At 42.3% G+C, this 233,802-nt stretch overlaps 3 protein-coding genes and 1 long non-coding RNA gene across 11 annotated transcripts; 2 read left to right on the top strand and 2 right to left on the bottom strand.

Annotated features, from left to right (window-relative positions):
• Positions 1 to 12,463: 12,463 nt before the first annotated feature.
• Positions 12,464 to 99,407, bottom strand: SLC26A8 (solute carrier family 26 member 8). Of its 2 annotated transcripts, none has more exons than XM_047860866.1 (20): positions 99,322 to 99,407; positions 86,722 to 86,908; positions 79,951 to 80,090; positions 68,165 to 68,281; positions 66,296 to 66,477; positions 58,582 to 58,746; positions 57,730 to 57,879; positions 51,876 to 51,958; positions 40,676 to 40,823; positions 39,269 to 39,382; positions 33,480 to 33,557; positions 30,568 to 30,663; positions 29,310 to 29,416; positions 29,159 to 29,228; positions 28,389 to 28,481; positions 28,142 to 28,273; positions 23,812 to 24,183; positions 19,934 to 19,988; positions 19,653 to 19,837; positions 12,464 to 13,955 (listed from the first exon to the last, which is right to left on the bottom strand). In XM_047860866.1, exons 2-20 carry the CDS (start codon positions 86,904 to 86,906, stop codon positions 13,506 to 13,508), a joined length of 2,922 nt encoding a protein of 973 aa, XP_047716822.1. In that variant the 5' UTR covers positions 86,907 to 86,908; positions 99,322 to 99,407; the 3' UTR covers positions 12,464 to 13,505. The 2 variants fall into 2 exon arrangements, with proteins under 2 accessions (XP_047716822.1, XP_047716821.1); XM_047860865.1 differs by lacking the exon at positions 99,322 to 99,407 and adding an exon at positions 97,231 to 97,321.
• A 290-nt stretch (positions 99,408 to 99,697) lies between these two features.
• On the top strand, positions 99,698 to 173,880 carry MAPK14 (mitogen-activated protein kinase 14). Of its 4 annotated transcripts, none has more exons than XM_047858307.1 (12): positions 99,698 to 100,221; positions 124,707 to 124,836; positions 131,396 to 131,454; positions 144,878 to 144,989; positions 145,710 to 145,739; positions 146,069 to 146,116; positions 147,251 to 147,365; positions 147,938 to 148,009; positions 165,179 to 165,258; positions 167,599 to 167,677; positions 170,475 to 170,648; positions 171,469 to 173,880. In XM_047858307.1, the coding sequence occupies exons 1-12, from the start codon at positions 100,106 to 100,108 to the stop codon at positions 171,534 to 171,536; spliced, it is 1,083 nt and encodes a 360-aa protein (XP_047714263.1). In that variant the 5' UTR covers positions 99,698 to 100,105; the 3' UTR covers positions 171,537 to 173,880. The 4 variants fall into 4 exon arrangements, with proteins under 4 accessions (XP_047714263.1, XP_047714265.1, XP_047714262.1 ...); XM_047858306.1 differs by lacking the exon at positions 165,179 to 165,258 and adding an exon at positions 161,106 to 161,185 and having other exon boundaries at positions 99,699 to 100,221; XM_047858305.1 differs by lacking the exon at positions 99,698 to 100,221 and adding an exon at positions 100,290 to 100,408.
• Positions 173,881 to 178,824: 4,944 nt separating this feature from the next.
• On the bottom strand, positions 178,825 to 181,572 carry LOC125165419 (uncharacterized). 2 transcript variants are annotated; one of them, XR_007152096.1, is made up of 3 exons: positions 181,368 to 181,572; positions 180,611 to 180,825; positions 178,825 to 179,550 (listed from the first exon to the last, which is right to left on the bottom strand). It is a non-coding gene; the product is annotated as an uncharacterized LOC125165419 (long non-coding RNA). The 2 variants fall into 2 exon arrangements; XR_007152095.1 differs by having other exon boundaries at positions 178,825 to 179,613.
• A 10,583-nt stretch (positions 181,573 to 192,155) lies between these two features.
• On the top strand, positions 192,156 to 200,864 carry MAPK13 (mitogen-activated protein kinase 13). 3 transcript variants are annotated; one of them, XM_047860158.1, is made up of 12 exons: positions 192,156 to 192,481; positions 193,357 to 193,486; positions 194,477 to 194,535; positions 197,391 to 197,577; positions 197,773 to 197,802; positions 198,197 to 198,244; positions 198,361 to 198,475; positions 198,619 to 198,690; positions 199,535 to 199,614; positions 199,882 to 199,960; positions 200,071 to 200,247; positions 200,523 to 200,864. In XM_047860158.1, the coding sequence occupies exons 1-12, from the start codon at positions 192,363 to 192,365 to the stop codon at positions 200,603 to 200,605; spliced, it is 1,179 nt and encodes a 392-aa protein (XP_047716114.1). In that variant the 5' UTR covers positions 192,156 to 192,362; the 3' UTR covers positions 200,606 to 200,864. The 3 variants fall into 3 exon arrangements, with proteins under 3 accessions (XP_047716114.1, XP_047716115.1, XP_047716116.1); XM_047860159.1 differs by having other exon boundaries at positions 192,165 to 192,481; positions 197,469 to 197,577; XM_047860160.1 differs by having other exon boundaries at positions 192,315 to 192,452.
• The last annotated feature ends 32,938 nt before the right edge of the window (positions 200,865 to 233,802 follow it).

A 233,802-nucleotide genomic window follows, 5' to 3' on the forward strand; every position in this document is an offset into this window, starting at 1 on the left:
TTTTTTTTTAATGTGTGTTTATTTTTGAGAGAGGGCGAGTGGAGGAGGGGCAGAGAGAGAAAGAATCTGAAGCAGACTCCACGCTGCCAGTGCAAAGCCCGACATGGGGCTTGAACCCATGAACCGTGAGATCATGACCTGAGCAGCAGTCGGATGCTCAACCGACTGAGCCACCCAGGTGCCCCCTGTGTGTGACTTTTAAGTTGACATGTATAAGTCTAATCATTGATTCCCATGCTGAGTTCCCAGTCCCATGATAGTTTTGTGAACCAAGAAGAAAGTGAGACTAGACGCTGCCCAGACAAATCAGATCATAGTAACTCCAGTGGCTGCTGATGTTGAAGTAATTGTCAAGCTGTAATTAATAATTCGGAGGGTGGTATTTCTCTCTTTGTTGTAAACCCTAATAGCCAAGTTGCTTAAGTACAATTTATCGAGTTTCAGTGCAGTTACTTTTTAATGGAGAATCTGAAACCTAAATTGCAGATTTATTTTTTTGTTAATTTTTTTTAACGTTTTTTTTATTTTTGAGACAGAGAGAGACAGAGCATGAATGGGGGAGGGTCAGAGAGAGAGGGAGACACAGAATGTGAAACAGGCTCCAGGCTCTGAGCTGTCAGCACAGAGCCCGACGTGGGGCTCGAACTCACGGACCGCGAGATCGTGACCTGAGCCGAAGTCGGATGCTCAACCGACTGAGCCACCCAGGCGCCCCCTAAATTGCAGATTTAAAAGGGACTGTTCAACCACTGTATCTGTAAATAAGTTTACTTTGCACCTTTTTGTCACTCAGAATAGTACGAGATACTACTTGAGTGAGCTATCGGGAAGTAACACCAAGTTTTAGCGTTTGCTTCGTAGTATTGAACTGAATTTGCAGTTCTAGCCTAGACATTTTTCACTAAGGTGGTCAAATCCATTCTTGTGTCTTTTTGTTAATGTGCTCAGAACCACTGGCGAGTGTCCCTGAGTTTCCTGACCGGTGCTGCAGAATGTTAGTTTACGTCCCTCTGGCTATGGGCAAGGCTACAAAAGAAAAACAGCTATAATTGTATATAACCCTAAGCCTTTGACTGTTAAGGTATGTTTCTACTTCATGTGCCTTGTGATGGCTGCTTTTTTGAGAGCTAATAAAGTATTTTTGGTGTTCTTGTAAAAACCAGAAACAAACCAACCAGCCCAAACTAAAATACCCTCCTGATGCTCCCAGCAGAGGGTGACATAGAGTCCTGCCCCCTCTTTGCCCTTAAAGCCCTGCAGCATTTTCAAACTAAGGATCAGTGTATTTAGCATTACAGTCCTTGGGTTATAGCTGTCTCCTCCTCCAGCCTATGATTTCCTCCAGATTCATTCTGTAAAAACCCAGACTAGCATAAGGCTCAGCACTTGGCAAGCACTCAAATGTTCCCTAAGTGAAAAAATCTGGAGATGAACTGCTGACATCACGGGTTGGCCCAGGACAACTTGCTCTGAGACTGGAGAGGCAGCCATGACCAAGGCTTCCTAAAAAAGAGGGTGAGAAGGGCATCTGGGTGGCTCAGTTGGTTACGTGTCCGACTTCGGCTCAGGTCACGGTCTCACGGTTTGTGACATGAGCCCTGCATCGGGCTCTGTGCTGACAGCACAGAATGGAGCCCACTTGGGATTCTCTCTCTCCCTCTCTCTCTGCCCCTCCCCCTGTCTCAAAATAAACAAATAAACTTAAAAAAAATCACCTTGAGAACAAGAAATGCATGTTAGTATGGGTGATTTTTCTCCTAGATTTAATCAAAGAAGCACCCTAATTTGCTGAAGTTTTAAAAAGTTCTATAACTTTGGGAGGGGAGAATCCTTCCATTGCTCTGAGAAAGCCCGTGCTCTCTAGTAATGCAAAGGAAGTACCTCAGAATGTTAACAGAATTTATCTCTAGGGAATGGACGTACAAGGGATTCTTTTTTCCTGCTTTTCTGTATTTTGTAGATTTTCATTTAACAGCAAGTATTACTCTTAGAACGGAAAACTTTATTTTCACAAATGTATATTATGCGCCCCCAAAAGTCTCCATATGCAGATTGATACAATAACGCAAAATTAATTAGAGCCTGAGGCTCCTGTGACTATGTCAAATCCAATATTCAGCGCATTGGCTATATTTAGAAAGATTTTTTCTCTCAGTTTAGGGGGAACATTAGCCCTAGACTAAACGCTGCTCTGGTCTCACCTAACGAAACATAAATAATACTTGAAGCGGTCAAAATGTTTCCAACCAATTGAACCATATCCCGGAACAAAGCTCAAGAATATTTCTAGGAATGCAATTATATCCCATCCCCCCAAAGAGAAAATTTACAATATCTAATATGATTGGTCCAGTATCCAGTAAAAGTTCATGTGTATGCAAAGAAGTAGAAAAAGGTGACCCTTAATGACAAGGAAATGCTACCAACTGACATTAACCCAGAATGTACATGGATAGAATTAGTAGAAAAGTACATGAAGAACAACTATACCTGTATTCTGTATGTTTAGGAAACTATAGGAAATATTGACTACGTTAAATACAAATGTAAAAGATGTTAAAAAAAAAAAAAAGGCCAATACTGAACTTCTAGAAAAGAGAACAGTACGTCTGAGATGAAAAAATCTACTGTATGGGATTAACAGCTGAACAGACATTTCAGAAGGAAAAAAATCAGTGAACCCGAAGGTCTCACTACAGAGGCTATCCAAAACGAAACACAGAAAGAAAGAATAAAGAAAATAAATAGAGAGGTGCCTGGGTGGCTCAGTCGGTTGAGCGTCCGACTTCGGCTCAGGTCATGATCTCACGGTTCATGGGTTCAAGCCCTGCGTCGGGCTCTGTGCTGACAGCTCAGAGCCTGGAGCCTGCTTCGGTTTCTCTGTCTCCCTCTCTGTCTCTGCTCCTCCCTTGCTTGTGCTCTCTCTCAAAAATAAATAAATGTTAAAAAATAATAATAAAATAAAATCTTAAAAGAAAAAAGAAAACTATACCAAAGCACATCATAATCAAATTGCTTAAAACCAGTAATAAAGAGCAAATTCTTAATAAAACTAAGCAAAAATTAAAGTCCCGGTAATTCTTTTTTTTAATTTTTTTAATGTTTTTTTTTTTTTTTTTTTTTTTTTTGAGAGAGAGAGAGTGTGAGCAGAGGAGAAGCAGAGAGACAGGGAGACACAGAATCCGAAGCAGGCTCCAGGCTTTGTCAGCACAGAACCTGACTTGGGGCTCAAACTTGCAAACTGCAAGATCATGACCTGAGCTGAAGTCAGACGCTCAACTGACTTGACTGACACTCAACTAGGATAAAATTGAATCACTAATAATATTCAATTAATGCAGATGAAGGCAGAAAAAGGAAAAATGGAACAAAGAACAAATGATACAGATAAAAAATAGCCAATGATAGACTCAAACCTAACCCCATCAGGGATCACATTGTATGCAGTTGTCTAAATATCCCAAAGTTGAGCCACCCAGGGGCCCCAAAAGGGAACAAATCCTAAAGGCAGTAGGAGATAAAAGACACATTACATGCAGGAGAACCAAAAAGAGTTGACAGCAGATTTTTCTGGAGAAACCACGCAAGCCAGGGATGCCTGGGTGGCTCAGCCAGTGGAGTGACTGACTCTTGATTTCAGATTATGATCCCGGTTATGATCTCAGGTTATGATCCCGGGGTCGAGCCCTGCATTGGGCTCCTCACTGGGTGTGGAGTCCGCTTGGGATTCTCTTTCTCTCTCTCTCCCCCACTGTTCCTCTCCCCTGCCCTTGTGCTCTCTCTCTTTCAAGAAAGAAAGAAAGAAAGAAAGAAAGAAAGAAAGAAAGAAAAGAAGCCATGCAAACCAAAAGAGAGTGGAGCAACCTCTTTGAAATATTTAAAACTGCCAAACCTAGATTCTACTTAGTGAAAGTGTCTTTCAAAACCCAAGATGAAACACAGACTTTTTTTGGACACAAAAAATCTGGAAGACCTACACTACAAGAAATGTTCAAGGAAGTCATGTGAGCAGAAGGAAAGTGATTCCAGATAGAAACATAGATCTACACCTAGGAGTGAAAAGCAATAGAAACACAATGTGGCTAAATAGTAAAATTTTGTTCTTTTTATTTAAATCTTCTTAAAGATAATTGACTTGTTCAAAGTAAAAAACATAATAGCAATACATTTGAGGGCTTCTAACATACATAGAAGTAAAACGTATGACCACAATAGCACGAAGGTTTTAAGGGAAGATATACAAGTATACAGGTGTAAGGTTCTTATATTATACATGAAGCCACACAATATTACTTGAAGGTAGACTGTGATAAGTTAAATACGCATATTATAAACTCAACAGCAACCACTAAAACAACCCAATGAAGAGTTGTAGCTAACAATCCAACAAAAAGGATAAAGTTGCATCACTAATAATACTTAATGCAGAAGAAGGCAGAAAAAGGAAAAATGGAACAAAGAACAAACGATACAGATAAGAAATAGCAAATGATAGACTCAAACCTAACCCTAACAGTGATCACATTATATGCAGTGGTCTAAATATCCCAAATAAAGGTGAGAGATTTTTAGAGAGAAAAAAACAAAACAAAACCAAGATCAAATTATATGCCACCTACAAGAAAACCACTTTATTTATTTATTTTTAATTAATTACTTAATTAAAGATGATTTATTGTCAAGTTGGCTAACGTGCAGGGTACACAGTGAGCTCTCGGTTTGGGGTGTAGATTTCCGTGAGTCATCGCTTACATATAACACCCAGTGCTCATCCCAACAAGTGCCATCCTCAATGCCCATCACCCATTTTCCCCTCTCCACCCCCTCCATCAACCCTCAGTTTGTTCTCCGTATTAAGAGTCTCTTATGGTTTGCCTCCTAAGTGAAGAAAGTCAATCAGAGAAAGACAGATATCGTATGTTTTCATTCATATGTGCAACTGGAGAAACTTAACAGAAGACCATGGGGGAAGGGAAGGGGAAAAAGAGTTACAAAAAGAAACCCACTTTAAATATAAAGATACAAATATGTTAAAAATAAAAGGATAGAAAAAAAAAAGACTTACCATGTAACACTATTCTAAAGAAAGCCCTAATGGCAATAGTAATATTAGACAAATGGCAACAATAATATTAGACAAAGCAAATTTCAGAGCAAAAGTATCACCAGGCACAAAGGGTGCCATTTCATAAAGAATGAATGTGTCCATTCATCAGGAAGACATAACAAAGCTAAGTATTAAGAATCTAAGAACAGGGGCGCCTGGGTGGCGCAGTCGGTTAAGCGTCCGACTTCAGCCAGGTCACGATCTCGCAGTCCGTGAGTTCGAGCCCCGCGTCGGGCTCTGGGCTGATGGCTCAGAGCCTGGAGCCTGTTTCCGATTCTGTGTCTCCCTCTCTCTCTGCCCCTCCCCCGTTCATGCTCTGTCTCTCTCTGTCCCAAAAATAAATAAACGTTGAAAAAAAAAATTTAAAAAAAAAAAAAAAAAAAAAAAGAATCTAAGAACAGAGCATCAATATACATAAGCAAAATTAACAGAATGCAAAGAGAAATCGACAAACCTATAATTGTAGTTGGAGTTTTTCTTTTCTTTCCTTTTTTTTAAAGATTTTGTTTTATTTTACTTCAAGTAATCTCCGTACACTCAACGTGGGGCTTGAACTTACAACTCTGAGATCAAGGGTCGCATGCTCTTCCGATTGACACAGGTACCACAATAGTTGGAGGTGTTAATACCCCTGTCTCCATAATTGATAGAACAAGTGGACAAAAAATCAGTAATGATTTAGAAGATTCGAACAACACTATGAACCAACTTGACCTTATTGACATTTATAAAATAATCTTTCCAACCACAGCAGAACGCATTGTTTTTAAGTGCACATGGACCATTTGCCAAGGCAGACCTTTTTTGGGATCATAAAACAAGTCTCAAAAATTTTTAAAGGAATCAAATCATGCGAGGTGTGTTCTCTCACCACAAAGCAATTAAGTTAGAAATAAATGAAAGGTATCTAGAAAATCCCCCAAATATCTGGAAACTAAATAACACACCTCTACATATTCCAGGGGTCAAAGGAGAAATCAAGAGTTAAATCATTAAGTCTTTTGAACTGGATAAAAACATAACATATTAACATTTGTGGAATGTTGCTAAGGCAGCAGGTGGATGGAAATTTATAGCATTATAACACCAGTATTAAAACAGAAGTTCTCAAATCAATGACCTCAACTTCCACCTTAAGAATCTAATGAAATAAGGGCAAATGAAGCCCAAAGCAAGCAAAGAAAAGAAATAAAGATCAGAGTAGAAATCAATGAAATAAGATCAGAAAAACCGTATTGCAAATCAATAAAACTAAAAGATACGTGAATATAAAACAAGCATATGAGAGCATTTTCAACATTATTGGCCGTTAAAGAAAGGCAACTTAAAACCACAGTGAAATATAACTATATAGCTATCAAAACATCTTAAAAAGACTGAACAAAACTAGTGTGGATGAGGAGAGGGAGCAACTGAATTCTCAGACGCTGCTGGTGGAGACATAAAATAGTACAAACATTTTCAGAAATTCGTTAATCACACATTTACCATTTGACTCAGCCATTCTATCGTGAGAAAAGTGGAAGTCTATGTTCATACAAAGACTTTTGCATTACTGTTTATAGCAACGTTATTTTTAATACCCCCAAATTAGAAACAACCTTTATCCATAAGGAGATGAATGGACAAACAGACTATGAGATGCCTACACAGTGGAAAACTACATAGCAACAAAAAGGGATGAATTCTTGGTATGTGCAGCAACATGCATGAATCTTAAAGTAATTATGCTGAGTTAAAGAAGCCAGCTCACGCTCCCCAGAAACAACACCTACTGTGTCTCTCGATTTTTGCAAAAGTCTAGAAAATGAGAACCAATCTCTGATGACAGCGGGCGGGTTAGCGGTTGTCTGGGAATGGAGACTTGGTTGGAGAGAGCCAGGAGCATGGTCTTACAAGAAGGCACAAGAAAATTTTGGGGGGTGACCGATATGTTCATCTTGATTGTGGGGATGGTTTCACAGGTGTATACATAGGTCAGAACACCAAATTGGGCACTTAAAAAATGTGTCATTTATTATATGCCAGTTATGGCTCCATAAAGCTGTTGAAAATCAACAATGACCTGAAGTCTGAGACCAAAACAAAACAAAACAAAACAAATCAATCAGTCAAACAAACCAAAAAACCCTCCTTCAGATCAGTATCAATACCAGAAATCTCCAAGATTGTTTTTTTTTAAAAAAAGGAAGTTGCCAAACATATTTAATAACCATTTGGGCAAGGAAAAGGGAACATAAGACTGTATGTTCATACTTACCCCTATTTGCATAAAGAAATAGCCGCACTGTTTTTGCATAAAGACATACTAGAAGGTCCTAGAAACGCACAAAGGGAAGTCGTAGTAGTGGTTATCTGGGTGGGGCAGGGAAAAAGGAATATGGGAATGGGAGTGTGGACAGGGCTAGGAGCAAAGATTCCTCACTGTCTTAACTGAGTAGTTTTTATCTTTTGAACTATGCAACTATTTTTACTATTTTATTTTTTCATTATTATTTTTATGTTTATTTTTGAGGGAGAGAGTGAGAGAGCGCGTGAGCAGGGGAGGGGAGAGAGAGAGGGAGACAGGATCTGAGGTGAGCTCTGCACGGACAGTAGAGACTGTGAGATCAAGAGTCAGACACTCACCTGACGGAGCCGCCCAGGCACCCCCACTACACATATTTAATCTGAAATACGGCATTAATCACGATCTCTGTCTTCCTCCTGAAAAATACAAGGCCTTTAGAATCCTTTGTTTCTGTACTGAGAGAATTGTGTTAAAAATCTCCAACTGTGCTCTGAGATTTGTCTCTTTCTCCTCTTATTTTTGTCATTTTGCGTTATGTATTTTGTTGGTTTATTTTATTTTTAGGTAAGTTCTACTCCCAGAGTGGGGCTTGAACTCACAGCTCTGAGATCAAGAGTCACATGCTCTACTGAGTCAGCTTTATGTATTTTGAAACTATGTTATTACCCGCCCGCAAAGTTAGGATTGTTATGTTGTCCTGTTTCATTGACCCTTTCATCACTGTGAAACCTTTAACCTTTAGGAATATTTTCTGCCTTGTGCTCTACTTTGTCTGATATTAACATTGCCACTGCAGCTTTCTTTTGGTTGCTATTTGCTTGTTGTATTTTTCCGTCCTTCTACTCTGTATCTATTTGCATATTCATATTTACATTGTGTCTCTCATAAATAGATAGTTGGGTCTTTTTAAAACATCCATCCAAAAAAGTCTGTATCTGTAAACTTTTTTTTTTCTTTTCTACTTGTCCTGTATGTTGTTTTCTTATTCCAGTATTCCTTTGGATTCATGAAGTGTTTTCATGATTCCATTTATCTCCTTTATTAATAAAAAAATTTTTTTAATGTTTATTTTTGAGAGCGACAGAGACAGACCATGAGTGAGGGAGGTGTAGAGAGAGAGGGAGACATAGAATCTGAAGCAGGCTCCAGGCTCCATGCTGTCAGCACAGAGCCCGACGCCCCTCAAGTGCCCCTCTCCTCTATTAATTTTTAGTTATACCTTCTTTGCATTATTATTTTATATTTTTAAATTTTTAAAAATGTTTCTGTTTATTTTTGAGACAGAGAGAGACAGAGCACGAGCAGGGGAGGGGCAGAGAGAGAGGGAGACACAGAATCCGAAGCAGGCTCCAGGTTGAGGTGTCAGCACAGAGCCCGATGTGGGACTCGAACTCACAGACCGTGAGATCATGACCTGAGCCGAAGTCGGACGCTCAACCCACTGAGGCACCCAGGTGCTCCTGCATTATTATTTTAAAAGTTTCTTCTACCTTAAATTAGTTCTTTACCACTTTGTGAACAGTTTATCTCCATTTACCATTTTGTTTTTTGCATTTTTGTAGCCCTATACTTTTAACATGTTATAAACTGCACACGATATAGTTATTATTGCTTTAAATGATTACAATCCATATTCTTTTATATGTATCCAAATATTTAACCCTTCCAACGCTCTTCATTCCTTTTTACAGTTCTGAACGTCCCCCTAGAGTAATTTTCTTTCAGCCTGAAGAATTTTCTTCTTCTTATTATTTTTTAAAGATTTTATTTCTAAGCAATCTCCACACCCAACATGGGGCTGGAACTCACAACCCGAGATCAAGAGTTGCACACTTTACCAATTGAGCCCGCCAGGCACCCCAGCCTAAAGAACTTTCTTTAATATTTCTTGTAGAGTGAAGTGTAGGTAATGAATTCTCTTGTTAAAAATCTTTATTTCATCTTTATTTTTAGAGGATATTTTCACTGGTTACAGAATTTCAGGTCAGCAGATTTTTCACTTCTTTCAGAACTTAAAAGATATCACCCTTTGGTCTTCGGATCTCCATAAATTCTGTTAAAAAGTCAGCAATAAGTGTTATTGTTGTTTTGCAAGTATGTGTGTTTTTTCTCTGGTTGCTTTTAAGCTTGGTTTTCTTCCTATTTTGCTTAGGTTTTTTTTTTTTAATAATTTATTTTTGAGAGAGAGACAGAGAGACACAGAGAGAGGAGTGTGAGCATGGGAGGGGCAGAGAGAGAGAGGGAGACACAGAATCTGAAACAGGCTCCAGGCTCTGAGCTGTCAGCACAGAGCCCGACGCGGGGCTCGAACTCACGGACCACAAGATCATGACCTGAGCCAAAGTCGGCCGCTTAACGGACTGAGCCACCCAGGCGCCCCTGTCCTGTTGAGTTTTTTAGATTCCACTGATTGCCTCTACTTAGTGTCATTTAACATGTTCTTCTGACCCCTGTATTTCCTATAATCTGGTAGTGAGACCCACAGGGTTGACAATATTCAGGTTCAATTTTTTTTTTTTTGGCAAGATTATTTCATAGGTTATGAAGCCTCTTTTATTGTATAATTCCTATGTATTCTTTTTTCAAATACACCTTTTTTTTTTTTTTTTTTGAGAGAGAGAGAGTGCATGCACAAGGAGGGGAGGGGCACAAATAGAGAATCTTAAGCAGGCTCCACGCTCAGTGTGGAGCCCAATGCAGGGCTCGATCTTACAACTGTGAGGTCATGACCCGAGCGGAAATCAAGAGTCGGACGCTCAACCAACTGAGCTAGCCAGGCGTCCCTCAAACAAACGTTTTAATTGAAGAATAGTTGGCAACTTCTACATATTCTAATGCCCAGCTCCAATATCATTTCTTCTCGGTAACTGTTTCCCTGGATCTACATTCTTTCTAACCCCTCCTCTCACCTACATTTCCATAGTACTGTACCTCTCACTGTCACCTTTTCATTTAGGAGTCTGTGACACTCCCTCCTGCAATGCCTGTTTGTAGTTTGGGAGCTGTATGAGGGCAGAGATCATACTTTATTCATTATTTTATCCTCAGACCATGATGTCTCAGTTCAATTGGGTGCCTATAACAAGATACTGCAGGTTACTGGCTTATAAACAACAGAAATTTATTTCTCCCGGCTCTGGAGGCTGGGAAGTCCAAGACCAGAGTGCTGGCAGATTTGGCATCTAGTGAGAACCCACTTCCTGATTCACAGATGGTCATCTTCTTGCTTTGGAAGGCAGGAGGGGGTGGAAAGTAGGAGGGCTGTCTCTGAGGCCTTTTATAAGGACACTAATCCCATTAGTAATTAGTGATAAGGGTGACCTAATCACCTCCCAATAGCCCCACCTTCTAATACCTCCACCTTGGGGATTAGGATTTAAACATACAATATTGGGGGGGATATATTCAGACCATAGCATTCCACTTCTGCCCCCCCAAGTTCTTGTCTTTCTTACATGTCATGAACCCGAAGGTCTAAGTCCAATGTCTCATCTACATATCGTCTAAATCAGATATGTATGAGACTCATGTTACAATTTGTTAGGCTTTGCGATATTTAACATATTTAGACACAGATACCTAATGTTACCTATTTTGACCAGTTTCTTTTCCAGACCTACTGTTCTGCAGGTCTAGTGATTCTACTTAGTTCTTCATATTTAAAAATCACACCGCAAGCCCCATTTACTATCGAACGTGAGCTGCTTTGAGGTTTGTTTTCCTTTTTTCAGTAATGGAGAAAAATTTGTGCTAAGACACTTTCAGATCCAATCTGTACTGGTTTTTCAGTTTTTAGCATTTTTCTCCAGTCTCTCATTGATGATAAAGGCTGCAATGATGACCATGCTATGAAAAGTGGGCTAAGCAACCAAAACCGTAGTATTTTATAGAATTTGAAATATCTTAGAATTTCAGGTGATTCGCATTTTGGAAGAAGACTCAGCCCTTGAATTGTTACTTTATGTTTTCTTTAATGCTGTAGTAATTACAATCAATTAACCATTTGTATTTATGTTATCACTTTGGGGAAGGCTGGATGTTATGGGCTTATAGTAGCATATTCTTTAAAGATAGCCTGTAGTCCAAGCATCTAGTTGGGTCTTTCTGATGTCATGCACCAATGCCAAGATTTAGCTATGTTGTAGTTGCAGCAGAAAGCACCAGAGTCTAAACTCTACCACTTGCCAGTCAAGTGTCAGAAGCCAACTCATTCTGTATTTAAAGGCCTTCCTCTGATGGGAATGCAGGAATAGAAGGCGGCTGGTGTGAGAGGGAGGCAGTCCACAGAAACTGGGCTCTCCAAATATTTCTAGTCTCCTGTTTTAAGTGTGAAATACTTTCTTGGTCTTGACAAATTACTGTGCCTGCCCTTGCCACCTTGACAATTCATTCTGGGTCTGACCCAGTTTCTGATTGAGCCCTTGGTGCCATAGCAATTACCATAAGGTTACACCTAGCTGTGTTCCTGGGTACTCAGATTTTGTACCTACCCATGGTCACCACTCTTGGTTTCCCATTTGTCTCTGCCCTCCTAGCAGTCATTGGAACTTGCTTTAGGTCTAACTTCTACTCATCCTTCAGGTGCCAGGTCATAGGTCATTGCTGTAGGGAGAACTTCTTTGACACCTGAGGTAGGTTCAGGCCCTCCTAATGTATGCCTGTAGACTTTCTTATATTTTACCTTCAAGGTACTTATCACAATTTATAATCATTTTTTGTCGTCTCTTCTGTTCATCTTGTATCTTCAGCACCTGGGACAGTTCCTGGCACACAGTAGGAGTTCAATAAATGTATAATGTAAGCATGAACAAAGGAAGCCTGTGACTTGGGCTCCCACCTCTTTTAGGGTACAGTTGTATATGACCTCGGGCTAGTTACAAAACTTATCCAAGCCTCAGTTTATACGTGTAAAGTAGGGCTAATATCGTTCTATCTACTGCACTGTTTGGGGTGTGCGTGGAGCAGATGCTTAGTGAATGTTTGTAGACTGAGCGATTGCACATGTCATCTCTGTGATAAGAGACATATTTTAATAAGAATTTCTTTAACCCAATGGATGAGAGAAATTAAGTATCCAAGCAAGAGGAGTCTTGTTTATTGAGTGGAAAATAAAATTCAGGATTCCATAAACCTTTGCCCAGGGGTCTATATTTATCTTTTGCTTGTAGCTTAATACTAGGTATTTTTTAACGGGGGAGGGGGAAATTTTTAAAATGGATTTGGACCAAACTAGTAATGACTGACTTTTCCAATTCCTAAGAGGTTGTGTCTGTCATAGACTCCAAGTTTGGTCCACTAAGAATACAGATTCTAGATTGCTTGCATCTTAAAAACTTGTAAGGACGAAACAGTGGTGAATATGAATCTGGATACCAAATAGAGCTCTATAGAGCTAACCTTCTCATCAGTTGGTACAGCTGACTAGTCTTCTGAAACAGTGGTAGGATTAGGAAAACATCCTGCTCTTGGAGTGATGACAAAAGTGTTTTCAGCGTAACAGTTCCTTAGATTATAAGCCTTGCAGGCCGGCTTAACTTAACCTATCTACTTCCCCATTTCCACCACCAGTGTAATGAAGATACCTTGCATATAAAATACAAATGCCACCCAGTTTTTCTTTTTCTTGCTTATATCTTCTTCACCATGTCCACCCACTTCTGGAATTTCTCCCACCCAACCTTTCTTTAGGCATATAGACTATAGAGAAGGGAAAGATGCAGGAAGTGTCCAAATGTAACTAGAGTTGTATATTTTATTTGAGTCTCATCTCTTTGGAGAAAGGGGAACGGAGATGAGAGGAGTAAGTTAGAGATGCTTGGACAAAACCCCCAGAGTACGGGGGGTGCAAAGAAGAAAATCCTTTACTAGAATATCTGTTGATGGTGAGATGAGGTAAGCCTAGATAGGGAATTCAGAGATAACTCTTGGTGTTTAGCATTGTGATCTGGGAGTGAGATCCGTGTTGAGCAAGGGAGAGGCCAGCAGATGAAGGAGTCCCAAATCAAGTATTGCTAGCTTGTAACTAGTCTAGGTCTTCTGACCAAGTGACCCCATTTGGGTGGGGAGAGTTTGCCAAGGGAATCTGACTCCTTATTCCCAGTTCATTTCCTAACAGTCTTCACTATTATTGTCCTTGGGTGAATATAAATTCATATGTTGACGCCTCCTCTCAACTGACGGTGTCCCACGCCGAGCCTGAACTGGAGATCTGGGAAGTGTAGACGGATACAGAGACCAGTACTGCTGCCAAGGATAAGTGTGAGCCCTTGGCCTGGGTTTGAGCTCAGCCTCGAGCTCAGCCTCGGGCTCGGGCTCAGGCTCCAGCTCAGGCTCTAGCTCAGATTCAGGCTCTAGCTCTGACTCGGGCTCCATCCCATGAGTCAGGTCCAGCTCGAGATCTAGTCCAGTCTCTTGTTCTGATTCCACTGTGGGCTCCAGCTCCAGGTCTAGCTCCAACTCCTCCTTTGTTATCGGTTCCTGCATCATGATGTAGTCTGGATTTGCGTTTTTAGAGACTTCTAGAAGATTGCCGCTCATTTCATGTCTTGGCTCTCCATTCTAAAATACACACAATTAGATGGGTTAAAATTTACAACTTAATTTAGCTTTTGAACAGTCAAGGAATTTCAGAATACAAAAGGACTTAAGACACCAAGAAATCATGAGTTCCTGGCAAAATAGGAAATCTTCCTGGCCACATCTGCTTTTCATCTCTGCAACCTCTGGTTCCTCAGTTACTCACTATTCTTCAGGCTCTGTCAATCCATAACTTCTGATTTCTTTGGCTTTTCTAGCTAGCCTGGGTTTCATGGTCAACCATTAAAACAGCAGTGGTCCTGATAGCATTCTGAAACATCTTGTCTTCTTCATCTTACTTGTCTTTCCTACCCCATGTGTGATTCTTGGCAGGGCATGTAAGGCCCTTCGTGACCTGGCTTCTTGTCATCTTCTTTAGCTTTACCTATGTCTGTGGTCCCCACCACTACTCTGGCCATAAAGTTAACTAAAGATGCCTGACTTCTGCTTACCTTTGCTCATGCTGTTCCCTGTGCCTGCCTTGTCCTTCTCCATCTTATCCACATACACTTATTCATCATTCCAGATTCAGATCAAAGACGATCAACCAGGATCTCAGCTTCCTTTGTGTTTCATCTATACTTCACTCACACTTCTGTCATAGTGTCAGTAATGTATTGCTTTTTGTAATTTATAAATCTATTTCCCCTATTAGACTCTAACCTCTTTGAGGTGGGGCAGTGCCTGGTTTTTGATATCCCCAGTACCAGTGACTGAGCCTATCACCTAGCAGATGCCCCATAGGCTTGGTCAGTCAGTTTTACAGCAGCATTCCATAGAGTTATCAACTTTCACCTCTCCTGAAATAGTTTTCTCTCTTCTGTCACACAATACTCTTTGGCTTTTCCTCTTTCCTCCCTGGTTGCTTCTTTCTGGTCTCCTTGTTGTCTCCTCTATTTCTTTTGGATTTCTAAATGTTGGCAAGCCTCAGGGCTTCTTTTCTGCATCTACACTCCTTCCATAGGCAATTTTATTTAGTCCCATAATTTTCATTATCATCTATGTGCCAGTGGCTTTTTGATCATAACCCTTCCCCTGATCTGTTTGTTCAGGTACCCACTGCCATTCTGACATTTCCACTTGGATGTTTAACAGGCATCTTGAATGCAATACATCTGTAGTAGAACTTGCTCCTCTCCTAGGCTTCCCTAGTTTAAATGCTAGAAAAAAATTTGACATATTCAATACGAAGTCTTAATGTAAGTCCTGATAAGAATGTTAGTAAACTTGGGGCGCCTGGGTGGCACAGTCGGTTAAGCGTCCGACTTCAGCCAGGTCACGATCTCGCGGTCCGTGGGTTCGAGCCCCGCGTCAGGCTCTGGGCTGATGGCTCAGAGCCTGGAGCCTGTTTCCGATTCTGTGTCTCCCTCTCTCTCTGCCCCTCCCCCGTTCATGCTCTGTCTCTCGCTGTCCCAAAAATAAATAATAAACGTTGAAAAAAAAATTAAAAAAAAAAAGAATGTTAGTAAACTAGAAAAATACTTTAAAAAAAAAAACACAGTAAATATAATGTCTATCTTAAGCCAACTGTTACCACCTTAATAGAAATGCATAAGAAGTTTGTCTCATAAAATTCAGGAGTAAGACAAGACCACCCACTAGTACTTACATTGTTCTGGGAGATGTAGCTAATGCTATAATATATGATACTGAGATAAGAATTTTGACAACTGGAAAATAAGGTATTTATATTATTTGTAGAAAATATTTTTTTTCAATCTGGAAAGCTCACGAGAATTACCAATGAAACCTTTTAGGTCTGGTAAAAGGATTCACAAATGTAGCCAAATAATTTTATACAAATCAGTAGGTTTATCACAGGCTGGCAATTGCCAGGTAGAAAATATAATGAAAAAAGAATGTTAATTTCAAAAAGCAATACATATGTAAAACAAAGTATAAAGTATCTAGGATTTGTCTATACAAAGAAAGTCACAGGGACACCTGGGTGGCTCTGGATGGTTGAGTGTCTGACTCAGGTCATAATCTCACAGGTTCATAGGTTTGAGCCCCGCATCAGGCTCTTTGCACTGACAGAGCCTGCTTGGGATCCTCTCTCTCCCTCTCACTCTGCCTCTCCTGCGCATGCTCTCTCTCTCTTTCTCTAAATAAATAAATAAATAAATAAATAAATAAATAAACTTAAAAAAAAAAAGAAATAAAAAAAAAGGAAAGAAAGTCACAAAACCTTACTATGAATGCAACATTTAAAAGACTGAATGGGGTGCCTGAGTGGCTCAGTCCGTTAAGCCTCCGACTCCTGATTTCAGCTCAGGTCGCCATTTCACAGCTTGTGAATTCCAAGCCCCGCATCAGGCTCTGTGCTGACAGTGTGGAGCCTGCTTGGGATGCTCTTTCTTTCCCTCTCTCTCTGCCTCTCTGGAATTCACTATCTCTCAAAATAAATAAATAAACTTAAAAAAAAAAAGACTGAATAAATACAAAGACAGCTCATGTTCTTCAATAAGATGAACAAATACTGGAAAAATATCAATTCTCAATTTATTTTATATTTCTAATGCAATTGTAATGAGAATTCCAATGGGATTCTTTTGTGGGGGGGTGCTAAGAAAAGATTCAAAAATTTGCTTGGAAGAATAAATTGGTGAGAATGATTTAGCAAATTTTGAAGTAGACTTCAAACCAAACAGTAAATGTGTTATAAATCTATATTAAAGCTATTAACAACAATGAAACAAAAACTATGCTATAAATAGACTTCAGTTTTCATAATAATGTAATATTTTATGAAAATAGCATTTCAAATCAGCAGAGGAAAGAAAGCTTATTCAATAGATGAGTTTTCTCAGAATTGTTAGCTGTACAGATAAAAAATAAAAGATTATTCTTTAACCCCATACACTGAAATACATTTTACCTAGATTAAAAAGCATAATATATAAACACTTAAAAATTAAAATCTAGAAGAAAACATAAATGATTAGTTTACTTCCTAAGTGAGAATGACATTCTAAACAAAAGGCAAACAGAAAATAAGAAAGGTTAATATGGGAAAGGCAATGTAATATATAACGTAAATCTGTCAAGTGTATCATAATTTATAAATAAAACAGAGAAACTTTCACTTATAGAAAAGGCAGACTACATAATTCAGACCCACCCTCCTACTGAGGATGGCCAGGAGAGCTGGGTAAAATATTTTATTTTTATTTATTTTTTAAAGTTTATTTATTTATTTTGAGAGAGAGAGAGAGAGAGAGAGAGAGAGAGAGAGAGAGAGAGAGCGCACACGCACAGGAGGGGCAGAGAGAGAGGGAGAGTGAGAGAATCCCAAGTAGGTTCCACACTGTCACTGCAGAGCCTGATGTGAGACTCAAACTCATAAACCATGAGTTCATGACCTGAGCCAAAACCAAGAGTTGGACACTTAATTGACTAAGCCACCCAGGTACCCTTGAATAAAATATTTTAAAACTTCTGCTTGAAGATACCATAAAGCTAACAAGATTATAATGAAGATTTGGAAAAGGTGAAAATCTATAGAGGTGAGTCTGGCATTTGGGACCACTTTTGTAGAAGGTATTTGATAATCTCAAAGTGGCACATATATGCAGAGAACAGTGCTTTTGACAGCTTTAAGGGCTTAAGGTTACCAAAATTGCATTCTAGGGTCTGCCAAGGGAGGGTCTGTGGCGTACCTTCCCAGAGACTGCAGCTGGGCTGTGGGTCATCTGGATGGCCTAGAACACCTTGAGTCCTAAAATCAGATCAGTTACCCTGGATTGCTAGTGCCTCCAGGGACTTGGCAAAACAATGAAGTTCTTTCCAGAAGAAAAACATCATCCTGGATCTCAGAGTATTTTTATAAACATTTTCTAAATACAATGTCTGGCACACACCCAAAGATTGCCGGGCACACTAGACTTTGATAGTAAAAAATGCACATTGATCTCTAAGGCGGTGGTTCTCAAAGTGTAGTTTCTGTATTGTTAGCATCAGTATTACCCAGTACTTGTTAGCAATGCAAATTCTCAGACCCTACCCCAGACCCATTGAATCAGAAATTTAGGGGAGATGGGGCTACAGAGAGGGCCCAGCAGTCAGTGTTTTAACAGCAGATTTTGGTGACTCAGACGCATACTAACGTTTGAGAACCACAGGAAATCTCCAAACATAAGCAGAGGGACCGCTGGCCAGACATGTTGTTAAAAGAATGGTTACTCCAGGTGGGAATGGGCCTAAGAAGCTCTGAGATTTCTTCCAACTGAAAGGTTTTGTGACTCTATGATTTTATAGACGGGAGTGGACTATAGAGCAGAATAGAAAAAATATGTCCATTGAGGAAAAAGTTGCTCTGGATAAGCAGAGGCACATAACCTGTGAGAATTCTCAATAAGCAAGGGAAAGACATGACGTCAAAAAGAAGAAGAAAGGAAAAGGCCATGTTTTATAAGCTTGGATATCTTTTACTTTACTTAAAGTTTTCAAAAAAAATCCACACTTTATTGCTCTGGTAATACTTCTCTTGTCATAAAAAATTCAAAGATGATTAAAATGTAATAAGTCAAAGAATCAGGGATTTAATTAAAAAATAATTTCTAGGGGTGCCTGGGTGGCTCAGTTGGTTGAGCGTCCAACCTCAGCTCTGGTCATGATCTTACAGTTTGGTTCATGAGTTCAACCCCGCGTTGGGATCTGTGCTGACAGCTCAGAGCCCTGAACCTTCTTCAGATTCTATGTCTTCCTCTCTCTCTGCCTCCCCGCCCCCCGCTTGCACTCTGTCTCTCTCTCTCTCTCCAAAATATAGGTTAAAAAAAAAAATACTTTCTAGTTGTTAGATAATGTTTGGTGCCCATCTGTGTTTTAATTTCCTTTTCTTTGTGGGAGGGGGGGGCACATTTAACCTTCACAGACTCTGATTTAAAAACACTGAAGTAGGGGGGCACCTGGGTGGCTCAGTCAGTTAAGCTGCCGACTTCAGCTCAGGTCGTGATCTCATGGTTTGTGAGTTCAAGTCCCACATCAGGCTCTGTGCTGACAGCTTGGAGCCCACTTCATATCCTGTGTCCTCCTTGTTCTCTGCCCTTCCCCCACTCATTCCCTCGCTCTCTCTCTCTCTCTCTCTCTCTCAAAAATAAATAAACTTAAAAAAATAAAAATCAAATAAAAACACTGCAGTTGGCCCAGGCCTTTACATAGTATTAATAGACAGCTAAAAGTTCTGGCTTATGTATCATTCTCCTTTGCATTTTTCAGGTTGAGTAAATCTTATATATTACTCACAATGTAAGTAATAGCCAAAATGTTAGACTGGCAGATCTTTACCTCTGTGAGTTCATTAGTTCTATTTTTCATCCCAAGGGTGGTGTAGGCATGGATTCTAAAGGTATAGCTGGTGGAGATATTTAAAATATTCAGGAATTTGGGATGGCACTGGCACTAATCAAGCTTGCTATAAAAGAATCCTTGAGACCTCTGCTGGGTTGGGTAACCCTCTCTCCAGTTGGGAAAGGGTCCTGAATACACCCAGATGCCACGGCAGTGGGGGAACTTGGGATTCAGGTCCACTGTTATTTACCAACTGATAAGGGAGCACTTCAACATCTCAAAGTCTGGCCCAGCCATACTCAAAAGCCTTTCCTGGACATTGCTCATCTCTACTTAATCAGGTGTCTCCCCACTGCTCGCCCCACACCGTGATGCTTCACATCATCCAACCTTGTCTCTTTCTGAGTAGGCTTCCCGTATCACTGTCTCGGATTCATCCACGCTTAACTCGGAGGACTCTGGAAACTTCCTTGACAAGGCAAATAGCACAGCATCGTGGAGGGTGAGGAACAGGTGGGACTTGGTGATGCCAGCGTCAAAGAAATCATTCTTCTCAAATGCCTTGACCACAGAAGCTGCAAACCAAACCCAGAACATACACAGGGTCAGACGCCTGAGGAGGAGAGCACCCAGGGTACAAACAGTCCTCTTATAGGGTGAAGGATACTCACTGTGACACCCTGAAAAGAGCACCAAAATGTTGGCATTTTGGAAAGCGTTGCACATCTGTGGGGAGAGAGCAAATCAGCGTTAGTGATCTTCACACGCACTACGAAAGAGCCTTCTAATTAGAGGAGTTTTAATACCCCTTTGGCCATTCACTTGTCTGGGTATATGTACCTCTGCATTCCAGTTCAGCTCTATAAACATTTGATGCGTGGACTTCCATATGCCAGGAAATGTCTAAAGTGCTAGGAATACAAAAGAGAATCAGATGGTCTCATGTGAGGTGGGGAGTGAGAGGGAGTGTTGCCCATGGTCTCTGGGGGGCGGCAGGGGGGGGGAACAGTTCCCATAAAGAGGTAATGCTTCTGGGGAGCCTGGGTGGCTCAGTTGTTTAAGTATCTGACTCTTGATTTAGGCTCGGGTCATGATCTCATGATTCACGAGATCAAGCCCAGTGTCAGGCTCTGTGCTAATAGTGTGGAGCCTACTTGGTATTCTCTCTCCCTCCCTCTCTCTCTGCCCCTCCCCTTCCAAATAAATACATAAACTTAAAAGAGAGAGAGAGAGAGAATGCTACTGAGGACAGTGCTAGAAGAGAGACAGGCATGGGTATCATGGGAACACAATGGACAGCCTTCGTGAACAGCCGTTCTTAGTATTACTGTTTAGTGTATGCATGTGACCCCCTTCTTCCTGGAGTTCGCTGAGCAGAGGAGGAAAACGAGGCTCAGAGCTGGTCAAGTGATATTGTAGAGAATGGAATTCAGGAGTCCTGAAAGTCATATCTGGAACTTCTCTGCAAAGTTGCATTTAACTTTAGTAAAACAGCAGATATTTAGGAGTAGCAGATCAGTAAACATCGGATACTGACCTCAAGTTTACTTCAGCCAGTATATCTGCTCTGGTGCGATAACTTTTAAAGTCCACGTTAACCTTAATACTCTCAGATTGAATACACTCCAACCCTGAGCATGGAGTTAAAATATCAAAAGACACAAATAAAACAGACTCTATTTGGGGCACTTAGGTGGCTCAGTTGATTGAGCATCCGACTCTTGACTTCAGTCCAGGTCATGATCTCGTGGTCTTGAGATCAAGCCCCACATTGGGCTCCATGTGGGCGTGGTGCCTGCTTGTGACTCTCTCTCTCTCTCTCTCTCTGCCCCTCTCCTGTGACCATGCTCTCTCTCTTTCTCAACAAAACCAAACCAAAACAAAACAAAACCAAAACACAAAAACCTGATACTTCTTTTACTACCAAGAGGAAACAAGAAAATCATTCTTGATCATGGTCATTTGATAAAGAGCCACTATGGACATACTTTACTTGTTTGTTTGTTTGTTTATTGGCAGAGGGAGAGAGAGAGAGAGAGAGAGAGAGAGAGAGAGAGAGAGAATCTTAAGCAAGCTCCACACCCAGCATGAAGCTCCATGCGAGTCTCCATCTCACAACCATGAGATCCTGACCTGAGCTGAAATCAAGAGACAGACACTTAACCGACTGAGCCACCCAAGTGCCTCTGGACATACTCTAAAGGACAAGCAATGGGAGAGTGACATTTCATGAATTAGGAAGAAGCTTAAATTGCATGATTGTCTCTAATAAGAATGACTGCTGGGATTTTTTTTCAGTAAATTTAAGTTTTCAAAGTTAAAGTAAACAAAAAATAATGATTTCCTCCAATTGGGCTGCATAAAACAATTAGAGAACGGTGGGGCGCCTGGGGGCTCAGTCCGTTAAGTGTCCGACTTCGGCTCAGGTCATGATCTCACAGTTTGTGAGTTCAAGCCCCACATCCAAGCCCCCGCTTTGGATCCTCTGTCCCCTTCTCTCTCTCTTCCCCTCCCCTGCTTATGCTCTTTCTCAAAAACAAATAAATATTTAAATCTTTTTAAAAATAGAAGAACAATTACAGAAGGAATGAAGAAATGTGTAACTTTAAGGTGAGAAAGTGCACCTCGAATCTCTGAAGGCTGTAAAGTAAAGGTGTCTACATTGCCTCTACATCGGGCTGGAGTAGAAAGTCATTAACACAGGCCAGGTGTGGATGGGTTATGCCAAGGACCAGAACATATGGTGCCTCCACAAAAAAAGGAAAGCAAGAGGGGAGAGACAGAATAGCACCACCCTTACTACAGAACAGGAGGAAGAATGGTATAAAGTCAGATGCTTTGAGTCCCCAGGCTGGGAAGGCCGCTTACTAGCTGTGAGCCTAGAACTCCTAAGGGGGAATATGACTTGCCTCTCAGGGCTAGTGGGAGAATTAAATGAAATAGTGTATATGAATGTGCCCAACTCAGTCTGCCGTGTAGCAGGCATTTGATAATGTAGGTTTAATGACATCTAAAGCAGTCACTATCAAGTGAGAATGGGAGAAGAGAACGCACCCCAGCAGTACACCCTAAGATGGAGAAGTCCAAAAGTTGGGACATCACCAAGTGGAACTGACTCTGCAAATGGGGTGGAGAAGAGGATGTCTTGGATGGGAAAGCCCTTAACGTTCATCTCTTCCAAGTCTCGTTTTATTTATTTATCTTTTACACATTTATTTGTTTTGGGGAGAACACAAGCAAGAGGGGCAGAGAGAGGGGGACAGAGGATCTGAAGCGGGCTCTGCACTGACAGGCTGACAGCAGCGAGCCTGATGTGGGGCTCGAATTCATGAACCGCGAGATCGTGACCTGAATCCAATCAAAGTTGGGTGCTCAACCGACTGAGCCACCCAGGTGCCCCCCCTCCAGGTCTCTCGTTTTATAGATGAGCAAACGAAGGCCCGGTGCAATTTAGTAAATTACCTCGGGTCTGATGGACAGTGAACAGCAGCAAACCCAGGACAGAGTACACACCCACAGAGTGCCAACCAGAGTTCTTTCTGCTACGAGAAGCTTCCTGTTGCCTCAAACCAAAGAGGAACTGGACTCACTTAAGACAGAATCATATTTCCTTAGGAATAAAGTTTGATAAAATGGGATAAAAGAATAGGATAAAATAGGAATAAAGTTTGATAAAAGAGGATAAAAGAAGGAAAGTCAACCAAAGGAGCAGGTCTCAAAAAACAAAACAAAACAAAACAAGTGGGCGCAGTCAGCGTCCAGGAAGTGGGTGTTCAGGATGTTTAAACCTGAGCCACCCCCAAAAGGAGCAAGAGTGAGGCAGAGGGCTGTAAACTGAGATAAGCTGGCTGAAAGGCAGATACAGTACTTAGAAGACATCAACAATAAAAACCGATACAGTTAGCTGTGCATCTAAACTGTCCAGGCTGTATAAGACGGAGAGGAATGAAAATTGTCAAGAGAAATCAGAGAGTAGGAGAGAAGCCGGGACTCAGGGATACGGCTTCTGAAGGAAAAGTCTTCCCTGCCCTTTGCACCCAATGATGCAGGCAATGAGGAGGGAACTGGGGGAGATCCTGTAGGCTCCGGACTGGGCAGCCCCAGGCTTGCCAGGGCCATTTTATCATGTCTTCACATCTGAGAGTGTTTTACAATGTCTACCTCAGAGCAGATGAAGAGTGAGAATTCTTGGTGTGCTTTTTTTCTCCTGTAGCATTCAGACCTATTGAAAAGACGTGCAGTGAACTCCCGGGAGATCCTGGGAGTTGCTGGGTGTGGCACGGATAGCTGTTTTCCATGCTGGATTTTTTGAGAAGTGACATGCCTTGCTTACAGAGCCAACCCCAGTTCAAAAAACAGGGTTGGTTTCTTTCCTTTTCATTCCGGTTGACCTTAAGCTGTCTTTAGTGTCCAAGTTTCTAGTGGCCCTGGGGTCACATAGCAGCTGATCAGTGACTCAGAGGATTCGATCAGGGTCGGGGCTGGTGGGGGGGGGGGGGGCGTGGTAGGAGGGGATCGGAGCTCTTGTGAAAGCCTGCTCAGTACTTACTTGTCTTAAGGACACTGAAGCCCGTGAATCCACGAAATGTACCATGGAGAAATCCAGGATAATGGTGTGGATGCTGGGTAGATGAGAGGCATCCGAGAAAGGAAGGAGTGACCTGTTCCTCTCTTGGGTTTCCACAGCGTCAGGCAGTGGCATCAAGCTGTTTCTACGGGGGTCATTAGAAACCCAAACTTTGTCCACGTCCTCGTAGCTTTGCCCTTGATTTCTGTAAGTCGTGGAAGATACGATGTACGGTACTTCCTCATGGGACACGGATTGGCACATGTTCATGCTGTCGAAACGTGAGCAGCGGATCAGGTTAATGGAGGATGAGTCGCGGTCCTGTCTACTTTCAAACCGTTCTGTGTAGACAACCTGGGACAACAGAGTTAGGGGAGGACTGTGAGGAGGCTCGAGCAGGGGCTACAAGTACCTGCAATGATGCCATTTCTGTCTCCTGACTCACCTCCCTCTCCCTCAGGAAACCTCCCCACAGACCAGGTGCTTGGATTTCGCTTGGACACCTCACTGTCACTTCACGCTCGTGACCGAAAAAGCCGCATTCATCTTGCCATATCCTTGCCGCTCACGGCATTGCCCTCCCAACTTCCCTCTGCGTACCGATGATGCTTTCATTGCCCTGTGAGCCAGACTTAAGATAATCTTTGGTTTATTCCTTCCCCTCATCCCTGGGCTCTAGTTTGTCTGGGTGCCTACTAAGAGTTTGTTTGAAGGGTTTCTTCCATCAGTCCCTTTTCTCAACACTTCCATCTTTCATCAGGCTTCCTTAAGAAGACAGAAATTACTCGCGCAGGCCTATTTTTCCCTTTCACTCCTTTCATCCTAATAGGCCTGGAGAGCCTGCTGTGGCTTAAGGACAGCACCAAGCACCGGGAATACAATGGCAGGGAAGAGGTGAATGCCCACTTTGCAGTCACAGGTAATAACTACGCGTCCCACCTTCTACCTGGGGAGAGGGCACGTGTCCGTTCAAAGCATCAACAACAACAGAGATGGACAAAAACCATGAGGCACTTGCTAGAGTGGTACAGCCTGGGCGATATTGTGCTTATTATATTGCTTATAAAATAAAAATTTTTAAATACAAAAATGGGGGGGGGCATCTGGGTGGCTCAGTCGGTTAAGCATCTCACTCTTGCTTTTTTATTTTTTAAACAATTTTTTAAAGTTTTTAAATTTATTTTAAGAGAGAGAGAAAGAGAGAGAGCAAGTGGGGTAGGGGCAGAGAGAGAGGGGAGAGTGAATCCCAAGCACACTCTGCACGGTCAGTACAGAGCCCGACGCAGGGCTCGAATTCACCAATGGTGAGATCATGACCTGAGACGAAATCAAGAGTTGGGCGCTTAACTGACTGAGCCACCCAGGCACCCCTAACTGACTCTTGCTTTCGGCTCATGAGCTCGCGATTCGTGGGTTCAAACCCTGCATCAGGCTCTGTGCTGACAGCACGGAGCTTGTCTGGGATTCTCTCCCTCTGCCTGTACCTCCCCCCACTCAAAATAAATAAATACACATTTAAACAAGTACAAAAACATTAAGGTAAAAACCGTACGAGGTAGTATATTTTGCATAACAGAAAAACAAGTGGTATGCACAGATAATAAGTTACGGTTCAAAGGACAGGGGTGTTCCTTAAGGCTTCAGAGTCACCGAGGCCAGGCCTCTAGAGGACAGGCACAGTGACAGGGAGATGCGAGATCCTTCGGGCAGAAGGAGACCTCTGAGAGCCTCCCTTTTCTCTCCTTCATCCACTCTACACTCTTGTCCTTCAAAGACTTTCATGATCCACTCCGCGCCGTGTCTGCCTGAACTTACTTTCCAGGCCAAGCCTCTTGCTGTTGAGGACCTCATAGTTGTTTCTACCTCAGCGTCTTTGTTCAAGTCTGTCCACAGACGGGGAGTCCTCTTTTTTCCTATCTGACCTAAATCCAAATTTCTCTCTCCTGCCTAGCTCAAGCCCATTGGCTATCAAGAAGTTGTTTCCTGACTTCTCGAACTCATGCTGATCTCTCTTTCGAATTGTTAAAATCTTTGCTTAGAGTTGTTAAAATCTAAAGACACAGTTTTGAACGTGACAATATACTGTGTGGAATGGTTTACTCTCCTACTTCATCAATTTTAAGACGTCCCACTGCTTTCTATATTATCAAGAAAGAAAAGAAATCACTGCAAATTAAACTGTGGCATGCCATCAGCTGTGCACTGAATCCAAATTTCAGAGATGTGAAAAAACATGGAGCATAGGATCGACAAAATACAATAATAGCCGTGTAGGTCACATTAACAGAGAGTCATCTCCCCAGTTTGATTTACAATTCCATGAACTGGGGCGCCTGGCTGGCTCAGTGAGTGGAGTGTGCAACTCTCGATCTCGGGGTTGTGAGCTCGAGCCCCATGTTGGGTGCACAGATCACTCAAAAATAAAATCTTTTTAAAAAATTTCATGAATTGCTACAAAATAACTCTCTGAGTGGGTGTAGAGATGAAACAAAGTTGTCCATGAACTGATCGATCTTAAAGTGGATGGTGGGTACACAGAGGCTCATTATACTTGTGTCTACTTTTGTCAATGTTTTGAAGGACAAATGTCCTTTTTAAAAAAGGACAACCTGGGGGCCCCTGGGTGGCTCCATCGGTTGAGCGTCCAACTCTTGATTTCGGCTCAGGTCATGATCTCACAGTTCGTGAGTTCCAGCCCCGCGTCGGGCTCTGCACTGACCGTGCGGAGCTCGCTTTGAATTCTCTGTCTCCCTTTCTCTCTGCCCCTTCCCTGCTTACGCTCACTCTCTCTTTCTCTCTCTCAAAATAAACAAACATTAAAACAATTAAAAATGAATGAATGAATGAATGAATAAATAAATAAAATTAAAAAGGGCAGCCTGGATGCACCTTGAGGACATTATACTAAGTGAAGTAAGCCAGTCACAAAAAGACAAATACCGTATGATTCCACTTAATGAGGTATCTGGAATAGTCAAATTCATAGAGACAGAAGGTAGAGCGGTGATAGCCAGGGGCTGGGCAGGGGTTGGGGGTGGGGGAGGAGGAAACGGGGAGCTCTTGTTTAATGGGTACAGAGCTCCAGTTTTGCAAGATGAAAAAATTCTGGAGGTAGGTGGTAGTGATGCTTACACAACAATGGGAATATATTTAACGCTACTGACTGTACACTTAAAAATAGTTACCATGGTAAGTTTTATGTTATATGTCTTTTTGCCACAAGAAAAAAGAAAAAGAAAACAGAGCTACTTAAGGGCAGGGACCCTTAAAATTCATTTTCTTTTTTCATTGCATCACAGTTCTGGGCACAGGGTAGAAACTCAAATGCTTTGTGATCCTATTCTACTCTGAAGTGTGTTTGCTGATGTCCTGTAAACATCCTCTACAATGCTCAGTGCAGCGTGGATACTGAACAAAAATTTGATACAGTGTTAATTCCATCCTCTTGGCAGGAAAGTTGGTGTTTTCAGGGAGTTCAGTAGAGCCTACACTCCACTAGGGTGTATGGGAAGGAGAGTGGGTGCTTGGCGTTTGCAAGGGCCAACATGAGGAGGGGGACAGGAGATGTTTGTGGTGGGGGAGTAAATGTGTGTGCGTGTGTGTGTGTGTGTGTGGACAGAGCTGCCCCTCCAGGGTATAAGTATAGGCTGGGCGAAAGGCCCCCAAAGCTAGAAATGAGCAGCCCTGCTGAGGGGAAAGGAAATAAATATTAGATGAAGGGAATTAATTTAATTTAGATCAAGTCTGAATTGGAAATAATGAGCACTTTATAATTCATCAGCCAAAATAGCCTTCAGATGGTGTGAAGTTTCCATCTTCGCTTACCCGCCCTCCACCCCCCACCACCATTTCCTCGGTCACAGGCAGACATCAGGGGACCCTGGCATGTCCTTGAGAACGGCAGCCACCTTAACTCTGCTGCTTTTGTTGGAACTGGAAAACAATCTTTCAGCCACTTGCTTTCAGAAATCGAAAGCCAGGCAGGTGAAAGTCAGGGAAATAGGTATAACTAGGGTATTACCGTCCATCTCAGTAGGCAAACTGTGCTCTCTGTGCTCAGGTCAGTCACTGGCCATTGAGTAGCGACCCAAACATCTCCTCCTACCTACTAAGGTCAAGATCTACATCTCAAAAGGGGACCTGCGCCTTCATTGCTGGGTAGAAATCTCTGATTTCCAGTTACCCATGGTCCATCTAAGAGTCAAAGCCCCTGAGGGGGTTTTGATTTTCTTTCCTTACTTCTTCTTCAACTACCAGTGCACTTCTTTACAAAACGTGGAGAACAATGCAGAAAGGAAAAGAGGTTTCCAACCCTGGGTGGTGGCTCCTGTTCGTCACAGTTGCAGAAACACTGACAAATCTTTTCTTCCTGTGAGCTGTCTTCATTTTGATGAAACAGGTGGAACACTTCTTCTTCTTTAAGAGGCACCCCTACCATTTCAACCTGAGAGATGTAAGAGAGAGGCCAGATGGTGAGTGGGGGAAGGAAGAGGGGGTGTCCCTGGGGAGGGAGCGGGGGAGGGGAGCAGGTGGAGAAAGGCAGGGGAGGAAGCCACCACCTCTTTTAATAGCTTGTGCTTTAGCTGATCAACATTGACGAATGTAATGGAGTTGCGGCACTGGAAGATTTTCACCCCAGGAATGTTTTTCACCTGCAAGACAAATGCGAAGTGGAGGGAAACTTCTCAGCTCTTTTGTAGAATAAGAAAGCACCTCTAGGGGGCGCCTGGGTGGCGCAGTCGGTTAAGCGTCCGACTTCAGCCAGGTCACGATCTCGCGGTCCGTGAGTTCGAGCCCCGCGTCGGGCCCTGGGCTGATGGCTCAGAGCCTGGAGCCTGTTTCCGATTCTGTGCCTCCCTCTCTCTCTGACCCTCCCCCGTTCATGCTCTGTCTCTCTCTGTCCCAAAAATAAATAAACGTTGAAAAAAAAAATTAAAAAAAAAAAAAAAGAAAGCATCTCTAGAACTCCCTAGAGAATCTGGATTCTTCTTCCTAAGAAGCCAGGATTAGCAAATTCTTCCCTGTCATTTTCACCCCCTGCTTTTCCTGCTTTCTTCTCCGCCTTCCATTTGTTCTTTTCTTTTTCTTGGCCTTCCCCACCGCCCCTCCCCACCAAGGACATGATCCTTAACTGGCTGCAGCACTCTGAGGATTTACCTACTCAAGTTCCCCACCTCCACTGTCCCGCATCACTTTCCCCGCCTCTGCCAACATGTGTCCGTAGGTTAGCAAACAACAACAGCAAAGGGATTGTTGTAGAAAAACCAAGCAGCGGGCCTGGTCCAGACCATCCTTTGGGCAAAGGAGCGGGACTGATCTGGAATCTTACCTCCCGATAGTCATTGAAGCTTCTATAGATGTTGGTGTTAGGGATCTGACCCAGGAGGAAAATCTTAGTTCTGAAAGGAAACATATGTGCTTTCAGGTCATAGTTGCCTTACCTCGCCACAGCCAGCCTCCTATCACCTGAGACAAAGTACCTGTGTGACCGAACAGCGATGATGAAGAAGGCAAAGGCTAGTGAGACGAGTAGTCCCACATCCAGTCCCAGGGAAATTGCAGAGACGAAAGTAACCATCCAGATAATCTTATGGAAAAGTGGGGGGAAGGAGGAAGCGGAAGGGAAGACCATGACCATAAGCACAAGTGGGAAGATCGGTTGTATCTCTCAACCCATCTTCTCCTTCCCGCTCCCTCCCGAAACCCAGGGAGCAGAGACCAAACTGCACAGCCCTCTGGGCCGTCGCGTTCACAAACGATTGGGTCCCAACGCTGCCTAGCCATTCTTGCAGGTGTCCTTGATCACTCCTCTCTTCAATTCTCTCTTGAAACCTCACAGGCAAAATAGGGATAACAAAATCTACTTTATAGGCTTTTTGTGTGTGTGTGATTAAAAATATCATCCCCAAAGCAACACAGAGCACTCACCAAATAGTAGTTGGTATTTTAAGACCTTTTGTGGCTATTGGGAATCTTTAACATCCTTTTTGGCCCCTTACCTCACCACCTTCTCCATCGCTCTCAGCAAGCCACTTGACTTTCATCTTCATAGTGTGGATAGGCTAAAACTCCCTTGAATATTTGCTCCCCTCTACCCCCCCCCCCGCCACCTGCTACTTGTTAGTTACTGTCCCCATGTCATTCTCCCTCCCTGTCTCCAGTCCTGCTGAAAGAGCTACCCTTCTTCCTAGAAGTGGTACCTGTGCACTGGACCACATACCCTCTTAGCTCCTCAGGGACCTGGATCCGAAAACTACCCCCTTTCATTTCTCTTTGCCTCTATGGGGTTCCTCTCCTTTCATCGTATTATATCCCCCATCTTTTATTTTTTGCTGTTTCCCCTTTGTGTCCCCAGTTTTGTGCTCTAGATGGGAGCAGGGTTCTCCAGCAGCTCTGCCTCTCAAGACACCGCCTTCGCATAGCAGGATTTGTCTCTCCTATCCTGGCATGCAATCACACTGACTGGATTAAAAGTCATTCGACTACTTAATGTGTGGCAAACCCTTTTTACTAGCTTCATACCTAACTGTGGCCACTTCTGTCCTTTTCATTTAATTTTGCATAGTTGGAATGACATTTCAGCGTTCCATGCACCCATTTTTTCTTTTTTTAGGCTTGAGTATCAGATGTCGAAGAATTGCTAGGGTACTTCACCCTGATCTCTTTGTTTGTTCTCGCGCCCCTTTTCCGACCTTCCCCCCTGTCCTTCCCTACCTCAGCCAGCGCATCTGTACTCACACAGTCATACTGGTTCTGCCTCCACAGATTGGGTACGTTGTAAATGGTTTCAAGGTAGGGGAAGATGTTGCTCAGAATAATACCAGCCAGCACAGCCTGCGGGGGGCGGGGGGGGGGGGGGAGGTAAGCCCTGTTTCATTTTCCCTTTGGAGAAAATTGGGGGTGGGGAGGGGTGGGGGTGGGGAGGTAAAACTCCCAAATCTTCACAAAGGTACCACAAAAAGTCACCCTTGCCACTCAGAAATGTAAAAAATCACCAGGACCTCAAAGCAGAATCTGGGGGCACCTGGGTGGCAAGTCGATTAAGCATCTGACTTCGGCTCCACAGTTTATGGGTTTGAGCCCTGTGTGGGGGGCTCTGGGCTGACAGCTCGGAGCCTGGAGCCTGCTTCAGATTCTGTGTCTCCCTCTTTCTCTCTCCCCCTCCCCCGTTTGTGCTCTCTCTTTCCCTCACTCAAAAATAAACAAACATTAAAAAATGATAAGTAAAAATAAAAGATAAAGCAGACTCTCACCTACTCTAAGAAACATTTTCTGGTTTTCATGAAGTCCCTGCATGAGGGTCACATTTCTCAGCCTTTTTCTAGCCATCTCTTCTGTATATGCTCTGCCTGGGCATTAGACTGATCCTGCCACCAGGAATGGCAGGTTACTCTGGTTTTCTGAGGTGACTTGGTGACCAGTGGGCTCGGAAGGTCAGCAGAGGAGGGAAGGGCAAGGATGAAGTCAGCAGGAATCACTTCTCTCCTAGCTTCATCCTCAGTCAAGAATCTCCACATGGTCTGCGCATTGCAGGAAGATGCGGTGGGAAGGGAAAGAAACTCAACCTCGCGAGGTTCTTGCAAGAAGAGTAGGGAGTGTGAAGAAGAAACAAATCCTTTCACAAAGTCATACACAATAAAAATCTTACCTTTCTGAATGTGAACCTTCACACTGTGTTGGTCCCCTTGCCGACCAGTTGAGACCCTGGCCAGGATGCCCCAGCAATTACTCCAATAAGGATTTTGTAACAAGGGGTCCATAATCTCTCAAGGATGAAGGGCTCATTCATAGTTTAATACTCACAGAGCCCCATTATTAAAGCTATTCAGATATCCCACTGATCAGATGGTGTTCACATTTTCCCACCCGGAAAATGGTATAAAAATAATGTTATTTTTAATAAATGTTAACATTTATTATTAATAAATAATAACATTTTTTAATAATAACATTTTTTAATAATGTTAGCATGGTTAGCCAAAAGCAAGGGCTGCTCTGTCTCTAATGTATTGATAATAAAGGAGTGCTCTTAGTGGATTCTGACAGATTTTTAGTCTTTTTTAAAAAATGTTTATTTATGGGGCGCCTGGGTGGCGCAGTCGGTTAAGCGTCCGACTTCAGCCAGGTCACGATCTCGCGGTCCGTGAGTTCGAGCCCCGCGTCAGGCTCTGGGCTGATGGCTCAGAGCCTGGAGCCTGTTTCCGATTGTGTGTCTCCCTCTCTCTGCCCCTCCCCCGTTCACGCTCTGTTTCTCTCTGTCCCAAAAATAAATAAACGTTGAAAAAAAAATTTAAAAAAAATATTTATTTTTGAGAGAGAGAGAGAAAGAGAGACAGAGAGAGAGGCAGAGAGGGAGACAGAGGATCCAAAGCGGGCTCTTCGCCAACAGCAGAGAGCCCCGTGCGGGGCTCGAACGCATAAACTGTGAGATCGTGACCTGAGCCAGAGTCGGACACTTAACTGACTGAGCCACCCAGGGGGGACCCCCTGACAGATTTTTATATGTTTGCAATTTTTAAACATTCTGATTCTTCCAGCTGTAGAGAAAAAAAAAAATTAGTGAGTGGCCCTCCGAAGACAGACTTTCAGAGCGATGGCACCAAAGGTGCTATGTAAACTAAATTCTGGAAATGACTTCTGCTGGGCATCAGAAGACAGCTTGTGTGATGAATACAAGCTTGATCCCACCTTCTGTGCATAGATTCTGGGGCTGGGCTCCAAGGTCTCCGAATCACAAGAGCAGAAGGCAGCAACAGCCTTGAGGCAGTCCTGCTCTTCAGAAACCTGACTATTCACCGGGCGGGATGGAGATATTCAAAAGGATGGGGCTAACATTTACCACCACTCCGGCTTCAGGGACGGCCACCTCACTGTGTCACCAAGCTGCTACCCCAGTAATGAAACCTCCTTCCTTCCACCTCCCTCAGCACTATCTAAAAATGGCTAACGGGAACATTAAGGAAATTTAAAAGGAAGTCATGGTGACTGAGCAGTGATCTATATGGTGACACAGAACAAATTGATTATAGCCAATAATTAATGCACCTCTAAATGCAAGGTCATCAGTCTCTCACAAAGGGAAGAAATGGCACAGAAGTATAGAAGTACACAGAGGTGGCTTTGCTGAACAGAGTTAAAACTCAACTTTCAGACCCCTGCTTTCTAGTGTTGTGAACCAACCACAAGGCAGAGAGACTGTCACAGGGCAACTGAGTTCATATGAATGCAGAACAAGGCCTTCTGGAAACGGCTTGGGAAACAGATGGCATGCATACACAATGAGTTTCCAAGCCTGAGTCGGTGAGGGGCGTTCTGGCATCTGAAGTCTATTTTGGTCATCTTTAACTGAATCTTTACTTATACAGCTTACTTTCTAGCGTAAGCCATAAAATGAAGGTCAACGAAAATGAGAATAATTATATTATCTAATATTTCTTGAGCATGTATGACTAGCTCAACACCATTCTGTTTATATTAGAAATATTATCTTATTTACTCACCACTCCTGTGAAGTGGTTGCTATTAATTTAAAGGCAAGGGATGAGAGATAGGGTGGGGCGACTGCTGGGAACAAGGTGAATGCCCCACCAAGACGCAGTGGGGAGATCTGGTCTTTTCGCTACTCCACGTTCTTTATCAGTTCTACTTACGTTTGGCAGTTCGTAGAAAAAGGGTCCCACTTTGACCATCAGGAGCAACATCACACCAGCGCCTACCAGAGATGCAAACTGAGGAGACAGAGCCAGTTGGAGAGAGACCATCGGGAACGTATTGGTCCCTGTCTGCAACTGATGCCTTATGCATGGTGAGAAGCGTGCCATTTTTTGCTTAAAAGGAGTTGAGTGTCACCATCCAGCACAAGTGCATTTTCACTGAACTGATATTTCCAGGTCTTGTCAAAGTGCTAAACACATACTAGGTACTCAATCAATATTTGTCGAATGAATGCATGAATGCTTTCTGCAAAGTGCCAAACTGTCTCAGGTATTTGGATCTTTATTGCCATAGCATTGTGCTGTGCATCTGGAGTCTCCTAAAGTCTGGCTTGCCTTCCCTCCCAACTTTAACTCCTCCTGGAACAGTCTAGAAAAGCCTTAGTAGACTCGTCACTGTCAGCCCTAAAATCCCAACCAGTCCACTTTTCATGTCAGTAAATATCTCCCTCCTCGCTCTCCTGTTTGGAGCTTGGATAGCTTCCCATTTAACAGTTTCAGTGGTGTTTCATTTTTTAAAAATGTTGATTTATTTATATTGAGACGGGGGGAGGGGCAGAGAGAGGGAGAGAGGGAGAGAGAGAATCCCAAGCAGGCTCCGTGCTATCGGTTCAGGGCCCAATATGGGGCCTGATCCCACGAAGGGTGAGATCATGACCTGAGCCGAAATCAAGAGTGAGACACTTAAGCCACTGAGCCATCCAGGCGCCCCTCAGTAGCGTTTTATCTTAAAAATGCAATGATAATAATTTCTGATTTCCCTACTTCAGTTTTTCTCTGCTTCATTGCCATAAAAAAGGGTACAAATGTGAGCCAGGGCTGCAAATAGCAGCTCTGGGTCCTACGCTGGCTGGGTTGATGACTCTGGGCTCAGTGTTGCTTGGCAAGCAGTGGTTGATTGGCAGATACAGAGAGCAAGCTAAGTTATGGTCTCAAGGCTCTCTGGACATAGTCTTGAACTCAATACATCCTCTATGGATACATTTCCATTGGTTACGCCCCTAAAAATAAAAACTGATGGAAAGCAGTATAATCTCCCACTGCACTGGGGGATGTGTGTGTGGGAGAATAAAACTAACCACAAATCAGAACAATGGCATATACAACCAGGAGCTGAGGGAGTCCCTCAAAGCTAAACTATTAAGTGACTGTTCAGCAGTGATCCTCCCATTTTTCTCTTTATTTCTTAGGTGTGGAAGAAAAAGGAAAAAAGAAAAACCCTTCCTACTGGATTCCCTCTCACTGCGCACTGCTATTTGCATATAAATGCACCACTGAAACTAACAGCGATGAAATCAATTTCCTACTTCCTTCTTTCCCCGTCCCAGCTGCTTCATAGTTGACACCAGGTGATGGTAGTACAGAAAGGGGGATTTAGGAAAATGGACCACTACAACAGAAAGTCAGGAAGTTCTAAGGGCAAGCATTTTATACCCCGTGGAACTGAAACAAGTAACTGAGGCCAATGTACACATCAACCTGTTGTTGGATCTAATCTAAGGGTCTTGCTTTAGGTGGTCTTTGTTGGCTCTATAGAAAAACTACTTCGATCAGCACAGGAAAATACATCAGGACTTCCTATCACTTCTTCCTTCACCTATCTTCCTATCACTTCTTCTTTGTTGGTGTTTGGTTTTGTGTTTTGCGTCCCTGTCCCTGGGTAGGCTCGACCTACCACTTCTTTTCTCCAAATTCTTCTGATTTAAAGAAACAAAGACATGCAGATGCTAAAATAAGCTGCATTAAACCTAGATTTAAATGAGTACAGGGGTGCCTGGCTGGCTCAGTCAGAAGAGCATGTGACTCTTAATCTTGGGGTTGTGAGTTCAGCTCCATGCGGGGTAAAGAGTTACTTAACTAAATAAAACTTAAAAAAAATAATAAATAAATGAGTACAAACTGAACAGTGAATCCCATAAAATTTGCGGCTGAGACAGGGTTGGGAGGTCTGCCAATAACTGTGTGTCTCCCCTGGCTGTGCACACAAAAAGAGTGGGCTTTGGGACCACAGGGCAATCCTCGGTGGCATTGTGCCTTAGGAGGATGCTTGATGGCTCTCCGAATCTCAGCCTCTGTGTCTGAACAGGGTCTACAGACAGCAAACATGGAGAAGTTTACAACTCGTGCATATTTTGCTATTCCGTTCTCATTTCCATCACTTTCCCAGGCTTTCTTGAAGAAAAACGGGGACTCTGCCCTCTCTTTGGGAATTCAAGGCAATGTGAGTTCCCGTAAGCCACAGCCACTGTGGACATGCAGACCCTCAGACACCAATTACTTCATACGCAGTGGGTTCCATGTAGCAGAAGTGTTGTAGATTGCCAAGCACTGGCCGGGGCCCTAGGGAACTAGGGTAGAAGCTGTGATTTTTGAACCTCTTAAGTGACAGGCACTACGATAGGCACTATTGTCACCTAATTTAATTCTCATAACCGAAAAGTTATCTTTATTCCCATTTTCCAGATGAGGACTAGAGCCTCAAAAAGCAAAAGTCCAAATTCACACACACATCTAGGAACTACTGAGTCAGGATTCAATCTACCTGACCGGCTGACTCTGAAACCTAGGCTCTCTCCACTGTCCCGTTTGCTCCCTCTAAAAAGAATACAACACGTATCTTTCTTTTATAATCTCTTTCTTTTCTTTTTTAATTAAAAAAAATGTTTTATTTATTTGGCGGGGGGCGAGGGGGGAGGGCAGAGAGAGGGGGAGACACAGAATCTAAAGCAGGCTCCAGGCTCTGAGCTGTCAGCACAGAGCCTGACGCGGGGCTCGAACTCACGAACCATGAGATCCTGACCTGAGCCTAAGCCAGACACTTAACTGACTGAGCCACCCAGGCACCCCTCTTTCTTTCATAATAATTAATCTTTTAAGCAGTTCTGAGAGTCTGGGGACATGGCAAGACGGCCAGTCCTTGGAAAGCAGGGAATAAGGAAAGGAACCCAGTTGTGGAGAACAGAGAAACCCAGTGGTTAGAACTAGATGAGCCAGAAGACAGAGTGGGGGACAGTCCAACTGGCCATGGGTCTGGGGCTCTTCACATCCTCTCTGTCGTGGCCTGCCAACACAGCAGGCCCAGGCTGTGGCAGCAAGAGTCAATAGGTTTTGCTTCAACCAGTGAAGGCAAGTAGGTTCTAGACAAGGAGAATTATGAAATCCAGGTACACATACACAGTTTGTATTTGTGCCAGGTTAAAAAAAAATAATAAAGTGGCTCTCGGTGGCAGGTCAGGTCTGAGAGGTACACAGGCAGCCCCTTGCTTCTCTTTCCTATAGTCCTGAGGAACTTTGAAGAAGCGAGGGTGTTCTCAGGCAAAGTGACTCAAAAATCCCCCGAGAGAAGAGATAGAGAGAGCATCGGCCGCTGTGAGATGAAGAAGACAAAATGAATCTCAGGGGCCTCTGCTTGTCCAGATCGGAAGGGTGGAGGCTGGGTAGCTCCAATGCCTCCAGGGCTGGGGGCCAGCAGCGTTCTCTGCTCAAACTGGCGATTTACCCGATTGACCAGGCTCTCAGGGAAGAACTTACCCAGCATTCCTAGAAGAATGCCCCAACGTGAAGTGTCACAGCCCCGCAGGGACATATCATTGGTAGGGGAATGTGCTGCACAGGAGAACAGTGTAGCAGCAGAAAACAGAATGAGAGCCACAGGCTGCCTTTGAAGCAGACACTTTGTCTGACAGGCTAAAGGCAACTCTGAGGCTGAACTGAAGCCCTTCTTCCTTCCGGCTATCTCTACATCTCCTAACCCTCTTTCAATAATCCATGAAAATCCACTTCCTCCCTCATTCTCCTTCTTGTAATATTTATGGCACTTTTTATTTATGAGGCTTATTCTGCACTTAATGTTACTTGCCGTGTGATTTAATTTTTTCCACCTATGTGCCTTTTTTTCTCCCCAAATGTATGTCATGCTTATATACCAAATAAACGAAGCATGTTGTCAAAGTTAGTGGGGACTGGGGCGCCTGGGTGGCTCAGTCGGTTGAGCGTCCGACTTCGGCTCAGGTCATGATCTCGCGGTCTATGAGTTCGAGCCCCGCGTCGGGCTCTGTGCTGACAGCTCAGAACCTGGAGCCTGCTTCAGATTCTGTGTCTCCCTCTCTCTCTCTGCCCCTCCCCCGCTCATGCTTTCTCTCTCTCTCTCTCTCTCTCTCTCTCTGTCAAAAATAAATAAACCTTAAAAAGTTAGTGGGGACTAATGTCTGGGAACGCCATTTCTACTTCTTATCATGAAATCCTCTCGTATGGATGTCAACGTTTTTGCACACTTGCACAGAACATTCTTCTTTTCTCCATAGCCCAAGTTCCTTCTTTCCATCAAACGGGAGTGGAAAAGAGGTATACCTTCAAGGCCAGCATGTCTGGCAGAAGCTTTATGACAAAACTCAGTCCACGTGAAGTGATAGGACACGATCTTACTCTAGACCCAAGATCCTGCCCCTTCTGACTTTTATTGGCTTTCACCTTATATTTCACCTCTATTTACCTATGGACTGGGACACGTTGTCTCCCCCCCCCCCCCAATGTAAATTTAGTGTCCATTTGTCTGACACTTCCGTTTCTGACCATTGCTGTACCTTTCTACCACACGTCTGTGGCCTAAGCTTCTTGTTGACCTCTGTCGTTATTTCTCTGCCTTCTGAGTCCTAACCCATTCCCTGGGCTTACTCCAGTTTTGATTCTGAGAGTTCTTTGACATTTCATCATGCTCCATAGCTGAGCTGGGACATATCCCATGTTGTAGAGCTGGAACTTTAATCTAGTTAGTTCAGAACCCATGAACATTGGACTTATAAAATATCATGCCTGCAATTAGACAGAGTTCACCTTTAGAGCCTTCTCTGCTGGCATTCTCCCTCTCCCTCTTCTTCTCCCTCCCCCTCTCCCCTCTGCCCCACACATTTAGTTTACTAATTCGGAGCACCTGAAGATAATTTTCTCATATTCAAAGGCAGAACGGTCATAAAATCTCTAGGCCCATCTAGACAAAGGCCTTACTCTCTCTCATGAAAGGCTCTTGTCATGCCCCTTGAGGAAGCTAGGGAAGTTTCTAGTTCTGGAGCTAGGATGGGGAGAGTTGTATTATTACTTCCCCAGACTAGGACCGGGAATATACCCTTCCATAGAAAGCAATGTTAATAGGTGATGGTTAGGGGCACCTGGGTGGCTCAGTCGGTTAAGCGTCCGACTTCAGCTCAGGTCACGATCTCACGGTCCGTGAGTTCGAGCCCCACGTCGGGCTCTGGGCTGATGATGGCCCAGAGCCTGGAGCCTGCTTCCGATTCTGTGTCTCCCTCTCTCTCTGACCCTCCCCCGTTCATGCTCTGTCTCTGTCTCAAAAATAAATAAACGTTAAAAAAAAAAATAAAAAAAAAAATAGGTGATGGTTAGTTTACCTGAAATACTATTCTTTGGGGTATGCTACATGGAAAATAGGTTTCTACAGACTAATCCATAGAAACCACTAAAATAGAATAATATTTCTATAGAAAATGACTTTCAAGTTCAACGTTGACAAATAGCTTTTAAGACAAAAAAAAAAAATCTAAGCAAAAAATTAGGCAAGTGTGAAATCCAGGTTCCTCCAAGAGATCTTGCCTAACAAACATAACATTAAAGCAGCAACATGATTAAACTAAGAAAATCCCCTTCTGGGAATATACATGTGAATAGATATAAATATGCTTTTATATTAGGAATAAGATTCTATTTCAACATACCTGTTGTCTTCCTCCAGACTTATCTTGGATAATAGTCCTGACAACAGCACTAGTAAACACGCAAGATCTGAAAAATGAGCTGACGACATTGCAAAGGCCGATGGCTATTAAATCCTGGAAAGACATGGCAAACGTGTTAGGCCCGCTGTTTGTTGAAGAAGGCAGACTTGGGTTTGAGCTAAAGACACACCGTCCATTTCTTATGTACGAAGACAGGATTGTTTACTTCACTTCAAACAACACAGAAATATTCCGTTTTTAAAAAAATGTTTATTTTTGAGAGAGACAGTGTGAGAGAGCATGAGCAGGAGAGGGGTAGAGAGAGGGAAGGACACAGAATGTGAAGCAGGCTCCAGGCTCTGAGCTGTCAGAGTGGCACCAAACATGGGGTTCCACCTTGCCAACTGCGGGATCATGACCTGAGCTGAAGTCAGATGCTTAACCGGCTGTGCCACGCAGGCACCCCGGAAATACTCTTACAAAGAACAAAAGGATGGCAAATCTGATTTCCGGATTAACTTGAACCTTCATTTTAGCTACCCATCCTAAGAAAAGCACTTTTTCAAAGTGAGAAATGACATTTTTGTCTTATTATTCCCTTTCACTGGGACTTCGGATGACAGGAGGAAACATAATACTAATTTTTCTCCCTTCCTTCCATACTATCTTAAAATCAAAGTGGGACAACTCTTTCTTCCACATTTCTCTTTTGAGTTCTAGGAAAAGGGCCAAACTCAGAATAGTTGGGAGATAAAAAAACAACAACAACAAAAAAACACACCAAGGACTGTTTCTGGGAGACCAATTTAATTATGCTAGTAGCCTGGCTTTGATATTCCCTAGCATTTCTTATCGCACCTCGGTATGTGGTTGACTCCTAAGAACTTGGAAAGGAGGATGAAATTAAGAGGAGAGGAATTCTGCTAGCTTAACAACATGATGCCATATGTTATCTTCTTGCCTCCCCACACCATAGCTGTTCTGGGCGAATAACACTCATGTTAATTTAAGTGGCTTCAAAGTTAAGTATGCCATGCTTCTCAAAAATCCTTTGGTAATTATAATTCAAATTTTGGTCTCACTGACTCTCTAGTTACAAAAGAATGCAGTCTTGGGGCACCTGGGTGGCTCAGTCTGTTAAGTGGTTAAGCTAAGCGTCAGACTTTGGCTTAGGTCATGATCTCACGGTTCATGGATTAGAGCCCCACATGGGGGCAGGGGGCTCAGAGCCTGGAGCCTGTGTCGGATTCTGTGTCTCCCTCTCTCTCTGCCCCTCCCCCACTCATGCTCTGTCTCTCTCAAAGATAAACATTAAAAAAAATGCAATCTTCAGGTTGACAGGAGGCTCAGATTGGAGAACAAAGACTTAAGGGTCAGAGGAAATAACAGAAATGCTTCTCATCTCACCTGGTTGGAATTAACACGGTAGTTATGGCGACTGGCAACCTTCTTGCCCACAAATACCAGCAGAGAGGAGCTCACTAAAGCTAAGGAGAAGGCTTCTAAAATTAATTCAGGAAGAATGTTCAAATCTGGCATCACAGGAAACAGGAAGCTGGAATAAAATGGTGGAATTATTCCTAGAAAGCAGGAACCATTTATTGGCTCCTTCCCCACTCCAGCCTTATCATGTGGGGCAGGCAGGCCTGACCCTTTTTTGAAACTAACAATAAGAGGGGCGCCGGGCTGGCTCAGTGAGTTGAGCGTCTTTAGCCTCTGAATTTCGGCTCAGATCATGATCTCAGGGTTGTGAGATGGAGCCCTGTGTTGGGCTCCGTGCTGAGCCTGCAGCCCGCTTAAGATTCTCCCTCTCTCTCTGCCCCTCCCCTGCTGGCATGCACGCACTGTCTCTCTCAAAAAAAAAGAAAGTAATAACAACAAAAGATAGAAGAGTACTGAGGCAGCAGCCTGCCCAAACTGCCGGGAAACCCAGCCAGGTTACAAAAGCCACTGAGAGAACACTTGCTATCTTCCAGTTCGACATTCTTGCCATGTAGCAATAGCAACAAATAGGATAGGCAAACCACAAAGACTGACAGAAAATGGCCCCACCTACACTGTTAGAGACCATACCAGTGGATAAACAATAGGCAGATACCACATCTAAGATGGTTTGGAGCCAAAATCCCAATGAATCCCCTTCTATTCACACTCAAATCTTTTAGGGTATAATTTTATGTACATTTTTTACATCTTTACCTCTTTTATATAAATTACTTCCAATTCTACCTACACCTTCCCCCCTATAGTTTTCTCCCCCTCATTTCTTTTCAGTGTGGTACATATGCATTGCAAGAAATCCACCATCATATCCATTTTTTTTTTTTTTTAATTTTTTTTTTTCAATGTTTATTTTTATTTTTGGGACAGAGAGAGACAGAACATGAACGGGGGAGGGGCAGAGAGAGAGGGAGACACAGAATCGGAAACAGGCTCCAGGCTCTGAGCCATCAGCCCAGAGCCTGACGCGGGGCTTGAACTCACAGACCGCGAGACCGTGACCTGGCTGAAGTCGGACGCTTAACCGACTGCGCCACCCAGGCGCCCCCATATCCATTTTTAAGTGTGCCATCCAGTGGTGTTAAATACACTCGGAACGCGCAACCGTCTCCACCATCCACGCTGTCACTCTTTTCACCTTGTAAAACTGAAACCCTATTAATCCAGTTAACCAATAGCTCTCCATTTGTTCCTCCTCCAGCCCTGGCAACTACCATTCTCCCTTCTGTCTTGATGATTTGGACTACCCTAAGCACCTCATGTAAGTGGAATCATACAGGGTTTGTCTTCTTGTGACTGGTTTAGTCCACTCAGCATAAAGTCCTCAAGGTCAACCATGTTGTAGCATATGTCAGAATTTCCTTCCTTTTCAAGGCTGAATGATATGTATATATATTTTGCTTATCCATTCATCGTTGATGACACTTATGAATTCTTCCACATTTTAGCTATTACGAATAATGCTGCTATGAGCACGGGTGCATGAATATCTATTCAAGACCCTGCTTTCAATTTTGTGGGGTATATATCCAGAAGTAGAATTGCTGGATCATCTGGTAATTCTATGTTTAATTTTTTGAGGAACCACCATATTGCTTTCCACAGTGGCTGTACCATTTTATATTTCTACTAACAGTGCACAAAGAAATCTACATCCTCACCAACTTTTGTTATTTTCTGTCTTAGATGCACACACACACTGGTATAGGTATATGTATATATGCGCATATATATGTATGTGTATGTGTATGTGTATGTGTATGTGTGTGCGTATGCACATACACAGTAGCCATCCTAATGGGTATGAGGTCGTATCTCACTATAGTTTCAGTTTGCATTTCCCAAATAATTAGTAATATTGTGTCTTATCATGTGCTTATATTTGTGAAGATTTTTGTATCACTGATCATCAATGTTCCTAAGTTTTCTTTTCTTGTAGTGTCTTTGTCTGGCTTCAGTATCAGGGTAATGCTGGCCTCATAGAATGTGTTGGAAAGAGTTTCCTCCTCTTCAATATTTTGGAAAAGTTTGAACAGTTCTTTAATGCTTGGTAGAATTCGCCAATGAAGCCATCAGGGTCAGGATTTTTCTTTGTCAGGATATTTATTTATTTATTTATTTATTTTTTTCTCAACGTTTTTTTATTTTTGGGACAGAGAGAGACAGAGCATGAACGGGGGAGGGGCAGAGAGAGAGGGAGACACAGAATCGGAAACAGGCTCCAGGCTCTGAACCAGCAGCCCAGAGCCTGACGCGGGGCTCGAACTCACGGACCACAAGATCGTGACCTGGCTGAAGTCGGACGCTTAACCGACTGCGCCACCCAGGTGCCCCAGGATATTTTTGATAACTGTTTCAATCTCCTTACTAGTTATAGGTCTATTCAGACTTTTTTTCTTCATGATTTAGTCTTGGTAGATTTTGTGTTTCTAGGAATTTTTCATTTCATCTAGGTTATCAAATTTGTTGGCACATAGTAACAGTACTCTGTTATAGTCATCTTTATTCTGTAGTCATCTTTATTTCTGTAGAATTGGTAGTAATATCCTCATTTTAATTTCTGATTTGATCTTTTCCCTTTTTGTCTTAGAGCATCTAGCTAAAGGTTTGTCAGTTGTGTTGATTTTTTTAATGAACCGACTTTTGGTTTCATTGATTTCCTCTATTGTCTTTCTATTCTCTATTTCATCTATTTCCGCTCTTATCTTTGTTTCCTTCCTTCTGCTAGCTTTAGGTTTAGTTCATTCTTATTTTTCTACTTCCTTGAGTTGTAAAGTTGGGTTGTTGATTTGAGATCTTGTTTGTTGGTTTATTTTTAAAATGCAAGCATTTATGGCTATAAATTTACCCTTGGCACTGTTTTTTGTGTATTGTATGTTGTGTTTTTGTTTCCATGTGTCTCTGTATTTTCTAACTTCTCCTGTGATTTCTGATCTATTGATTGTTTAAGAGTGTGTTAATTTCCACAAATTTGTGAATTTTTATGTTTTACTTTTGTTATTGATTTCTAACTTCATCTCATTGTGGTCAGAGAAAATACTTTGTACAATATCTATCTTTTATAATCTATTGAGACTTAGGGCCCCTGGCTGGCTCAGTCAATGGAGCATGTGATTCTTGATCCCCAGGTTGTGAGTTCAAGCCCCACATTGGGTATAGAGATTGCTTAATAATAAAATCTTTAAAAAAAATTTTTTTTAGGGGCACCTGGGTGGCTCAGTCAGTTAATTGTCCAACTTCGGTTCAGGTCATGATCTTGCGGTTCATGGGTTCAAGCCCCGTGTCAGGCTCTATGCTGACAGCCTGGAGCCTGCTTTGGATTCTATGTCTCCCTTTCTCTCTGCCCCTCCCCCATCACGCTCTCTTTCTCTCTCTCAAAAATAAAACATTAAAAAAATTTTTTTTAAATTTTTAAATCTATTGAGACAATCTGTGACCTAATGTGTGGTCTATCCTGGAAAGTAGCCCATGTGCACTTGAGAAGAATGTGTATGCTGTTGTTCAGTACAGTGTTCTGTGTATGTCTGCTAGATCTGATTGGTCTATTATGTGTTGGTTAGGACCTGTCTCCTTACTTATCTTCTGCCTGGGTGTTCTATCTATTACTGAGAGTGGGGTATTGAAGTCACCAACTGTTATTGTAGAACTGTCTATTTCTTCCTTTAATTCTGTCCTTTTTTGCTTCATGTATTTTGGCGGTTTGTCATTAGGTGTGTAAATGTTCATAACTGCTTAATAATTATTGGATTATTTATAGCATACAAATAATTGGTTTGTTTATAACATATAATGTCCTTCTTTGTCTCTTGTAAACTTTTTAAACTTAAAGCCTGTTTTGTCTTATATTTGTATACCCACTTCTGTTCTCTTTTGGTTAGCATATCTTTTCTCATTCTTTCACTTTTAATCTATTTGTGTCTGTGGATCGAAAGCACTTCTCTCTCTTTTTTTTTTTAATGTTTATTTATTTATTTTGAGAGAGAGAGAGCAAGCAAGAGAGAGAGCAAGGGAGGAGCAGAGAGAGAGGGGAGAGAGAGAATCCCAAGCGGGCTCTGTGCTGTCAGTGGAGAGCCTGACACAGGGCTTGAACCCACCAACTGTAAGATCATGACCTGAGCTGAAATCAAGAGTCAGACGCTTAACTGACTGAGCCACCCAGGTGCCCCTAAAATGAGTCTCTTATAGATAGCATATAGTTGGATGATGTGTTTTATCCAATCTTCCAATCTCTCTTTTGACTGGAGAGTTTAATCCATTTACATTTAAAGTAATTACTGATATGAAGGGACTTCTGTTATTTTGCCATTTGTTTTCTACATGTCTTATAGTTTTATATGTCCTTCATTTCCTGCATTACTATCTTCTTTTGTGTTTAGTTGATTTGTTTTGTAGAGAAATGTTTAAATTCCTTTCTAATTTCCTTTTGTATATATTCTATAACTATTTTCTTTGTGGTCACCATGGGGGTTACATTTAACATCCTAAAGTTATAACACTCTAGTTTGAATTTACAGCAGCTTAGCTTCAATAACGTACAAAAACTCTGCTCCTTTACAGCTCTATTCATACCCTTTTCTGTTACTGATGTCACAAAATTATACCTTTATACATTGTATACCTCAAAACATAAACTAGTGATTTTTTTAAATGCAGTGGTCTCTTAAATTATGTAAAAAATAAAATGTTGAATTACAAACCATTGTTAATAATACTAGCTTTTATAATTTTCCAATATTTACCTTTACTGAGACCTTTATTTCTCCATACGGCTTTAAGTTACTGTAAATTATCCTTTCATTTTACCCTGAAGAACTCCCTTGAGTATATCTTCCAAGGCAGGTCCGGTGGTAATAAACTCGCTTAGCCTTTATTTATCTGAGAATGATTTAACTTCTTTACTTTTGAAGGAAAATTTTGCTGGATATAGGATTCTTGGTTGACTTTTTTTTTTCTTTTAGCACTTTGTTGGCCCACTGCATTCTGGCCTCCAGAGTTTCTGACGAGAAGTCTCTCATTACTTTATTGATAAGCCCTTACGTATGAGTCACTTCTCTTTTCCTTTTCAAGATTCTCTTTGTCTTTTGAAGTTTGATTATATATCTAGGTATGGGTCTCTTTGAGTTCCTCTTACTAGGAATTTGTTAGAGTTACACGTTTACACTCATGTTTTTAAATCAAGTTTGGGAAGTTTTCAGCCATTATTTCTTCAAATGTTGTTCTCATCCCTTTCTTTCTCTCTTCTCCTTCTGAGTCTCCCACTGAGTGTGTGTTGCTCTGCTTGATGGTGTCCCATAAGTCCTTAAAATTCTGTTCATTTTTCTCTAATCTTTTTTCCTTCTGTTCCTCAGACTCAATAATTTCCATTATCTTATCCTCAAGTTCACTGATTTTTCCTTCTGACTGTTCAAATCTGCTTTTGAATCTCTCTAGTGAATTTTTCCTTTCAGTTATTGTGCTTCTTAGCCCCATAACTTCTTTTTGGTTTCTTTTAAGTTTGCTATTTCTTTTTTTGATATTTCCATTTTGTTCATACATTGTTTTCTTTACTTTCTCTACATTTTCCTTTAGTTCTTTAAGTATCTTTAAGACAATTGTTTTCAAGTCTTTGTCTAGTAGATCTGCCATGAAGTCTTTTTCAGGACAATTTCTGTTGTTGTTGTTTTCATTTTAATGAGCCATACTTCCTGTTCCTTTATCTGCCTTGACATTTTTGTTGAACATTGGATATTTGAATCTAATAATGTAGTACCGCTGGAAATCAGATTCTCCCCGTTCCTAGGGTTTGTTGTTTTTTGTTATTGTTGTTGTTGGCTGTTTTTGTGTCAAGGATAAGACTTCAGTTGAAGAAAACGTTAAACTTAAGGTTTTCTCAGGTCTTTTCTGAGCCTGTTCCTTTCTCCAGGCATGTGTGGTTATTTTCTAATTTTCCCTGTAAGTGCAGGTATTTTTTAATGTCCTAATCTTTAATGTATGACTTCCAAAAGGGGAGAAAAAGAAAAAAATGAAGAAGAAAAAATGGGGTGCCAGTCCTTTAAATCCCTTGGAAGTCACTTTTGCCAGAGGGGGAGGGACTTGAAACAATGGGAGTGAGGGGCAACAACAATGACTGCTCACCTTGTTGTCTGCACCTTTGTGACCAGAAGGAGCAAATTGGAACCTTTGTGCATTATTGGCAGGGAAGTAAATGGTGCAGTGTGGAGAGTAGTTTGGCAACTCCTCAACAAGTTCAACATAGAGTTACCATATGACTCAGCAAATCTACTCCTAGGTATATCCTCAAAAGGAAAGAAAACAGGTACTCAAAGAAAAACTTGGCACCTGAATGTTCATAGGAGCACTACTCATAATAACCAAAAGCTGGAAATAACTGAAATGTCCATCAACTGATGAACTGATTAACAAAATGTGGTATATCCATATATACCATAAGTATACTGTTCAGCCATAAGTAGGAATGATCCATGGTACAATATGGATGGATCTTGAGAACATTATGCTCAGTGAAGGAGGCCAGAGTCAAAAGGCCACATATTTTATGATTCCAGAATAGGCAAATCCTTAGAGGTAGAAAATAGATTGAGTGGCACCTGGCTGGCTCAGTAGGTAGAACATGTGACTCTTGAATTTGGGGGTTGTGAGTTCAAGTCCCACGTGTGGTGTGGAGTTTCTTTAAAATAAAAGAAAAAAAAAAGTAGATAAAGTAGTAGCCAAGGGCTAAGGAGAGGGACAAATGGGACAGGGTTTCTTTTTGGGGGTGATAAAATATTTTGAAATTAGATGGTGATGATGGTTGTACCACTTTGAGCATATACTAAAATCCACAAAAGTGTACACTTTAAAATGGTGAGTTTTATGGTATATAAGTTATATATTAATAATGCTGTTTACTAAAACAAGATAGTAAGAGAACATAAATAACTTTTTACCAATATATTTGACAACTTAGATTAAATGGGCAAATTTGTTCAATCACCAGGGAGCCTGGGTGGCTCAGTCTGTTAAGCATCTGACTCTTGATTTCAGCTCAGGTCATGATCTCATGGTTTGTGAGATCAAACCCCTCACTGGGCTCTGTGCTGACAGCAGGCAGGCTGCTTAGGATTCTCTCTCTCTCCCTCTCTCTCTGACCCTCCCTTGCTCATACAGGCTCATGCTCACTCTCTGTCTCAAAATACATAAATAAATAAACATTTAAAAAAATTCTGTGGGTCACAAAAACTAACAGTACTCTCATGAAGAAATAGATAACCTGAATTATAGACAATGCTTATGTAATTTAATAATAATTGTACTTAATAGACTATTAAAAAATTAAATTTGTAGGAAAAAAATTAAATTTTTGGTTAAGAACCTGCCCACAATGAAAACTCCAGGCAGGCCTAAATATTTTCACTGATGAATTCTACCAAATATTTTAGAAATAAATAATGCCAATTCTATAGAAACTCTTCCAGAAATTAAAGACAAGAGAATACATCCCAATTCCTTTTATGATGTCTACAATACTCTGATACTAAAGCCAGATGCAGATATTACAAGAAAAGAAACTCTCAGGACAATATTCTTCATATACATGAATGCAAAAATTCTTAACAACATCTTTGTGAATCAATATATAAAATGATAACACACGATTACCAAGTGAGGTTTATCTAAGGATGAAATGTTGGTTTAACATTCAAAAATCAATCATGACATTAACAGACTAAAAAAAGGAAAAGAAATTTTCACGATTTGGGGGCCAGTGTTATTTTCCCATAGATTCATAGAATAATCCTTTAAACTGAGTTTGGAAGCACAAATATGCTTTGGTTTCTATACCTCTAGGTTTATTTTCTAAGTAAAAAAAAAAAATCTAAGTGTTTTAGATGAGATTTACTATTTGAAATGTTTATTCTTTTGATTATTTTTATCATTTCACCAAGACACAGTTTTATGACTCAAAATTGACTTCTAAAGTTTTGTGTAAAATCTAAATTCAGTAAAATGAGCAATGTATTACATACCACTTGGAAAAATTATTTTAAAATAAATTTTGTGATGTATTTTTAATCCTTTATCTAATTAAAATTTATTAGTTTATGCATTTTTAATTTCATTTTCCTTAAAGTAGGAAGCATCACTTAAAGTACTCAAAGCACTATCTCCTCCTGTTTTCCTATTTCACACCATTATTATGTACAGGAATCTAAATTCCTATTTTTGAATATCTTTTCCTTCGCCATTTAACTATGTCTATGTTAGTTCCCTATTTATTGTATACTTATAACTTACAAGCACCTGGGTGTTTTCCAGGTAATGAGCTAGTTAGAAATATAACTAAATACTCAACGGCAGTTAGATATTTAACCTTTTGTTAAATTTCCCCTTTTTGTTCTTTTAAGAAGTTAGTTAAGAATGTGGCTGTTTCCCCCCACCCCCCCCCCCCCAAAAAAAAGAGAATGTAGCTGTCCCAGGAGCACCTGGGTGGCTCAGTCGGTTAAGCATCTGACTCTTGATTTCAGCTCAGGTCATGATCTCACGGTTTGTGAGTTCTAGCCCCTCTGCACTGACAGTGCAGAGCCTGCTTGGGATTCTCTCTCTCCTTCTCTCTGCCCCTCCCCCCCCTTCAAAATAAATAAATAAACTTAAAAAAATATATACTGTGGCTGTCCCAAAGAAGTATACAGTAAATGAAATCTATTGCCTAAATCTATGTTAGTAAACCTTAAATATTTATGTTTTTTCCTTTTTGATGTTCTCTCACATTTAATTCTTTCTTAGCTTAGGTTAAAAGGGGACACGGACACAGAAAGAACTAACTTAAATTGTTCAATTTTTCTAATCTTTAGCAACTTTGGATAAATATATAATAAAAAGGAAAGTTTATGGGAATGCAAGCTGGTGTAGCTATTCTGGAAAACAGTATGGAGGTTCCTCAGAAAACTAAAAATAGAACTACCCTACGACCCAGCAATTGCACCAGTAGGCATTTATCCACGGGATACAGGTGTGCTGTTTCGAAGGGACACATGCACCCCCATGTTTATAGCAGCACTATCAACAGTAGCCAAAGTATGGAAAGAGCCCAAATGTCCATCAATGGATGAATGGATAAAGAAGATGTGGTATATATATACAATGGAGTATTACTCGGCAATCAAAAAGGATGAAATCTTGCCATTTGCAACTATGTGGATGGAACTGGAGGGTATTATGTTAAGTGACATTAGTCAGAGAAAGACACAAACCATATTAATTCACTCATATGAAGACTTTAAGAGACAAAACAGATAACATAGGGGAAGGGAAACAAAAATAATATAACACTGGGAGGGGGACAAAACAGAAGAGACTCACAAATAGGGAGAACAAACTGAGGGTTGCTGGAGGGGTTGTAGGAGGGGGGGATGGGCTAAATGGGTAAGGGGCACTAAGGAATCTATTCCTGAAATCATTGTTGCACTATATACTAACTAATTTGGATGTAAATTTGAAAAAATAAAAAATAAAATTAAAAAAAATAAAGTGTATAAATGGTTATACATTATAATAAAAAAAAAAGGGAAGTTCATGGGGCGCCTGGGTGGCGCAGTCGGTTAAGCGTCCGACTTCAGCCAGGTCACGATCTCGCGGTCCGGGAGTTCGAGCCCCACGTCGGGCTCTGGGCTGATGGCTCAGAGCCTGGAGCCTGTTTCCGATTCTGTGTCTCCCTCTCTCTCTGGCCCTCCCCTGTTCATGCTCTGTCTCTCTCTGTCCCAAAAATAAATAAATGTTGAAAAAAAAATTTTTTTTTAAATTAAAAAAAAAAAAGGGAAGTTCAAAGCAATACCTAAAATTACATTTTGAAATGCTCACTTGTGTATCTATACTCTGAATCTTAGGATAAAACATAAGCAAAAGTTGACTGTGTGGTTTTTAAGTCATCAATAACAGAAGCATACTGAGTGTGTATGATAGTGATTATAATCATAAATTTTGGAATTAAAGAGAAATGGGTTCAAAAGTAGCTCTGCCCTTGACCGACTGTGTGATCACGGACAAGTAATTTAAATTTGGTAAGCCTTAGTTTCCTCAGCCATAAAAAGGAGTAGTACTGTGAGGTGCAAATGAAATAAAACAATTATGCAAAACATCGGTCTTATTGTTGTTATTGTTATTTTTTTCAGTCTTATTTACCATTGCACTTCCTGGTGCCTCGGTGGTCTGCTCACATTTTTTTTTTAATTGAACAGAATTTCAAGTGACTTAGTCATCATCAGATTTCACGGAGAACTAACTGGTAGGACATGAGACTAATCCAATCTGCTTTCATCAAAGTAGCCTACGTTGTGTTATCCTGGAGTCTGCCAGAATCGCAGACTCTGCAGTATTCCTTACTGAACAGCCTTAGGAAATGAACAATGCTCTTCCAGAGCCTGCCTGTGGGTGGAGAAACTGCAGTGCATCGCCTTCCTTAGCCAAAGTGATTCATCCGATCAAGGTTACGAGGTGTTCCCTGTTGGTCAAGTGGTTAGGATCCAGCGCTCGCATCTGATCAGGGTTACGGAAATTAAACTTTCTTAACAGAAGCAAGAGTGACCCATAGTCACCGGTAAGAATTATAATGTAAATTAACCGCAAGTCCTTAAGAACTGCATATGCCAGACTACTCGAAGATAGCTTCCTACGCCGAGTGAGAAAATGTTTAAGGACCCCGATTCAGTCTAAGTGGGTGAAGACAGAAAGGAACACTCATCTCCTGAGCACTGAGCTCCAGGAGAGAGGCCAGGAAAAGAGGCATCTCTTGTTCCATCCTTGAGGGTTAGTTAGATGGGTACAAAGGTTGAGAAGGCTCATGATGTACTGCGGAAAAAACTTCGTGAATCTCTCTGGTTTCCAGCACATCCAACAGTTTCCTTGTGTAAGGAGACTGGCTCAACTATGAGAGTTAAGAGGCTGAGCAAAGACAAAACACAGGGTTGTCTTAGCCCATCCTCCTTCATGAGCTTCTGTATTCTAAAATGAATTTGAGCCCATTACCCAAATTTGACTGCTAGTGGAGACCATCAATCAGGCTGCTCTGGTCAGAGGCTAAGCGAAGGTTAATACAGAGGGAAAAGTAATCCTGAAAAGTGGAGTTACTGACCTATAAGGAATCATATCGATGAGCATTCTGCTGGTTTCTGTGGCTATGCTTATCTTGTTTGCAAATGCAGTGAAGCCAAGAATCTGTAGGGGTTAAAAAAAAATGCATATGATCATCTAAATACTATGTTTTGCTTCTAGGAGTAGAGCTTATAGCCTCTGGCAAGACAGGGAATGAGATATGTGGCACTTCCTACACATGAAGGTTGGAGAGGGAGTGGGGGCCAGGTCCGTGGAGCGGGCATGGCAGAAATCCTCTCTGGCTCTTGGTTCCCGAACCTCTTGTTAGCACTGTAGCCAGAATGAAAAGCAAATTCAGCCTTGGTCTCTGACATAACAATGGGAACAAATGGATGTCCTCACCAACCTTAAACATCTGGACCCAATATAAACATGTTTTCAGGTAATAGCTATACAAAGGCTTCAGGTGTAAAAGTTTTCAGATCTAGGTACTCTGTGTCAATATAAAGAATCCGTTGGGGGATTGTTGAGGTATACTGAGAATCATTACTGACTAACCCACTAACCCTTAATAATAAATAATGGAGCAGCGTTTGACAGCACAAAGAAAAAGTCTTCAGCAAAGCAATTACTTGCCTTTTTTTTTTTAATCCCCCTTTCATTTCCTCCTAAAATGGCAAGTCTCCCTTCCATTTCAACAAGCAGGAAAATAGACAACCCAGCAGCTGTGACACCTTATAGAGACCTCACACCAAAGCAAATCAAGCCAGTGACGGCAGAACTCAACGCCCAGGTCTTAGAATAATAAATATGGAGCTGCTGTACCCCATTTTCCCTACCAACACATAAATCTGCTCTGCGAGTTCAACCAGACAGCAAGCAGGATCGCAATTGGTTTGCCTGTGATGCTGTGATCTGATGAAAACACCGGGGAACCCTACAGATCGGAATGGAAAGAAGAATCTGGATCATAGCCTGAGTCAGAGAAGAGTTTTGTTCTTTACCTAGTTAAGGGACAGGAAGTGTACACACTGGCCAAGGAACTCTTTTATTTCCGATGTAAGGTAGTATTGGCTTATAAAGGAACACAGAGAAAATACGAAAAATTAAAAAGCAGAAACAAATCACCCAAAGACAGCTATTTTGATGCTTTCTTGGTGTTTGCCGTACAACTTACATAAACACATCCACAAATACACACACATATACATATGAACCTAAAATATGCATCAGCTCTTATAGCTATAGGATTCTTGAATTATTTATCAGTGTATTCTACCTGGGTCCCAGATATTGCCTTGAAACTTTCCCTTACTGTTTGACGCTACTGTGTTAAGGACAGACTGGTGGGTGTTTTTCCTCCAGCACATCCAGACAGTAGTGTCTTGGTGGGTGCTGTAAGAAGCTTTTTATACCCTCAGGCAGAACAGCTCTTACCCTCCCTCTCCCATTTTCTTCACTGCCAGGGGAAACATGGAGGTCTTTCCCCAGTTCGAAATGATATCTCTAACCCTTGCTCCTTGGCAGAAAGTGTTCCCAATCACTTGACTTGACATAAGTATACGGAATGCATTGCAGGCTTTGGTAACCTTTGAGTATAAAGTAGGTCACGAAAAAGTTTAATGTCTCAACTGCAACAATGCTTTTTTTTTTTAATGGTTTTTAAAAAAATTTTTTTAAACGTTTATTTATTTTTGAGACAGAGAGAGACAGAGCATGAATGGGGGAGGGTCAGAGAAAGAGGGAGACACAGAACCCGAAACAGGCTCCAGGCTCCGAGCTGTCAGCACAGAGCCCGACACGGGGCTCGAACCCATGGACCACGAGATCATGACCTGAGCCGAAGTCAGCCGCTTAACCGACTGAGCCACCCAGGCGTCCCTCAACTGCAACAATTCTAAGTCTCCACTGACTTTTACTGCTGGACCTCAGTTTCCTCCCCCACCTGACTCCACGGTGCATCCTAATTATTTACAGCATTTCCCAAAGGAATGTCTTAACTGTGGCTCACAAACTAATCTGTCAGCCATAGTCAACCACAGCACTCTCTATACTCATTGCCTTTCCTTGTAACTTAACATTCATTGCCTTTGAGGTTGCTTGAAGGAATGTCACTATGATTCCTGCTGTTGCTATCTCTCAAGAGAGGGTTGATTTGGGGCACCTGGGTGGCTCAGTCAGTTGAGCATCCGATTCTTGATTTTAGCTCAGGTCATGATCCCAGGGTGGTGGGATCAAGCCCTGCGTTGGGCTCCACGCTCAGCGTGGAGCCTGTTTAAAATTCTCAATCTCTCTCTCTCTCTCCCTCTGACCCCCTCTGCAATCACACTCTAAGGTAAAAAAAAAAAAAAAAAAAAAAGAGAGAGAGGGGTTTGATTTGTGACAACATGGATGAACCTGGAGGGTATTATGCTAAATGAAATAAGCCAGACAGAGAAAGACAAATACTGTATGGTATCCCTTATATGTGCAATCTAAAAACAAAAACAGGGCGCTTGGGTGGCTCAGTTGGTTAAGCGTCTGACTTTGGCTCAGGTCATGATCTCACAGTTCGTGAGTTCGAGCCCTGTATCGAGCTTGCTGCCTGTCAGTGCAGAGCCAGCTTTGGATCCTCTGTCCCCCTCGCTCTCTGTCCCTCCCCCACTTGGGCTTTCTCAAGAATAAATACACATTTAAAAAATAAATAAGTAAAAACAAAAACAAAACAGCCACACTCATAGAAACAGAAAGTAGAAAAGTGGTTGGTTGCCAGGAGCTGTGGGTGGGGGAAATGGGGAAAGTTTGATAAAAGCGTAGAAACATTCAGGTTCAAGATGAATAAGGTCTGAGGATCTAGTGGAAAGTATGGTGACTATAGTTGCTAACATTGCACTGTACAATTGAAATTTGCTAAGAGTAGGGGGGCACCTGAGTGGCTCAGTCATTTAGTTAAACGTTCAGGTCACGATCTCGAGAGGTTCGGGGGTGCGAGCCCCACATCAAAGTGTGGAGCCTGCTTGGGATTCTCTCTCTCTCTCTCTCTCTCTCTCTCTCAAAATAAATAAACTTTAAAAAAACAAATTGGCTAAGAGTCGAATGTAAATGTTCTCTCAGCACAGATGCACACACACGCAAGATAAATACGTGAGGTGATGGGAGTGTCCATTAACTAGATGGGTGAATCCTTTCACAATATATATGCACGTGCGATCACCACGATGTACACTTTAAATCTCTTACCACTTTAGATGTCAATTATACCTCAATAAAGCTGAAATTAAATAGAGAGAGAGAGAGAGAGAGAGAGAGAGAGAGAGAGGACTGATATCTGCGTCACAGATGCCATCTGCTGGTGACTCCAAAGCCTCAGCTGAGGTACTGGGAATATTTGCTCAAGGGTGCCAGAGCTGAGCTGGGTTCCGTGAAAAGGAGAGGTTGCCTGTGACCCTGCTCCTCATATTCCATGTGCACATTGTCCCCTGGGCTCTAGGGCACCATTATTTATGCACAGTGATTGGGAAAGTCTCCTACAAAAGTAGTCTTTCCGTTTCTGGACTTTGTGAATTAATAGCTTTTCAACTATTGCAAGGAAGGAAGAATATGCACGTCTCCAAGCAGTAGACGACAGTTATGAGATACAGCTTGGTCTCAATTTCCAAAGCAATTCCCATCCTCTTTCAATCATGCAGAGTATAGACCTGGATTGTTTAGTATAGAATAGGTTATGCTGTGGTAACATACAAACCATGAGATCTTAGTGTTATTTTTTTGCCCTCACAGAGTGTTGTGGGTCAGTGTCTCTCCAGGGCAACCTCTTTGCAAATAGTGCCTCAGGGATCCAGGCTAATTCCACCTGGGGGACTATATTATTTTAACATACAGTCCTATGATTATCACACCAGGGAAAGAAAGAACATGGGGACTCACACCCTTTCTCCTATGCTTTGGCCCCAAAGTCACATGGTTCTGCCTAACTACGGGGCACCTGGGAAATAGACGGGCATACATGGACGTTTGGTGAACTCTTGGGATCTCTGCAACAGGACACTTCTTAAGGAGGAATTAATTCTCATGGACACCCAAGCACTCAGTGATCCTAATATGAGAAATGCTGACTTTAAAAACCTGAGCTTTATTTATGAAAATGTCTTTATCATTGTAAAAATGTTAATTATAACTGCAAAAGATTAATTTTATCAATGGACTTTTTTAAAAGAAAGAAGAGGGGAGCCTGGGTGGCTCAGTCGATTAAGTGTCCAGCTTCAGCTCAGGTCTTGATGTCGCAGTTCATGAGTTCAAGCCCCGCGTCAGGCTCTGTGCTGACAGCTCAGAGCCTGGAGCCTGCTTCGGGTTCTGTGTCTCCCTGTCTCTCTGCCCCTCCCCTGCTCATGCTCTGTCTCTTTCTCTCTCTCAAAAATAAACATTAAAAAAACAATTTAAAAGAAAGAAGAAATATTGCTATTAGATAGTGGTGAGCCCCAGCTCTGCCACTTACTAGTGACACGGACTAGGCAATCCATTTGACATCTCATCTCCCTCAATTTCTCTACTGTAGCATAGTGAGGATTAAAGGAGGCTGAATAACAGAATGATCACAACACTATTAAAATAGAAACAGGGGTGCCTGGGTGGCTTAGTTGGTTGAGCATCTGACTTCAGTTCAGGTCATAATGTTTCCTTACGTGGGTTCAAGCCCTCTGCTGTCAGCATAGGGCTCACTTCGGATCCTCTGTGCCCCTCTCTGTGCCCCTCTCCCCTCTCTCCCTCACTCTGCCTCTCCCCAGCCCATGCATTCTCTCTCAAAAATAAGTATTTACTTTTTTAAGTGTATTTATTTATTTAGAGAGAGAGAGAGCACAAGTAGGGGAGGCACAGAGACAGAGGGAGAGAGGGAGAATCCCAAGCAGGCTCTGCACTGCCAGCACAGAGCCTGATATGGGGCTCGAACTCATGAACCGTGAGATCATGACCTGAGCCGAAATCAAGAGTCAGATGCTTAACTTGACTGAGCCACCCAGGTGTCCCAATAAACATACATACATACATACATACATACATACATACATACGAAACAAGGGCATGGGCTTGCTCAATCAGCAGAATATGTGACTTGATCTCAAGGTTGTGAGTTTGAGCCCCACACTGGGGATAGAGATTACTTAAAAAATAAAAAAAAAGTAAAATAGAAACAAAATTCCACATAGAAGAAGATGGAAATTCACCAACACTGAGCATAAGCCTGTCATATATTTGAAAGAAGGAAACAGTGAATAAGTGAAAACCCCAAATTATTAATTGTAGTTGATTTCGGGAGGTGCAGCCACAGGACTTTCTTTTCTTCTATTTTTTTCTTATGTTTTTCAAAATTGCTAAAATGAGCCTGGATTGCTTTCATAAGGAAAAAAAAAAACTACTTATGAAATAGTATGAAAGAGAAGCAATGGAGAAAAATACTTTAAAAATAAGCATGTTTGGGGCACCTGGGTGGCTCAGTCATTAAGCATCCAACTCTTGATTTTGGCTCAGATCATGATCTTGTGGTTTGTGGGTTCAAGACCCACACGGGGCATTGCTGTCAGTGTAGAGCCCACTTGGGATTCTCTGTCTCCCTCTCTCTCTGTCCCTCCCCTGCTTTTGCACACACACACACACTCTCTCAAAATAAATAAATCAACTTAAAAAATAAGAAATTTATTGAAAAATAAAAATAAGCATGTTTTACAAATAAAAGCTAGTACTTAAAATTAAATATATTCTGCTTTGTCACAATTTAACATCTGTTTTTTAAACATTATTTTTATAGTATCCTCTGATCTCTCCCTTCCTAGGTTGCTTGCTTTTAATTTAAAATTTTTTTTAGAAAGTAGGCATTTTAAATGATCTAAACCATGAATTGGGGGCATCAAAACACCTACCAGAAAAACTTCCATGGGAAACTCGATGGGATATTGATTGAAGGACATTCTGATACATTTGTTGCTTCTCAGGGCTACAACAGCAGTTAGAAATAGTAGGATGCTGGTAGAATTAGCTTTTGGGAGAGTTACACAGTAGTTAACTATGTTCTGAAAGAAAACAAAATTACAGAGGCTTAGAAAGGGGTATGAGAATTGCCTAAATCTAGAAGGTGACACTCCCTCAAGATTAGTTCAAAAAGAAATCCTTAGGCACAAAGGTCGTTATGAGCATTACTAGCACAGTGAAGGGAAATGGGAGGATATACATTTTTATAAGTTGAAAAAGAGATATTAAAATATAATAATGCCCAATAAGGAGAGAATACACTTTATGTGTTTCAGTATAATGGAAAAGGACCCAGGAGTTCTGTTTACAGCCTATTCTTTACTATTTTTTCTAGACCATATATGCTCTTTAGAGTGACTCCTACACCATTCTTTTAAGGGACTACTTAGCCATTTTGTGTTCTTTAGATGTTTTAGAATACATGTCTGTTATGAGGCATGTAATGGGAAGAATTATGATAGATTACAGTATTCTAAAAACCAAAGTTTAATGCAAATCGTGTTTGTTTAAAAGGGCTGGGCAAAATGGTAATGAACTGAGAACATGTTAAATTATAACTGTATATAACATGGTCCAACCGGCATCTGCAATTAATTCAGACTGTAAATCTAGAAGAGCCGAGATTATGTCTAGGACGCTGTTGACTCTGCTCCCTATGCAGCAGTCTCTCCACTGGGGTCCACTTCCTTTTGGAGGCAAGGGGAGGGCACTGGTATCTCTGGGTGAAGGTAGAAATTACTCACATAGAAGAAGGAGATGGGACCAGAGTGGAAGCTAATCACAATCCCGAAGATGCAAGTCAGCTGGGACAGAATAATGTGTAGTGCCGTGGCCGCCAGGTAAGCGCTGATTGCCGCTTCCGGAAGGTAAGTGGCAATGAAGCCGAAACCTAACAAGCCCATTGACAGCTGTAGAAGGTTCAGATGAAAGAAAACCACAGTGAGAGGCAACCCACAATGGCGTCAATTAGGCACTCTGCAGGGGGCTTCCAACAAAAAAGTTCAGTTAGGCCCCTTGGATAAACTCTTCTCTCTTTTTCTCATCAACTGATATTGAAGATACAAGGAAGTCCTTCAGCTCTGTACAGGCACTAAACCACACTTCTTTCGTCAGGAGCACTTAAGCTAAAGTTCTTGCCCCAGAATCTAGTGACCTTATCAATGTGACGTTAACAGTGACCAAGTGATCAGAACAAGCTTTTGCCTTTTTAAAGGCCCTTTTGTTGCAAGCTTTGATAGCCCCTTTAAGGAGATGTTAATATCCCAGTGAGGAATGTGGCTTTTCACAAAGGAAAAGACAATTGAAAAAACTCCAGCTCAAACTTCTTGGCCTTCGACTTTTGTCTTTACTAAGAATGATTAAACTGCATTTGTCTTCAGGATTACATATAATATAATCTATTATAATATAGGTATATATGTATAATATATATATTATGTTTACATATAGTATGTATGTATATGTATATATGTATATGTATATGTATGTATATGTATATATGTATATGCATATGTAAATATGTATATATGTAATCCTGAAATATATTATATATACATGTATTATAATAGATTATATTATATGTAATCCTGAAGACAAATTTAGTTTCTATAAGTTCAGTGTATATAATAAATGATTTATATGTTATACATGCATATGTACATGTAAAATACTATATTATAGTATATATATAGTATATATTATATATAATAAGTTATAAACATACTGTATCATATATTATATATTAAACATAATGTTATAACAAAGTATTTTATATGTACTTATACATATATAATATATAAATTATATATGTGTCTTATATATTTGTATTTCTAAATATATAAAGAATCTAAAAGGTTACACCCCGAACTATTATCAGAAGTTATCTTTAGGGGCGCCTGGGTAGCTCAGTCAGTTAGGCTGGAAACCAACTCTTGGTTTCCGCTCAGAACATGATCTCACTATTTGGTGAGTTCAAGCCCCATGTTGGACTCTGCGTTGGCACACAACCTGCTTTGGATTCTCTCTCCCTCCCTCTCTCTCTGCCCCTCCCCCACTCACTCTGCCTCTGTCCTCTCAAAATAAATAAATAAACTTAAAAAAAAAAAAGAAGTTACCTTTGGGGAATGGAATTAAAGGTTGGGGCAATACTTTAAAATGTATGCATTTTTTTTATTACTTGAGACTTTTGCAATCTACCTTTTTTTTTTCTTCAAGTAGGCTCCATGCCCAACATGGGGATTGAACTCAAGACCCAAGGATCAAGAGTTGCATGCTCTACTGACTTAGCCAACAAGGCACCCCCATTTTTTATAATAAAAAACAATGAGAAAACTGATGGACAGGGCTGCCTGGGTGGCTCAGTTGGTTAAGCATCCGGCTCTTGATTTTGGCTCAGGTCATGAACTCGTGGTTCGTGAGATCGAGCCTCAAGTCAGGCTCTGCTCTGACCACGTGGAGCCTGCTTGAGATTCTCTCTCTCTCCCTCTCTCTCTGTCCTGCTTGTATTCGTGCTCTCTCTCTCTCTCAAAATAAATAAATAAACTTTAAAAAAAAAAGGAAAATTGATGGACAGACAGAGGGTGAGCTCCAATTCCCTTAAGAAGGCAGGTTAAGAAAATTTACAGAGCCTAGTGAAGAAAATGGGGAAAGATAAACAAGTGTTGAACCTACTACTGTTCGCATTTTGTCTGCCACTGCACTGGGACCTCAGAAAACAAACTTGGAAGAACCAATCTTCTAACTTTAAAAGCTTTTTGTTTCCAAGCTTTCAGTCAGTTGGACACTGGGTCTCTAGAATGTCTGGTCATTACTGCCCAGTAGGCACCACTACTCTGGTCGGGCCAGTTAGCTTCTTGTCTTTTGTGTGATTTCTGTTTCTGTGCTTGTGCACAGAAATTTTTTTTTTCCATTTCTGCCAATCCATGTCCATCATCTCTTTCAAGAGCTCAGGAAAATTCCTCTTCTTCAGGAGATGTGGTGAAAAGAGCATGATTCCTAGGGATGAAGACCTTGGCTTTCAATCCTGGCTCCGCCACTCACTAGCTGTGTGAGCTTGGACAAGTTAACTAAACTCTCTGAGCCTGTTTCCCCATCTATAAAAAGCGAGTAATACTCAACATGCAGTGTTTTGAATGAATTACATTGCATAAGACATGTAAAACACTTAGCTCAAGTCTGAGAATAGTGACAAATACAAATACATTATCGCTCATTTTTAATACCATTTCTTCCTTCCACCATGTAAGTGGCAAATATCTATAACTATAAAACTCTTTCTTGCTCAGCTGTGATGTAGCATCAGAATCTGTGTTAATATAATTTTCTAGGCAGCCAATGTCAGTCAGTCAGAGTTGGCCTAGGACATGAAACCTATCTGCTATTCTTATAGAAAGCAGGTACTAGGGGCACCTGCGTGGCTCAGTTGGTTGAGTGTCCAACTCTTGATTTCTACTCAGGTCATGATCTCATGGTTCATGGGATCCAGCCGTGAGTCAGGCTCCCTCCTGACAGCATGGAGCCTGCTTGGGGTTCTCTCTCTCTTCTCTCTCTGCCCCTCCCCTAGCTCATATGCATGTACTTTCCCTCTTTCAAAATAAATAAATAAGCATTAAATAAAAAAAAGAATGTACTAAAGGTTCAGTGAATGAAGAAAAGTCTCAATATGTGGTTGTTTCCTTCACAGACAACTCCAACCAACTAAAGGTTATTCCTGTACTTTATATTCTTTGGACACAAAACACTTCACTTTTAGTAATATTAGCTTGAACTTTAAAATGATCTGAAATGTGGATTCTGGAGGTAGACAACCATCAGTCTAATTCCCAGTTGGGATCTTACTGGCTGTGTGACCTTGGGCAATTCTCTTAACCTCTCTGTACCTTTGTTCCCTTAAAATAGGGTCATAGTAATACCTACCTTCATACAAGGAGTCATAAGGATCAGATGAGATGATTAATGTAAAGTGTTTTGAACAGTGACTGGCACGTAGCCTTAAATGTTAAACATTATTATCTGGTGCAGATTTCTTTTTTAAATTTAAACTTTTAATTTTAGATAAGTGTAGTTTGATATGCAGTTGTAAGAAACAGTACAGAGAGATCTGGTGTACTCTTTACTCAGTTTGCCCTAATAGTAGCATCTTGCCGAACTACAGTTGATCCTGAATACCACAGAGGTTAGGGGCACCAACCCTCCCCTCAAAACACACAGTTGAAAATCCATGTATAACTTTGATTCCCCAAAAGCTTAACTCCTTTTTAAATTTTTTTATTAAATTGTTTAAAAATATTTATTTATTTTTGAAGAAGAGACAGAGCATGAGCAGGGGAGAAGCCGAGAGAGAGGGAGACACAAAATCAGAAGCAGGCTCCAGGCTCTGAGCTGTCAGCACAGAGCCTGATGTGGGGCTTGAACTCATGAGCCATGAGATCATGACCTGAGCTGAAGTTGGACACTCAACCGACTGAGCCACCCAGGTGTCCCTTAACTCCTTTTTAAAAAAGATTTAACTGTAAGTAATCTCTACACCCAACATGGAGCTTGAACTCACAATCCCAAGATCAAAACTCCTATGTCCCACCTACTGAGCCAGCCGGGCGCCCCCCAAAAACATAACTCCTATTAGCCTACTGTTGACTGGAAGCCTTACCAATAACATAAATAACTGATAAACACATACTTGGTATGTTATGTGCATTACATACTATATTATTACAATAAAGTAGGCTAGAGAAAAGGAAATGTTAAGAAAATCATAAGGAAGAGAAAATACATTTATAGTACTGCACTATATTTATCTTTTAAAAACTGCATATAAGCAGACCTGTGTGGTTCAAACTCATGGTGTTCAAAGGTCAATGGTAATTGTTTTAAATATTCCTGTCATATACATTTTGAATCACATCAGTGTTGTAATTTCGCCTCAACCATCAAACATAATTTAGAAAGCACAGGAGGACAAGGAAAATCTATCATATTCATCCATATTTTTACTCTTTCCATTGCTCTTTCTTCCTTCCAGTGGTTCCAAGATTCTTTCTTTTATCATTTCCTTTCTGTTTAGAGAACTTTCTTTAGCCTTTCTCTTAGGGTAGGTCTGCTGGTAGCAAATTCTCTTAGTTTTTCTTCATCTGAGAATGTCTTGATTTCCCTTTTATTCTTGAAGGATATTTTCACTGGGTATAGGATTTTGGATTGACAGTTCTTTTCTTCAGCAAATGGAAAATATTGTGCAACTTCCTTCTGGACTCTATGGATAAGAAATCTGCTGTCATATGAGTTGTCCACCCCCCTACCCATAGGTAAAGTGTTTCTCTCACTGCTTTCAAGATTGTTTTCATTGTCTTTAGTTTTCCGAATATTGACTATGATTCGTCTTAGTGTGTATTTCTATGGATTTAGTTTTTGAAAATTTCTCAGCTTTTTGAATCTGTAGGATTATGTCTTTTGCCGAATTTCAGGAGTTTTCAGCTGTTATTTCTTCAAGTAATTCAGCCCCATCTTTTTTCTCCTCTCTTTCTGGGACTCTTGTGATACCAATATTAGGTATATTAGGTATATCCTTATCACCCTACCTGCCTCTGAGGTTTTGTTCATTTCTTTTTCCTGTCTACTTTCTCTCGGTTGTACAGGTTGGATGATTTCTATTGCTCTTTCTTTGAATTCATTCATTCTTTCCTCTGTCTCCTCTATCCTCCTATTGAGTCCATTCTTTCCATTTTGAATTTTGGTTATTGTATTTCTCAGCTCTAAAATTTCCATTTGCTTCTTCACACTTTGTTTATTTGCTGAGAGTTTCTATTTTCTCACTTGTTTCAGGAATGTTCATTATTGCTCACTGAAGCATGTTTAGGATGGCTGCTTTAAAATCTTTGCCAAAGGATTCTAACATCTCTGTCATCATAGTATTGGCATCTTTTCACTGTCTTTTTTCGTTCAAGTTGAGATTTTCCTGGTTCTTGATATGACAAGTAATTTTCAGTTCAATTGTAGACATTTTGGGCACTGTGCTAGAAGATGCTAGATCTTATTTAAATATTCTGTTTTAGCTAGATTATTTTGACAAAGTGCTGGCAGGGGAAGGGGCAGGTGCCATCTTGTTACTGCCTATAGATGTAGAAGCCCAGGTTCTCCCCTCAGTTTCCACTGACTGCTGAGGCAGTGGGGACTCCTCATTATTGTCGGGCAGGGGTGGGAGTTCTGGCTCCCCACTAGCCCTCTGCTCATATTATCCTGGCTGGAAGAGACAGGAATGTCTTTACTTCTTCCCACTTGGCCTCCATGGACACTGCAGCAGAGAGGGTTGTCCCCTCTATGAGGCCATCTCTGACACCACCCCAGCAAAGGGTGGAAAGAGTGTCTCATTACTGCCCAATGGGAGTGCAAGTGTTGACTCCCTATTTGGCCTTCTCTGACAACCCCCAGTTGGGAGTGGGTGGGCACCTTATTACAGGTGGGTAAGAGTGATATGGTCTGGGCTCTTCAGTTGGCCTTTGCTGGTATAAGGGGGCTGATACCACAGTTTTGTTTTGTTTTTTCTTGGTGTTTGTCTGGAGTATCGTAGTTATTATGTAAAATAACTTTTCAGTCTTGCTAGCCTCTTCTTGATGCTGTGGCTATAAAGAACAGACATCTGTTAGGGCTTTTTTTTTTTTTTTTCTCTTCCTATTTTTCTTTGTCTTCACCTATTAGCATTTTGGGTTTCTGGCTTCTTCAGCACCAAGTCTGAAATATACAAGGCAAAAAGAAAGCCCAGGGAATTCATCACTGTGTTGTTCCTTGGGTCCGGTGGTTCTGAGTCAGTTTGCCCTCTTCTCTCCACTTTTCAGAGTGTTCTTATGTTTGCTTTATTAGTATAATGTTCCAAGGTTCTTAGTTGTACTTAGCAGGAGGAATAGGGAAAAGTATATCGATTTCATCTTCCTGGAAATGGAATGTCTCCTCCTTTATTAAAAATTTTTTTAATGTTTATTTATTTTTGAGACAGAGAGAGAGAGACAGACAGACGCGAGCAGGGGAGGGGTGGAGAAAGAGGGAGATACAGAATCTGAAGCAGGCTCCAGGCTCTGAGCTGTCAGCACAGAGCCCGACGCGGGGCTTGAACTCACGGACTGCGAGATCATGACCTGAGCCGAAGTCAGACGCTCAACCAATTGAGCCACCCAGGTGCCCCAATTAAAAGAAATTTTTTTTAAATGTTTATTTATTTTTGAGGTACTGACTCAAAAACAAATGAGTTTTAATGTTTATTTTTGAGGGTGCTGACTGCCCATTATTTTGTCTTCTCTTACAAGACCGAATTTTTTAACCACAGGAATTATATTTACTTTTTTATTTTTGATCTCTGTCAAAGTACCAAATTCGTATTTCTGTGCCCAGTAATTATAACATATTGATGCTTACTATGTGACAGGCTCTGAGCTGAGTGCTTTACATGTATTTTCTCATTTAATCCTAAGAGTCCTGCAAATGTTATTATTTCCATTTTATACACGAGGAAACCAAGGCTCATAAAGGTAAGGTGATTTAGGTAAGTTATATAGCTGGTATCAGGGTCGGAGTCAGGTCACTCTGGTAGCCTGATGTAGGTTCCCAATAAATCCTTACCTAATAAAAGATGGTGTCAGGAGAGATCAGCAAAAATTAGCTACAGAGAGGATTGATTGGTTGAGAAGAAAGAGAAATAAAGCTAGCATATGTGACTTTAGGTCAATGGATGAAGCTTTAGATGGTCAATTCTCACAGAGAATCAAAGACATGCCAAAAATAAGTTTTGATATTTTAATAAGTCATTGATATTATTGTCCTTTAACTGTGCTTCTGTCATTGAAGAAAAGAACTCCAGGTCTGACTCTAATGCTTACTTAACCCAAGATATAGTATGTAAGCCTACAAGTGCTATTCTTGTTGAAAAAATACAAAGAATTAAAAAAAAAATTTTTTTTAATGTTTATTTATTTTTGAGAGAGAGACAAACAGACAGACAGAACATGAACAGGGGAGGAGCAGAGAGACAGGGAGACACAGAATCTGAAGCAGGCTCCAGGCTCCAAGCTGTCAGCACAGAGCCTGATGCAGGGCTCAAACCCACAAGCCGCAAGATCATGACCTGAGCTGAAGTCAGACGCTCAACCGACTGAGCCACCTAAGCACCCCAAAAGAATTTTTTTTTAAACGTGAAATCATGAATAGAACTCTAGACCATAGTCCCTGGAGCCCTTCTTTAGCTTTATGGAAGGGACTGATGAGACTGTTCAGTATCTCATCCTGAATCAGTGGTGGGTGGAGGAGAAAGAATTTTCGTCACTGAGGAGAGTGTATCTACACATCCCATAGGCTTCCCCCAAGTAAATCACTAAAGTTCCACATATATCACAATGGATAACAGGACCAACAAAAGGAAGAGGTCTGTTTGTAGCTCCTTTGTTTATTTCAGGGGTTCAGAGACTCAGATCCTACCTGAATAATCCCAGTCAGAAAAGTTGTGGATGCCACCACACTCAAGGATCTGTTATAGTCCTCAAAGAAGGAGGGCTTAGAAAAGTCATCCTTGATGAAAGCCCCCAGAATCAGGTGGCCACTGTTGAACGGGTACAATCTCAGGACATTGATCATCAGAGCACTCACAAGGAAGTAGGAACCTATGAAAGAAGGTGTTTAGGCAGAAAAGAGAAGTTTAAAACAAAAATTTTTAGTGTTTATTTTTTAAGAGAGAGAGAGAGAGACTGTGAGCAGGGAAGGGGCAGAGAGAGAGGGAGACACAGAATCCGAAGCAGGCTCCAGGTTCTGAGCTGTCAGCACAGAGCCCAACATGGGGCTTGAACTCATGGATTGCGAGATCATGACTTGAACCTGAGTTGGACCCTCTACCGACTAAGCCACCCAGGCGCCCCACTGAAGTTTTAAATGCAGGTAAACTGACATAGTGGACAGAAGGAAGGTATGGTCTGATGTTGTTTTGCCTCTGATCTCAAGAACTTTTCTCTTTTGAAAGTGGCCACTGAGAAGTAAGAAAGAGCAGAGGAAAGAACTCTGGTTCCACATGCTGTGACCAACTCCTAGCATTTAGATCTTGGTGTCTACATATTACCCTCTCTGCAATGTGGGCATATGGAGTGGGATCAAGGGGAAATTGCATATCAGGCTCAGCCACTTTACCTGGTCTTAGAGACAGTAAAAAGTGAGATGGTGGTGAGAGGATCAGAAAACAAAGCTAATCAATAATAATAAGAAGAAAAAAATAACACCTAACACTTATGAAGGATTTACTAGGTGCAAAGTGACACTGAGCTTAACCTGTTTCAAACATAATTTCATTTAGTCCTCACATCGACATATGGGAACAAAGGCAAATCTTACCTTTAAACTACCTAACAGAAATAAAACTCTAAGTGCCTTATTATCTGTATTTGGAAATGATTGCAGTGTGCCCCAGGAGCCTGGGAATATGGCAATAAAAGTGTCCTCTCAGTGTCCAAATGTAAAATTAACACATAATGGATTTTAGTAAAGACGTGGGATATTGTCCTTAAAAAAGGCAGGGTAGCACTCTGCATGTAGGATAATGGGATGGTAATCAGCCTGAATATATAAACACATCCGGAGAAAAAGTGTGTCAGTCAAAATGGTCAAGGTTGCCTGGGTGGTCAGTTGTTCAGTGGGGAAGGTCAGGAAAAGGCACTTCACTAAGCAGCTGTTGGCAATGCCCTTCCAACATTATTGGGCGTTTTGTATTTGATTTCTATGCCAGTTTACCTAGGCGAAGAAAATGTGCTGCTTCTATGACCTTCAACCAGTGTGGTGCCTGTAACAATTATTTCTAAATATAAATTAGGAGACGGACTTTTGACTCAGGGAAGGGACCTGCTTATCCTTGAATTTGAATGCTTTGATTACTGTGGCAGCATTTTCTTACTGTAAATTATAAGCTAACACAACTATTAAAAAGTAGGCCACGGACTTTGGTTATTACAGGTCCAGATGAAAGACAGATGCACTCTAGGAATGTTGGCAAAATTGCCTCTGAATCTTCCAGGTTGAGGGCAGGCAGATTTCAATCGTGTGGTAATTTCACCAAGGGAAGTACCTCCTGCCACTTAATTCCTTTGGGAAACAGCTCGCCGGCCGATTTGTCTGGAGGTGGCATTAATAATGACACACTGGAAGTGTTCAGTCTCTAAAATCTGAACACTGAAATGGATAGAATGCCCATCTTCTGCCTCCATTTTTTTGTACCTGAAATATAGTTTTAATTTGGGTTCTTGGCAATAAGGAAATGATTAAGACAGAGACTCTATCCACCTCCTGTGGTTCCAGTGCTGAACTCACCAATGGACATTTGATGACACGATCCAAAAATGACATAAATTACTGAAGAACAGAAAGTTGCGTAACAGACATTGAGAGGAGGAATCAGCTGCCTTGCCAGCAAACTAAACGTCAGGGCTGAAAAACAAGATAATTTAAGTAAGAAAAGGTAGGCTGGCTTTTAAAAGCCACCCTGAATAAAAACTGTAAAGAATATTTAAAATAAAAACAATCCAGTATGTAGCTGACAGAGTGTGGGAACAATATCTCTGGATATACGGCTCTTAATTAGCACCTTTATTATCTCCTTTGATTCCTAGCTTCTACTTCTACTATATGCTTTTTACCCCTCAATTCTAAATCAGAGGCTTAAACACCCTTCACTTCAAGGTCTTCATGCTAATCATGGAAAACAGACATCATAACAATAAGACCTCTAATTCCAACAGCTCAGAAGCAGCCCCATTCCACCCCTAGTCTAGTTAGCAGAAGACCCTGGGAATCCTCTAGGACTGGAAATAAAGCTGGAGAGCGAGGCAAGGATCCCACTTAACTGACATGATTCCAATTTGGTATGTGTTGTCTCTCTTCCATATGCCAATCACTCCCGTCTCTTCTTTCAGCTCCTTCTTCTATACTTACTTTCTTTTCTTTTCTTTTTTTAAAGTTTATTTATTTTTCAGAGTGGGGGACGGGTAGAGAGAGAGGGGGACAGAGGAATCGAAGTGGGCTTTGCACTGACAGCAGAGAGCCTGACATGGAGCTTGAACCCACGAACCACAAGATCATGACCTGAGCTGACGTTGGACACTTAACCGACTGAGCCACCCAGGTGCCCCTACTTTTTTAAGAAGCACGATGAGAATTCGGAAGTTTTGAAGCAAATGGATTAACATGCATGGTGGCATCCTTTGGTGTCTCAAGCCCACAGCTCCTGCCCTAAGGGCCTGTCTTCAACTTACATCATACGGTGTGCTCATCTGAATTCAGTTATGAGTTTAGTGAGCTGATTCAGTGTCTTAGACAAAACAAGGCTCTGTGTGTGTGTGTGTGTGTGTGTGTGTGTGTAGAAGGTCAAACACATACAAAAATAGAGTATAATAAACTCCCATGTACCCATCACCGGCTTCAACAGTGGTCATCTCATGGCCAGTCTTGTTTCCTCTATTCCCTCACTCCTCTCCCACTCCTTATTAGTTTGAAGCAAATCCAAGACATCAAATTATGTCATCTGCAGATATTTCAGTATATATCTTTAAAAGAAAACCCTCTTTTTTTTTTTAAAGTAATCTTTATGCCCAACAAGGAACTCAAACTCATGACCCTGAGATCAAGAGTCTCATGCTCTTACTGACTGAGCCAGCCAGGTGCCCCAAAAGCAAACCCTCTTTTAATTTAATTACAATACCATCATTATACCTAAGCAATTAATAATAGTCAGTGTTCAAATTTCCCTGCTTATCTCATAAATAGTTGTTGCAGTAGACAGCCCTTAAGATGATTTGCTCATTGGTATCCATGCTTTTTGTGTGACCCCCACCCCCTCAGTGTGAGATGGACCTAGTAACTTACATCTAATAAACAGACTACAACAAAAATGGTAGGTGTCACTTCTGAGAGTAGGTTGCAAGAAGACTGTGGCCTCTGTCTTGGTTGCTCTCTGACTCTCTGTCTCTTTCATCCAGGTCACCAGTTGCCAGACTTGGCTTCAAAGGGGTGTGACGAATGCAATTACACGGGCTCAGAAGGCTCCACACTTGGCTTAATACTCTATGACTATTTTGAAATTCTGAATAATTTTTGAACTAGGGGTTCTGCATGTCGTCGGCCCTGCCAGCTGTCATGATGTGAGGATACTCAAGCACTGATGGAGAGGCCCTCAAGGTGAGAAGCACATGAGGGAGCCTGAAGGCTGATCCTCCAGCCTCAGTAGAGCCTTGAGATGACTGACAGCTTGACTACAACCACGTGAGAAACCATAAGCCAAAGATATGGTGGGTTTCGGGGTGATCTTTAAAAAAAAGCATTTGCTGGGGCACCTGGGTGGCTCAGCCAGTTAAGCGTCCAACTCCTGATCTCTACTCAGGTCATGATCTCATGGTTCTTGAGATCGAGCCCCATGTCAGGCTCTGTGCTGACAGCATGGAGCCTGCTTGGAATTCTCTCTCTCTCCCTCTCACTCTCTCTGCTCCTGTCCCACGCCTCTCTCTCTCTCTCTCTCTGACTCTCTCAAAATAAATAAACATTTTAAAAAAGCCAAGCTGTTTTCCAAATGGCTTTATAATTTACACTCCCACCAGCATTGTGTGACAGTTCCCATCAACTGCATCTGTGTTAGCATATGATACTGTCAGATTTTAAATTTCAGTGTGTATGAGTTAGCATGTAACTCATTTAAATTTCACTTTTCACTACATGGGTTGTCAATAATATTGATCAATCTCATTGCGTTGTTTCCTTACAGATATGTGGGAGTATATCTATTACAGATTTGAATCCTTTGTTGGGTGTATGTGTAACAAATATCTCTCTGATTCTGTGGTTCGCTTTTCAATCTTTATGTATCTTTGAATGAACAACACTTTTACTTATTAATTTATTACTTATTAATTTATTATTTATTTATTTATTTATTATTTATTAATTTATTAATCTTTTCCTTTCAGGTGAGTGCTTCTTATATCTTGTTTAAGAAATTATTTTCTGCTTCAAGATCGTGAAGACATCCTCCTAAATAATTCTAAAAAATTCTTTATTATTTTACCTTTCACATTTAGGTCTTTAATGTACCAGGAGGAGGTTTTTGTATATGGCATGGAGTAGAGATCTAAAAATTGTTTTTTCATATAAGTATCAGGTTGTTTCGTATCATTCATCAAAAAGTTTATTTCTAGGGGCACCTGGGTGGCTCGGTCAGTTAGGTGCCTGACTCTTGGTTTCAGATCAGGTCATGATCTCATGGTTCATGAGTTCTAGCCCCTCCATCGGCCTCTGCATTGATGTTATTGAGCCTGCTTGAGGTTCTCTAAATAAATAAATAAATAAATAAATAAATAAATAAATAATTTTAAAAGTATTTTTCTATAGCGACACATCTGATATAAGCTAATATATATGTGTGTGTCTTTTCTGTTCCATTGGTCTAATAGTCTATTTCTGCAATACCACAGCCTTACTATCTTGTAGTAATTAGTTTAGTAATAATTTTGGTGTTAGTAATGGCCTATTTTTATTGTGAAATATAATGCACATACATAAAGTGCATTAAAACAGATGTTGAGCTGAATAAATACTTATAAACCAAACACCTTTGTTATCACCACCCCAGTATTTGATTACAATTCCATCTATCCCCACAAAAGTATTCATTATTTTGATTTTTGTGACAATACTTTCTTTGCTTTTCTTTATAGTTTTACCACTAGTGTACAGATGGAGTTACACTGAATACAATTTTTATTTCTGCTCTTTTGCTCCGTATTATGTATTTGAGAGACTTCCATGTTGGGGTGAGTTGCTTGAGACTGTCCATGTTTCTTCTGTGTATTCCAGTATATGCATATATGAGTGTTTGTTTATTCTGTCCACTTTTAATGAACATTATCTTAAATATTATAACTTTATATTAAGTCTTGATAATTGGAGGAGCAAGTCCTCCCATGTTGCTTTTCTCCAAAGAATTTGACCATTCTTGGCTTTTGCATTTACATATACATCTTAGAATCTTCTTAAAATGTTCCATTAAAAAATGGATTTACATTAAAATTATAATGAATCTATAAAACTTATTTTGAGAGAGCTGAGATCTTTAAATATTGAGTCTTCTTTTTTTTATGTTTTATTTTATATTTGAGAAACAGAGACAGACAGACAGAGCGTGAGCAGGGGAGGGGCAGAGAGATTGAGACAGAATCTGAAGCCGGCTCCAGGCTCTAAGCTGTCAGCACAGAGCCCGATGCAGGGCTCAAACTCATGAGCAGTGAGATCATGACCTGAGCCAAAGTCAGACACTTAACCAACTGACCCACCCAGGCACACCTAAATATTCAATCTTTTAACCCATGAACATGCTATATTTCAATTAATTTCCATTAACTTAATTAATTGATATTACTCGGTAAAGTTGTATAATTTCTCTAAATGGGTATTACACTTCTTTTCTTAGTTTCATTATAATTTACTTCATATTTATTATGCTTTGGTAAATGGCATCTTTTTAAAAATTTCACTTCTTGTTTCCTGCGGGTATATAGGAATAGAATTGATTTTTATATGCTGATCTTGTATCCAGCAACCTTGACAAAATCTCATTAATTCTATTAATTTATTTGTAGATTGTTTTCTTCATTAAAAATTACCATCTATGAATAATGAAGTTTTATTTCTTCCTTTACAATCCTTACACCTTATATTTCTTTTTCCTACTTTAATACACCATGAATTCCAGTATAATGTTGAATAGCTCCTATTTACTCTTGATAAGCAACATATAGCATAAAGAGAAAGCCTTTTGAAATGTAGGGTTTCAAATAATTTACCAATACAAGGAAGTTAGAGAATTACTTGGTAAGTGCCTGAGAACTAAGTGATCTAGTCTCAGGTAAGCTTAGGCTGTGGAGAAATACAGGGAAACCAAGTTTCCAAACTTTCCAACACTTTAACATTTTTTTAAATTTTGAGCTAGTTTTAGACTTACAGAAAAGTTACAAAAATAATAGGGAGTTTCCATATATCCCTTACCTAGCATCTCTTGTTGTTAATATTTTTTATTTTTTATTTATTTATTAAAAAAAATTTTTTTTTTCAACGTTTATTTATTTTTGGGACAGAGAGAGACACAGCATGAACGGGGGAGGGGCAGAGAGAGAAGGAGACACAGAATCGGAAACAGGCTCCAGGCTCCCAGCCATCAGCCCAGAGCCCGACGCGGGGCTCGAACTCACGGACTGCGAGATCGTGACCTGGCTGAAGTCAGACGCTTAACCGACTGCGCCACCCAGGCGCCCCAATGTTAATATTTTTTATAGTCTTGGTATAATTATCAGAATCAGGGAATTAACATTACAAATTAACTAAAGACTTAATTTGAATCTCATCACCGTTTTCTCACTAATTTCCTTTTTCTGTTCCACGACTCTATCCAGAGCCCCACATTCTATTTAGTTGTTATTTCTCCTTACCCTGCAATCTGTAATAGTTCCTCAGGCTTTGTCTTTCTGGACTTTGACGATTTGAAAGAGTATTAATAGATCAGTTATTTTGTCAAATGCCTCTCATTTTGGGGTAGTCTTAGGTTTCCTCATGAGTGTACTAAGGTTACACATTTTGGGCGAGAATGCTACAGACTTCATCTGTTGTGTCCTTCTTAGGATTCATGATCTCTAAATGCCTTACTGTTGGTGATATAGCATTGGTTGTTTCAAGTTGTTTCTCCCAGATTCTCTAATGTAGAGTAGTGGAGTAGTTAACAAATATCTTTAGGAAGATACTTTGAAACTATGCAAATCTCTACATAGTTTGCAAACTTTCACCCACTAATTTTAACATCAGTTAGTGGATTTTATCATGACAATTATTACTGTGGTGTTTCCCTAATGGTGATTTTGTATTTTCTTTTACATTTATAAATTGGAATTCTACTATGAGGAAGATCTAGCAGTTTTTATCTATCTATCTATTTAATTTTTTTAAAGATTTTATTTTTTTTAAGTGTATTTATTTATTTTGAGAGACAGTACAAGCAAGGGAGGAGCAGAGAGAGGGGGAGAGAATCCCAAGCAAGATCTGCACTGTCAGCACAGAGCCCGACATGGGGCTCGAACCCACAAACTGTGAGATCATAACCTGAGCTGAACTCAAGAGTCGGACACTTAACCAAGTGGGCCACCTAGGTGCCCCCTAAAAGATTTTATTTTTAAGTAATCTCTACACCTAACACGGGGCTCAAACAACCCCAAGATCAAGAGTCACATGCTCTACCAACTGAGCCAGCCAGGCACCCCTAGCACTTTTTAAATAAGTTCTTCACCGTGTAGTACTTTTGTTTCATTTGAGAAAATTATTAAATGTCAGGTACTACCTATTCAAATGTAAGTAAAACTTTTGAATTATTTACACTACAGATTATTCCATTATTCACACTACTTAAAATAATACACAATCTCTCAGCCAGTTAGCAAGAGTTGCTCAGATTCATGCATTTATATAGTCATGTGATCATTATTATTCCACAAAGATCTTGAGTACCCACTATGTGCTAAATGCTGTGCTGGATACTAGGTATACTTATATGTCCTAATGCCTTTTGGTATGAAATTACACTGATGATTTGGTAATTTAGCAATGAGATGTCCATAACTTTGACCATAAATAAAGGACCTTTCATAAGTGACAGTGGGTAGAAGGCTCACAGTTAAAGAATTAGTACCAAGAGTTCAGGTCTCTCATTGCAGCCCCACAGGAATGCTCTAGAGACTTTCTGATATTTTCCTGGAAGTGAAGGTACTCATATGAATGGATCATTTTGGTTTACAGCCACCACATAGAAATTTGAAAAGGTACTCCTTTATTCCAGGAATGCAAGGCTAATTCAATATTTAAATATCAATGTAATCTACCATGAGAAAAATCACATGGTCATATCAATAATGCAGAAAAAGCATTTGACAAAATACAACATCCACTCATGATAAAAATTCTCAGTGAACTAGAATAGAATGGAAAGTTCCTCCACCTAATAAAGGGCATCTACAAAAATCCTACAGCTAACATCATACTTAATGGTGAGAGATTGAATGTTTTCCGTCCGAAGATCAGCAACATGTCAAAAATATCTATTCTCACCACTCTTATTCAACACAGAGTACATATAAGTCTTAGTCAGTACAATAAGCAAGAGAAAGTCATAAAAGCCATTCAAATTAGAAAGAAACACAACTGTCCCTATTTACAGAGGACATGATTATCAATGTAGTAAATCCCAAGGAATCTACAAAAGATTCTTGGAACTAATAAATGAGTTACAGGATACAAGGTGAATAGACAAATCAATTGTATTTCTATATGCAAACAATGAACAATTGGAAACCAAACATGTTTTAATTGCCACACAGAGTATCTCCAAAATGAAACACTCAGGTCTAATTCTAACAGCAAATGGGCAGGATCTGTATGCTGAAAACTCCAAATGCTAATGAAAGAAATCAAGGAAAACGAAAGTAAATGGAGAGACATACTGTGATCATGAACTGGAAACTCAATATAATAAAGACATCAATTATCCCCAAAGTGATCTATGGACTTAATGCAGCAGCTATCAAAATCTCCGTAGGGTTTTTTGGTAGGTTAAACAAGCTGATTCTAAAAGTTATATAGAATAGCTAAAACAGCTTTGAAAAAGAACAAAATTGGAAGGATCACACTATCCAATTTTAAGACTCATTATAAAGATAGAATAATCAAGACATGATATTGGTAAAGGGATAGACAAGTAGATCAATGGGACAGAATAGAAAGTCCAGAAATAGACATACAAAAATATGGCTCTTTGATCTTTGACAAAAGTGCAAAAACAATTCAATTAAGGATAGTCTTTAAAAATCATGTTGAAAACACAACAAAAAATAAAGCTTGACCTAAACTTCACACTTTATGTAAAGATTAACTCAAAATGGATCATGGATCTAAATGTAAAACATAAAGCTATAAGTCTTTTAGAAAAAAACATAGGGGCGCCTGGGTGGCTCAGTCGGTTAAGCATCCAACTTCAGCTCAGGTCATGATCTCGTGGTCTGCAAGTTCGAGCCCCGCGTCGTGCTCTGGGGTGATGGCTCAGAGCCTGGAGCCTGCTTCCGATTCTTTGTCTCCCTCTCTCTCTGCCCCTCCCCCGTTCATGCTGTGTCTCTTTCTGTCTCAAAAATAAATAAACGTTAAAAAAAAAAATTAAAAAAAAAAAAAAAAGAAAAAACATAAAAGAAAATCTTTGTGACCCGGGGATTAGGTGTAAAGCTCTTACATACAGTAGGAAATTCACAATCCATAAAAGGAAAAAAAATGGATAAACTGGATTTATTAAAATTAAAACCTTTTGTCCTGTCAAAGACACTCTCAAGAGAAAAAAAAGATAAGCTACACACTGAGGAAAACTATTTGCAAACTGTATGTATGACAAAAGATTGGTATCTAGAATACATAAAGAAGTCTCATAAATTAACAATAAGAAAAGAGAATTTTTTTTTTTAATTAAAAAATGGGCAAAGGACTTGAACAGGCACTTCACCGAAGAGATTATGAGGATGGTGAATACGAACATGAAAAGATGTTCAACCCCATCGGCCGTTAGGGAAATACAAATTAAAACCACAATGAGATCTCACTACATACCTCTTTTAAAGGCTACAAGAAAAAATACTAAAAACTAGCCCTCATCAAAATCGAGAATTTTGCTCTGTAAATACTCTGAAATGACAGGCTACAGATTGGAGATTTTATCTCCAAAACACAAAAGACAAAGGACTAGTATCTAGACTATAAATAACTCTTGAAACTCAACAGTGAAAATGCAAACAATCCAATTAGAACATGAGCAAAAGACAAGAGTCATTTCATTAAAATATTTAGGTGAGTAAATTAGCATATGAAAAGATGTTAAACATCATTGGCCATTAGGGAAATGGAAACTGAAACCACAAGAGAACTCACCGCATCCATATAAAATGGCTAAAATAAAAAGTAGTGACAGATGCTAGTGGGCATGCAGAGCAACTGTATCAGAGATTGCTGGTAGGAACACAAAATGATACAACCATTCTAGAAAATAGCTTGGCAATTACTTAAAACTCTAAACCTGTAACTACCGTACAATCCCATAATTGTGCTCCTGGATATTATCCCAGAGAAAAGAAGACTGTGTTCATTAACCTACACACAAATGTTTCACAGCAGCTACATTTGTAATAGCCAAAACTTGAAAATGATCCAGATGTACTTTAAGGGTAAATGTTTAAATAAGATGTGGTGTGGGGTGCCTGGGTGGCTCATCAGTTAAGTGTCCAACTTTGGCTCAGGCCATGATCCACAGTTTGTGGGTTCCAGCCCTGCATCAAGCTCTGTGTCTGACAGCTCAGAGCCTGGAGCCTGCTACGGATTCTGTGTCTCCCTTTCTCTCTGTCCCTCCCACCCTCACACTCTGTCTCTCTCTATCAAAAATAAGTAAACATTAAAAATTTTTAAATAAACTGTGATGCATCCATACCATGGAATACTACTCAGCAATTTAAAAAAAGGAATAAACTATTGATACATACAACAACCTAGATGAATCTCCAGAAAATTAAGATGGGGGGAGGGGGAAGGCAATCTCAAAGAGTTACATACTATATGACCCTATTTATGTAACTTTCTCAAAATGACAACACTCTAGAAAAGAACAGTTTAGTGGTTTCCAGGGTTAAGGAGGGGATGGGGGCAAGGGGTAAGTGGGGGTAACTACAGAAGGGAAACATGAGGGGCGCCTGGATGGCTCAGTTGGTTGAGCATCTGACAATTGATTTTGGCCCGGGGTCATGATCCCAAGGTTGTAGGATCGGGCCTTGCATTGGGCTCTGCACTGAGCTCAGAGCCTGCTTAAGAGTCTTTCTCTCTCTCTCTCTCTCCCTCTCCCTTTGCCCCTCTCCCCTGCTCGCAGTCTCTCTCTCTCAAAAAATAAAACAAAAACCAAAACAAAAAAAACCAACCTTAAAAATAAAGGGCAACATGAGGGATCCTTGTGGTGGTGGAAATAATAAAAAATACAGACAATATAAAATGAAGGGTGTGGAGGAACTAGAATTCTCATACCTTGCTGGTCGGAATGTAAAAGGGCAGGTACAGCCACTCAGGTACATAGACTGGCAGTTTCTTATAAAGTTAAACACACACCTACCACATGGCCAACCATATCACCTTAGAGAGATGAGAGCTATGTTTACATAAAAACCTGTACCGGGGGTGCCTGGATGGCTCAGTCAGTTAAGCATCAGTTTCTTGATGTCGGCTCAGGTCATGATCTCAGTTCGTGAGACTGAGCTCCTAGTCAGCCTCTTTGCTGACAGCATGGAGCATGCTTGGGATTCTCTGATTCTCTCTCTCTGCTCCTTCCCCCGCCCCCCACAAAATAAATAAGTAAACATTTTTAAAAAACCACCTGTACCTGAATGTCCATGGCAACTTTATTTTTGACAACCAAAAACTGGAAACAAAATATCTATCAATAAGTGAATAAATAAACAAACCATCCTATGGACTGTTACTCAGTCCAGCCATTCCTATGGATTATTACTCAGCAATGAAAAGAAACAAGCTATTGATGCATATTACGGTTTGCATCAATTTCAAAGACATCATGGTGAATTCAAGAAGCCAGCCTTTGAGAGTTATATACTGCATGAATCCATTTACATGATATTCTCAAAAAGGCAAAACTATGGTGATAGAGAACAGATTAGTGGTTGCCAGGGGAGGATGTGACTAAAAGAGGTGGCATAAGAGCATTTGGGGGCTGATGGAACTGTTCTGGATCTTCACTGTGGTGGTAGTTACAGAAATCCATACATGTGTTTAAATTTATAGAACTGAACACCAAAAGGAAAAAAGTCAATTTTACTGCAGGGTAATTAATTATTTAAAAAGGGATCCCTTTGGGGGGCACCTGGGTGGCTCAGTCAGTTAAGCGTCAGACTTCAGCTCAGGTCAGGTCATGATCTCACGGTTCGTGGGTTCGAACCCTGTGTCAAGCTCTGTGCTGATAGCTCAGAGCCTGGAGCCTGCTTCGGATTCTGTGTCTCCCTCTCTCTCTGCCCCTCCCCTGCTCATGCTCTGTCTCTCAAAAACAAGTAAATGTTAAACAAAATTTTTTTTAATTAAAAGGGATCCCTTTTCTTCAATGATCAGCCTCGTGCCACATTTGGATGTCCGGTACCTACCACTTGCTCCTTTGCTTGGCCTCTTTGTGCTTTGCACAACCTGTATGATCACAGGATTCAATCCCACCTGGCTGGCTCCAGAAAAATAGAGAAATAGTATTTGAACAATACTACGTAGGGAATTGCGTGGTACTCTGAGTAAAGAATGAATACAATCTTTTCACTTTCTCTGTGGATAAATTTGATGTTGGGTTCACTTTCCAGTTGTTTCTTTGGAAACCTGGTAATGGTGGAATGTCAGCTGTGTTCCCAGCTAATGCTGGTTACGGTAAAGATGAGCCCAATTAGTCTACTATGCCTGGACCAAGAAGACTGGTCCGGAACAATAAATACCCAGTGGGAATCCCTAGCTTTGGGCTTCTTGGAGCACAATAACTCTTGTAATGGGGCATGCCATTTGTGGGACTCTGGAAGCAACAGATAAGAGAATGACAAGAGATGTTGGTTCTATTTGGGAGATGAGGCTCCTAAAACCCAGATAGCTCCCATACTTACCCTCCACCTTCTTAAGAAAAACTAATGCCCACTGAGGTCTATTGTAGCTGTGTGAACATGAAATAACTAGTCAAGCAAAAAAACCAAAAAAACCAAACCAAACCAAACCAAAAAATGACCATTGGATGGGCATTGCAAATACTCTGGAAGGTATTTATAGCTCTAAACTGAGTCTTTTGAAACCATGCTGGAAGAGTTAGAAATCTGGCTGGTAAGGGAAGAAATGATAATAATGTGAGTGGAACTCACCTATTTTTTTTTTTTTTTCTATTCACCTAGCAAATTGTTTAATCTGGGTAAGCAGACAAGGCCTGATAGGTTGTGGGTGAAAAGGCTTTGTATCTTCCTTACCTTGGGGAACTTGCACAAGGCCAACACTTATACCGGCAAGTAGGTCTCCGAGAAGCCAATCCTTGAATCGGTACAAACACATCCACTCCAGGAAGGGAAAGATCGTTAGCATGCATCTTAGGAACTTGTGCCATGAGCAGCTGCGAGAAAGAACAGAGACTTGATTTCGGTTTTCCGAAGAAAAAGCCCGCATAGCCAAGAAAAGGCACAGTGCGTCGTTCTTCCCATACAGCAGAGTTTCTTGTCAGCACTGATGATGTTCTGACAAGCCAGACTAGATGACTCTGTTGTGGGACCGTCCTGTGCACTACAGGATGTTTAGCAGCATCCTTGGGCCTCTACCCACCAGATGCCAATAGCATGCCCTCCCCAACTCGTGACAAGCAAAAAAATGTCTCTAAACATTGCCAAATGTTCCCTCGGGGACAAAATTGCCTCTGGTTGGGAACCAAATGCCATACATATGATAAGAACTCAGCCTTATAGTCTAGCATACAAAACAGGATGTTTGGAAAGAATTAAACCTAGAAACTTTCTAGTAGAAAAATGGACTGTTATTGCTTTCTCTTGATAAGCACAGTGGTTTGAGATGTGATATTGATGGAAACCAGGGGCAATTAACACATCCGTGTCATTCCATATGCTTTTTTTTTTTTTTTTTACTGAAAATTAACTCTATTTGGCTTTGATCTGTAGTATGTCGAAATTTATAGAAAATATAGGCAATGGAGGGGCGCCTGGGTGGCTCAGTTGGTTAAGTGTCAGATTTTGAAGGAGGTCATGATCTCGTGGTTTGTGAGTTCAAGCCCCGCATCCTGTGTGCTGTCAGTACAGAGCCTGCTTCAGATCCTCTGTCTGCCTTTCTCTCTGCCTATTCCCCCACCTCTCTCTCTCTATCTCTCTCAAAAATAAGTAAATATTAAAGAAGAAGAAGAAGAAGAAGAAGAAGAAGAAGAAGAAGAAGAAGAAGAAAATGTAGTGGATGGAATCCTGTGCTTTAGGAGTTAGCTATGTAAAGAAAAGGCATTAAAATAAAGCTTTATTATCCTTTAACCTAGTGGACATCGATCAGAAACAATTTTGTTATTCAGGGGTCATTTGGCAATGTCTGGAGACATTTTTTATTGTCAACAACTCAGGGAGGGGGTGCTATTGGTAGGTAGTGAGTAGAGGTCAGGGATGATGCTAAACATCCTTCAGTGCATAGGACAACCCCCCATAGGAAACAATGTTCTGGTCCAAAATGTTAATGATGCTGAGACTGAGAAAACCCACTTTAACTTTTATTTTACTTATTTATTTTTAAATGTTTATTTATTTATTTTGAGAGACAGGGAGAGAGTGTGGGGGAGGGGCAGAGAGAAGAAAAAGAGAATCCCAAGTAGGCTCCGCACCATCAGTGTCGAGCCTGATGCAGGGCTCGATCTCAGGAACAATGAAATCATGATCTGAGCTAAAATCAAGAGCCAGATGCTTAACAGACTGAGCCACCAGGATCCCTTTATTTATTTTTAAAATAAATTTATTAATCTATCTCCCTGGAAATACTTTTTTTAAAGTAGGCTTCACGCTCAGCCCAGAACCCAACACAGGGCTTGAACTCATGACCCTAAGACCCGAGCTGAGCTCAAGAGTCAGATGGTTACCCAACTGAGCCGCTCAGGCACCCCTAATACTTAGATCATCTAAAACAGCAGAATCATTGTAAATCAATCAGTCACTCAGCTAATCAATCAGCCAGTTTATTTATTTTTGAGAGACAGAGACAGACAGAGGGTGAGCAGGGAAGGGACACAGAAAGAGGGGGACACAGAATCTGAAGCAGGCTCCAGGCTCTGAGCTGTCAGCACAGAGCCCAACACAGGGCTCTAACTCATGAACCAGGAGATCATGACCTGAGCTGAAGTCAGATGCTTAACCACCTGAGCCACCCAGGCGCCCCAAAACTAATTTAGTTTTAAATTGCTTTTTGCTGCTTATATTTTAGTGTGGGCTGAAAGCAAAATGTATGAAGGTTTTCCATGTGTGCGCTATAGTTGGATAGCTGAGATTTGACTATACTAACAAATATAACTTCAGTGTATGCAAGGCTAAAATGTGTGCTTAGAAAGAATTTCACATGTTTGATTCCCACAACTATGAGCCTTACTTTCCCTAAGGTAATTAAGACCAAGTAAGTGTAAGTGACTTTTCCAAGGTCGCAGTAGTGTGGGCAGAGCTGGGGCTATAAACCACCAGGTCTTCTGATTTCTACTTCCGTGTTCTGTACACTCTATTACCATCACAATTCCTACTGACAGCTATTGAATTCTGTTTGGGAGCCAGGAACAAGACCATTGGTTTGGAAAGAACATCACATTGCTATTTTTATGAGAGTCCCTGGATGTTAGGCAGGTGCACACAGTGTGCTCTCTCCAATTATAGCCCCCAAAGGGGAGAGCAGAGCTTGTCACTGGGACAATTTGTTTCTTCATCCGGTCCAGTCTCTCCTTCTCTCCATATGCCACTTGGCAGAAGACAAGCCACTGTAGGCAGAGTCATCAAAGCTCATTAGCATGGAAAAAAAAAAAATACAGTGGACCTCAAATGACAAGGCTCTAAAACTGAAAGAAAATCAAGGAAGGAGCTAGAGGAATAGGAATTAAAGCCAGTGGGGGAAACAGTATAAGCATTTCAACATGAACCTGGATTTGACTTAAGGCATCATTAAAGTGAGGAATGTAAGAGTCATTGTGAAAGCACAGGGGACATTTTGACAACAAAGGGAGTATTTGTGGTTGCTAATAAAAAGGGAGAAAATGAGGAAAGAGATGAGGTTTTCTGTAAAAGAGGTAGAGTTCAAAGATTTTTTTAAAACTAAAAACCCCACCCATATAGTGTTTTCTATTTGGTAGGTGCCTTACAAATACTCTTTAAATCCTCACAATCCCCTTATCAAGTAGCCGCTAGTATCATCCTCATTTTTATAGATGAGGAAACTGAGGCAAAGTAGGGTTGGATAGCTTACCTAATGTCACACAGTTGGGAAGCAGCAGAATTGGGATTCAAAACCAGGCAATCTGGCCTCTGAGTCTTGCTCTTAACCACGGAGCTGTGCTACCTTTCACGTTAAAATCCAGAAGTGGATATAACTGTACATTTTAGAAGTAGGGAGTAAGAACTGTGACAAAAGCTCATGGGAGGCAGAATTGATCAGATTTAAGTGTCTAAGGATAGGGCAGGTGGAGGGGAGTTAGGCTGAAATTTCTTTGATTGAAACTTTAAAAAAAAATTTTATTTAAAAAAATTTTAAAAATATTTATTTATTGTGTGTGTGTGTGTGAGAGAGAGAGAGAGAGAGAGAGCAAGAGAGAGAGAGCAAGAGAGCAAGCCAGCTGCACTGTCAGCACAGAGCTCAATGGGGAGCTTGAACTCAAACTCTGAGATCATGACCTGAGCCAAAAGCAAGAGCTCAACTGACTGAGCCACCCATGCCTCTTTGGTCATACATTTTTGTGATGAAGTATAAGTCAGGAAAAGACTCTTATTTTGTAGAGACAAAGCCAATGTGCCCCCAAACTCCTTCTTTGACATATGACCTCTGACCCATCAGGAACAAAGAACATGAGAGTCGTGATGTAGGACTAGGGAGGGTCTCCGAGACTACAACTTGCAAAAGGCAGGATACGGACAAAGGAGAAGGCCTCAATAAGGAAGGTCTACAATTGGGCTGCATGGAGGCCGTTCTTTTTTGTCACCCAACACATGCCAATAGTAGTGATAAATCAAGGGATGAGAGGGACTGAAAATCCCAAGTGTGAGTGAGAACAACTTGAATAATTAGGGCTAATATTATGATATAGGTCACAAAGGGTCCTTAACCTGAGGTCTATGGACCCGCAAGGGGTCTATGGATAGAATTTGTAGAGGTTTACGAACTTAGGAAAAATTATATCTTTGTTTTCATTACCTCCTAACTGAAATTTAGCATTTCCTTCAATTATGAACATTGACAGCAAACCACTATAGTATCAGCAGAACCTGACTTTGTCACTAATAGAAATCACAATATTTTCATATTACATTAAAATTGCTGCAGATCATAAAACATCATTTATTTCATCACTACTTTGAAATTATGGCAGTTATTAGATCCACATTATTAAATAACATAATAGTGGTATTTTTTCTATTATGAGAACTGTATTTCAACTGGTTTCCTTTATAATCCTATGTATTTTATGCATTAAAAAATATTCCGGGGGTGCCTGGGTGGCTCAGTCTGTTGAGCGTTCAACTTTGGCTCAGGTCATGATCTCGCTGTTTGTGAGTTCGAGCCCCGAATCGGGCTCTGTGCTGACAACTCAGAGCCTGGAGCTTGCTTCAGATTCTGTGTCCCTCCATCTCTCGGCCCCTCCCCTGCTCATGTTCTGTGTCTCTCTGTCTCTCAATAATGAATAAACGTTAAAAAAAAAAAAATTCTGGCCAAGATCATTCAATGGGGGAAAGAACTGTCTCTTCAACAAAGGTGTTGGGAAAACAGAATATCCACATGGAAAGAATGAAGTCGGGCCCTTACTTTATACCATATACAAAATTAACTCAAAATGGAAAACAATCTAAGAGCTAAAACTATAAAACTCTTAGAAGAAAAGATAGAGGAAGATCTTCATAATCTTGGATTTCACAATAGTTTCTTAACCATGACACAAAAATCACAGGCAACAAAACCAAACAAATAGATAAACCAGATTTCATTAAAATTAAAAACTGTTGTGCACAAAAGACACTATCAATCCACAGAAAGACAGTCCACAAAATGGGAGAAAACATTTGCAAAATATATATCTGATAAGGGTTTAATATCCAAGATATATAGAGAACTACTACAACCCAACAACAAAAAGGCAATCTAATTTTAAAAAGAGCAAAAGAAGTAAATAGACATTTCCTCAGAGAAGATATACAAATGACCAATAAGCACATGAAGAGATGCTCAACACTTAGTTATCAGGGAAATTCAAAAAACAAAACAAAACCTCACAATGAGATACCGCTTCATGTCTAGTAGGATGACTGTATTTTTTAAAAATGGAAAATAACACAAGTTGAAGAGGACACAGAGCGATTGGAACACTTGTACATTGCCAGTGTGAATGTACAATGGTGTACTACTGTGAAAAAGTTTGGTAGTTTCTCAAAAAATTAAACATAGGGTCACCATATGATCCAACAATTCTACTCTCAGGTATACACCTTAAAGAGTTGGCAACAAGTTCTCAAACAGATACTCCTGTGGCAAAATTCACAGCAGCATTATTCACAATAGCCCCAAAGTGGAAACAACCCAAGTGTCCATCAACAGATGAACAGATAAACAAAATGTGATATATACACACAATGGGATATCATCAGCCATAAAATGAAATGAAGTACTGATCAGGTTACAGCATAGATAAACTTTGAAAACATTATGCTAAGTGAAACAAACCAGACATGAAAGACAAAAATCGTGTGATTACACTTAAATGAAATATCAAGGGGGCCTGTGTGGCTCAGTCTGTTAAGCATCTGACTCTTGATTTCAGCTCAGGTCATGATCTCACAGTTTGTGAGTTTGAGCCCACGTTGGGCTCTGTGCTGACAGCGCAGAGCCTGCTTGGGAGTCTCTCTCTCTCTCTCTCTCTCTCTCTCTCTCTCTCTCTCTCTCTGTCTCTTTCCCTCTCTCTGCCCCTCCCCTGCCGGTGTTCTCTCTCTCGCTGTCTCAAAATAAACTTAAATAAGAAAAGGAAATATCTAGAAGAGGCACAGCGATGGAACATAGACGAGAGGTTACCAAGGGGTAGGGTGAGGGAGAAATGGGGAATTATTGCTTAATGGGTGCAAAGTTTCTGTTTGGGATGATGAAAAAGTTTTGAAAACAGTGGTGATGGTTGCACAACATCATGAAATGTCATTAATGCTGCTGATTTGTACATTTCAAATGGGTTAAAACGGCCAATTTTACGTGATACATGTTTTACCACAATTTTTAAAAGTAAAAAAAAAATTATTCTGAAAAGATGTTCATGGGGCGCCTGGGCGGCGCAGTCAGTTAAGCGTCCGACTTCAGCCAGGTCACGATCTCGCGGTCCGGGAGTTCGAGCCCCGCGTCAGGCTCTGGGCTGATGGCTCGGAGCCTGGAGCCTGTTTCCGATTCTGTGTCTCCCTCTCTCTCTGCCCCTCCCCCGTTCATGCTCTGTCTCTCTCTGTCCCAAAACTAAATAAAAACGTTGAAAAAAAAATTAAAAAAAAAAAAAAGATGTGCATAAGCTTTACTAGATTGCTAAAAGGCTCGCAGCACAAAAACAGGTTAAGAGCCCCTCAACTTCAGACCTACACAGTCACGCTGGGTATCAGGGGGGTAAGTCCTATGTTGTACGACTACAAGGACTTGGTGGGCACCACTGGCTATGAGGTTAGAAGGATCCCATTCTGCTACCATTAATTAGTCCATCCCAGTTGCTTCTTGTTAGGAAACTGGTAATAGTGGTTAACCGAACAATGTATTTATTAAATATCATCCCTAGATGCTGTGTGCGGGGGGGGCATCCAAGGTCTTTATGCCCAAGAAATTTATAATCAAGAGGGTGCTACAAGACAAACCACAAACAAGTGACTGAAGAAAAATTACACAGTAAACTAAGGGTCCTGATGACAGGAGTTCAGAGGAAGAAGACAGAAGTCATCACCAGAGGAATAGAGTTTTGGTGCTGACAGCTTGGAGGCAGTTGAATGACCCCACACACCCACCGGCACTGGATGTGGTGTCTGAAGGTAGTGATGTCAATATCCAAGTTCCCAGAGGAAACGCTCTTCCTCCTGTGGTCTTGTTGAAAGGTCTCCTCATTGTACACATCTCGCTGGACGTCATAGACAAAAGAATTTTGCTTACGTTTAGAGCCAAAACCCTGGAAGCCTTTCTCTGGTTGCATCATGTCTGGTTGAGTGGAAAGAGATAAAAAAAAAAAATTTTTTTTTAAATCTAGATTCTCAGTACACTTTTATGGAAATAAAATTTCCACATAATGATATTTTACATTTGCATAAGAGTGCTGTTTTGCGAAACTTTCTCTTGTACAATTTTATACTCAAAACCACCCTATAAAAAAAATTCAAGGCATATATTAATCTCATTTTCCAAATGGAGAAACACAGAAGGTTAAACAGCCTTGGTTGTTTTTTTTTTAAATTTTTTTTTCAATGTTTATTTATTTTTGGGACAGAGAGAGACAGAGCATGAACGGGGGAGGGGCAGAGAGAGAGGGAGACACAGAATCGGAAACAGCCTCCAGGCTCTGAGCCATCAGCCCAGAGCCTGACGCGGGGCTCGAACTCACGGACCGCGAGATCGTGACCTGGCTGAAGTCGGACGCTTAACCGACTGCACCACCCAGTCGCCCCAATCTTGGTTGTTTAATAATTAGAATTGGGGCTAAAGCCCAAGTGTCTTGCTGGGAAGCCTAGTTTTCTTTACATTCAGTTATGTTGCTATGTTGTGGGGAAGTGATTAAGAGGTAAAAGTCAGTATCACCTCCAATTTTCACCAAAAATACTAAAGATTAACTGGTCAATACAACGTCTTCCCTTTATCCTTTCCTTTTCTTCATAGCACTTGTCAGGACCTGATTCAATGTTTGTCCATTCGTCTAAACCCAAGAGGCAGGGCTTGTTTCATGGTTGTGTCCACAGGTGCCAGAATAGTGCCTGATACTTAAGATTGCTATTTCTTAAATGACTGTCAAGTACCCAGTTAGTGGCACCACAGTGTAGCAGAAAAAAACATTGCACGGGGTATCAGGAGACTGGGGTTCCAGCCGTGGCTGTTTTTCTAACTAATGGTATGATTGGGCTTAAGTTTCTCAGAAACTGAGTTTCAGTTTCCTTCAGTTTCATGCATAAAATAACATGGTTGGAACACACAGTCTCAAAGGGTCACATTAAACTTTAAAAATCTATATCATCCTGGGGCACCTGGGTGGCTCAGTGGGTTAAGTATGTGCCTTTGGTTCTTGGGACATGATCTTACAATTCATGAGTTTGATCCTGGCATCGGGCTCTTTGCTGGCTGTGCAGGGCCAACTTCAGATCCTCTGTCCCCCTCTCTCTCTGCCCCTCCCCCACCCCTTTCTCTCAAAAATAAATAATAAAAACTTAAAAAACAAATCTATATCATCCTGCTTTTTTTTTCATCCTGCTCTTTTAAGAAAATGAGGAGGGACCCCTGATTGGCTCAGTCAGTTAAGCGTCTGACTCTTGACTTTTGGCTCAGACTATGATCTCATGGTTCATGGGTTCAAGCCCCGTGTCCGTCTCTGTGCTGACAGTCTGGAACCTGCTTGGGGCTCTCTATCTCCTTCTCTCTCTCTGCCCCTCCTGTGCTTGCACTCTCTCCCTCTCTCTCCCTCTCCTTCCCTCTCTCTCCTTCCGTCTCTCTCTCAAAAACAAATATTAAAAAAAAAAAAAAAAGAAAATGAGAAGGAGGAGTTACTGAGGATAGCTATAGATTCATTTGTGGAAGAAAGTACAGTCTTGTTTAAGTTTTTATTTATTTATTTTGAGAGAGAGAGAGACAAATCGAGAGAAGAGAGAGAGAGAGAGAGAGAGAGAGAGAGAGAATTCCAAGCAGGCTCCCCACTGTCAGTGCAGAACTTGACATGGGGCTTGAACCCATGATCCATGAGATCATGACCTGAGCTGAAATCAACAGTCAGATGCTCAACTGACTGAGTCACACAGGTGCCCCAATCATTCTTGATCACCTATGTTTTTGAATAATAAAAAAAGCATAAACTCTAAATCGCTTCCCACATAAATATGGAAAAGTGTATACACACACACACACACACACACACACACACACACACACACACATATCACATAGCTATAAGATACTCCAAATATGTAGATTACCCAAGTAGTTCTTTTATAGGTGAAGCTGAAAACAAGTTTAATGTGTCGGCAACGTTTTCCTTCAGAATGCTCATTTATCATCATCATCATCATCATCATCATCATCATCACCAATATTTATAGAGCACTTACTATATACCAAGCATTGCACTCCATTTTTTTCACAAGTTATTTCATGTAATTTCCACAACAATCCTAATATTGCTGTTATCCCCACTTTTTAGGTGATAAAACCGAGATTTTTGAAAAGTGAACTGACTGGGCCATAGTCCAATATTGTATTTTTACTCTCAAAGCACTGGGTAGCAGTTGTGTGTTGTATAGCCAGTCCTGTGAATTAAAGATCACAGTTCAATAAAGTGGGAATGTGGTTGGGGAATATAAAAGAGGATGGAAGAGGTATTTTACAATGTGTCACTTAAGAGAATTAGTAATTTGTAGGAATGCAAGCTGGTGTAGCCACTCTGGAAAACAGTAGGGAGGTTCCTCAAAAAACTAAAAATAGAACTACCCTACGACCCAGCAATTGCACTACTAGGCATTTATCCAAGGGATACAGCTGTGCTGTTTAGAAGGGACACATGCACCCTTATGTTTATAGCAGCACTATCAACAATAGCCAAAGTATGGAAAGAGCCCAAATGTCCAATGATGGATGAATGAATGAATGAAGAAGATGTGGTATATATATACAATGGAGTATTACTCGGCAATCAAAAAGAATAAATCTTGCCATTTGCATCTACGTGGATGGAACTGGAGGGTATTATGCTAAGTGAAATTAGTCAGTCAGAGAAAGACACAAACCATATTAATTCACTCATATGAAGACTTTAAGAGACAAAACAGATAACATAGGGGAAGGGAAACAAAAATAATATAAAAACAGGGAGGGGGACAAAACATAATAGATTCTTAAATATGGAGAACAAACAGAGGGTTACTGGAGAGGTTGTGGCAGGGGCGATGGGCTAAATGGGTAAGGGGCACTAAGGAATCTACTCCTGAAATCATTGTTGCACTAGATGCTAACTAATTTGGATGTAAATTTTAAAAAATTAAAAATTAAAAAACAAAAGAGAATTAGTAATTTGTGTCTTTTACAGAAAGAAACAGAACTGTACATTAAAACAAGCAATATTTTTCCATTTCTTTCCCCCACCTGTAGGAATATTCATCCAGTCTTCCTTACTTTTCCCATGTAATATTTTTTTTAACGTTTAGTTTTGAGAAAGAGAGAACAAAAAAAGTGTGAATGGGGGAGGGGACAAAGGGGTGGGGACAGAGGATCTGAAGCAGGCTCTTTGCTGACAGTAGAGAGACCAGTGCAGGGCTCGAAGCTACAAACTGTGAAGTCATGACCTGAGATGAAGTCAGACACTTAACCAGCTGAGCCACCCAGGCACCCCTTCCTATGTAATCTTACAACAAGCTTCCTTTACTGGAATGTATCTGTTCCTGGCAACTGAGAGAGCCCAGTAACCTGCTGAGTATATTGAGAAGATAAAAACTGCCATCCTGGGTTGGGTCCAGGGTCTTGAATCCAGCATTTTGTTCCTGAAAATGGCACTAAGGTGGGGTTGGCATGAAGCAGGCAATATATGCCCATCGAGGTACTGGGTGGGGGGTGGGGTGGGGGGACACTGGAGCTGACAGAGGCACCAAAGGCTACTCATTTCCAGCTGGCATGGGTCACGTGGGGCCCAGCATGACCAGATCAGATCTTTTTCTTCCTTTCTTTATTTAAAAAAAATTTTTTTTTTAAATTTTTTTTAACGTTTATTTATTTTTGAGACAGAGAGAGACAGAGCATGAATGGGGGAGGGTCAGAGAGAGGGAGACACAGAATCGGAAACAGGCTCCAGGCTCTGAGCGGTCAGCACAGAGCCCAACGCGGGGCTCGAACTCACGGACCGCGAGATCATGACCTGAGCCAAAGTCGGCTGCTTAACCGACTGAGCCACCCAGGCGTCCCTAAACAAATTTTTTTTATGTTTATTTATTTTTGAAGGAGAGAGAGACTGAGCACAGGGAGGGGCAGAGAGAGGGAGACACCGAATCTGAAGCAAGCTCCAGGCTGTCAGCACAGAGCCCAACTCGGGGCTGGAACTCAGGAACTGTGAGATCATGACCTGAACCGAAGTCAGATGCTTAACCGACTGAGTCATCCAGGTACCCACAGATTGGATCTTTTTCAAGAGAAGCCATAATTTTTTATCTCAGATTTTTACGTGAGGTCTTCTGACTTGGAAATGTTGTCCATCACTTTACATATTCCATTGAACAAAACACCTCTGCAGGCCAGAAATCAGCCAATGGACCATCAGGGTGTGACCCTTGCACCAAGAGCTTTATCCCCCAAGAATTTCTCTCTCTTTCCATGCTAAAGTATATATATATATTCTGTTGTCACACCCTTTGGAGGTATTGTATCCCACTAGTTCACTTACAGAAAGTAAGATTTCATTTTATTGTCTTCAATCTACATCACTGATATTTTGAGAGGTAGCCCCCATCTACCAGACTAAGTTTGGATAGGTCTGTCTGCTTTTATTTTCACAATTTTATAAATTTCTACCATATGTACTCTTGGCCTTCCTTTATTTAAAACATTTTTTTAATGTTCATTTATTTTTGAGAGAGAGAGAGAGAGAGAGAGAGAGAGAGAGAGAGAGCACAAGCAGGGGAGGGGCAGAGAGTGAGAGGGAGACACAGAATCTGAAGCAGGCTCTAGGCCCCCAGCTGTCAGCATGGAGCCTGATGCGGGGCTTGAACTCACAGACCATGAGATCATGACCTGAGCTGAAGTCGGACACTTAACTGACTGAGCCACCCAGGTGTCCCTCTTGGCCTTCACTTGTGACTTCAGAATTCACCTACTATTTCATCTGTGGTCAATTAATTTAGTATCCCACAAACATATGCTGAATGCTAGGCTCTGGGGATACAAAAGAACAAAGACTCTGTAGTTTAGTAGAATAAAAATCCCAAAATATAGTGTTGTAAGAGTTTAGAAGTGGGAAAGACAGGTATTAACATTTATTGCTGCCCTGCTATTTGGCAGGTTCTTCACACACATCCTCTCAAGAGAGGTACCATTTTCCTCATACTGATTGTACCCATTTTACTGATGAGTTTAGTTTTAGTTTCTCAGAGTCAAATAGCAGAGCCAGAACCTGAACTGCATCTTTTTGGCTCCAAAAAATGCTACATCCAAATACCATGTGACCTACAGAGTGGGGTTAATAATTCCAACCTAGGGGGATGAGAAAGGCCTTCTGGGGGAGAGGGGATATGATTTGAGCTCTGCACTGTCTAAACTGGGGGCAGGGAGAAGAATCAGGTATTTCAGGAAGAAAATAAGATAAAATTACAGAGATAATATAAAGCAAGTAATTTAGTAGATGGAGTAAAGTCAGGGTCAAGCCCAAAAGGGTAGGTTAAGGCCTCTTCCTGGAGGGCCTAAAATGCTGGGTTGAACCCAGATTTTTTAGCTACTTAGTATTTGAAACAGCATTTTTCCCAGAATTAGAACAATCTTAATATTTGTATGGAACCACAAAAGACACCAAATAGACAAAGCAATCTTGAATAAGGAAAACAAAACCAGAGGTATAACAATTCCAGACATCAAGTTATATTACAAAGTGATAGTAATTAAAACTGTACCGGCACAAAAACAGACACAGAGGTCAATCCACTAGAATAGAAAACCCAGAAATAAACCCACAATTATATGGTCAATTAACCTTTGACAAAGGAGGAATAAATAAATACACAGTGGGAAAAAGTCTTTTCCACAAATGGTGCCAGGAAGGCTGGACAGCAACATGCAAAAGAATGAAACTGGACGCTTTCTTACACCATACTCAAAAATAAACTCAAGGGGTGCCTGGGTGGCTCTCGGTTAAGCCTCTGACTCTTGATTTCAATTCAGGTCATGATCTCACAGTTCGTATGATGGAGCCCCACATAGGGCTCTGTGCTGACAACGCAGAGGCTGCTTGGGATTCTCTCTCTCTTTCTCTCTCTGCCCCTCCCCACTCACACACATGCTCTCTCACTCTCTCTTTCCCTCAAAATAAATAAATAAACATTTTTTTTAAAAAACCCTCAAAATGAATTAAAGACCTAATGCAAGACTTGAAGCTATAAAAATCCTTGAAGAGAACACAGGCAGTAATTTCTCTGACATTGACTGTAGCAACATTTTTCTAGCTATGCCTCCTGAGGCAAAGGAAATAAAAGCAAAAACAATTATTGGGACTACATCAAAATAAAGTTTCTGGACAGTGAAGGAAACAATCAACAAAACTAAAAGGCAACCTACGGAATGGGAGAAGATAGTTGCAAATCACATATCTGAAAAAAGATTAGTATCTGAAATATATAAAGAAGGGATACAACTCAATACCCCAAAGATAAGTAATACAACTAAAAATGGTCAGAAGACATGAACAGACATTTCTCCAAAGAAAATATCCAGATGACCAACAGAGACATGAAAAGATCTTTGTCATCACTTAATATCAGGGAAATGCAAATCAAAACACAATGAGATATCACTCATACCTGTCAGAATGGTCAAAATCAAAAACATAAGAAACAGCAAATGCTGGCAAGGATGTGGAGAAAAAGGGATGTTGGTGGGAATGCAAACTGGTGCAGCCACTATGGAAACAGTATGGAGGTTCCTTAAAACATTAAAAATAGAACCACTATTGCATTACTGGGCATTTCCCCAAAATACAAAAACACTAATTCAAAGGGATATATGCACCCCTCTGTTTATTGCAGCATTATTTGCAATAGTCAAACTACTGAAGCAGCCCAAGTAGCCATCAATAGGTGAATGAATGAATGAAGATGTGGTGTGTGTGTGTGTGTGTGTGTGTGTGTATGTATGCAGCCATGAAATATATATGTGGTGTGTGTGTGTGTGTATGCAGCCATGAAATATATATGTGGTGTGTGTGTGTGTATATATATATATATATATATATATATATATATATATATTCAGCCATGAAAAATAATTAAATCTTGCCATTTGCAACAACATGGATGGAGCTAGAGAGTATAATGCTAAGCCAAATAAGTCAGTCAGAGAAAGACATATGATCTCACTCATATGTGGAAGTTAGAAAACAAATGAGCAAAGGAAAAAGAGAGAGAGAGAAACCAAGAAACAGATTTTTAACTGTAGAGAAAAAACTGATGGTTACTAGAGGGGAGGGGGTTGTGGGGATGTGTGAAACTGGTGATAGGGATCAAAGAGTACACTTATGACAGAAAAGAAAGTGTTTGAGCAGGACTAGTAATATACACAGAGAAGTGCTTTTTGGCAAGACAAAGTGTCAGTGGTATACTGACAGTGTCAGTGGTCTAGAGCTATACTATCCGGCATGGTAGCCACTGGCTACCTGTGGCTATTTAAATTTAATTAAAATAAAATGAAATGAAAGCTTCAGTTTTTCAGTTGCACTAGCTACAGTTCAAGTGCGCAGCAGCCACATGGGGCAGAGGCTACCATACTGAATATGAATAGTGTGGGTATAAAACATTTCCATCATCATAGAAAGTTCTATTGGACAGTGCTGGAAATGAAAGAGACTGAGGCAGAAAGTCCAGTTGGAGACCATTATTATTACTGTAGCTTAGGGGGAAAGTAATAAAGTTATCACTCATGGGAGGGACCACAGCGAGGCTGGCTAGGAGGGGCAGGAGGAAAGCTGTCTTTAAAGAAGTCATCACATGATAAAGATAAAACACATGATTCCTTATTGTTTTCTTGTTTTTTTTTTTAGTCATCTCTAGACTTTGTGCAGCTCCATTATGTCTTTCTTGATTTCATAGGAACCCTATTGGTTGATTTTCATGCATTAGCAGGACACTTCTGATGATGAGAAGCTCCTATTTACAAGTGGCAGATGCAGTTTGGTGTGGAGAAGGTGGTGCATTTCAGAAAAAAGTTATCAAAGTACACTGATGGGAATGACCTTTCAGCTGAGACACAATGCAAGAGGGGGTCTCTGTTGCTGACTCCTGAGGGCATCGGTGTGACGGGTCTTTGCACATGGTGTGATCAATAACATGCTAAGTTCTACCCATAATCTTGAAGCTAAGTGTCTGCTTAGAAAACAATTCCCTGATGCTTCTTGACATCAGACAAAATATTTAGGTGGGTGGACTATGGGTCTGAAGTTCCTAGGGTTTCATTTTCTTTTTCTACAAACGTGATTCTGGGCATCTGGCTTCACTACCAACAAATTATTTTCATCTGTGTAGCCCACACTTGGGGCCCACACAAATAGCATCAGCATAATCTGGGAACATGTTAGAAATGCAAATTCTCAGGTCCCACCTAGCAAGACCTAATTAATCAGAAACTCTGCGGATGGGCCAGCAGTTGGTTTAAGAAACCTCCAGGTGATTCTGCTACACAATGAAGTGTGAGGACTGCTGTAAATGTAGCCAACTATTTATTTATCATTTATTTCGTTAGTCTTCCCATGCTCAATTTGGGGGCATTGTTAAAAACAGGCACTTTTACTGTCTCTCTCTCCTTCAAAAATAAATAAGCTCAAAAAAAAAAAAGTTAAAAAGGGAGCACCTGGGTGGCTCAGTCGATTAAGCGTCCCACTTTGGCTCAGGTCATGATTTCACAGTTCATGAGTTCAAGCCCCACATCGGGCTCTGGGCTGACCGCTCAGAGCCTGGAGCCTGCTTCAAGTTCTGTGTCTCCCTCTCTCACTGCCCCTCCCCCGCTCATTCTCTCTCCCTCTCTCTCTCTCTCTCCCCCCCCCCCTTCAAAAACAAATAAACATTTTTAAAAATGTTTTTTTAAAAAACAGGCACTTTTGGGATACCTGAGTGGCTCAGTCGGTTGAATGTCCGACTTTCACTCAGGTTATGATCTCACAGTTCACAAGTTTGGGTCCCACATGGGGCTAGCTGCTGTCAGTACAGGGTCTGCTTTGGATGCTCTGCCCCTCTCTCTGCTCCTGCCCGCTTGTACTCTCTCTCTGTCTCAAAAAATAAATAAACATTAAAAAACAAAAAAGGCACATTTGACCTAGCCCCTGCATCCCCCAAACTACCCCTGTCTATCAACCATCTGTTGATTCATTTACATAATATGCTGAAAGTATTTAAAAATTTTTTTTCTTTTTTTTTCAACGTTTATTTTATTTTTTGGGACAGAGAGAGACAGAGCATGAACGGGGGAGGGGCAGAGAGAGAGGGAGACACAGAATCGGAAACAGGCTCCGAGCCATCAGCCCAGAGCCCGACGCGGGGCTCGAACTCACGGACCGCGAGATTGTGACCTGGCTGAAGTCGGACGCTTAACCGACTGCGCCACCCAGGCGCCCCTATGCTGAAAGTATTTTAAAGGCCAATAATAAAAAACTTAAATGCAACCCAAATTTCTGACTATTAACCTGATTGATAGATGTGAAATCCTGAACCTTAGTTTAGTTGCAAGAATATCTTTCGCCTCATACTGTCATCTTTCCTATATTCTCTATAATCATGGTAAGGTAATATCCACTTCCAAAATTTCAAATAAGCATTTGTAATTTCATCAGAAACAACAGCCCTTTGCCCGTTACCACCTCCATTTTTATAGGGAATGTATTTGGGATATAGCAAAGGCACAAGCGGGGTGCACTGCTTTTAGTATCCTTCAGTTATGCTGTCTGGTGGCTGGGGATGAAGAGCCTTGGGGACTGGGTCGACAGCCATCAAAAGCATACACAACTACCTTCGATGCGACCAGTGGGGTGTGTTGGAGAGAAACTCATGGTCAGGGTGAGGATGTTGGAGAAGGTTTCACAGGGGGGCACTGATACATCAATAGGAGTTGAGAGAAAGAGAAGGGAGCCATGGCAGGTGGGAGTGGGGGCGCAGTCCCAAAGAACAAAATGAACAGAGCGGTGAGGTCTGAAAGAAGAAGGCGCGCCTGGGCAGTGGGGCCGCAGGAGGAGACAGACGGTGGTAGCGAGAGGATCAGGCTGCAGCTCAGTTCTGGGGCTTCTGGCAACTCGGACCAAAGAGTTTGAAAGCCTCCGATTGCAAATCGCATGCATCGCCCCCTGTCCTTGCGGTTCGGCGGCCTTTCATCAAGCAGAGAAGATACCTCTGAGAGATAAGCTCTCAGGGATACCGTCATTCATTCATGCCACAAACACTGAGCGCCCGCGACGCGCCGGGCCCTGCCGGCCACTGACGCAGCCCCCGCCCCGGGACTTCGGAGGGCAACCGGGGCTGGTGCCCCGCACCCGGACGCCCGCGCCCGGCTCCACCCTGCAGCCCCCGGCCCCGGGCGGCTCTCTGCCACGGCTCCACCTGGGTCTCCCGGCGGGGACGCGGGAGCGGACGCTGAGGTCCGACGCAGCTGCGGCCTGGCTGGCGGCGCTGTAGACGCGGACGCCGGCCGTTCCCGAGCCGTTGCGGCCGAACCCGAGGGCGTTCTGGCGGGCGGGGCACCAGAGAGGCGGGCGAGGAAGGAGAGCTAGGGCAGCTACGGTGCGGAGCCCCGAGCGGGGGCTCCTGGGGCCAGGGAAGCCCTTTAATCTGTGCCACCCAGGCCTCCACTTGCTTTGGGGTTTGACTGCTCTTGATTGGGGGCCCTCTTGATGCCAGCCCTCGTGCCCGGCACGCCGCACACAGTAACTCACTTAAATCACGCGACGACCTTGTCAGGTCAGAAGACACACAAGGAAAACTGAGGCTATAATAAGGTCACCCAGGTCTCCAACCCTAGCTCTCTGCCATCATTAGCCTGGCTCCTCCCACGGAAGGACACTCTCCAGCCCAGGTCTCTTGCTCTGCTCCCTGCCCTTTAACCCTCTGAAGTTTACTCAGTCCCTGTCACCGTCTCTAACTATGCCCTGTATTCCTGCTTGGCCCCTTTGCAGTTTTACACTTGACTCGATTACTGTGTTAGTGTGTAACGCATCATTCACCGGACCTATTCCTTTTTGTAAATTGTCACCCCCGTAAGGGCGGGGACTTTCATCTCGTTCATTAACTGCTGTATTATCCGTGCCTAAACAATGTGGTAGATGCAGTAAGCGCTCAATAAATTTGTGTTGAACGATTGGATGATTGCCCTGCTGTTACTGTAAACTCCATGTAGGCAGCATGTTTGCGGATCCCCATTAATTGGAAGTGCCCCGCACCTAGGAGGCATTCAGTGCAGATTTGTTGAAGGAGTGAGTGAATGGATTGCCTCCTGAATCTTTACCCTTTCAGTCACTCTCACCTCACCATCCCAATTTGTTGGGTAATTATATGAATTCTGTAGGATTCCACCGTCCATTCATCTCCTTGATTTTCCACTCCCACTTGCCATTTTATTTCAGTGACATTTTTGCTCTCATTTCCTCCTTCAGCCTTCATTCTTTCTTGGAAAGCTCCCTAACCTGCAGGTTGTCTTGGGACATTTTCAAGCAGCATGTCCTCCTAGGCAAGAGAATCCAGGCTAAGCCACACTGAATCCCCCCAAGAAAGGCTTTCCACAAATCATCCACGACTCTGGTTTTTGTTTTCTTTGAGGAGAACTAAGGATCCTGCACCACCTCCTAAGTGAGATCATGCTCATTATTCATAATTTGTTCAATAAATATTTATGAGGTACCTATTATGTTCTAGGCACTGTGCTAGATGCTGTGACAAGATAAGCAAAATCTAAGCACTCCAAGGGAAGCATAACACCAAAGAGAATAATCATGCGAAGTGTTGAGAAGTGTCCTGGACTGGATCTAGTTATTTCTAAGAGAGATTGGAACAAACTTTAACAAAGGAATAGGATGGTAACAGTGGGGGGTAGGTATGGGGTTATAATACCTTGCCCATTCACACTTTATTATCTTGTTCAGCTTTACAAATGACCCCGTTAGGTGGGAATGTAAGGCAGGAATTTTTTTTTGCAGAAACTGGAACTAGGGTCAAGAAAGGTCAATTGACTTGCCTAATGCGACACTTCCATAAAACAGTGTAATCTTTGCCTTGTTACTCCTTAATCTGAGAGGAGTGAATCAAATGCTTAAAATCATCTTCGCTGGAAGCTCTTCAGAGCAGGGCTCGGTTTCAAATCCTCAGAGTAATGATTTCAGAAATCCTTCTCAAAGGGAGATACTGGAGACTTTTCCTGAATCAGAACTGCCTGGGGCATATTGTAAAGATGCACTTTCTTGGCGCCTTCACCGACCCTATACTCTTAGACTCCCTGTGCGTCTTGGGACTCTGCATTTTTAAGCACCCGAAATGATTCTTCTGCACATAAAAGTTTAAGAACCACTAAGAGAGTGGAAAAACCTCAGCCTTCATGCAGGGCTAATATTTGCTTTGGGGACAGTTTTCGTCATAATTCCGAAGAATAAGCCATATGTCCTTGAACGGATGCAATACAACGGCTTTCTGGCCAGAACCTACCTTTTTAAATGTATTTCTTGGAAATTAAGGGTTCCACTGAGCAGATGCTCGGCTGTTGGTGACTACCCGCAGTTCAAAGATCTTTCGGTTCTTTTCCCGACACCCTATTAGTCACTGTCGCTCTCCAGCACCGAGCCAGGCATTCGCCCCGGTGACCACGGTGGGGCGCACGCGGCATGTGTTGCCCACTTATCCCTCCTTCCCGAGTCCGCCTTCGCGCCCTTAAGAACAGTCCCTGAGAGTTCCTGCCTCTGGTCGCCAGCTGTTGCTCTTTTCTCGCGAGAAGTACTCCTCCCATCCTCTCCCGTCGTCAACCCCCTCCCGTGGGCGGGTTCCATATTGGGTAAAATCTCGACTCGCTGAGAGTCCCGGGAGCTGTTCTCGCGAGATTACGGCCAGAGGCTCCTGTACGCTGGCTCTGGAACCGCGACCACTGGAACCTCAGCGGGCGCTGCAGCTGGAGCGGTACTCCCGCGGCGCAGTCTAGAGTCGGCCCGGTGGGGGAGAGGGTGCAGGGGGAGCGTGGTGGTCGCAGCCTCGAGCCCCGGAGCGTGCCCTTGCCCTCAGCCGGGCTCGCTCCCCGTCGCTGAGGCGCTTCCAGCAGCTGCGGCTGACAGGGGCCGCGCGGGCGCGGGACTCGGCGGGGTCGCGTCTGCCGCACCTGCGCCGCCTGCCAGCGCCGGGTCCCCGCCCGGCCAGGCGGGCGACGAGGGCCGGGGAGCCGGTGCGGGCGCAGGCGGGGCCCCTTAGGGCCACCTCCTAGCCCCGCGGCCGCCGCTGGAAGATGTCTCAGGAGAGGCCCACGTTCTACCGGCAGGAGCTGAACAAGACAATCTGGGAGGTGCCGGAGCGTTACCAGAACCTGTCCCCGGTGGGCTCCGGTGCCTATGGCTCCGTGTGGTGAGTGTCACCCGGCCTGGGGCTGCGGTGGGGCTGGGTGGCCCTCAATGCCCCAGAGCCAGGCCTGCCCCCACAGCTCAGCGATGCACCAAGCGGCAGGAATTTTCCTTGGGGGAGGGCATCGCTGCCCTTCGACCCTTGTCCTGCACTCCCTGTACCCCTTGCACCCCTCACTCTGCACCCCCAGGTAGGTGGTCAGTTGTGTGCAAGATGCAGGTCTTCGGCGGGCGGTGGTGCGGGAGCTCGGCCCTGGCTCGCACCCTGCGCCTGTCGGCTGGGGGTGGGGGGTGGGGTTCTGTTCCGGGGGCTGGCCTGGAGGCGGGGGTGTCTCTTCGGGGGTCTCCCTGCCCGCATGGAGCAGAAAGACCCTCTCCGGAGGTGCTCCCGCTTTGGGCGCCGAGCGTGCCCTCTAAGCAGACAAGCCCTGGGAGCTGCGGGGAGAAGCAGAAGGGCAAAGCTCGACCGGGAGAGCGCGGTCGTCTGAACAAAACTGACGACGAAGGGCGTTCTGTCCCGGCTTCTTTTGCAAACCTCTTTCGAAATCTCCTTTTGAGAAGCATTCTTTTTGAATTCGCACTTGAATCAGCAGCGACCCATAGAGCCCGAAATACCGACTTTATCTCGGCGAGCCCAGTGCCAGCTTGAGTGGTGTGTTTCCGATTCGGCTGAAAGCGTATTTCCTTTTCGCAGAGTGGGGGTGGGTGGTAGTGCCTGCAAGAATACTGCAGCTTGAGAAACTGGCGGCCTCACTGATTAGTCACATACCGCTGCTCATTTAGGTATTGTTTGACAAAACAGTTTTCTCCTTTGGAGCAAGTGAGATTCAGATCCGTTGGACGCGCTCGAGATCAAACAGTTGTTGACAATGCGGGGAGGTATTGTAAATGTTGTTTTTTTAATTGCAAGACATCTTGCGAATAACTGTTTTCAAAGTCCCTTAGAGAGTTTGCAGGGAACTTGTCTCCATTTGTAGCGTGAGGTACACCATGGTTTTCAGAAGGATATGGAATGTAACCCAGAGGAAGGAAGAGACACATCTCAGCTTTCATTCACATTGTGTGTGTTTTAAATGAAATTGATGTAAAACTTCTGGATCCGAAATGTTTCACTAACTTAGGTTTTATACCCTGTAGTTTAGATTTGCTGTGTCTTGAGAGCTGCTGATCTGAGAGTAATTCATGTATTCATGCGCATGCATCATTTGAAAAGGGCCTTTATAAAATTATTTTTTTTTTGTTTTGGAACAAACTCCAGGCGTTTGGACGTGTTAATCTTTGTAATTCCTGTGTTTCTTAAAGTCACATTATGAATTTCCTGTTTGGTAGAATCTTCTGGGTAATTGAGATTGTGCAACTGTGTCAAGCAACAGATCATATTGCATTTTCTAGTTCAAGCTGCTTGAGTTAAGTTGCTGATGGTACCATGCTTGACATCTTTCCCCATTTTTATAGTGCGACAGTTTACATTTTAAGGGAACTTGCAACATTTTACTACATATACACATATATGTGTGTGTGTTATTTGCTCATTTTCAAAGATGTATTTGGATTGTGGCTCCTTTAATAGCTGATTATTTTACCTCTATTTTTCATTCTTGAATTGACACGTTAATTTTTATAATACCAAGTTTTTGTTTCCAATGATGCTTAAACTTTAATGGAATGGTAAAGCAGAATATCTTAACTATGGGGAGTTTAGTGAACTTCAAAAGAACTGCTTGCAGTTTTCCTGTTGTTGGTATGAACAGCTTTGCACTGGAACTAGAGATCCAGATTTACAGTAAAGTGTCATTAAAATGACCTTTACATTTCTTTAGTACTATACTTTCTGGCTTACAGAAGCCTGCAGTTTCTGACACTTTGAAGTACTTTGTTAAACAGATTTTTAAAAATAGGTAATACATGCACATTGTATAAAAGGATATTTCCTTTCTTGTTCTCCAACCATGCTATTCCTTTCCTCAGAGACCTCCACTGTTAAGTTTCTTAAGTGTTTTTACAGGGGGGCAGAGCTTGTTCATTGTTTTTTAGTAGTATTTCCCCAAGGGATTGGAAGTGTAGCCTATGGTATATTGGTGGAGGAATATACATCTGATACTATGTGACAATTGACTGTAAATAAATGTAACTGATTTTGGATTGAAAATATCAAAATTTGGATTTGCAAGTAAGTGTTCTCTCATTCAGAGTTACTTGAAGAGTTTCTTTCAATTAGCAGTTTTTCGGGTGTTGCAGAAAACATTTTTTTTTCTTCTTTAATTTCTTTTAGTATCCTTTCTGGATCCTGTGTTATTTTTCACTACCTTCATCCTTTGGGAGCAGATTTGACTTTAGGGAATAACAAAATCAAACTGAATCCAAATAAGAGAGTTTGTACTCACGTCTGGTGAAAAAGATTAGGCATTCAAGTTGATGATACTGTTTTAGGTCAAATAGGAGTTGTAACTGTAAAGTAATGACAGAATTTCTTGTGTGACTCGTAGAACTGGATCTGAAGTCTGTTCCAAAAAAGAATCTCTGAAAGTGTTTTAAGGAATGCAGCCTCACTAAACTATGTGTCAGTTTCCTAATTTGATTGCTCTGAAGTGTGATACGCTTTGATGTATAAGTTAACAAGTTTTCTTATATTAAGCCTATTTTCATTATTTTAATTTGTACTAAGTATATAGTAAAAAAGCAAGTAGCAGCCTGTATGATAACCAACTGTGAATCAAAGATCAAGGAATCAGACTAGAAACTGAGAGTTGATAAGGTTTTATAGATATGCCTTTCCTTTTTAGGGGGTAAAGGGAACTAAACCAAGTCTTGAAGTTTTAAGGAACTTTGTGCATTGTCAGTGAGGGGAAATGAAGCAAAATCGTTTAAGAATACATTGTTGCGAAGCATTGATTTTCTGGTTTGGAGACAGAAGGGGGGACTCTTTGTGGTGAGTTTAAGGAAATATAAACAGGAACTTAAATGCCTTTCCTCTGGGTATGGTTTTTCCAGACCTTTGCTGTTGATTAGAGGAGGTGGAGCACTGGCAGCCATAAAATAGGCGAGAGTTGAGAATTACTCTTAAGTCATATTCAGTTGTTTATTCAACAATATTGGATACCAACTACGGATTAGGTAACGGGCTAGGTTTCTTGAGATAGAGCCCTGAACAAGACAGAACGAGGTAATCCATTCCCTTGGAGAGCTTATAGCCTAATGCGAATAATAACTACATTGTATGGATTGCTTACTATGTTCTAGGCATTTTGCTTTGTGGTTTATATTTATCATCAGTATATAAAGCACATACAAGATTTTTAGTAAGAGGATGGCAAAATTTACTAAGATATCAAATCCAACTTCCTAAATGCTTTGTGGAACAAGATTGTATATACATAAATATAATAAAAATAAACAAAGCTAACTTTTAGTGTTACTAGCCATTCACCATTTTTAATCTTCTTTTTTCTTTTAGGATGAGCCAGGGCACAAATAAATGAATATACATCATTGTTGACTATACAAAGATGACTTTCTTGACTCCTGATGAGTAAGGGGGGCATGCTGTTTATTTTTCTAGAGGTGATAATAGGCCCATGCTGATCTTTCTTCCCCTTTGCTTTTGTTTGTAACCAAAAGCAAGGTGATTGGCTGCATGTTGCCAGTACCAACCAATAAATATTTAAAGATAGTGGCAAATATTTATATTATTTATATATAAAGACTTTTAAGAAAGAATTCAGTCAAGTTTGTTATAAAGTCATATTTTATTTACTGAATCCTTTTTTTTTTTTTAACTGATGCTTTTCTGTTGGCTCCCATTTTTAAATAAGAGTATTCTGAATCTCTGGCTTTTCAGTTCCACCAGTTTAATTTCTTGATACTGAAGAGTACTCTGTTTTTGATTTCCCTCTAGCTCAGCTTCAGAGGTGATCTGTGTGTTGACTTTGGCCTTTCATGGGCAACAGTGCACATGGCATTGAGCCCCTGAGGCTTAGGATCCAAAGGTGGAAAAATTCACTGGGCTAGATCACTCTCACTTTAGTATAAATTGACATTTGTATGGGATTTTACACTATAAAGTATTTTCACTCAGAGCATTATCGTTCAGTCTTCACCTGCTCTCTGAAGTCTGGTGTTATTAACCTAGTTATATAGGTGAAGAACGAGATTCATCCGTTGAAGGAAATGGCTTGCTTGCCAGTGGTACCTTGGATTTGGTTCTAGGGTTTCGACACTTTAGAAGTCGTCTTTCCTCTACATGTAAGCTGCTGAGGTTGTGTGATGACATCTTCTCTTGTGCTGTTTGTCCTTCCCTCTTCTTTTGTGAAGAAGGGTTGCTGAGTCACTTGCAATAGAGCTGTGACTGTACAGCTCCAATCCCACCACCATCATTGCCTAGGTAATCTGAGGGGTAGTGACCTAACTTATTAAAGTTACCCCTCTTCCTCAAAATTGATAGACCAAAAATGAACTCATTGCCCAGATTACATTTTTTTCCCCAAGTAATTATTAGTGCAAATAGTTATTTCCTGAATTTATGAATCCTGTTGGTTTGGAATTCTTCAATGTGCATTTTGTGAAGTTGGGACTATCTGTACATATTTGTGTTATATAACTATAGGATATTATAGAAATAGTTGCTTATCCAGGCTTTTGAAAATACATTAGATTTTTGCTTTTTACTGTGAAATTTTGTATTGGTTTGTTCTTATCTAAGAGGTATCATTACTGTAATGCCCAATAAAAACCTTATTGTAAAGTGAGTTTCTCTGACCTGGAACCTAGGGATTTCCTCTCACGGTTGCCATGTAGTTAGAAGTCACGCACATGTTTTTTCAGGACAAGAGAAACAAACAAACAAAAAACAAAAACAAAGAACTATTTAAACTTGAAAAATTTTTTTGTAAATAAAGCTTTCAGGGATTTTCATAAATTAAGTGCATGTGTATTAAAGATTTATAAAATTAGCTGGTTTTCCAGCATTTCCTGTTAAGAATTTATTTTTAAGAATGAGGAAAATGGTGGTCTGTAAATTCTGCACTTTTGACAAATGGGTCCTGGATTCTGAGTTGTTGGCTCCTAGGTGGAAGGTGGGGGAGAAAGAGTATAGAAGAGAGGAGTCTAGGATGACCCCTAAGTTTTGACTATGGACAAATGGATAGATTTTAGTGCCATTATCTGAACTTTGGAGTATTGTAAGGATTGTGAAAGCAAAGGGAAAGAAAGATGGGTTCCTCGAGGATAGGACTGTGTGTTATACTGATACCCTGAGCGTCTACTATGTATGGGTCGTTCTTCAGGTGATGGAAATGGAGTATGAACAATCAGAGAAAAATTTGTGCCCATAAGAAATTATATTCTAAGAGGGATGAAAGTAGAAGTAGATAATAAATTAAAAAAAAATTTTACTATGTCAGATGGTTGGTGCTGTGGGGGAAATGAAGCAAGGTAAGGAGAGGAATTACTGGGATGGCTGTGTTGCACTTTTAAGCAGGATAGTCAGGATGGGCCTGGATGATGAAGTGACAGTTGAGCAAAGACCTGCAGGAAGTGATCTATAACACTGGTTGGACTTGGGTGTGGAGGGAAGAACATTCCAGGCTGAAGGATCAGGAGTTGCAAAGGCTCTGAGGCAAAGGCCTCTTTCTCCAGAATAGCTAGGAGACCAGTCTGGCTAGCACTGAATGAACCAGGGGCCAAATAGTAGTAGAAGAGGGTGGAGGGGCTGCAGATGCACAGGGATCATGAAGGACCTTACTTGGCCTTTTAAGAACTTTTGTAAGAACTGTTAGCATCCATTAGAGGTGCTAATAATACTTCAGGGTAGAATGGAGGAGTCCGATGAGTTGGTGCATTGCCCCAACCCATGCGCACAACTGTCATTCCAGAAGGCTCTGAGTACCGGAGCCAGTACTTCTGTTGGGCCCTAGAAATTCAGGGTATTCCAGTCCAGCTCTTTAAATAACATGGGCTTATTTCACTTTTTCAGGTTTCTGTTGCCAAAAGGAAGGGAGCAAAGAGATTAGCTCTAGACTTCTGCTGACAAAAGAAGATTAGCCTGCTGGCAGGTTGAATGTTTTCTAACTTTTTTGGGCTTCTAGGTTTTTTCGTACTATTGGGTCATATTTTAAAAGACATTTTTACCTGCCTTCAACATTGCAGATCTCATTTATTTTTTGTTTTATTTGGCTCTGCATCTGCTTTACATTCCTCCACCTTCCCCCAATGACTGTTACCTGTTACTAATGTTTTAGCTGTGAGGCTCCAAAGCCATCTCTGTTAACTTGAATAAATTGAAATAGATCGATTAATTTGAATAGATGGAAAGATCTTGCATGTATGTGACCTTACAAAACCCCATAGGATTTATTGTCTTCCTTGCCTTTATAGATACAGGCTTCTCTCCTCTTTCACGGGAGCTATCCCCCTTTTACTGCTCTATCATCTAGTTGCGGAAAATAAGTGTTCCTAAACACAGATTCCCATGGCAACATAACAAAAAGGTAATAGAACAAATGTTTATTTTGTCTGGCTGCTGTCTGAGTAACTTTAGACCCTGAACACGTTGGCTCCTGTTACTTTGAATGATGTTGTTACAGATTTCCTTGTTTTCCTCAAAACCTCTAGGCCTTGGTGGTATTGTCACTGTGCCTGTGACATGAAGGAAGGTATGTGAGTATGTGTGTTTTACTGTCAGTCTGCCCACAAGTATGCATTGGTTGCTTTTGCAGGCTTATGGTCCAGAGTGTAGGCATCACACAACACACAAGCATGCCACAAAAAAAAAAAAAAAAAAAAGGCAAAAAAGCATACCAACTGTCCCCTTTGTTTTCTTGAATTCATTAATTCAATATTGGCAGTGCTAAGCACTGTGTTAGGTGTTGTGTTTATAAAGATTAAAAAAAAAAAAAAACTGAAAAAGCAGGAAGGGTGCCTGCTTTTGAACATATCAGTCTAAAAGGGACACGTTTACAATGGTTCCTCAGAAATTGCTTTGGATGTCCTCTGTAGCTGTTCTATTCTGCATTCTTTCACTTAAGTTGCCATCTCATATCTACCTTTAGGTTTCTACTGCTTCCCTTGAAATTTTCTTTTAGATTCTTTTGTGTCTCTCTTGACTCCAGTGATATACTGGTCACTTTTTATATCTAGGGCAACTTTGTGTAAGGATATGTATTGGAAATCTGTGTCAGAGAAGCCTTTTCATCTGATGATTCAGATCTAGAAAGTGATGACATCAGCACGTGCCCACAATAGGTCAGAACTTCTTCTTTTGATCTGCCTAGGGCTCAGGGAGGCTGTGTTTTAGGGGAAGCAAGGGACTGTGAGGGTAGAGGTCCTTTAGATTCTTAACCCAGTCCTGTACTTCCACTTGGGATGGTGCCCTTAATCATGCCCTTAGTCTGTCCTGTGACATTCAGCCTGAAGTGTCTGGGTTATGCAAGTGTAATATCGAATTCTTCTTTTTTGTATTTCCTCATTCCTGTGGTAAAAAGAACTTTATCCCCAGAAATAAATGCTTTATTCTTAATATCCCCAAGAGCTATTTCTTTCTTTTTTTTTTTTACCCCCCTCTTCTGTGATATCCATGTAGGGCTTTAGCTAACTTGAGCCTCTTGAACTTAGACTTTTGCATAATAGTTTCTATTTACGTTTTCTGCTCCAGGCTACCAAATGCTGGGAAAATCTTAGTTATCTTCCTCATTTGGTGTAATAAAATCAGGCTTCCTAATGATTTTAGTATTAAATCGAAGTGAAATATCGATGTTGACATCTTATATTGATAAACTTCTAATAGTTTTCTTGACATTATACGTTTGTCTTGCTTCATTTTCTATTCCTAGTTTAGCGTCCTAAGTGCCTTCTTTATGCTTTGAATGATCTCCTTTGAGGTTAGCAATCTCAATAAGTTAAATGATATCGATGCTAAAGGGAACCAAAGGGAGGAAAATAGCAAATTAAGAAAACAGACAGTTTCATGAACATCTATCAAGCTGTGTTTACATTTCCAAATATAATATAACCTAGGGTTACTCAACCTATTGACATTTTGGGTGAGATAATTTTTTTTGTTGGTGGGGGGCTCTTAGGCATTGTAGGATGTTTAGCAGCATCCCTGTACCCTACTTGTTAGATGCCAGTAGCAACCTCCAGTTGTGACAACCAAAAATGTCTCTAGACGTTGCCATATGTCCCCTGGGGACAAATCACCCTTTGTTGAGACCTACTTATATAACCCTACATATTTGGATTGATTAGCCCTGAGGAAAAACTAGATAGGATAACTTGAACCTTCCACCTCCAAAAAGATAGAAAAACTATACTTTCTGTGCATATTCTTTTTGAATTTATCATCTGATACAATCTTAACAGTAGCCTTGCTCATTCACTTGTATGTCCATATTTGTATTTCCAAACCTTATCTCAGAAATATCTAACCCTTTGGATTTCAAGTCCATTGAAATGTAATGTTTCATGCTTTCCCTTGATAATTTTTCTACACATTGCTTGAGGATGATCTCAAATGTGGCACTAACTACCCTACGAATAGATTGATGTTATAAGCTTATATGGTTCATCCTAAGAGATATGGAGGTGATGTTTGAAGGAAGCTTTCATTGGCACTGATAAATGACAGTGCTCATGAAAACTGCAATCGTATAATGAGTCAAGTACCTGAAGGTTTCTGTAACTAATATTAAGGCAGCATGATTTTGAGAGTTAGAAATGTGTGTGTATATGTATTCGTTTATGCTTTAGATTTACTGTAGTGAAGAAAATCTGTTGGTCATCCATTAGTGTTAAATGTCCATCAATGTTAAAAGAAGTAGACATAAAATATAAGTGAACTGTGTATATAAAAAAGGTATTGATGTGTCTGGAGGTATGGGTGCATTGTGGGCTTTTGTAGTTTGAGTGGTGTCGTGGAAGAAAAAGCATTTGAAGATTATTTTGAAAGATGGGTAATATTTGGAGAGGAGGAAAGGGAATGTTTTAAGGTAACAGGAGAAAACATAACTAAGAGAATTAGTTATGAGATGGACTAGCTTGACAGCAAGAATATCTCAGGTAGGGTGAACCCAGTTGTGGTTCTCATTCCGGTTGTACTTCAGAATCATTTGTGGAGCTTTTGTAGATTCTGGTTGTACTTCCGAATCATTTGTAGGCACTTGGGTCCTACACCCAGAAATGAAGAACTAGGTCTGGAGTAGGGCTAAGGCAGTTGCATTTTTCTAGGCCATGGAGGGCTGTTAAAGTTTCTTGAGTTGTAAAGTATCGAGAGAAAAGTGTTTTAAAATTGATACTGACTGGAGTGTGTAGAATGGATTGGAAGAAGCAAATGTATTGCTTTTAAAGGTCTTCAGTGATTTGTTTATGTGAGTATTTATTCTGACTCCCCAGCTAGATTTCTCAGTTTCTTGAGGTCAAGAACTACCTGTTTTGGTATGTATTTATTAATCTTGCATTATGTTCCAGGTACTGGAGGATACACAGATCACCTATAGCTTCTGCTCTCCTTCATGGTTTAGGTTTGGAAACAAATAATAAAGGGATTTTTTGTTTTTTGTTTTAGTTCAGTGTCTAAAATTTTGGCTACATTATGTTGCTTATTGTAGTCTTAGATCCTATCTAATTGCTGAATAATGCATATTTTAACTTGAGGAAACTATATTTTAGTTATCCATATCATGACAACAAATGATCAAGGATTTGGTCCCTCAATTATATTTTAATTTCTCTATTTTACTGTTATCTCAGAGGTTTACTCAACCTCAGATTTGAGAATAAGAGATCTAAAAATACATATTGAGAATCTACTATGTGTTAAACCCCATGCTGGAAGCTGATTGTGAAACTATTTTATAATGGCATGTTATTTCAACTTAAAACATTTAAATTTTTTTAAATGTTTATTTATTTTTGAGAGAGAGAGATAGAATGCAGGTGGGTCAGGGACAGAGAGAGAGGGAGACACAGAATCTGAAGCAGGCTCCAGGCTCTGAGCTGTCAGCACAGAGCCCGACGTGGGGCTTGAACTCACGAGCTGTGAGATCATGACCTGAGCCGAAGTCGGACGCTCAACTGACTGAGCCACCCAGGCACCCCTCAACTTAAAACATTTAAAACTATCTTTAATAGTTCGTAAAGTAGTCACATAATCTTATTTGAACCTCAAAACAGCATTGTGAGATAAAGAGAGCTGGTGATACCCCCATTTTATTGATTTGGGAACAGGCTTGTAGAAACTTTGTCTGAGATCACCTGCTAGGAAGTGTCAGAACCAAAACTAGAACTCAGATCTTTTGACTACTGGTTTACTTTTCTCTGTATCACACCGCATACGTTTATGCTTAATAGAAAATTTTGAGATTAGAGCATCAAAATCCTGCAGAGACCATTCACTAGGATGAAAAGTAGCTTTGTTAAATGGAATTCCAGTGATTTTCCTTGGGCAGTAAAAAGATTCTTAAGTAATACAATATTCCCAAAAGTAACTGAGATATCTCGAAAATTCCAATATTTTGTTTAAAAAAATCAAGTCACTATGTTTAGTGATTTAAAAATATGACCATAAATTATTTGATGCTTCTCCTTTACAGAGGTGGAGCTCATAATCTTCACCCTCAGTGAAGGTTGGACTTACTGACTCACTGTTCTAATATATATTGATATATATTGATTCTAATATATATTGTGTAGTAATGATGGAGTGTGATTTCTGAGGGCAGGTCATAAAAGATATGTGGCCCCCATCTTGCTCTTTTCTCTGAACGTTTCTCTGAAATGAGTTTCTCTAGAGCAGTTTTTCAACTTCAGCATTATTGACATTTTGGGCCAGATAACTCTTTGCTGTGAGGGATGTTTAGCAGTATCCCTGGCCTCTACCCATATAGAGATGCCAATAGCACCCCCCTCCCCAGCCCCCTCAACACTGCCCCCCCTCAGGTGTAATAGGCAAAAATGACTCAGCCATTATCCAATATCCCCTGGGGGAAAACTGCCTTCTGTTGAGAACCACCACTTCAGGGACAGCCAGCAGCTATGCTGAGAAGACACCCAAGCAGTCCTGAAGAGAAGCCCGCATTGCGAAGAACTGAGGCCTGCCAAAGCCATGTAAGGTAGCCATCCTGGAAGTGGCGCTTCCAGCCTCGGTCAAGCCTTCAGATGACTGTAGCCAACTAAGGCCAGCATCCTGACTGCACCCTCATGAGAGACTATGAGCCAGAACCACTCAGCATCCTGCTCCCCAATTCCTGACTCACAAAAACTGTGAGATAACAAATCTTGTTTAAGCTACCAAATCTGGGGGTAATACATTAAATGTTACTGTAAAATATATGTCATATAAGATGGAGAGTCACAGACGAAGCAAACCAAAAATTGTGAAGGCACATTAATGGCTGTTACATGCATCTATAGATACTCATGTTCATAGCATATACTTGTAAGGGTGCTTTTCTGGATATGAAGCCTATCAGCACTATTACTGTAAAAGCCTTTTAATTGTAGTAGCAAAGCAAAGTTCATTGATTGTAATACTAAATAGTTACAATGTAGCATGGTTAGTTTATTTCATATTTGCTTGCATGCAGTTAAAAATTATTTAATGATAACTTCAAAACGTTTGTTACCGAAGTTTTCAAACACAAAAGTAGAGAAGATAAACCCATGGTGACAACATTCTAATGAGGCTTGGGAAAATAATGCCACATGTAATAAAATAATCCACATGTAATATTTTTGTAATCAACATGAGGTAACTATTGTTCTTGATGCATATGTATCATTTTGCATTTGCAATAAAAAAAATACGTTAACAGGGGCACCTGAGTGGCTCAGTTGGTGGAGCGTTGGGCTCTTGGTTTCAGCTCAGGTCATGATCCCAGGTTGGTGGGATTGAGCCCCACGTCGGGCTCTGCGCTGAGCATGGAGCCTGCTTGTGATTCTTTCTCTCCCTCTCTCTCTGCCCCTTCCCTGCTTGTACTGTCTCTCTCTCTAAAATAAAAAATAAAGTAAAAAAAAATATGGTAACAGACACCACTGTGGCATTTATTTACTTATTTATAAAGTTTATTTGTTTATTTTGAGAAAGAGAGAGAATCCCAACTAGCCTCTGTGCTGTCAGCACAGAGTCTAATGTGGGGCTCAATCCCAGGAACCATGAGATCATGACCTGAGCCAAAATCAAGAGCTGGAGGCTTAACTGACTGAGCCACCCAGACATCCCTCCACTGTGACTTTTAAAGCTTCAATGAAGAAATATCTTACAAAAATCATTTTATTTTCTTTCTTGTTTTGTTTTTGTTTTGTTTTTTAGAAGGGGAGGGGGAATGAGCAGGGGAGGGACAACAGGAGAGAGAGAGAGAGAGAGAGAGAGAGAGAATGAACCTTAGGCTCTGCACCCAGAGCAGTGTGTGGGGCTCGATCTCACCACCTTGAGATCATGACCTGAGCCGAAATCCTGAGTCCAATGTTTAACAAACTGAGCCACTCAGGTGCCCCAGTTTGGATTTTTAGACTGCACGTCTAAGTGAATTTCTGCATTGTTTGAATTTTAGTTTTCATCGGGCTAATAAAAACTGAAGCAATTGCGAAAAACATTTTTGCTCCAGTTGCTTAGAAGTTTTGCAGCAAGAATTGGGCCAATCAGGAGTGGCAAGTATCTTGCATATGTGTTGTCATGCCCTGAATTCCAGCCACATAACTAGTGTCCCTGATAAATCCTGTCACAAATACATTTTCCTATCTGAATGAGATTTTCATGAAAATACTGAATTTGCATAAAAGTTCTTAATAGTTATGTAAGGCAAGTTATGCGGTCAATTAAATTCCTTTTTCCATTCAGGGTACTAATCCGTTGATAGGGTTTTTTATATGTTATTTGTGTTTTGAGCTTCTTTGAGAGGAATATTTAAAACTGAAAAGCTAGAGAACTGGTCATGTTGTACATACTTGTAACAATTGTGTTAATAACATCTGTTGTTCTGCCCATAAGTATGAAAGTGTTATTGTAAGAAACTAAATTCCACTTAAAAGTACTATATATAGTTGCAAATAGTCAAATAATTTTGTGATTTTTTAAAAAAAAATCAAAGTGTTATTTAGAAAAAGTATTTGAGAGTTAGTGAAGATATTTAAAAAAAAAACTAACAATGTTTCAAATGTTACAAGTTTTAAAAGTCCGTTTTAAGTTTCTTGCTTCTCTGAATATTTTTTGAGGTTCCTAAATCAAAACTTGAGTTCTAGTTTTTGCATAAATTTGCCTTATTTTCATGACATTATTTCCAAAATGGAGGGGTAGAGCATAAAAATAAAAAACTACAGGGATACTTGCACATTTGCCTGAATTTAGAAGAAAGGAAAAGTGGATTTCTGTAATAGAGGGAGATGTGTGCCAAAAAATATTTCCAGTATGCTGTAGATTGAAATTTGTATCAGGTGTTCTAGGTAAAGAGAAAGTTCCCAAGTTAGTAGTATAAATTACTTAGTTATTTAAAAGGCACATTTTAAAGGCTGTTATCAATTAACCTGAATTCAATTGGAAAAAAGTCTCACACTGTATGATCGGGAGAAGAGATGTCATGTTTTTGCAAACTATTTCTTTCCCCTTAGATACACATTCAAGTCTATTTATTTTGAGAGAGAGCGCACACGCGCACGAGCAGGGGAGGGGCAGAGAGAGAGAGAAAAAATCCCAAGCAGGCTTCATGTCAGCACAGAGCCGGGCGTGGGGCTGGATCCGGTGAACCGTGAGATCGTGACCTGAGCCCAAATCTAGTTGATGTTTAACCCCTTGAGCCACCCAGGTACCTCTCCCCTTAGGTATTTTAGTTAATTTAATGCACTAATGAGAATTTGTTAATTCATTGTAACTACAAATTTTAATATATTTAAATTTTTCATTAATTTCCAAAAATAAAATTGTGTTTGTCTTTTTAACCATGATTGAGGGTTCATTTTTTTTCTCATTAACATCATTCAGGGATCAGTGAAGTCATCTATGACCATTGAAAGAAACTGTAAAACCACTTCTGATCCCCACAGATTACTCAGAGACTTGTCAGGTGATTGCTCATTCTTCATTCTGTTTGCGGAAAACCCCAATTGTTTTTTGAGGAAAGACCTGGTGCTGTCATTTGTACACTCCCACACTCTGTGAGTGTGGGCACTTGTCCTCGGTACGCAGCCCCTCGCCTTTCTTAAGGGGCTGTCTCTCTTCCTCTACCTAGCAGCTCACCTGGCTGGGAGAGTGTGTTGATCTGCCTCTACTTTGCTACACAAAATCTGCAAGCTGGGTGCCAGCCACGGAGCAGAAACAAAACCTGTGTCTCTAAACCTGTCAAAAGCTCAGTTGGTGAAAATCCTCTTTGGAGGATTCTGAGGAACATGGAACTTACTGTCTTTTTTTCTAAACACACTTAAGAGTTCCTCTTTGATTAAGTCCGTCAGAGAGCAGAGTGCCATGCTATTATGTACTCTCCACCCACCTTTGCTAATAATGAACTGTATGTTGGCTTTATGAAAGTCTCCACTGATGGATACTCTAAGAAAAGAACCATCAGAAACCCACTATTATATTTGTGTAAGAATGTTGATTAGGACATTTTTACAACATTATACAGTGTCTCCTTCATAAACGTACACAGGAGGAACTTTTCTCCGGTTTTACTACAGGAATAATTATGCCTTTCTTCAGTTCTCCTGAGTACCCAGTTTGTTTTTATTATATGGTTCCTGTGACTCATGTCTTAACTGGTTGTGTTCTCTTGTTGTGTGATGGCTTTAGTGGACTCAGAGCCAAAATTGAGACCCACCTCTAATGGGTATTTAGAAAGGACCTCACAATATACATTTTTTTTTCAATTTTTTAAATGGTTGTTTTTGAGAGAGAGCGTGATTGGAGGAGGGGCAGAGAGAGAGGGAGGCACAGAATCCCAAACAGCCTCCAGGCTCTGAGCTGTCAGCACAGAGCCCGATGCGGGGCTTGAACTCACCAACTGCAGGATCAAGACCTAGGCTGAAGTGGGACGTAACAGCCACCCAGGCGCCCCTCATAATATACATTTGTATATTAACCTCATCCGTCCAGAGTTTATTCTCCTGTAATCACTGTCATTTCAAATTATGTATGTACAGTTCCAGGCTGCTTTAAATCCATTGTGGAATAAAGTAGGATAAATAAATTTAGAAGTTAAACAATTATATTAGGATATATTAAGAATCTAGTAAGCCAGTTTTTTTCAGGGAGGGAGGAGGCAAGTATGAATGTGTACTTAACCATTCAGTTTTATTTAATGAATATTAGATCCTATGCACTGGATTCATAGCAGATGAGTGACTGTGACATAACTGCTTTCAGTGAGTTTTACATTTTTTTCTTTAGTTTTTTCTTTACCATATCAATAACTTTACAAAATGTGAGTTAATTTTAGAACTTTGGGAGACTTTATGTGAATTTACAGTTGGAGGAAAAACTTATCAAGCAATGTATCCTGAGTTTTAGTTTGGAGAACCTCACCAGTGTAAAGATAATTCCATTTTATGATGTTGTTCATGAAAACAAGGCTTTTATTTGTAGCTCTAATTTAAAAAATGTGATTAAGAGGCCCAACTGGTAATACTAGTAAGTGAATCATTATCATAAAGGCAAAGCCAGTAGCTGCTCCTTGGGTTGCCCTTAATCCTGGGCAGTTTGGCATTCTGGAAAAAGAGTGAACACTGAAATTAGACCAATCTAGGTTTGAATCCCACTGTGTATGAGTTACATGACCTTGGGTGAGTTGTTAATATTTCTGACCATCAGTTTCTTATTTTGGAAAGTAAATATAACTATCTCAAAAAGTTATTATAAGGATTAAACATTTCCCAGATAGTATGTGACATGGTCAGGTATTCAGTAAATTTGAATTTCTTTCCTTTGGGTATTTAATTGGTTTTATTAGGTGATTAAGAAATTGTTAATAATTTCTGCTTTGGGTGATTACAGTGTTCAATTTAGGATGAAATGAGTGATTTCTCCTCTCTCCAAACATTGTTTTGATTAGTGATAGTAACGGGAGGCTAGGTCAGAGCAGTTAAATGCTTAAAGCAGTGGTGTTGGGGATGGGTCGTATGTTCCTTGTTTCAGTAGCTTTGCTATAGGGATTTTGCTTAACTGATAAACAGAAAGCAGTTTCTCTGAACAATTCCTGCTTGTTCTCTTTTGTAAGCGTATTCTGTTTTAAAAAGTGTAAGTGTATGTCCTTTGAAGTAAAAATTATTCTAGGGAAATCATGCAATTATTGATGAAGCAGTATGAATTAAGATGTCCATTGTAGTAGTTTTTATAGTATTTGTGTATGTGAATGAATAGAATGGCTATAATGCCCATCAGTAAAGAGAATAGTTAAGTAGATTGTGGTGCAGATATTTAAGGAAATTACTGTAAATTATTGTTTAGTAAAATGGAAAATGCTTATGGCTTACGAACAGAGGATACAAATTTATGTTCTGTGAGTATAGCTATGTAAGTATCATTTGAAGGAGATACAATGTTAATAGTGGCTTTATTAAAGTTAGTACCTATTTTTTATTTTAGGTTAATAGAACAATATAGATGACTTATGCTTGTAATTCACTAATGACCTTATTAAAAGATATAAGCTCATTTTTTAAAAAAATCAGAGGATAGAAAAATATAAATAAGTAAAAATGTTAAAATTCTGAATATTTTAGATATTTCTTGTCTGCACATGTATATATACATGTACAAGTACACTTTTTTTTTCCACAGATAGGCTCATTCTTTACTTCTGAAAGTTGTTTCTTCCCATCAATAATATAACATGTACATGTTAGTACTCCGTGGAGATTCTTGTTAATGGCTACAATATATGGGAGAATGTACCATAATCTAAATTCTCTGTCGTTGGACATTAAGGTCATTTCTGGTTTTGTTCTTGTGAACAGGCTGCAGTAAACATTTGCATATTTTGAACCCAATTTATATATTATATGTAATTTTTATTATTTTTATTTAATCTAATTTTTTTAGAGAGAACACACAAGTGAGAGAGTGTGAGTGTTATTTTTATTTAATCTAATTTTTTTAGAGAGAACACACAAGTGAGAGAGTGAGAGCAGGAGAGGGGCAGAAAGAGTGGAGGGAGGAGGGGGAGAGAGAGAATATTAACCCACACTGGGCTCGGTCTCACGACCCTGAGATTGTGACCTGAGCCAAAATCAAGACGCTTAACCAACTGAGACACCCAGGCACCCCATAAGTACATTTTTTTTTTAAGTTTTATTTAAGTAATCTCTACACCTCACATGAGGCTGGAACTCACAACTTTGAGATGAAGAGTCACATGCTCTTGCGACTGAGCCAGCTGGACGCCACTATATATAAATTTATATACTCAATGTATATATTTTTGAACCCGCTTTGTAGAAACGTCAACTGTGTATAGTTACACTGTGTTGTTGGGCGTTCTTTGCTTTCATGTATGTTTCATAATCTCAGATGGCAAGTTCTGTGATATCAGGTACTATGTTTAGTGTTTCTTTTATATCCATAAAGCTCTCGTGAAGGAGATATTTCAGCAAATACTCAGGAAGTGATACTTTGGTATTTGTAAGAAACCACATCATTGACTCCATCAGTGTCCTAAATTCACAGGGAGTAGTTAGAACTTTAGGGATTGAGAAACTTCCCCTACATAAAGTAATGCATCCAGAGTGAAAGTTTTTTCTTCTGAAATGCTTATTAATGCTATCCTGAGTTCAATGTAAAATTACAAGAAATACTTTGTCCATATGAAATGCAATTAATTATAGTAGGAAGCATTTTAGAAAAGCAGAGTTCATACAATTAGGATATATTTAAAATGGACTGAACTGTTGGCCAAGTTGAACTTGATTATTCTTTAAGAGTTCCATACAGAGATCCATTAAGGAGTCATTCAATGGTATCCATTAAGAGTTCGTGCTTGAAAACATACCAGTTGAATCTGAATCTCAGCTCTGCCATTTTCTGTCCATACTGTGGGCACATTGTTTAATCGCTTTGTGCCTCAGTTTTCTCATCTGTACAATGGAAATAATAATAATGTCTTTTTCTTTTAAGAGAGTGAGAGCATGCACCAGCTGAGGAAAGGGGCAGAGAGAGAGAGAATCCCAAGCAGGCTCCATGCTCAGCAGGGAGCCCAATGCTGGGCTTGATCCCATGACCCTGGGATCATGACCTGAGCCAAAACCAAGAGTTGGACGCTCAACCAAATGAGCCACCCAGGCGCCCCGATAATGATGTCTTTTTGATAAAGATGTTCATTTATGTAAAGATCTAAAAACAGTATCTTGCAATAACAAAGCACTCAATGATTGTATGTTTTTAACATTACTATCAGTTTCTTGTTGGATGCTATTGAATTTATTTTTCTTTTAAGATTTTATTTTTAAGTAATTCTACACCCTACGTGGGGCTCGAAATTACAACCCGAGATCATAAGTCGCACGCTCCACCGACTGAGCCAGCTGGGTGCCCCTGGATGCTACTGAATTTGTAAAAATTGAGAGCCAAATAATAAAGTTGAAGATTTTTCTTTCATGTTTCAGATAACTGCATTACAAAATACTCTTTCATGCTTTTGTTAAGCATATTTTGAGAGTGTGCCCCTGCCGGGCATTATGCTAAGTACTGTGCAATACAGAAGTGATAAACCAGAAGACAGTAACTGCCCTCCAGGTGCTTACGATGAATGGGAAAGGCAGACATTATTAATGTCTAATAATTAAGCTTTACTATAGGCCAGGCCCTTTTGCTAAAGCTACTACAAAAGTTATCACATTTAATCTTAACAAGCATTCTCTTTATTAGATACGTACCTTATCCTCATTTTATATATAAGCCCGAGAGAATTTAATTAACTTTCTCAAGATTATATAGCTACTAAGTAACAGAATTTGAATTAAAATCCAGATTGTCTAATACCAAAGCCCTAGCCCTTATTTAACCACCCTGCTGGGTGGCAAATAAACATACAGTAATAAATTGTGATTATTGGGATAGGGTACTGATTAATCCTAGCCTACCTTTTGCTGAATAGATACAGGAGTCAAATAGAGATGAAAATATGTACTTTATTACTGTAAAGCTGGCATGGAGAACAGCTTGGACAGGCAGCTCAAGTAGCCTTCTTATTTTTTCCCTACTGAGTTGAACTTGCACATTCAGTCATAGGCAGGTCAGCTAGAAACCTGATGACATTCCTTGCTCCAGGAGGTCCCCAAGGGCTTATCAGTGGAGGAGAGAACATGTTCAGCCTACAGGTGGGCAGGCAAACTGAGGTGGAGAGTTGAGGAGGATGGGTCACATAGCAGGGTCCATTTTCTGTCTCCCAAGAGCCATTGAGGGGTTTAGAGAAGAGTATAAGTTTAGTTGGTACTTCCAAGAGGGAAGACGTTATTATTTTATGGGTTTGTAGGAACAGGAGTGGGAGAGAAGAGAACACCCCCTCCCTTTTTGTAGGATAAGGAAGGAAACAAGAAGGAGGGTGTTGTGACAGAGAATAACAGACCTGTTGATACATCTCTGAGGGGGATGGCTATTTAAACCAATGCTTGAAGAAGAAGGATTCGGCTGTAGGGTAGAGTGGAGGTGGGAGAGAAGAGCAGCTCCGGAACCAGAAACAGCCTGTCTGAAGAGTTTAAGGAACTAAAAGGAGCCAGCATGTTCAAAACATAGTGGCTGGGGGAAAGGAAAGAGTCATGCAGGAGCAGGTTAGAGTGGTCATTGGTGGTCAGGTCATCTGAGCCTTGTAGGCTATGATAGGAAACTTGCATTTTATTTTATGTACCAAGGAAATTTCTTGAAGGATTTGAAAGCAGTGGGTAGTGTCATCTAATTTATATTTTTAAAAGATTGAATTGGATGCTTGTGGTGAGTGTATTAGAATGTAACAAAACAGGGGCGCCTGGGTGGCTCAGTCGGTTAAGCGTCCAACTTCGGCTCAGGTCATGATCTCACGGTCCGTGAGTTCGAGCCCCGTGTCAGGCTCTGTGCTGACAGCTCAGAGCCTGAAGCCTGTTTCAGATTCTGTGTCTCCCTCTCTCTGACCCTCCCCCATTCATGCTCTGTCTCTCTCTGTCTCAAAATAAATAAAAGTTAAAAAAAAATTTTTAAAAAGAAAAAGAATGTCACAAAACAGGAGGTAGGGAGACCAGCAGAAGAAGGCAGGCTGGTGACGAGGATGATTTGGACTAGTATGTTAGCAGTGCAATGAAGAGAAGTTGAATTAGAGATGTATTTTGGAGATGGGAAACTACAAGACTTGCTGATAGGTTTGGATGGGGACCAGGAGGCTGGAGCTGGAGGAAAGGGAGAAAACAAGTGATACTCAGATGTCTGACTTGAGCAATTGGATGGAAAGTCCATTTATTGAAATATAAGAGACAAGGAGAGGAATAGTTATAGGTGTTTTGAACTTGCTAAGCTTTAGGGTGCTTATGTGTTTTTCATATGGAGATGTTAGGAAGGCAGTCAGGCTCAGAGAAGGGATTTCAGTGAGAGATTTGGGAGTTTTCAATATAAGATGGCATTTAAGTCTTGGACATAGATGAGATTATCCAGAAGAATGTAGGAGAGAGAAGAGGGCCTAGTGCCATGCCCTCAGGAACTAACAGAGTTCAAGTAGAGGAACCACATGCAATGAGGACAGAGAGGGAACTGCCATAGAGGTCACAGAAAACCAGTAGAATGTGCTGATACGGACTCCAGAATGGAGAGTGTTTAGAGAAAGGGGAAGTGTTAACCATGTCAATTTCTAATCCAGAAAAGTGGCAGTTGGATTTGGTAACAGGTCATTAATGACCCGAGAAGAACGGTTTCAGTGTAATGGGTTGAGGAAAGAATGGGAGCCAAGGAAATGACTCACACCTTAAGATACACATGAATTACCTGGAGATCTTGTCAAAATGTAGATTCTACTTTAAGGCCTGAGATTCTGCATTTCTTTTTTTTTTTTTTTAATTTTTTTTTTTTCAACGTTTATTTATTTTTGGGACAGAGAGAGACAGAGCATGAACGGGGGAGGGGCAGAGAGAGAGGGAGACACAGAATCAGAAACAGGCTCCAGTCTCTGAGCCATCAGCCCAGAGCCCGACGCGGGGCTCGAACTCACGGACTGCAAGATTGTGACCTGGCTGAAGTCGGACGCCCAACCGACTACGCCACCCAGGCGCCCCTATTCTGCATTTCTAAAGAGCTCCCACATAATGCCAGTGTTGCTGGTCTGTGGAATGGCAGAGGTAAAGACTTCACTGTGGGTTAGAGTTATGTGGCGGGCTTCATAAAATATAGATTGCTGGACCCACTTCAGGGTTTCCAACTCAGTAGGTTTAGGGTGACACCTGAGAATGTGCATTTCTTATAAGTTCCCAGGTGACACGAATGCTACTGGTCTAGGAACCATACTTTGAGAACCCTTGGAGAACATTAACTGTAGTGAGGAGCTTTCAAGGTTAAGTTTTTGTTTGTTTGTTGAGGGTGGGAAATAACTAGAGCATATTTATGTTGATGAGAATGATCCAAAAGATAGGCAGAAACTCAGAATGGAGAGAGAAAAGGAATGAAGGAGTAAAGAACTTGAAAGGAGGAGGGAGATGGCTCCAAAGTGAGAGGTCTTGGATTTTTGTAAGAAAGGACATGTGTTCTTAGAGCAAGAGACAAAGCAGAGAAGATAGGTCCAACTGCAGGTGGGTTTGTAGACTTACCCAGGAGGCAGATGGAGCTTCCCTTTGATGGTTTCTATTTTCCCAATGAAGCCAAGGACAACTTTGAGGGAAGAGAGTGAATTGGAGGTTTGAAAAGAGTGACAGTGTCAAATGATGACTTTGAGTAAGAAAATGGACTTCCTAGGGGGAAAAAAATGGCAGTTTTAGGGCACTTGGGTGGCTCGGTTGAGTGTCCAGCTCTTGGTTTCAGCTCAGGTCATGATCTCACGGTTCATGAGTTCAAGCCCCGTGTTGCGTTCTGCACTGACAGTGCAGAGCCTACTAGGGGTTCTCTCTCTTCCTTTCTCTCTCTCCCTCTTTCTCCGCCCCTTCCCTGCTCATATTCTTTCTCTCAAAATAAATGAGTAAACTTAAAAAAAAATTCTTAAAAAAAAAAGTGGCAGTTTTGAGAGCCTTATTTGAGGGCAAGGCCAGAAATTAAGAATGAAACCAGTCTGTATGATTGTCCATTTTTTTTTTCTTCAACCACAATTTGTTCTTGGATTCAGACAAGGGAAATAAAAATAGTTGAGATCACCCAAAGTCAGACTTTATCCAGGTGAGTATAGGAGAGAGAGGCAAACACACAAGGGAACATGCAGTCTAAGCCAGGCGAGAAGGAAAATGAAGATGGGAGAGGGCTTGAAGGGTCGAATCAGGCAATGACGATGAGGTCCACAAATTGTTGTAGTCAGGATACAATTAAACTAGAAGTAAACTGAAAGGCAAAGAAGGTTTGTGATGGAAAACGGGTGCTGGCATTCAAAATTGTGTAGGCAGGGCAGCTTTTGGTGGAGATAGAGGTCCAGGGTGTGACCATGGAGGTGGCTGGACGAGGTGGAGTTTCCTGGAGAGGTCAGGAAACCGAGAGGCCAGGATGTTGGATGTGCCTTCCACCTGGATGTTGAAGTTGCCAAGAATGATGACAGATGTTGAGGGTGGAGAGAGACTTTGAGATAGGAACTAACTTTTTGGTAAATAATGGAAAATTCCAGGTCAGTGGATTATAGTAGCAGGGAGAATGGAACTAATGGAGAATTAGAGGCTGGAAGTAGGCATGGTTGGCAAGGAGGACATCTGCCCCACCTGCTAGCTTTGAGGTACCTGGGATGTGCCCGCTAAGGGCAGGGCTGTAAGACAAGTAGTGTCTTCAAGGTAGAGCCTAGTTTCAATTAAATCAAAGAGTTGGAGGGAAGGCTCAGAAAAGGGGTTGAAGATTTACAGGAGTTGATAACAAATTGGGAGTTGAAGAGTAAGGACACAGTGTAAGGATTTGGGAGTGAAGGGAGGGGAACTTCTGGAACACGTACAGAGTCACATGGGAAAGAGTTTGGTCATGGTAGATGATCCCAAAGTCTTGGATGCCCATTAGAGGCTGAGATAAACAGGAGGATGCGGCATGATTGGATTAGCCCAGTCTCTAAAAATGATTAAAATACACATCAGGATTCTTGCTGTAGTTGTCCTACATGATCTAGCCTCTGCCCATGCCTCTGACCTCATTCTTTTCTCCTCTCCCCTTGCTCCCTGTGTCCCACCTACACAGGCCATCTTTGTGCCCTCCAGCACGCCATAGTTTTTCTACCACTGTTTCTTTTTTCCTTTGTTTGCACTAGCTCTTCTGAGAGGCCGCATGGCAAAGTGGTTAATAGCATGAGCTGTGGATCCAGATTCTCTGCTCCTGCCACTTTCTAGCTTTGTGATCATGGTCAAGTTGCTTAATCTCTCCGTGCTTCAGTTTCCGAGTTTCTGACTGGGGGAATGATAATAGCATTCACTTTGTAGGGGTGTTAGGGATTAAAAACTATTTTAATTTTAATTTAAAAAATTAATGTAAAGGGCCTAGAATAGTTTCTGGTATATGATAAAGACTCCATAAATATTAATAATACTGTTGTTGTTTTTTTCTGTTTGACGTTCTTTTTCCCTATACCTTTATATGGCTATTGCTTTCTCATCATTCAGTCGTCTCAGCTCAAATGTACTTCCTCAGACATTCTAGCTAAAGTAGCAAAACCCCACTGGCTGTCTTCATTTGTCCCATTCTGTTTTATTTAGTCCTAACATTCATCACTATTTGAAATTATTTTTATTATCCTGCTCTTCCCTCCCCCCATCCCCTGAGGGCTGAGATTTGTTGACCTGTTCCTTACTACATCTAAGCTTCTAAAAAGTGGCAGATACTTTGTAGATGCTCAGGAAATTGTCGTGCCAACTCATTGCCCTGAAAGCATCCCAAGCCCTCCTCTCTGGTCAGGCAGTATTTGGTGGCAAGGTGACAGTGAAGGCTACATCAGAGAAAACAGAGTCCAGCTCTTTATATATCAGTCTATTGGCTCATGTAGATGAAGTGGCTGCTTATTTTCATGTTAACTGGGACACAACTACATCCATTTTTAAATTTATTGTCTAGCTGCTTTCTACGACCACAGAGTTGTTGAGGAGTTGTGACCAAGACCCTAAGCCTCCCAGAGTCTAAAATATTTACTATCTGGTCCTTCATAGAAAAAATTTTCTGATCCCTGATTTAGATGCATCAAAAAAAAGATGAGAAGGAAACACCATAAATAACAGATTACTTTGGATAGTGGGATTATAGGTTGTTTTAGTTTTTATGTTTATATTTTATACTTTTTATGTATCTTTGTGTAGACCCATTTAATCTGAAAATGGAAAAGCCTTATAAATACTGATTTTGAAATATTTAAAGCACATTTAATGATGAATTCTTCCTGTGTTGTTTTTTTTTTTCCTTAGTGCTGCCTTTGACACAAAAACTGGGTTACGTGTGGCAGTGAAGAAGCTCTCCAGACCGTTTCAGTCCATCATTCATGCCAAAAGGACCTACAGAGAACTGCGGTTACTTAAACATATGAAACATGAAAATGTAAGTTATTCATTCAAGGAAGAATAAATGCTGCTGTTATTTTATGGATAATTTAATATTATAATTTTCCTTTTTAATCTTTTTCAATACAGCTTTTCCAAATTCAGGCATTTTAATAAATGTGACAAAGATATCGTTTAAGTTAAATATAACTTTTTCCTTTCTGTCAGTTTGGGAATTTGAAAGCAATGCCATACTGCAAAAAATCCTAAAATCCTAGAAAATCCTAATACCGTGGGGGCATTTGGGTGGCTCTGTCGGTTGAGCATCCGACTCTTGGTTTCAGCTCAGGTCATGATCTCATGTTCCGTGAGATTGAGCCCTGAGTAGGGCTCTGTGCTTGCCTGCTTGTGACAGCACAGAGCCTGCTTGGGGTTCTCTTCCTCTCTCTCTGCCCCACCCCCACTCTGCTCACTGGCACGAGTGCACACACATACACACACTCTGTCTTCCAAAATAAATAAACGTAAAAACCCCAATGCAGTAAATAAAAGGATGCAATTGCAATGTTAGCTGAAAGAGAAAAAAAACAATTGATTGAAGATACTTACTTTCCTAAATTTAAAAATCAAGTTTAAAAGAATTTATGTGATTGTGTATGAAAGGATCTGTAAAATTTGTAGCATTGTAGAAACAGTGGCGATAGAGATTTTAGAATCATTTGACCCTATGGATTGTTACGGTGTAGAAAAAAATTCAAAATCTGTAAATTTATTACTTGGCTATTCAGACCTTTTCTGTCTTAATAATTGAATTTTTTTCCCATGGTAAGAAAAAAATTACAGAGATGTGATCCTTTATTAACATACCTTTGCTTCCCAAGGTACAAATTTCTTCTACATTGGGAGCATTGAGACTTAAATTTGGAATTGGACTATGGATGCTCTTGTCATTACAGCTGTAGCTTCTTATTTATTTTCATAGTTTGTTTTAATTGCATCCTATTGAGCAAGTTGTTCTCCACAGGTAACTTCTATTCCTGGGTATAGTGTGCATGAGCATCCATGTGCAAACCTGAGTTTTTAAAGAGTTCCGTGCAGAGCTGCAGCCTTCCCAATCAGTGACATGTTTACAAGAAGTTGATATACATGGAAAAAGCCAGCAGGAGAAGCTCCCTTCCAGGGTCTGCATAAAATCAAGGTGGCCTGGCAGCTTAACTGATGCGTTTACATTTGGTTTTTAACACAGTTGAGTGTGTATGCTGTTTTTCATTACACATTAATAAATGTGACAAAGACATTATCATAGCTTTTAAATAAAGAATACTTTGAAAATGGAATACAAGCCAAACATTTATGGAACCCCAAAGCACTTTCAGGAGGCCTTGGGATCCCACCGATGTGGCCAGCGCTCATTTACGAACATCTGGTTTAGATTAGCAGCGCCATACTTTATTGTTCTGCCTCGCTTCATAGACCATTTAAGCCAATGTTTAGGGCAGGGATTCTTTTGGGTTATCTGAATCCATGCCTTGGCTCTTCTACTGGTCATAAGAAACAGCCTTATTTAGTTTTTTGTGCGTTAGTTTTCTGTAATGAGACACTTCAAAATGTGTCTTATATGATATTAGGCTGGTTACATTTGGGTCACTCTGTAGAAACGAAAAGGCCACAGTGATGGGATATAATTGTTCTAATTTAGGAGAGGCTAAAAGCATCTTTTAAAAAAGAGGACTGATAGTATTAGGATTTTAATCTACACAAGGTGTTGTATAAGCAGCTTGCTTAATAGCAGTTGGTCTTTTTATGGTAACATGTTTAGGTTTCAGCAGTATGAATGTAGAACACCTGTACTTAAGTATTGGTGATTTGGTTTTGAACAAAAGAAGGCACATGGCTGAGCGTTTCAGAGTTCTCTCTTCTGTTGGCAAGTATTTGAAGGAGGAATGGGAAGGGGCTAACAGACTTTGACTCCATGTAGAAAAATTCCTGAACGTCAGCCTATTCTACAAACCCTTAGGAACTGACAGTGTAAAAGTAGTTTTACCCAGGGAAGAGCCAAGGCTTCCAAGTAAGTTTAATCGAGGATTTTTAGAGGAATTCCTCTCCTTCATCTTCCTCTTTCTCTTCCTCTTTCTTTTTCTTAAATGACTTTTTTGGGGGTTGCCTGCCTGGCCCAGTCAGTAGAGCATGTGACTCTTGATCTCCGGGTTGTGAATTTGAGCCCCACATTGGGTGTAGCTATTACTTAAAAATAAAATCTGTAAAATAAATAAGTAAATGGCTCTTTTGGGCCACGGTACCTCCAAAAACACCAGGCCTCCAAAAACAGTAGCAGCTTAAAACTCTTGACAATATTAAGTATTGGTAACAAATGTAATTTCTAGGTGCCAAATGCACATGTGATCTTTTCCCCAAAAATGCTGGACTCAGAATCAATATGTCATCTTGAGCTTATTTCTTTTATTAGTGATAACGAATGGCAGACACACATTTACCAGATGGGTAAAGGGGAATGAGCTAGGGAGAATATCCTCTGTGCCTATAAGAGTTATTCTTTGAACAGAGTTACCTGGTGCATTCCTGATTGAACTTGCGACCTTGATCTCATTAACACCTGCTCTAAGGAAACATGAAAGGGGGGCATCTTGCCAGCTGCAGCTTTTTGCCTTCTGGGTAGGTACTGTAAAGATTGCCTGGAGTTAAGGGCCTGGAGATCTGTGCATTTTGAAATTTAAAAGTATTCAAGGAATCCTTTAAAAATTTTTATTTGGGATCTACCTTACCGTGGTAGATCCGGTCATTGTTTCGGTGCACTTGTGTTAAAGATATTAAATATTGTTGGTTTCTGAGTTAAAGTGGGCTTTCTCTTGAGTGTGTGCCAATTTGGTAAAAATGTATCACTTCGTCCATCAGTTTTTGACTGTTGTAGGACAGTCATCAAGGACATTTGCTGATTATTTGTATTGTAAATGTCTTTTCTAAATAATTGATTCCTGGGTTACTTTTGGGTGTCTGAAAGCAGGAGTAAAGAAACAGGCTAAAATATAACTTGAATTAAAAGGAAATTTCCATTCAAGAAATGGGAAATAGGGGCACCTGGGTGGCTCAGTTGGCTCAGCATCCAACTCTTGATTTTGGCTCATATCATGATCTCACGGTGTGGGATAGAGCTCCTTGTTGGGCTCCGTGCTGAGCAGGGATCCTCTCTCCCTCTCTCTCTGCCTCTACCCCACTCATGCTCTCTCTCTCTCAAAATCAATAAACAAACAAACAAACAAACATTTAGCAAAATAAGAATTGAGAAGTGAATAGATTATGGAATGTTCCCCCAAGTTCCCCAGTTTAATGCTGGGAAACTCGTTTTATAGTATTTTCCTTTTCGTGAGTACTCCATAAATACAATTAATGTAATGTAATTAATGTAAAAGCCCACAAAAAATTAAAGATACTTTGATGTAACATGGGTAGTTTTAATCTCATAAGATGTGTCCTTTGAAAGAAATTAAAATTTGATAGACTGTTTGCTAACATGCTTGTGCTGTTATTTTTTCCAAATCAGTTTATTGTGCTTCTTGCAGGCATGCTTCTTAGTCATTTGAATAATTTAGATTAGCTTTGTATCTCAGATTTCGTTACTGGAAGTAGCGGCTTCAGATTGTTTCTGTGATTTGTATTTTGTAATTCTTTATAAACTATAAGGACTGTGATCACCACTTAATTTGGTAATCCACAGAGGGTCAGTCCTTTGTGCTAGGCACCTTCAGTTACACTGCCTCCTTAATCTTCCTCACAATGTGATAAAAATACGCATCCCCCTCTCTTTCATATGAGGAAAATGAGGCTCAGAGAGGATTCCTTTCTTTCATTTATTTAACAAATATTACTTGAGGTGCTATGTGCCAGACAGTATTCCAAGTGCTGGGGTTATTGGAATGAAAAAGACATAAGTTCATGGATCCGGGAAATCACAAACTGACTGTGGAGTTCAGACTTACAGCTGTTTGATTCCAAAATGCTTGTTGTGTTTTCAAATCGAAGTTGGAGCTTTATTTGAAAATATTTTGGACTTACATTGTTTTACTATCTTTGAGGTAACTCTTACATGAAAAATCCTATGTAAATTGACATCTAGTGTTTTAATTTTACTTTAATTTGAGGATTTTCACAATCACAATTGAAATAATGTAAGACAATGTAAATTGTTTTAAACTTTTCCTGTCATTGGGGAGATGGAACATCTCACGTAATAAGAATCAATGATTAAAGAATATTGGAACAGTTGAACAAAATCGACTTCTAGATCTCAGTTACCTAAAGTACAAGTGGGGATGGGCAGAGTAATCAAAAGACCAAAGATCTTAAGCCAGGAGTATATCAGACTCAAGAAAAACTGTTATGGTTTAGATGGAGAAGGTAAAAGAAAATGATGTGACTTAAATTTAAAGCACGATTCAGAGCTGTTATAAGGTCACAGATACACTATTGGTGGGAATGTAAATTGACCTCAGCTTTATGTAGGACAATTTGACAATACTAAGATCCTTAAATATATCAGTATCCTTTGATGCTGTAATTCTATTTGTTGAAATTTATTTTCTGGAAGGAAATACAAGATGTGCAAAATATATATTACATACACATGTACATGCACAGTTGCAGTGTTCCTTAAATGTCCAAAGATAGGAAATTGGTTAATTAACGGTATATACAAATGGTAGAGCATGAAATATATTTGAGGATATGAGAATAGTCATTATATAGTGACAAGGCAGGATATAAAACTGTATGCAGAATATAACCCGAACTTATTTTACATATATCAGAAAAATCAAAGGAGATATCTCAAAATGTTAATGATAGTTATAATGGGTAGTACAGTTATAAGTAATTTTGGTTTTCCTTTTTTTTTTTTTTAAGTTTATTTATTTATTTTGAGAAAGAGAGAAAGCATGAGCAGGAAGGGGCAGAGAGAGGGGGAGAGAGAGAATCCCAAGCAGGCTCTGTGCTGTCAACAAGGAGCCAATGTGGGGCTCGATCTCACAAACTGCAAGGTCATGACCTGAGCCGAAATCAAGAGTTGGACATGTAATCATCTGAGCCACCCAGACATCCCAGTTTTGGTTTTCTTGTATACAGTTGTCTGGGTAATGATCTTACAGGTACCTTTCCTTTGGAATAAGATGTAAAGTTTTGGAAAGCTATTCTCCTTGACTTCCAAGGCCTTTCCCTTTTGGGTTCAGGCTATATAATTGAAATTGCTTTTAAAAGCCTGGTAGTTGAATGAGTGGAGTAACATTCTAATTAAAAGTGTGCTTTTTCATGATAAGGTTTTGAGCGTTGGTGTATTTTACTTTCAGAGCTGTTTGTTTAGCTTGGTTGGTTAGAGCAACATGCTAATGAGGCCACTGTCATGGGTCAATTTTCATGAAGGCCATTTGGCTTTCATTTGTTTCATTTCCAGATATTCCCATCTGGATGCCCTCTTCAATACCCATCACCCACCCTCCCCTCCCTCCCACCCCACTTCAGCCCTCAGTTGGTTCTCATTTTTTAAGAGTCTCTTATGCTTTGGCTCTCTCCCCCTCTAAGCTCTCTCTCTTTTTTTTTTTTTTTTTCCTTCCCCTCCCCCATCGGTTCCTGTTAAGTTTCTCAGGATCATTTCCAGATATTCTTAACTCTTGTTTTAGAAGTAACTGATGGTGGTTGGGGAATGGTGGTGGTATAAATGGATTGATCAGTATAACTCCACGACCAGAAAAACTGCTCAAAGACCATGGATTACTGAGTATTAAGTAGTTTTCGCTTTATCCTTCCATAAAGATAGCCTTTTGAAAAAATTTTTAAATTTTCTGATCCAAGTACCTGATGATGATTAAGAAAAGTATCTGAATTTTAAGACTATTGTAAGAATAATACCAAGATTATATACTAAGAGAGTATTTTGGAGCTCAAAAATATCAGTCTTGAAGACTACATCTGGAAAATTTTCATGGAATGATAATACGTTTAAAAAAGATACATGATGCTGGGGCACCTGTGTGGCTTAGTTGGTTAAGTGTCCTACTCTTGATCTCTGCTCGGGTTATGATCTCATGGTTTGTGAGATTGAGCACCGTGTTGGGCTCTGTGCTGATAGTGCAGAACCTTTGTGATTCTCTTCCTCTTTCTCTGCCCCTCCCCCACTTGCATGCATACTCGCTCTCTCTCTCTTTCTCAAAATAAATAAGTAAATAAACATTAAAAAAAAGAAACATGATACTGTAATAATAGTTCTAGAAGTCTGACCTTTTTCTGCTTGTTAATCATTAGTCTATTAGTGCATATGTGAGTCAAGAGCCCTAAATCTTTTTGCTTCTTATTTACAAGTGGCTAAATGTGAGCAAATTCTAAAGAGATGAAGTTTTTAGTGGTGAAATATGTTATGGGAAATGATGTTAACAAGTAAAAATCAAAACCATAATATGGGTAAAAAATAAGTTGTAGTTAAATGTATGATGTTGTGGTGTTATTGAACTGAGATGGTAGGATTTGAAATTCGTTCCTATTAAAATGACTAAGCTTGATGGGTACTATGGTTCTATATTTATTTACTGTCTGATTTTTCTGTTTTCTCATAGGTGATTGGTCTGTTGGATGTTTTTACACCTGCAAGGTCTCTGGAGGAATTCAATGATGTGTGAGTGAACCTTTTGCATTTGCCTTCCTTTGCTAGATGATGAGTGGCAGTCTATTTCTATTCCTGTTTAGCAGTAAACAGACTTCAAAAGATTCTTTATTCCTGTCATCCAGCTCTTCTAGGGGATGGGGATGAATACAGAGATGGTATATTATGTGTGGTGTAAATCTGCATGGGAGGGGTCGGTGCCCAAACTCCTGCTTTGTTCAAGGGTCACCTACATAGTAGTATCTTCATCATTTTAAGGCACATTGTGAAGATTCAGTAGTGAGTCCTTGCAGAGTTCCATGGAAAGGAGTATAGGGAGTTTTGACTATGACTTTTGTTCTCACATTGCCTGTCCCAGTTCTTAAAGAGACGCCTTTCCAGGTTACATCATTAAATTTGCATCATTGAATTTACATCAAAAAACCAGGACCTGGTTTTATACAAGTTCTTCTCTCTTTTTTGTCCCACTTACGTGTGGAAATGATACTAGACTTGCACACTCTTCTTTGAAGAACTGGATTTCTGTCCTGGGACAAGGGGTGGACCTCACATGTTGAGAAAGCTGATGAATTGTGCTGATTCTCCCAGTTGTGACCATCGGGCTGAAAACTGCCAGAATCTTCTAGGAAGCAGTTTGAATGTACCTCAGATGGGGAAGATTTATCCCCTGGCCCCTGACCCCATTGGCAAGGATTGCTCTATGGGGAATTAATGACCTCACATGCCCAGGTTGCACATGTATGAGTTCAAGATAGATTCCAGCAGGTGTTCTTGTGCATGGAACAATCTACTGTAGCTTTCCCAGTGTCTGAATTAGCACACCTCTCTCCCATCCCTAATTCGCAGATACACTATGCTGTAAGAGAGAAGTAACACCTTAAATTCCAGCTTTATTGAAATATAATTGACATAGAACGTTGTGTAAGTTGGGTTCTGATTTTTTTTTTTTTTTAAGTTTATTTATTTTGAGAGAGAGCAAGCACAAGTAGGGGAGGGGCAGAGAGAGGGAGAATCCCAAGCAGGCTCTGTGCTGCTAGCACAGAACCCAACTCAGGGCTCAAAGTCATGAACCCCAAGATCATGACCTGAGCCAAAACCAAGAATCGGATACTTAACTGACTGAGCCACCCAGGTGCCCCAGGTTCTGATTACAGTAAAACCTTGAATTGCAAGTAACTTGTTCTGCGAGTGTTTTGCAAGACAAGTAAACATTTCTAATACATTTTAACTTGATAAACAAGCAATGTCTTGCAATACAAATAGTACATGATGCCAAACATCACATGATCACAACTGAGCCAATGGTTCTTGAAATTCCCTTTGATATACAAGTGCTTTGGATTATAAGCTTGTTTCCAGAAAGAATTATGCTCACAAACCAAGGTTTTACTGGATGTATAAACAAGAATTGAGTTTATCTCTTAGGAGGAAATCTCAGCACCACTTATTGAATATTTGCTGAGCAGAGTGTTAGAAAAAGCCTCAAAATAATGGAAAACACTACTCTTTGCCCTTGACAAATCAAAATCTTACTGGGGGAAGGAAGTAAATTTAAAACCGATTTGTAATCAAGATACAAATTGGCTATAGGACCTTGGACTAGTCACGTTGCCTCCCCGGGCCCCCAGTGGTTCTCTAATTAAACCTAATAGGCAAATGATGAAAATTGGGGTGGTTGACTTCTGAAGCTTTTTTGATACTGGAGAATCTCGGAAAACAGAATGGTGAACCTAAGGTTGCCTGAAGAAAATATTTCATTGTTTATTTTTCTATAATGTTTGTATCACTGAAAAAAATTAGTGCTTGTCCAGGACTGTGGCTATTTCAGAGTTTTCCGAAGTCATTTCAGAATTTGCATAAGAGACCAAACATCTTCGCCTACAATTAATTGCAAGGTTTGCAAATTTAAATACTTCTAGGGCCAACTAACACAAATGAGGCTCAGCATTATACAACTGGGAGTGGGGGTGTGTGTGGTAAAACAAAATACTGGTACTGTACTTCCTTAAAGTAGTCAAATTCACATTAAAACAAAGCAGGCAGATAAAAACCCACTATTCTGGCCAAATCAGATGCGCTAAAGGCTAGAGTGGTTCTGTAGCCTGCCAGGTTTAGAGTAGGCTATAATTTTGAACATGAATTTTTTGTGCTAATTAATAAAATCTCTAGTACTTTTCATACTTACAGTTGAATTTTAATCATGTGTTATGTGTATTTGTGCCTTTATGTTGCAGTTAGCATGTTTCATTTATCATACAATTCAAATACAATTTTCCTGAATTTGTAACTTCTTGGTTACTAGGCATTGTGCATACTTCATTTGTAAGACTATATACTTTTTTACTTAAAAAAAATTTTTTTATTACGTTTATTTATTTTTAATAGAGACAGCAAAAGTGGGGGAGGGGCAGAGAGAGAAGGAGACAGAATCAGAAGCAGGCTCCAGGCTCAGAGCTGTCAGCACAGAGCTGGACATGGGGCTTGAACCTACAAGCCGCGAGATCATGACCTGAGCCGAAGTTGGACGCTTAACCGACTGAGCCATCCAGGCGCCCCAAGACTATGTACTTTTTTAAATTTAAACTTTATTTTGAAGTAATTTCTGCCCCCAACATGGGGCTTGAACTCAGAATCCTGAGATCAAGAGTCACATGATCTACTGACTGAGCCAGCCAGGCACCCCTGTGAGAACATAACTTTTGAGAAAGGAACAATAGATAGTGAGTTTTGGTCATTAGGAACAATGTGAATCTAACAGAGAGAGAGATTGTTTGGAAAATGTGGAGTTAAAAGATGAATATATGAAGCTGTTCTTGACTGCCATATGATGTGGTTATACAGATGGCAAAATTTTGTAGTTTGGTGACTGAAAATCATTTGGACATTTCTCTTGGCTTCTTGATGGTAATGTTTGCTGGGAGGTGGCATATATATGCATATGCATGCTTCAAATATTTAGTTCCCAATAGAAATCCAAAGAAATTATTTTTTAAAGTGTTTATTTACTTATTTTGAGAGAGAGAGAGAGAGAGCACATGAGTGAGGGAGACAGGCACAAGGAGAGAGGGAGAGAATCCCAAGCAGGCTCCACTCTCAGCGTGACCTGAGCTGAAGTCAAGAGTCAGTCTCTTAACCCACTAAGCCGCACAGGCACCCCAGAAATCCAGAAATTTTAAATGGCACTGGCCATTTAATGCTTGATTAGAACCTAACCCCTAGAGAAAGCTGCAACTTTGTGCAACAATATTGCCTTTTCTTGGGGATGTCAGTTCTCTAATCAAGCTTATAGGCAACGAAGAGTCTTTGGACTCTTAGTGGGAACTATTTCCTCAAATTTCAGGAAAGCTGAATTGTCATGGTAAGTGGAATTTTCTACTGCTTTTTGCATTTTTTGTTTTTTACACCTTCACATTGCAGGTTTCTTATACCTGAGTTCCTTATCTCTGCTTAGTTCTTGAAGAGGAAATAGAAGTGGGGTTTTAGAATCTGCTGTGATCTAGCAGAAGACCTTACAACAGGGTCAGCCAGCAACCGTTGTTTCAGTGAAAACCAGTGTGCAAATTATCACCTTGTGTAGAGTTAAACTTGATAAAAATGACTGTTCATCTAACAAGTGTAACTTTTTTCCTTTAAAAAAATTTTTTAACGTTTGTTTTTGAGACAGAGACAGAGCATGAACACGGGAGGGGCAGAGAGAGAGGGAGATACAGAATCTGAAGCAGGCTCCAGGCTCTGAGCTGTCAGCACAGAACCCAACTCGGGGTTAAACTCATGGACCGTGAAATCATGACCTGAGCTGAAGTCTGATGCTTAACCGACTGAGCCACCCAGGGACCCCTAACAAGTGTAGCTTTTTTTATGTCATTGTAAATAAAAGCTGCTGAGCATACTGCATTGGTAAAGAGAGTTTCTGGATTACATTTAATCTGATTTCATTCAGTATTTGAACACCTATCCTATACTAGGCACGGTACTAGTTTCTGAGGAATGTAACAGTAAATAAAGATAAGCATGATCTCTGATGATCGAGTTGAGACTCCTCATAGGAGAGAAGAAAATTTTTAATAAACCATAGGCAGTGTGGTAGGTTCTGGAAGATCCTACATGATTTGTTCCTGTGCACTCCCTGACCACATCTATATTCTTCCCACCCACTCTCTGCATCCATCCACTCTGGCCTCTGTGTTCTTGCTTGAATATGGACATCCACATTCCCAGTGGGACCTTTATCCTGGTTTCTAATGTTGGCCTGAACACCCTCCCCACATATCCACATGACTGGCTCCTTTGTTTCTTTCAGGACCCACTCAAAGGTCTCTTCACCAGAAGCTCTTTTTCCCCTCACTAGCATAGCTTCAGCCTACCACCGTCCGTGTCTACACCTTACTCCACGTTGTTCTTAGATGTTGCCATCCTACATTTGTGATTGTGTCTCTTCTCCCTCTGGCTTGCACGGTCTAGTAGAGTAGGGAGTTTGTTTTCTTCCTTGTTGAATCTTTAAAGTTTTTTTGTTTTTTTTTTTTATGTTTTGTTTATTTTTGAGACAGAGAGACAGGGCACGAGTGGGGAAGGGGCAGAGAGATAGTCGAATCTTTAGTACTTAGAGGTTTCAGATGAGGAAACTGTGGTCGAGAGAAGAACTGAATTCTGTAATACTACATATGAAATTGCATACAACTCAGGTCTTTTGGCTCTAAATGTATTTCTTTTTTCTTTTTTCTTCTAAATGTATTTCTAATGACATTTTTCTTGATCCAGGGCTGTGATTATTATTTGAAAGTCTGCCAGCCTTTCTTACTGGGTAGATACTATGATTGGTTCTGTGTAAGATGTCACAACTGAAGGCCTTCCAGTTGTATGTGGTGCCTGTTTGTAATGAGACAAAACATAAATGTTTACCTAAAATAACTAAAGGACCAAGTCAAATTTCTAATGTCGAAGCAACATACAGGGTCTCAAGACACAGGAGAAACTCAGTAGAGGAAAGCCTCTAAACAAAGTAATAATTGGGTCTGAAGAAACAGGTAAATATAGATGGGGCTTAGAGGTTGAAATTTATTCCAGACAGTCAAAGAAATGAAGAAAACGTGTCAAGTGTACAGAAAAAGAGATTTGATTGAATGGAGAATGTTAAAGGAGTTGATAGATAAGCATTGATTTTTGTTTTGTATTTGGATAAAAACTGTGTAAGTAAATTATGATTGATTGGCTTTTGTGGCAGAGAAGAGTTGTTTTCCTAATTTAGCAAATAAGCACTATCTGCTCGGAAGTAATGCTTTCCTCCATCACTGTGAAAGAAATACCCAGCCTCATTGTTTGGGCTTACAGAAATACTTTCATTCTTTGAAAATAGGCTGAGCGCCCAAGATAGGTAATGCAGGAAGAGAAGCAGTCTGGGAGAAAAACGAAGGAGTTAACTGTATCAACGGTATATTTGCAACTTAACTTCCTTCGCAGGTCTGCTGCCGACCTGCCAAGGGTAGAGAGTTGGTGAAACTCCTTGTAGCTGTCTTCAGTGACTTACATTTAATACCATTGAGTTTTTGTCTGATATGGTCAATAAGATGTCCCCCTTTTCTCAGATGAGCTAATTTAAAAAGGTAAAGAAGCTTCAGGGTCTGGCTTAGAGTTTGGGTCCTTCAATAAATCTTTCCCGGGGCGCCTGGGTGGCTCAATGGGTTAAGCATCCGACCTCAGCTCAGGTCATGATCTCACAGTCCGTGAGTTCGAGCCCTGCGTCGGGCTCTGTGCTGACAGCTCAGAGCCTGGAGCCTGCTTCAGATTCTGTGTCTCCCTCTCTTTCTGCCCCTCCCCTGCTCATGCTCTGTCTCAAAAATAAATTAAAAAAAAATTTTTTTTTAAATAAAAAATAAATCTTTCCCTTCAATTAACTCCTTCCTAAGTATGGGTTGGGGCCCTCTTTTGTGTGTTCTCTAGCACCTTGATATTTTATAGCTCTAATCATGCTTTCTTAGGAGTTTATATTCATAAATACCTTCCTCTCATCTAAATTCTGTAACTCTCTTTTTCATCATTGCATCCCCAGTGCTCAACAATTAATATTTGTTGGTGGAGTGATTGAAGAAATAACCTTGTGCTGTTTACAACTGATTGATGATCTAATTTTCTGGTAGTATGCTCAGTATATTCTCTTTTGACTAGCTTTTTGTTTTTATCCTGTAATGTAGACCATATAGTAAAATATTGAGTCCAGGTTGATTGATGCAGATAATTTAGAGGTCACCTCTCAGTAATCTTTGCTTTAAATGAGGAGAATAGTTTGTTGTGAAATAAGCTGGCTAAGCTGTCTACATGGCTGCTAAATGGTGCCTTTACTCCTTACATTAAAACCATCTGGTCTGCTTACCAGATAAGATCTTTGGCATGAGTATTTTAATGAGATGTATCTTGCTTGGTCCTACTAGTAATTCTATATGCATTGTCCTGAGTCATTAGATTCTGTTCAGTAGTAATTTAGTGCCTACTATCTACCAGATACTGTTCTAGTTTCTATAGATACTACAGGGAACAAAAATAATTTTGTCCTCCTTACACATTGTACAGATAGATAACAATAAACCATTAGCATAAAAAAAATTTAGTGTATTTGCAGGCAATAATGCTGTGGACAAAAAGAAAAGGTAACATAGGGGAATTTAGGAGTGTGAGGGCAGGGTGTGAGATGCAGTGGCCAATGACGTTCTCATTGCGAAGGTGAATTTTGGAGCAAACATTTGAAGGAGTAGAGGAATTAGACTCACGGATATTCTGGGGGAAGAGCATTCCAGGCAGGAGAGCATTCTAAGCAGAAAGAATAGCCAGTGCAAAGGTCCTGAGATAGAGGACTCCATGCTGAATTGGAATTTCAGCAAGGGGTCTCTGTGCCTGGAGTAAGGAGGCCAGTGTGGAGCTGAATGGAACAGGGGAGAGAAGTAGATGATGAGGTCAGAGAGATATTTGGGAACAGGGTGCTGGATTATGTAAAGTTTTATTTGGCCATTGAGGGGGTTTTTATCTTTATTCTAAATGAAAAGGAGAGAAGTGATATGATCTGATTTTTATTTTTAAAAAATTACTCCGCTGCTGTGTTGCAAATAGATTGTAATGAGTCCCAAGGATCACTGGATGTATTTCAGAGGCTTGTGGTTACAAATTGTCAATCTCTGTGATTATTTTAAATATGGAAATATTTTTTTGCCCTGTGATGATTGCTTTATCAAATAGGACTAACAGTAGTAGACATGCCAATCTATAGATATAAGAGAGATTTTTTTTTCTATGAAGATTTTTTCTGATTGTATCATGCTTTAAAAAGAAAGGTGGTAGGGGAGGAGTCTTGACAATTGGGTGTTATCCAAGAAGTGCTTAATAAGTGAAGTTCTAAAATGGGGCACTGTTGAGAGTACTGAAAACCTCTTAATGTAGAGTTCTGCCTTTTTGCTGGTACAGTAACTTTTACTTATGATCACTTTGAGAGATGGTGATTTGTGCTCTTTATGTTTGATTTAATTTAAGGGAGACCGTCTTCCAAGGAAAGTGAAGAACAAGATTTGAATCAGGCCATGAAATTGTCTTTTCAGCCTTTAGACTAATAAAGTCCGATTTACTTAATTCATTTTTTTAAGTGCATTTAAAAAATTTTTTTATTATATGAAATTTATTGTCAAATTAGTTTTCATACAACACCCAGTGCTCATCCCAAAAGATGCCCTCTTCAATACCCATCACCTCCCCTCCTCCCCCCCACCCCCCATCAACCCTCAGTTTGTTCTCAGTTTTTAAGAGTCTCTTATGCTTTGGCTCTCTCTCCCACTCTAACCTCTTTTTTTTTCTTTTTTTTTCCTTCCCCTCACCCATGGGTTTCTGTTAATTACTTAATTCATTTTTAAAGATGGGAGCACTAGGAAGGGAAGAGAGGGACCCATGGCTCTCCACTGGCTGCAGCCTCTATGCTCACAGCTCAATTTGCCCAGAATCCAAAGGCCTCCTTGGCCAAGGGCTCCATCATGCTGGGTATTTTCATCCTGATGTTCTTTGCCATCCTAGGCCTGGTCATTCTGGCCTACATTATCTGTCTGCTCTAGTGGCCTGCGGCTGCGATAGGGAGCCCTCAGAACTGTTCAGCAGGGAGGGAGGAAGCTGACTGGTTGAGCATCCTGCTTGGCTGACACACCAGTGGATCTTTGTTTCTGGTCATTATTTCGGCTCCTGGTCTCCAGGCCAGCGAGGGGCCTCTTATCAACAGCAGCAACCCTGCTGCCCAGCAGACCTCTTCCAGAGCCTTCTGGATACGATACGGTTAACCACTGTGAAGCAGGGGGCTTTTTGAGCTGGAGATAGAGGGTGTTGAGGACACAGAGCTGAAATGTAGACCATTATGGAGAACTGCTCAAACATTCATCTTGATAGCCTTTCTTTAGGTGTAAAGGCAACTGCCTATGATGCTAAAATATGTTCTTTCCTCTCCCTGTCACATGTGTGTGTGTGGGGGGGGTCCCTTGTAAGTTCAAGAGCACATTGTCCATCTTCGTCTATGAAGTAGTCACTTTATCAGTGTCTTTACAGATTGCACAGTCTAAGGCTGTGTGGTATCCCTGTCTCACTCTGTAGCCAAAAGGAACTTGTCATCTGAATTTAAGATTTATCATAATTTTTACCACTCCATACCACTTGTGCCCTAGGTTCTCATTTAAAGAGAGAGATGGTTATATGGTCCTCATTCTTTGTGACTGGGTGAGTTATAAATTCTTGAAATAGGGTGTCTATAACTCATCTTGTTATTTGAGAAAAATCTCTCTCTTACCCTAAATAAATGTCTTTAATTTTGTCAAATATTCCTTTTATGGAAAAAAAAAAACTTTCAACTTATTTCTTTGTCCAATTAGGGTTGAGGAAACCATGTATTTTGGAATCCAGACGAGGCTTGGGCCCCAAATCTGTGGTAGTTAATTTCCTTGAAAAGTCCATCATAATTGTTCTACATTTGATTTTCCTTTCTAGCTTAAAAATAAACAGAGAGAAAAAAAAGATGACAACTAGATAGCATTCCGGCTTTCTCAAGTCAAACCTCTGTTAATTTATTTGAGGTATTATGAACACTGACAATACTAGTCATGTCTTTACCAAAATGTAACTAAATTTGCTTTCCAGAGACAAATTCTGTAGAAATGTGGTTATCCATGAATGTTCCTTTTGGAATAGACTTATTCCAAATGTGTTCATCTACATTTTCTTCTCCCTTGTTCACCGTTTTAAAAGTTCATACCTCTTCCATAAACATTCAGTAACTTTGCATGATGCTTGCTTTTGTCCACTGTTGGAAGGTTTATTTTTGAAACCTTTCAGTATATGATGAGCTGGAATTTGACAATTGGTTGTTGTGAATTAGTCTTTGGGATTCGTGGAAACAACATACAGTGATTAGGTTACTCCCTGCAAGACATTTCTGCCATGAATGCTTTTTAGTTTATTTAATTGTAGCCTGGCAGCAATGCATGATAGTTATTACTATATAGACTCATTAATTTAATGTTTTGACAGTCTCACCCTCTGCCTGGAAATTTTACTGATAAAATAGATGTGGTCTCTGATGGGGACAGTGGTGGAATATTCTAATTAAAAGCATGCTCTTTGTCTCTCAGGCTGTGCACTCAGTGGTCTTCTGGCTATATAGGATTTCTTAAATTTTTTTTCTTAATGTTTATTTATTTTTGAGAGAGAGAGAGACAGACAGAGTGCGAGCAGGGGAGGGGCAGAGAGAGAGGGAGACACAGAATCTCGAGCAGGCTCCAGGCTCTGAGCTGTCAGCTCAGACGTGGGGCTTGAACTCACGAACCATGAGATCATGGCCTGAGCCGAAGTCAGACACTTAACCAGCTGAGCCATCCAGGCACCCCTGGCTGTATAGGATTTCTTAAGTCACTGGTAACCATTTAAACACAATAGTTATATTTGAAATTACTATGGTTGTTTTGGTAATACTGCTTAACATCTTTGTGAACTAGAACAGGCATATTAGAGAGTTAAGATTTTTAGGTTTTATTTCAAGACAAATTAAGGGAGATTCTAAGTGGAATCATGTAGAACAATGTTCTCTTTGTTTACCCTTTCTCCTTAAAATTATTTGTTAAAATCGAGAGAATAATCCTTGTTCTATCCAAAGTCATAAAATGTAATTCTTTGCAAAACACTTATAAAATAGAAATTGGATTCTCTCTTCCTCAACCTGAGCCTTACATTTTGTCATAATTGATATTATGCATATGGCAACCATTATACTTGATCTTCTGGGAGAAGTCCTGATTTCAAAATATTAACCAGTTATTGATAACATTCTCATATTTGTCAGATTATGTGTTAGTTGGGGCTAAAAAAATACAGTGACTGTGATTAAGATGGAATATTGCTAGGCTTTTGCCAACTTTCTTCTTTCAGTAAAGATTAACTTTGATAGTAAGTATCAAAGTTACTTACTTTGATACTTACTGTCAAATTACTTAATTGAGAATTACTATGGAAATTATCTAGAGATACTGCTTCCCTGATTATTGTGACACTTAGAAAACTTTTTTTTTTTTAAAGAAGATCATTCTTTTGACTTACATTTGAGGTCAAACGGAAGAATTTGGAAGCAGTATGTGCTGTGATTAAGACCATGGTCCTGGGCGCCTGGGTGGCTCAGTTGGTTAAGCATCTGACTTCAGCTCACGTCATGATCTTACGGTTCGTGGGTTTAAGCCCCTCATCGGGCTCTGTGCTGACAGCCCAGAGCCTGGAGCCTGCTTCGGATTCTGTGTCTCCCTCTCTCTCTGCCCCTCCCCTGCTTATGCTAGCTCTCTCTCTCTCTCTCTCTCAAAAATAAACATTAAAAAAAAAGTAAAAAAAAAAAAAAAAAGACCATGGTCCTGAGAGCAAACAGTTTTTGATTCAACCCTTGATATTATCACTGTTTTAACCTTGAGCAAGTTACATATCCTTGTTCTGTTTCCTTATCAGTGAAATGGCAAGGCTAATGAGAATCTTATAGAGTCGTCGGGAAGAATACATGAGACACAGGCATGATACACAGCGCTTGACACAGAGCAAGCACTGACTACATTTGGTTGTTATGTTGAGCTTGGAACATCTCTTAAAAGAGAACTACCTTTAATGAAGCCTTTCAAAAAGTCCAATTCACTCTTTAAATTACATTTAGAGTCTGCCCTTTCCTCAAGGACGTGTAATGGTGCAACCTTTAAAAATATGAAATGCTAAAGTCTTACTTTTATATCTAGGCTAAGTTCTTTTGATCTTTGTGAAATTGGGAACTGACCATATCCGCCCAAAAGGGAAATTACGAAACAGGAGAAAAATTCAGTTCCTCTTTAAGGAGAGAAAGTAACAATATAATGTGTGGTGTGGTGTGATGTGGGGTGGGGTGTGTGTGTGTATGAAGAGAGATCATGCACATATTTATATAACGCATTAATAGATTTAAATTTACTGGCCTAGTGTCTTTTCCTCTAAATTTATAAAATATAAAAATAGAAATGAAATGAAAGCATTTGTAATAGCTCAACTGGTATACATTATTATTCAGCCTCAGGAACGAGTAGTGATTCTCACACAGTAGATAAAACCTAACTTGATTTTTAAAAATTCAGCCTTTTTACTACTGATCTGGTTTTTATGTTCCCATAGCTGTGTAATACAGTAATGAGTGGGTAAGGCATTGCATCTAGAATGTTTGTGGTGAACCTGTTGGACTTGAATGTAATCGTTTCCCTAATCTTACCACGTAAGGTTAATAACCAGGATCACACCTGTGAGGAGAGGTTCTGGAATGCCCCATTTTGCTTTATAGATAATATTCCTCCTTCCTTTAAAGTAAATGCAGGAATATTGTCAGTGAACAATATCCTTTTACCAGTGAATCCTGAAAAAGGAGAATTATAATTTGAAAATTTAAAAATGTTCCTATTTTAGTGCCTACAACTTGGTTTATAATGAGGTGAAAATAACAACGATAGATTTAAAAATCAAGATACTTTATCATGGCCATGTATTTAGTTGCACTGTGTATTTCTCATGCAACATTTTTTTTTTAAACTGATATTGACACATACATCATTCTGATCTTCATCTTTGCTTTTTTCTTGTCTCTTTCTTCAGAGAACCTAGGAAAAGATACATCTAGTAAGAAGGATTATAGAAATTTTTAGAAAACTAGATGGAAGGTGGTAAAGTTAGAATAGGGGTAATGAGCCCCCCATGTAGTTACTAAGTTTTTAGCTGTCACTGTCATACTTACTGCCTTGCCTTCCCTTCCTTCTCTTCTCTTCTCTTCTCTTCTCTTCTCTTCTCTTCTCTTCTCTTCTCTTCTCCTCTCCTCTCCTCTCCTCTCCTCTCCTCTCCTCTCCTCTCCTCTCCTCTCCTCTCCTCTTCTCTCCTCTTTTGTGCATCATGATAACTGTACTCTTTTATCCCTATCACCTATTTCATCAATCCCCCTACCCACCTCCCCTCTGGTAACCATCAGTTTGTTCTCTGTAGTTAAGAGTCTGTTTCTTGGTTTGTCTCTCTCTCTCTCTCTCTCTCTCTCTCTCTCTCTCTCTCTTTTCCTTTATTCATTTGTTTTCTTAAGTTCCACATATGAGTGAAACTATGGTATTTGTCTTTCTTAGACCAACTTATTTTGCTTAGCATTATACTTTCTAGCTCTATCCATGTCGTTGCACTATGTATATACCACATATAGTATATGAAATATTACACTGTGTATATATATACCACATCTGTATTCATCAGTTGATGGACACTTGGGCTGCTTCCATACCTTGGCTGTTATAAATAATGCTGCTATAAACAAAGGGGTGCATGTATCCCTTTGAATTAGTGTTTTTGTATTTTGAGGGTAAATACCCAATAGTGGGATTACTGGACATATGATAGTTCTATTTTTAATTTTTTGAGGAACCTCCATACTGTTTTCCACAGCAGCTGCACCAGTTTGCATTCCTACCAGTAGTGCATGAGGGTTCCTTTTTCTCTACATCCTCACCAACACTTGTTTCTTGAATTTTTTATTCCAGCCATTCTGACAGTCATAGGTGGTATCTCATTGTGATTTTGATTTTCATTTCCCTGATATTGAGTGATGTTGAGCATCTTTTCCTGTGTCTATTGGCCATCTGTATGTCTTCTTTGGGGAAATGTCTGTTCATATCTTCTGCCCATTTTTTAATTGGATTATTTGCTTTTGGTGTGTTCAGTTGTATCAGTGCTTTATATGTTTTAGATACTAACCCTTTATCAGATATATCATTTGCAGATATCTTCTATTCAGTAGATTGCCTTTTAGGCAATTGCCTTTTCTTAAATACCTCTAGAAGTCTTATGAAATTAAGAGCTTTCACAGGGGTTCTGGATTATTGTGTAACTCTCCATTAATTTCTAGGTATCTGGTGACCCATCTCATGGGAGCAGATCTGAACAACATTGTGAAATGTCAGAAGCTTACGGATGACCATGTTCAGTTCCTTATCTACCAGATTCTCCGAGGTCTCAAGGTATAGTCTCTCCTTCTCCATCTCAAGGCTTAAGAGAAAGAAGAAGAAGAAAGAAAAAAAAAAACCTTTCTTATGGAAAATTTCAAACATAAAATCACAAGTACAATTATACTGTAATGAACCCCTGCGCTTACTCAATGACCACAGCTACCAACATATGGCCAATCTTGTTTCTGTTGTATTCCCCAAGCCCTGGATTCTTTTAAGACAAGTCCAGACATCATATCCTTCCACCCATAATAGATATTTCAGTATGTATGTCTGAGAGCTCAGGACTCTTCATTCTTCCTTCTAAAGAGTAGTCATAATCTCTTGATCTAATCTAATGTCTGGTCAGAGTCATGTTGAAACTTTAAAAACCTCCTCTAGGATGCTAATTTGTTTGTGGGAAGGGCAGATAAGTAATGTTTTAAAATTAAAGCACCTTTGACATTGACATTTAGCAGCTTTGAGTCCGTAGTGAGCTCCAGAGCACTAGCCAGAAAATAGGTTGAAAGCTGTTTCACTTATACTTCAACTCTATGAATAGAATCGATGGTATAGAAATCATAGTTATGATAAATGTTCAGATTACTGATAATTACTTGTTCTCATTTCTAATGCTACTTTTTAATACTAGTAGTTCTTACTGATTCATGAAAATATACTTTAACTATGTCATATGGCCATAAGAAGTTGGAGATAACTTTTTGATTTAACTGACTTTTTTCTCTTTCACAGTATATACATTCAGCTGACATAATTCACAGGGTAATGTATTATGATTTTGATGACATTATTTGGGGAGGGAGCGCTGAAGTGGAGAGGACCGGCATGTGGCCAAGATCCTAGTCTAAGCTTATTTTAGCCATTGAACTATTGATTATAACTTCACTCTAAGTTTAAACTGATTAAAGAAATGTGTGTGGTTTTTACTATTTAAGGGTAATTAGGACTAGGTAGTGACTGACTATAGATGGAGATCATTTATAGCTGAATAAAGTCTTACTTTTATGTTTGGATCTTCATCATTAGCTGTGGGGAGAAAACCTAGCATGAATCATAGAGTTGATCATGTCCTCTCTGGACTTGCTTCCTAGGACCTGAAACCTAGTAATCTAGCTGTGAATGAAGACTGTGAGCTGAAGGTAAGATGAAGAGACAGTGGGAATTGTTTGTTTCCACTTGTAATTACATGTTTGACTAACCAGGCAGACTTATGTAGTAAATGGGTTTATAAAATCATGACTTTTTGTCTGAAAATTCATATTTTCCTTAGAAATATCAGAGTTTGAATCACAGGCTTAATAAGTCTTAGTTTAAAGGATATTGAAGGTGGCATCAGGTGTCGTACTTTCATTCTAAAATAAAGTTACATTAGAAATTTAATTTGTTAGTTATAATAAAGGAAAATCATAGTCTGAATATTAAGTAAGCAATCCTGAAGAGATAATTACTAGATTAGTTTCCTAAGATAAGAATGGCAAAAGCCACTCATTCAAAGTAATTCAAATAGGGGATAAATATAAATATATAGAGAGCAAGCAGCTTTAGAATATTTTTTCTCATTTTTAATCAATCTTTTAAACATAATTAAATGTAATAAAAAGAATCATTTTAAGTGCACCCTTGATAAATTTATGTATGCATTTAACCACCAACACAATTAAAATAAAGAACACTTTTTCACTTCCAGAAGTTGACTTATGCTCCTTCCGAGCCACTCCCTACTCCTCTACCCCTAATCCTGGACCACTGATCTAATTGCTGACACCATAGAACAGATTTATTTTTTTCTGGAATTTCACATGAATGGAATCATACAGTATTTGTGTGTGTGTGTATCTGATTTTTGCTTAGTATAATATTTTTGAGATCTGTGTTATATCAGTAGTTCATTCCTTTTTGTTGCTGAATAGTATCCGTTTTGTGAATATGCCACGATTTGTCTATCCATCTACCTGTTGATAGACCTTTGCTTCAATTCCAGTTTGGGGCTGTGTAAAGCTGCTATGAATATTCATATGCAAGCCCTTGTGTGGCTGTATGTTTTCATTGCTCTTGGGTAAATGCCTTGGAGTAACATTTTTGTTTTGCTTTTTGTAATTTCATTTTTTAAATTGCTGTGTTTATCATGCATTCCAAACATAGACTTGGAAGTATGTTTATGAAAGTGCTGTATTGTTCTTCCCGTTTCTGAGGCAGTAGAGTTTTTTCCCTCCTGCCTTATGAGACTTAGGATCCTGACTGTTCCAGTGCCTGATTTCTCTTCTCTCCCTTAGATCTTGGATTTTGGACTGGCTCGACATACAGATGATGAAATGACAGGCTATGTGGCCACTAGGTGGTACAGGGCTCCTGAGATCATGCTGAACTGGATGCATTACAACCAGACAGGTATTGCTTTTATTGGTTAGTTAGCACCTTCTTGGTCAGCATGTTGAGCGTATTTGGGATTCTCAGAAGCAGAGGTAGTGGGAATGGGAAGAAGCATCTTTTTTTTCCATCAGTAATCCTTTTAAAGTCGACAGAATATATTTCAGTTGCTCAGATAGAGAAGGGGGGTGGTGTTGTACACAGCTTTCAAACTTTATGATTTAGCAGTTGAGTTTTTATTTATTTAGATTTCCAGCGTATTCTGTGAGTACTTCTATCTGAAGACAATGGGCTCATAATTGTAACCTCTCAACATGACTTGGGAGAATCCACCATTTCCACCAATAAGAGTCTCTACCCCTTTGTGAACAGCTTATTTCTCTTTGCCTTAATTATGTTTTGACATCCTACCTATGAAGCCCTTTAGTGGGGTGAAGGTCTTAATAAGCTAACTTCCATAAAGATGAGCATGAATCGTGGACCTCAAATGTCTTAAATATTAATTTGAGTATTTCACTTCTAGTTATAGTTCCATTTGTGGTCAGGTATGATAACAGTGACATTGTATGCCCTTTTCTCTTTAATTTTGCCAGTTGATATTTGGTCAGTGGGATGCATAATGGCCGAGCTGTTGACTGGAAGAACGTTGTTTCCTGGTACAGACCGTATCCTTTAAAAAGTTTTGGATTCTTGTTTCTTATCTGTATTCCAGTGTCCATGGAAGTATATCATTTTTACCTATCTCTAGGGAAGCTCTCAGTTACTTGCTTATATAGTTGAGACATGCGTTATGAGATCCGCCCTCTGGCTAAGTGTCTTGCCTTGCCAACAAAGTGCCTTCAATTTTACTTGTGAGTTGGAAAAATTCCTCACAAGCTGGGGAACTCTTTATATCTTCTACCTGTCATCTTTTGCAGTGAGTTCTTTATTACATTAATCTTCCCACAGCAGTTCTGCAACCTGAGCGTATTCCTGAGAGGCTCCAGATCTCAATGACTGGTTTAGTCTACTTGTACAAACACTTAATGAGAGCAAGATACCCATTTATAAATCAGGGGTGTCTTTAGCTTTTATGTTTGATTTACATGTTAAAAAGATTATATTTCATCCCTATAATGATGCACCTGCTGACTCTCTTTATACTTGTTGTTTAACAACAAATAATAAAAGGAAGACATGATAAGGTCATCCTGCCATGTGATGGCACAATTTTTTTTTTTCCAGCACAATTTTGTTTTTATCTAGATTGTAGCCAAACCTTAATTTACTGCCAGATTTACCATCTAGCCCATGGTTTACCATGGCCCTTTTATTTTAGGCCCTTTCCCATCTGCTGTATGCCCATTTCATGCTTTAGAACTAGTATCATCCAAATGTGGTTTGTTAGAAGTCCCATTACTTTCACTTGGGGAAGATGTTCAAGTGAGAAAGAATGTTGAAATATGTGTCTAGAATTAGGTTTGAAGATTTTTGTAAAATTCATCTGACTAGCCTATAGTGGGTTTGGCTGGGCTTTAAAAATGCTGCAGTCATGCTATGAATGTGTTCTATCATGCTTAGAGACCTAAAAGCTGTTTTAACAGACCCTCACCTAAGCAAACTCATTGAATTTATACCAGAATGTCCGTTTACTTGCTTACAGTTTGGGATATACTTTTGTGGTGACTGTGAATGTTCATGCTATCTCTCCACATGTTCTATCTATCTTCTGCTGAAGAAAAATGTGCTTTCCTAATGAACTGAAAAGCTTCTGCCCCTCAGGCAAAGTTGTGTATTTCCCTGACTATTTCTGCATTGATAGAGTTCTGTCTCCCTGTATTGAACTCACCTTACTGCTCCTCGGTCCCGGATTCTTGGTTTAAATACCTAGTGTTTGTTTCATTCACCTTATATCTGCATCTTAGAAATGTGGTATATACATTATAGTCCAAGCTAAGAGAATTAGGGAAATTTTTAATTCCCCTTTTCCTCAGGTACACAGCTCAGAGTCCCCATCCAGCAGACTAATGTCTCTCTTCCCAAGCACACTACTCTGATGCATTTCTCTGTTCCTCCCTCTCCTTCCTCTTCTTTATTATCCGTAGCTCCTTTTACCTGCAGTCAGCTTTGGACACGCGTGCCTGCATTGACATGCAGAGTAGTGGAGAGAGACAGTAGGGTGTACTGGTTGAGAACACATACTCTGGAATCAGACTTCTGGGTTTCGATCCTACCTCTTATACTCCCCGCTGTGTGTTTTCTAACCTCTGTCTCTCGATTTCCTGAACCATAAAATGCTAATAGTATGTACTTTACAAGGCAGTTGTGAGAATTCAGTGAGACAGTATCTGGAAAGTAGTTAGAGCCTGGCAGGAAATGTTAGCCATCATCTTCATTAGTGACTTTTGGGAAACATTTTTTCCCTTTACCTTCCCACTTTACTGTCTGCCTGTGAATCATTAAAAGTTTTTGTTTGTTTGTTTTATTTAAATTGTGTGACAAGTAGTAAAGGATGGGCTACTGGTAGAAAGGTTTTAAAGCAATTGTGCCCTATGGTTTTATCTCACAGACTTACTTACTCCCTGATGGCTTGACTCTTTTAGAATGCTAACTTTCAACCTGTAAGACATCTTCCCTTTATTTTTTCTTATTTTAGAGACAGAGACAGAGTGTGTGCACATGTGTGCAAGCAGGGTAGGAGCAGAGGGAGAGAGAATCCCAAGCAGGCTCCGTGCTGTCAGTGCAGAGCTTGACGTGAGGCTCGATCTCATGACTGTGAGATCCTGATCTGAGCTGAAATCAAGTGTTGGACGCTTAACTGACCAAGCCACCCAGGCGCCCCAGAAGTCTTCCCTTTTTGTGCATACTTCTTTTCCTTCTGTGAGCTTTAGATAGAAAACCTAGCATTTAGGCTTTTTACCATGGGCTTTTTTTTAATACATGGAAATTCATTTCAAAATTCCTATTTTAGTAACACACCATTTCTTTTGTACTTGGCTCTTTTTCAGACAGATATTCTACTGGATCATAAAAGTCAAATTCAGAGGATTTGTATTTGCAATACATACCACCCCCATCCTGTCCGTTGCCAGCTGTGTGGATGTAGATTTGGTGGCCGGACAAGGAGAGAGGAAAACGTTTTCTATTACTTTTTCTTGCCTGAAGTGTACAGTTATGTGCATTCTAGCATAGTGGTTCTTAACTCTCATTTTCATCAGAATACTTCGGGGAGCTTTTAAAAACTCCCAAGTGCCAGGGCACCACCTCACAGACTCAACTAAAGTTGGTGTGGGGTCCAAGCACAGGCTTTGACGTATGTTTTAAGTCCCCGGTTGTTGCCAATGTGCAGCAGGTGTTGAGCACAACTAGAGTTTAGCCCAGTTGAATTTTACTCTTAACCTTTCAGGCTGATCCTAAAAAAATTAGTTAGGCAGTCTTTCCTCATTTTTTTTTTAAAGTTTATTTACTTATTTTGAGAGAGAGGGAGGGACCGAGAGAGAGAGAATCCCAAGCAGGCTGCATGCTGTCAGCGCAGAGCCCAACACAGGGCTCGATCCCACGAGCTGTGAGATCACGACCTGAGTCGAAATCAAGAGTCAGATGCTTAACCGACTGAGCCACCCTGGCACCCCCTCATTTTTTTTTAAAGGTACCGATGAGATGAGAAAGTTAATAATTTAGACTTATCCACTTGGGGGCCTGGAAGGATATTAGAAAACATCTAATTGAACCCCCTGTTTTTTATACATGTGAGGAAACCAAGACCCAGAGAAGATAGATCCAAAACTATTACTTATGACTCAGGTCACGGTTTCTTTACGTTATTTTATTTGTTACCTATTCCCCAAATTTTTCTTTTTCTTTTCTTTTTTCTTTTTCTTTTTCTTAAAATTTTTCTTTTTCTTTTTCTTAAATTTTTCTTTTTCTTTTTCCTTTGGAGGATGTGCTGGCCCCACAGATTCTTTCTTTGCCCGGCAAGATGTGCAGCCACTGCTTATTTATGCTTTTTAAATGCAACTGAATGCTGAGGCAGCCTCTAGAACTGCTCTTCTGTTGAGTGCAGTTTTCTCCCTGTTTTCCTCACGTATTAATCATATTATTCTCATCTAGAACTGGTGGTTTTAGGGGTGCGTAGGTGGCTCAGTCCGTTAAGCGGCCGACTTGGCTCAGGTCATGATCTTGTGGTTCGCGAGTTTGAGCCCCGTGTCGGGCTCTGTGCTGACAGCTCAGAGCCTGGAGCCTGCTTCGGATTCTGTGTCTCCCTCTCTCTCTCTCTCTCTCTGTCTCAAAAAAAATAAACATCAAAAAACCTGGTGGTTTTAGCTTCTAGATAAGAACTATCTAATAGAATTGTCTGTGGTGTTGTGAATGTTTTCTGTTTGGGCTGTGCACTGGTTGGTAGCCACCAGTGACATGTGGCTACTGAACACTTACAATGTGGCTAGTGAAACGTAGAAACTGAATTAAAAATATTTTCATGGTAAAAGGTATTAACATAAAATTTGCCATTTTACCTTTTTCTTATTGTGGTAAAAAACGCATAACATAAAATTTACCATCTTAACCATTTTTAAATACACAGTCCACTGGCACTAACTATACTTACAAAGTTGTGCAGCCATCACCACTATCTTATTTCCAAAACATCTTCATCACCCCAACGGAAACTGTACCCATTGAACAATAACCCCCATTCTTCCTTCCCACAGCCTCTGGTTTCCTCTCTTCAACTTCCTCAATTGGCTTATTCTAGATATTTCATATAAGTGGAATCACACAATATGTGTTCTTTTTCTTGATTATTTCCCTTAGCCATAATGTTTTCAAGGTTCATCTGTGTTGCAGCATGTTATCAGGACTCCGTTCCGTTTTATGTGTATGCCCCTGTATGCGTATGCACTCATCTTTTCGTTGACACTTGGGTTATTTCCACCTCTGGCAACTGTGAATAGTGCTGCAATGAACATTGGCATATAGCTCTCTGTTTGAGGCCCTGCTTTCAGTTCTTTTGGGTATATATATCTAGCAGTGGAATTGTTGGGTCCTGTGGTAATTCTACGTTTACTTTTTTGACGAGCTATCAGACTGTTTTCCACAGCAGCTGTACCATTTTACATGCCCGCCAATGATGGAGGAGCATTTCTCCGTGTTTTCACCAACACTTATTCTTTACTTCTTTTTAAAAAAAAAAAATTTTTTTTTAATGTTTTTATTTATTTTTGAGACAGGGAGAGACAGAGCATGAGCAGGGGAGGGGCAGAGAGAGAGGGAGACACAGAATCCGAAGCAGGCTCCAGGCTCTGAGCTGTCAGCACAGAGCCTGACGCGGGGCTCGAACTCACAGACTGTGAGATCATGACCTGAGCTGAAGTCGGACGCTTAACCGACTGAGCCACCCAGGCGCCCTCTTCTTTTTTTTTAAGTTATAGCCATCCTCATAGGTATGAAGTGGTATCTCTTTGTGGTTTTAATTTGTATTTCCCTAATGACTGATAATGTTGAGCATCTTTTCCTGTGTTTATTGGCCATTTGTATATCTCCTATGGAGGAATGTCTGTTCAAGTTCTTCACCCATCTTTTAATTGGGTTGTCTTTTTGTTGTTGAGTTTTTAGTTCTTTGTATATTCTGGATATTAAACCTTTATTAGATATGTGATTTGCAAGTATTTTCTCCCATTCTGTGGGTAGTGTGTTCACTTTCTTGATAAGGTCCTTTTTAGAAAAAAATTTTTTTTTAATGTTTATTTATTTTTGAGAAACAGAGAGAGACAGAGCATGAGCGGGCGAGGTGGGAGTGGGGGGAGAGAGGGAGACACAGAATCCGAAGTAGGCTCCAGGCTCTGAGCTGTCAGCACAGAGCCCAATGAAGGGCTCGAACCCACAAGCTGTGAGATCATAACCTGAGCCAAAGTCAGACGCTCAACAAACTGGAGCCACCGAGTCGCCCCTCTTGATAATGTCCTTTGATGCACTGAAGTTTTGATTCTGATGAAGTTCCAATTCATCTATTTTTTTCCTTTTGTTGCTCATGTTATACCTAAGAATGTATTACCAAATTCAAGGTTGTGAAGATTTACTGTGTTTTCTACTAAGAGTTGTGTGTGTTTCTCTCCCATACTTAGGTCTTTGATCCATTTTGAGTAAATTTTTGTATATGATGTCAGGTTTGAGGTCCAACTTGTTCTTTTGCATATGGAAACCCAGTTGTCCCAGAACCATTTGTTGAAGAGACTATCCTTTCCCCACTGAATAGGCTTGGCATTTCTGTCCAAGGCTAATTCTAATCCATTTGTCTGTATATCTATGCTTATATAACAGTACCACACTGTTTTGATTCCTATAGCTTAATAGTAAGTTTTGAATTCAGGAAGTGTGAGTCCTTCAATTTTGTTCTCACTGTTAAATGGCTGGGGATTTTTGTTTGTTTTTTGTTTTTTTGGCCTTTCAGGCTCTTTTGTAATCCTATATGAATTTGAAGATAGACTTTTCCATTTCTGCAGGAAAGGCTGTTGGAATTTTTTTTAATATGTATTCTTAATGTTTATGTATTTATTTTGAGAGAAAGTGTGTGCACATGCACAAGCAGGGGAGGGACCAAGAGAGGGGGAGAGAGAGAATCCCAAGCAGGCTCCAGGCTGTCAGCACAGAGCCAGGCACCAGGCTCCATCAGTCCTACAAACTGTGATATGATCTGAGCCAAAATCAAGGTCGGATGAGGCGCCTGGGTAGCATCGGTTAAGCATCTGACCTTGGCTTAAGTCATGATCTCTTTGTGATTTTAATTTGTATTTCCCTAATGACCAGTAATGTTGAACATCTTTTCCTGTGTTTATTGGCCATTTGTATATCTTCTGTGGAGGAATATCTGTGTGCTTGGAGCTCAGATCCTAGAGCCTGCTTCGGATTCTGTGTCTCCTTCTTTCTGCCCCTCCCCTGCTCGCTCCCTGTCTCTCTCTCTCTCTCTCTCTCTCAAAAATAAGTAAAACATAAAAAAACAGAGTTGGATGGTTAACTGAGCCACCTAGGTACCCTGAAAGGCTGTTGGAATTTTGATAGCAATTGCATTGAATTTTTAGATCACTTTGGATAATATTGACATCTTAACAATATTAAGTCTTCCTATCCATGAGCACGAGATGTCTTTCCATTTTTCAGTTCTTAATGTCTTTCAGCAACGATTTATCATTTTCATTGGACAAATCTTTCACCTTCATGGCTAAACTTATTCCTAGGTATTTTATTCTTTTAGATGCTATTGTAAATGGAATTGCTTTCTTAATTTCTTTTTCAGGTTGTTTATTATTGGTGTGAAGAAACAAAACTGATTCTTGTTGACTTTGTGCACTGTGTCTTTACTCCATTTTTTTATTAGCTCTAGTAGGTTTCTTGCAGATTCTTTGGTTTTTCTATCTATAGGATCCTATCATCTGCAAATAGAGATGGTTTTAATTCTTCCTTTCCAGTTGCTCTGGCTAGAACTTCCAGTATAATGTTGAATAGCAGTGGTGAAGTGAGAATCCTTGTTTTGTTCTTACCTTAGAAGGAAGTTTTTCAGCCTTTCTCCGGTGACTGTGATTTTAACTGTGTATTTTTCATAAATGCTCTTTATCATGTCAAGGAAGTATCACTTCGGAGAAGTTCCTTTGGATTCATAGTTTTATGAGTCTTAAATATGAATTTCAAATCTTATTAGATTTTATTTAGATTACACTGAAATTTAGTTAATCTCATGTGATTACTGGTATTGCATTGGACAATGCAGTTTTAGATCTCTATAAGTCTTCTTCGTATTCTACCTTTTACTCATTTTTTTGTGATTAGTCTCCTCCTTGAGAGATGCTTTTAGTACTGGTTGTTAATAATCCTTGGAGTTCCCCTAAAGGTATAAGAAATACTAATTTTTGTCTTAAAACTAAGTATATATTGTTAGGTTTGAAGCTATTCTCATTTATGACTTTGTAGAACACTTTTTCCATCTAGCTCAAAAACACGATTATTTTTTTAAAGAATGAAGCCTTGCCTTAGAAGTCCAGTCAACTAGGTATATCAGGTGGACACAGCTGGTGAACTTCACATTAGAAGATAGTGAGAATACAGAATGTCCCTTCAGGCATAGGGCTAGCCTATTTCAAATGCCATTGGTTTTGAGAAGAGTGGCCAGTTAGAAAATGTTATTACCAATACTTAATAGTCTGTAGCGTAAGGAAGAGAGAAAATGAGTTTCAGAGCCCTGTTACACATCATATACTCTTTCCTCTTCTGGAGACCACAGTGTTTGTTTGCTGTCATTTTCCTTTTCTAAGTAATCAAATGTATTTCCTTCATGTGTAAAACTTTTTTTCCTTCTTTCATTAAAAAAATTTTTTTAATGTGTTTTTATTTTTGAGAGAGAGAAACAGAGTGTAAGCAGGGAAGGGGCAGAGAGAGAGTGGGAGACACAGAATCTGAAGCAGGCTCCAGGCTCCACACTGTCAGCACAGAGCCTGGTGCAGGGCTTGAACCCACAAATGGTGAGATCATGACCTGAGTTGAAGTCGAATGCTTAACTGACTGAGCCACCCAGGTGCCCCTCCTTCTTTCATCTTGATAGAAGGGGTACCTTTAAGATATTAACCTGAGGATAATGGGGCTGTTGAGTTATAATCTACTTGCCATTAGCTGCTGCCTTACTCCATATGAATTTCCTTAGTGTATTAAATTTGCTCCTTAATTCTACTTTATTTATTTCTTTTGATGTTTTTTCAAACATTTTATGAAATACAAAAAAAACAAAGAATAACATAATGAACACCTATGTTCACAGCTCCCAGATTATGGGCTAAAACACGCCAGTAAAAAATTTCTGATGTACCCCTTGCTGTCACGTCTACCCCTCACTTGCAGTCACTAGTTTCAAATATTCTCTCATTTTACTATTTTTTTAATTAAAAAATAATAAATAATCTCTACCCCCAGCATGGGGCTGAAACTCACAAGCCCGAGATCAAGGGCGGCATGCTCCACTGACTGAGCCAGCCAGGTGCCCCTATTCTCTCTCATTTTATTTTTTTTTTAATTTTTTTTTCAATGTTTATTTATTTTTGGGACAGAGAGAGACAGAGCATGAACGGGGGAGGGGCAGAGAGAGAGGGAGACACAGAATCGGAAACAGGCTCCAGGCTCTGAGCCATCAGCCCAGAGCCCGACGCGGGGCTCGAACTCACGGACCGCGAGATCGTGACCTGGCTGAAGTCGGATGCTTAACCGACTGCGCCACCCAGGCGCCCCTATTCTCTCTCATTTTAAAGCAGTTTCATGGGGTGCCTGGGTAGCTTAGTTGGTTGAGCATCTGACTCTTGATTTTGGCTCAGATCATGATCCCAGCATTGTGGGATTGAGCCCCTGTGTCAGCTCTGTGCTGAGCATGGAACCTGTTTAAGATTTTTATCTCTCTCGTCCTCTCCCTTCTCCCCAACTCACGTGCTCTCTCTCTCTCTCTCTTTCTCTTAAAAAAAAAAAAAAAAGTTTCACTTTAGACACTGAAAGCAAGGTCCTAATAAATGCTGAAGAAGAAAAAAAATTTTACTACATTATTTGCCTTTTCTTCTCCAACTTGACAATATATTTTCCCAGAAAAGGTTGGAATTTTCACGTGTGTCCACAAACCTAAAGTACCTTAAGAATTTTAGTGTGCGTGACAGTGAAAATGACTATTTTGACAACCAAGAAGAGAAGAAAGTAGGCCTAAGTCTTCTAGTCCATCCTGTCTGTCACAGGAAGGTTTTCCACCCTCCAGACATTAATGTTCTGGCTTTGTCTAGAACACTTAGAGGTGAATAGAATATTGGTTTTTTTATTTTCCTTCTGATTACCCCATTAACCTTAGGCTGATTTCCTCATCTATTCATTCTACCTATTACTTTTGTTACAGAGAACCTAAAGAGTAATCTTGGGCCTCAGTGGTTGTTTTAGAAAGGACCAAGACATCTATGATTTGAATTTTGACAATTTGATCATTATAACTGAAACACATGTTTACCTAACAGGAAAAATTTCTTCTATCTAGGGGGGAAAAAGAGGGTTAAACCAATTATGAAGGATGGCTTGTTGTGGAGATAACTAATTGTCATTATGTGATAAATTTTGCTTTGCTCTGCTTATGTAGCTGCTTGAAGCACCTTCTGGCCTTAACTGCCTGGACAAATTGTAGTGGCCTTACAGTAGCTGGTACTATTGGAAGACTGACCTGTATTTCAATGGATTTGCCAGCTCTTGGAGAACCAACCTATGGTGATTTCTTCTGAGGTCTGCATGCTTTGACTTCCCTCTTACAAGTGCTTTTAGCTACTAAGTAGATTCTTGTTTTGCATTGTGTGCTTACTAATCTCCCAAGTATTGGCTATCATGCTGTAGCAACTCTCTTTGCCCATAGCCCTTACACACTCATGGCATTATACTTGCGTACTCTTCATGGTGTAGACACTTCAGTTGGAAGGTTTGAGGGCTTTGTTAGGCCTGATATTAAGTGAAGCAACTTTTCTGGACTACTTTTTGTATTTAGACTTTCCATCGAGTATGGTCATTACAGGCTTTTTAGGGCAAGGCAGAGGGCTGGAGCTGAGTTAGAAAGCATATTACAACTAGTCTTTTCAAGCCAACCAATATTTATCAAACTATACTGTGGAAGGTGCTGGGGATAAGATAGTACCTGTCCCGCAAACCAGAGTGATCATACTCAGTGGAAAGTGAGTTATAGGAGTTACCAGAACAAATGTCTACTCTCTCATTATAAAATAAGACAGAGTGATAAAAATGCTATAATAGAGGTACAAATAAGTTATTGAGAAGAAGTAAAGTTAATTCGAACTTAAGATATCCAGAAAGACTTCACAGCACAGTTCTTGTTTGAGTAGGACTTTGTAGAATAAATAAAAAAAGACTTGATAGGAGGGGAGAATGGAGGATATTCCTGCGTATGACTTGCATAAATAAGAAGGTGGAAGCTTAGAATTGCCTAGAATATTTGGTGTGCATTGAAGCAAACCGTCTGAGGCAGTCAGAAAAGAAGCTTGATGCCAAGCCAGGGAGGGCCATGAGGGGCTAGGAATTCGGGCTTTATTCTTCAGACGTGTGATTGTTTTATACTGGCAGAGACACGGGGCCCCCAGCTCATTGCTGTCGTGAGCCTCTGTGACTAGTGGGAGTGCCACACTCTTCAGGTATGATGAGGTGAAGGTAGGGCGGTTAAGAAACTCAGCCCAGAGTCTTCCGGCTTCCCTGAAGGGAGTATAAAACTTGACTCTCATTTCAGTAGTCAGAAGTCTCTTAAACAGGAGTACCAATCTCAACAGTTTTATTTCCCGAGATTAATTTTGACGCATATATTGTAAAACTACCTGTTTAAGAGTTGAAGTAGTCTAGTTGGTTTTCATATATGATATACTTTGTGTTGTGGGAGAGCTACCCAGTTAAATTTGTTCCTGAAGAGTGTGAAGGGACTTAATACTTGTAAACTGAACCAATTAAAATGGGCAGAGGGGATCCTGTACTAAATTCTGTTGTCATATAGCTAATTTTATTATTTTATTTATTTTTTAATGTTTTTCTATTCATTCTTGAGAGAGAGAGAGAGAGAGAGAGAGAGAGAGACAGGGCATGAGTGGGGGAGGAGCAGCGCAAGAGAGAGACAGGAATCTAAAGCAGGCTCCAGGCTCTGAGCTGTCAGCACAGAGCCCAACACGGGGCTCGAACTCACAAGCCGTGAGGCCATGACCTGAGTGGAAATCGGACGCTCAACCGACTTGAACCACCCAGGCGCCCCTTAATTTGATTGTTTTAAAGCAAGACCATATTTGTCCATCCTCCCCTCTCTGTCCCCATTATCGGATGCTTTAGTTTTTTTTTTTCTTGTCAGCACTTTGAACTAAGAGTCAGTATTGAAATTTTAACCTCCAGAACACATTGATTTTTGCCATTTGCAGATGACAAAGTTCTCTACTATATTTAATTTAGAAATGATTTCTGTGAGTGGACTTGTTTCTAATTTAACCTTGTTTTCTACAGAACACAAATTGTTTGGGTCTAGGCTGGGGTTTGGCAAACCTTTTCTTAAAGAGCCAGATAGTAAATATTTTAGGGTTTGGGGACCATATGGTTTCTGTTGTAACTACTCAATTCTGCTGTGTAGGGTGAAAGCAGTTACAGACAGTACATAAACGAATGGGCATGGCTGTGTTCCAATAAAACTTTATTTTCAAAACAGGCAGCAGGCTGGGGTTTGCTGACTCCTGTCTAGAATGTTCTTCCATTTAAGCCAATTTCTTAGCTGGGGGTGGGGGTGGGGACGGGGAAGAACAGGGCAAGATGCCAGTGATATTGCGTAAGTAATTCCTGTAACTTAGGCAACTGTGGTTTGCAGAAGCCATTATTTTAAGTTACACCGTATTACCTTTATATGTGTAATCATAAACAGAAATATTTTTCTTCCATCCTCCTTTCCTTCCTGCTTCCTGAGGAGAAGATCTCCTCAGATATTTCGAGTGCCCACCATGTAGCAGATAGCAGGCTAAGCACGGGGGATAGGTGGCAGTCAGGGTGGCCCGTGCCCTCATGGAGCTACATACAGATCAGCAGAGGTGACAGAAAGCAAACGAAGTAATTATAGATTGACGTTTGCAAGCATTGTGCTGGGGTAGAGAATACAAGGAAGAAGGGGCTTTCTTATTTAGAATGTGGGGGGAGTCCTCTCTGAGGAAGTGAGACCTGAGGTTGAGAAGGATCTAATATGCCAACAACCTGACAGGATGTGTGATAGGCACCAGAAGACAGTCATCCTCCCCTCCTTTTCCCCGAATGTCAGTAGAGACGTGGATAAACTCTCACACTTTCATAGAGAATATTAAAAGCTTACTTTATATAATTTTTTTCTCTCCCCTTTTAACTTCCTTTTTGGGCCAGACTAAAGGCAGTAAGAACAAACGAACAGTTTCTGTCTTCTGGTTAATATATGCACATACGCGGAAGAGTTGGCTACCCGAATAAGGGTTTGGACGTTGTAGCCTATTGTGTAGAGCCTCTGGGATGTGTGAGGTTTGTCACTGCGCTTTTGAGATGGAAAACTCTCCTGTTCTGCTTCATGATGGCGCTCCTGAAGAACACGCGGATGCAGTGGGGGAGTGGGGCCCTCTGCTGGCCGACTATCACTCACAGCTCCTCTCTGCCTGCCCTAGCCATTGCAGAGGGAGAGGTTTCCCAGAGGGCACGCTCAAGTGGTGTTAGGCCCTGGGGTAGTCGCAGGCTCCTGTCCTATTACAAGCTCCTTGGGTCAAGCCTTTCGGGGGAGTATTCCCAGGGGAGCTTGGCCAGCCCTAGCTCCTATGCTCTGCTGCTCTTTCTGTTCGTGTAGCACTCTGCTTACCAGTGCATTCTGCTCAACTGGCTTCTGACGCTTTGGTGGAAGGCAAAGAGGTTAGGTGTGGACTGAGTGAAGCTTTTGTGCTGTCACCTGCTGTCTTTGACCCAGCTAAAGTCGCTTCACTTTACTGATGGGTAATGTTGACAGATGCCCGGAATGAATATAAATTGGGGGTGTGAGTGGTAGTATTTTGAGTCTTTGCACAGGAGGAACATGTTCTACTTGAAGTGACCATCCATGGAAGCCCTGATCTAGGTTAATTCACCATTTTGGCTTGGCTGGGGGTTTTCACTTTTTGTTATTGGGGTATTTTGTTTGTTTGTTTTGTTGTCGTTTGTGTTTTTTATTTTTATTTTGTCCCAACATTTTCCTTTATAGTCCACCATTAGATATTGATCAGTTGAAGCTCATTTTAAGACTCGTTGGAACCCCAGGGGCTGATCTTTTGAAGAAAATCTCCTCAGAGTCTGTGAGTTGATGCTTTGATTGTAATTATCTGCCCTGTTGGGAGCCTCTGCCGCTTCCCTCAATCTGTACTTTGACCTGGGTATGTTTGTAAGCACGTGTGCCCTTTTGTGCTGACTTCCAGGATGAAGTATAAGTGTGTGTGTATGTGTGTGTGTGTACAAATTTGCTCAAGTGCATGTGTTTCGTTCTCTATTGGAGTACCTACGTAGATCATGAGAGCTGGTATTGAGCAGTTGTGTCCCAGTAAATGATTTGAGATTCTAACTCATTCCAAGAGATCAATGGAAAATTGGTCTCTGTTACCAAGCCCTGACATCATTTTCCTCAGCAGTGTCACATATACCTGAGCTCTTTTTATATTCTGGTTAGTGCTTGCTCTCAGAGCATGAGCTTCACCATGTACTAGTCTAGCTTCATCACCACAAGGATGAAGTGTGCATTGGGTGCACGCTACTGCCCTTTTCCAGAAGTTCCTGCTTTTTATTGTTTTAGAATCGACAACTCTACATCTTGTATAAGTTGTCTATTCTCAGCAGGGCCATCTCTCCACCCTGTCTCCAGACCAGTCCTAGTACTTCACATCCACTGGAGTTGGCTTGTAAATCCTTCCTCCCACAGCCTGCCTTTGTAATTACAAGTCAAATAACCTGAGAAAAAGCTTTAGAGCTAATGCTTTCCTGCCTCTAAGCAGGGGTTTAGAGAGAAGCCGTGGGAATGTGACTCTGGCTTGCTTTGGCTCCGATTTCCTGCTGTTGGTCATTTTCTGGGGCCAGAGATAAGAGAGAGATCATGAAAGCTCAGCCTTTCTCCCTTTTCTCCTCTGTCTGCCGCCAGGCAGTTGACTAAAAGGGAAAAAGAGCTGTGGAGCCAAGCTCCAGTCGTGCCTTCCTGAATTCTCGTCCCAGCATTCTGACTAACGGGGTCCCTTTGCCCAATTGGAAGGACTGCTGGGTAGCTGGAGGCAGGCTTGAGCAGGTGAGTTTGAATGGTTCATCGTCTCCCTTACAAAATAAAGAATATTGTCATCTGGTATGTTTCCGGTACATTCCTTTAAAAGACCACAAAGTCCAGTGTATTTATCAATTTCTACTCTGAGGGATGTAAGAGACTGTGCTGGCTCTATTATTTTGTTTCATTTATTTATTTAAGAAGAAGAAGGAAAAGCACAGAAAAGCTGTGACTTGCCTGAGTCATGCACTGAGTCACTTGGCAGAGCTGAGCATAGATATCAGATGTTCTGATAACATGATCTCTAAACTTGAATCTCATGCGATTGCACACTATTTTGAAAGTCATTGTCAGAGTTACTGACCACAGTGTTAACCCAAAGGAGTGTTTTCTTTTGCTTTATGAAGTGCAGAAGCTGGATAGAATGAATCAAAGAAGATACGAGATGCTGCGTAGTGAGGATGGTGCCTTATTGTTTTAAATGCATTTGCTGAGAAAAACCGGTAATAGAGAAAACACGGGGGCAAGGGAGCGGGGTTGGGAGGAAGTTCAGTTTGTTTACTGATAGTACTAATGAGACTAAGATAGTAAATTCATTCCCTGTCTGGGAAAGTCTGTTAGCAGCTCCTGCTTAGTCGTGTCCCCCACCCCAACCATCCACCTTATAGGTATGTGCTGTTAGTCATAAGAATTTCTAAAAGAAAAAGCATGGGTAATATAGTATTTACCTATTATTAATCCATCATTTATCGTTAAGAAAGAAACAACATCAAGTGCCCAAACTAATAATGAGATCACCTTTATCTTCAGTGAAATAGGATATATTATACATTTAAATAGCTCTAGAGTTGGGCATAATAAAATGGAGTACCAGAATATAGAACGCACTCAAATAATATTGTATTGAGTACAGGAATAAGAAAGTTGTTTTTTTTTTTTCCTACATGGTTATGGCGAGTAAATAAAAGGGGTTTTAAACTTTCAAAACGGTAGACAAGATTAATTTGATGTCAGTGATACTCCCCAAGTACCAGTTTATTTTAAAAGCACATGATGTGTAGGATACATGCTGTGTAGATAACAAAGCCAGGTGAGGAAACCTGTGTAAAGGTATTAGAAATAAAAAGAAAAATTCATTAGTGAAGGAATGTAATAAAAAAAGAAAGCCAATAGGTATTTTCATCACTCGTGAAGAATAGTGAGGTAGTGATGTCATCACTGATGTAGAAATTCAATCAATAAATAATAAGACATTGTAAGAAAATGCAATAATGGGTGGGCTGATTGAGAACAAGTTGGGATGTGCTGGGAGAAAAGGGGATAAAATGGGTCATGGTGGATGGCTGCGGAGAGAGTTTTTTGGTTAGTGACCCAACACCTATAGTAATCAGTGAAAGAACAAAAAAAATCTCATACTAAAAAAGCAAAAGCCCTTTCACTGACTCACATTTTTCTCTAGAAATCTATTCTTCCTAACCTCCTGACAGGAAGGGGGTATAAGAACCTATTTGACTAAAGGAAACAAAGACAGAAAACGCACAGGCCAAGTATTGTTCACAAGAAAGACCAGAGAGGTGGCAGGATTTTAAGATTTTAAAACCCAACTGGTGTTCCACTATTGCGGGGGTTTACTTAGTGGGCCCCCTGTGGTTACATTTCTTGGCATGCAAAGTAACGTTCGTTATGTAACTTGCTTAAAGGTAAATCTCAACTTTGTTGAGAGAAAGTTAAAACGACTTCATGCCACCTTTTGAATCTGCTGGCCTGTCTTTGGGCCGGTGTGAAATAGAATGTGACAGGCGGGGTGGAGCGTGTGGCCCCAGCCCTCTCCTGATGGCCAGCCTTACACACGTCATCTGACCCCTAGGGCATTGGAGCTCTGAGGAGGAGTTAAGGTGAAAATTTACTGAAGGGAGCCACAAAGAAATGTAATTACTTGACCAGGGTGCTCACTGAAGATGCCACGCCAGCCAGCCGCAGCGGGGAACAAAAGGTTTAAGAAGAAAGGGAATACAAGACCATTTTTATTGAATTGTGTTGATTTTCAAAAACCCATCACTTCTCCTTTAATAGGAACACATGATAAACTGGCAGTTCTTACAGCACTTTGGAGGCGGGGGAATTGTGTTAAAGCTGATGGGACAGCACGAAGAGGAAAGTTTGGAGTGCCGCTTACATACGCGCGCGTACCTACAGAAGACCTCATGGTTCGGTCCCGGCAGACTGTTTTGTAGGCTCCCTCCCGGCTGTTTATGAAGTGGAGTCAGCCTGTCCACCTGTTAGAGACTTGTGGAGGAAATCACTGAGGCTTGCTAGAACACCATCAGTGGCCTGTGACTTCTGTTCCGTCCTTGCCATTGGCTTCTAACTTTCCCCCGTGTCTCCTGTTTCTTCCTGTGTGTTTGTGTGTTTGTGATAACACACAAACTGTGTGTTTGTGGCATGTTATAAATGTACCACGACTAATGTCTTTGAAACTTGGCATTGCTTATCAGCTCACACACCCGGCCATGTCTTACGTTTGGAGGGGTGGTGCCTTGGAGAGTCACCAGAACCTGTGCCACAAAAATTTAACCTCTTCCTTGAATGGATATATTGAAAGTTTTATTTTGTCCAGTCCAGAGCCAAATCAAAATTTTCTGAATCCTCTCCATTTACCTCCCCCCCCGCCCCCCATCCCCAAGCAAACAGATTTAGGCCATCCTGTTGAAAACAGTTCTCTGGCTGGCATCCTGGATCACAGGGCAGTCTCTTTCCAGGGAGCCTAAAATATTTCATGTTAAAGATGATGCTAAAATGAAAGAAAAGCAATTTTTCTTATCTGCATGGCCAGTCACTGGCTGCATGCCTAATAACTCTCATGCCATTCATAGAAGTGTGCCTTAACATACAGCCTTGGGCTCTGGCCTGGGGTGGGGGTGGGGGGAATGAGTGGGTGGGTTTTTCCTTTGTTTTGGGGTGGCTTTTTTGGCCTTCTTAAAAACTTGAGTTGAAAGTTATTTTTTTGCACTGTATGTTTAACAATGCCCTTGACTAGGCATCTAAGATATTAACCAGCTTCAGCAGATTATGCGTCTGACGGGGACCCCCCCTGCTTATCTCATTAACAGGATGCCAAGCCATGAGGTGAGAACAAACAGACTGTATAGGGATATCCAATTCAGAAGGCCACATTTCATTTTATTGCCACTGTATAATCAACACAGTTTTTAATGTCACTGAGTGCTTTTGCATGTGCCTTGAAAGGCTACTGATGACTGCCTGTGTGCTGTTGCAAGATGTTGACATTTGGGATAAAATGTCATCCAATCCTATGGATTGAGAATATAACTTACAGGCTTGTAAATAGAAAATGATATTACTTCTATATTTGGGTTTTATGAATATAGTGCTTAAGAGACTGTTGTGTGTTCCTAGTTAGGGTATGTTACCATCTGATGGCTTTAGGCTGGAAGTGTATTTAACTGAGGACCATTAGGATGGTCTATTCGTCAATTTTTTATAATGAGCAAAAGAGTATTATTCCTTTAAAATACAAAAAATCAGTAAAATATCCAACACGAATAAGTACTGTATTTAAAAGAAAATATGTAAATAATATGGAATAAATATGAACACTGATACAGGATAAGGTGTCTTCTTGACCAGTTCTTACTACTTAATCTAATGCTAGCTTTCTTATCAGAGGTGATTGGGGCACTTCTTTCTAAGGCGCCTTTAATGCTTTTGGGAGCCAGGTTGGCATCCAGAGGCCCTTCCCAGCAGCTTTGTTTCTATTTCAGCTATATTTCAGTCTTGAAATTTACCTTTTTTTAAAAAATCTTATTAGAGGGATGACTGTTCCCTGCATGAGACAGACAGGTCTCTCTTGCCTCTGTTTTCCCTTCATCCTTTTATCTTTACGCTCAAGTAGGAAGGGATTACAGCCATGCGGACAGTCGAGTTCTTTTCAAAGCGGACTCAACGGCTTTTCAAAGCGGACTTCTACTTGCGCCCATACAATGACTAAGAAGGTGAAGTTACCCTAGCAACCAGAGCTTTTTCTAAGGTTGTGTGTGCGTGTACATTTTTACACACATACAGCGTACACACATACGTTTAGTGTTGAGCCTTTTAAAACAGGAATTTTAAGGAAGTGGTTAAGATAAAAGAAATTTTATCTCAGATGGACTGATAGTGAGTGGGGTTTACTTTTTGAAACAGGGATGTCCATAGACATAGTTTAATACCTAATCTCTGAAGTACACATTTATGAGTTACATTTGTATTTATATGATTATTCTCAAGACCAGTTTTTGGCTTGCCTTGGTAGAGCTATCAGTCCTGAATAATATTTGGTGCCTTAAGTTCCTTAGGGTGAAATTCAGAACTTGTGAAGTTGAAACACCCTTAGTGAATGAGAGCAAACTTTCTAAAGGCAACAGTGTTGGCAGTTAATGTCTATTGAGCCATCACTCTGAACCAAGCACTGTGCTGAGGAAGTGCTGGCTTATTATCTCTAATCCTCACTGCAGCCTGGTGAGGTCAGCATTGTTAATCTCATTTTACAGAAGAGGAACTCAAGACTTAAAGAGAGTAAGTGACTTACCCAAAGTGATAAACTCAAGATACAAACTCAAGCCTGTTCCACCGTAGGGACCAAACTAATAACAACTATATTGGTAATATAAATGTTTGTGTCAGAATTTTAGTTTGAAGCTCTTTCATAAACTTTTATCGTACTTGAGTATCACAGTGACTGTATGTTACAGGCAAGCCAAATACTAATATCTAATACTAATATTTTGCAGATGAGGTCACTGATGTGTTAGCTGAGGACTAGCCCCAAAAGATGTACCTTCTAAGTGGTAGGGGAAAGGTTTCCACACAAGCCGTGTAACTTATAACCCACTATTGTTTGTTACTCGTAATAATTAGTGTTTTTTAAATGTGTTCAAGACTCTTAGAATAATATACTAGGCTTATGTTTACTTTCTTGTTACCAAGATTACTTTGTTAGCAAGGTTTAACATGAATATCCTTTTTATGTACCAAGAGTACCTACTGAGATCAGCACCATCAGAAGACTGCTAGTCCTAGACTTTCCTTAGGAGTACCAATCCCTGTGCTAATTTTAGCTTTCTAGGAAGGCTGTTTCAGAAAGGGGAACTTCTTAGATCTCCTGGCCTCTTTTTTTTTTTTTTTTAAACTTCTGATCCTTTGATCAGAAAGCTATTAAAAGGGAACTTAATTGGTTAGCATTCTCATTCACTTGAAATGTAACTGTGAGAGATAACCAGAATAAACAAAGGTGATGATCATACATAAGGCAGTAAAAGAGAAGTCTTTAACTGAATATCAAAGACAGTCATAAACACCGAAGCTAGCAGATTTTGTCAGTTAACACTTGTTCCTTGGCAGGACTGAGACTCCAGGAGCAGTAACATTATTGAACAAAGCCATTTTGAAAACCTTTTATTTTTACAGGCAAGAAACTACATTCAGTCTTTGACCCAGATGCCGAAAATGAACTTTGCAAATGTATTTATTGGTGCCAATCCCTTGGGTAAGTTGATCGTATCCTCATCTCAAGGATATTGACTTGTTTATGACATAAATTGGGGATCTGAAGAAGAGTTTTTCCTTTTGATTAAATAGGGTACCACTGGGGCACCTGGGTGGCTCCATCAGCTAAGCATCCGACTTCAGCTCAAGTCATGATCTCACGGTTTGTGAATTCAAGCCCCACATCGGGCTCTGGGCTGACAGTGTAGAGCTTGCTTTGGATCGTCTGTCTCCCTCTCTCTCTGCCCCCCCCCCCCCTTCTTGTGTGTGTGTGCACGCTCTCTCAAAAATAAATAAAACATTAAAAAAAAAAAAGGGAGTTGCTTTATTCCTTAAAGCTAGGGCTAATAGATGCTTTGGTTGGCCCCTAAAAGTGTCATTGCCTGAGCCTCTAATTCCCTGATTCAAGGACTGTGCAGTGGACAGTGCTTTTTAACGGCAGACACAGAAAAATCAGATCAGGGCCTTCCTGTGACAGGGAGGGGGCAATGCTATGATAACAGTATAATCAACCTTCTCTCCTTTCTGAAGATTGTGTTGTGTGTGTTATATGTCACATGGTATATGTGCAAGGTTGTGGGATGTTTTGAAATCTCTCAGTGGGTCCTCCCTCTCCTTATGGGTCCCAGCAGCTGATAATCACGACTCCCTCTTCAGGTTATAGTGAAGGCTGAGTGGCTTTACCGTTTTAAGTACTTCTTCCATAGTGATTGTTGAGAGTGATTTCAGTGTTACTGTGATAATTCTTACAATAGCAGAGATGCTCACCTTTTTTGAAAAGTTGGGCAGTTCTGGGTGAGCCTGTGTCAGCCTTGGAGATCGTAAGTGTGCCAGACCTCAGCTGGGCCACTCTCACATCCAAAAATGAGTCCACAGACTCATCAGGGGTATACAGAATTCTGTGCGGTCGGTTGAGGTTTGCATCTGCCCTGGTACGCTCCCGTTGGCTTTGTATGATTTATTTGAGCTGTAATATCCAGTTCAAGGATCTGTGAGAAGCTCTCTTTGAGTCGTAAATACGCTAGGATGTTGGGAAATCATGTTGTATTCTGGTAGCTTTCTTGTCTGTCATTCTGTTCTGAATGTATTTTCATCCTATCAGTTCATGTTTCAGACCTGGCAGTGCTCACTGTTTGACTTCCTCTTAGCCAACTCAAAGAGACTTGTTAACTCACTTTTCTAGAGAAGGGGGGAGGTATGTGTGTGTCCCAGCAGTTTATTTAGGTCACATCCATCCTTCTCTGGAATCATGAATTTAAATACTCTCAAAAGAACTGGATACCACCTAGCAATACAGACTGCAAATGAGTTGAATGGAGGCTCTGGGCCATCTGGTGTTCAGCACTGCACTTGTCAGGATTTAAACATGCCTCATAGCTCACTGCCAAACAGTGATGTCATACAAAGAGTTTCTTCTTGCAGACAGAACATGTTGTTACTGACCATGAACTTGTGCCCAGCATATTAACTGAGCAGGAGTACACCAACGATGTAAATAGTGACAGCTGTATTTTGTCAGTCACTGGCATCATGTTTAACTGGCATTCTCAAAACATGAATTAAAACTTAAATTGCCCTTTGATGTGGTGTGTATATTTGTATCTGTCAAGATCTTAGAGGAATCTTTTTCTTACCCCAACCTTATTCCTCATCAAGGTATTGGTTATTAGGACCTGGTACTTTTCACCCTAGGAGACCCAGTCAAATGCAGTGCGTGACCCTTAGCTGGATCTTGGTTTGGACAAACTAGGTATAAAAGACAACTTTAGGATAATTGGAGAAATGTTAACATAAGCTGGATTTTAGATGATATTTGAGAATTATCTGTTTGTCAGATATGATCGTTTTGTGACTATATAGAAAGATGTCTTTATGCTGAAATATTTAGGGGTAAAGTACCATGCCTATCATTTTATTTTAAAATGGTCCAGCAGAAAACACAGTTAAGTAGATAGATAATGTTTTCTTGTTTTTTTGAAAAACTTTTTAAAATGTTTATTTATTTTTGAGAGAGAGAAAGAGAGCTTGAACAGGGGAGGGGCAGAGTGAGAGGGAGACACAGAATCCAAAGCAGGCTCCAGGCTCTGAGCTGTCAGCACCGAGCCTGACGCGGGGCTCGAACTCACAGACTGCAAGATTATGATCTGAGCTGAAGTCGGATGCTTAACTGACTGAGTCACCCAGGCGCCCCTAGATTATCTTAATTGTTGGATATGGGTGGTGGTGGGCATATGAGTATTCACTGTACTATTGTTTTGTACACTGAAATTTTTCATAGTGAAAATTTTATTTCCTTTATCCAAATACCATGTCTCGCCCACACACCCATGTAAAACCCTCAATTTGTTCACTGTTTGAAGATCTGTTTAATGGATACTCATTGCCTTATGTCAGTAAATAAACAGTGCAAGCAGACAAAAAAATAAAAAAACAAAAATCAGGCTGCTTACCTTTTCCTGATTACTTTGGTTATAGGCTTTCATTTTGACACAGTTTGACTACAGTGGTAGCAGTTTGACATTGGCGTTCCACAAAAGCTTGTTCAAACAGAATCTCAGTTATTTTTAAAAATCGCTCTTTAGTAATGTATTCTTAAAAAGCACGAGACAACACACACACACACACACACACACACACACACACACAAGAAGAGGAATAATGTATCCTAGAGCAGACATTTGGGAGGAGAATTCTTTTGTTTATTATGAAGAGTCAAAATTGTGTGTTTGCTTAATAAAGCATAATTTTTTGCTATCATGTTAAAAACTTTTTTTTCCTTCCAATCCATGTACTGATAGCGGTGGACTTGCTGGAGAAGATGCTTGTACTGGACTCAGACAAGAGAATCACAGCAGCCCAAGCACTTGCACATGCCTACTTTGCCCAGTACCATGATCCTGATGATGAACCAGTGGCTGATCCTTATGATCAGTCCTTTGAAAGCAGGGACCTCCTTATAGATGAATGGAAGAGTAAGTCATAAGAGCAGGATTAACATCTAGTGTGAGGACTTAGATTTACAAATCTTTCTTAGGTGAGCCACTAACCAAAAGCTGTGGGAAAATAGAATTTCTGGTTATAACCGACTTGTTAAAACTTGTCACTAGTGTCTTTGATGCAGAACGAATATGTTTCCCTGATGGCAACTGTCTGTTGTAGATGATACTCTCTGGACCTTTGAGGTGCTTCTGTCTGGTCTGATTTTGCACACAACCCCTCACATCTGTATAGAGCTTTGAGGTTCTCAGAATCTGCATTTACAACATCTAAGTAGGGAATAAGGTATTTTTATAGTTTTACAGTTGATAGAACTATAGAATTATAGTTTTACAACTGATGGAGAGTTTTTATCTTGTCTGTTACCTTAGACCTAGTTAGGGACACAGCCAGAAATGGAGCCTATGTCTCCTCTATGTCCAATCTCAAAGTTTTTCCATAAAACACACATTCAGAACTCCAGTTAAATCCCCAAGCCAAAATTACCTGTTGCTGTAGCTTGCAGGAGTGCTCTGTTATTCCTGAGCACCTGCTCCAGAGAACTTTAAAGAGGAGACACTGAGGAATAAAACAAACAAGTAAAAATAGTTCTTTCACGTGTATCACTGAACTGCCGTGTAATCACACGTTCCATTAGGATAGCGCACATAAGCAATGAGGCGGTTCTTTGAAGTCGCCCATCAAACCATTAGCCTGCACGGGGAGGAAGGATCTCGAGCTTAGAAGCTTCGAGTGCTTGCCAGCAAAGAGAATCATCTGAACCCTCACATCCTACTTTTCCTTCCCAATTTCCAGGCCTGACCTACGATGAAGTCATCAGCTTTGTGCCCCCACCCCTTGACCAAGAAGAGATGGAATCCTGAGCACCTGGTTTCTGTTTTGTTGATCCCACTTCACTGTGAGGGGAAGGCCTTTTCATGGGAACTCTCCAAATATCATTCAAGTGCCTCTTGTTGCAAAGATTTCCTCCATGGTGGAAGGGGTGTGTGCGTGCGTGCGTGTGTGTATGTGTGTGTGTGTGTGTGTGTGTGCGCGCTCCTGTGCGTGTGCATGTGTGTGTCTGTCTCTGTGGGGGGTGGGGGGTGGGGGGTAAGAGAATATGAGCAAACTAGGATCACAGTGACTTCATGTGGGGTTCCAGAAGCTCTGTGGCAGCCACTGCTTGCTCTTTGTGAGAGTCAGCTCAGGCAGGCGAGAGCTGCCCTCTGGTTAGGGTTTGTCAAATGCAAAGTAAAAAATATTAAACGTCCCAGATCCCAGCCATGCTTTTGCCATTTTGGCCTCTCCTGTGGCCCCGCCTTGCGGTGGGGGGTAGACGCGCCTGCATCCCACAGTGGCACAGAGAAGGGGCTCACACTTTCTGGCTGCTTCAGAAGCCGTCCCTCAGCGACACATGCAGCCGAAAAGGACCAACTGGCTTCTGTGCACTAGTCTGTGATTGACTTTGCTTAATATGAGTCTCAGAACTCAGCAGGTATGTCTGAAACTGTAAATATGCTTGTGCCTTAAAAGGAGAGAAGAAAGTGTAGGCAGTTCGAGATCACGGCAGATGAACATTCTGAGCCAGGCAAGTAGTCAGGTTGTTGGACGGCCACTCGTGAACCCAAAGTAACCAGGGAGCCCCTGGAGGCATCGTGTGTGCATGTGCGAGCATGCGTGTGTGTGTGCTTCTCTCCCCCTCGCCCCCCCAGGTGTTGCCCTCTCTCTGCTCGCCCCCGACCTTCAGTGCCAAGGTCTCACGCATATCGGCCCCAGCAGGCAGAAGCCGGTTCTTGCTGTCAGTGTACTTCCTGTGTGCTCTTTATTCCCAGCAGAGTGATGATGTGTTTTGCACGTCTTGCTATTTGAGCATGCACAGCTGCTTGTCTGTTCTCTTCGGGAGGCCCTGGTGCCTGGCAGGTTTGCCGGTGAAGACTTCTTGGGTAGTTCAGAGCCCACGTCACCTCGGCCGATGCCACGGGCAGGTGACATCCTCTCTCCAGTCCCAATGCTATTTTATGTTGAACACAATTGATACTCTAGGTGCTTTTGATGTGAAAACTATGAAGAAATGGAACAGATGGGTGGATAGCATTTTCACTCTTGCCGTCTGGTTTTTGACAAACTATTTATAGGGAACCGTCACGGGAAAGATCAGGGCTCTTCCCGGGAATATCTCAGACTTTGAAAAACAAATTGTTCTCTTCACTCCCAATAGCCAATGCTAAGAAATGCTGAAAATCAAAGTGAAAAATAAAAACTCATGAGGCCAGAAACTCCTTTTGCTATCTTTGTCTAAACGTGGTTATTAGAGAAGTAACGAGGTGTCTTTTCCACCTGTCTTTGGGAGAGGGTCTTCTTGGCAGCTTAACATTGAAATCTTGGTCTTGGTTTGGGGAGAAAAAAATTTTGTTCCAGAATTTTGTATATTGCAGGAATCCTTTGAGAATGTGATTCCATTTGATGGGGAGAAAGGGCAAATTATTCTAATATTTTGTATTTTCAACTTCATAAAGATGAAATATCCTCAGGGGTAGAGAAGAGTTGCTTCCTTAATTTTCTGAATTTCAGGCATCTTGTGCCCCCTAAGGGCCCACGTATTTAAACCTTTTGTGAAATAAGAAAGTGTAAAGCCACTTCCACTGTTGGTGGCGCGACAAAATCTTGTATTTGGGACAAGGTGTATCCATTTCTGTATCACAGTGCCGTGGCGCATGCCCTCCGGAGGGACGGGGAGCTCCCCTGAGTCAGCTGTGGAGCGAGAAGGAAGGAGGCAGGCTGATGGGTGACCGCACCTCACCTGAGATTCTCCCCCTCTTTAAAGAAAAATGGACGCAAAGGCCTCATCTCCTTTATGTGCAGTTCAAATCCTCACAATCCACAACAAGATGAATTTTATCGGCCGTGTCTGATTGTAAATGCTAGTGTGATTTCCTGAAGAAATACTGCTCTGAGTATTTTTCATAAAGGTCTTTGCACATGTGATTGTGTATGTGTTAGGAGTCTGAATATGCTCCAGGAGCCTGGACTCGGCCGGAGCCTATGGAACAGCTCGTTGGTTTCTGAGCATCAGGCTCCCATCTCCTGATTTCTCTGAACAGAAAGCAAAAGAGAGAATGAGGGAAACTGCTATTGTATTTGTATTCATGAACTTGGCTGTAATCAGTTATGCCGTATAGGATGTCATACAATACCACTGGTTAAAATAAAGCCTATTTTTCAAATTTAGTGAGTTTCTCAAGTTTCTTATATTTTTATGTTGATTGCATTTTATTTAGTGCACAATATGGCATCATATCGATGTTCTTTCCATTGTGGCCTGGCGTACATCTCTTATAGATCTTAATATTACTCCTGAAATTTAGAAAACACTTACAGAGGTCCTTAGTTGTCCACTTTATGGTGAAGCAGATCTGAGTCACTGATGGGACGGATAGAGCAAATCGCAAATAAGGTATAACACAGCAGGCTCTGTATTACTACGCTTGGGTGTCAGGGTAGCCCAGGACAGGGGTCCGCAAAGTATGACCCCAGAGCCAGAGCCAGTCTACCGCCTGTCTCTGTATAGCCCACTAAAAATGGTTTTTACATTTTTAAGTGGTTGGGATCAAAAGAACAGTATTTTTGTAGCGTGTGAAAAATAATATGATTCAAATTTCAATGTCTGTAAGTAACATTTAACAGAACACAGTCACACATTTACGTATTTTCTATGGCTGCTTTTGTGCTTCAGTGACAAAGTTGAGTCGTTGCAGCAGAGGCCATACAGCTTACAGAGTCTAAACAATTCACTCTCTGGCCCTTTACAGAAAAAGTTTGCCGACCCCTGGCCTAGGACTTCAGTCTCCTCATGAGTGAAATGAAGTTTGTTTAGGTAGTTGTTTGGGTTCTTTTCAGCTTTGACATTCTATCTGTAGAAAGTATATTTTCATTTGGAAATTGCCAGAGAGAAGGTTGCATGTGTACCTATATACGTATATTGTTTATAGATTTTTAAGCAATCTGTTTTATGACTCATTTATCTTATGACCCCTGACAGTATTCCTCAAAACAAGTGACTTGCACCACAGGATTAAAGGTCCGCGAGGTCTCGCGGCTGTTTTCAGGGCCTGTGTCCGTGTGCTTCCTTTCTCAGTGGCCGAGGAATGCTGACAGGTGTCCCAGGCTGGATTGTCGAGGCCCAGCCTGCGAGGATATCGAGAGCATGCAGCCGGGTGTTCTGTCCTGCGGTGTGTGGTCCCAGGCTGGCAGCTGGGAATAATGTCAGAAGGCAAACTGAGCACAGACTCTTTGTTTCATCCTGTCCTCATCCGCTTCTTAAGAGGGTAAAAGGAAAGGGACCCAGTTGTCACACGTGATATATAAGCCCCTGCAAGGATCAGACAGTTGCAGGAAATATTTTGCCTTCGCATACCAGGCACGAGTGCTGTGACTCAGCCTTCCTCCTAGGCTTCTGAGTGGGTGCTGCCTGGTGGCTCAAGAGAATGGACACCAGAGAGAGCTCCCTAAAGCAAACCCACTGAAAATGGGGACCAGAATCTCCTAGTACGTGGCGGGGACTGGAGGACAGAGGAAGTCTGTTTGGGACGATCATGAAAACGGAGCAGAACTGTAAAAGCATATTCATAATTTCAGATAGGCTTTTGTCATGAACAAAGGACAAAATGTTTCTCACGTGACACCGTCTTTAACAGCCTGCGGTATCCTTCCCATTTTGATTTTTGCAGCGCAATCAGAGGGGGAATTTGGGCAAGAATATTTGAGGCTTCCTCAGTTTTCCTAAAGACCTCAATCTTTTGATACATTGTTCTTTTCTCTAAGTCTCTCTTGGTGATCGCTTTATTACTTTTCCCTTTTTATTGGCTGGTCGGAGTCCGCCAGAGCCACATTTTTGAGATCTAAGCAGTTTTCGAGCGTTATTTATCAGGTTTATCAAATCTACCATTTTTGCAAGATTTACTTGCTGCAGTTAATCTGCCTTATATTTGTGTCATTGGTCATATGCGTACAACGTAATTAGAGACTAACAGAAGACTAGAATGGGTAGGATAGACACTCTGGGTTCAGATGCTTATGAAGCAAAAAGGGACAAACTTTCTAAGTAGTCCGTTAACTAGTTGAATGTGCTTGTGTGATGACCTTCACTTCTCTGTATGATCTGACAGCTACGAGGACTTAGCTACCAAATATGCAAATGAAGACCTTTTTAATAATACAGATATGTCTTAACATATGCTTTGGACTTAACACTTACACTTCTCACAAGTGCACGAATGAAAAAATAAAAGGTCACTCGGGGTCTTGTTCTTTTGCGACAGCAAAATATTGACATTTCTGCCAATGAGAACTTGAATAACATGGCCATCTTACAGTGGAAAACCATATATGGAGACGGGTACATGTGCAGGATATATTAGGAGCGAGAGAAGGTAAGTGGCAAACAGAAGAAAGGTGTGTGTGTGTGTGTGTGTGTGTGTGTGTGTGTGTGAGAGACCCGGAGAACCATCCCCCAATTTCAGTTTTGCCAGGGTCAGAGCCCAACTTTCCAAGACAGGAGAACACAGGGTGGAAAGGGGCTGCACCCAGCTGTGGGGCCTCTTGACAAGCATAACACCACCACTCCTGTGTAGCCGGATTCTGCCCCCAGCTGAGAGCCCTGGGTAGTTTCTTCCCTAGTAGAAGAGTGTATTGGGGGGATCTGAAGCAGGATTTTTCAGTTTTTGACACTATTGGCATCCGGGGTCACATTGTTACTTGTCAAGGCAGACCTGCGCGTTGTAGGTTGTCAAACAGCATCCCTGACTTCTGCTCACATCATGACAGTCGCATGCATACTCCCTTCTCTCCCAGTTATGACAGCCAGAAATGTCTCCAGACATTGCCAAATGTCCCCTGGTGCAAAATCATCCCTGGTTAAGAACCACTGGTCTAACGCTGAGACACCTCGGGGAACCTGACTGGCTAAGTCAGTAGATCATGTGGCTCTTTGATCTGGGGCTGTGAGTCAAAGCCCCACATTGGGCTTGGAGCTTGCTTTATTTTTTTTTAAATGTTTTATTTATTTTTGAGAGAGAGAGAGAGTATAAGCGGAGGAGAGGCAGAGAGAGAGGGAGACACAATGTGAAGCAGGCTCCAGGCTCTGAGCTGTCAGCACAGGGCTCAACACGGGGCTCGAACTCACGAACTGTGAGATCATGACCTGAGCTGAAGTTGGACACTTAACCGACTGAGCCACCCAGGCGCCCCATACTTGGAGCTTACTTTAAAACAAAACAAAAATAAATAATAATAAAGCTGGGACACCTCTAGTCTTGCAGAATAACAAAGAGCCTTTCCTTTTTTCTTTCTTTATTTTTGAGAGAGAGAGAGAATGAGCAGAGGAGGGGCAGAGAGAGGGAGAGGAAGGATCCGAAGTGGGCTCCGTGCTGACAGCAGAGAGCCCAATGCGGGGCTCCAACCCATGAACCATGAGATCACAACCTGAGCCAAAGTCGGACACTTAACCGACTCAGCCACCCAGGCGCCCCACAAAGACCCTTTTCTTGAAGAAATAATTGAAGGTTAACACCTACTAACCTACTCTCAATGTAGGAAAGGGGCTTTTTAAAAACTGGAGATCTTTTTTGGAGAAAAGGATAGTTCAGAAGAAGGTAGGCTTGATACTGGATTAAGGCTATTCCATTTCTCAAAAAAAGAAAAAGGAAGTGGGTGTCGAGTGGATACAATTATTCTTTGTTCAGAAGCTTTTGGGCCATTGCCACAGCCAGAAAATGTATTAGTTAAACTGGGTGCGACTGCAAGATTTTCTTAGGCAGGTGTGGGTTACGGTGGAAAGCAATACTGGGTTTTGAAGCCATAAATCTCAGGCTCAAATCCTGACTCAAGCTTTTGTCAGGTATGTGATGCTGGGATAATAGCTTTTAGTTTTCAGGTGACTGAAGATTTGTAAATGAACAAAATAACAAACCTCTGTGCCCAGTATGCTGTGGACACTCAAGATACTGGTTAGTTTGCATCTCTCTTGAACTGACCTTGGGCATTGAGGCTGTTCTATTAGAGTGAGTGTGGGAGTGTCCTCCCCACAGTGTGAGCTTTTCTTTTTTTTTTTTTATGTTTATTTTATTTTTGAGGGGGAGGGGTGAGGGGCAGAGAGAGAGGAGACACAGAATCCAAAGCAGGTTCCAGGTTCTGAGCTGTGAGCACAGAGCCCGACGTGGGGCTTGAACCCACGAACCGCGAGATCATGACCTGAGCAGAAGTCAGTGCTTAACTGACCGAGCCATCCAGGCGCCCCTGCAGTGTGAGCTTCTGAAGCCACCTGGGAGGAGAGTTCCCTGGACGAGATAGTCCAGGGCCTAGCTCCACGGAAGTTTCTGGAAAACTCCTATTATTGAGGCCAGAGGCTGTGGCCTGAGTACCCATCACCAGCAGGACACTGTTGTACTGCAAAACTTCTTGATCAGTTCAGTTGGGAGAATGTGCTTCATGTAGAAGTCATTAAGCAATGAAGTAAGGAAGTAACCTTAAGTCCAATTTTGCAATGAAGAAAATATATATACGCCACCACCTTTTGAGTGTCGTTTGACGGTGGGCACAAAGAAGATGTAAAACCACAGGGCCAACCTGGCCCCTTCGCAAAGAACAGTGGTTCTCAAGTCTTTATCAGATCCAACATGCTTTTGCATAACTAATATCTTGAGACATTCTTTTTATGATCCTGAAGTGAAATTCATAGACAACGCGCGCACACACACACACACACACACACACACACACGATTTCAAAGCAGATAGAACGATCTGATATAAATGATGGATACAGAAAAAAGATACACTTCAACATGCTAATGCTCAAGCATAACCACATAAGAGACATACTGAAGCAGGGGCACCTGGGTGGCTCAGTCAGTGAAGATTCTGACTTAGGCTCATGTCATGATCTCACGGCTCACGAGTTCAAGCCCCGTGTCGGGCTCTGGGCTGACAGCTCAGGGCCTGGAGCCTGCTTCGGATTCTGTGTCTCCCTCTCTCTCGAACCCTCCCCTGCTCACGCTCTCTCTCTCTCCAAAAATAAAATAAAATTTTTAATAGAAAATAAATATATAAATAAATAAGTAAATAAAAGACATACGGAAGCAGTTAGGTACTTGCTCCTAAACCTAGAATCGTGTTGAATGTGACCACTGTGTCGTGTTGTCTTGGCAACTCAAATGCCATGATGGACTACTGTCGGTCATGTGACTTTCTGAAATTGGGGGACAACTGTTGGTAAAATTTCAAATGAAACAAGTATAATCTTTTTTCATATACTCAGTTGTGATCCTGGAAATTTTAAGTACATACACAAAAAACCACCAAACAGAAAAACCAACGAGCCTGTGTTTTACACATAAAGTCAAGTTACAGCCTAGGCTCAGATAACCCTAAATAGGTTTTTCCACCCCTGTGAATGTCCGGCAGGATGTATTTTGTCATATGAAGCAATTCTCGTTGAGAATCTCACCCTGCATGATGCCTCCCGTGTGCTATGTATCAGAAAGCTCTGGTCGTTGCAACAACCAAAAGTGACTGCAACGGCTTCCAAAGGTCACCCTTTGAGAACGGCTGACATAGAAATGACTCAAGGGCTGTAGAGCCTTAAGCAGCGAAACCTCCTTGTTGATGATCTGACTTCCTCTTCTCCCCTGTCGGTTCCCCGCCTTCCCTGCTAAAAAGCAGTTACTGACCCCTCCTGTATGCTAAGCAATTGATATCCTTACTTGTATAGTCTCTACAAGTAATGTCTCAGAGCCTCATCCCAAGTCACGTGGCTGCTGATGCTGGATTCAAAAATCAAAAATCGCCATTGAAGGACTCCCAGCTCCACAGTTTTGCAGCATCGACATTAGGCACGCCCCTCCTGGTTTCCGAAAGAAAATCAAAACTGTATTCCTTCTGCATAGTTTCCCTAAGGACTTGCTGGCTGAAAAGAGGAGAGGAGTGAAAAGGACACCAGTGTCCACGGCAGCCACAGCCGGGCACTTGGTGCCTCACCTCACTCAGGGCACCCTGGGCGTCTCCCAGGCCCCAGTCCCCTCTCCCTTGCCTTCTTGCTCACCTGGGATGGAAAGGTACCTCCAGCGCTCGGGAGAGAAGTGGGTCCGAGGACGAGCTGCATGCAGCTACCTGTGCCCCCCTTCAGTGCTTCTGTCCCCAGCTGTCACTTCTCCCTCCCTCGCTAAGGCGGTACTCTTCGTAGAATGCCACCACGTAGAATGCCACCATGTGTTTTAGCCTTGTCTCCTCTGGTCTTTGTGCATGGCGTTCCCTCTGTGTAGAACCCCCTGCCTCGTTCTTCACTCCTCCAGGCTGGCTACCCATAACCACTCCCTCCGCAAACCTTCCCTGGCCATCCCCCAGCTTGGATTAGCGGTCCCTTCCGGGTGCCACTTGTGTGTGTCTGCATTGATCTGTGGTGGCCCTGGCCATGTTTTGTCACATTGTTTTGTCATGGCCTGATGTTTGTATCACCCGCTCGACAGCAAAAACCTGCAAAGGTCAAGGACACAGGCTCTGCAAACAGTCTGCGTGGGTCCGAGGCCCAGCCCCTCTATCTCCAAGTGGTACGATCTTGAGTAAATTACTTCATCTTTCGGAACCTACCTCAGAGGGTTGTGGTGAGGATAAAATGAGTTAAGGCACGTTAAATGCTCAATGGCATACATTAAACGCTCAATAAATGTTAGTTCGGGGCTGTACGTCCTCAAGGGCACAAGCCATCATATTTGCGACTGTGTCCCATCACCAAGCATGGTGCCTGACACACAACAGGCGGCCGATCTTTACTGACTGAGTCACTGAATGACTATCATCTTTTAATCGCTTGCAAATCATCTTGTCCTCTGCTTCCTGTTTGTATAATCAACAGTCTTCCGGAGCAAAGACCATCAAAAGAAAGATACTAAATATGCGCAGATTACCTGCCCTAAGAAACGGTGCGGTGTGGAACTTTCCAGCTCAGGGACGGACAAGTTTCAGGATAAATGGACTCTGATTCTCTTGGCTGCATCTTGCTGTATGACTCGAGTCGGAGGCACCGCGGTTTAATGAATTGGAACGAGAATCAAAAGATGATTGAAGGTGGCTGATGGCCATGATCCAGATACTTCCTACTGTTTCCCCATCCATCTGCCACCTTCAAATGAAAATATCAGGGAGAAAGAAGGGGAAGTTGGAAGTCATTGTGGTATCTCGCACCCTCACTCAATTTCACAGACATCTGTTGGGTCAGGCACTGGGAACACGAGAAAGACTAAAAGTCACAGTTGTGCCCTCTTGGAGGTAACATACTAATGGGGAAGAACACAGTCGCGGGCGACGACAGTACCACTCCCCTGGCACCCCAAGAACAGCACGTCTGAGGGCTCATGGCTGGTGGCCGTTTCTGGGCCGGGTGCACCTCTTGCTCCCCCTCCCGGGAGCGCGGCCGACACTGTGCGACTTTCTCATGGGAGTCCTAGGCCTGTGTGTCCCCGACCTGGTTAGCGGGCTCCACCTGGCGGGCGGGGCTGCCGATGCAGTCATCTGTGTCCGGCTGTGAGGTGTAAAGCCAGCATCCGCTGCCGCGACACGAGGACCCGTTTCCCCTCGGCCGTGGCTCGGGTATGACACAGGCCATGGGCCCCGTACCGAAAACCCACACCCGCAGCTCTGTCCAGTGCCAGAGGCAGTGACTACCTGGTAATGACGGCTGACAGATGTTTGCGGTGAGGCGTGTTCCCATCTGGAGGCTGTTCTGCCGCTGACGAGTCCCACCCACTCCCCAGTTAGCAAACACCCCAGCGCGCGTGCGCGCGCGCACGCGCGCGAGGGGCCTCTTCCCAGCCTCCAGTCACGTGACCCCTCCAGCTGTTTCTTACTCGCACCAAGCACACCAGTGGCACACGACTTTTTCTAACTACCACTATTCTTTTGTGACCACGAAACCTGTTTCCTTGTTGACCATTTTTTGTTTTTTTTCCGTTTATTTTTTTTTATTTATGAGGGTGGGGGAGTGTGTGAGCACGAGAGGGACAGAGAGAGAGGGAGAGAGAATCCCAGGCAGGCTCCGTGCCGGCACCGAGGAGCCCGACGCGGGGCTCGGTCCCACGAACCATGTGAGGTCATGACCTGCGCCGAAATCAGCAGTCGGACGCTTAACCGCCTGAGCCGCCCAGGTGCCCCTGTTGACAAAATTTTAAATGCAGCTACCTGGCGTCCATTATCCCACTTCCCAGAAATAAGAGCTGTTGACAGGGTGGTTTCACTTCTAGAAGATTTTCTAAATCTGTAAAAACACACTCTACGGAGGTGACGCATGTCAGTCAGTCATCTGTGTCAGTAAATGGTGTCGAGACAACTGGACAGTTACTTTCCTCCATTAGCTGTAATCACTTCCAGACAAACCAAAGATCTGAATGGAGAAGGGCTTTCGAAGCATGTCACAAACCCCAGAAATCATGAAGGAAAAGGCTAATGCATTCGACTACACCAAGGCTGTAAGTAAAACTTGCACACGTTGGAAGAAGTTTGGCAGGACTTAGCAAGGGTAGAAGCTGCATATATTACTTATAACTCCGCATCTGCTTCTAGGTCATTGTTCTGGAGAAACTTCCCCACTGGGCTCAAGGAAATGAATACGGGGGCCTCTTCACTCAGCATTATGTGTAATAGAAAAAAACAGACAAACGGGGAGGGGCGCCTGGCTGGCTTCATCGGTGGAACGTGCGACTCTTGATCTCGGGGTTGTGAGTTCGAGCCCCACGTTGGGTGTAGAGATTGCTTAAAATAAGCGGCGGTATGTTCCTACGGCAAAATCCTACACAGCGGTGAGAGCAAATGTCCTAGAAGGACTCTCTGCCTCCTCCCAGGTTTTGTCTGTCTGACGTGGGGCAGGGTCGGGAGGCATTTTTGGTTGTCGCCACTTGGGGGTGAGGGGTGAGCTGCTGGCGTCTAGTGCGTAGATGCCAGGGTTGCTGCTATGATGCGCTGGACAGCGCCCCCTTCCCCACCCCCCACCCCCCGCCAAAAAAAAGAATTACCAGGCCCCAAGTGTCACTGGTGCCGAGGTTGAGAAATCTCAAGCTAGTCTGAATCAACATGGGCAGACCTCGCCACCAATCTTGAGTGAAAAGGGAAGTTGCAGCATGATCCAGTTTGATATTTTTACAGATACATATATAGCACAAGTAAAAAATCACATATGGGAATAATGCACACCCACTCTGCAAATCTGGAACAATCCGTCCAGGCCCTTTTTTCCTTTTTTTCTCACGATGCTGGAAAGTTCTCTTTATTGCTACAGATGATAAACAACACTGATAAGTATGTGCCCCCTTGTCCGTTTTATGTCAACTAAATTGACAGCTACGGAATCCCCAGGATAAAGGAGGCGCACGTTTTCACCCCTTACATTTAAGGGGTTGTTCAACGTTCTCCTAAAAGCTTGTACCAATTTACATTCCCACCTGCAGGTGACAGTGTGTTCTCATTTCCTGTTTTGCTCTGCCTCCTTCACGAGGGTATGAGTTTCTTGAGGACAGAGGCTGTGACATTTGCCCGTGTATCTTCACCGTCCTGATAGGCGCTCGGTAAAATTCAGTGGAATGGATTAAGGCTTTACGACACATTGCTCAGTAGGTTCGGAGGACAGAGAGAAATAAAACACTCATAGCCTCAAGACAGGCAGTTTAGTCTGGTTTGAATGTCAACTGACAGTTCAAGTTCTCACGGCCTGCTGTGTCCTACAGGAGTCAGAGGAGGAGAACACACTTGGGTAGGAGCGGCCAAGCAAAGTCAGCCCCAGGAAGTGCTACTGAGCCAGGCCTTGAGGCACGAGGGTCCCTCCCCACCCTTGGAAAAGCAGAAGATGGGCATTCCAGAAAGACTGGCATTCCAGGAAGGCAACAGCTCAGGCAAAGGTATGGTGCCAGGGATGAGTAAGGCACGTCGTCTGCGCCCCGACGCCATGGAGGATCCGATTAGCCAGAAAGGCAGGGCCCGGATGACGGCAAGCTTTGTCCAACAGGCTAAGGAGTTTTAACTTTTTCCCCCCAGAGGCAAGAGGGAGCTACCCAGGGTGGGGAGTGTCGCAGAGGAAAGGCTGCTGTAACCAGGAGGACCAACCACAGCGGGGCTGCCGGTCACACCTGCGCTGGGCCGCTGGCCCTCTGGTGCACAGTCTGCTCGGCGGGCGACCGAAGCCAGATCCCGCCCTGGGCGAGGGAGGGTGGCCTCACCGAAGTGCGAGGGTCCCGGGAGGGCCTGGAAGGCATAGGCCAGGGAGCAGCGCAGTCCCTGGGCCCAGCGGCCCAGCTGGGGGTTCGTGCCGCGCATCCCACCTACCCCTGTTGCCGCATCTTTGCCGACAGCGCTGGGGCCCCCTGGTTGTGGCTCTCGACAGCCGACGTCGTGCGCCTCTTCTCGACTCCATGTTCGGCAACATCACGTTGGTGGCTTGAATTTGGCCGTGATGGAAGGATTATGCCACAAATCAGTAAGCGCTAGGCACTGGGGCTCCCCCCTCCTCCCCTCCTCCCACCTCCACCCCGTGCCAGTTTTCTAGCACTGGCTGTTTCCTTCTAGAAACAAAAGAGATTCAGGGATTAGATAGGGAGGATAGGAAAGGAGATTCTTGTTTAGGGAAGCCAAACGGAACCTTTAGGAAGATAAGTGCGTGGCCAAACAACGGAGGCGCCATCTGGGATTGTAAATTCAGATTCCTAAAAGGCAAAGGCTGGGCCTTCAGGGGCGCTGTCCAGTGCAGTTCAGCACAGTGGTTACCAGCGCGGATGGTTGAGACGGGCCCCAGACTTGACCCTTGGCTCTGTTCCTTACCAGCTGTGTGACCTTGGGTGAGTCACTTTGCCTCTCTGTGCCTCATGTTTTTCATATACAAAATGGAGGGTATTATTAACCCATCTCTTAAGGTTCTTAAGGGGACCGAATGAGTTACATATGGATAAAACTCTTGGAACAGTTTTTAGCAAGTAATTCACGCTCTATCAATATTTAAGTACAAAAAATAGAACCAAAGAACCCAAAGAAGCAGAACTGGAACCAGAGCCCAAACTTCTGTCATGGCGGGTAGCCCTACTAGTCTTATCTGGCTTTCTTTGACCCTGACAAGGGTTGTGGGGTTCCTGGAGATGATTCATGTGTCCTGGTGTTGGATGTTTACACAGAAGGGGTGGAGCAGGCGGGCCCAGTGGCCTCTGCCCTGGAAAGGCAGGTTGTCGAGATGGCCTCCAGGGCACACAGCCTCCTCTGCCCAAAGCAGGGCACACAGGGACCCAGGCAGGACGGTGACCCCATTACCCCAGTTTGGCAGATCGTCGAGCTGGGACTGCCCCAGGCCCGAAGGTAAGTTCGGCCAACCTGTCAGTTGCAAACAGAGAAGACAGAGTTGCACAGTAATAATAACAGCTTCTGCTGAAAACCCCCACTATGTACCCGCCATTCAGCCAGTGACTGTATGCAGGGCACTATTCTAGGAACTTGGGATTCAGCAATGGGCAAAATCATCAAAACCCCTATTCCCGTAGCCCTGATGTTCCAGTGGAGGCAGACGGATGATAAACGAGTGAATTGAGAGCTATAGAAGGTCTTCAAGGAAAATGAGGCCGGGAAAGCAGGTGGGGCGTGGCTTGCAATGGGGTCAAGGAGGACACTCAGAGGAGGGGACATGTGAGCAGTCCTGAAGGATGAGAGGGAGCAAACAGGAAACCAGAGTCTCATCAAATCCTCCTGCGTGCCCTGGCTAAGTGGGCGTTGCTCTCCAATCTTACCGATGAGGAAGCTCAGAGACATGCATTCACCCGCTCAAGGTCAAACAGCCTGTAAGTGTTGACCCAGGATTCAAACCCACCTCGGCCTCCTGGTCCTTGTCGACCTCTCCACTGGCTCCCAGGAGTATACCCAAAGACACTGTGGTCATCACAAAGCCTGGGTGTGTGTGGCATGGGGAAGCCAGGGTCACGGGGGTAGGAAGGGTATGCAGTGGGGTACGGAGGCAAGCAGGTCTAGAGTTCACTCTTGAACACCCCCTGGAAGAGGTGAGCTTAGAGCTGAACTTTCAAGATCAGGAAGGAAGGGCAATTCCAAAGGGTAGAGGGTCTGGCTTCTCGACAGGGTCAGTGGGAGCAGTGAAGACCGTAGGGGGTGGGGGGACGGCTTTACAATAGAAGTTTGGTGCAGATTGCTGGTGAGAGAAGAGGTCCCCAAGGTCAGGTTGTGTACCCTGGTTCTTAATCAAAAGCCTTTTACCACCACATGTAGGAGCTGGAGGGTCACACAAGCATAGAGCCCCTAGGCCTTGCCTCAGAGAGCAGTGAAATTCACAGTGCAGAGCCAAAACCCCTTCAGGATAGATCACGTCCAACCAAACAGAGACCACACGTTCCAGACACTTCACGGGGGACCTGATTTCAAGCAGGGTCCCCCTACTGTTGCTTCCTCACTTCCACCTTTTGGGTCTTCAAACCACATTCCGGTCATTGCCTCTTGAACCCGCAAGAGACGAAAATCTTTGGTTTGTTTCTTCACTAGGCGTTTATTGAGCACTTACTGTGGAGTAGGCACAGGGCCAGGGGCTCAGCAGTGACCAAGATACTGCCGACCCAAGGACTCATTTGTCCGGTGGTGGAGGCAGACATTTCAATGGAGGACAGTGTGGATTAATTGAGATTATGATGAGCACCACAAAGGACAATGCAGATCGAATGGAGAAGTGTCCTCGGGATCCCTGGAGTGTCTCACCAGGCTGGCCCCAGGCCACATCTTCACAGGATTGGGTCAAGGGTGCAGGCTGGATAAAGAGAGACAGGTGTTGGGGTCGAGTGGAGGGGTGTATGGTGTAAGGAGGGGAAGTTCACCTTCCGGGTCCCAAGAAGGCCAGCTGGGAGGTGCCACTCCAGCAGAGCTGTCCCCAACCCCGCACTCCACCAGGGGGTGCTAAAACTGAGGGCAGGGAGGGGACCACGTCAGAGCGAAGGTGGCTGGGAAAAAGGCTCATTCAGTTGAGGGGCACCAGTGAGAAGGGGGAACCGATGTCCTGTTCTTGAGATGGATGTTCTGCTCAGGCCCTGAGTGGGCCCAGCCCCCCAGAAGAGGAAGAGGTGCTGGGGAAGATGGCCCAGTACCCAGATGGGGCCAGTGAGCTGCTCCCAGGTGTTGTGAGCTGGTCTCACCCACCTTCAGGGACGCTGAGGGAAGGGCATGGCCGGGGCAGGGCCAGATGGGGGAGCACAGGGGAAAAGTTTCGAAGGCAGGTGGGGAGATGTGCACAGCTCACTCCTCCATACATTCAGGTGTTGCTCACCTATCGCCTCCTCAGACGGTCCCTGACTCCCTGCCCGAAAGAGCACCACCATCCTTCTTTGTATCCTTACTCGGCAGTATTTTCTTCACAGTGCTTACCGCTACCTGACATTACATTTGCTTGAATCCCATGAAATGGTCAAATATCAGCAGTTTCATGGGGTTCAACCTAACGCTAGAATTTGTTCATTGGTTTTCCCTCTGCTTCCCCCCTAGAATGTCAGCTCCATGCCACGGGGGGGATCTTTATCTGTTACTTTTTGGCCACGTGCCCAGAACCTGGATCAGTATCTGGCAGGCAATAAACATTGAGTGGATGGGCCAATGTGTCCTGGGGCTGGGTTAAAAAGAAGAGGGAGGGGACGGGGACCAAGAAACAGACTCTCAACTACAGAGAACAAATTGATGGTTTCCAGAGGGCAGGTGGGTGGGGGGATGGGTGAAACAGGTGATGGGGGTTAAGGAGGCCACTTGTGCTGAGCCCTGGGTGTTGTATGGAACTGCTGAATCACTATATTTTACACCTGAAACTAGTAGTACACCGTATGTTAACTAACTGGAATTTAAATACAAACATTAAAAGATAATCAAAGGCGGAGCCTGGGTGGCTCAGTTAAGGGTCCGACTTCTGCTCAGGTCATTATCTCACGGTTAATGAGTTCGAGCCCCAAGCTGAGCTCTCTGCTGTCAGCACACATACTCTGTCTCCCTCATTCTCTGCCTCTCCCTCCCTCTTTCTCTCAAAAATAAATAAACACTTAAAAGTAATAATAAAAGCATGATAAGGGAGTAGGATGGGAGCAGAAGCCACCTAGGGAGTGGCTTCTGGGGCAGGGGGTGGGGGCTGGGGTGGAGCAGTGTGGGTCTGGCACCGGGAGGCAAAGCTGGACGACACTGGGGAAGGAGCGTCTGGGGGGCCACCAACCATGTGCCAGCCACTGAATTAGACACTTCTCCCAGCATGTCTTTTAGTCCTCGTGATGTCCCGTGAGGTGGGTCTTGTTACCAGCCCTGTTTTACAGATGAGGAAACTGAGGCTCAGAGAGGCTAACTTGTCCAAGGCTAGCTAAGCTAACAAGCCTCAGGGCAGCCCCCATGCGTGTCCTTCCCTCTGCAATTCCCTACTTTGTCTCCATTTTGATTGTTTCGTGGAGTTTTGGAAGTCCCTAAGGAGCAGGGGAATCTCCCAAAGCTGGAACCAGAGCTCTGGGGCCCCCTTGCTGTTTCATCCCGGCAGGAGCCGCAGGCCCATCATGGTTTCTCATTTCGTAGAGGTCTCCTGGCCAGCTGTGGTGAGGGTTTGAGTCATCGGCCCTGTGTTTGGGACAGAGGGGGCTCTAGTATTTGAGTGGCCGTGTGCCTGAGGCAAGATGGAGTCTGGGTGGCCAGGATAGGGGACACGGGCAGCCAGCCTCAATGTCCCATGAGGCTTTGTCTCCATTCTAAGAAACCAGTCACCAATCCCCCCAAAACCCATGCCCCTGCCCTCCAGAGGCTCACAGCGTCACCGGGAGACCACACCACAGCGACAGCCACTGCACAGGTGCTTGCCTGGTGTTGGGCTGCCTAGTTGGTGGTGAAACGTGCAGACTCTGGAGCAGAACAACAGGTTTGAAGACCCCATCCACCACCTTCTTGGTCTTGTGGGACTCTGGCCAAGAGGTGCCCCGGTCTCTCCATCTGTCCTGGGGGAACGATAGCATCCCAACAAAGCGAAGCAGCCGTGACATCCGGAAGCTGCCTGGCCCCATCAGCCAGGCCCTGGTGTGGCTCCCACTGAACACGGACAGGGCCATCCGCCACCGTGATGGACCGAGACAAACACAAGAGCACTCCGAAATCACGTCTGAAAACAGACAAAACATGAATAGAGTCCAGGCCACAAAAACAACCAAACATCCCCCGGGCAGCTAATCCGAGTAAAGACTACTTCTCTACCGGTGACCAAGTTCTCTCCTCTTTCTAGCTGGCCCTCCTCCGAGGTAAGATGTAAGATCCCCAAATCACAGAGTCACCTCCACTTCCCAACAGCCTCTAATCCAGATCAAAGTCCTGCTTCCCCAAACCCTCCACCAATCGCCCAGCACAAACCCAAACATTATAGCGAGTCCTTTCCAGCACCCTGCTACCAAGACACCCCGTGGTTCCCCTGGTGTACGTTCCTCGCTGTGACGAGTAACAGACCTGGCTTGTTCACTCCCAGGTATGTTTCGAGTGATCTCTGGCTGGAGGCGCGGACGGTCCCCACCTGGTCGGGCACGTGGGATGATACACTCCCAGGACTCTTTAGATATGTTTGCCTTGCTTTCCTTTCACTTCTGCTTTACAAGGAGGGCACTGAGACCCAGACAGGGGCGGTGGCTCTGCCCAGGGCCACACAGCTGGTAGTGCAGAGTCAGGGTGGAAAGCCAGGTCACGTTCCAAAGTTGTCTTCCTAACGCCCTTGCCTCGGCCTCGAGAAGGCAGAAACTAACATGACAACACAGGGCCAAGCATCTGGGAGAAGAGCAGGGGGGTCTTGGGGCTGAAAGAGAAGAGAGCCCTGGGGCGGCAGGAGGGAGCACCCAGGACGTCCTCAGTCACCCCCTGTGACTGCTCTCCCACGTGTGACTTCCCAGCCTGGATCCTCCAAGGCATTTCTGTCCGAGGCCGCCCGGCTGCTGAGTAAACACAGGCCCAGCTGGGGCCCGAGGGGGCGGGGGTCAGTGTCATCAGTCTGAGGCCTGAGTCACTTCCTGACCATTGCTTCAGAGGCACCCAGAGCCACAGCCTGAGTGGCCAGCTCGCGCCCTCATGGGGTTGTGCCCACCTGGGCAGGAGCCCCGGTGTTCCTCACCTTTCTGGGCTCACCTCTGTCACGCTCAGGTGATTGACACATACGGGAGAGTCAGAAGCCTTGTCCCCACCCTGGGGAACTGGATCCTCAACCCAGAAGGAAATCTCGGTCCCCCGGACAATTCTGTCTTGCCTGCGCCCAGTCCTGAACTCTGGCTTCCAGGACGTCACCCCAGCCTCAGCGTCAGGGTGCCTTCCCCTGGCAGCCCTCCTAGGCACACAGCCCCTTCCCTTTTCCTCCCACAGGGTCTCAGGGCCAGAGCAGAGGATGGGGCAGGGAGGGTGGGGAATATGCCGGACACCCTAGTACTGGATGTGCGGAGGAAGACATGGTTTGATCAGTAGACATGTCCTCACGATGTGAGTGAGGGGGATGATTTGGAATGCAGACCATCTCCTTTAAGAAGCAAGGCCTCTCAACCCTGAGACGCTGCATAGACTTGGAGCTGAGAACATAGCCTCTAGAACCATAGCTCACTTTTTTTTTTTTTTTAACTTTTTATTGATTCATTTTGAGAGGCACAGCTCAAGCCAGGGAGGGGCAGAGAGAGGAAGAATCCCAAGCAGGATCTCTTCTGTCAGCACAGAGCCTGATGTGGGGCCCGAACCCATGAACTCGTGAGATCATGACCTGACTGGAAATAAAAAATGGGACACTTAACCAGGTGCCCCTGTTCTCACTTCTTCAACCCAGCTCTGCCCCTTGCCGGCTGTGCAACCTTCAGCGAGTTACTTAACCTCTCTGTACCTCGGGTTCCTCATCTCTATCATGAGGATAATAATCGTACTGACTCACAGACCTCTTACCAGGGTTAAGGGAGTTGTCTATGTAAAACACTTAGAATAATGACTGGCACATGGCAACACAAGTGTTCAGTAAATACTGAACTTCAAATGGGCTGATTTTTCCATTCCGTTTCATTCTCACTACAGTTTTCGATCTCCTACCGTGTGCCGGACATGAATAAGGCAGATTCCTTACCTACAATGCCTGTTGGGCACTTCTGTGGGATCTCTGCACGGTCCTCACCCTGTGGTGGTTTTCCAGACCGTGCCCGATGCTGCATAACTTGCACAACTCTGTGGGAGGGACTGTGGCACAGGATTTGGGGCCTGCAGACTCCCTAGTGAGGACCCCCAGCTTGCTGTAGGCCACAAGCAAGTTGCTTTCCTTCTCCAAGACACCCTCTCTCCTTTTGACAACATGGAGAGAGAGGTCCCCACCCCTTCCCCAGGCCAGTGCAGTTTAAGATAAGTCAGGCATGTGGACCTCTTGTGGTTATTCTCTGCCCACCCCACCACCCCCGCTTCCTGGGAGGCCTCCGTGCTTTAATTCCAGCACAGAGTCTTCTTCAGGCTTCATGAGCCACCAGACACAGGTGGCAGAAGGCCCTGGCTTATCATTGCCCTCATGGGGCAGTAGGAAGTCACAAAAAACTGTCCAACTGGAAATTTGAGCCTGGACTGGATAGTTGATGCTACAGAATTCCCGTTGTTAATTTTAAGCTTAAAAATGATATTGTGGTTATGTTTTAAGAGTAGTCCTTAACTTTTAGGGGCACGTGGTGGCTCAGATGGTTAAGCCTCTGACTTCAGCTCAGGTCCTGATCTCAGGGTTCGTGGGTTCGAGCCCACATCTGGCTCTGAGCTGACAGCTGGGAGCCTGCTGAGAGCCTGATTCGGATTCTGTGTCTCCCTCTCTCTCTGGCGCTCCCCCCCCCCCCACTCTGTCTCTCTCAAAAATAACAACATTTTTTTTCAAAGAGTAGTTCTTATCTTTTAGAAATACAAAAAATATTTATGGGTGAAATTATATAAGGCCTAGTTTTGCTTCAAAATGATGGAAAACAAAATTGACTAAGAGTTGATACCATTGTTGCAGCTGAAGGATTGGGGTCATTCAGGTTCACTAGAACGTCACCGACAAAGTGCGTCCAGAGAGACCCGGAGCCTGGGAGCGGGTTAGAAATTCAGAATCTTGGCTCCACCCCAGATCAACTGAATCAGAAACTGTATTTTAATAAAATAAAATTCCCAGGGGATTCGTTCAAATGTGAGAAGCACTGGGCTATTCTACTTTCGTGCATTTTTGAAACTTTCCACAATCAAAAAGTTGTGGGGTTTGGTTTTGCTTTTCCAAAATTGTCTTCACCAGCCCCAGGCAGATCTTCCTGCCGAGTCCCGGGCTGGAAGGACCTAGGGGGACCTGTGGTGTCCCGCTCCGCCCTACGCGGGACGCCCTGGGGTCCACCAGGCCGCCAGCGCCGCCCCTGCACCGCCCCCCTCCGCCCCTGCAGGGCAGCGCACCTGCCGCCCCGGCTGGGTCTCCCGCCGCGTCCCCACACCTCTTGGGCCGTCGGGCAGGCCCGGGCGTGGCCTTGCACCGCGCACCTGGGCGAGCCGGGACCCCGCCCTCGCGCGGGGGAGGAGCTGGCGGCGGGGCGGGCCGGGCCGTGACCGCGAGCGGGGGCCGGGTGCCGGGAGCCCGGCGGGCCGCGAACGCAGGCGCCGCGCCGGGGCCACCGAGATTGGGTGCCGGGGATGAGCTTCACCCGGAAAAAGGGCTTCTACAAGCAGGACGTCAACAAGACCGCCTGGGAGCTGCCCAAGACCTACGTGTTGCCGACGCACGTAGGCAGCGGGGCCTATGGCGCCGTGTGGTGAGACCCCCCGGGCCTGCGCGCCGCAGGGGGGCGTGGGGGGGCGCGGGGCGTCGGGCCGGACACGTGGCGGGCGCATAGGCACGGGGACGCAGGTGGAGCCTCCCGGACAAGCCGGGCCAGTGCATCCCTTCCCAGACCCGCCTTGGGGGTCCCCTCCGCCGCTGGGCCCTCGGGCCGCTCTCCCAACCACCTTGAGCGAGGACCCCAAGGCCCAGAGTCCCTGCGGGCTTGGAAGGCCCTCCCAGGGGCTCTTCCTGAGCCCAGCGCTTGGAGCTGGGAGGAGGCGACTGGGCAGTGGAGTATGAGCAAGAAGCCTCAGGCTGGCAGAGGCTGGCAGAGGCTGGCCTGAGGCCACTACAGGCGCCATCTCACTTTTCTCACTTTGCGGGGTCTCTGTGGCTTGAATTAGGACTGGGTCTGGTTCTCCAGGACTTGAACCTTATAGGGGACCCCGGAGTTCATCCAGGTGAATCCCTGATGTTACAAGTGGGCACACTGAGGCCCAAAGAGGGAGAAGCGACTTGCCAAGTTGCAAAGAGTGAGCTTCCCTCCAGGTTCTGGATCCTGTTGGCATTAACTTGTGTATCGCCAGGCTCCGTGCACCCCTGTCAGTTACTGCCGGTCCCCTCTGACACCCCTGACCTGTCACTGTACCTGAGGCTGCTCCCCCATGTCCCCGGGGGGGGGGGGTGGGGTGGGGTGGTGGGCTCCATGCCTCCCAGCCTAGCCCCCTGGCCAGGAGGGATTTTCTTTTGGGGGGGTGGTGGATGGCCTGGACTCCCCCGAGTGACCTGGGAGATTCCACCCGGGCTGTGGAGTGGGGGCTGCTGGACAGGAAAGCCACAGCCCGCTCACCTGTCTGTGCCCTACAGCTCCGCCATCGACAAGCGGTCAGGGGAGAAGGTGGCCATCAAGAAGTTGAGCCGGCCCTTCCAGTCGGAGATCTTTGCCAAGCGGGCCTACCGAGAGCTGCGCCTGCTGAAGCACATGCAGCATGAGAATGTAGGGCTGGGCCTGGGGGCTGCTCCGGAGAAGGGGAGGGGGAGCCAGGGAGGGGTCCTGACCAGGTCCCTCCCTGTGTGTGTGTTGGGGGGGGGGAGGGCGCCGGCCTGAGGGGTGCAGGGAGCTCAGGACAGGGCCAGGAGAAGGGGACTCTCCTCCCTGCCCCTCCCACTCTTGTTCCTCACCTCATTAAAGCGAGGCGCCAGGACCTGCCCTGCCTACTTCCCAGGAAGGGTGAAAAGGGTAGTTTTGGCAGTGGAGCAAAAGGAGCTTTGCGAGGTGCAAACATACTGTTGCATGGGCACAGAGGCGCTTTGTCATTTGTTCTGAGGTCTCAGAGCTGTGGTGCCCCCATCCTGGTTAATGTATTTGCACACGTGGCCCCGATAATAACAACAATAACCACAGACAGTTGAGCACCTACTGTGTGCCAAGTGCTCTTCTCGGAGCTTTGCAGAAGCTGACTTGTTAATCCTCACCGTTTTACAAGAGTTAAGTACTATTACTCCCAGGTACAGAAGAGGAAACTGAGGCACAGAAAGACTAAGAGGTCATATGGTTAGTCAGTGGCAGAGCTGGGATTTGAACCTAGGCTCTGGGGCCTCAGTGCAGAATTATGAGAGCATCTTGTCTGACAGAAGCAGCTGGGAAAGCTAGTCGCCCAGCTCTGGGCCTAGCAACTGGGCTTTGGAACAGGATACCTAGGTTGGAGGGTGAACATTTAAAATAATGATTTCAAAACATTGGGCACGTTTTAAGCCCCGTTGCTCTTCAGCCAGCCCCTCCCCATGGCCCCCAGCCACAGGTGATCTTGCTCCTGGATTCCTCTTCTGCCCTTTTTACTGCTTCTGAGAAGGCCAGGAGCCTGCCTCCTGCTGGAGACGGTGTATTAGGAAAGGGCTGGTGGTCATAGGCATGGCTGGGGCCCCGGGGCTGGGGGGAGAGAGGGCTGTGGCGGCTGCCCAGCCTCACTGACAACCTTCTCCCCAGGTCATCGGGCTCCTGGATGTCTTCACCCCAGCCTCTTCCCTGCGCGGCTTCCATGACTTGTGAGTTGGGCTGCACTGGGTTGAGGGGCATCTGCAGGCCTTACTTGCCCCTCGGGAGCAAGCTGGGGGAGAGTCCAGATTTCTCTCTTGTGGGTAGGGGGCTTCCTGTCCTGCTAGTCCCTTTGGGCCGTCCACTAATGCGTGATTCTGTCTGGATTCTGTCTGGATCCAGCCAAGGGTGGAGAGAAAGGCAGGCAGGAAGAGGTGGGAGGGGCTTAGCGGGGTCCTTGACTGACACAGAGCTGTCTGCTTGTCGGCCACCCGCTTTAATACAACCAAGACCTCATTGCCAGTCCTCACAGGATCTGCACTGGCTTACCTCGCCATTCTGTGGGGTCCCAGGTGTGGGTCTGGGCATGGAGCGAGGAGCGGGAAGGCTTGGCTGCCTCTGGCTGACGGGGTGTTTGACAGTCACATAGAACCAGAAAATTTAGACCAGTGCCTGGTCTAAAACGTAGGAATCTTTAGGAAGATGGAGTCTTTCTTTTTTTCCCAATCTTTCTTTTTTTTTAAGTTTACTTATTTATTTTTGAGAGAGAGAGAGAGAGAGAGCAAAAGCAGGAGGAGGGGCAGAGAGAGGAGAGAGAGAATCCCAAGCAGGCTTCATGCTGTCCTTGTAGAGCCCCACGCGGGGCTCAAACTCACGAACTGTGGGATCATGACCTGAGCCGAAATCTAGAGTCAGATAGATGCTCAACCAACTGGGCCACCCAGGCTCCCTGAACTGACCCTATTTCAAATGCAGCTGAAGGTCTTTTTGTTAGGATGCTTTTGTTTTAAATTTAATGCAGTGATTCCGAATGGAGTTTTTTTCCTATAAAGCCAGCTGCTGGGCTTAACGTGGGGAATTTAAAGTGGACCAGCCCCCCAAGAAGGGTGGGGGTGTAGTCTCTAAATGAATACTCACAGTAGTGTGGTCGGTGTTCTATGTATGGTCAAGTGCTGGGGACTGTATGCTGCCTCAGGGGGCTTCACAGAGGAAGCTTGAACTCAACCCCAAAGGGTGAGTAGATGTTTGCCTGCAGTAAAGGTGCTTAAAGCATCCCGGGGCAGAAGGAACTGCATGGACAAAGGCCATGGTGCATGAAAGAGACTGGACCGTTGGGGCGATGTTGATAAGTTCACTGTGGCTAGTGAAGGCCAGTGGCTGGTTTGGTCAAGGGAAGAGTCCACACTTGATCCCACAGGCAGCCTCAAGTCCAGGGAGGATTTGAACATTGGGGTGATATGGTCAGATAAGATTTTGGGGTGCACTGTGGCGGGAGAGAGAGCCTGGAGAGTAGAGCCCCAGACCCAGACCTTGATTTAAATAAGGCAGAGGTGATGGGATGCCAAAGAGCAGACCTGAGACCTGTCAAAAGGCCCTATCTGTTGGGACGCAGTGGCTGGGAGAGGGGGGTGTAGGTCAAGATGCCAGGCTCCTGCTTGAAATACAAAGTGGAGGAAGAACAGACGTTGGGAGAAAGAACGAACTCCATTTTGGACACTACTTTTGAGGAGCCTATGAACATTCCAGTGTTTAATCAGCAATTGCAAACACATCTGGAGCCCAGGAAGGTCTGGGCTAGGGTAGAACACGGTATAATACTGTTGATTAAGAGATCAACAGAGAATCTTGAGGAGGTGTCAGACTGCAAGAGGTCCAATAGGAAGAAAGGGAGCCACAGGTGTGTGTGTGGGGAGGGGGGCGGTCATTGGTGATCTTGATCTGAGCCGCTTCAGGGGGGCAGAAGCAGACACCAGATTGTTAAGGGATTGGAAGTTAAGGCAGTGGGTCAAGAGGTGTGGACCACTCTTTCTAGAAGTTTGGCTGGGGAGGGAAGGAGGGAGAAAGGGTAGTTATTTGAAGAACCAAGTCAAGGGAAGGTAGTTCTAGCATGGCGAGACTTCAAGTTTGTCACCAGAGAAGAAAGAACCAGCGTCCATGTAGACGTGAAAGACAACACTAGGGAGGGGACTGTGCATGAAGCAGGGTCCCCCATGGGGGAGGGCAGATGATCAGGTAAAAGAAAGTTTCAGAAAATCACAGGCTCATAGAGATGGCCTTCATCACATCCTTTTTTTTTTAATATTCCTTTTTAAAAATTGTTTTTAAGTTTATTTATTTATTTTGAGAGAGAGAGAGAGAGAGAGAGAGCGAGCGAGCAAGCTGGGGAGGAGCAGAGGAAGAGAATCCCAAGCAGGCTCCGTGCTGTCAGCGCAGAACCCGATGCAGGGCTCGATCTCACACATCGGGAGATCGTGACCTGAGTAGAAATCAGGAGTCGGATGCTTAACTGACTGAGCCACCCAGGCACCCCTTTGATATTCCTTTTTAAATCATATTTTGTTCTGGACGTTGCTGTTACTACCTTGAGCAACAGCTATATTTTGCTGACCTTGACCTGTTTTGCAATCCCACAGGAAGGTACAATGGCTCAGCTACTCCTTCTTCCTTCTTCTGCCCTTCTATAATAATAAAAATAAAATGTTTTATTATTTCCTTCTTGGAAGGGCACACATCCTTGGTTGCTTGTGGAGTTCTCCCAGCTGGGCATGACCCTCTGCGGGAAAAAGTATTTGAACAGAAGCAGAGGGGAACTCTGGCAGATGTTTCTAAGTCACAGCTGTGGCTTTCTGTGGGGCGTGGAAGGGGGCAAGGCGAGGGCACCTTTGAAGAGAGGGAACACAGCTCCATTTGGTTTTCCTGAGCACGCTCCAGCTAGAATGCTTGCCCTGAGCTCTGCCAGCTGGGTGGCCACCGTGGCCAGGCTGGGGGCCAGAAGCCAGGAGGCCCGTGTGGAGGTCCGGCTGGCTATGGCGGGGGCTGGTTCTTGCACACGGAGGCCACCTCTAAGGCCTGTGCTCTGCCCCAGCTCCTTTGCACCTCCTGTGATCTCAGGCCTGGGGCTGGGCGGGACCGGGAACTGTCAAGAAGCTCTCGTGCCTTGCAGCTACCTGGTGATGCCCTTCATGCAGACAGACCTGCAGAAGATCATGGGGATGGAGTTCAGTGAGGACAAGATCCAGTACCTGGTGTATCAGATGCTCAAGGGTCTTAAGGTGCGTGGGGGCCCGGAAGGTGACCGAGGGGGGCGCCTTGGTGTTGACACCTGAGGTTTGGAGAACACCAGGACTTGGGGGCTGGGAGAGTACCCTGTGACAGGGAAGAGGAGGTTTGGAGCCAGCCTGAACCACCTGGTGTGGAAGCCGGGTGCCGGACTCACCCTTCGCACTCTCTCCCTCTCTCTCACACAGTACATCCACTCAGCTGGGGTCGTCCACAGGGTGAGTGCTCTCTCTGCTCCGGTGCTCAGAGGCCCCTCCACCCTCCGCACCATGGAAGGATTCTCCACAGCCGGGGAGGAGGAAAGGAGTGGGGAGGCGAGAGTCCTCTGGAACCTGGCGTGTGGATTCCCCCCCCCCCCCCCCAGCCTTGGCCCAGGAAGGCCTGCTCAGAAGAACGTTGTGTTCTGAGGAACTTTCTGGGTGCTGCAAATGAAGCAAGCCTTGAGCTGTTTCAGGCTCCAGGAATCAGGAGTATCTTAGAGCTGGATGGGCCCAGGAGGACACCTGGTGCCGCCGTCATTTTACACACGAGGAGACCAACACCCAGAGAGGGGCGGGGGCGGGCTCCCATCTCTGCCTCTTGGCCCAGTGCTTCCTCTCTCCTCTCATCTAGGACCTGAAGCCGGGCAACCTGGCCGTAAACGAGGACTGTGAGCTGAAGGTGAGTGGGCGTGGGCTGGGGCGGGTTGGGGTGGGCCCCTCTCCCCTGGGAGCCCCCAAAAGCTGCTCCGGGACTGTCTGCAGCAACTCTTTGTCCCTCTGTCCCGCGAGTCATAGATCTTGGATTTTGGGCTGGCCCGGCACGCAGATGCTGAGATGACTGGCTATGTGGTGACCCGCTGGTACCGGGCCCCTGAGGTGATCCTCAGCTGGATGCACTACAACCAGACTGGTCAGTGGCCAGCTGCTCGGGGGTGGCAGGGGCTGGGGATCTTCTCTGGAAGCTTCTCCAGGGCCGTTGTAGTTCCTTTGGGTCGACTGACTGCCGGGTCCTGGTCAGCTGGTCCAGGTGATGCTTCCTCCCTCCCTCCGCAGTGGACATCTGGTCTGTGGGCTGTATCATGGCAGAGATGCTGACCGGGAAAACTCTGTTCAAGGGGAAAGATTGTATCCTTTGCTGGAAAAGCCCACCTCCATCCAGGGATTCATTCCTTCAACAGACACTTTATTACTTTAATCCCTCTTTTTTTGTTGTTATTGCAGAAGTGGTACCTGCTCACTCTAGAACAACTGTATTATTTTATTTTTAATGCTTATTTATTTATTTTTGAGAGAGAGAGAGAGAGAGCAGGGGAGGGGCAGAGAGGGAGACAGAGGGAGAGAGAGAGAGAGAGAGAGAGAGAGAGAGAGAGAGAGAGGGAGAGGGAGAGGGAATCCCAAGCAGGCTTTGCACTGAGAGTGCAGAGCCTGATGCAGGGCTTGAGCTCATGAACCACAAGATCATGACCTGGGCTGAAATCAAAAGTCAAATGCTTAACTGACTGAGCCACCCGGGTGCCCTCCGACTCTAGAACAATTTTAAAATGCAGGTAAGGGAATTGATGAAAAGCACCACCTGTCATTCCGGCACCATGTAGAAAATACATCATGCTTTGGCATCACACACACTAATTGAGCCCCTGTGTGCTGTGCAGGAGGAGAATATGTGGAGTCTGCACTGCCGAGCTCAGTGTGCAGCAGGGGGGACAGTGATGAAGAAGGGGATGAAGGTGGCTGGGCGGGACGGGAGCTGGAAAGGGGTCGTATCCAGGAACATTTGTGGCGAAGGACTCTTAACCCAGCCTGGTGGGTGGGAAGCCTTCCAGAGACCTGTGTCCTCTCCGGAAGGAAGGCACGTCTGGAGCCTGGCTCGTTGCCACGGGGCCTGGGTGGGAGTGACGGAAGGGCGGCGGGAAGGGCAGCCTCAGATCTACCAGCAGAGAGTGAGGCGGAGCCTTAACCCACTGCCAAGACCTGGACCAGCTGTCCCAGATCCTGAAAGTGACCGGGGTGCCGGGTGCAGAGTTTGTGCAGAAGTTGAATGACAAAGCAGTGAGTGGCAAATGGGTCTAGACTGGCCTCGGCTGTGCACTTGGCTAACCAGGGGTCACGTGGGCTGTGGGCCTTTGGGAAGGAGGGCTCCCCCGTTGCCTCCTTCTTGCCCTGGCAGATGCTCTTGCCTTCATCCCACTTTGGGCTTTGGCCTGAGCCTTCAGCCCGGTTCTGGGGCATTTCTGGGGTCCCCCCTGCTCTGTACCCCAAGTCCTGAGCCCGAGGGGCTGACAGATGGAGATTACTCAGTGCTTCTCTGTCTTCCAGGCCAAATCCTACATCCAGTCCCTGCCACAGAGCCCCAAGAAGGATTTCTCTCAGCTCTTCCCACGGGCCAGCCCCCAGGGTGAGTCTTGGGCCCTGCCTTCCACGGGTCTCTGACGGGCCTCTGACGTCTGTCCCAGTGGGCGGGCTCTCCCAGGCCTGGGATGTGAGATGAGTGTTCTGTCGCTGCAGCCACAGACCTGCTAGAGAAGATGTTGGAGCTGGACGTGGACAAGCGTCTGACGGCCTCGCAGGCCCTCACCCACCCCTTCTTTGAACCCTTCCGAGACCCAGAGGAGGAGACAGAGGCCCCGCAGCCATTTGATGACTCCTTAGAACATGAGAAACTCACAGTGGATGAATGGAAGCGTAAGAGCTGGGGGCCTCGGGTTCATCCTCTCTCTGCCTGCAGCCTCTCTCTCCTTTGCCTCCACGGTTTCCATGCGTGGCCTCTGGCGGCCCCACCGCTCTCCTGGATCACTATCAACACCTCCTTCTCTCTGAGCAGATATTGTCTCTTGTGTGCATTTCTTACTCCCTTAGCTGACTTCTGCTCCATGTTACATCCGGGGAGGGGGCCTCTCTTTTGCTCTGGGCACCCGCCCCCCGCCACCTCACACCTCGGGCCACCCTGTGTTTCTCAGAGCACATCTACAAGGAGATTGTGAACTTCAGCCCCATTGCCCGGAAGGACTCACGGCGCCGGTGTGGCATGAAGCTGCAGTGACCTGCCCAGCCTCACCCAGGGCTGAGCCCAGGGACCACCACCCGGCACCACCTGCCAGACACTGCCCCTGGGACCGATGTCTGTTTGTCACTACTACAGTTTCAGCTCTTCTTGGATTATAGCCTTCCAGGCGGAGGACACAGGGCCCTTGTCCTTGTGGTAGGAAACAGGCCTAGTACATGCAGAATTCAGGGATGTTGGCTGGGAGAAAACAGCTCTGATCACAACCAGCCACATTAAAATGCCAGTCTGGAGAGTCGCCTATGCGTGGGGGTCCTTCTTTCGGGCTGAGGGGCGGACTGAGCCAGGGCAGGGGGTCTGGGCAGTGAAGGCTTATTCGTTTGCTAAGGCTGCTGTGACAAATCCCCACAAACCGGATGGCCTCAAACAGCAGGACTTTATGCCCTCACAGCTCTGCTCGCAGGAAGTCTGAAATCAAGGTGTCGGAGGGGCCATGTTCCCTCTGAAGATTCAGAGCAGAATCCTCCCTTGCTTCTCTTCAGCTGCTGGTGGCTTCTGGAACCGTTGGTGTTCCTTGGCTTGCAGTTACATCCCTCCAGTCTCTGCCCCTGTCTTCACGTGGCCTGTTGCCCTCCGCGTATCTGTCTGGCCTCGCCTGTTCTTATAAGAACACCAGTGATTGAATTTAGGGCTCACCCTAATCCTGTCTGATCTCATCTGGGTCCTTGCTAATTACATCTACCGAGACCCTGTTTTCAAATAAGGTCACATTCTGAGGTTCTGGGTGGACATGGATTCGGGGAGGACACTACTGGACCCACTACCGATGGCCACGAGGGAGGGGCTCCTTCGTGGGCCCCTCGCTCTGTTGCCGAGCCAGACGTGTTTGGCTGCTAAATTAAGGGAGTTGCAGAGAGCTGCAGCTGGTGAGACATTACATGCAGGTTATTTTGGGTGAGTGATAAGCAATCGAGATACGAAACAATAGCAGGCTTGCTGACTGGGAGCTGCAGAAGGCAGAAACGGGCTTTTTCCGGGCTTTCTGGAAAACTGTTTCACTCCGGCCTCCTCTTGGGAATGATACATCTCTCCTGAGCTTTAACCTGACAGTGGATAGGATTTTTCTGTTTACATTTGAAGAGCTTTGGCAAGAACAAATTCCCACGCACAGGGAAGGAGCCAGGGGCCTGGCCTTGTTCCAGCCCTGGGGCCTGGGGTCAAATGCAGATTCCTGGGCCCTACCCCAGACACTCTGATTTAGCAGGTCTGAAGCTGAGACCTGAGAACATTTAATGAAGACCTCCCTGACCCATGCCCAGGGATTCTGATGGACGCCAGACCTTATTTAGAAAGACATTTCGTTGGGTTCAGTACCATTTGTCAAGAGGCCTGCAACCGGGGACTTACATGGGCTTCACACACTCATTTACAGAAGTGAAGACTGAGGCCCGGGGCACTTTTAGGGGGGTGTTCTGAGACTATAATGGTGGACACATCACATCATGCATTAGTGAAAACCAGCAGAACTGAACACCACAGGGTGAACCCTCAAATAAACCATAGACTTTAGTTAATAATAATGTATCAGTATTGGTTCCTCACTTGTAACAAATGGACCACACTGATGCAACCTGTTAATAATAGGGTAACTGTGAGGCAGGGGCGGGAGGAAGTGTTGGGGCAGGAGTATATAGAACTTTCTGTACTTTGGAATGAGTTTTCTGCAAACCTAAAATTGCTCTAAAGAAACAATGTCTACTTTTAAAAAAAGAGAAGCAAAAAGCTTGAGGTCCCAGGGAGATAGGGTCTGATACCCACAGCCAGGGAGTAGGGGTGTCGGGAATTGAACCAAGCAGCCTTGACCACTGGGCCCAAGACACTTAACCCACACTTGGATTCAATGGTGGCTCAGCCTTCTGTACCTTCTAGCCTGTCTCTCTGAACTTCTCTGCCTGTGTCCATGGATTCTGCTTCCTCTCCCACAGGGTGAACCTGCCGTCAAGGAGAGAGGGGCTGGCCATGTCCTGCCACAGCCCTCACCTTGCTGGTTACTAAACTGCCCCATGTCCCCTGAGTCAAAATCCCTCAGTTAAATCTTTCAGCCTTCTGAGACTCCTCACTGGTCCCAGGGACACAGTCCAGTGTCCTTGGCCTGGCATTCAAAGCCCCTTGCATCCTCCCTAACATCATGTACTCCTACTGCCTCCTATTTTCCTTCCCCCAGCGTGACTTGCCAGGCCACCAGTCCTGGGATACACCACGGGGCTCACTCTGCACATGAACAGGTTAAAGGTTCTGACAAGTCCTTCAGTAAAGAGGTCTGCTCAACATTAACCCTGAACCTGCCAAATGTCCTTACCCACAAGACCCCATCTCCTGAGAGCCATCACACACACAGCCCCCATTTGCGCAGTGAAGCCCAGGGCACAAGTCCCAGGACTGCTCCCCAGGTGGGCCTGGAGCTTCTTTCAGAGCCTCTGCCTAGGAGGTCCTTCGCCCCCCTCCTCACTTAGGAAAATCCTCCTTAGCCTTCGAGACTCTGCCTCAGGCCGCCATCGAGAAGGAAGTTCTCCATCGGCGGCCATACCACCCTGAACGCCCCGGATCTCATCTGATCTCGGAAGCTAAGCAGGGTTGGGCCTGGTTAGTACTTGGATGGGAGCAGAAGTCCTCCATAATCCTCCCTAAGAGAATGGGTGTTTCCCTCCCTCTGCCCCAGGCCCTCTGTGGGCGGTAGCTACAATCTGTTACAGTCCGTGTGGTTCTGCCTCCCCTCCCCATAGCACACTGTGAGCCCTGCTTGGGACAGCTATCTGTGAGTGGGCAGATGTCCCAGGGTCCTGCCGATCATGTCTCTGCCCCCCGCCAGACTGCATAGTATCAAGGGCAGTGAACAAAGTAGGAAGCAGAAGCAGGTGGCCCTGGCCTGCATCTTAGAGTTGCTCCCCCGAAATTTCTAGGCTTGCAGACTCCCAGGCCTTTGCCCATCATCCCAGTGTCCCTCCAGTCCCTCCCTATCCCAGAATTAAACTTCTGTGTGTCACTTCAGCCCCTCCCTACAATCCTCTCAAACCCGGGAAGTTTCTCCAAAGAGAGGTGACAATGCCGGGCAGTGGGAAGGGGTTCATGGATTCTGGCCTCGCCCGTCGGGCACATGGCTGGAGGGACAGGAAACGAGTCCAATTATAGGCTGGCTGGGGCACTGGGTTCAGCTACTCTCAGAATCGGCCTGCAGGACCTCTGACGAGTCTCTGTGTCCCTCCTGTTGGTGGACAAGGTTGGGATTTGCCTGCGATAGGCAGGGAAGCTTGAGATTTCCTGACAGAGTTAGGGAAGCCAAACTCAGGGACTGGAGACAGTTCAGTAACAGCACGCTGGATCTCCTCCTCTGTGAAAGGAAGGGTGTCCTTGTACAATGCGCAGCTCTTCTCCCAAGGCCACTGGGGCCTACAGCCGGGGCCCGGCCACCGGTGTCACCCAGGCCACGGCTTGTCTGGTGTGTTAGGGGTGGCACTGTTCCCAGTGAGGGGCAGCTGATGGGAGGCTGGAACTGTCCCTGCAGGGCAGAGCCCGGTGGGTGAATGACCCAGTGCCTGAGGGGCTGCAGGCTTGTTTGAAAGGGGAAGGGATCAGCTTTCCCCTGGCACAGAGAGATAGCTTTGGTTCCCTACCAGGGTGTGGGAAACTCACTTCTGAGGAGGGAGGAATGTCTTCCCGCCTGTTCTCCCCACGCTAGGCTTTTGTGTCGTTAAATTCAGTTGAAACAATTCCCTAAGCACTAGTGCTGGGGTGCCCCCTCCCTCTAATCCACAGTGAGCTCGGGGCTCTGTGATCCTCCCTAAATCCTCCTGTGACTTAAGGTAAGACGCTAGTGACTTTCTCCCTTTTCACAACGGGCAGCAGAGACCCGACACCATTCAACCAAATCGAAGATCTCAGTGAGATGTCACCATGGAGGCCTCACCCCTGGTCCCCTACCCGGAGATTTCCTGGGAATTCTCATCTAATCCCTCCTGCAGATGTGGAACCTCTGCCCTCGCTCGGGGCCAGTGACAACAAGGCACCTCTGGGTGGGGGGCTCCTAACCATTTTCTGTGCCTTGGATCCCTTCTCGAAACAATATTTTCATAAACATAAATTGAACTACGCAGGATTACAGCAGAAGCCAGTTATGTTGAAATACAGTTGTGAAAACATTTAAATGTGTGATGTCGTAATTCATGGGTTTCTTTATTAACGCATTAAATAACAAGATCTAGCCGTGAGCCTGATAAACCACAAATCTGAAGTAGAAATGAGCATGAACGATGTTTCAAGATAACTGCAGCAACTGTAGAGGGGAACGAAAAGCTCTGTGCTTCCTATCGATGCTGCTCATATGACCTTAGTCTGCAGCCTCTGTTCAGAACCGAGGACGTGGCAGCAAGTGGCAGGAAAATCGTAATATTTTTCAACCCAAGTTCATGGAGTCTGAATTACAGGGTGCAGTCTGTGATTGGTGGGCCCAGTGAAGAACATTTGTTATAGAAACTAAAATGTGACTTTTAAAAAAAATTTTTTTTTTAATGTTTATTTTTGAGACGGAGAGAGAGCATGAATGGGGGAGGGGCAGAAAGAGAGGGAGACAACAGAATCGGAAAGCAGGCTCCAGGCTGAGCTGTCAGCACAGAGTCCGATGCGCGGCTCAAACTCACGAACTGTGAGATCATGACCTGAGCCGAAGTCAGACGCGTAGCTGACTGAGCCACCCAGACACCCCCAATGTGTATTTAGTTTTGAGGGAGAGAGAGAGAGAGAGAGAGAGAGGGCAGGGGAGGGGCAGAGAGAGAGGGAGACACAGAATGTGAAGCAGGCTCCAGACTCTGAGCTGTCAGCACAGAGCCCCATGTGGGGCTCGAACTCACGGACTGTGAGATCCTGTACTGAGCTGCAGTCAGATGCATAACGGACTGAGCCACCCAGCTACCCCTAAAATGTGACTTTACATATCTTCTGCTATTTCTTTTTGTGTGTGTGTGTGTGTGTGTGTGTGTGTGTTTATTTTTGAGAGAGAGAGAGAGAGTGAGCAGGGAAGGGACAGAGAGAAGGGACAGGGATCTGAAGCAGGCTCTGTGCTGGCAGCAAAGAGTCTGATGTGGGGCTCAAACTCACAAACCAAACTGTAAGATCATGACCTAAGCCGAAGTCAGACACTTAACCCACTGAGCCACCCAGGCGCCCCAACCTCTGCTATTTCTTAACTGATCCCCCAGCCCCACCACCACCCGCACCCCCTCCCTCTCACCCCGTCCTCCGTCTTGTGTAATCACAGAGCTGGATTGGAAACTTTCACATCTGCACCTGGAAGCCTACAACACATATTACACCCCCCTCCCCATTTCCCTGTGTCTCCTAACCTCACAGTCCAGTAGGAAAAGTCTGACTGGGGCATTTTGCTCGGGAATTTGCCGAGGCCTCTATAACTAGTTTGCAAACTGCATGGAATTCTCCCATCCCAACTTTACCGCATTTCCTCTAAACAATTTTAGTGATGAAGACATTGGGTTCCAGAGTAGAGATGGGGCCCAGGCCTCCTACCTACCATATACTGTTCTTTCCACTGTGACAGTGGTGTGGTGATTTATTGAGAACTGCATTACTGTCCCTGTCCCCCCCAACCACCACAGGCATGAAGACAGCCAAGCCTAGAGATGGGTTTGTGTTAACTGGCCGACAGAGGAAGCTGTGAGAAAGGCATTTATTTCTCTGTTATCCCCAAGGTCTCATCTTTGAGAATATTTTGCTAGGATTCTGGGAAGAGAACAGGATGGGAGGTGAGTAGGTATGAGAAGTAGTGGGCCTGTTGGTCCCGATATTCTTTTGAGACTGTGACCAGTTCCCTGTCAACACCCTTGCAAAACTCAAGAAGAGGCTGCTGAGTATGCTTGGGAGCCCAGGGCTCCTAGTCTTGGCTGAAATTCCTGTGTGACAAGTGTGTCCTGTGGCATCAGAACCATGGACCTGAAAGAGCCCTGTGGACTGGGACAGGGGACTTCTGTGACAGACACAGTTGGTTTCCTATCCATCAGCCACCCTCCCTTCTTCTTTCAAGAACCCACATTTTGTTCAGGCTGCAACCTGCACAGAAACGTGGGCCTCTCCCCCAGCCCCAGATGGTGACCCATGATTGTTCTACACCAAAGGAGCTAATTCTCTCTGCTGCTTGTGGGCTTAGGACTCAGTTCTGCCCAAGAGGACTTAGGGGAAGTCTGGGAAGGAGATCTAGGTGGTGTGTACCTGACATCTGCCCTGAAGATGGTTTTGTGAGCTCTGCAGCTCTGGCAGCCATTCTGTAACCAAGAGGAAACAAGCCCAAGGCTAAAAAGTCCATACACTGAGGATGATAAAATGTAAGGATGCCAAGGTCCTGATTTCTTGGAGACATCAGGAAGCTGATGACACCACTCCAGGGACTGCCTGCCTCCAGGCTTCTTATTATATGAAATACCTACATAACTTTGTAGCCGAAGGCACCATCACTCAGAGAGATTCTCCTACGTGTAGGCCACACATTCTTAACTAGTGCACCATCACAGTGGTTTTAGGCACAGATGGATTATCAGAGACGTTTTCTTTGTGTCGTGGGGTCCAGAAGATCCCAGAACTTTTGTGTAATTCTGAGGAGGAGCCCAGCCCAATAGAACAGGGCCTTGGCTTTAGAAGCTCTAACTTGGTCCGGCCTCTTCTTTTTTAGCCCCCATCAGAAGAGCGGTGCCTCTTTCTATCCCCGTTCTTTCCCTGTGCACAACACTGGTTAAGTGTTGGGCTCTGGACATGCGCTGCCTGCCTTTAACCAGCCGTGTGATCTTGGGCGTCTGTTTCCATGCCCCAAAAATGAAATTAATATAAGGAAAGCATTCAAGACTGTCTGACACATAAGAAGCGCTCACTGTGCATTAAGTGTGATTTTTTTCTACCACATCCTCTTTTCTCCTTGCTCACCCCATCTTCCTGACATCTTCCCTTCCTCCTCAGAAGCAGCACTTCCGGGGTGCCTGGGTGACTCAGTCAGTTAAGCATCCAACTCTTGACTTGATCAAGCGATCAAGTGATCTCTCAGTTCAGTGAGATTGAGCCCTGTGTCGAGCTCTGCTTGAGATTCTCTCTCTCCCTCTCTCTCTCTCCCCCTCCCCTGAGCATATGTGTGTGAGCACATGCAGGCACTCTCTCAAAGTAAATAAACTTAAAAAAAATAATAATAAAATTACAACACTATAATTAAAGAAAAAAAAGAAAGAAACAGCACTTTTCTTCACTCACCTGATCTCATCAAATCCTCCTTCAGTAGGTCCTCAAGAGATTACATCCCAGTCACTCTTGGCTTATCTTATGACTCTGGGGTCTGGGAGGCTGCATTGTGTGGAGGGCAGAACAGGGGCTTTGCAGACAAAAAGCCTTGGGGTTAAGAGAAAAAGAGTGGAATTTAAAGAACTGGCTCACTTGCCCGGGGAGGGGGTGGTGTTGGCAAGTTTGAAATCTGTAGGGCAGGCTGGCAAGCTAGAAATTCAGGCAGGAGTTTTATATCACACTCATGAGGCCGAATTCCTTTTTCTTCGGGAAACCTCGGCTTTTGCTCTGATGACCTTCAACTGTTTGGATGAGGTCCACCCACGTTATGGGAGGTAATCTGCTTTTATTTAAAGTCACTTGGGGCACCTGGGTGGCTTGGTCGGTTAAGCGTCCGACTTCGGCGCAGGTCATGATCTCACGGTCCATGAGTTCGAGCCCCGCGTCGGGCTCTGTGCTGACAGCTCGGAGCCTGGAGCCTGTTTCAGATTCTGTGTCTCCCTCTGTCTCTGCTCCTCCCCTGTTCATGCTCTGTCTCTCTCTGTCTCAAAAATAAATAAACGTTAAAAAAAAAATTAAAAAAAAAAAAAGTCACTGGTTGTTGGGGAGCCTGGGTGGCTCAGTCGGTTAAGCGTCTGACTTTGGCTCAGGACATGAGCCCATGGTTCAGGGGTTCAAGCCCCATATCGGGCTCTGTGCTGACAGCTCAGAGTCTGGAGCCTGCTTCACATTCTGTGTCTCCCTCTCTCTCTGCCCCTCCCCCGCTTGCACTCTGTCTCTCTCTCTCTCTCTCTCTCTCAAAAATAAACATTAAAAAAATTTTTAAGTCCACTGACTGTAAATGTTATTCATATTCAAAAATTCGTCGAAGCAGGAGTGCCTAGCTGGCTCAGTTGATGGAGTATGTGACTCTTGATCTCGGAGTTGTGTGTTCAAGCCCCACATTGGGTGTAGAGATTACTTAAAAAACAAATAAATAAGTAAAAATTTAATTAAAAAAATAAAAATTCTTCACAGCATCATCTAGACTCGTGTTTAACCAAATAACTGAGCACATCACCTAGCCAAGTTGACCCATAAAATTCATCATACCAGGTGTGTGGGGCAGGATACTTCTCTGAGCCTTGTGTTTCTTTGTCTGAAATGGAATAATAGAAGAGCGCACCGTGCAGGACTGGTGAGAGGTGAGTGCATACAGAGTGCACAGTAAATGTTAGTCTTTTCCACCGTTGTTATGGTTGTACCAGGAGGCGCTCGAAACACATGCAGTCAGTGCTCTTGGGCTTCCAGGGAACAGAAGCCATGGCTGCTGCTCTCTGGCTTTCGGTTGAGTAGGTATCACACAAAACCGTGCAGGTGCACTGTTCCCATCTGACTCGTCACCCAACAGAGGGGTCCAGAACCTCTGGTGCGTGGGAAGACGCCCAGGGAAACGGATCATCACGAATTCTTCACCCTCTCCTTTATGTGGAAAGGAGGAAAGTTTTTTTACTGGTTTTCTTTCTCTTTGAGACAGTGGAGGGCTTGGAGCGATATGTCAGAAAGAATTAAGTTTCTCTTCTTCAGCAACCATTTCACATTTTGTAAGAACTGCATATTCATGAGGGTACGCAGCCTAGTAGGGACCAGATGACAGCTCAGTTTTCCTGGAAATCAGGAAATCAATCAAGCTGCCAAACTGAGATGTCTGCATTGTGAAATACTGCTAACATTCCAGAAAGTTGTTTTAAATGAGAGTTATTTTTAAAAAGGAAATTCTTTCTCTCTCTCTCTCTCTCTCTCCCTCTTCTTTTTCTCTATTTTTCTTCTCCTCCCACCCTCCCTCCCTTCCTTCCTTCCTTTCATTTTTTAAGCTAGTGTTACCCAGCGTTGGACTACTTCTTCTCCTAGGTTCAGAGTAGGCATGAGTTTTTAAAAGTAGGTGGGATTCGGGGTGCCTGGGTGGCTCAGTCGGTTGAGTGTCCTTCTTAGGCTCAGGTCATGATCTCGCAGTTTGTGAGTTTGAGTCCCGTGTTGGGCTCTGTGCTGACAGCTCAGAGCCTGGAGCCTGCTTCGGATTCTGGGTCCCCCTCTCTCTCCGCCCCACCCCTGCTTGTGCTCTGTCTCTCTCTGTCTTTCAAAAATGAATAAACATAAATTTTTTAAAAAGTAGGTGGGATGAGATATGGGTCTCTCTGCCTCTCTCTGACATTTTCCATTGTTCCAACTAATTGGCACCCCCCTTCTGCTTGTCCAGGAATCCACATGCCTTTGTCCACACTTGTCCTCCACTGTTTCCTGTGTTTTTACAGTGAAACCAGGACTTCAGCCACCTCCTCCAGAGTCATGATTCCAAAAAACATTCTTTGTGTCCAGTGTCAAGCTGTACTTGAAAAAAAAAGAAGAAAGAGAGAAAGGGGAAAAAAATTGTGTGTGTGTGTGTGTGTGTGTGTGTGTGTATTATATCTATATATGTGTTTTACTTGTAAAAGTATGTATACATAGGGCGCCTGGGTGGCTCAGTTGGTTGAGTGTCCAACTTCGGCTCAGATCATGATCTCGCTGTTCATGAGTTCAAGACCTGCATCAGGCTCTGTGCTGACAGCTCAGAGCCTGGAGCCTGCTTCAGATTCTGTGTCTGCCTCTCTCTCTGTCCTCCTCCACTTGCACTCTGTCTCTGTCTCTCGCAAAAATAAACATTACAAAAAATTTTTAATGTATATATATATATAAATATAAAATAAACTTTTAATTACAGAACAGTTTTAAATTTACAAAAAAGCTGCAAAGAGGGTACAGAGAATTCCCATATACCTGGATCCCACTTTCCCTGTTATTATTATCTTACGTTAGTATGGTACATTTGTCATAACCAATCAACCAATATTGATATATTATTCTTGTTTTTATTTTATTTTTGATTTTTTAAATTTTTAATGTTTATTTTTGAGAGACAGAGTGCAAGCAGGGGAGGAGCAGAGAGAGGGAGACATAGAATCTGAAGCAGGCTCCAGGCTCCGAGCTGTCACCACAGAGCCTGATGCGGGGCTTGAACCCATGAACCACGAGGTTATGACCTGAGCTGAAGTCAGACACTTAACCGACTGAGCCACCCAGGTGCCCCTACGATTTTTATTTTTTAAGTAATCTCGACACCCAACATGGGGCTCGCACTTGCAACCCAGAGATCAAGGGTCACATGCTCCACTGACTGAGCCAGCTAGGTGCCCCCAATATTGATATATTATTAACTAAAGTCCATATTTCATTCAGGTTTCTTTAGTTTTTACCTAATGTTCTTTGCTGTTCGAGAGTCCCATCCAGGATGCCACATGTCTCCCGAGGCTCCTCTTGGCTGGGACATTTTCTCAAACTTCTCTTGTTTTCAGTGATTTGAACAGTTTGGAAGTGCACTGGTCAGGTAGTTTGTAAAATGTCTCTCAGTTGGGGTTTGTCAATGTTCTCCTACCGGGGTTCATGTGTTTTGGGGATGAAGGCCAAGGGGGTAAAATGCCGTTCTTATTACATTGTATCAACACACATACTATCAATATGATTTATCACTGTTGATGTCAAGCTTGATTGCCTAGCTGAGGTTGTGTTTGCCAGATTTCTCCACTGTGAAGTTACATCCCCACCCTTTTCATGCTATTCCTTTTGGAAGCAACTCACTAAGTACAGCCCACGCTTCAGGAGGGGCAGTTATGCTCCATTTTCTTGAGGAGACAGTATCTAAAAAACCTATTTGGAGTTCTTCTGTATGGGAGACTTATTCAGCAATTTATCGACATCAGCATGGACTCACTGATGTAGCTTTATACTTCACATAATAAATAAAATAATAAAATATAATTAATAGTAATAATAAATGGCAAAAGCTTTACCTTTGACTTGATTTGTAGATTTTCTTCCTTTCATGTGGCTTGAGCCCATATCCTTGAAAGGATCCGGAGATATTGTCCACAGCCAGGAGGTGAGCCCACTCCCTGATCATGCAAACGAATGGGGTCCTAGAGGTCTTGGGAAACATTTTTCACTTCTTCCATTTGGATGCTGGTCATGCCACAAAGTCCACGGTGGATGCACACCCTGAAGGCCCTTCCTCTCCTGTCCGCCTTCACCCTTGTTGTTCTTCAGTCTTTTCCACTCCTATGTGCACCCACACCTAGTAAGGATTTGGGGGGACCTTCATTCTATTTGGATGACAGAATAGGGCTAAATACAATAAATAACATTCCTAGGCCTTATAGCTATTCCATTATTGCATGTTTTCTAGGTGCAGTGTTTTGGGTACTTTTGAGAGAGAGAGAAAGCACAAGTGCGGGAGGGGCAGAGAGAGAGAGAGAGAGAGAGAGAGAGAATCCCAAGTAGGCTCCACGCTGCCAGCATAGAGCCTGACGTGGGGCTCGATCTCACAACCCATGAGATCATGACCTGAGTCGAAATCAAGAGTCTGATGTTTAACTGACTGAGTCACCCAGGTATCCCCATATTATTTCTAATTTTCACACTAATTGCAAGGTAATTATTATTCCCATTTCACACATGTGGAAACTGGGTGTCTGAGGGTTTAAAACACTTCCCCAAGGCTTTCCTTTACCTGTAAACTGTGCTCCGCCTCAGCAGTTTCCTTCACTCTGCTGTTTTCATCCATTCTTAATGTTCCCTTCTGCTCATCTCTTCCTAAAGTTCCTCTTTGCACGCACTTCCCTTGTCAGCCTCAGTCTTTTTGTCTTGTGATACTGTTGGATGAATTCAGTGAGATGCATGGAACACCTCAGTGCCAGGTTCAATCAATGGCATCTGTAATTACTGCTAATTTCAAGAGGATTACATTAACTATTTAATAAAAAACAAAAAACAAAAAAACCCCAAAACCCCCAAAACCTCTCTCTTTCTATTCTTGGTCCCTTTCCTGTTTATGCTCACCTTTTAGTGGTCCCTTCTCTTCTCATGGCTTTAAACACCATCAATATGTCAGTGAATACTAGATGCATATTGCTACTTTTTATCATCCCTGTGAATTTCAGACAAGTCAACATCTTCACTTGAGTGGTTTTTTTCAAAATGTTTTATTTATTTTTGAAAGAGTGAGTGGGGGAGGGGTGGAGGGCAGGACAGAGGATCCGCACTGACAGCAGTGAGCCCAACACAGGGCTCAAACTCAGGAACCATGAAACCAGGACCTGGGCCAAAGTCAGATGCTCAACCGACTGAGCCACCCAGGCACCCCTTTCCTTGAGTGTTTTAAAACCAAAGTTGAAGGTTTTTTGTTTTTTTCTCAATAGTGGTCAAGTAGCCTGTATTGTATTTTAATAATGATAGACTCTGGACAAAATTTAAAAAAAAAATTTTTTTTAACGTTTTATTTATTTTTGAGACAGAGAGAGACAGAGCATGAACGGGGGAGGGGCAGAGAGAGAGGGAGACACAGAATCGGAAGCAGGCTCCAGGCTCTGAGCTGTCAGCACAGAGCCCGACGCAGGGCTCAAACTCACAGACCGTGAGATAGTGACCTGGCTGAAGTCGGACGCTCAACCGACTGAGCCACCCAGGTGCCCCTAAAATTTTTTAAAACACACAATTTGAAGGGACTGGAGAGAACATAAACAGGCAGAGACTGGTGGAGAGCCAACTGTTGGTAGAAGGGAGGGGCAGTGAGTAAGATTTGCGATTATAAAAATTTTTGCCTGAAGGCACTGTGTAGAATATGTAGCATGTGATGGCCAGAATTCAAGCATAAATTTGCTAGTCTTACTTGTTCGACAAGTCAGAGAATAGGAAGGAAGAGAAATCCAAGAAAGGAAGAATTCACAGAGGCTTCCTATTTATCTATCTATTATCTCTCTCTCTCTCTCTCTCTCTCTCTATCTCCCTCTTTATCTAAAGTAAGCTGTAGGTCCAATGTGAGGCTTGAACTCACGACCCTCAGATCAAGAGTCACATGCTCTACCTACTGAGCCAGCCAGGTGTCCCTCATAGAGGCCTTTTAAAAGTTCATATAAAACTTGGCCAAACACTTGGCCGACTCCTGATCTGTGCATGTGCAGGGGATACTCTAAGGACCCTAGCAGAAAACAACTAGAAAAAAAAAAGTAAATAAATAACTGGAAGTTGAACAAACAAGGTAGAAATTTCGGTGCTGCCCATCTCAGAGAACACAGAATTTGGAATTATATGCCTATCAAGTTAACTGCCTACTAAAAATAAACACTCTCTAGAGGAAGATATTAGAATCCTGATTTTCTACAATGTCTCATTTACCATGCCCAGTATTAAAAGATTTTTTAAAAAACTCCACTAAACTTGCAAATAGGCAGGGAAATGTGAATGCCACAAAACTGGTCAATAGAAACCAAACCTCAAAGGGGCACCGGGGTGATTCCGTAGGTTAAGCATCTAACTCATGTTCACACCATTTGTGGGTTTGAGCCCCACATAAGACTTGCTGTTGTCAGTGACACAGCCCACTTCAGATCCTCTGCCCCCCTCTCACAGCCCTCCCCCAACTGCTCTCTCTTTCTCTCTCTCAAAAATAAACATTAAAAAAAATTTTTAAAGTAAAGAAACCATCCTCAGATAACTCAGATTATTTAATTGGTAGGTGAAGATTTCAAAGTGGCTTAAAAAAATATAATCATAATGAATGAACAGATGGGCAGATTCAACAGAGAATGAAAAACTAAGAAAGAACCAAATGGCAATTCCAGAATTAAAAAGCTTAGTACCCAAAGTGAACAGTTTACTAAATAGACTGTTTAGTAAACAGTTTACTAAATAGACTGTTTAGTAAACAGTTTACTAAATACTTAATAGAATATTGAACATGAAAGAAGAGTGAACCTGAATTTTTAAAAATTTATACCAACTGAGCAATTACCTCCAGTTGTCTTATGATTGGCAATTGTCCTAAGACAACTGGGAAGCAAACGAAGAACTCAGACTGCTTTTATCCCACTTACCCTACCAGGACCACTGGTTTCCTTTGCCTCCTTCCCTACACATCAATTCAAACAGCCTCATATGATGCTAAGTGGAAGCGGAGATAGCGGGCAACCTTGCCTTGTTTCAAAGGAAGCACTTCAGGGGCGGCTGGGTGGCTCAGTCAGTTAAGCGTCTGACTCTTGGTTTCGGCCCAGGTCGTGATCTCATGGGTTTGTGGGTTTGAGCCCTGAGTTGGGGTCTGCACTGTCAGCGCAGAGCCTGCTGGGATTCTCTCTCTCCCTCTCTCTCTGCCCCTCCCCACTGGCACACTCATGTGCACACGCTCTCTCTCTCAAAATAAATAAACTAAAAAAAAAACACAAAGGAGGCACTTCAAAAATACTTAATGTTGTGGTTAAGTACGAACGTTTACTCGGCAGTTAGGAGTCACCAGTTCAGAGGGGGCAATGTGATAGGGGAAGATAGGTTTCCTTAGGCAGAGAGGGAAAGATAGGGGCCTGAGGTCCCCAGGTGGGAAAAACACCTATTTTGGAACCATGCTGGGAGTGTCTGACCAGAGGAAGCCCCCTTAGGCATAAGGTTCCTCTTAAGAACTTAACAAAGCCCATCTACTCCCCCTCAGGTTCCCCCTCAGGAATTTGACAAAAGACCTAGGTATGGCCATAGACCATGCCTCATACAATGGAAATGAGCCAATCAGGAATGGACAAGCAGCACCTAGAACCATCAAGCCAATAGCCCCTGAGAAGGGACAAGGGGGAAGGGCTGACAGAACCGTATAAAACAAAGACCCTGGCCTATAGTCCTCAGGCATTTGTTTTTGGATGTCCCCTCTCTGAAAAAAAAGAGCTTTCCTACTATTCTTCCTTTCTAATCTTATATTCTGATAAACTTTTGCCTGCTGCCAAAAAAAAAAAATGTATGAATATTTACTGATTTTTGGTACATACACTTTATCAGGTTAAGGAAGCTGACCTATGTTAAATGGTATTGAATCCTTCTTCTATAAAAATTATGTTTTTCCCCCTTTAAATCTGTTAATATGCTAAATATATTAACAGATTTTCCAAGATTAACCTATCTTCAGATTCCGATGATAAATTCTTCTTGGTCATAACACATACACACACGTGTACTATGTTTATTAGTGAAATTGGTGTGCCATTTTCCTCTCCCCCACTAGCTTCATTTGATTAATGATAAAGTTATTTTAATCTATAAAATGACTTTGAGAGTTCTCTCTCTCTCTCTGGGAGGGTTATATATCTGTATTAGAATAAAATGAGGGGCACCTGGCTGGCTCAGAAGGTAGAGCATGTGACTCTCTGTCTTGGGGTCATAAGTTTGAGCCCCACATTGGGGGTAGAGGTTATGAAAGAGAGAAAGGAAGAGAGAAAGAAAGAAAGAAAGAAAGAAAGAAAGAGAAAGAGGAAGAAGGAAGGAAGAAAGGAAAGATGGATATGTTCTTTAAATGTCTGGAAGAAATGATTATTAAGCCATTTGGGCCTACTGGGTGTGTGTAAATATTTAACAACTGATTTGATTTTCTTGGTTATAGGTTCATTCAGATTTTCTGGTTTGTGTTGTGTCATAGCGTTACAGATGCTTTTGGCAGTAAGCAACCCACAACCTAACAGTGGCCTAAGTAACAAGTCCCTCTCATCCTCCTGCCTCGCACAACCAGAGTGCAGAGGAGGTATTTGCAGGCTGGTGTAGATACTCAAGGACACAGTCTCCTTCCACGTCCTCACTGCCTTATCTTCAGCTGCTGGCTTGTCACTTTGCGTTCTCAAATTGAGTACAGCACCTCTAGGCACCGTGTGGATCCAAACAGGGCCAGGCTGAGAAACGTTGTCTTTTCATTTGGGACAGCAGTGGGCGTTGGGACTGATCTTTTCTGAGAGCAAGGAATCTTTACCTGCTATGTAAATAAATTGGAGTTCTGTGCGTGCATGTGTGTGTGCACACAAATATGGTTATCGAAGAGGCAACAAATGGATAGTGTTTGTCAATTAGTTTTGGTAAATTGCAATTCTGTAGGAAATTATACTATGTATTTTATAAGAAGCTATATGTATTATATATAATCTAAGATTTTAATATATCAGCATAAATATTTTCATAGTATTCTCTTAGGATTTAAAAAATCTCTGCTCTATCTGTAGTTATGTATCTCTTTTCTTAATATTGCTCTTGGCATTTTCTGTTGCTCACTCTCTCAATTTTGCCTAAGCTTTTTTACTTTACTAGTCTTTCTTTTTGTGAAATCAACTTTTGGCTTTGTTGATCTGCTATATATTTATTTTGTGTTTTCTTTTTAAAAAGTTCATTTCTATTCTTAGCTTTCATTCTTTTTTTAGGTGTATTTTATTGTTCTCTTCCAACTTCTTAAATTGGATGCTTAGCTCGTTAATTTTCAATTTTGCTCCTTTGCTAATATACATATTTAAGGCCATGAATTCACTTCTCAGCTGCATCCCATAAGATTTGACACATGATATCTTGATTATTATTATTAATTTTTTTTTTCAAATCTTCATTATGATTTCTTTTGGGGCTAGTTATAATAAGTTTTTACATTCCAAACATCTGACATTTAAAATGTATCCTTCTGTCAGGCATTTCTAATTTTTGTTGTTGTTAGAGAGAGTACAAGGGGTGGAGAAGGGCAGAGGGAAAGAGACAGAGAGAATCCTAAGCAGGCTCTATGCCCAGCACAAAGCCTGACATGGGGCTTGATCCCACAACCCTGGGATCATGAACCAAAATCAAGAGGTGGACGCTCAACCGACTGAGCCACCCAGGCACCCCTATGCATTTCTAACTCAACTGCATTGTGTCAAAGAACATGTGCTAATGATTCTTGAAAATAGACTTAATATTTTAGAGCAGTTTTAGGTTTATAGCAGAGTTGAGCTGAAAGTACAGAGGGTTACACATATTCCCTCTCTCCCTCCCCACAAAGTTTCCCCTATTATTGACATCTTTTAGTATATTTGTTACAATCAATGAGCCAATATTGATATACTCTTATTAACCAAAGCCCATAGTTTACGTTAGGATTCACTCTTCATGTTCTTCAGTTGATGCATTTTTTTTTTTTTTTTTTTTTTGGGAGAGTGTGTGCATGTGAGCAGGGGAGAGGAGCAAAGGGAGACAGAGATTCCTAAGCAGGCTCCACGTGGAGCAGAAGTTTTTAATTTGAATGTAGCCCAACTTACCTATCTCTTTTCCAATGGATCACACTCTATGTGCTGTATCTAAAAACTCATTGCCAAACCCAAGGTCATCTAGATGTTCTCCTATATTACACACGTATCTGATTTAAAATGTTTGGCTTTTCATTCTTCACAGTATAATTTACTTTTGTTTTTGACTCAGAAATTTCTGAGCTCTTCCTTCTAGTTGTTCCTATTTTAGCAGTCATATTTCTGAATCTCTCATTGCTCAGGTACCAGTTTTCTTCCCTCGTGGGTAATCATCTCCCAAGTCAACTATTTTTTAAGTTTATATTTATTTATTTTGACAGAGAGAGCAAAGAGAGAGGGGGCGAGAGAGAGAGAGAGAGAGAGAGAGAGAATCCCAAGCAACTCCATACGATCAGCACACAGCTTGATGTAGGGCTTGATCTCAAGACCATGAGATCATGACCTGAGCCAAGATCAAGAGTTGGATGCTTTAACTGACTAAGCCATCCAGGTGCCCCAAGGCTCAGTATTTTTTCAGTTTTCTAGTGTCTCTGGTCTCACAGCTGTGTTCTTTTGAGTTTTGGAAACCATCATTCCACTCTTTAAATCCTCAAAACATTGCCACAGAGGTCAAAAAAGGGAGGAAAGCAAATGATAAGGAGGTAGCATTTGCTAGTTTCCAGAACCTGCCTCAGGAGATAAAAGAACAAACATTTCCCAAACTTTGTAATTCCAGCCTGTTTGATCTAAATTTAAATGCAGTGCCCCCTTGTTAATTAACAGCCTTCTTTATTGATCTTTCTTGCAGCTTTAGCAAGAAAATGCCTGTAAGAAAAGGTTTCAGTTACAGAATTTAAACTGACAATATCTCTTATATCAGAAAAGAAAACCTAACTCATTTCTTCTTATTTGCCTTTTTGGTAACTGAGTAATTTGAATTCCTAAAGGTTCTAACAATCATACCTTTATTTTTCATTCAGAAACAATAAGAGGAAATGTGTTTCAGAGACTTGGTCGGTAAGTGGTTTTATAAATGACTGCCAGTTCTGATTAAGCATGCTTCTTTTTCTTTTTTTTAATTTTTCATTAATTATTATTATTTTTTTAATGTTCATTTATTTGAGAGGGAGAGAGAGAGAGCACACGCGAACGTGCGTGGCAGGGGCAGAGAGAGAGAGAGGGAAACAGAGAATCCCAAGAGGGCCCGATGCTTTCAGTGCAGAGCCCAGTTCAGGGCTCCAACTCACAAACCGCGAGATTATAACCTTAGCTAAAATCAAGAATCAGCTTCTAAGCTGACTGAGCCATCCCAGTGCCCCTGATTAAGCATGCTTCTTATACAGATAACCAACTAATCCATTCACAGGATGTCTCTCTTACATGTTCAATTTAAACAAACTGAGACAAAGGGTATGTGTTAGTTTCCAAACGGCTGTTGTGACAAATTTGCACAAACTGGGTGCGTTTAAACAACAGAAATTTGTTTTCTCACAGTTCTGGAGGCCAAAAAATCTGAAATTGAGAGGTTAGCAGGGTGGTCTGTGCTCCCTCTGAAGACTCTGGGCAAAGAAGAATCCTTCCTGGCCTCTTTCTAAGCTTCTAGCGGATGCTGGCTGTCCTATCATTCCTTGGCTTACAGCTACATCACTCTGGCTTCTGCCCCCATCTTCACATGACCATCTTTCCTCTGGGTGTCTCCAAAAGCCCTCCTTCTAAGCATACCAGTCATTGGGTTTAGGGCCTAACCTGTTCCAGCACAACCTCATCTTACTAATTATGTTTTCAAAGACCTTTCTCCATATAAGGTCACAGTCACAGGTATCGGGGATTAGGATGTCAACATCTCATTTTGGGGAACACAATTTAATCCACAACAGAGTTCATGCTGTAGGCCTAGGCTATAAACATCAAACTCAGCGGAGATACGCTAAAGAGAAAACCACACAGGACAAAATGTGCCTCAGGAGAACAACTGGGTAGGTGGTGGTATGGTTATAGCTTAGAAGGACTACTTCAGACAAAGAAGGTGCCTACTCTAAACCTTCTAAGAGAGACGGGGTCTAAATTTACGTTTGACTTTAGCCCTGAAAAGGATAACGAGAAAAACAAAGAACCCAAATCTTCAATATTAACTAAAGGGAATTATCAAAGTTAGTAACAGTTAACAGCAAAATAATTGCAGCTCCACACGGACAGGACCTGAGAGACTAGGTCTCACAATGGGGTCACCAGCCAAGTTATAAAGGTAACATATAATCACGTTATAACGTAGTGATTATATAACGTGTAATCACTATACGTTAATGTTTGTTTCCTTTTGTTCCTTGTTTGTGTTTGGCTTCATTGTCAGTTGACCAAGTGTCTGGTAACCATTTCTCATCCATATTATGGGTTGGCATTTCCCTCAACCATTTGCTCAAGTCTCAAAAAGCACTGGCCGTGCTGTCATCCCACTCAAGACACGTGGGAGTCTAAGGGGGAAAGACTTCAGAGTCCACTGAGAAGTATCTGGAAGGAAAGGGTGAGTCACTTTTTTCCTCCAGCTGAGGGACAAGTCTGACCTTGAGTGGAACTTCTTCCATCAGCGAGTGAAGTGATTATCCAGTAGAGAGAAAGGACCGTCATGCTGGAGTTGCTCTGTGCTGACTACTCATCCAAGGACACCTGGGATTCACGTGGTCTCTGGTTGTTGTTTCCTGTCTCACTGGTGACTGAAGATTGCAGTGCGGTGCACTAAAGAATGGGAACTGTACACACTCCCTCCAGGAGCTATGTGACTGGAAGGACACATAGGCTGAGGGACCCTCGGCACCATGGCTTCCCTGATCTAATGTGCCCCATATGCATACAGCTCTTGTCACTCCTCATGACAAAAACACATGCCGTGAAGCAACTGGAGCCACTGAATCTCCCACTGGTGTCACACGTGTCTGTGAAGGGTTGGCTGTTCATAGTGCTGTCTTCTCTGCTCTGTGTCTTGTCCCAAAGCTAGTAATCTTCGGCCTGTAATCACGAACATATTGTGTTTTCTGAGTGTGACTGACAAGCTGAGGCCAAAACCCACTGGTCTTGTGGTGTCTCAACTCTTACGGCGTTGGAGATTACAGGGAACCGTTTTAAATGTCAAATTTTATTGACTAATTACAGTATCAATAAAAGGTCATCTCTCGAATTAGCAGAGATTTTTCAAATTTATTTGTTAGTTCTAGAAGGGTGGTTTTTTTTTTTTTTTTGATCCACTCCGTACCTACCGTTTTATTGTGAAGATTTCCCAAGTTTTCCTAATGCAACCCTCCCCAGTGCTATTATATGTTCTTATTCTCCCCTTTGCTACACAAAATGTATAGTTTACCCACTGACACATACTCCTAATCCAAACTTGGGAAAGTGTGTATCACATCGCTTAGTATGCTTTGTATCACTTAGTATGCTGTGCCAAGTGCCTTTAACTTTAAATACTCACCAAAATATTGCATATTATTATTTTGGAAAAAATGAAACCCAGAAGATATGATAGGTATGCCTATTTGTCCAAGCCTTCTTTTGTGTCACTCAGTAAATGGCACATTTTTTGTTAAACTTATTTCTCGAAATGTTGTCTTTTTGGTTGCAATTGTAAGTAAAACTCTTCTTCCATTAACCCACTGATTCCTGAATATTAATTTTGCATCCAGTCACCTGAGTAAAGTTTCTTACTATGTATAGTACTTTTTAAATGGTTTCCCCTAGGTTTTCCAGTTGGAACAATTATACCATTTAAAATAATCATAAATTTTTCTTCTTTCCGGTTATTTATATTCCTTAGTTCATTCTATTATTATTATTATTATTATTATTATTATTTTAATGTTTACTTATTTAGAGAGAGAGAGCATGAGCAGGGGAGGGGCAAAGAGAGAGGGAGAAAGAGAATCCCAAGCAGGCTCCACACCACCAGTGCACAGCCAGATGTGGTCTCACGAAAGAACATTTTTTTTTAAATTGTTTTTAACATTTATTTATTTTTGAGAGACTGAAAGGCAGAGCATGAGTGGGGGAGGGGCAGAGAGCAAGGATCTGAAACAGGCTCCAGGCTCTGAGCTTTCAGTACAGAGTCCGACGTGGGACTCGAACTCATGAACTGTGAGATCATGACCTGAGCTAAAGTTGTATGCTTAACCGACTGAACCACCCAGGAGCCCCTCATGAAAGAATATTCTTTGTTGAAGTTTTAGAGAACATCTCTGAGATACAGTTAAGATTTGCAGAGAGGATTTTTTTGGGGGGGGGGTAAAATTCACATAACATAAAGCTAAACGTTTTAAAGTGAAAAATTCAGTGGCTTTTAGTACAGTGTTGTAAAACCACTCCCTTTATCAAGGTCCAAAACATTTCATTACTCCAAAATAAACCCCATATCCGCTAAGCAATTGCTCCCCATTCCTTCCTACCTCTTGCCCCTGGCAACCCCAAGCTTTCTATAGATTTACCTATTATAGATACTCACATAAATAGAATCATACAATATATGACCTTTTGTGTCTGGCTTCATTGACTTAGCTTAATGCTTTTAAGGTACATCTGTGTTATAGCATGTATCGCTAAGTCATTTATTTTCATGACTGCATAGTATTCCATTGTATGTATACACCACAGTTTGTGTATCCACTTACCCACCAATGGGCATTTAGGTTATTTCTGCCTTTTGACTATTGTGAATAGGGCTGCTATGAACACTGGCGTATAAACATTTGTTTGAGTATCTGTTTTCAATTCTTTTGGGTACATAACTAGGAGTAGAATTGCTGGATAATATGATAGTTCTATGTTTAACTTTACGAGGAAATGCCAAGCTGTACGAGTTAAATTTTAAAGGTATTTTGACTCAAATAATGAGAGAGCAAATGTGGACTAAAAGGGTGGAGATAGTGGGCAGGGGTAAATGGAGAGTTCTTTAGGTGGAGAAGTTTAGTGTGATTTCCTAGGAACAAATGCAGATATAATCGTATTTGTTATTTTTCACAAATAACAAATCTTGGACAAGAAGTGCAAAGTTAAGTGAGTTTAGAGATGACATTAGATGATGTACCAAGCAAGAGGGGACAAACTGCAGGAAGGCATTGAGAAGCTGTATAACTGGTCAGAACATTAGCAAATGAATTATAATATGAGCAAATACTAAGTGAGGAAAATAGTATCAATAAAGGTGTGAGAATTATGAACCCTAAGCTATTACTTACTAATGATGAGAAAACAGCTCTGTCATAACTGATTATTCTCTTAAGAAATCGCCTTACTGAGGGGTGCCTGGGTGGTTCAGTTGGTTAAGCATCCAACTCTTGAATTCAGCTCAGGTCATGATCCCATGGTTTGTGAGTTTGAGCCCCCAGTTGGGCTCTGTGCTGACAGTGCAGAGCCTGTTTGGGCTTCTCTCTCTTCCTCTCCCTCCCTTTCTCTCCCTCTCCCTCCATCTCTCTCCTTCCTTCTCTCTCCCTTTCTCAAATAATAAATAAAATTAAAAACAAAACAAAAAAAAAGAAATTGCTTTAGTGAGATATGAATTATTGTGCAAGAAGAATCTTGGACCAAAGGAAACATCACCCTATTGCACCACATTTGAAAATTATAGTCATGACTCAGGTGGACAAAGATAGATAACTTTATTTTTATCTTTTAACTGATTTCAGCCTTGCTGAGCATCAATCATTTTTTTCCCCAGAAGCAATAAACAGAAATGCTTGCCAAAAAATGTAAGTACATAGTCTGGATTACAAATAAGTCTCTCCAGCTTCCCCAGGCTCTTTTGTGTGTACCCTTGTGGCATTGCTTATGGGAACAACCCCAGACAATGGATTTGTCTGTTCTATCACCTTGTTTGTACCTAAATGACTATGAATATCAATATCTAGCTCCTTCTTCATTAAAAGGCACATGAAAAAGGCACTCACAATGCAAAGGCATGAGATATGGGAGTCTTTCAGCCATTTTTGAGATGAACTGCCACTGACTAGTAGGAAGAGGCTCATCCATGTTATCTCTGGCTCACTTGATCAGTTCCTTTTTAATCAGAGGATAGAGGTTCCAACACAGGGAGTGGAAACCTTTGATGAAATATCAGTGCCATGTATTTTTTTAAATACCTTTTTTTTTTTCTTTTTTGGCTTATGCATACTTTTTCCTTCATGATTTTTGGGAAGTTCGTATTTATTATCACACTTTTGTCTTTTTACTGAGGACTTTTTTTCTGAGGAAATGTTGTCACGGTATTACTATTTGCTAGATAAGAGCAAAAAATGTTCTTAATATAATGATATTAAGATATTAAGATTATGATATATAACAATATAAATATTGTAGGCTGATGCTTTCTTCTCTTTGTCTCTTTAACAAATGGGATAGCTGGGCTATTTTGTCTCTCTACTAGTCACTTATACAAAATCCATCCTATTTTGTTTATTTAACAGTGACAGACTGCCATATATTGTGCCAGATAAAGAGGATCTAGGGGCGCCTGGGTGCCTCAGTCGGTTGAGCGTCTGGCTTCAGCTCAGGTCATGATCTCGTGGTCTGTGAGTTCGAGCCTCACGTTGGGCTCTGTGCTGACAGCTCAGAGCTCGGAGCCTGCTTGGGATTCTGCGTCTTCCTCTCTCTCTCTGCCCCTCCCCTGCTCGTGCTCTGTCTCTCTGTCTCAGAAGTAAATAAACATTTAAAAAAAATTTTTAAAAAAGAGGCTCTAAGGACAAATAATGACATGTTGTGCCCTGAAACACTTATAGTTCAGAGGGCAGGGAATGGACATAGTCAGTGCAGACATGACTACAGTTTTGTGTGTGTGCGTGTGTTAAAATATGGTGCACATAGACCTGACAACATTTTTACCAGTTGTTATAAAAGCACAAAGGAGGGCATATAATTGAGAACTGGGGATGAGGTAGGAAAAGAGGATTCAGGTAATACATTATGGAGATAGGGATATTGGAATTGAGTTGACGGACACATTGTAGTGTGAGAGGTGAGAAAACAGGGAAAGATATTGTAGGCAGAGGACTGGTCTGGGCAGTGGCATGATAATAAAGCACACTTCAGGAATTTCAGAAAACACAGCAAGCTGCAACACAGAATGTAAGGGTTGGAAGAGGTAAGAGATGATGATGGAGAAGTTGGCTTTTTCAAAATGTAGTTTAAAAATTTTTTTTAAATGTTTATTTATTATTGAGAGACAGAGAGAGACAGAGCATGAGCATGGGAGGGGCCAAGAGACGGGGAGACACAGAATCCGAAGCAGGCTCCAGGCTCCAAGATGTCAACACAGAGTCTGATGGGAGGCTCAAACTCACAAACCACAAGATCATGACCCCAGCTGAAGTCAGATGCCCACCCGATGGAGCCACCCAGGCGCCCCTAAAAATGTAGTTTTAAATCTTTAAAAAAAACTAGTGTCTGGGATGTTTTGTTGAGTTATAGTTTTAGTATTTGTCATCCTCTAATTAAAAAAACAATAACCCAGCACTTCTATTACATGTATGTTGGTTCTTCTTTGCCTTTCCTCAATATTTGCTATTTCTCTCAAAAAATTTTTTAACTTTTTCTTCATTTAGTCTTAAAATTTTCTTTCATTTCACCTTTTATCATTATTAAAGCTTCATCTGTTGTGTTTTTTCACTACTGTGTTTCTTTTAATTAGACTTTTGTTTATGGAATGAATTATTTTGAATTACTTCCTGAACTCTGTCACTTTATCCTGAGTTTTTGTAATCCTGATTTAGGGTTTTTTTAATGGACTATTTTATTTCATTTTAATATTTTTTAGCTTGTTTTAAAATAATATGTTATCAAATTAGACCCCGAATAGCCAAAGTAATGTTGAAGAAGAAGACCAAAGCGGGAGGCACCACAATCCCAGACTTTAGCCTCTACTACAAAGCTGTAATCATCAAGACAGTATGGTATTGGCACAAAAACAGACACATAGGCCAATGGAATAGAATAGAGACTCCAGAATTGGACCCACAAATGTATGGCCAACTAATCTTTGACAAAGCAGGAAAGACTATCCAATGGAAAAAAGACAGTCTTTTTAACAAATGGTGCTGGGACAACTGGACAGCAACATGCAGAAGAATGTTCTTACATCATTCACAAAATTAAACTCAAAATGGATACAGAACCTGAATGTGAGACAGGAAACCATCAAAACCCTAGAGGAGAAAGCAGGAAAAACACTCTCTGACCTCAGCCGCAGCAATTTCTTACTTCACACATCTCCAAAGGCAAGGGAATTAAAAGCAAAAATGAACTATTGGGACCTCATGAAGATAAAAAGCTTCTGCACTGCAAAGGAAACAATCAACAAAACTAAAAGGCGACCCACAGAATGGGAAAAGATATTTGCAAATGACATATCGGACAAAGGGCTAGTATCCAAAATCTATAAAGAGCTCACCAAACTCCACACCCAAGAAACAAATAACCCAGTGAAGAAATGGGCAGAAAACATGAGCAGACACTTCTCTAAAGAAGACATCAAGATGGCCAACACGCACATGAAAAGATGCTCAACGTCGCTCCTCATCAGGGAAATACAAATCAAAACCACACTGAGATACCACCTCACGCCAGTCTGAGTGGCTAAAATGAACAAATCAGGAGACCATAGATGCTGGAGAGGATGTGGAGAAACGGGAACCCTCTTGCACTGTTGGTGGGAATGCAAACTGGTGTAGCCACTCTGGAAAACAGTGTGGAGTTTCCTCAAAAAATTAAAACTAGATCTACCCTATGAACCAGCTATAGCACTGCTAGGAATTTACCCAAGGGATACAGGAGTGCTGATGCATAGGGGTAATTGTACCCCAATGTTTATAGCATCATTTTCAACAATAGCCAAATTATGGAAAGAGCCTAAATGTCTATCATCTGATGAATGGATAAAGAAATTGTGGTTTATATACACAATGGAATACTACTTGGCAATGAGAAAGAATGCAATATGGCCTTTTGTAGCAACGTGGATGGAACTGCAGAGTGTTATGCTAAGTGAAGTAAGTCATACAGAGAAAGACAGATACCATATGTTTGCACTCTTATGTGGATCCTGAAAAACTTAACAGAAGACCATGGGGGAGGGGAAAGAAAAAAAAAAGAGAGGGAGGGAGCCAAACCATAAGAGACTCTTAAAAACTGAGAATAAACTGAGGGTTGATGGGGGGAGGGAGGGAGGGGAAAGTGGGTGATGGGCATTGAGGAGGGCACCTGTTGGGATGAGCACTGGGTGTTGTATGGAAACCAATTTGACAATAAATTTTGTATTAATAAATAAATAAATTAATTAATTAATTAATTAATATTTTATAGCTTTGATCTACTGTTTGGCCTCTCCTGGCATGTGTTAGCTCTTCCAGCTACTGTGAAAAATGCTGCTATTAACATGGGTGCACAAATATTTCATTGAGACTCTGCTTTGAATTATTTTGGTTATGTCAGAAGTGGAATTGCTGCATCATATGGTAATTCAATGTTTAATTACTTGAGGAACTGCCATGCTATTTTTCACAGCAGCTATACCATTACATTCCAACCAACAGTGCACAAAGTTTCCAATTTCTCCACATCCTCACCTTTCTGTCTTTTAGATAGTAGTTATCATTATGGGTGTACGTGGTCTCTCACTGTGGTTTTGATTTGCATTTTCCTAATGGTTAGTGACAATAAGCATCTTTTCATGTGCATATTGGCCATTTGTATATCTTCTTTGGAGATATGTCTATTCAAGTCCTTGGTCCATTTTTGAGTTGGGTTGTTTTTGTTGTTGAGTTTTAGGAGTTTTCTATATATTCTAGCTATTAATCTCTCCCATTCTGTGGACTGCCTTTTAATTTTGTTCCATTTATTTATGTCTTCTTTACTCTCTTTCAGCAATGTTTTATAGTTTTCAATGTATTTTCCTTCCTTGGTTAGTTAATTCCTAAGCATTTGTTGTTTTTGATACTACCGTAAATGAACATTTTTTTCTGTAATTTTCTTTTCAGATTGTTGTTAATGTATAGAGAAGCAACTGATTTTTGTGTGTTGGCTTTGTATACTCTTACTTTGCTAAATTTATTAGTTGCAACAGTGTGTGTGTGTGTGTGTGTGTGTGTGTGTGTGTGTGTGTGTGTAATCTTTAGGGTTTTCTACATATAAGATCAATTATCTGCAGAGATAATTTTTACTTCTTTTTCCTCTCTTTTTAAAAATGTTTATTTATTTATTTATTTATTTTGAGAGAAAGAGAGAGGGAAGGGGCTGAAAGAAAGGGAGAGAGAGAGAATCTCAAGCAGGCTCTATACTGCCAGTGCAGAGCCTGATGCAGGGCTTGAACCCATGAACCATGAGATCACGACCTGAGCTGAAACCAAGAGTCAGATACTTAACCGAGCCACCCAGGTGCCCCAGTTTTACTTCTCCTTTTGCAATTTGGATGCTTTTATTTCTTTTTCTTGACTAGTTGCTCTGGCCAGAACTTCCAACACTATGTTGAATAGAAGTATTAAAAACAGTCATCCTTACCTTATTCCTTCTGTTGCTCATTTTTATATGAGCTGGTTTCCCTGGACTTTTAAAAGGAGGTGTGGCCAGAACAGCTTTTCTAAACTAGCAGAGTTCTCTTTTCTGTTTTTGTGTAGTGTTAAAAAAAATGGCAGCTTACTTTCTGGGATTTCCTGGTTCTCTCTCTCCTCCCCTTACCCCCTCAAATTTTATTTTGCCTTTATGTTTCCTTTGCTACTTATATTGTCCCTGTTCTGCTCAACTGTGATTCCACTCTGTAGTTTCTCCTCAGTATGGTGGTCCTGCGTGGTCAATCTCACGAATGTATAGTTATAGAATTCTCCAGCACCCTTAGATTTTCCTGGGGGATAGTCTTGCACTCACAAGCTGCTGGAGTGAGCAAAACTCAGGTTTCTGCTGCTGTTCTCAGAATTCCTGTTTCATTTTCCAGTAATACTTCCTTGGGCTATTTTGGGATTCTCCTTTTCTAAGGCCCTCCAGACACACCATTATTCCCTCTGCTTCCTCTCACACATATGATGATACTGGGCAGGTTTGGTGCTGTTGTTTTGACCCCTAGCTCTGTTATTTTGGGGTTTGCCATTTAATTTTACAATAAGTATTACCCACAAGGTTTTGGTTTCACTATCTAGTTGTACTTGTTTTTTTAACACTAGGGGAAATTCATTATGATATCTTAAGATGTCACATATTGTGTGATTCCATTTACATAACATTCTTGGAATGACAAAATTAAAGAGATGGAAAATAGATTAGTGGTTGCCACTGGTTAGGGGTGATAGGAGGGACAAGGAAGATCTTTGTGATGAAGTAGCTCTGTACTTTGAGTGTATGGCAGTTATATGAATCTACACATATGACAAGATAATGCATAGGGGCACCTGGTGGCTCATTCAGTTAAGTATGTGACTCGGTTTCCGCTCCCATCATGATCTCGTGGTTTCATGAGTTTGAGCCCCATGTGGAGCCCTGCATTGGGCTCTGCACTGGCAGTGCAGAGCCTCCTTGGATGCTCTCTCTCCCTCTCTCCCACTCACGCTGTCTCTGTCTCTCTCAAATAAATAAATAAACTTAAAAAAAAAAAGGTAATGCACACAATGGGTACCAATGTCAAATTCCTGGTTTTGATATTGTACTATCGTTAGTTAAGATGTGACCATTGGGAGTAACTGGGTAAAGAGTACAAGACACCTGTCTCTCTGTACCATCTTTGCAAATACCTGTGAATCTATAACTATTTCAGAGTTCAAAAATGTTAAAAAGAGGAATGAAATATTATACATGCTATAATGTGGATAAACCTTGAAAACATTATGCTAAGTAAAGGAAGCCAGTCACAAAACACCACATATTATATAATTCAATTCATATGAAGTGTCCAGAATAGACAGACCTAGAGACAGAAAGTAGATTAGTAGTTGCCTAAAACGGGTGTGTGTGTGGAGAGTAGGGAGTGACTGCTAATGGATATGAGGCTTTTGGGCGGTGATGAAAATATTTGAAAATTAGTGGTGATGGTTTCACAACTCTGAATATTCTAAAAATCATTAACTTGTATACTTTAGGTGGGTGAACTTTATGGTGTGTAAGTTATAACCCAATAAAAATGCTTTAGGGGTGCCTGGGTGGCTCAGTCGGTTAAGCGTCCGACTCTTGACTTTGGCTCAGGTCATGACCTCATGGTTTGTGGGACTGAGCCCTGCATTGGGCCCTATGCTGGCAGCACAGAGCCTGCTTGGGATTCTCTCTCTCCCTCTTCCTCTGTCCTCCCCAGCTTGCTCATGTGCATGTGAGCACACGTGTGTTCTCTCTCTCTCTCTCTCAAAATAAACAAACATTAAAAAAATAATAATAAAGCTGCTTTAAAGAGACTTGCTATACCAAGAATTGGTGAAGACGTAGAATCACTGGAACTCTAACACACTGCTGGTGGGAATGTAAAAACCACTTTTGAAAACTATTTGACAGTTTCTTAAAAAGTTAAACATAAATCTGGGATGCCTGAGTGGCTCAGCCAGTTAAGCATCTGACTTTTGCTCACATCATGCTCTCACAATTCACAATTCGAGTCCCACACTGGGTGCTGTGCTGACAGTTCAGAGCCTGGAGCCTGCTTCAGATTCTATGTCTCCCTCTCTCTCTCTCTTCCCCTCCCCCACTTTCACTCTGTCTCTCTCCTTCAAAAAATAAATATTAAAAAGAAAAAGTTAAACATAAATCTGCTATATGATCTGGCCATTCCACTCCTAGGAATTTACTCAAGAGAAAGGAAATATATGCCCATAAAAACTTGTTCTAAAGTGTTCATAACAACTTTATTTGTAATGTTTAAAAAATTAAAATAATCCAGGTCACCTGGGTGGCTCAGTCAGCAAAGCATTTGACTTTGGCTCAGGCCACGATCTCATGGTTTGTTAGTTTGAGCCCCGCATTAGGCTCTGCACTGACAGGGAGAAGAACCTGTTTTGGGTCCTCTGTCTCCCTCTCTCTGCCCCTCCCTCCCTCTCTCTCACTCTGTCTCCCAAAATAACAAATAAATAAACATTTTTAAAAAGTTGAAATAATCCAATGTCCATCCACAAGTGAAAGGTAAACAAACTGTGGTATATCCACATAATGGTATACTATTCAGCAATCAAATGACTATTTGATACATGCCACAAGATAAATCTTAAAATAGTTATGCTAAATGAAAGAAACCAGACATAAAGGAGTACATACTGTATCATTCCATTTATGTACCATAGGTTTTCTGGAAGGGGAGACAGGGGAATAACAGAAAAGAATTACAAATTGGTCTCACCTAACTATTGGAGGTGATGGATATGTTCATTATTTCGATTGTGGTGATGGCTTCATGGGTATATACATAAGTCAAATTTTATAATTTATACTTTACACATGTACAGTTAAATTCAATTACACCACAAAAAAAAGCTTTAATTTAAAAAAAAAGTACTGAGGTACCTGGGTAGCTCACTCAGTTGAGCATCCAGCTTTGGCTCAGGTCATGATCTCATTATTTGTGAGTTTGAGCCCCGCATCAGGCTCACTGCTATCTGCGCAGAGCCCACTTCGGATCCTCTGTCCCCCTCTCTTTCTGCCCCTCCCCTGCTCATGCATTCTCTCTCAAAAATAAACATTGAAAAAAAATAAATGAAAAAAAAATACTATGATGCTATCATCATATTCCTAAATTCAGCAATCATATTTCTGATTTTCAAGATTCTTTACTTGTTCTTTTTCTTCATAGTATTATGACTTGTTTTTGTAAAAAAAAAAAAAACACAACACAAAAAAAACCCTGTATCTTTGGGACTATTAATTACCTGTTGTTGCTATTATTATTGTTTCTGTCCTATTTCTTAAATTGTCTCTGTTGTCAGATGTGGGTATTTTTTTGTTTTGTTTTGTTTTGTTTAATTTTTTTTTCAACGTTTATTTATTTTTGGGACAGAGAGAGACAGAGCATGAACGGGGGAGGGGCAGAGAGAGAGGGAGACACAGAATCAGAAACAGGCTCCAGGCTCTGAGCCATCAGCCCAGAGCCTGACTCGGGGCTCGAAATCACGGACTGCGAGATCGTGACCTGGCTGAAGTCGGACGCTTAACCGACTGCGCCACCCAGGCGCCCCTGTTTTGTTTTTTAAAGTAGGTTCCACACCCAGCATGGAGCCCAGTGCAGGGCTTGAACTCACAATCCCAAGATCAAGATCTGAGTTGAGATCAAGGGTTGGACACTTAACCAATCGAGCCACCCAGACACCCCTGTCAACAGATGTTTTTTCTATATATATTTTTTTATCTTGGTTTTCCACTTTCATGCTATAGGCCTTCCTCAATGTTGGGTGATTTTTGGTTTTCTGTTCATATTATAAAAATACAAAAGAGAACAGCTCAATGAGGGCCATACACATGGAAGGCCTGCACTTCTTTGGGTAAAATGTTGGGATCTTGTTTTGAATGAAGTTCTCAAATTTCAGAATGAGGAGGGCTTTACTTGAGGTGCCAAAATCGCACTAGCTACCCTAGATCCCTCTTGCCTTTGTCTTCAGTTCTTTTTAGAGAATTATTCTGTGCTCTTTGTGCTAGGAATTGGTGGAAGGGACTGTCAATTGCCTTCCTATATTTAGCTTCTTATGTTCACGTCTACTCTTATACTCATTAAAACAATCTCTTTCCCCTTATCTGATGAAGCTGTCCTCCTTTGCTTGAAAACACATCTACTCCCTACCCTTGCAAGAGAAGGACAGTCCTCTATAACTAGAGTCAGATGTGGGCATGCTGTGGGAGAGAAAAATTCAAGTCAAATCTTGGAGAAGGTAGCCTATACACAAAAAATAATTATAGAGATTTTGCTGATTTATAGCAGGACTGGATTCTGTGTCTACCCACCAAGTTAGGAGGAATGTAATTTTAGATTGGGACTGAATTTATTGATGTTGGTGTCCTTACTGAAGATTTTAAATTCATTGTGTTGGCAGCTGAGAATAGTTATAATAATTTGCTCAGCTGGTTAACCAAAACCCAGATTGACAATGGCCTCCATTTAACAATGGACCACACCAAATTCAGGTGCCAGAAGTTTCTTGAAATAATGCATTAAAAGAAACTTCAAGACTTAGGGAGACAGAAAGCTTGGAACAATTTATGTAAATACCACCATCACCACCATGTACATACAATTATGGGCCCTGAGACAGCCCAGAAGTATTCTCTTCACCAAAGCCTTAAGACGTTGGTGAAGGAGTGTCACCATTTTTGAGAAGCACTCTAACATCTCTCTTTGGAAGCCACCTATGCTGCTGGAACATAGAAATGAGATGGAATATCTAATTTTAATGGGGTTGGGAGCTTCCAGGGTGGCAGAGTTCACACAGTGGCACTTTACCATCAGAGGCAAAGTGGGTATTGTTACCCAAATAGTGAGTATTGTTACCCAAATAAGCTACAAGAGAGCTTCGAGGTGTTTACTTTGAGTCTGTATTTGTCATGGTGTTTGATTTTCTAACATCTACTCCACCCCAAATCTCTAAGTCAATCGTGGTACTCTTATTCCTTTTGCCACTGATTGGTTTAGGACATGCCAATTCTGGAGAAGGAGCTATGAAGGGAATTCTACTGGAAGGTTTTGGAAAATGTCTCTTTAGTCCTAAAGTAAGACACCTACCCCAACACAGGAAGAGGAGAGGAGGGAAGATTTCTTCTTGCTGTGGACTTTATGTCTGGATGTGACACACAAATTCCTGTAACCACTTTGTGAACTTGAGG

This window comes from Prionailurus viverrinus, chromosome B2 (genome assembly GCF_022837055.1).
Source record: "Prionailurus viverrinus isolate Anna chromosome B2, UM_Priviv_1.0, whole genome shotgun sequence".
In the NCBI taxonomy this organism is placed as follows: domain Eukaryota; kingdom Metazoa; phylum Chordata; class Mammalia; order Carnivora; family Felidae; genus Prionailurus; species Prionailurus viverrinus.

Coding starts and splice junctions, on each gene's coding strand:
- MAPK14 (XM_047858307.1), top strand. CDS start 100,106: ATGTCTCAGGAGAGGCCCACGTTCTACCGGCAGGAGCTGAACAAGACA. Junction 165,259..167,598: donor ACAGGATGCCAAGCCATGAG/GTGAGAACAAAC, acceptor TTATTTTTACAG/GCAAGAAACTACATTCAGTC. Junction 167,678..170,474: donor TATTGGTGCCAATCCCTTGG/GTAAGTTGATCG, acceptor ATGTACTGATAG/CGGTGGACTTGCTGGAGAAG.
- MAPK13 (XM_047860158.1), top strand. CDS start 192,363: ATGAGCTTCACCCGGAAAAAGGGCTTCTACAAGCAGGACGTCAACAAG. Junction 193,487..194,476: donor AGCACATGCAGCATGAGAAT/GTAGGGCTGGGC, acceptor CCTTCTCCCCAG/GTCATCGGGCTCCTGGATGT. Junction 194,536..197,390: donor CTGCGCGGCTTCCATGACTT/GTGAGTTGGGCT, acceptor GCTCTGCCCCAG/CTCCTTTGCACCTCCTGTGA.
- SLC26A8 (XM_047860866.1), bottom strand. CDS start 86,906: ATGATGCAACCAGAGAAAGGCTTCCAGGGTTTTGGCTCTAAACGTAAG. Junction 28,482..29,158: donor GCTTCAATGACTATCGGGAG/GTAAGATTCCAG, acceptor TTTGTCTTGCAG/GTGAAAAACATTCCTGGGGT. Junction 19,838..19,933: donor GCTCTTTTCAGGGTGTCACA/GTGAGTATCCTT, acceptor TTTGGTTTGCAG/CTTCTGTGGTCAAGGCATTT.